Source organism: Nesoenas mayeri, assembly GCF_963082525.1.
Source record: "Nesoenas mayeri genome assembly, chromosome: 1".
In the NCBI taxonomy this organism is placed as follows: Eukaryota; Metazoa; Chordata; class Aves; order Columbiformes; family Columbidae; genus Nesoenas; species Nesoenas mayeri.
The window spans coordinates 12,008,188-12,287,427 of record NC_137541.1 but is presented as its reverse complement, the minus strand read 5'-3'; the positions used below and the strand labels follow the sequence as shown (position 1 = coordinate 12,287,427).

The following is a 279,240-nucleotide window of genomic DNA, read 5'->3' as shown; positions in this document are numbered from 1 at the left end:
TAGCTAGTAAAAGCTATAAGTAGTAGGAGCTGTAAGTTCTATGAGACTTTCTGAAAGGCTTTAACAATATATTCAGAAGCCATGGATTTGGGGTTCTGGATTCAAATTCCATTTTTTTATTTTGGAACTTATATTAAACAGATACTGTTTGGGGATTTTTGCTTGGCAAACAATGTAGGCTGTTCTGTTAATTGTCTTTCAATTGGGTTTTTATTTTCAGTTTCTTCTGAAAGTACTATGCTGTTCTCAGTCAAAGAAATAGAGATAGCTTAGGAAATTCACACCTCCTTTCTCTCTTGTCTGCTTCCCAAGTCTTACTGTTCAGACTGGAGGCTGTTCATTGTTTTTTCACATTTCAGTATAACTAATGTTTTCCCTTTTCCCTGATAAAATATGGAAGGCTGACACTGATGAAAAATGAGGAGGTTTTAGCAACATTGACAAGTCCATCTAGACTTTTTTTCCTACTGATGTGCAGATATATCTGCTGAATGACAGGTATTCCAAAGACGTAACAAAGTAGGTACAGGGACTCCTTATATGCTCACAGTCAGTACTGGTATTAACTGGGATCCATGGCAAGCTGCATTAATGTGGCATAAAGCCAGAGCTTTTGAAACCTGTTAAGAGTCAAGGTTTATTACCTCTGGCACTCGGCCATGGTCATGGGGCTGAAATATTTGTGGATCTGTGGTACTATCTCCACATAGAGCTGTATTGCGGATGGCCATAAGTGATATACCAGATAGATGTTAATCCTTCTGTGAGGTTTTCATCTCTCAGACTTGCAAAAACGTAAGATGGACCTAGAAGGAGCTGTTAGGCTTGACTTTGAGAACTGCCCATCTAGCCAAGCAGTAACAGGTGGAGAATCTTTGTGTAGTAGCTTGGCCATGGAGGGCTTCTCAAGCTATATCCTCCTTTCACTCCAATCCTCTTCCAAGATGTTGTGACTCAGTCAGGAAACTGAAACTGCTGAAACTTGAGTGTGACATGAAACCCACAAACATTTGTCCCAGTAAGTATCCCGTTCCTCTTAAGAATCATATCCATACATCTCAAGTGAAAGTGAAAATGTATCAGTCTCAATACCAACCGTACTATGACACTGAGATAGCTGATTTAGAAAAAGCAAATGTGACAATCATCAAATTGGTGTTACCAGCTAGCTTCATACTTCTGTAAATGTTTATAGAAATCACAGTAGGAGACTGAATTATTTCTGATATTCATCAGCAGACCTTCTAGGTTCACTGGCAGCACATTATCCAGGTTCTTTGGTTTACCCTGTGGTGCTGCTGCCATCTGTTCTGCCCATGCATACATGTGGCATGCTCAACCTTTTTGACTCAAGAGTAGTCAGACCTTGGACTACCTTTAAGAATTTGGCCACAAGATTTGATGGAGGGATGAATATTTAGACCTTATCATGCTGCTACCCGCTGTTCAGTTATATGTGTAAGATAAGGTGACTTAATCCGAAAAACCTCTCTGGACTGTCTGTCCTCTCAGCAGGGAAATATATTGAAATTAATGGTTGTGATTCAAGTTCACAGGTTGGTCTCTTGTGTTCTGTTTTGGATAAGCAGTAGCTCAGTTTGTGAATGTACACAATAATAAAATGGGGTTGAGATGTATGGAATGCAGATCCATTTATACTTCAGATACCTGTGCTGGAAGGGTCAAAACAGAATACATCGATATGAAAGACAGGTGATATCTGAGCTACATCATTCATCAGCAAAGATGGCTCATCTTTTCCTAATTCCCCCTTCTCCAGACACAGACATAAGTAGTGTTTTACTGAAATGATTTTATATTAAAATATAAAGGTTCGTTAAGAAAGAGACATTAAAGAGTGCATGTCAAACTCTTTGAGGCCTTAGGAACTCATAGACCAGTTTCATAACTTTAAGTTAAGGTAAAACTAGTTGAGATTTCTCTAATAAAATAATAGAACAATTTAGGTTGGAAGTGACTTCCCTTGGTTTCTAGTCCAACTCTCAGTTCAAAGCAGAGATAAGTTCGAAGTTAAAGTTTTCAGGGCTTTGCATTGCTGAATTCTAAACTATGGAAAGACAAAAATTTCACAGCCTCTCCATGTAGCCTGTTTCACCACTTAAACATTCAGTATGAAGATTTATTTTCCATTTCTGTGGTTGGAATTTCCTTTGCTGGAGGATGTGACTTTTGCCTCTTTTCTCAGCAGAATTTGGCTCTATCAGGTTCCCTTTTTCTTAATGGAGGACTGCAGTTAGATTCTCTCCATAGTCAGGCTGAGAAAACCCAGCACCATCTTTGCCATGTGCTTCAGGCTTCTAATCTCCATTGGCTCATTACAATTTTTTTTTTTTTAAATTGTTTTTTTAATTAGTGGTCCAAAACCTAGAAACATTTCTCTGGATGTGTCCTCAAGATTGCTCAGTGGAAGGGTTCCCTGTATTCTTAAGGTATGCGGCTGGCCTTGCCTAAGGGAGCATTGCTATTCACACTCAGCTTTCTGTCCACCATTCAGGTCCTTTTCTGCGAATCCACTTTCTGTCTAGTCATCTCCCAGACTGTAATGTTTCATGGAGTTATTCTACTCCAAATGCAGGAATTTGCATTTGTCCTTGTGTTTTGTGAGTTGGCTCATTCCTCTAGCTTGCCAAGGTCTGTCTGACAGGCAGCCCTGCCCTGTAGCATACCGACCACTAATGAGCACTGTCCAGAGTTAATGTTGACTCAGAGCAATGTGCAAGAACATTTGAAATACAGTGTTTGGGCAACAGCACTATTGGCCACTGGAAAAAGTTAACAAGTTCCTTGAGTCTTTTCAAGCACAGTTGAAAGTATGTCCTCATGAAAACAGATGAGCGTTGAATTCAGAGCAACTCAAGTATATGATCTAGCAATTCTTTAATATTCCTATTATGTGCTTGTTGTGAAGTCTTTTCTGTATACATTACATGATTCCATGGTGATTTAAATATTCTGTTACATGAAAGGTAAGATTCTGGTAGTCCTATGGCCTGTAATAATCTGTTTTACTGCAGATTCCATTTATTGATGAATCCTGCTATTTAACCTCTTGTGTCAATAAAAAAAAAAATAAAATAAATAGAATCAGGTCTACATACCTTTCATAATGATTTTTCAGGAATTAAACTAACTTTAGCATAGCTGTTTCAGTAGGGTCACATAACTGAACTTAGCATTTTAGATACCATGTCTGAGGTTTGTGTGACGAACTATCATCTTTATTTTCCATGCTATGGAAAAAAGCCTTATTAAAGTAAGAATAACTAATATACTGATAATTGGTGAGAATAAAATGATGTGGTTAATATCAGCTGAGACAGTTGTATGTCTAGTTTTCAATACTTCATATTTTCGTGCTTTTTTTTGTTGTTGTTGTTTATAAGATCTCCATATTTTGGTTCCCTTCTTCCCCCTCAGTTTGTCATCTTCTATCTAGGAAACTTTATCAAATAGCAGAAGAAAACAGTAAATCTTGTCCCGTATCTCTATAGCAGTATCACAGTAATAGCACTGTAATATTTGCAAAGCCATTTAGTTATACAACAAAGGAAAAGGGAATGAGGTAGTCATTCATTTTTACTGCTTACACAGGTGAAAAGAAAAGGAAGTAGAAGAAGGAAAGAAAACAACATTACAAATGCCAAGAGAAAACATTTTTAAAATAATGAAGGTGTTATATTTTCAACCCTGCCAAACAGATTTTTTCACAAAATATTGACATATCCAGTAATTCTTTTCTCTTTGTGTGACAGTGTCAGACTCACTATAAGATATATAACTGTACTAGCTGCAGTACACTTATTATCATTAGTTCTATAATTGCAACAATCACTGATGCAATGGAATTTGTGACTGTGTGACCAAAGATTTTTGAGTTTTGGGTGGGGGCTCGCTGGCTGACTATCGGTCCAGATAAGACTCACATAATCTTGGCATGTTTACAAATACTTAAGCTGAACATAGGCTGTGTTCTCAGTGCCAATTTTGTGACAGCAGATGCATGGCTGATGGCTGAGCCACTATGTTCTGATTAAGAACTGGTCATTCTGAAAGTTTGAAACTCGATGGATAGATTTGGCTCACCAGTGACAAAAAAACCCATCCAGTGCAAAGCTATAAAAGAAGACCAAACCCTTCAGTCTCTGCTGAACTGATACTCCGACTCCAGACCATACTTATGGGATGTCTGTGATACATTTAAAAGAGCTGCGAACTGCAGTGAGGACAGCAAATATCTCAGGGTCTGACCTTTCTACAAAGATTAACAAATGCTCTCTATGCTACGGTGAGTTTAAATTTTCTCTTGGCTTATTGCTGATTCACCCAAGAAAATTAAAAAGAACAGTGAGAGGTAATGCACTACAGTGAATAAATGATTTGAGGTCTTTGAACTGGTTCACATGTATTTCCCATTGGAGTGTCTGACGCTCACTCCAGCTGCATCTTGCAAGAGGTGCATCTCATATTTTTGGAGGGAAACAAAAGAAAAAGGGAATCTTAGCGAGAAAGCAAGTGATGTCTGCTATCTCTGCTAAAAGGATTTAGTTTCTAGTACAAGGTGAACAGTCAACATTGTACATTAAAAAAAAGCTTAAAACAATGGGGAAAGGTTTTGTCAACATCCCAGTCTGAACGTTTCCAGCTCCCAATAGACCCATTTATTAAGACTGGCCAAGTCCCACAGTGCCTTGTACAGCCAGAAATGAACGAATAGTAAAAGCAAACACAATTCTGATTTGACTTGTAGTATTCCTTGAATAACAAACGTTTTAACCTTTCTTTTTGGTGTCAAACTAACATGTGGGGAAAAATATGGAAAAGACAAAAAGACATTTCTCCCAGCGGATTACTATTCCCTCCCTTTTATCTTTCAGACTTGTTCTAACTAACCAGCCTATGACTGCAGTCCCTTCAGCAGAATACGAGCAGCCCTGTACTGCAACATAGCTGTGTAGTGGCTGGATAAAATTTGATTTCTGAGTACCAAAGATAACATCAGTAGGTAGTTTCAGAGCTTGGAGTGATTTCCAGGATATCAGCTGAATTGAACTGTGCTGCATGAAGAATGTGTCCACAAAATTTATTTTCCATAAGAGTTGTTGCCATATTATAATAAACCCTGTAAAAAGGTTTGTTCCACCTCTGACATAATGTACTGCATCTGAAGAGATCTGTTTTATTCTATATAGATTCTTATAGTACATACTTATGAAGACTGTCTAACATCTGTTGCATGATATTCTTTCATTCACACTCCAAGACATAATAGTAACTACATAAGATCCTTATTTTGGTAGATTTTTAGAGAACATGGTGGTATTAAATTCCTTAACAATACGTTCCACTTTGTTAGACTTGATTGATTCAAATAATAGAGCATGGCAGCAAAATGTGCTAAGGCAAAAGAGATATTTCCTAGGGAAATCCATCTATAATATTGAAATTATTCTCAGGAAACTCTGTCTCCTACTCAGTATAACTTCTGGCAGGAAAGTTATTTGTCCAGAGGGGCAAAGCTATCTCTCAGTATCTTTGTGGCTTGTAACCATCTTAGTCTCTGGTTGAGCCCTATACACTGTCTTCTTCTGTGGTCAGATCTGCTTAACTTTCAAGTGTCTTCAACCAAGATTCCTAGAGTGCTTTCCTTCTTGATGGTATCCTGAAATACTGTGAGACAGCAGCATGACGTACCTCATCCTGACATATGTAGCATGTGGTGGAAATACTGGGTCTTTTCACTCTGAGTAATGTCAGAATTAGTGATGGTTTTAGTATTCTTCCATTCTGGTTATAAAGCAGTGTTCTAATTAACAGAACTCTAGCTGACACTTCCCCTGGAAAAATGTGTATTGTCTTGGGAAGAATTCAAGGGAAAACGGAAATTATCTCATTTTTCTCAGCTCTTACTCTGCTTAAAGGGGAATGTAAAAGCTGAGCATTCCTTCCTGAGCTAGGTCAGCCTCCACCCCAAAAATGTTCTGTTCTTACAGAGGGAAGGAAAAACAAAAACAAAGTGTTTTTACTACTCTCCTGAATGGAATGAGCACAAATCCCTGGGTATTTGGGAAAGGAGATCCTAAGCACATATGTTAAGAACTCCACCCACATACAATAAGTCAATGGGAAAAAAAGTAAAGCTCTGAATCCTCAGGTCTCATAAGAAATGAGGTCAGGACTTAGGTGCAAAGGAAATAAAAGAGCCTACAAGACTAGCCAACAAGACTAGCCAGACATTTTGTGAATGCCAATAGTGTCTAAGTGTTCCATAACAGATCATGACTGGGAGTGGGTCTCTGTGTTCAGTGGTGTCCAACTTCATCTGCCTAAAAGGAAGTGTGAAACTAATTTGGTAATTATAGAGTAACACTGAGATGGGGAACGCCTTTGTACCTTCAGGTAGCACATTAGTTTATGGCTTCAAGAGTGATATTTTTGTTCCTCAAAACCACACGATAATTTCCAGAATTAAATACTATCCCTCTTGTTTTACTCTCAAGGTTGTATCTTTAAGTAGAATTACTTTCTAGTCTCCTGAAGTCTTGTTCTCTTGGCATCTACAGATGCTTTGTACAAATTTCTCTACTTAATTTCTTCTCTTTCCAGCATTTATCACGTCTCAAAGTTGGCTTTGTCTACTCCGTTTCTAACTGAAGTGCAGAAGAGAATCTCTCTGTTCTTTGGACAGTGACTGTGTTTTCCCATTTTCTCATTTGAGCATTTTTCTCATTAGGGATTCTGCAAGGTAGGGCTGGAGCTATTAAAGATACTCTGTGGGAAACGTGAGTTATCCCATGTTATAGTGTCACATACCCCAAGTGTTTTTTTGGTCACAGTAATGTATTTTGTGTTTTCATATTTATTATTAAATCTGTTGTGGTAGTACTTTCTTGGGCTGCAGGGTGAGGTTTCCTCCAGAAGTCACTGTAGTGCCCATCCCTTATTTTAAAGTGGTGCCTCCAGAAGTCACTGCAGTGCCCATCCCTTATTATAAAGTGATGTGCAGCTGACAACCTGTGTTACTGATATGTCACACAACACTGTCAGGCTCTTTATTTATCTGCATGCCATCTGCTGCTCCAGAGTCACCCTGATGGAAAGTCATCTCTGGGTTGAAGTGTTGGCTGGAGTCCATGCACTGCCCTATCTGGTTCCAGCTCTGTGGAGGGGAGTCACATATCTGTGTTCCTGCCAGCTGAGCAGTCACGCCTTGTGCTTCAGTGTGGTGCTCTGCTCGGGTGTTAGATTTCATTTGGTCCTCCTCAGCACTCTAAGTCCTTCTCAACTGCAGACACTACAGGGTCAAATTCCAAGCAGTTGTGATCAAACTCCTCATATCATATCATATCATATCATATCATCATATCATATCATATCATATCATATCATATCATATCAATCAATCTCTCCAGATTTTCCACTTCATAGTTAAACCATTCCTTACACATATAGCTTGGCAATGCAGGGTGCTTTTCCAGACAATTAGCTCTCCTAGATTATTTTTTGACATGTGACAGAAAGAAATGAGTCTCGTCACTCAGTATTTGCCCCCTACACTCAGTAATCTCTTGAATTTATAGGCAGTAGCTATATTAGTAAGTTCAAGAATGCCTGGCAAGTATCCTAGAACTGGATTGTCTGTGCTTGTAAATAGTTAGGACAATCCTGGTAAAGAATTTGGTGTGTTTATGACATTCCCTGGAGAATTCATAGACTTGGCTTGCCAAAGAAAATTGGCATAGCTAAAGGCAGATTACTTGCACCCTCTTGGTTTGAAAGCTGTGACAGTTTATTAATACAGAATTGAGGTAGACTCTGATAGTTGATCTTGGTAACTGTAGGTATAAGTCATATGTTCTGAAGCTGACATGATGATAAGGACAATGTATTCACAAGTTGTCTCATGATCAGCCTTTCTGGATCTTGACTCTCAAAGCCTTCATTACAACTTCCTGTGCTTCCTAAGCCAGTGTCAGAGTGTGAGAACAGGCTGAGGTGCTTTCTGTGTACACAATATGCACAAATCTGCAATGTCAGAGCTGAAAGTTTCACTTACTTAGATCACAGGTGTGATCCAAACTTTAGATAAAGTCTTTCTAGTATACAGGGTGTTTCAAAAAGATGGACCCAATTTCAAAGTAATTTCAATTTGATATTGGGCCCATCTTTTTTAAACACCCTGTGCTATCTAATGCTAATATAATATTATTATATTGCCCTAGATCCTTTCTGTCAGGATGCTGGCTGCCAAGAGGCTTTAGCCACTACGATTTTTTAACCTCATTATAGCCACCTCATCTCTCTCTCCATCTGATGAAATCCCTTGAATTAAGATTACCTTTAGCATAGTAATAGTCTTATAAAACAAAAGGTCAGTAGAAGCATTATTTTTCTTGTGGCTTCATTAATATCTTCACCAGTTAGGGCAAATTAGTCAATAAATGGCAGACGCTTTCAAGAACGTACTTCTCTTCAGTTGTCTGCAGCATCCTACTTAGTACAATCTGTGCTGATCCATGTGTGTGAAGAAGCCAATACCTGTGTCCCATAGGAACACAAAGACTGTTTAGCAAAGTGGTCTCTTAGTGCTGTCAGGGCATCTTGCAGCTCCCTTCCACTCCTGTCGCAGCCCTAACTGTGATAAAGTGAGAAGCAGAGCAGCCTGTTCTCTTAGTTTACCCATCAGTTTATTTCATAATCACCTTGTCTGATTTGTAGGGAATGCTCAACGTTAACACATGGAAAAATGCTGCATTCAGAAGTGACCAAGCAATGATGAGCTCCCTCCTACTCTATTGAAATTATTAGTCTGTGTTTGGTCTGTGACTGCATCAGTCTCCACAAACAGCATTTTTTGACCAAGATGCCAATCAGCCACCTGCTTATCATTGTCCCCATGTCATCCTCTTGGAACATATGATCCTATGTAATGAGGGTAAACTGTGAAAATGTCTTACTGCTTCCAAGATCCAAGAGTGAGGAGAGTTTTTGGGAAAGGACACCAAATAACAAATGAGAAAAGATGATAAATCATTGTGAATAGACACCTGCAGTGTGGGCAATACTATCCTTTTTCTTTCATTTTTTGGGGTATATCAGAGATGTCACAGTGGCCAAAGTTAAAAATGTCATGAGTTGTGTGAGAACTGTAAGAGTGAGAGGAAGAGATGTAACTTCTAAAAGACTCCTGAGAGACATACCCGAAGACACAAGAGGATATATTTCTGACATGTGTGTATTTTGGGAAATGTTCATTATATTCTCCAGGGGCATTTCTAATTATGTATCACTATGCGAAAAATAACTGAAAGATCCTCTTACTTTATCAACATTTGATAGCCCAAGATGCCATTTTGAGCATCTTGTTTATACAAGTTTGTATCTATGAAAATAATCCAAGGTTTCTAGGTTACATCATATTATTTTAAAAATGCACATCTGTGTAGAAGCAACAAATATGAATATTTATAAATAATAATAATTTATTGTTCACATTCATGTGGTGTGTTCTTTATCAATAATTCATTAGAATAATGAATGCTTAATAAAACCACATTCTATCACTGCTGTTACAAAGCTGAAACATATTTGTTGACAAGAGCTGCAGCTGTCTGAAGATGCCTTCAGTGTACAAGTCTACATCTGAACTAGTGTCCTTCTGTTATTTTCATAGGCAATGAAAAATAACAGGCATTTCCAGAGTTCATTTTCCTCTCACACTTGCAGCATATAGTATAGAGACCTTATCTTTCACTGCCGAAAATCTTCAGCAAGAATGCTACAATCTTTGCTGTCTCCATCACCAGTGTTCTCGCTGTTATTCTCAAAAAGGTTCTTCTGAGCATGGTTCTCATCAGAAGCATGTATTTCATGAGAATCTTCCAGCTTTTTTTTTTCTGCTCCAAACTCAGGCATTCTCCAGGGAGAATTTGGACAGTGTCCCTCTCCAATGCAAGTATCTGGTGAAAGATTTCTTCACCACAGAAGCTAAGGATGGACTATTTTTCTCAAAGTCTTTGGACACATGACAATTGCATCAATGTCCAGAGAGACTCCAAGAGCCAAAGTTCAATTCCTCATTTTAAGAAAACACTGTGAAAAAGATCTTGAATTTAGGAGCCTTTCCAGGCTTTAGCACATGAACATGTTTGACTCATTACTGGAGGTTTCTTGCAGTGGTTACTGGCAGCGACTCTGGAGACATCCTGATAAACATTGAGACCTCCTGGGCAAAAGGTCCACATGAAATTCATGAGTGGCTCCCAAAAAATTTGGAAAACTGACAGGAAGTTGGAAAATGGCCAAAGCTAGTGATAGTTTCCAACACACTGGAATAGGAGTGATAAGATGAAATAATTTTATGGATAGAAACACATATTTCATTAAAATAGTCCAGTGGTTGATCTATGAACACAAAATGAGGAAACAGTGATCAAGAACAATGGGAGACAGGGAGTGTCCCTGTGACAATAGTCACATGCATCTTTGTGCTGACAAGAGCTCTTTTGTGTGTGGGGTGGTGTGTTTATTTTTTTTTTTCCTATTCAGCGTGCAAGATAACACATTTAATTTCACTTTACTAGATTAGTTGTATAGTCTAACCATCCATCTAGGTCTCACTTTTGAAAGGACATTTTTATGTCAGAGGTTATATCGAATTAGTAACTAAGAATGAAATCCATCTCTGGAATAATTTTGACTGTTTTGTTAGCCTGTAGTCTGAATATTAAAACATTAGTTCAGAACTCATGGTTTTCAAAATGGAAAACCAAACCAAACCAAAACATACAGCAGCAAAACAACAGAAATGATACAGAACTGTTTTCTCTAGCAGAAAAAAAGAAACATAAATGAACTTTACAGGCAAACAAAATTGGCTACTGTATGTCTGACTACACAGACCTATAGTCCACTACGGAAAAACATCAGTTTTATTACAGGCTAAGTTCTGAATTGTTTTGGTTCTCTGTGGGTGTACATGGAAATTATATGGGGGGAAAAAAAAAAAAAAAAAAAAAGATATTTAGCTCTAGGGGCAGGAAAATATTGAAAGTCTCATTTCTCCATATATATCTTAAATTTTCAGATTTGTCGTAAAAGGCATACCTGAAAGGAATTGTGTCTGATAATATCGTAGTCAATGCAGTCCAGGAGAGTTCTTCTCAGAGGTACCATTATACTCCTGAAATACAAAAGGAGTTTCATATGAGACCATGCTTGGTTCCATCATCTCCTTAGAGCAGCCTCTTAGAGCTAATTGCAGAAGCTCATAACAGAGACGAAATTCTAGAAATAGCTCCTTTCTTCTTACACAATTTGATTGAAAATGTCAGGGGCATTCTAGACAAAAATGTTGTATACATTCACCTTACCGCTTTATAAGTAAACACCATGTGAATGCAATGGGCAACAGATCTTTCCTGTGCCCTAATCTTTACAAGGAATATACAACAATTTTTTTTCTGACATATTTATCTAATGAAATAAATGCAATCTGAGAGTATGACCATGAAATTATTGTATTAGTAGTAGTTTCGACAGCTTAAATGCATTTTTCTATTATTAATTGATGAAGACTATACAAAGGGGTTAGGATGTTTAAAAGTAAGTAACAAAGCAAAGCAAAGTTGTATTAAGCATTGAAAAAAAAAAAGAGCTTATGGAAATAATGGTCATAGTGAAAAAAAAAAAAAAAAAAAAAAAAAAGATTTATTTTAAACTTTGGAAAATAGCCTAACAAGGAAATGAAGTGTGGAAGTGGTCACGATAGCCTAAAATTAGCAAACATGCATTTTGAGGAGAATGGGGATCAGATGTTCAGGTCAGGGAAAAAAAAATAGTCATTATTCTTAACAAAGAAGGTTTCTATTAGATTTTATGAAAACCTTCTAATTGTACTGGTACTTAAGCATTGGGACAAGCTATAAATGAAGGTTATGGAAATCCCTTTGTTTTACAGAAACAAATGGGATTAATTTCTACCAGAGACTGTTACAGTACAGTAAATCCAGCCATATTTAACCCAGAGAGAGACAGAATGGGACTGCTTTTGATGTCCTGTGTACTTCTATGTTTCATTACTTGTGATATCTTCATAAGAATTAGGACAAAACTGAAGATTTAGTTTCAATATGATTTCTCTCCTCATTTCCACGAATCTTCTTGTGCCTTTACACATATTTAACTTGCTCAATGACCTTTTCTTCCTCAAATAGTCTTTCTGGCTAGTTGCATAGATCCTCATGATAGTTTCCCTTTCCTTCCTGAATGCTACACTGAAATATAGCACCTGCCTCAATGATGTGTGCCAGATTAAAACATAGCTGTTTACTTACTTTAAAGAAAATTACAAGGATTTCAGAAACTTTTTTTAGGCTGAGGATTTTTCCTACAGACTCCAATCATGTGGTCATACACTGCTCCAGGGCTCAAAGGGGAGATCAGAGTGAACAACACAGTATCAAAGAAATTGAAAGTTATGTATTAAATTCCTCCAGAAAAAGTGAGGAGTGCCTAGTTACCTCAGTATGCATTTGTTGATGTGATCCAGATTCAAAACACAGACTCTAACCACCTGAATTAGCCACCCTAGTGCACAGGAGGGCTTGCTTGGACCTGTGAGCTGAAGTTGGGCACCAGGGTTTCTGGTACAGTCACTGGTAGGAAGCTGTCACCTCCACGAGAGATGCTGAATTCTCCAAAGAGGTGCTGAGTGTGAAATTTAGCTTAGACTTTTCCACCAAGAACAGAAGATGTTAAGATGATCATAAAGTAAGATGGCTCTGTAAACTAGTGGTTGGGTACTCAATAGTGAATAGACATTTGAGAATATATGATTTTTTCTTTTTATCCAGCACTTCCCAACTGCTAAAATTAGCAGAAGAAGAGTCTGAATTGTGAGGACAGTTAGGTGGGAACCTTCATGGCTGCTCTGGTCAAGATAGTTTGAAAGACCTTATGTCATAAAACATACATGTCATCTGAACCTGGGGTTCAGGTTTACACCATGCTGGACAGTCAATATTCTCTTTACTAATCTCAAGATTCTTAAATGCTCTTCAGGTTTATCACTGGCACCAAAGCAGGTGATCTGAATCTTATCCTGTGTGTTTTTCACAATAGGAGCAAATAAATTTGGGTGAGCCTTATTACCTAGGAATGGAACTTTACTTCAGAAATTGCTAGGATGTTTTGCTTTTTGAGGATGTCTCTAAGCCTTCAAAACAGCTATTAAAGTAAGGAAACTGTTTAGCTATTTTCTCTCTGTTTTCTTCTTTTGTTGAGCATTTAATAATAAAAAAAAAAGAACATTGTGATATGAAACACAGGTGGTGGGCTGAAACTTCCTTATATTTATGGTGATGTAAGTATTTTGTAGCTCCTAATTTTCCTTCCCTCCCACCTCTAATTGTTAAATTAATTGATGACAGTTTCTAAGAGCCTGGAGGGAGAGTTTGGCAAGAATGGAGCTATTAAATCAGGTTTTCAAGGAAGTTCGATGTCTCGTATTATGCAGAGAGTCAGAAAGATAATCACAGTACAGCACTAGTTTTGTCAGTTATGGACTGGTTTGTATTGCACTTCTGCTCAGTTCTAAACAGAAAATGCTCTGATACTCACTCAGTGCATTTAAGTACTATGGTAGCACCAGGCATAAAAGCATTGTTAGTGTTGTATGACAGGATCCCTAACAGCTCATGGGAAGTAGAATCTGGTTCCTTACACTAATGGCAACTAACTGACTAGTGAGACCTTTCTAAGCATAAATAGATGTTTTTCTTCCAAAAAAACTTTCAGAAATTTTGACAATACTTATGAGCATAGTGCTGTAAATTTGTTCTATCCAGTCTCACTTGCTGGTCTCATGAATCAGAACCTTTTGCTGTCTTGTTCTTTCACAAGTGTATAGATGCAGTAGAAATGCACATGCCACTTTGTTCTGGTTTTTTTGTTTGTTTGTTTGGTTGGTTGCTTTTTTTTTGTTTTGTTTTGGTTTTTTTTAATGCATTGTTTCCTTTCCTGTATCATTTTTAAAGCTTCTGTCCCATAATTTCATGGCATTACACCTGGGAAGTGGAGGGGTGGACAGGAGGCTTCCTAGAGCCCTGTATGGATACTGGATCTGAAACAGAGACCTGGTGCTTATCATCATCGAGTTAACACTGAATGCTGGATCTGCCTTGCTGTTAGATCTATCTTAGAGCCTCTGGCATGGCCAAACAGCAGTGGAAAAAGGGAAGACAATGGAGAATGAGTAAGTTTACCCTCTTTAGGCTGTGGCTCTCTCAGCAGCCCCACTTAAGTAGATTTCTCTTATTATGAAGAAGGGGCAGCAGGAAAGATAAAAGAGTTTTAGCTTACAGTACCTCTCCATGGCTGACAGACAATGTTGACCACCTCCCATTTGTTTCAGTTGCCAAAACCACAGCAGTCCCATCTCACTTCTGTGTGGACCATGCCCATTCAAATGGCTCTAACATTGAAGTGACCAGCAAAAATATAGGATAAACAGAGAATTTTGATTTGTCTCCAAGCTCAGTCTGATCCTGTGGGTTTGGTGTTTATCTGTGTCCAGCTAGACCAAGCTCTAAAAATATAAGTCGAATGACATGCCCATACCTCAGGCCAGAATCCACCACCATACGCCCCAGCCTCGAAATGATAAAAGTGTTTTCTCTCTCTCTCACTGTAGGCTACAAAACCTTTTTCTTCCCCCATTTTTCCTGTGAGGTTTTTGCTTAGACACGAGATTAGAAACAAAAACAATAAAAGGGGTTTTTTTAAAGCTGAAATCAGAATTTTTTAAATTGAATTTTATAACACAGTTGACTGAAGCAAAAAGTTTAAAGGAAAACACAAATACATCATTGTTCTAAAATAAAAATATTGTTTAACTAAAGCCACACACCTCATAATAAGAAAGAATGAGATGGAGAAGCAATTTCTGTATGCAGAGTGAGAAGGGGCTTTTGAAATCCCCAAGCCTAGTTGTTTCACTTGTTTGGAAGAGTACTGAGACAGAGTTAGACACACAAATATACCTATATTTAATACATTTATAATGAAATTTTTCTGTTAGGGTGAATTTTAGAAGTAGTGTTCCAAGGAAGAGAAGAGCTATGTCCTCTAATGGAAACATGAAATTAAACGAAATGTCTGAAGCTACCCTTAGACAGGTCAGGCTAATGTAATCCTCTAGGGAAGGTTTCGGAGAAAAGCAGCCTAGACTGTCCCCCACCTCATGCCGTGCTGCATCTTCCCTCATATGTGTTTTATAAAGCATTTCACAGGAAGAGCTCTGACATTAATCCTTGAATCACAGGATTCATCTTTGTTTATTCTGGAGGCACAAATGTGTTTCCTTAGGTTTGTCTCACAATGACCTCCTAGAACTTAGACTCACCTGGCACAGCAGTTCCCCATCTTGAATAGATGAAACAGAGACAGGTCAAACCTTGGAGCTAACACTGAATTTTGCTACTCCAAGAAATAGACTCGAGGGGTGGGTGGAGGTTGGCTGAGGTTGAGCAACTCCCACTAAAAGGAGGGAAGAGGAAGCTAGTGGGAAAATGTGTGGAGCTGGGTTTGCTGCTTCTGCTGCCTCCCAGGAGACAGAAAAATAATGGTGTCTGGTGCCTGGAGGAGCTCCTCTTCCTCCTCTCCCCAGCACTACACACCAGTCCACTCACCATGGAAAGACAAACCATCTTTGCAAAGCTCCAGTATCATAAACAAGAATAGGGGAGAAGGACACCTGTTTTGTTTTTTTGCTGTTATGTTATGTTTTGTTTTGTTTTGTTTTGTTTTCTTTATCTGCTTTCTTAAGCAACTGTCTACATTGCCTATGACTGAATCCATCATCTATAGGAGTGAGATACTATAACCTTGCACCTTAATTACAATTGCTAATACTTTCTGTTAGAGAGTAGAACAAAGCAGTCTGGTTTCTCAGAACAGCATTGACAGAAATGACTGTGGGCAGCTACTCAAGCTATCATTGATTTATCTCAAGTACAATCTTTTTCTGGCAAGCTCAGTGTGACCTAATTTATTTATGTCAATAACATGTTTATTGGTATTAGTCCAATCTGATGAGGGTTTCCTTTTGGGAAACTCATTAGGTATTTCTATAAAAACTGCAAACCATTGTGCTGCTTCATTTAGAACATTTAGTACCGTGGAGTCCCTGTCTAGAACCTGTTCCTGCTACACCACTTTTCAGTGACTATTTTCCAAAATGCCAAGCCATCTTACCTCCTTTCTCAGCTGTGGAAATGCTCTTCTTCTGACCTCCAAGTTCAAACTTTGCATTTGAGATTTGCTTATATTATAACAAAAAGCTTTAAAGATTCACAGAGGTTTATTGGTGTTTGCTCATTAGCACAGGAAAATGCCTCTGACTGGACCAGTTGGTACCCAGGAATGGTCAGAAAACCCCTGTTGTAGTCCAGTGAAGTGGCCCTCCCTTTTATACTTGACTGTCTGAGTCATTTGGGGAGTCCTGCAGGGGTTCTGGAAGGTGATCCTCTTTTGCTTTCCCAGTAGAAATAGGCAAATTTACGTCCTGTTTTGATGGCTCATTGCTGTCACTGAAATAACACACTACTGCACATTTTTCAAAACCAGAATGGACCTTTCATGCCCTCTCTTAAAACTCAAATGGATTTTAGTAAGACTGGGCAATCCGGTCATGGCTATTGTCACAGACATGGCTGGCATCCATAAGCATTTGTCCCTGGCTGGTATCCATCCATTTTTTCAGGAATGCTTAACAATCTTTTTAAATAATACATTTCCGCATATTGAATACACTTTACATACGGTGCCTTGGTTCTTGGAGGTTGCAAACAGGGTCAAGGACTTCCTCTTCTCATAGATGATTTTCTGTTGCCTTGATTGTGATTCTCTTAGTCGGTGAATGCCGCTTCTAAAATTTTTTTGCCTATTATGCACAACTGTTGGAGATTACTTTCCAAGAAAAAACATGTTTGGGAGTTTCCTTTAACATATCTGGCCATTCCTTCTCATTAGGATTTTCTGTTTCACATAGTAGATAATTTTAGGTATTTCCTGAGATGCTTTGTGAAAGTAGTAACTTCAAATGCTACTTGTGTGAATTCTTTGTACTACTGTTTCACCTGAGCCATGGCTACATCTTCTATTAGCAATGTAATTTCCTGGTGAGAAATTTAACTTATTTTAAAAGAGACTAAATGGCTTTCATTTAGTAAAACATGGTTGCTCTATTGCTTTTGCTTTGAGTAAGTGCTGTATTTCATTATTCTAAACAATATAACAATGCCAAAAATATTCATGAAGTATGCCAAAATTACGTATGTGTACAATTTTATTAAGCTTTAATGTTCTTCTTGTATAGAAACTGGGTATAAACCAGTACAGGCTAATACTTAGTGTCAGCTGACCTCTGATTTATTTGTACAGATTTGTACCATGAAAGCCAATGAAGTTGTTTGAAGTTTCCAGAGAACTTAGACAGTTTGTGGAAGACCTTTATTCCTTAACAATCTGCTTTTAGAAGCTTTTTTGAATAAGCAATATAGATTTGTACTTGTCTTCAAAATTTTATAACTTTGAAGTTAATGTAATTATGGACAGGGAAAACTAGGTTTGTTCTAATGCATTCTTCTGAATAAATTGTTTAGGAACATTTTTATTTTGATGTTTTAGATACCAGTTCCTGAATTTAACCTTTCAGTTCTTACTGGCCTGGAGCTGTGAAACCTTCCTTACAGCAGTAACACATATTGGAGGGCATAAGGTTATGATTTTTTAGCCATTAAATTGCCAAGTTGAATTGGATGTATTTTCTTTACTGTGTCTGTGAATTTCTCTTCTATCGCATTTTATAGCATTGTAACTGCTGTGATTTGTTGAAAAATATAAATCAAAACAAAACAAAATGAAAAAAAAAGCCAACAAAAAACTCCTCAAAACACCCAACCCCAAAACATATCTCCAGTTGTTAAGGACATGGTCCCAAGTTATACTTCCCAGATTTAGTTTGCTATTTCTGGTGTGTGATGCTGATCTTTTGGTTTACAGAATGCTGCTTACTGGAGGTTCTTTTCTTTGTATACGTGGCAAGATGCACGTGATTGTGCCTCCTCACACTCCTGAGGAGCCCTCTGGCTTGCAGCCACTTTGCCTTTTGCTGCTCAGGGAAATCGCCATCTGTCCAGCACAAGCAGCACCTTCTCAGTTCCCACTGATTTTTTGGCATTTGCACAACATTCCTCCTAAAGACCCTAAACAAATAGATTAAGCAGATCTTGAAAGACTTTTCCGTCTCTTTACAAGGAGACTTGATTATTTCAGGCGAATCTAAAACTTCTGTTAGAATACAAAGCTTGGGGAAGGGGATATGTTATTGTTAGGGTTTATTAGATGCTTTCTGACTACTGAGACAGTGACTGCTATGGTTCTGATGCTTTGACTTTCATACTAGTATTTGACAGTACTCCCACACAAAGAAAACACAATTGCAGTATAAAATATACAAAACAGTGATCAACATGAAACCTTTATTTGAAAACATGTATTCCTTTGACCTCTGTAATGCAAACAAGAAATACAAGTCAGGAAAGTAAGGTCTGAAAAGTCACCGAAGGAAAAATCAGTGGTGCTTTGCTAAATTTGAAAAATGGGAGCCTGGTCCTGACTTTTGAATTGCTGCCATACTCATATTAGTCTACTGACTCCAGGGAATTTATTCCAAATCTGCTCAGTATTGGTGTAGAATATCCTTCTGTGTACTTAATTGTTAAGGAACATCAACGGGGTTGCCAGGGGTCTGCAATACCAAGGTGCAAGAGCAACAAACAGTATTTAATTAGCCTTAGCATGCTTATGAATATGTAATGAGATTACTTAGTTGTATCTGTTTTCTCCCTCATGCTTTGTAACTATAAGAGTGAACTTCAGAAATTTATTTCACTGTAGGCAGGTATAAGGGGGTGTAAGTTCTGATAGTAATTACTTTACTATGGCATAGTGAGCAGGTTGTTCTTCGTAGTAAATTCTTGTTATGACATAGTCTCACAGATAGTGTTTCAGAGGAGCAGTTATTCTGGTATCCCTGCATTTCCCACAGCTATGGCTCAGCAGAAATTGGGCGTGTTACTAGAGCACAGGTCCTTCCCCCTGATTGCTCAGTGATTAGATGCCACTTCCTGATTACTTAACTTGAAAATGTGATTATCCTTCAAGATGCAGGAAGGCTCAAATTTAGACACAGTTGGAAACAGTGTGATTTTTTCTTTTTCCCCCAGTAAAACAACAGGGACAAACTGTTTATACAAATACTGGCATGCTGCTCCCAGCAGCACTACAAGAAATGCATCTGGCCAGCTGGCAGTTCTGTGCTGTTCCCAGAAGCACAGCTAGAGACTTAGTAAAGAAAATAAAACCTGTTTCTACCAAGCACTACAGAGAAATAAAGCTGCTTTAATGGCCACAGCAGCCACCTATCAGGTTTACTTTAAAGATAATAAGAACAGTTCTGTTTTGTGGGAGGAATTTCAGTCCAGAGTTCCTTTAAAATAATTCTTATTTTAGAATAAGGGTTACTTGTGCAATTACTACATTACACATTTCAAAACTTCTGACTCAGCAGTAAGTCTATGTTATGTCCTTCAGAGATGCTCATGCAAAGAGTTGCTGCTGACCGTGACTCACCACAGCCAGTGGAACATTCATGAACAAATATCAGGGTCTATGAACAGTGTTTGCTAATTGCAGAAAATCACTGAAGAAGATTATTACGCTTGGGTGACTGAAAAACTGAGTTCTTTAGCCTCACACATTTGGTATTAAATAATTCTCTTAATTAATTTTGATTTACAGTATTTCAGTCCATGTTGCAGCACATAATCAATTCTATCCTTTTAATGGAACTGAGTTTTTCTAATAATGTTGTGCTACAGCAAACAAAATATATAAAGAACAAAGGGCTGAGTACTCTAATCTACACGTGTCACTTTGCAAAGCAAACAGTACTCTGGGTTAATAATTTAAAGGAACTGTTTATAGCAGCTGATAATTTTCTACAGTAAGAGAACACTGGGAAATACTGATGCTATAAAATGAAAGTAGGTGAATGGTTGGGCTGTCTGGGCAGGGCGCGCTCAGGCTGCTCAGATTGCTGGCGGTTCTGCTCTCAGCCCAGATTTTCCTCACAGCAGTTCACCTTCATTTCTCCCATAGCAGATTTTTCAGAAACTAATGGTATATAAATTTAAATATTAGATTTTTTAAAAATCATTTACTTCAATGATGAAAAATGTGTTACAAATTTGTAGCTCTCAACATATTATTTTGATCAAAAGTATTGCACACACACTTTTTGAAGTATCCTGTCAAACAGATATGAAAATTCTATACCATATGTGCAGATATTGACAAACAATAATAAACCAGTTATCTTTCTTTTTTGGTCTTGATGAACATAAAACATAATTCACTCCCCTTAAATGGCAGATACAAACATTTATCAAAGATATTAAAATATTCAATAATAGAATGTAAAGACCTTTTTTCCACATAAATGGTCTCACCTAACTTTTCTGGATCAAAACTAGAATGTTATTTATGTGATTAGGTAATACAGCTTATGTAAAAATGACAAGTGATATTAGAATTGCACTTTATTGCTTGCTAGTTCCCCTATTCCTGATAAGCGTAGTTAAATATTTTAAAAATTTTGTTTGAAATTCTGCTTGCTAGATTAGTTTTTTTCTGACCTTAGATTAAACAATATTCAGCTTTTTGGCTGAGGGTTGTCTGTACAATAGGGCTACTATACAGCTAAAGACTAAGGTGATACTTTATTTAAGGCATGCACCTTAAACAGGGATGAATTAATTGTGATGAAATTATGAAAACGTGTGGAAGCAAATTTAGCTAGCAACTCTATGCCACTCAGTTGAACGGAACTAAATGTGTAGCCATGCTTCACTAGCCACAAAGTGGAGAATATGTTGTAAAACAATGGTACTCTTCTTGAATCTCTAAGAGAAAAAAAGAGCATTGGAAACAGGAAATCTGATTCCACAAAGCTCTTACTGTTTTTTCACAGCTTTCCTGCATGTATTGTCATAGCATGGGCAGTAGCACAGTTGCCAGACTGGGTTTGCTGGGTGCTTGCCAGCAAGAACTTCTGTTGGGGCAACATGAAGTTGCAAGTTTTTACTCTGTCAGCATAATCTATGCCCTTTCTAACATAAACCTGACAGAAATAGATGTGCATAAAGTGAAAGACGCCATAGTCTTCAAAGTGTCAAACTTGAAATGTGGACAAACGGCATGAAAATTGGTGCAGAAGAACTTATCACAAACTCATGTCCCCATGGGAGGTTCTTGGTGGAAGTGGAAGACGGTGTGCAAACAATCCAAGAAATCTTTAGATCCTGTTGGTGAAAATTTTCTAGTATAAATGTTAGAGAAGCCAGACACGTCTATGTTAGGAAAATCTCATTCCCTCACTATTGTACCAATTAGTATTTATAGTAGGAAATTGTATGACCTTTACTATTAGTACAAAAATGTATTACCTTTTTTAAGAGATATATAATTTAGATTGAATGCTGCATAGTCATGGATAAACCAACATAACTAAAGGGCACTGGCAAATTGCAAGGTGTACAGCCCTCGTCCTGAAGGTAAGGACTTGTATTTCTCAGACTCTTAGAGCCAGCCAAGAAAACACTGACCCCTCCAACACCTCTGTGAAACCCTTTCACTGTCTAGGGATGTGTAGATCAAGAAAGAAGCAGTGGATAATGACACCATAGATTAATAGTTGCTTTTCAAAATATTAGTATACCTGTGTAAGCAGTGATTGGTCAAATCATGTTGTACCTGAACGCTTGGAAGATTTAAGAACCATGTGTAAAACCACATTTGGTGTGCCCAGTTTGAATGGGACACCTCATGTGCGTGAATAAAGAATTACTCTTGCAATTCTATACTTCATGTCCTAGCCTCTCTCCTTAGTCAGCACGGGCTAGTTACAAAATTTTCATTACATGTATTTGACTTTCTGCCCACAAAAAAATGGGGTGGTAAATGTGGTTATAGATAGCAGTTTGTACTGTAGTGACCAGAAGATAGTTGAGTTTAAGATCAAGAAGATAAGGAAGAGAAGCAGCAGAGTTGGGACTACGGACATCTGGACAATTGACTTAATCCTATTTAGGAAACTTTCAAGCAGAATTCCATCAGAGGCTGTCATGAGGGGAAAATGCACTCCAGAGATCTGGCTAACTTTTAAAGAAAACTTACTGAAAGCTCAAGAACATCCCCCCATACACCCTTTTTATAGAAAGAGGAAGATTTTTGGCAGTATTCCAGCTCAGCAAAGCAAACAATTTCTTAATGAATTTATGATGTACAAAACACAGAAAAAGTGGAAACAAGGACAGCAATACCTCTGAGTATTCTTTAGGAATTTAGTGAAAACATCCGTAGAGTCAAAGCTCAGCTGGAGCTCAAACTGTCCCTATCCGGGGACATAGCAAGAAGGGATCCTACAAGCATGGCGGTAGCAAAAGAAAGTTTAGAGAAGATGTGTTTTCAATGATGAGAGTCAATTTGGTGACAGATGACACTGAAAAGTCTGAAGAACTCATTGAATTTTTTGCCCAAATCACCATAAAGATTAGTCCCAGATCACTGCTTATAGGAGATCGGGAAGGAGGAAAACCAACAATGGGGATGCAACAAACTAAAAACTACCTAAAAAAGCTAAGTGTATTCATAACCATGGGTTAGATGGTATTCACTGAAGTTGGATTACAGGATGACTGTTGCCTACAAAAACTTTATAGAGATTGAAGGAAGTCCCAGACTGGCAAAAAAAGGTTAATACCGTGGTCATCTTTGGGAGTGGCAAAAGAGAGGCTCCAGGCCAGAAAGGCTGGTCAACTTTATCTCGATCTCAATGTCATGTACTTCTGCAATCCATTTAAAAGCACTGGAAAGACAAGGAAGTCCTTTAGGAACAATAACCACAAATTAACCAAGGACGGGCCATTCCTGACCAACTTGACTGCCTTATATGATGAAATGGTTGACTATAGTGACAAGGGGAGAGCAGTGAGTATCAGAAAGCTTACCTTTCATAAGACTTTTGACACTACTTTCCACAGCCTTCCCAACTGTAAACTGAGGAAGCATGAGTTGGATAAGTGTGCATTAGATGTGCTGAAAACTGAATCGACCACTGGGCTCAAATGTTGTCAGGAATGTACTGTAGAACAAGCTTTCTGGACCTACAAACACCTAAATGACTCTTGAAGTGAGAAGACTTTTCTTTGGTTAAACAAGAACACTGAACAGACTGAACAGCTGAGGAAAGATGAGACATTGAGATAAGTTGAAGGGGCCCTGTAGTCCTCTACAATAATTAATTGGTATTGCAAAAAAAAAAAAAAAAAAAAAAAAAGAAGGGTTTCAACAGGGGACAGGGATTATTCTTTTTTAGTCCTTGGCAAAGATAGAAGTTCAGGAAGGAAGAACTGAATGCAGAAGGGATATTTATTATTGAGTAGAAAGTAAAAGACACTACTTTCTGCAGTTATGGACCACTGTTCTGAGTAGGATGAGAAAAATCATCAAATAATAATGATTTGCCAAAAAATGAAGATAATTTACACTGAGTTTGGACTGATCCCAAAGGAAAAAAATGAGCTGAAAGCTGGAAGCTAACACAGGGCTTTGGAAGTGGCAAATAGTTAATGGAGCTACCAAAGGTGCACTCTGGTCTTCTCAGCTTTGCCGATTGCAGTGCACCTACTTTTAGGCAGCTGCTGACAGCAGTCCTTTACAGGTGTCTCTGTAGAGTGAAGATGACCTATTAGAGACTATATTCCTGAGTTTACATCTACTTACTAGGCAGACTAGGGCCCCATTCATCCTCAACATCTGAGATGTCGAGTCTCAAAGATCAAGATCATGTAGAAAGGTAGGAAGAAAACAAAGTCTGAATGCCAAAATTGTGATTTCACTGAGGTGTCAAGATATTTGTTTGGAAAAACTGCAAAACAAGAATATCTATATAGAAAGATACAGTATTTCTAAATTATTACAGACTATTTTCTCTACAGACTATGTATTTTCCAGAAGGGCACTGTATATCTATATCTTTAATGGCCATCTCCAAAGGTAGAATCTGAGATAATCTAATTAACCACAAAACTGTTTGAAAATAATAGACCATGACATAGCCCAGCAAGTTCTCAGAATGTGCTAGGAAAACGATTTTCTTTCAAGTAGCTGAGCAAGTGACTAAATGGACAGTACAATTTATCTTTGTTGAAAAATGTGCTGCCTGAGAACAGAGATAAAATGCTATCAGCATAACAACTTCTCAAAATGTTGTACTGCTTACTCAATGAGGTCATTGTCTTATTGCTACTTTATTGCCTCAGGAGCTTAAAAATGATAAGTAAGACAATTTAGATCCCTGATTTGTGGAAGAAGTTGCAATAGCAAACTGTAGATTGACAACTGTAAAACTCAGTTTTTCACCAACTCAGGAAACTGCTGGATTTAGTCTTATGGCACAGTATAATAGAAAAACTATTAATTACCAAATGGCATAATAACGAACCATTTAAAGGGGAAGAGAGATAAGAATCACAGTAAAAGCGCACTATAACTGCACTGAGGCCTATTACATAACGGGGTGGGAGGGAAGAGTGAGATACACATGACCATGATTGTGACTTCAGTTTCAAACTACTAGTTAAGGTTTTCTTGGTGATGAGAATTTAAACTCCTCCTGCAGAGATAATTAAATCTACAACCACCACATCCTGTGTGGCTACTCAGGTTGCTTATTTAGACACCCCTATATGCATTTTTATGAGAAAAAGTACTTATAATGGATTCGTGTTGAACTAATTTTAGGTGATATGTAAATGTTCATTCAAATCCAAGACTTTTTAGGATCTCAGCTCAGAGAGACACATATTCATCTTGGCCAAGGCAACTGTGCTTCTAAGCAAGTAAAGTAGTTTAGTTTCTAGCATTCCAACATATCCCAGCAGGCCAGTAGATTGCTTCACATCCTCCTATATGTCACTATATAAGTAGTTTAATTCCTCTCTCTGTAGTAATTCAGACCACATGAAGAGTCACTCTAGATGACACTGGTGTGAAAACAACATAATTCATTTTATTGTCTTTGTCCAATGGTGTCTAATTAGCTGTTGCGCACAAATGCCAGAGGAGGCTTGTTCTTCTCTGGGTCTGCAAATGTTAAATACATCTACTAGCCCCCATTGTGTACTTTCTGCCAAAGTCCATCTGGCTGAAAACCAACACTAGGCATACCTTGATCCCTAAAAGCAATTCCTGATTTCTGCTTGATTTTAAGGTGTTCTGTTGTTGGTGGTGGTTTTTTGTTTGGTGTTTTTTGTGTTTTCGTGTGTGTGTGCAATTAAGCCAGGATGTCTAAATGGTCAGCTCTGAGTGAAGGATTTCCTTGATGGTGTCTGTAAGTATTTCTGTATGTAAGTGACCGTTCACTGGTGGCTTTCCTGTCACAAGTCTTACTCATAGTGCACAAGCTCTCTTTGTGTTTTTTTCTGATACTTCCTCTTGCAATTTGTTCTTTGTTCATCTACCCTAGAGATCATTTTGTTGGAGCTGATTTCCTTATACGTGCTTCCAAAGCTTAACCTGAAACCTGGCTCCCAAAGATCGCCAGCTTGTCATGATGTAGTTGATACAGCTTCTGTCTTGTGCTTCAAGCCTTTGTGATGTAAATCAAATTTGGAAAGTCACAGACAGATTCAGTCTTTTCTAGTGACTTAGGAGGAAGTCTATGTGTCCTGAGAACAGGACCTGGACCCAGTTTAAGCCATGCTGTGTGTTTTCTGTATCTTAAATGCTGTAATTATTGCTATTTTTTAACTTTGACATTCAAGTCCTGTGTTTGTTAACAGCAGAGGTGAAGCACTCAAGTCACCAGTGCACAGGATTTAACTTGTGTTATCTGTTTCACCTAGCAGGAACTATGGGATGCTCCATAACCATTTTAAAATGGGGGAGAAAAGTAATTTACATTGGTTGTGATTTGAAGTAGCCAGGGGGATCACAAATGTGATAAGGTTTTGTTTATGGGTAATAGGAGACAACTAATTCTGAAACAGAATTACACAGTGCCTATGTCAAGTTAGTCAAGTTTTTTGACCTTTCCCAAAATACAGCATATGTTTTTAATAAATACCAGTCAATTTTATGCAAAAAATCTTTTGCCTGTCAAAGTCAAGCTAAAGTAGAATCAGTGTCATTGTTGCTGGAGGTAGAAGGTTTTCAGCCTTCATAGTTATAAATGAGCTTTGATTTTTTTAAAAGAGTTTTTTTAAAACTCTGTGATGGAATGGCAAACACACCAGTCAGTGTACAGGAACAATTATTTCATAGGTAATGTGACTGCTAAAATGCTTGTGTTTATTCAGTTACTAGCGCAAATTCTGAGGTGTGAGTTTGAGATAACTGGAAACTTTTAAGTTTATCTCAGAAATTATTAATAATGACATGTACCATTACACTCCCTGTAAAGTCTCTCAGCATGAATTGAATTTCAGGGAATATTAGGAATGAGACAGTAAAATTCCATGTGAGTTATAGCATTGTTCTGTCAAATAAATGATGACTGAAGCAGAAGGAAAGGAGGAAGGGTAAAATGAGGCTGGATATTTTACTGGGGCTCTTCATACAAAGGCTCTTCAAGCTGGGCCAGATCCTTCATCTTTATCACTCAGAACCTTCCACTCACCTCTGTTCCTTTTTCTTTGCACCTCATGCTTGTTGTTGGGGTTATGAAGTTTCCAGAAGATGTCTCAGCCTTGTTTCCCTTCCTGTGTCCATTTAAACACAAGGGAGATGCTTATGGGCATGAGGTGGAGACCAGGAGGAGGTCTGTAGTTGTCTTTCTTTGTCAGGATCCTGAGAGCACCAATAGGCTTTATTATCCCTGTTCACCCCCTCCTGGGGCCTCCCCAACCCTGCCCATGGCCCAGGTCCCCATTCCAGCCCTGCTCAGCACCATCAGCTCCTGCCACAGCCTGTGGGGAGCTCCTCACCTGCACTGCTGCAATATTTCATTATTTTCTTTGTCTCTCTTGAATATGCATACTTTAAATATCTGGAATTTTATGAAAGAGTCATTGCATACAAGAGGGTTTAGGGAACCTGGCACCTTCTAAGGTCTATTTCCAAGGCTTTCAGTGTTAAACATTACCTTAGAAGGTGCCAGGTTACTGTTTCTACCTTAGCCATACACATTGTTACATCTTATGAAACATGCAAAAAAGAAACCACCTAAAATAAAGCAAAACCAAAACCCAATAAAACAGTGGGAGTTTTCACCGCTGTCCTCAAAAAGAGCTGAATCAGTGTTGCACATTCTATACCATTTGCCAAGATGATGCTTCAATTGTGGTAAAGGCCCAGAATATGCAGCCTGGGTAGTGTGGAGTATTTGGTACACACCCTGCAATTCTGGATTAGGAAGCATTGTGTTAATTAAACCATATTTTGTGCAATGTTACACATGGGAACATTTATGGGTTTTTCTTAATGAATAATTGTAATAAGTACTTATTTTTAATTACAGGTAACACACTGTTTTTATTTTTTTTTTTAATTATTATTAGTATATTTTGTAAGAACAGTTTAATTCATGCATGCTTTAAGAAAAACCCTGCATCTTGTGTTCCAGCTCTGTGAAGGAAAAAAATCTTTTCTCAGCACTGGAGTAATGAAGTGGAAAACTCTAAAAAGGAGTAAAGTTATGAGGCCCTCATATAATCAAAAAGATCCCCATGGGTTTTCTCCTTGGTGAAGACAAGGAGTAAGACCCCTGGTCTCATTGGCAAATGTTACAATATTTCATCTGTTAGGGAACAGACTTCCACAGCTTATTGAGTTATTAGGTATACTGCTTCTTTGCTTAGCATAAGTAAGTTTGCTCAGATTACAAGATGTGAACTTTAGAACATTCTGCTTTGTTAAGCAAAAAGTCTCAGAGTGGTTCAAGACACTAGATAAGGGGAGCTACATCCCTGGAGATAAATAAAGGAACAGAACAATGTCTAACAGAAGACAAGGAACAGAAGAATGTTTTGGCTGTCGCCAAGGTCTTTTTCCAGCATCCCAGCTGCAGGTGCAAAATGGCAACTGATGGACAACACCTAGACTGATGTCCAGGCTGGACAGTGAGAGACAAACAACTACCCACAGAGATAAGAAACAGCCATGTTGATAAAAATGAAGGAATCCAGTGAAAAATGGGGTGGCCCTAGACTCTAATTTTACAGTTGTCCCAAACTCATACACAAGGGGTGGGAAGCTTAGATTGTAAGGGCATAATTGCCTAAGGCTGTCTTTATTTGAGGTCCCTCTTCTGGAGGGACTCAGCTCAAGCTGCTCTATGCTGTACCTTGCAAGTAAATTATTTATTTACAAATAATTTCTGGAATACATGCCTAAGTATCTGTTATGAGAAACCTAGGAAAGAGAAACTTCCTTAACACATCCTTAAATACATGCACAGAAATGTTCTGCTCTAGTCCCAGTCACTCTGCTTCTTATACCTACATATATATTTATTTGAGGAAAGAAATTACCCCAAGAGGATTTGGGGCTCAAATCCAGACAGTTAGTGGATTCAGTGAGGTTAGAAGGTTAGTCACTTCAGCTTCCCCCTGCAGTTTATAGAAAGAAGAAAAAGACTAAAGCCCCAAAGATCTGAATTTTTTCTCCAGTTTCCCCACTATCTCCAAAGAGCACAGAGGGAGATTACTTTAGCTAGGCTAGTTGTTCCTGGGATATCTTTACTATTTAGACTTCACAAGCATCCTAAAAAACTTAATTCACCTAAGACCTCTAGGAGTTTGTTAATGCTGTTAAATAAAAAGGGATCAGAACCAAATGAGGCCAAGTGGCACTGATTGTCCTATATCCATGGTGCTAAAGCTAGTTGGAGTGGTTCAAAATGGTCGAGGAATGGCTGCACTAAACAGTGATAAATGTAGATAGTGCTCACTCCCACTATTCAGGCTACCCTTACTTCTGTATATAGATATACAGGTCTATGGTCTTGGTACCTGAATTTCTTCTGTCAGAGTGTACATATTCAAAGATGCTGAGATGTAAGGCACAGTCTTAATGTTGGTGAATCAAGTAGGAGAAAACCATCAACACCTGATCCCTTCAGTATCCTCTGAGCAGCACTATGACAAAAGACAATCTGTTATTCAGAGGTAGGTAGGAAGGTGTGAACGGATTCAAATCTTGAAATGGTGATGCTCTTGACTACAATCCCACTTATGAGGAACAATTGCCCATGGAGGAGTCCATTTCCATAGCTGAACAACCCCTACTCTCTCAGCCTGTCCTCATCAGAGAGGTGTTATATCCCCCTGATCATTTCTGTAGCCCTCCTGTGTACCTGTTCCAACATGTCCATGTCTTTCCTGTGCTGAGGGCTTCAGAGCTGGATGCAGGAATCCAGGTGGGGTCTCAATAGAGCAGAGCAGAGGAGCAGAATCACCTCCCTCAGCCTATTGGTCACAGTCCTTTTGATGAAGCCCAAGATACAACTGGACTTCTGCAAGTGCACATTGCTGAGCCATGTCCAGCTTTTCATTTGTCAGTATCCCCACGTCCTTCTCTGCAGGGCTGCTCTCAATCCCTTCATCTCCCAGCCTGTATTGAGAATGGAATGGTAAGTGGGAGAAGATATTCTAGTGGGAAAAGTCCAGATAATATTTTGTGTAGCCAAGGTCTGAAAGAGCTTCTGGTCATCTTGTCACCACATTTCATTATTAATGTCCATGTTACATTTATAGCATCCTTCCCATCAGGGACTGATATAACAGTCAGTTATCTTGGCCAGAAATCCTGAGATCCTTTTCAGGAATTAAAACTAAGGGAAACATGACTGTGTGAACTCAGAGCAATTCACTGATGTCAGTGAAAATAAGTAGCAAAACATCATACCAGTAAGGAGGCACAGAGGACAAGGGAATTACTACTGCAATACAAAATATAATAAGAAAAATATTAGGAAATCATGCTATTGTGCAGAAAAATAATAAGAATTTATTTGGTGAAAGCCATATTTCTTTGAAGAAGAAACCTAAAAATTGGAGGAGCTTAGATAAAGACAGTATGAATGGCTGTTAGTAAGAGAGAAAACTGATAATGGGGTATAGAAAGACGACTACTAGTCATATAGAAGGAAGATCTATTTTAAAACAAATAAAAGTTCTTTTGACTTTTATAGCATTAACTATTGACAGAAAAGAGAACAACAAATTGGAAAAAAAGAAAGGTTATCAGGATTATTGGTGAATACTAATGGCTCATTTGAAGGCTACCAGAATATTTTCTGAATAGTTCACTCATTTTTGAAGTATTTTTTTTTTTTCCTTCTAAGAAAATATAAATAGGAAATAAAATTTAAAATCCATCACAAAAGTCACACTTTTAGAGCCTTGAGACTCTTGACTAATTATAATTGTGAGTCCCTCTGGAGAACAAAACCCTATATCAATGAAAAACGTTACTACTAAGCATCCTATGTGTCTCTCTTTTCTAATTCAGAATCAAATAAGACATTCAAACAAGTTGAATACTCTACTTTCATTTGACTGTGTTCTTGAAGAAATTCTTTGTGATTCCTTTAATTGAATCACTCAATTTGAATAAACATGTTACAGTATCTAGGGGAGGAGATTCCTTATCTACTACGTACGTTCAAAGATGGACACTTACACAATAAATAAACATTGGAGTGACAAACAGCTAGAAGCAATCAGAACTTCTGCATACTGGACCTATCCTGCCAAATATTTGTATCTCATAATTTTGAGTAATCCCTCAGCCTGCAGCAGGCTGTAGCTAACTGACAAAGAGCTTTTTGTACTAAATATCTTTAAACAGATTTATTGTTTTAAGAATCCTTTTCTGTTACTTTCTGAACCCATTACAATTAATTTTTTTTTTTTTTTTTAACTTTTACTCTAAGGGATACTAGGTTTAATTCCTTTATTGGAAGAAAAAACAATTCACTTTTATCATTCTGCTTACAGAACCTGTAATGTCTTGCCTCAGTAGTCTCTTTTGCAGGATAAATAATTCAGTACAGTTCTCAACATTATGCTTGCTATTCTGACTGCAATTCAGAGGACACTCTCATGGAACTGCATATTCTGTCCAAAATCTCTCATCATACAGATTCCTGACTGATAACAGCTCAATTCCAGCAATTTTAGCACTGTTTTCTTCTATCTACATCAATTCACTTATGTTTTCAGAAAAAAAAAAAATAAAATATTTAATAGTTGTTTAATATCATGAGACTTTTCTGCAATCCTTAATAATGAGTTTTCATATTTCCTACCTGAATAAGTTTGCATTGTCACTATATTTGTCAATTTATTATTCCTTCTCTTTACCTAAGGCTGTAGGAGTGGGATTCGTTACGCTGGGATATACACCATAGTGAACAGGATGAATGTAATCTCAGGTGCCAGGTTGTTGTGCTCTTGCCAAAAGTACTTTCCTTTCGTGTAGGAGTCTGGTGGTTAACAACAGAGACTGGAGATCAAAGTTCAGATTCTTTCTCAGCCTGTCCCATTTTGCTCCTTTACCGTCCAAAACACAATGCTGTACAACAACAGAGGTGAAGCAGGGACTTAATCATCACACAGTCAAAAGTCAAGTTAAAATGTTCTGAAGACCAGAATTCAATATTTTAGACTAACTGGGAAGAAGTTCACCTTGGCGGAAGGTATGGTTACTAACAGATGACTGTCTCTTTTTATCACCTTGTCGAAACTTTCCCAGTTTCACTTTGCTGTGGTTGTCCTTTCCTCTCAGGTTTTCTGTGCAGCCCTTCTCTTTCAGATCTGTGCTCCTAGCACCTGTCTTCTTTGGCTGTAAAACCACTGTGCTTACATGTAAAGGTTGAGGATTCTTGTATTTTTTTATAAAAGTTTTATTAAGGACCAGGAATTTCAATTGGTGCTGGTGCACTTTCCCAGAAAATTACTCATCTCCACTGGGAAACTGAGATCACGGCAGATGCCACTAACCAGAAACCCTCCACTCAATTATTCAAATTGCAGGTCTAAAGTTATGATTTATTTCTTCTCTATACTTTGTGTTGTTGGTAATATTAATATTATTAGTTATTAATTAATATTATTTCACATTAATATTATTAATATCATAATATGTCACTGACTTAAAACAATATTATCTTAACCCTTTGCCTATAAAATGCACCCTGAATCATAAAAAATGGATCAATCCTCTTGATTTATTTCAAAGACCAGAGCTATGAAAAATAAATATTCTAGGGTTTTTCTGCACTACATTTTTAACACCTACTCCACATAAAGCAGAATAAGCTAAAAGCTTTTTACAGTGACATGGAATACTGTAGAGTAACACCTACCTGTCCTGCCTCAGATAGGGAATTTTTCTGTCAATCATTTGTGACCATGTTTTTCCAGACTGTTTCAATTCTGAGAGACTTTGAACACTTTTTATTGTATCGTTTCTCAAATAAACTCCTGTTGCCAGAGAGGATTTTAGGACTTTGCCTTACAATTGATCTTTTAAATAAATAAAGTGAGGATTTTTTTAAGTATATTAATGTGATATTTTGACTGAATTGGAGAAATCCGAGTTGGTTACTTGCTGCTCTGTGTGTAAGTCTTAACTATTGTGGATTTAAGGTTCTCCCCTAACCAAAAATAAGATATTTTAGTACACACAGGGGACAAAAGGATGTATTGGTATATTTCTCAAAAGGTGAAAGTTGTTATTTCATGGGTTTTGGTCCATATAAACAAGGCACATGGGCTTAACTGTATTTTGGTTTATGTAATTTAGCATAGAAATCACAACTTAGACACCCCAAATAAAAATTCTGAGTTCAACAATTGCCCACAGCTCTTGCTGAAGTAAAAAAGCATCCAGTTTCTCTTTACCCATCATATCTGAATATAGAACAGCCTCTTCAATCACAGATTACACAACTGAACTTTCAGGTTTCTTCATGAACAAATAAAACACAGACAAAAACAAAATGCTACTTCTCACCTCCACCTCCAGTCTCTTTAACTCATATGTATTCAGAGGTAAACCCAGCTGCAGACAAACAAAACCTCAAACTGGGTTGGAGCATCCAATTAGCATCAACTCTTCATGCTGACTATGACAGACAAATAATCTGTTAACTCGGTTTTAATTCCTATCTACTCCAGTGGTTTCTCCATCACAGTTATCAGGAAAACAATAATTTAAAGCAGGTGTGTTGAAGTGGGAGGGAAGAAAGGACAGGATTTGCATTCATCAGTCAGAGCTGCCAGTCAGGCCAAGGCATGACTTGGGATATGAAGAGAAATGGTTTACACAACATGGAAATCCTTTAGGGTAATAACTTATTTAATGCTGTTGAGCAGTTCAGATAAGCTTATTTCAGTTAAATGTACATAATAGGAGAGTTTGAAAAAAAAAATGATGACAGTGGTGTGTCATGAGAAACAGATACTCCTGGAAAATTTCATGACATGACAAAATGAATATAACTTCAAAATCCTGTTCCCTTAGCAAAACACCAGTATTTACAATAAACACATGCACATATTTGTTTATCACACATGGATGCAAACTAATCTTTTCAAGACAGTTGCAAACAGGTGTATTATCATCAAAATCAGTATGAACTGCCTTTGTGATAATACATTTATGATGAATACACTTGCCTAATTAAAGTAAATACTTCTTGAAATCAGTTTTAAAGCTATTAGAAGGGCTTTTCCCACATACAAACAGAAACTACACTGACGATGTTTGATTTCAGGTAGTATATTAATAGGTTTGTTTTCTCATCAAGCCTTCAACTACTGTTGACTTATTATTTTTTAAACAGGACTGTGTTAAACCACCTACACAGTTTGAAGTAATTATAGATTTAGGCAGCAATTGCAAGTGAAAGAGTTTCTAATTGCTAGATGGATGACAAGATGCTAGAAATAGGTAATGCACAAAATAAACAATTGAGAAATCCTCTTTCACATTTGATCTCATCTTAATGACTGAGACAAGGTCAGGCCTGTCTGCTTAATGATTAAGTGCTGTCTTCCTTGTTTTGTTCATGTTATTCCCTGTGCAGAGAAACCCTGTGACACTGGGGAATCACCAGCAGAACGGTTTCCTCAGAAGCACTGTTTTTCAATGGGATTTAATTAATTACTTTTATTTAGAAAAATTTAAAAGAATAACTGGTTCCTCAGATGCTATTGAAAGAGCTGCAATCTCCAGAACATTTTCTTATTTTTTCACTTAGGTTATTGTTAGACAATCAGTGCAGGGCTAGAAGAATCAGAAATGTTAGTCCATCAAAACAAGGCTGTTTATAGAATATTTATGATAACAGCTTCCTGCATGTCTGAGATTAGAAATCTGTAAGAAAGGGAGTTCATTTTCAAGGACATTCAGAAGTGGTGTCCAAAAGTCTTCTGAGTAAAAAAAAAAATGTTGAAACACAGATCCTCCCACTGAAATATAACAGATCTTCAGTGAAACTAAAGGAAGGGATCTGCCTCGCCAGGCATTTTCTGGAAGCCTTTAATGATGTATTTTAGGTAAACAGATATGTCTTATTTAAAAACCATTGAGATAGCACTGACTCTTGTAATTTCCTTTTCATTTCTTTACAAGCAAACTGTAAAAGTTGTATTTCTTTCTGTGTATAGTTCTCAAATTATTACCACTCTGTTAGATTGATGGAAAAGAGGAAAACTAATTAAAAATTATTTGCTCTCAAGAATTTCATAATTATAATATATTTCAATATTTAAAACATAGTTACTAGAGTTCCCACAATTGCTGCTAACATTTTGCAAAACTGTAAATTTTCAACAAGACAACCCCACCACACACCCCCAGGAATAATAAGTTAACCTTGCTAGAATTAGGAGATTGGTTTCACTGCAAAAATAATTAATTTTTTCTTCAGTTTTTTGCTATAGCAATAATTGCCAGAAACTTTTTTTTTTTTTTCAGAAGTGAAAGCTGAGATACTCATACTAGCACTTACACTTGACTCTGTAAATCGAAGTTTAACCATATCAAACATTGTAAGATCCACAGTAAAATGATGAGGATATTGGGCAATACTAATGTCATAAAAGTCAAAGCTAACTGAAGTATTTCTGCCAGTTTACTCTTTCACAATAATTTCACTGTCTACAATGTGGGTTTTTTTCTGTATTGGATTTATATGACAAGTAAATGGGGCAGGGAGAGGCTGCAGGGGTGGCTTCTGTGAGGAGACACCAGAAGCTGTCCCCGTGTTCTGACAGAGCCAGTTGCAGCTGGCTCCTAGATGGACCCGTTTCTGGCCAAAGATGAACCAGCCAGAAATGTCAGCGGCTGTGATAACATATTTAAGAAAGGGTAAACAAAAAGGTGTGAAACATCTGTGAGAGAAAAGAAGGAGAATATGTGAGAGCAAAAACTCTGCAGACACCAAGGTCAGTGAAGAAGGAGGGGCAGGAGGTACTCCATATGCCAGAGCAGAGATTCCCTTGTGGTGCAGAAAATGGTGAGGCTGGCTGTCCCCCTGCAGCCTTTAGAGGTCCATGGTGGAGCAGATATCCACCTGCAGTCCATGGAGGACCCCAGACTGGAATAAGTGGATGCACCAGAAGGAGGCTGAGACCCCTTGGGAAGTCCAGACTGGAGCAGGCTCCTAGAAGGACCTGTGGAGAGAGGAGCCCATGCTGAAGCAGGTTTGTGGGCATGATTTGTGACCCCATGGGGGACCCAGACTGGAGCAGTATGTTCCTGAATGAACTGTACTCCATGGAGAGGACCCACACTGGAGTATTTTCTGAAGAACTGAAGCTTGTGGGAAGGACTCACATTGGAGAAGTTAATGAAGGATTATATCCCATGGAAGGGACACCACACTGCAACAGGGAAGAGTGTGAGAGGGAAGCAGTGTCAGAGATGAAGTGCTATGAACAGCCCAGAACCCACATTCCCCGTCCCCCTGTACTGCTTGAAAGGGGGAGTTACAAAAGTTGGAAGTTGAGCCTGAGAAGAAGGAGAGGCGAGGGCAAGTTTATTCCAGATTTATTCTTATTTCTCATCCTATTCTGTTTAACTGGCAATAAATTAAATTGATTTCCCTAAGATGAGTCTGTTTTGCCCATAATGATAATTGAGAAGTCATCTTCATGTCCTTATCTCAGTCCATGAGCTTTTAATTCTATTTTCTTCCTCTGCTCAGTTGAGGAAAGGGAGTGATAGATCAGTTTGGTGGGCACCTGGCAGCCAGTCAAGGTCAACCCACCACACTTGCTTAGTTTTTTATTTTCTTTGTTATTTTTAGCATCTGTTTTGAATCTTTACTTCTCTCCTAATTTCCTTTCACAACATAGTCATGCTCAAGGATTGTTAGTCTATTTGCTGTACGTTCAGATAGTACTTAATTCTGGTTCTCCCTTATTAACATCAGAGTTTCCTTTACCCTTTTACATACTCTTTGGAGTTGAAAGTTTCCTCCCAGCTTTCTTACAATTAAGTATTGTTTATGTGTGCCTGGAACAAAATGATTAAAAATGAAAAGAGAAGCCAAGTATCTTTGGGCTACTGGCCTCTGAATAGTCATTCTTGGCACTTATTTAAGTATGACTTTTGCAACGTCAAGATCTGTCTCAATCCCAATATGTTTCTTGCTCTTGACTTCTTACTTTCCGGCATCACATCATTTGCTGTGCTTCCCACAATTACTGCCAGAGCCATTAGAGACCCAAAGTGCATGTGTGGTTCCAAGTCCTTACAAAGTTCAAGGAACATTCTTGTGACATTTTGTTCAGTATCTTTGTCGTTTAACAAGGATCAGCTTCTGTTAAAGCTGCCTAGTAGGGCAGATAGTCTTTGACCACAAGATACAGATCTTCACCTTCTTCATACCAGTTTGCATTCTGACCCTGATAATAATGCAGATATCAGAGGATTTTGAATGCAAGTTGTTATTTGGGCTTTTCATTAATTAGAAAGTCTGTATATTCCATAAAGGAAAAGGTAATTTAAATATTTAAGTTTGCAAACCTTGGATAAAAGAGTGTTTATTCAAGATATAAATAGATCAAATTCTTAATGTTGGTCAGTTCACAAGGGAATGGTGCCTCAAGGAAGCAAGAACAGTCCAGGCATTTCTGTACCTTGTTAAAGGAGCCTTTATTTCAGAAATGCAATGACCAGATCAGAGAAGCTTACAGTTTGTATATAATAACTTAAAAGATAGAAGTTGTAAATAGTAAATTCACATATTAAGATATTAATGTTAATGATATCTTCTGCTGATATACCTGTGGCCTGATTTTTACAACAAAGACTTTCGAGTGGTTTTTTTTGTTTAGAGTGTGTCTTCTACTGAGTTTAGCTTCAGAGAGCTATTCAATAAAATCTCTACCAAAAAAAAAAAAAAATCTTTAATTTTCAGTAGGAAAAGAAAAAGGAGAAAGAAAAAGAAAAAAGTCAGTTCCAGTTCTTTGGGATAACAGCCTGTTGCCTGAATTGTGATACCATGCCTTTTTTCATCTAGCACTGTACGTGATTTGTGTTTGCCAAAGTAGAAAGGAACTGTTTGTCAGTCCTTTGTAAAGCCTATGGTTTTACATGCTGCACCTTCCTATGTCCTTGAAGATATATTTTTGTTAATCAAGAACTCTCAAACAAAGTTGTTCCAAGAAGGGATGTGCTGAAACACACATGGGGTATACTGAAAGTTAATGCTTGTTCGAAAGACATGAGGCATGCTCAGCCTTACGTTTTTCATCAAAAGATGTTTTACAGACATGGTGCTTGTGTTTGGAAAACACAAATGAGCAGCCAAAGAAATGGAAGCCAACTAACATCTGCTGAGTTGAAGAACAAATGTTAAGAATCTTTCCAGTAGGAGAGGAGATGAGCACTGTGAGCATCCTGCTGGGAACACTCCAGCTGACTCTGGTGGGCAGAATTCTGGGTTATATGGCTAAAAAAAATGACAGAAAGACTTTTTTATTCTGTTCTAAGAGATAGTAGAGAACTATTTAACTGAGCAACCTAGAGCTGAGATTTATATTTTTTCATGATTAAAACCAATTACTGTTTGGCAAGACTGAAATAATCTAAACCAACAACTTTGTTTTTCACTTTGTAGACACTATGTAAACAAACACACCAGTTCCATTGTTTTAAATAACCAGCATTTTTTTGATTTTAAAAGAGTTCTGGCAATCCTGATCTATGAGTTCTGGGGAACATGGTAATTTCAACTAAAAGGGATCTGATTTTCCAAAGGACAAAAAGCAGTCTTCATAAATCAGCTGTGTAAATTTGAAGGCATCCAGTATAACATAAGACTTCTGAAAATAAAATTTTTGGAATTCATGTGCATTAGGATATTGCAGTGTTTGGGTTACAGAAATAAAGCAGAGATGCTATTTTCAGCCCTACCAAGACTTAAAGAAAATACATTGAAATAAATGGGCTTTATCTCTGGAAAAAAAAAAAAAAAAAAAAAAAAAAATGAGGAATATCACAGAACTTTTGATTTTCCACTTTCTTTAATTTATGTAACTGCATTACTTCTCTGATGTAAACTCTTTTGGATTCCTGTGCCCTGTCACTTGGTCTGGCTCCTATTGCTGGGTGGCTCCAAATACGTGCAGAGTCAGTTGGAGAAGAGGACAATTGCTATTACCAATTCTGGACATGCAGGCAGCAGGTTAGGCAACCGGACTAGGAAAAATTCCTTCTCTGACATTTTGCTTTGAGACACGGGAGTTTCCAGTCTCGCCGCCTAGACGCAACACCAATGCCAACTCTCCCAGCCTCCCCGCAGGCTCCGCGGAGATTCTCTGTGAACACTCAATTACATAAGTAAATCTGGCAGGGATGGGTTGTCATTAAACAAGGAGCTATGCCACTTCGCAGTTTCAAAATTCAGACTAACTTTTAACTCTTGAACATGCACAGAAAAAAGTACTTACACTTTATAATTTTCTCTTTACATTTTTATTTCTGACTGTCAGACTTTCTATTAACAAAAATCAGGTAGAACACTACTTTCAAGGGCTCTGAATCTTTATAAACTCTATGACAGTCTATTTCTTATGCTAGACACTGAGCCACTGAACTCTTCAGGAGCTATTTTGATTTTTCATGAAAAAAAAATTTTCCTATCCTACCGTTTTAATTGAAGTGGCAATTACTCATGCAATGTGCAAGTTCAGTGCTGTTTGCTGTTGTAGTTTCAGAACAGAAATGCAACATATTGCAATATCTCATATATTTTCTTATTATTAAAGATGCCAGACAGAAAGACATAGATGTCAAATATTTGTCAGTGTAATACTTTTTCATAAATATCAATCAACATTGCATGACGTGTCTAGATTAGTGTGCTCCTTGCTAAATTTTATTATTGAACTGATTTCTATCCTAATATCTAATTAACTAGGAGCCATGATTATTTATCCATATGACGGGTCCTTTTTATGCCTCTAGAACTGCTTGAAGAAAAATGACTGTTTGGGATTCCATCAGCACTTAATGAAGCTTAGGCTTCATGCATTGTAACACAGAGAGTTTGGCAAGTATTAATTATTAATTACTTGTGTGTTTAATTAATTTTTACTAATTACGGTATGGTGGAATAAAGAATATAAGAATAAATGAGAACAAAACCCTTAATGAATGAGATATAATAGGACAATTTAATATTGCAATTATTTAATAAAGAGTTATGTGAGCAATTTCAACCGTGATGAAATTCACTATGAGCAAAACCCATGAACAGTGCCCATAGGGCTGTTTGCATTCATGTTATATGCCATTGTGTCAAGTGTCACTAACTGCAGTCACTTTTTCAGGATGAAACTCATCCCATAGCAAGTAAATCCCAGAGTCAAATAAGTCTCAATTACAAAACAGGGATGAGACCAGGGCAGATAAAGATTATATTATAATTTTATTTGTTTCTGCTCCCTTCTAATGCCTCATGAAATTGAATACACTTTATTTTTGAAATTCTGAAAATCCCTCAAGATCTTTGAAGTGCATATTGGCATGCCTTTTGTGGAATATTATGTAGAATTACACTCTTTTTTTTTGCTTAGGAAGAAAGGAGAAACTTCGTCTCATGCTGGGAAATATTCTGAGCTAAATTTTTGCAGAGAAATAGACACTCGTGCCAGTTAGTTCATGACAACTATTTTTAATTTGTCATAGAGTAAGGATGAGAGGACTAAAGTCATAGAAAGGCATATTTTTCTCTGTAGAAAATGAAGGGGTTTGGGTAAACATTCAGATGTCTACAATGTAGAGAACAAAATGTGGAAGGATGAATCCTACCCAGAATGGCTGTTCATTTCTTTCATTCCACAAGATGCATATTGATTCAGAAAGCATTAAAGATTTTTCAGAAAAAAAAAAAAAAAAGCTACAGTCTGCTGCATGATTTTTATTGGTTTGTGTATTTTTTTCCTGTTCATTTTTAATCTTGAAAAAAAAATGCTGAAGTTCACACACAAGAAACATCACACTAGCTCAGTTCTTCCACGATGCTGGAGGGCTGGACGTCACATTCACAACAGTGAACAACAGCCACACAAAGTTTTCATGCAGTAAGGATGTTACATATATAGTTAATGATAGATTTATAATGGATTTTGATCCTCAGGTTCTAAGATCCAAACAAGATATGTTTTCAGGTGATCTAGAAAGATCTGGAAGTGAAAGCAGGAGATGTGTCGAGTTGGCACATTTGCATTTGTTCTATAATTTGAAAGCTGTTCTTGTCCCATCCATAGATTGTGTACTGGGTGCATGTCCAGTGCATAATACAAATTAAAGATGAAGTATCAAAATGGTATTTCCATGAGGCATAGTTCTAAAACTGGGAACCTGTCATGGATTAATTTCTTCATAAGAAAAGGAAGGCTACATAGAAATACAGTAACCACATTAAAGAGGGCTCTAGAACTCAGAAAGCACCTCAGTTTGAGCAATGCACTAAGTGTGGCAACACGCCAATGAAATAGGTCTATGTTATTGCCCCATTCTTCAGGTGAAGAACCTGAATGGTATGAAAAGTATGGCTGGGTTAAGGCTGTGTGGGGAATCATAACACAGTCTCCAAGGTCTGTATAGGCACAAATCCTCCTAGTCACATACATTTCAGTGAGACACATGTGGAAGTTTCCAAGAAGAAGGTGGTACTTTTCAGGGTGTTTGCATGATGGAAAATGGATATAGGCAAGGTTGCAAGAGACAAAAGAGCTCTACTATGAGCTAAGTCTCAGGAGACATTCTTGGAATTTACAAGACCCATGTATGTTCATGTATACATACAAGCATGTATAAATGCTTAAATATTTGTTGGGTAAAAAATGGAATATTATTGCCCTTGAAAGAGGGCCTTTGCATTTTACTTGGGCATAGGAAAATAAACCATCCACAGGTAAATATGTTTTCATGTTTGCTATGAAAGAAAAGACCCTTTCACAAGCCTCACCAATTCATGAGGCAACATATGCCTGTCATACCAAGATGAAGATTCCTCTTATTACATGCAGATGAAGAATCAAAATACTGGGATCTGCTGTCTCCAAATGGAAAATAAGTCGTCTTTTACTAAGTTTTTTTAATAACCTTGATGGATGAGAGTTGTCTGCCAGGAAAGCTGTTGGGAGGTGATAAAAAAATCATTTCCACTACAGTTATTTCTGTTTTTCTTGAGGAGATTCATACACATTACTTGAATGTGCATAAAGACACTATTTAGGTATGTGTACATTAGAATCACAGACACCGTAAAACTATAGAGAGAGGCATGGTAGGCACACTGACAGTTATCAGCTGACAGATGCCCATGGTCTTTGATCAAGATACTGGCATGCTCCTTTGGGTACATGGACTTTGGAAAATACAATGTTCAGTAATCCCTAAAATGTGTAATTATTGTTAAAACAGTTCTCACACACAGAAGTGCACTGGAAATAATCTTCCCTCTCACATGAAAGTGCAATGTGGAGATGAGCATTTCAGTCTGCACAACCAAGACTATTAAAATACTGTTCTGAGATAGTCAAGATTTATCCTCTGAGAGGATGTGTAGCAAGGCTTAGGAAAATGGGAAAAAGTTCATGTTAGAATCTGACAGCTGAGAAAAGGAATCGTGAAAGACTGGCAAAAAGCTAACTAGAAAACCACTAACAGAGCAGAGTGCAGCATGGAAGCAATGGTTGCCAAAAGCTGGAGGGACTGAGCATTTTTATGTCTGTAATCCTGTGGCTGTTACTACCAAGAAAGTCTTGGGAGTGTCCTGCTGAACCTTCTCCAACACCATTTTGGGAATCTGATAAGTGACTATTGTTACTTTTTGACTAAAACAGAGAAGCCTGAGTATAATTAGATGGAGGGTGTGCACTCCGCCACAAACATGCCTGGGGTGTTTCATGTTGTGATGACATGTTTACAATTCTGTAATCTTCATGCTATGTAATTTTAAGGATTGTTTTTAAATGCTAAACACCAATGAGTGCTCTGACTTCTCAAAGCATACGAAAGAAGTGGAAGATACACCCTATATCCTTTCTAGCTGTTGTGGCATGGAAGGAAGGGCACAGCACTGATTTTGATAGTCCAATATGCCTGATCCACCAGTGAAACTGTCTGCCTCTGTGTTCAAAGTTTGACTTCTTCCCAGCTTCATCTCAGATCCTCTCTCAGTTCCGGTGCAGGTAAGATAAGGATGAGGTTTATTTTTCCTTACCTGGCACATCTGCTTCTTTGTGTACAGGTGAAGCTGTTAAATATTCATTTTTGTAGGAGTGGGAGGACTTCAAAAAGAGTTCTGAGTGACAGCTGGGGAGAGAAAAGATAATGGATAGGAGTACCATGGGCTTTACTGGTCAGAGGCTTTAGGAAGGAACACAAAGAAGAACACATTGTAAGACTAAGTTACCAAAGGTAAATTATTATTTATAATTAACCTTTTCAGGTAAGATTCATCTGTGTACCAAAGAACACTGTTAAATCTGGCTTTCAGTTGCAACCAGTTTTTGATGAACCAATAGTGTGAGGTTATATACCAGGCCTTCCGGCAGAGAGAGAGGAGAAGTAGGAGAAGAAAGAAATAGTATCATAAAGGATTTGGGTGTACATAAAAGTTAATGTCAGGGGAAAAGGACAGAATTGATGGAAAGCTGTAAATTCTGGAACTGGGGAAAAAGAAAAAAAACTAGAGTATAATCCATTGGGGGAGGAGACAGAGCAGAGGAGATGCTTAGTATTGGAGTGACAGCCGAAATTATAGGGTGGAAGGTGAGAGAGATATACAGAGAGCTGGAGGAGAGAGGAGGTTCTTGGGGAAGGAAGCAGGAGAAAAAGGAAGCACATGTAGAAAGGAAAGCAGAAGGGAAGTCTGGCGACAAGCTGGAGACTGCAGCTGTGAAAGCCATACAGGAAGCAATCAACAGGACTCCAAGAAGAGCAGAGGTAGAACAACAGTATTTACGTAAGAGGATAGGTCAGAAAATACCCAGATTAATGGAAATTTCAGGAATATTTTTATTTCCTTCCTTTCCCTTGTCACTTCATTTTCTGACTAACTTTAGAGAAGAAGAAACTTCATAGAAAGCCAGGCAAAGCGACTTATAGCATGGGATGCCTCTTGAGTTAGTACCTGTGGGATGTAACCTTATAGCTCCTATCATACTGACTCTCGTCAGGGTTCTGTTAACTCTCTGAGACAGCTTTTATCTTCATTATGATAGGCCTTGGCAGACAGGCTGCTCACTGCTGCTATTTGCTGTAACTATCTGGAAGGAGGTGGCACAATCTGCAGTTGAAATTAAAAAAAAAAAAAATACAGTGTTTAAAACTTTAATACTTTAACAGTTTTTAAAAAGTACTTTAAACAGTTCATAGCTGCTATGACAAAGTGATCTAAAAATGATCCAAAAGAACATGCAGAGCAAGTCATAACACTGTCACTTGACTCAGATGTTCATTTAGACAACAAAATTCTGAACTAAAGCCTATGGAAATCATTAGAAAGATTTCCATGAATTCGAACAGTTGTATTCACAGCTGTGACCCCTCATCTTGACCTGTCTCTGTGATTTGTGTAAATATGTATAACAAGTCCAGATCTGAAGAGTTATCCCTAGCATAAAACTCCTTACCTGGCTTCCAGTGTGTTGCGAGGATTAACTAGGATTAGATGATGTTTGCAAAGAGTTATTGCAAAGAGCAAAGTCAATTAAGCTTGTTCTGAACTGACAGCAGGGACCTTACACAAGAGCTGGGGCTATTGCAGAGGGTAAGGAGCTCAGAGGCAGGGGCTGGTGTTGAAAGGACTCCTCATAGCTAGTCTTTCTTGCAAAGCGAAAGCGTGAAAGGGTATTATCTCTGTTTATAATTCCTTATCACTTGAGACAGTTTAGCTACCAAGGAGTTTAAAAGGTCTCTGCAACTTTCTGTTTGTCTTTGTGGCTGATGAAAGATTGACTGGCTCATAGGGCGCTGGACAGGCAGGGTTGTTATAGGGTTGCTACAGCAACTTGATTTTTCTGTGAGGAAGGAGCTAACTTAGTAGGCTCTTCTGCAGCTCTCCAGTTCCTGGCGGCCAGAGCAGTGAGAGCAGCTCTTCCCCCACACAGGTACGTGACCCTGCTGTTGGACTAAATACAGTTTCTCAGCACGCAGATGGATATTATGTTTGTTTTGTGAGCCTGCTGTTGCATGCTATTGCTAGCAAAATGCTCTGACATGCTAGAATTACTAGAAGCAAAGGTAGATGTCATTCAGCCTCTATTTTTCTTGTCTGTTTATAAATTTAAGAACATATTTACTAAAATGTTGAAAGTCTAAATATATTGATAAGCAATTGATTTTACTTGTATATTAATATCCAGATGATATTTAATCTATTGTTAATATTTCACTGTACATTCAATTAAAAATTAATGTGTTAACTTTTTAAACTGTAACGTAAGTATAAACTGTGAATCACTATTTACATATATATAAAAGTGTATAATATAAAGGATTATATATATGTATTATAAAAAATATGAACAAAGAGAATTATCAAGTGTATGTATGATAATAAAATGCATGTTTTATATGTGTGCTATAAATGAACATCTGAAAATACTGTTGTTAATTACAGGAAAAGGCATATATATACATTTCTCTGTAGATTTAAAATTATAATTCATGTCCGCTGAAGATGCTGATATAACATATATTAAATTAATTCTGATATGTAATTACTGAGATTGACTCAATAAATATAACATTATAATGTAAATATTAATAACTTGTGCTATTTCAGTGATCTGATTCTCTTTAACAACTGATACAGTAAATATGATACTAACTCAGTGATTTTTTTTCTGCAGTTGTCTAGTTTGGGGGAAGTTTTTCTGTCCTTAAGTGGTAGTTCAGAAGCATTTATATAATCGGCACAATCAAGAAAATGACCAGAAATGTAGATTTTTTTTTTTTCAGTTAAATGATTGTATTTTGGAAATACTTTTTTTGTAACTGATAGTTATATGCACATTTCTGTAACATGGTTTCATTTGAAATAACAATGCCATACCTTAGTATCAGAAAATGACATAATCTGAGTTCAGGGTATCTATTAGCTTCCTGTTTCATTTGCTTCTAGTGCACAGAAATCACCACTAGTACTTTTTTCTACTGCTCTTTTCTGTATAGTTGTTAATGTTTCTTAATACACAAGAATACTTCACAAATACTCCTCATCTCTCAAGACTTTCAGTTACTGTCAATGTATCTCTTGTGTTCAGGTTAATTTTATTTTTTAGTTGGGTTTTTTTTGAGTATGAGATCTATGTTTCGTACTTTCAATGTAATAATTGAATATCTTCACAAAAATATGAGAAAAGGAAAATTTCTTTGTCACACACACAAGAGTAGAGCATTAGCACTTAGAATAAAGCATCCTATGGTATAAGAAAATTTGAATAATAAAGTGTATGTATAATGTTTAGATGAAACCTAGCTCACTACATCCATAGGGTAAGGCCGTAACAGGTGAAAAACTCCATGGCAGTTGGTACACATTTTCTTGAAACTGTCTTGAGTATTGCATTCTCACCCAGACTGGTTGGCAAGACTGCACCTCCACTGCCAGCTGGAGGGGAAAATCTGCTTCTCTGAGAGTGTTTCCATTTCTGAGAGTGTTGCTGCTGCTGCAGTCTCTGAGATTTCCCCTGAGAAAGCTTAATCAGGAGGGGCTTTGGCCTGTATTAATTCTCAAAATGATTTTCTATATCATCCTTTCTTTTGTTAGAAAACATGCATCTCACTGGCAGAGACCTGATCTCCTGGTACTCTCTCAATCACCAATTCTGATTCTAAAAGTGGGGCTGGGGAACCATCCCAGGACATGGAGTTGGTTAAGTAAAGCTTTCTTCTTGTTTGGCTCCTTCTTGTGTTGGAGGCTGAACTGAAGTGCTGGTGAAGATCTTCTACATGTTGCTCAGACCAAGGACATGTCTCCAGGTCTGGAATACATGAACTGAAAGAAAAAAGGGTGTCAATTATTTGACAGGTCACCAGCTCTTGAGAAGTCACCAAAAGTTTGACCTTAAATTTACCTCTTCATTAATTGGAAAAGTCCCCTGTACGTATGTTGCTCTTAATTACTACACAGACAAAATTATGGTGTGGCTTGTAGGCAAAAGCTGGCATAAGGGCTACCCAGTCATTCATCAAAGCCACTGCCATTGTTTGTTTGGGATGACTCACTATGGTGACTATTTCTCAACTAGGTATTGCACCAGTGAAAGAGTTTTGAATTACCCCATTTTCTGTGATTTCTGAGCCAAGGAGAAGAGTTTTGCAAGAAACATAATATATCCAAGTAGGGACAAGTTTTATTAAATTTCTCTTGACTTTCAAAACATGCTTTCAAAATTTCCCTCCTCTATCATTGGAGCCTCCTCTCTATGCCCTCCTTAGGTTTCCGTGAGAAACGTCTCTAGCGTTAATAGTCTTACTCAGCCCTTTTGGTAACAAATTTTTATATCTCTTTGTTGCTTCAGACTTGGCCAGAAGCCTCTGTTATTATGTTACAGTTTCGGTATTGGGTTCAATTCTACAAAGTTTCTATCTATATCCTCAGTGGCTCTCACATGAACCCACAGGACTGGAAGAACCAAACTTCTCTCTATCCCTAACTCTCTTATGCTTTCTTCACCTCATTCCACTGCTAAAATCACTTGAAAATAATTTTTAAAGGGATTTTGAGAACTGAGAAACATGGCAGTTAATGCATGCCATAGTCAGTGAAGAAGAGCTCAGAAACAATATTTCTGGGGAAAAAATGAACTGAACCAGCTGATGGATCTTCCTTTATACGTTTTTCCTTTAAAGAACCTAGTTACAATATGACAGAGAAACTTATCGCTGACAGGAGCCAAATATAACACACTGTTTCCACTCTACTGCTGCCAAGTTGGCTTGAGCCAATGGTCTGTTAGCATGTTTTCCATATAGACAGAACACATTGAGAATCACAAGAGATGTCGCCCTAGGTCCTGACACTTCACAGAGCTGGGGAAACTACGGTTGAGAGTTGTTAGTACGTTATGAAGGAGCTACACAGCAGTTTGGAATGAGTCCTCCATGTTCTTCTGGTGGACAATCAGGTATTCATGCATGTCTGGGAGTAACTTTTTTCAGGGGGCTGAAGACTGCTTTATTTGAGTGGTTGGAGGATGCCTCAGGGAGCACACTGGAAAGCCCTGAAGGCCAACACATCTACAGGAAAAGTCTGTGGTGCAAGGTGGGCAAAAAATTCTGCAACACCTCTGCAATCTTTGGCCAAACTTTCCATTAATGTCAGGTGTGAAATATTTCAAAGTTTTCTCATTGCATTTTCTTCTTGCTTCACAACTTATTTGCTCTTAGCAGAGCCTTGTACAGCTGTCCTGACATTGTCAGTATGGTGCACTGATAAAGGGAGGAGCTGAAAGACTTTCTGGGGAGTTTGAGTAGAACTGTTCTAACATTAACCTCCTAAAAGTTATATGTCTAACTTAAATGAGTCCTTAGATCCTCTAGAGTTAAAGGAGATACATCAGTACCTCGGAAGGACTTGATATATTGTTGATTACGAAAAGCATTTAAGGTATATAGGATGAATTCGGGGAAGTGCTCATACCTCTCTACTGAGAATAAGCCAATTTACCTTTCTTAGGCCAAATGCCTACTTTTCACCTGGATAAAATTATTTGTATCAAATATTTGTAGCTAATTTTAAACAAGAAGACAATTATTGCTATGAAACTATTTCTTTTCTTCCAGGTCCTTAGAGATAAGGTATTAAAAATGAAACTGAAAAAAACTGCAATATCTTGATACCTCCTTCTTTTAAAGTGAGGTGACTACTCCTGCCACATAACACTGTTCTCTCTCATGGCTTTTGGAAGATTAAGTGGTAGAAAATAGCAGTCACAGTGACAGTATCCGAAACAAAGACAGTGAACATACTATTTAGAAAAAAAAATATATTAATTTTAGATTATTATTTTATAATTTGGATGTTACGTATTAAAGTTCTCTATAGACAGTACTTGAAGACAGGCCATGTTCATTCTAGGGGAGCCTCGTGCAATAGAAGTGAAAAAATTTTGAGGCTGATCTGGATGGATAGCTCATGTGCTGCTTCTTATGTATTCTTATGTATTATATGATGAGGTGATAAGCAGAAGATTTTTCCTATCCATATGAAATCAAACTGCCTTTCATTAATACAAAATTGCACTGCCTATGAAGGAACACCTCCTAGTATCTCCAACACATGCAGAGGGACAGAAGCCTCACCCAACTGGCAACATATTGCATGTTTTCTTTTGTAGTTGATTCCTATTCCTCATTCTCTTCCTCAGTAGAACTAAGTGCACATGAGTGAACATGACTGTGACAGTAGGATTTTGGGTAGGGAGTGTAGAAGTACATAAGATGATGTTGACAGAATGAGTTGGACAAACAATGAACCTGTGCTTTTACTTGTTATAGAAAGCAGGTAAACATAATTCCTCACAGCTTTATTTCAAAATAGGAAGAGTGTTCAAAAAAAATATTAATCAGGTTTTGAATGGTGAGGACATTAACTTCATATTCTGCCTCAGGGCTTGGAATCTGCCAAACAACTGTAAGGTTTCTTGTTTGCTTGTTTTTGTTCTGAGTTTTGTGTTTGTTTTATTTTAAAGGTTTAGGTGCTCTGAAAAAAATCAGAGGGTGCAAAAGTACAGAAAGGAGTTTCCTGGAGTTTTCTAATGTACTTGGTAACATCAGCCACATCTCCACATCTGACAAGGGATTAATGTCGAGATTAGTTTCTGCAAGTCTCTTTATAGGAAGGTGAAGAAAAAACCCTGATACTGACATAACTGTGGAAACACAGGAACATAAAATCACGCTATGCTGTACAGCACATCAGAGAATGCCCATAGGAATGTGGAAACATTTATGTTGGCATCCTCAAAATTAAAGTTTTGTGTACCATAAAGGTATGTCATTCCCTGATGGAAGGGATCTTAATGAGAAAAACAAAAAAAAAAGCAAGGAGGGAGGAAAACACCGAGTGTTTAGTAATCTCAGGGCTTATGGAATATTAACTCTTCACATTTCTTCTCTCTGTGTTTGGAAAACACCCCAAAGAATGTGATTTCCAAAAGGCCCCACTATGAGATGTCTAGAAATGCCAGGAATCACACTCATCTTTAACATTTTCTTGTCAGTAGCATATTTATTCCAGGAAATGTGGGTGGACTTTATTTAGAGTTTAAAACTGTGTTGTTCTGCTTCCTGCAGTTTTCTGTGTCTTCATAAAGCATGTGAGTGTCATTTCCACCATTTCTCTTTCTCAACAGTTTCTCCTTGTGGGGTAGCTTGTCTGTTGTCTCACCTCTGCGGACTCTGATGGAATACATAATTTTCTTCTTTTTCTGTCATCGCTCTGTATTTTCTCCTCTATAACCTCTGAACTGTGATATGAAGCCAGAGAACATAGAAGAACCATTAAACACTTATGCTTGGTTTTAAGAAACAGAAATGACTGATAGCCAAAAGAATACAACTTCTCTCTTAGCTCCAAATCATTTCAGCTGATTTCTGTGGTCAAACTTGACAGTCATGATTTCACAGCCAAGTACTGCCTGCTAGAAGATATTTTGCTTATATAGGACAATAAAAGGATATCATAAGTAACAAATTAGCAAACACAACTCAGCATGTATCTGCTGAAAACTGAGTTTCATTTTATCTGCTTTAGTGCCGCTAGGATTCCAAGAAAATCACAGCAGTGGATATTTCCCTCCCTTCTAAATGATGGACATTGAATCCCATATGCAAATGAAGAAAATGAGCACACTAGGGAACATCTCCATGGGCAGGTGTGAGTAGCTGGAATTGCTTCCTCTTAGAAGAGACAAATCTACAATGAAGAAGATAGTGTAGCCTGGGGGGAAAACTGGGGGATCCCAAACAAGAGCATCCTCAGCGGGGGCAAAGCTGGCACAATTGCCCAGAGAGGTGGTAGATGTCCCATACCTGGAGATATCCAAGGTCAGGCTGGACAGGGCCTTGAGCAACCTGATCTGGGTGAAGGTGTCCCTGCTCATTACAGGGTGGCTGGACTATATGACCTTTGAATGTCCTTTCCAACCTAAACTATTCTGTGATTCTATGATCATACAAAGAGATAGAAATAATTAATGATAATTATAAAAATAGTGCATGGAAATCATAGTGTGGAGGACTACTTCTTTCAGCAGTTAAGCTCCGTTCTTTAATTAGAGAATAGAAGAAAGCAAATTTACTGCACTTTTCAAGGGTGTGGAAATGGAGTTAGTCAGGGTCACCAACTTTCCCTGACAGCATACCTTGTATAAAGACTGTCTTACAGGTTGCTTTCAGAGGACCAGGTCTGCTTTCACTCTTGTTTTCACTACTAGGAGATAAAACCTTAGATTCATCAGTCTTAATCCACGTTCGATTCAGTTACCAGAAATAGATTAGAGGAAAGGAGCTTCTTCCACAAAAGCTTAACTTTCAAATAGGGTGATATTAGAAACAGAACAGGAAACAATCAGTCAAAACACACCACAAATGTTAAACATAAACTATTCAGTGTTAAACCTTGAAAGTCTGGACCTAAGAATCTATTTTTAGGAATATCTTATCTCTTATAATAAAATAAGCCAAATATAAATCACTTCCTCTCGCTGTTGCCAGAACAGTATTTTAAATCAATCCATTCATTTAATTCACCTGGGATGAGGAGGAATTTAAAATATTTGTGCAAAATCTTGTCAAATTGATTATTGTTAATTTTTTGTAGATGCTGTGCTGGGCTGACTCTTTGGTCTACACAGATGTCAGTGTAAAAATAACTGATTTTTAGATACATCAAGAAAAAGAAGCTTCTGGGATGGGGTTCATTGAACTTGCAGTAAAAGAGGAAGAGCCTGGGCACTTTATGAGGAAATGTTGTAATCCAACTTGTGGAAAAAAAAATCCCTTTAAAAGATATTCTGACATTTCCTGATTTTTATTACTTGAAAATATATTATCACAATAAATTGCAAAGGTGTTTAGCCTGTATTTTGGCAGAGAATTACTGGAGTAGTAAGGCTTTACTTATACAGCAGAGCATGCTATAAAGCAAAGAATATTTGAAAATATTAAAGCTTCTTAAAGAAACTGTCAGGAACTGGTTAGTCATAACTTGCCAATATAAGCAGTTTTAAAACAAATGGATATTAGAGAAGTGACCAGGAACCAAGTAAGTAAGTTAGCCTTTTGTCTCCTTGACCTTTGGCTCACTTGGATCAAAATATGACAAAGATTGCAGCTGCTAAGTATATTACCACGAGATGTTGGTAGTGGCTTTTAGTCAGGCTGTAAAAATAACCCCCGCACACAAGCTCCAATACAACCTAACTTTTTATTCTGGCGAAATGATAAACAGGGAACTGACGTCTCTTGCAATATATAAACGCTCCCTCGGAGTTTAGAGGCTATGGACTTGGCGGGGAGATTTAGCTGCTTGTCTTCTGTTAACGTGATGCAAGTCATGTGCTAAGCTCTTGTATGTTCAGCTGAAAAGTCAGTTGCCCTTACTCAAGGTGAGTCATACGATAGAACACTTAAAATCAGAGAGTTTTTCTCAGAAATACTTTTAAAATCAGTTGGTGGAAAGCTCTTGAAAATATTTATTTGTAATATAAAATAAAATGACAGGATTTTGCAAAGCTATTGCAAGAAAAAGTGAAATTTTACATGTATTAGTGAAATGCCTCTTTTAGCAATGGTGTTTTATGTTCAGTGTTGCTGATATTCCCAGTTGCATTCTGTCTTAATATTTAATATTCTTCAAACTACAGTTCTGGGGTCATGTGAATTTATCAGAAATGCATACTTTTTAAGGTGATATTTGTGGCATTTACTATTGCAGAGAAAAAACTCAAACATATAATTTAGATGTATGTCAAAGATTTAAAAAAAAAAAAAAGAAAAAGAAAAAAGAAAACCCACAAGAAGAACCTGTTCCCTGAAAATGTGTCTCTTAAAAACCTAAGGGATTTTAGTCCCACCATCTGACCTTGGAGAAAATGGAATTATATTTAAAGAAACACTATGTTTTGTGATTGAAACTCTTAATAGAAATTTAAAAAACCCATTTAAATTTTCACTATCTAAGCTGCTTCTTCTCCATGTAGTTGCTCTCATTTGAGGCAATAAATCTCATTCTCTATCAGAGTTGAAGTAATGCCATGTCAAACAATGCTTAAAAATTGCTATTATAGCTGGATAAATCATTTAAGGAAACACATCTAATAGGTTTTTATTGCTTTAAACTGACATGTACAGAAGTATAAGTTAAGTAGGGAAGAAAAAGTTTAATAACATTTTGCATCTTTCTTCTTATTCAGTTGCTTATAAATTGTATTTTCAGAGATTTGAATGGACTGTTTCCATTGTCAGTATTCTATTAAATACTTTTCAAACAATATTAAAAAGTACATGCCCAGCACTCTAGAATGGGGTGAATATTCTCCTTTATCCTGTAGTCCAATCTAAGTTTAAATGATGCTATAATCTCATAGGCAACATCTAATTTTGTTATGGTATTTTCTATTCTGATTAAGGTAAACTATTTTTGCTTGAACAACTGTTTTTTTTGATTTTTTGGTTGTTTTTTGCTTGACACAACTACATTCTTATTGGAAATTTCTACTTAAATGTTCATATCTAGTGTTCAGTTGTGATTATAATAGCTTGTTGTTTTCTATGTGAAATTGAATGTTATGTTGTGAGGGCTCTTCATTGCACTTGTGTAATGGATAATTTGAATTGCATAAACTGAGATATGTCTAGACTGCTATTGCATTGTGCTTCGTGGGAGAAGGGTGAATATTCTTCAGCTTTTAAAATCTTGGAATAAACTCAACTTACTAGCTGTTTATTGCTAGTGCTCATGAGAGATACCTAGTCTGCCTAACTTGAAAAAAAAAGAAAATCTATTGCAACAGCATGTAGAAACTTAGATGGAAATGTATTTTGGTAGAAGATGTATTTCTGCTGAATTTGAAAAGCTTCAGTATGTAAGCCAAGAAAAAAAGCCTGACAATGTCTAAAAGCCTTCTTTAAACACTTATGGAAGAGATAATTTCATTTTTTAATTTCAAAAATATGTGTTTCCACTCATAAAAAATAAATCTGCTAGAATAGATAGCATTGAGGAAAATATCAACATAAATATTATTTTTCAGAATATGATTTCATTGCGAATTTCTGTTTCTCCCTAGATTTGCTACCGTGTGTGACAGCAGTCAGATTTTTAAATCCCCACATCACTTATCACTTATGAGTTGCACAGCTGTATTACAGTTCTGCTTTTGCCAGACTATTTAGTCCATTAGATCCTGGTCCGAACATACCTACAAAGATAATATGACAGTTGGTCCTACTGATTTCACTTAGAAGTTCTTCAGGTCTAACAAGTTTCTAACTTGAGTTTGCTTCAAAGTTTGCTGTTATCCACATTATGTATCTATCCACTGTATCAAAGACCCCTTAATAACTTGGTGTTTTTATAATTCAGACAAGTTGTCTAACAGTTATTCTTGTGAAAACTGCAAAAGTTTGGGAAAATGGACTTTTTTCTTAATGCTACCCCTTTGATGAGTTTTTCTTGCTGTTCTGAGCAAAGGCACAGACTAACAGAGCTGGCAGAGAGGAAAGCAACTAAGTAAACCTGGGGTTCAAATGGGGTGTACCTCCCCAGGAGAAAAGCCAGGTTTACAGATGTAAAAGAGACTCTTCTCCATCCCTAGCGAGAGTTAAAAACATGAGCAAAATCTGGTTTTTTTAGTTGCTTCCTTTTATGGGCAGGTAAAGCAAGCAAAAGGTAAAGTTTGATGTGGGAACCATGAGGAATGACCTGGTGGCAGATGGATGGACTGGCTGACTTTAATAGGAAGGACATTTTTCTGAGATTGCAAGATTTGGTCATTCTGCTTGCAAGTATCAAAGGAGAAATGATTAAAATACCAAACGAGCTCACATGTACAGAAACAGTCATTGTTAATGGCAAAAGAGCCATAAGCTGCTGCTAGTGCAAAAGCGGGCAAAAGGTGGGTGTGCAATGCAGATAAAAGGAGTGGTCTGGGCTCAGGTATGGAAATTTTATATATATATATATATACGTATATATATATGTACGTATATATATATATATATATGTGAGTTCAGTAGCACACATCATCAGCCTGCTGACTGTGGTACCTTATGTCAGTGCTGCATACTGTATGTGTCTCTTTTTGTTTTTAATAAAAGGACATCATAACTGCATTTAGAAAAATAAAATACATTCTATTCCTATGCCTGATTTACTATGTAGAAATACATGAATTTGTTTTACCCTTTTAATCCTTGAGAATTCAGATTGAGTTCTTCTTCCACTCCATATTCCTTTTTTCCTTTGCTCTTTGTGTTTGGCCTTGAATGCGCAATTAGCTCTGCAACTAATACCAGTTTTAAAATTGATTTAGAGATGAACACAACATGTTAACAAGAAGAAATTGCTAAGAATAAAAAGGCTATGGGCAGCGTCATCTAAAACAGAAAACAGTGGATTTTCTGTTACCTGGAAGTATAAAAAAAGTAACAAACTTACAGATTCTGGAGATGTGGTTAATTCCTGAGCAAGAATAAATTAAAAATTAGGCAATTCTTTATCTTAGTTATTCATAAAAAGTAACAAATGGGAAAAAATCACCATGAGCTTACGTTTTACCATATCTCTCACTACTGGTGTAATTCTGATTTTCTTTACAACATCTTTCACTAAGGGCCAGATCTTGAGATATGTTAACACATATTACCAGTAATAGTTGATTTCCAATTAGTAATTGCAGATTTTTTTTTATTTCTGAGACAGAATGGTCTTGAAAAATAAGATGCTACGTCTTTCAAAGATAGAAATCTAGACTTGCTTTAAGAATTCTGTCTTTCTGTAAGAACCTTGGTGATGGTAAGAATGGAAAATTCAGTCATGCTTGAGTTGCTAAACCAAAGTTTTATCCCGTCAGTAGCAGATTGTGGATTGAGAGGGATCGGGAAGACAGGCTCCTCGTAGGTGCCTCCCATTAGAGGCCGCCATTCCCACCAAGGTGCTGGTGAACCTTTAGGGCTTCCTTACTGGCACAATGCAGAAGCAGCGTGGGTAGCTCACTGCAGCTGTGCAAACTCCTGATTTTCCCAGAAGTGGGAGTCACTGTCATTGTAGGCTGTGATAAAAGCAGATGGCCATAGCCTCCTCCTTTGGCACACAGAGATTTTAGAGAAGGTGCTTGCCTCAGGAGGAGTGTTAGTTGCATAATAGTTATATCAATTTACCCTAATGAATCAGAGCAGAGAAAAAAAAAAAAAAAAAAAGGACTAGCTTGCCAGAAGTATATGCAACTTTTTTTTTGGCACTGACTGCCACTGTCTGGCTGGTTTTGACATGTTATCTCCCTACCTGCTTCACCCCATGCACTTTGTACTTTGAGCTTTGGAATGTGACTTTTGTTCACTCTCTCCTTATATTAACAGCTACTTTCAGGAAGATCAGTGAGCCTATTGGGAGCAAGAAGTATAAGAAACATCAAGCCTTGCAGGGAGGATATTTTCACGTTGTCTGTCTACACCCTGACAAAGGAGAGGAATGGCCTGTAACAGGAACTGTGGGCTCCTCACTGGGGCCATCATCGGTGCCGTGCTGGCTATCTTTGGAGGGGTTCTGATTCCGGTTGGAGATCACCTAATAGGCAAAGCAATAAAAAAGGTACATGATTTATAAACCTGTGTTCTGTTTCTACCCTTTTCCTTTTTTTTTTTTTTTTTTTTCTTTATTAAACTTAGTTTTTGTAATATATACAATACAAACTTTCCTGGGAATAGATAACACAGCGAAAGACTTTTAATATATTAATTATATTGCCATGTTCACTTTCTTGCTGTCTTTAGTGCTTTACATGAGAAAACAAAATATTGCTTTCAAGAAGTGTTTTCAGTAATGTAATTTAGAAGTAAGCATTTTTTATTTTAATTATGTTTCTTTGTAGTTTCTTTGGTTTTTACCCATGATGATCCACTTACTTATTTTTCTGCATTTTTTTCTTAATTTGGTACTCGCTCCATGGACTTGTATTTATGTACTGCAAATAATCTACACAAACTTTTGATGCAGAATCTAATCCCATATTTGCGTGCATTCGACACACATTCTGTGACTGTATGATCCAAGCCAATGTGCTCCACAAGACTATGGGATCTGATCATATACATCTCCTTGGCTCAAGGAGTGTGATGAGTAGTTGAAGTAGAGCATTGTAGACCTGACAGACATATTTTCCTTTTGTTTCGGTTGTTTTGGTTTGGGTTTTTATTATTTTATTTTTTTTAAAATTTAGTGCTATCTTTAAAGAAAAATGAAAAGTCAATTTGTTTAACCTTTGGTGAAAAGGATGTGTAACTAAGGGTCTAAATCATGGAGTTAGGGTTAAGTTAGACATGGGGTGTCCACCACAGAGACATACAGAGTCTCCTTGGGGTCACTGCAACCAAGGTGGGCTCTCTTACAGTTAAAATATTAGAAACCTGAAGGTCTTTGGCTGATGGTTAATCCTCCTGTTGAAGAGGGTGGTGATCTTGGACATACTTATTCAAAGGCCCTTCTGGAAGACTGTCTTTAACAGCTATATGCATATATGAAGTGTCAGGAAATGTTGAACCATCTGTTGGGGGCCTGCCACGGTTCTGTCATATTTTTCTTTTTTTTTTAATGGAAAATAAATGGCCTCTATAAAACATTTTAATTTTGTCTAAAAAATTGGTGAAACCTAACTGTAGAGGAATTTTCTAATTCTTACCATATTTTTCATAAATTTTCAAATGTATAGAGAATAAAAAAAATAATTCTCACTACATAATGTCTCACTCACCTTGCAACATTTTACAAAGAAGTCTTACTTTCTATATTTGCAAATACTTTTAATTGATTGACGTATTGAGGGGATGGCAGGTTTTTTTAGAAAGTACACTAAAAAGGTGTAGCTCCTTACTTTAAATATTTACTTTGAGATAATTTAGATTGCTGTCTTATCCCATTAAGTATTTTTGAAGCAAATTATACATATTAGCAATGTTATGTGTTCATCTGTTTACATATAATAATGAACCAGTTATACAGCATAGTTTGCAAATGTCTACATATGAAATTACACCTGCATGAGTTCCTAGTGGTAAAGTGCTTGACAGGGTAATTTTTTCCTCAACCTCTTTATGATTTTCTGCATTGTGATCATGTTTCAGATGCTTGTACCTATTTCAAGGGAGCTTGTTTGATATATACATACACACACATATATGTAAAGGAAAATTTGTACCAGTATTCATATAAAACATAAAAGAGTAAATTTGTAGAGGCTTCATTTTTTTAAGTAAATGGATACATTTTTTTTTCCAAACCACAAATCATACTAGATTATATTTTTCCTTTTCCTTTCTCATTTACCTGTGCGAATGAAAGGACTAGTAAGAAAAGCAGATATTTATTATTTGCTACAGTTATATTTAAGATAAACACAGAGCTGACTTAAAGGAAACAAGTCTGCTGAGTAGAACATATTGAACATTCACTGTTTTTTCTGAAATCTCACTTTTGGAAATGTCATTTTTTAAAGAAAATGTTTGGTAGAAAAGGTCAATTTCAATGACAATTTTATGTGGAATTTCTCAAGAACAGAGGCTCTAGAAAGGTAAAAAACTAATGAGCAAGATATTCTCCCAGATGTGGCTTGCAAGCATTTATATTTGTATTTGAACTTGTATTAGGCAAAGCCTAAACTTAGGTCCTCACCAATTGGATTAAAAAGAATGTCAAAATGACATACTTTTAATAAAAGAGAAAAACTGTTTCAGATATCACCATTAGAAGCAAAATCATGTCTGACATTCTGCATAGTCCAAAGCTTGAAAAAAGACCCAAAGTTGTCCCTCTGCCTATCCTTTCTCAGAGTAAATCTCAGTTCTTAGCACAAGTTGACAGCACAGTTAAGAACAAAACTATGTTTCTAGGGGAAATTAATTTTGCTATAGAATGTTATTGCTCAATCAGAAAAACAAATGTTGAGTAAACTTCTTTCTCCTGAATGAATAGTTTTAGGACACTTCATACTACACCAAGCCAAATTGTCAAGATTTAGTCAAATCATGTTATCATCAATTTACTCTCAAGCAAGTCCAGTTGAGCTTCTCAGCATCTCCCAATAAACTGGGACAAATTTCTTAAAAAAAAAATAAAAAAAAAATACAATCAATAGTTCTGAACAGTCTTGTTTTGCTAACAGCAAAATCCTGGGCATGCTTCCCTTAAGCACACACCTCTGCAGCTTATCAGACCCTCCCAGCCTCACTTCTTCTTTATTGCAGTAACTGAGAGATTAACCTGAATAAACACCGCGGGACGTGTTCCTGGAAGGCTGCATATTGTTGTTGCAGTGAAGAGAATACAAGTGTATGGACAATCTCAGGTGCCCTTAGAAATCTGGCAGAGACTCCCATGGTATAGGCTGTAATCTTCTAGTAGGCAGCCGCTGTCCTCCACTCATGAACACTCCAAACAAAGTCCATGTAACATGGACTGTCAAGGCCAGGCTGGCCAGGGCTCTGAGTAACCTGGTCTAGTTGAAGATGTCCCAGTTCATTGCAGTGGATTGGACTAGATGAGCTTTGCAGGTTCCTTCCAACCCAAACTGTTCTACGATTCTATGATTCTATGAGCAAGTAACACCAAGATGTCACCTCTTCATGTGGTCCAGCTTGCTAAAATACATCTGTGATTCAACACAAAGCACTTTGCTATCTTCTCTAAACCTAGACTGCTCTACCTGTGTCTCAGATTTCTGGGGGTAAGCTGTTTCTACTCCTGCCTGCAGCACGTTTGAAGAATTTCAACATTACATACACTTTCTCTATCTTTTTAGAAGCTCTTTTAAGAAACTCTCACTTGAAGAGCACACTGAAAATGACACCACCAGTAGCATCTTGGCAGGGATCCACTGACCGAGATTAGTACTAAGCTATTTCAGCTCTGATACTATTCAAGGAAAGGAGACTTACCCCTTAAAAGTTGCTCTTGATTTCAGTACCAAAGGAAAAAAATCTTAGTTTCTGCAGTCACTGAATCTACTGAGAGAGGAGAGATGCTTTTCCATGAGAGGCTTAGGGGTTTAGAAAACTGCCCTTGGTAAGTTAGGAGTGAAACAGAAAGGTTTTGGAGTTCTTTACAAAAAATATTTTGTTTGAGGCTATCAAAATATACATTTTAAAGTTACTTCACACATTTTTGTTGCACATTATCATGTCCATTTTCATATTATTAGACATTATAATGTCTAACATTAAAAAAAAAAAAAATCAAAAGAAAAGGTAAACTCAAAATAACAAAGCAGAAACCTTGCAACTAATATTGTTGAAAGGAGATATTTTGACATAGCTTGATTACTATTTTTTGCCTTGTCCTCCCTTAAAACTGTATAATTTATTTAGGCAAAATTCCCATCATTTTAGTTATAATAAGAATTTTTATTCTTTTTCAGTTGATCAGATTTTTTTCCAGCTAGGTCTAACCACTCAAACTCATTGGTAGCTTTTTGCCAGAAAAATCTTTATTACCACTCCTCTAAGAGCTTTTGCTTTCTACCTGAGTGCATGAGCTCAGGAGTTTAACAGAAGCCATGTAATGTTACTTAATATATTAATTCCTAATGAATTGATAATACAGAATGGTGTATGCTTTGCCAAAATACCTCAGTGCTCTGCTCTTTCTGTAGAGCCCTCAGGGTTAGACTCTGCTATTTTTAGAAATAAAGCTATCAATTTTAGCTATTATTATGTTTAGCCATCTGTCTCTCTACATATCTGCTACATGTGATTAGCCAGATTGTATCTCCTCAGCTACTGGAGGCACAGGAGATCCTCCTAATTTAAATTGTGCTTGTGACAGTCATGTGATACTTCTTTATCTATACTAATGAAGCTAAAACAAATGCTGTCTCTCAGCACAACATAAGTGATTTAATCACACATATTCCAGCATTTTCAATGATAAACTTTATTTACTTTCATAATCTTTTACGATCAAGGACTAAAAAAGGACTAAAAGTTTTGATCCAACAAAGCCTGAATAGAAAGGCTAGTAATAAGCTAATAATAATAACTTTAAAAGTAATAAAAATAATAAATAATAAATGGCTTTTCTGGAACTTAACTTCTACAATTTTATGGAACTGTATTGTTTGTTTCCTCCAACTTATGCATGCAGCCCAACACGTACAACACATAGAGACAAACTAGTTACAATTTTGTTACCACCTAAAGCATTCATGGAATCTCTCAGTTCCCAGAAAATGGCATATTTTGTCCATTTGGCCAGATTCTTTGTCAAAACAGCAACTTTGTCTTACATTTTGTATTTCTTCGTCAGAAATCAAGATGACTGAATTTAGCATAGAACAACAAAGTACAGCAAGCTTGTACTGCTGACTGCCCAGCATTTCTCAAATTTATGTGTTGACAGTTTACCCGCCACAAGAGGGGGAAAAATTGTGATGAAAATAAAAAGAGTTAAAATTCCCCCTGATTTCACTCAGTCTTGCACAGTTAGGTTGTGAGATGAACTTGGCTGTGTTGCAATTGTATATTTCACATCTACTTTTACTAACAGTAGTTAACTACTGCATATTAGGGCTGAAGCAGGTTGACTAGGCAGCTGAGAAGAGTTTCACACTATCAATTCCAATTTAGTACTTTCCCAAATTACCTTATCTTTCATAGTATCACAAAGCATGTCAGTGTTACTAGGGGAACATACAAGTGACTAGCCATAGAATCATAGAATAGTTTGGGTTGAAAGGGACCTTCAGAGGTCATCTAGTTCAACCCTTCCACAACAAACAGGGATATCTTCCACTAGATCAGGTCACTCAGAACCCTGTCCAACCTGACCTTTGATGTCTTCAGGGATGGAGCATCCACCACCTCTCTGGGCAACCTGGGCCAGTGTTTCACCACCCTCATTGTGAAAAATTTCTTCCTCATGTCTAGCCAGAGTCTCCCTTCCTTTGGTTTAAAACCATTACCACCTGTCCTATTGCAACAGGCCCTGCTAAAATATCTGTCCCAGTCTTTCTTATAGGCTTCTTTTAAGTACTGAAAGACAGCAGTAGGGTCTACCTGGAGCCTCCTACAGGCGGAACAACCCCAACTCTCTCAGTTTGTCCTTATAGGAGAGCTGTTCCAGCCCTCTGATCATTTTTGTGTCCCTCCACTGGACTGTCTCCAACAGGTCTCTGTCTTTCCTGTACTGAGGGCTCCAGAGCTGGATGCAGCACTGCAGGTGGGGTCTCACCAGAGCAGAGGGGCAGAATCACCTCACTCAACCTGCTGGCCATGCTCCTTGTGATGCAACCCAAGATAGAACTGGCCTTCTGGGCTGCAAGCCCACATTGCTGGCTCATGTCCAATCATTCATCTGCCAGCACCCCCAAGTCCTCCTCAGCAGGGCTGCTCTTAATCCCTTCATTTCCCAGCCTGTATTGATACTGGTGGTGGCCCTGACCAAAGTGCAGGATCTTGGACTTGACCTTCTTTAATCTCATGAGGTTCGCATGGGCCCACTTCTCAAGCTTCTTAAGAGAAGGGTAGTATTTAGGGTTGGCATCACCAGTGATCAGGTAGCCAAAACTCAATGGCTTGCTGGTGTGAGGATATTAGTTTTATTAAATGAAGACATGAATAAAGACAGAGCTTTAACCCACCATTTGCACTCTTGAAATATGTGACAGTGAATCATACATACTACCTTTGTGGGAGAAATGTTAGTAACAATAATGGCTGAATGCCACTGAAGATAATGGTCTTGCTCCCTTCCTCCCCTTCCCTCTTTTGTCCTGCTATTTCCCTTGTTTTAACTCTGGTTGTCATCTGATCCTTCCCCCTACCCACACCTCCAAGCCAAGTGGATCACTGGTAGAAAGGTAACCTAGCTTAAAAAAAAAAAAAGGGAGTAGTCTTCCTCCAGTCTGGCAAGCAGAAACCACTCCCTGAGGACTGAGAGCTGGCACAAAGGAAGATGGGAGGCATGGGGATCAGGTACCGGGGGCTGCAGGAGCTTTTCCCTTTGTCTCCCCTTTGTCCCCTTTCCCTTTGTCTTCTCACTGTCAGGTTGGATCACCTGTTGCCTTGAATCATCCCTCAAGAGCATTCATGGTGGCACTAGCACAAAGTGAATGGTGGGCTACAAATCCACATAGTAACTTGTTGCAACCTGGCTGTCCCATGTACTCAGGTTCCAGGGACCTCTTAATACCACATCAAAGTATTTTTTATCCATTGGCATTCCTAAGGTTATAGTATGGACATATTAGTTACTCTTGCATGAAAAATAAATGAGAACCAACCTATCTCTTTAGGTGGACAGCAAACTCATTCTAGATTGATAAAAAAGTACATAATACAGTGATATATAGTAAGAGGCAGTACAGAAAGTACATGCAAAGGTTTGAAACTTTTCTATTCATGTCTGTGTCTGTGTGTTGTTGACTTCTAGAGAGATTAGTTTGTTCTCCTGACCATATAGCTGCCAGGAATCCTCAACCATTTCCCAGTCCCATTTACACAGAGGAAGGAGGTCAAATCCTGGCATCTACCTCCATCCCAGGACCCTGCTGAGTATAGATCACACTCAGACTGAGCAGACTGAGTTTTACATATATTTGTATCAGACGGCATCTCACAGCTCCCTTTAGCAGTTCCCTCTGGAAAGTGAAAAGGTGATTTTCAAATCATGTGAGCATTTCCCTCTGCACCAAGGAGGCAGTCTGCCCCACACTGGATCACAGCTTTGACAGTCTTGGGCCTCCTGAGGTTTACAAAACAAGGATGAAGAGAATTTTAGCCGTCAAGTGAGTGCAAGACCTCAAGCTGATGACACATTTGCTGTGGCAAGGTTTCCTTTCCCTCTCACACAAATGCACATAAATTATAACAGATATTCAAACAGTAAGCCCAGTGCTTTACGCCACCAGCAAGGCTTTTGCAACTCCACCATAAAACAGGCAAACAGGCTTTCTACAAACAAAGCTTTGCCTGTGTTACGAGTTCTCCAAGAGGCGGTGCTCATTTCTAACTGCAATGGTTATTAATTGGTAGTATATACAGTTTTTTTTTGTTTTGTTTTCTTTTTTGATGGTGCTAAACAATTTCTAGAGACAGAAACTTAAGCTAGAAAGAAAATCTAGAAACTTGTCATTTAAAATGTCTTATCTTGCTACCTGGAGGGATTCTAGCCTTTTAATTCCTGGGACTCTATGAGCCATGTACAAATTGCCTAATTAATATTGCACCACTCTAATAAAAAAGAATTTCATATGTTGGAGCCAAGCAGCTTAGATTTTTGTTCTTATTGTAAAAACTCTTCTGAATTTCTACCATGGAGGAGAAAAAATACATTATAGCAGGGCTTTGGGAAAATCATATAGAAAGAGGCCTGATGTAGACCAGGCAAAACAGGTATTTCCCTGACAATATAGAAAACATACCTTTAAATTCTCTTTGTCACTGCACAGTCCCAAGGAATGAATAGACATTTACCATGTTATAGCGGAGTGCCATGGTCCTGCATTGTCTTTATAGGCATATTTTACCCTCATTGCCTGGACCTGGGAAACTTTCCTAACAAAATGTTATCAAAACTAGAGAGATTTCTTAGAAAGTCTCAGTTTTGGTGACAAGAGTTTTCTGACAAAAAACAGTCCTGCAAGAACACTATTTGCTTTCTTTGGGTAAACAATTACATAGTGTCTGAGTAATGCTCAGAGATAACTCTTGTTTCTTCTCCTGGGCTACTTAAAAATGTATTAAAAGCACTTTATGGATTCTGAAAACTGCTGGTTATTGTTCAGTTGTTCAAAGATTTTTTTTTTAAAAAAATGCTCAGAGAAGTTGGAAAGTATTTGGGAACTAAGTCAATGATCTACCACAGCAGTAAGAAAGTTTTGCTATTGGCTACAGTAACAATTATATCAGCCTTGTGATCACTTATTTTACAGAGACTCAATTTTGCTCTCACTAAGCAAGAATGTCAAGCTGCCTTCAAATGTTGGCCAAAAATGTGTGCTGTATGTCTCATATTTATGATAAATTAGCCTTTTTCTTTTTGTTCTGTTTGTTTAGGAATCTTCTATAGTCACCTGGAAAGTAAATGCAGCTTGTCACTAATTTTTTGTGGTTAATTTTAACTTTAATTTCTGTCCTTTTAGGAAGCTGTAATTGCAAATGGTACCATTGCTTTTCAAAATTGGCTTGTGCCAGGAAGTTCAGTTTACAGGCAATTTTGGATTTTCAATGTGGAAAATCCTTCAGAGGTATTAGAGCAAGGAGCACGTCCAAAACTTGAACAAAGAGGACCTTACACATATAGGTAAGCAAAGACCCCTGAGTATGTGATGTCATATCAGTTTTGTTAAATTCAGAGAAAGTTCTACTGAGTTAAAAGTTATTTTTGGAGATCCAGCATTATATTTTAGCCAGACTTGACAAAAATGCCTGAACTGCAGCTACACAGAGCAATCACAAACACTTTCTGTATTGGGTCTCACATTGGGAAAAGACATCTAGAAATAAGTAACTGGGTGTGAAGCTGTTTGCTCTTGTGAAAAACAATTTTTCATTAACAAGGTGTTTGCCACAACACAGAGGCACATTGCACTTCTTGCTGTTCAATTTTTTGCCAACTTTTTAGATAAAAGAAGATATGACAGATTCCCTAAACTCAAGAGATTATCTTATCACCCATGTATCTCTCATTTATTTTAATGATGTGTTTTGTTTCTTTGGTCCTTTATGACTTATTTTTAAGCCTATAGCTTTTCCTTTTTCAATTTTTCCTCTGAAAAGCATTCATTTTTCTGAATGTACTAACTAGGGCCTAGTTGCAGCAGTCCATCATCATTCAAGGAAGCTTTTAATCATTTCCTTAATTTTAATTGTGATGTTGACATAGAACTTGTGATTCTTCTGGAGTCATTAGGCCAAATATCCAGCTATCACTAGCACCCTTGTTATGAAATTTATTTCCTAAAATGATAGGATATTTCTTTCTTGAGATATTTGGGGATGCATATTATCTTTGCAAGTTGGCTTTGTATTACAGCATCTATGGCTGAGGTGCTTTGACGCCTAAAAGATTATTTATTTCTCATTAGAAGTAGAGAACTCTCGGTTCATAGAGTACCTGAAAATAGAGTACACAGGAATCAGTAAACTAACCAGCTAACAAATACTGCAGAAGGTGAATTCCTGCCAAACAGAAATGTTTTATTCTGGTGGTGGTGATGGTGCCTTTTTTCTCAAGCACAAGTCTCTTCCAGAAGCCTGGATGAGACCATATAAGAAATGATGGATATAACTCGTCTCACTGCTGTGGTCATGCTCACCTGGGATAAGAAGTCTACCTGAGCCAATGTGACTTTCAATTGCCCCTTAAATATTTTCTTATTTATTATAATGTAGAACAACTGGCCTTGAAAATGCAACTGTCCGTATGATTCTGTTGGAAATTTTGTTTTAGGTTTTTTGTTTCCAGTTAGAAGTAACATTAATGAGAAAAAAAAAAACAAAATCTCACAACTTTCAGGTAGTTGTTCTACCCAATTACATTATTAATGAAAATAATATGTACCTTAGTGATCTGGTGACAGGGTATGCTTGAGAGGCTTATGAGAATCTCAGGAGAGCTGAAAGTCTGCTTATAAACATCCACACGCATAGGAAATGCTATCGAAGTGACTCCCATTATAGATTTAACCTGTAATCTCTTTTGTTGCAACACAGACCTATCACAGAATCACAGAACGTCAGGGATTGGAAGGGACCTTGAAAGACTATCCAGTCAAATCCCCCTGCCGGAGCAGGAACACCCAGATGAGGTTACACAGGAAGGTGTCCAGGCAGGTTTGAATGTCTCCAGAGTAGGAGACTCCACAATCCCCCTGGGCAGCCTGTTCCAGTGTCTGTCACCCTCACTGAGAAGAAGTTTCTTATCAAATTTAAGTGGAACCTTTTGTGTTCCAGTTTGTACCCATTACCCCTTGTCCTATCAAATAAAAAAAGTGTTTATTAACCATTCTGAGTCATCCCCTTCTAATTACATGCAACCATGAGAAAGTTTAGAAAAATGTGACAAAACAGTTAATTTAAAACACATATAAGAAGATACAAGGTCCATTATTAAAATTTTTTAAAAAATACTTGCTTTCATTTTAGTATGAAGAAAAAAAAATATTCCCTCAGGCACTAAGGAAATATTTCCAGAAGACAAATATTTTACAGAAAATGGATTTTTTACATATTTATTACACAAATTCACATAAGAAGGGGTTATAAAAAGTTCAACATTCATCTTCAAAAACATTCATCAACTTTTAAAAAAACTTCGGTAAGGCATGGTTATGTGTTGTCTCAAAAATGAAATGTTAAAAAAATTCTGTGTTTTTATTTTCTATTTCAAGGGTGCGATATTTACCCAAAGAAAATATCACGGAAAACTCTGATGGCACAATATCCTACATGTTGCCTAACGTTGCTCGTTTTGAACCTGATATGTCTGTTGGGACAGAAAATGATACCATCACGTGCCTCAACCTTGCTGTTGTTGTAAGTAAAGAAATAAAACCATAATGTCCATGTTCAAATGCTGAGATACTGGAGAAAATAGAGGAGAAGTTAGGATTAGTAATACTGAAACTGCCACAGGATATGTTTCTTCTCTATGAACTCAAATGACATGAGTGTCAGTTACACTGAGGATAGCTGTATTACTGTCTTAAAAAACATTTTGAGGACATGTTGCATATATAGTAAGGTTTCCTTGTATTCCTGAGCTAATTTTAATGGTAAATGAAAATTAATTTGTTCCTCTCAGTAGAAACAAAGTCATGAGTTTGGATAGCATGTATCAAAAAGCATCCTCCCAGTCAGTTTTAATGTGAGAATGAATCAAGATTTTGTGGGTGGATTCCCTTTCTGTGTGAGGTACAGCATGGACAGTAAAAGGCAGATTTTGCATCATCTTTCCATAATAACTTCTGTCCTGTTTAGGCAGGGGAGCTGTGTTAAGTCCCTTGCTCAGTAGATGCATGGCCTCACTATTCCAGATGCCTGCCCCTCGTGGTAAAATCTCAGCACAACTGCAGTGACATCCCCTGAGCTCTCGTCTCCTGCTGAGACCTTAGTACTTAAGATAAAAGTAACAGGGTCCCAACCCAGAGTAGTGCTAGACCCTAGTCTAGACATTTTTGTGTTGTCACGGGCTGAGAATGTTTGCCCTTAATTGATGTTTACATTTTATGGATTTGTTTCAGTCCTGGTTGTGTTGCCTGGTTGTGTTGCACTAGATCTGTGGTGTCTGCATGTTCAGGATCTCTGTGAGAGAGTGTGTGCTAGGGGCAGAGTGAAGAGATGTTTGCTGTTAACACAGTATAGAATCATAGAGTCAATCACAGAATCATAGAAGAGCCCATGTTGGAAGAACCTCAAAACATCGTCTGATTCAATATTTTCTGAGGACTAGAGTTTAGATGAGATTTTCTGGAACCTTATCCAATTACACCTTGAAAATCATCAGTGATGGGGACTTTACAACATTCCAGTGATTGACTGTTCCCACTGTAAAAAAAAAAAAAAAATTCCTTTCTTCTATCAGGAAGAAACCTTTTCCAGTGCAACTTGTACCCATTGCCTCTTGTCTTCTCCATATCACTCCTTGTGAAGAAAGAGTCTCCATCCTCTTTCTGGCCATCCTTTAAGTACTGGAATACTGTGATGAAGGCTGCATGAGCCTTCTTTCCTCTAGAGAGCAAAGACCTAATAAATAAAGACAAATTACCTTATTCAGACCAGATATATTCTGTCTGTGTCCTATTTAGGCCAGCATCTCTCTTTCGGAAAGCTGTTCTTTTTTCCTCTTACTCAGAGTTCTACATGTCACGGTATTAACTAACACTGCTCAGCTCCCACACTTTGGATCACGTAGCACAGGCTCATGCCTGGAATCAGCCGTGTCAGAGGGGGTGTGAACAGAGGAACCAAGCTCCTTTTTGGTGTTCAGAAACAAACTGGTGTAAGGCCAAATTCTCAGAGAGGCTCCGCTGATCTCATTTGACAGCACTGACTTCAGTCTAGTTGAGCCCTCCTTTTATAGTATAAACTTGTCATCAAAATAGTCGCAGGAGAATTTGGAGAGATCTTTTCACACTTTACTAACCCTGGGGGGATTGAACCCATATCTCTTCTGTCTCATAATCTTGTAATATCCATACTTTCTGTTTACTTTGTGTTCAATTTCAGACAAGAGGGAGAGATTCCTGAGGTTGAGGAGGGCAGGAGTTGAGAGCAAAAGGGACTCTTCCATTGCCATCCTCATAGCACTAAGTATAGAGCAGTGGTCTACTAAAGGGCTGAGGACTTGCTCTAAGAGAAAGACTTATTTTCACACAGATTCACTTGCCAGAATTTTTACAATTTCCTGCTTTACTAGACAGGCTAACACAGATCATTTCTGTTTGCTTTCCACAAGCTATTCAGTGCCTTTAGGGACTTGACTTTGTGTTTATGCCTCTGGGAACCTTCATTACAATTGCTGCCAGGAAATCTACATTATTCTTCATTGAATTAGGAGAAGATATCCGTTATTTAGAATTAAAGCTTTTCAGAAAGAAATTGTTTGTTGCAAATGTGTATTCTTTCTAAATAAAGAATTAATGAAGACTGAGCACTTGGTCAGCTTTATGCCAGATACAGTTGTATTCCTGCTAGCGTAACAGCAAATCTAAACGACTTATCTAAGCCAATAAGTAACAAGGCTCATATATTTTTACTGACCTGTTTACAGTGTGAGTGAGTCTGAAGTGTGTGACATCTGGAGATGACAGAAAAGAGGTAGAAAACTGGAAGTGATACAACCTTTGTTATACAGATAGGGATTTGAGATAATTACTTGGAGATACTAAAAAAGCCATCTGGCCACAGACCTGGGTAAGTGGCTCTCAGTGTCCCTGCTTGAGCAGAAAGGTTGGACCAGATGACCTCCAGAGGTCCCTCCCAACCTCAACTGTTCTGTGATTCTGTGATTAGGATGTTCTAGTGAACTCATGTAAAGACAAATTGTCTGCCTTTGTGTAAGTTATGCACAGTAATTGTAGTAAGGACTGACAATTTTAAGTAGAAAATTAGTTTACAGTGAGCTGCAACTCTGGAAAACAGCTTTACTAGAGGTTTCTTGGAGTCATTCTCTGTGGTTTTGATCTAAAGTGCATGCAGAATTCTATGCTAAACATTAATTTTATTGCTGTTGTAGGCTGCACCTTCTGTGTATACAAACACTTTTATACAACTGCTACTGAACACTTGGATTAAGTCTTCTAAGTCACAAATGCTGCAGAACAGAACAGTGAAAGAATTACTGTGGGGTTACAGAGATCCCTTCTTAAACAAGGTCCCCTTTCCCTTGGACCCAGTTCTGGGAGTCTTCTACCCGGTAAGTGAAACCAATGAGGAGGCAAAGCCTTCGATTGTCATACTGTGAATAAAAATTAAGGCAGCTGCTGTGAGGAAGAAAAATCTGACAATGCTACAATCTAGTTCAGTACTTCTAACTGTTTTTTTCCTTCTTCTTGTGTCTGTTACAGTACAATGGGACATTGGATGGACTTTACAGAGTCTATACTGGGAAAGAAGATATTACAAAAACAGCAATAATTGAAAGTTATAAAAACAAAAGGTATCATAGCATTTGTAAAATTAAAAATTAGACATATTTTCAAGGTATGGCTTTTGAGGTTTGATTCACTAAGAGCTATAGATAAATGGAAAATCTTCAACAAATCAAAAGAAGTTGGATCAAGCTCTGGGCTTAGCAAAACCACCTCTCTGTTGTTAACGATTCTTTTAGGAGCTTGGATTTAAGGCAGTTATTGATTCTTTGATACAAGTATTTATTTCTGTTTTGCATCCTTAAGTAGCTAGATCCCTTTCGTCCTATTATGATGCATCATATAGTGTATCTGAATAAATGAATCAACATCTGTATTCTCTAACTTTGCTAATGGCTCAGGCTTATATAGGAGCAATTATATTTAGCAATAAAGGTAATGAAATAGATGATGAGGTATAATATAATAAATGCAGAATTACTCTTTTTTTTTCTTAAAGGAATCTTTCATACTGGCAAGGTCACTGCGATTTGGTTAATGGCACAGGTGAGCCTGTTAGAGCTTTTTTAAACTTCAGTATTTCTTGATATAACAAGGGAATAATGAGATACATTTTTTAAGTTAATTCCCCTGCACTTGAACAGTTCTATATTCTGTATATTAAATGTTTATATAAATATGAATGTGGATATACTGCTATTATACATGTATATTTGTGTATCTATTATTAAATATATATGTTATACATTATTGTACATTATTTTATATTTGCTGTACACACACCCTCTTCAGCTAGAGTACATATGGAAGAAATACAAGAAAGGAATCCAGCTCTCTGTTTCTACTAATTATCTTTATGCTATTATATAACTAAGATATATTTTCTTTGCTGTAGTAGTTGAAACTTAGCTTTTCAGTCTAATACTGTACATTAATTTACACTATTGAAAACCAAAACTAAATGCACCAGAATGGACAGAAAATATTTTTACTGAGCTACAAAAAGAAAACAAGGTGACAAGGGAGAAGGCTGTCAGACTGGTGACTTTCAGGTCACCAACAAGTGAAAAGGGATGGAAAAGTAGCTTAGTTTGGGATTAATAGACTACAGAAGAATATTTTTGAATTTGCTTTTGGAATGCATATGAAAACAGTTGTGTTGTTTAAGACACATTTGTTCAAGATGACATTTTTCCTCTTGATGAGTGAAAGCACGGCTGTGAGGACACCAGAATCTGTTGAGCTGAGGCTGGCAGATGTCATGGTGGATGCTTTTGCAGAGAGCTGTAGGCTTTCAGTGAATAAGTATCCAAACAAATAGTTTTTTTTGGTGTGTGGTTGTTGTTATTGAGGTTTTTGTTGTTGTGGTGGTGGTTTTTGTGGTGTTTGCTTGTTTGTTTTCCTTTTCTGTGCTGCTTTCCCTGGCACAGATAATTTTCCTTATAACCTAGAGCACATGTCAAGTTATTTTGAAGTATTTCAAGTACATCACAAGAACCTGACTATCTAAAAGTCGGTGAATCAGGATGGATTAATTCCTTTTAAAAATAATTGATTATATGAGAGGTAGTATTTTTTTAGGTTCTGGGATTTTCCCTCTTTCTTATGGAGTCTGAACCCTTTTTTCCCAGGTTCAGCATTGTGTTTTTTCTTCTTCCACAGCTGATGGAATAAGCATAATCAGCTAACTAGACTAAGTGCTCCAGTACAGTGAAAACGTGGAGCTTTACCTTGTTAGCAAAGGTTATCGCACAGTTTACAAGAGCATTCAGTGTGACTGCTCAGGAGAGACCATGTGTTTAAAGAAGCAGCAGGTTTAAAAAGTCTTGTGAGAATTCCTTCTTATCTTGTAAGCTTTCACATCAAAGTGCAGCATGTATAGTATAAATAAATATCTAGATAAAAATGTTTAGTATTATTCTACTACAGGGCTTGAAAAGAGTCCATGTTTGCAAACTCTCCAAGACTGCCAAGATTTAGAAATAGTGTGTCTAGGATGATCTTGGATGTTACTTAAGAAAAAGTGCTGCTGTCAGCAGTGAGCGAGTGGCAGTACATAATTTAGCTTTCTCGCTCTTGCCAACTAGATTGAAAGATATCGCAGATGTTCTCAATCCCTTGGTTATGGCTGCTGAGTAAGAAACTAAACATAAATTATAGTAAGAAGTAACAAATGTGCTGGTTAAAAGTTTGTTACAACACCTTACTTGGAAAAATGACAGTCCTCTTGCTCAACTCTGGATTCTGGCAACACAGAAATGTGCATCTGAGCTATCTGTGTTCTTATTATAACAAGTAGAGGAAAAGGCACCACACAGTGCTGTTCCTGTGACCTATTTTGCATGTCTACCATGAGGTGAGATGGCTTGTGCCCTAGTATTGCTTCCTTCTCGCCATAGAGAAGATCTCAGCTTGCAAAGAAGGGGTCTGCTTGAGCAATCTTTGCTGAAAAAAGGTCTAGCACTATTAAATCGCCAGTTTTGAAGTCTAAGGCTGTGTTTCTTTTAAGCGCTGAGTGCCATAACTGCAGGTGAACCAAGCATCTCTAGAAAGGTGTAGGTCATTAGACTGCATAAACTTTGAAGCAATGACAACAGGTATTAGGATTCGTACTAAGCAGGATTGGTTTTTGTATCCTCTGTTTTTAATGGGCTTGATCGTATATATTGATATCTGTGGGGAAAACAAAACAAAACAAAATACAACACAAAACACACACGCACACACACAAGCTGCCATAATTTGGCTTGCTATCTTATCTTATCTTATCTTATCTTATCTTATCTTATCTTATCTTAATCTTTAGATGGCCTGTCACGGTGCGATAATTTAGATAAATATTTTCCCTATAAATGGTTTCTTTTGTTTATCTTTTTCACGGTTTTATAGGAGAGTAACAGCTGAGAATTGAGCTAGAAATTAAATCACATCTTCTGAGTGGAATAGTTTTCAAACTCTTTATTTTATTTTATTTATTTTATTTTATTTTATTTTATTTTATTTTATTCACAGATGGAGCATCATTCCCACCGTTTGTTAAGAAGGATCAGACTCTGCGCTTTTTCTCCTCCGATATTTGCAGGTGCGCTGGTATTTTCCTGGTGTGCAGACACACCTGCATGTGTCACTCGAATGCTCTGTTATTTCAAAGAGCATCTGCTGTGTCTCTGCTTGGGTACAGTTTACTGAGGCAATTTAAAATAAATGTTTCCCCTAAACACAAGTAAATTCATGAGCTGTGCTCATGATTCAGAACCTGATTCTACTACTTTCATTCACGTCCAACAGTAAGCTAGTTACGGTGTATGTTATTTCAGTCAGTTACAGATGTATCATTTGGGAATATCCAACAATGTTGTGAGCTGTTAGAGATCTGTGAAAGACACAGATGGTCACAGGGTTGAAAGTCTTGAAAGTCTTCTTCTAAGATCAGGACTCAGTCTATAACCTGCTGTATTTGGTCTGAGAAGGCAATAGGTACAGCAAGGGTCACTTAGATCCATCTTCAGCATTTCTGCAGAAGATTCTCTGTGCAGAACAGGATTTACTGTCACCCACTAGATACTTAAAATTGTTTTCTCACAGGATATTTTTACATATTTTATTTTTATGTATTTACAAATAAAGCTGCTGAATGCATCCCATACTGATGGCTTTTCAGCCTGCTTCTTCTGCCGTGGCTATGTAGTGTTCCTGAGTTCTCCAGTGGGATCACTGGAAGCCATGTTAAAAGATTTAAAGGGCATCATAGTGTATTTACTTTGAGATGTTTGACCGCTTTATTTATTTTGCTGCCTGGAAACAGAGCTGCTTCCTTTTAACTAGGTTTAAAGTGAGCCATTTGCTTTGCAGGCTGTTTGTTTTCAATGATCAGTGTTTTTACATGAAGTTAAAGTTCTCTCTTTTCCTTTTTTTTTTTTTTGGTCTAAAGCATTTTGGAAAACATTTCGCAAGTCATGGTAAAGGGAACTCTATGCAGAGGAAAAATGACAAAATCATTTGGATTGATTGCACACAGTTTGAGAGATCCCTCTGGCCATTTAATTCTCATAATTAATGAACAATGAAAAAGGACAGTAACAATTGCCCAAAGGTTGTGCTGAAACAGGGCATGGAAAATGGTTCTGTTCATGTTACAAAACCCAGAACCCTTCTTTTGTTTGGCTGCAATACAAAGCATTGCTGCCCTGGTTACATTACTGTGTAACAACCATCTCTCTGTATCAGTTGATAATGTATGAGCAAGAAGAAACTTAAGTGATATTGTGATTCAAATGTAATGGAATAAGATTATATGCAGAATATTGCCTGCATTGTAAAGTTTAGATTAGTATTATCAAGTTAGCAAAAACTTATAGAAAAACTGTGTTATATTGATAAGTGTCTCTACTGTAGTCCAAAAATTTAATAACAGTGAGTGTAGAAGTTTGTAGGTAAAAGATCTCTTACTTAATTTGTTAGCTTTGTGTGTGTCATTTAGTATTAGTATTTTTGTCTTTTTGTCTGTTTTCATGGTCACCTTGGAGTTTGTACATCCTTTTGTGGAAGTGTGGAATATTCTCCACTGCAGAGGAACAAGGAGCCTGGATGTTGGGTCCCTGGAGTACTTGTTTCTTTAAAGACAGAAAATGTTGGGGAATCCTTAAGGAGTGTTGCCATGAATTCAGATTTTTAATACAAATGACTGAAACAGGTTTTTCTTCTTCCATCTTCAGATCAATCTATGGAGTTTACCAGGGCAAGCACGAGGTGAAGGGAATCTCACTCTATCGTTTCGCAGTTCCTCGTGAAGCTTTTGCATCGCCTGCTGAAGTCGAAGATAATTATTGCTTCTGTACAGATCAAGTCATTTCACAGAACTGCACATTAGCTGGAGTCCTAGACATCAGTGCCTGCAAAGCAGGTATAGCAGTAACATGGTGCTGCCAAACAGGCCATTTAACTGGGGAAAAAGTACATGTCCTGTAGCTGAGGTTTTACTTTAAGATCCAGGATGTTCATGTTTATCTGTGAGTTCTTCCACAGATTGCCTGTGAGACCTTTCACATTTCTGCAGCCTCATTTCCCAAAATGAGGACTATATTATCATACTTCTGTGCTATGCAAAATAGTGCTATGCAAAATTGTGATACTACAGATTGAATACTGACACTGCGGGAATGAATGTACGGAAAGGAAAGGAGGGGGCACTGACTGTATAAAAGCCAGATATAATCACAGTCCTTTGTATTTGTGTTAATTCACACACACTGTCTGTGCGTGTGTGTACACAACTATATACACATGCAGAGATGCAGAGACACTACTGGCTTAGTTTAACATGAGTATAATAAAGTAAGTTTGTACAGAGACTGTATTTGGTGCAGAGTGGACGGCATGGATTCCCTTCAGGCTTGATTTCTACTAAAAGAGGATCACGAAGGTGAGGGGAAACTGAGACAGTCAGGTCCTGCCCTCCACTGCCAGCTCCACGGTGTAAATACAGACAAGCAGGATTTGTAACTATAATTTATTTCACCATAAAAATTTTCCTAATGACAGTAGAATCACAGAAATGCTCTTTTTTTTTTTTGGAGATGGGGGAGGTGGGACTACAAACATTTTTATCAGGATTGTGTGTCTATATAAAAATCTATGTTTGCATAGAAAATGGCCTCAGAAGATGAACATTGAAACGAGGCTTAATGATTTGAATGAGTTTCTTTGTTTCCAAATAGGAAAACCAGTATTTATCTCTCTTCCACATTTTCTTCATGCAAGTGAATCTATATTGAATGATGTCGAAGGCCTGAGCCCAAATGAAGAGGAACATGAGACATTTCTAGATGTAGAGCCTGTAAGTCCAAATATTTAATAATTATAACTCAGTAAACTTGCAATATTTGAATTTAATTGTAGTAGAGCAGGCCTTTTACCAGAGGGATGACCAGAAGATACAAGATTTCCACACTTGCTTTGGCAAGATCTCCTCACAAAAGTGTTACAGTTTTATCAGGGGAAATTTAGAGCAGAACTTTGTCTCCTTCTGATCTTCAAAGCTGGGAAAATAAGTTTAGATTTTTTCCTTATTGGGAATGTGGGATTAAATAGATTCTGCAAACTTTGAAGTCTGCAATAGCTTTTCTATGACATTCAAGTACTTTGAACAAATTATTTTCTATGGAAGATCTGTTTGCTCTACACTTTTTTTTTTCAGCTTCTGTAACTAGCCATTTTTTAATTACCATCTAAATGGAAATTACATAAATACAGATGAGTTTATTTTCAAGAAAACTGGTAAGTTTCTGAACAGATTACCTAGACCAGGCCTAAAATAGTCTTTGTGACTCAGTTTGTACAACAGACCTCCTAAACTGAATGACCTCCTAAACTTAATGACCTCATCACAGCTCTGATCTTGATTATCTCTGATTTTATCTCTACTTCTGTTCCAGTGATTCATATTCTCAATTTTAAGAGTATTTACCAAAGTGTTCTGAATTGTGTGATGAATTCTAAGGTTCCAAAATTTTAATTCACTCTGCATTTAGATGAAAAAGTAAATTTCAGCATTTCTCACTGAAATATTTTTAGTCATATAATTTGACAGTTAAGCTATGTAACTTCAATGGTGAGATCTAAAGTTAAATCTTTGTTTCACCTTATTTGGAATAGAGACATGAATCAGAATTTCCTAAATCTGATATGAAATTTTCAAGAATCATACCCTGTCTTGGTTTTGTGGAGGACAAAGGGGAAAAGGAGATGAAGAAAAGATCTGACCTTTGTTTTGATATGTTTGTTTAGATATGAAATGTTTGTTTCAGCCATTTGAAAGTTAATCATCCTTCTTATTAAAGAAGAAAATATAGCTAATTTCTGGTGGGAAAAAAAAACCTGAAACGTGTATTTATATGAAACATTTTGTAAGGGATTTAGTACTTTTAACCTACTCTTTAACTTTCAGTTTTAATTGCAAATTATAAAAGTTACTGTAGTGAAGCCCCAAAATCAGAACTTCTATGAGAAATGAAAGACCCTTAGAAACATTAAAATTTAATAAAATGGAATCCTTCAAAACATAACAAATAATACCAAAGTGCTTTTTAACACACTCTATGTTCTAGGCTTAGGCATCCAAAAGTTTAAAATAATGTGAGTTGTTGGGGTTTTTTTCTGGTTTTAGATCACTGGCTTCACACTCCGATTTGCAAAAAGGCTGCAAGTAAACCTCCTTGTGAAGCCTGCACCAAAAATTGAGTAAGTACTACTTCATTATTTTGTTTCTAAAGACTTTTTTCAAGAGGGCTGATTGGTCTATGAGAGTGTCAGCAGGAATGGCTGGGAAAAGAAGAAATTAAAAGATTTTCCCAAAGCCCATTTATATTTTTTGAAAAAATTTCCATCATGACTTTTCAGAGCACATTAATTTCAGCAGAAGAGCAACCCTTCTGAAGCAAGGCACTGTCCAAGTATTTTAATACACATTTGTTTCCTCCACAGAAGCTAGTAAGGCAATATGTTCTTAAAAATAACATTCTTACAAAACCCAAATGGGAGCTAAGAGGATGAACTTGAAGACAAATACTGTTTTCTGTAACAAATCCAAAGAGAGAGAATTTGTGTATGCTCTGTCACTAGGTGGATTTTATCACTAGGGCTGGTGGGTGTCTAGCTGTTTCCTCATTACCCCAAATGTACATGTACAGATGTGCATTTGGGAATCCTGTACATCTGGCAGGTGGACATCACACAGATCTTCAGACCCTCACACCAACACCTCACTGCGCTCAACCTTTCTTCTTTCTGATTGCCCACAAGACTAGACAGAAAGAGCTGGTTGCCTGATATATAAAATGGCTGCTATTACTTGTAGGCTTCTTTTTTTTCAGGCTAAAACTATACTAAAAAGGTACATCTGGAAGGTAGAAATATAGTTAGTGGAGAAGAAAAGTTTTTAAATAGAGACTGGGCTTATGCACCAAACCAAAGGTAACATGCTGTAATTATTTTCTCATTTCAGAGCTTTATCAAAAGTTCAAAAACCTTATATTTTTCCTCTTCTTTGGCTAAATGAGGTTAGTATATTTTCTATTAATCTTTACTGTTTAAAAAAAAAGGAAAAAAAAAAAGACCTATTTTTTTTTTAAGTCTGGGTGCCCTGAAATTGGGCAATTTAAACTAATGCTGTGGTTTGCACACAACAAGAATATTTTCAGCAAGTAAGGGCTTGCATGGTTACCTTTCACTGACATTTTTCTTGCACTGTTTCAGTCTGCTGTTATTGGAGATGAGAAAGCAGAAATGTTCAGAAATAAAGTCACTGGTCGGGTCCAGATGCTGAGTGTGCTGCAGATGGCATTAATGATCGCGGGTTCTGTGCTGTTCGTCGCATTCTTGGGTTCCTATTTCATATGCAGATCAAAGAAATTAAAATAAGTAAGTAAGCACAAATGGCTCAACCCTCAGTGGTAACTTTCCCTCAGGGTTTCAAGAAGTTCAGAATCACTACCTGTTTAGCTGTTCTTATTTTTTAAGTGCTAGTAAATTCAGCAGTTTTTCTCTACGAAATCATCCAGGTAATTTAGCTAATGTTTTCAAATTCTCTTCCCGGCCTTAATCTTCCAGGATGCTCGTAACACACTCAGGAGAGGGTATTGGGAACTATATCACAAGACTAACATTTTTTTTTCCAAAACACAGCATTATTATTGTGAGTTCATGAAAATAGAAGTTTTATCCAAGATTGCTAAACTGCTCAGAAGTGCCTTCTAGTACTTCTCTGTGACAGAGGCCACACAGCTGCAGATTCCTCTGCTCTTCCAGGACATACCCATGTCTAGGATTCAGAGAACCCACTGTAAATGACATTTTTTATTGAGTGTTGGTTAGGGTTTCTCACTTCTCTCGGGCATGCATCATTGTCATGCTGTACGAGCCCACTAAGACTAAATATACTCCCATCATGAGTAGAATAACTAAGTGGTGGATTAATGCACTGACATCTAGGAAAACAAGCGCATTTTTTGAGTGATTTGGAAGAAGTGCAGAGACATGAATGTTTTGGTGAAAAATATGTTGTAGTAAAAAGACATTTACAAGACGAAGACTTACCTCGTCACATGCTGAATTCTGATTTTATTTCACTACAGGTAACAAAAGACTTCAGAGGTAGTCAGTGTTTAATAGAACTTTCACCCAAGCAGTATGTTAAAATTCAGAGACAAAAGGTATGATTCAAGGCACAGTCGGTCCACATGCTATGGAATTCAACATGCTTTTCCATTTTGAGAAGACCAACTCACTAACCCAAATAAGCTGATGTTTCCGAAGGCCCACACTTGTGACATCACTAAAGAGGCCACCATGGAAAATAAGCTTTCAAATAACTTTGATTATTTGAACTTTGTTACAAATTTTAAATGACATTCAAACAGACTGAAGTTGAAGTGCAGTTGGATTTTAGTCAACCTTCCGCCATTTATGCAACTTGCTACTTTTTTTCTACTGAGACTTGCAAGACAAATGGAAGCCGTTTGCTGATGTTCTGTCTGTGAGCACAGATTGGGAATGACAACACCTTTGAGCTCATTCTGTGCTCTAGATGCTCTCATTGCAATATTTCTTTCTGTTCCTTCAAGGAATGGAAGCTGCTGCAATAGAACTGCTCTCTGTCCTCTATTCAGGGATGTGAATTGCGTTGAATGTGAAGTTTATTATGTAAAGTTACTAACTGTAATACGTGAAGTTAATAAAAGACTTACTAAAATATGTGGTTTATACATTTTATATGGAGATGGCTCAGACAAATGCCATAGTCATTCATATGTTGATGGAGCTCATCAACACTTGGCTTCACAGCTGTTTAGTCATCTGAACCACTCCCTAACTCCTAACCTGCTCAGCTGCTAATTTTGTTGCCTCCTATGTGCTTTTCTTTCTGGCTCTTGCTTGAACACCAGCTTCTGCTCTGCCCTAACCTCCCTTAGCCCAAGGTCTCCCATAGAGAATGATCTGATACGGATACGTCACCTTTAAGGTCAAAAGAAAATATTTCAGAACGTTCCAGACACAGGAAAGACTGAGATAATTACTTGGATCAAACATCAGAGGGTTCCACTTCCTTACTATAGAAGAATGTAAATGAAAACAGGTAGTCCTAATTCTTTAATGATAAACCATCTGCCACAAGGAAATTTATGCAAGCATTTGTTTATTGAGGTGCATCAGCCTGTAGAAAGGTAGCAAACACTGCCATCTGCATAAATGCTTTACTTTTTCATTTAATCTGAATGTCATATCTTAGAAATGAGAGTCACTGGGGCAGATATTCAGTGTTGCGGGGTCTCTCCTTTTCCTGTGGATTCTCTGAATTCACAATGGGATCCCAAGTTCAGCACTTTCTATGACTTCTTCTTGGATCTTTTGTATCCTTGAATAAGAGCTGCAAAGAAAAAGAAAAATCAAACATGGCCAGCCTCTCATAGCCTGGTGTTTGGAAATAGTGCTACAACGGACTTTAAACCAGAAAGGTTTGTCTTGCTGGTAAAGGACAATATATTTGGCGGGGTATCTTTAATAAAGTGTTTTTATCCTTCAGAAATAAAGGGAAAAAACCCAACAGACTAAAGTGCTGTTGTTTTAATGCTATGTTCCTTGTGGACAAAGTTACGCAGCTATCAATAAAGCTGAAAAATCACAGAAATCCAAAGAGGTTATTTTTGAAGGCAAAGTCTATTGGGTACATTCAAAATAATGGCAGGATATGTGGAGGCATGACAGTCAAGGGAAGTTCTGCTCTCAGACACCCCATGCATTTGGTTGTTCATGGTGCTTGTTAGTCAAAGAAAAATCAGACCTTCCTCTCATCTTTACATTGTGGATGGTGTCATATGTCATGGTCTGTTCCCATATCAGTCTGGGGATAGTTTGACACAACTTAAGACATCCTTAAAGTCCTATGGACTTGTCAAAAAGGTATGAGGACATCTGAAGTCATTAAGTCACCTTCACTGAAACAAGTATAACTCTGCTATGGTTCAAGATCTGACACCAGGTTCTTATTATAAAATCAGTCTTTTGTGCCAGAATCTAACAGTGAGACCTTTTCACAAAAACAAACAAGCAAACAATCAGTAATGCCTCTGTCATTTTTGATACAATAACACTTCAGCTTCAATTTCTTTGGCTTCAAGTCCACTGTCAGCAAGTTTGTGTTTGCTCTACTAGTGTTGTTTAGTGCCATGTCATGCTCCAGCAGCAGCGATCCAGCAAGCCAGGCCATGATTTTAAATGTCTCAGGGCCCAATTTTGCATGCACAAAAATACATTTGTTCATATGTATAATCTCATTGATCTCAATGTAGGTTTGGACTTTTAAACAATGTTCAACACCTATATTGCACTTGAATTATAGTTATTTTGTCCAAAGCATCGGTTGCAGTTATTGTTAATTCATGTTATTAAGGCTAATGTTAAATATTTACATTTGTTAAAATAATGCAGGATAAACATTTCTTAGAAATGTTAATGAACTCAGTAAAAAGAAAATAAAGCTCAAACTCTTCTTTCTGAGAACCTGATGTCTAATTGTAAATAAAGTCTTCCGTGTCAAATAATGAAGCCTTTGTCTTTCTTTTCTTGGTATTTCGACTGTGTTTTCTTTTCCTAGAGATGGATTTTATAAACTGATGAATAAGCGAGCTTGAGGTTAACCTTATTATGTCATTGTTCTCTGGCACATCACAACTGCTTAGAAGTGCATATCACCTTTCACGTTGCCACATGTTATGATATAAATACCAGTGACACACAGAATTTTGCTCCAGATTGCAAATACAAGGAGACATTGTGGGCAGAGCTCAGCACCAGCACATCTAAACTGAAGTAATCCTAAAACAATTCCAGGAAAACGAGCTCAGAGAGAGAGACTTGCTTTCAGCTCCCTTGCGCTGGAGGTGCTGGCAACACAGCGTTACACATCCAGCAAGATGTTTCCTTTGCTGGTTTGGCTGGTCCAGCAGGTCTGATGAGAGGGGAGCCCGGCTACACTCACACCTCACGTTCCCCACTCACCCCATGTCCTTATGGGTGAAAATCACTGGTGAAAATCAGATCTGACCCAAGATCTACTAGCCCACGTATATACACCCCAGAGCAGGTGTGCCAGCTCTTGATCTCTAACTGTAATTACACTTTCAAAGCCTTTCTTAAAACCTGTTCTTCCCACCTAGACTACATGTGTCTGTTAAGGTAATATAAACATGCAACTACCCCCTGAAACAGAAAGTTGATGTTTTCTCTGTTCTTTAGCTGTGAGAGTAGACAAAGACATATTTTATTAATGGGTGTACAGACTCCAATGTTATTTAAAAATAATAAATTTGTTAATTAATAAATACGTTTACAGCTTTTTGTGTTTTCAGTAGCCATATAAAACCAGAAAACAAAGAGGCAAATGACTGACACCAAATGCAAATTGCATTTACAAATAGATGCTATTCATTTTCTGTTCTCTGTCCCCTCTTTGCATACCAGATGTCTCTGTGGTCGCACCCTCTCCCAGCACTACCCAAAGGAGCCAGGGGCTTAAAGCCCACACAGTCAAGGCCAGACTGGGACCTTTCTCGGCAATATTATGTAAGAAAAGAAACCAAATGCTTTGCAGTAGGCGCCACCCAAAGGGCATACCGTTTTTCACAAGTTCTTCTGCTTCATTTCAGCATAGGTCATAAAAAATAACACTGGCTGAAATTCATTGTTTCTTCCTCCTGAGTTGACATCACCAGGAATAGTTGCATCACTTCAAAAGCAATGCGAGAAAAACACATCCTAAGTGTCAGCTGAATGGCAGATTGTCAGATGCAGCACTAAGACAGAAATTTTGATGCTCATTAATATCTTGGAATGTTTTACTAAGGCCAGGGTTTCCCTTGGGTTCTGTGAACTGGTGATTTACAACATACACACTTGATGTAACCAGGGGCAACCATATTGTTCAGGACTCTATTTCAAGCCAAGCATCACTTCTGTAACACCAAGGATTTGTGGACAAATCAGGACTGACAAATAGTCATGTATGTGCTCTTCTATGTGACTCGGGTTTTAGATGAAAAAGCCCCCACACTTGCAAATTCAGCTGCATGAGTATATTTGCATGTAGTACTGGGGAAGTATAAAGGGCATTTTTCCTCCTACTTTTTCCTTGCATGTGAATGCTTCTAAAGGTAAATGTCTCCACTGACACTTCCTTTCATGATAGGACCTAAAACATGAATGGCCCTTCAAACCAGCAGTGGGAGGTAAAAGCCTGCTCGAGGTGCAGGTACTTTTAGGTACTAGCATAAATTCAGACATTTCCTGTGTTTTTGCCACAAATGTGGAAGCATATATTCTCTGTGCCGTCACTCTACAGGTGTAACTGTTTATGTTTGCACCAGTGAAATAATGGATCTACTTTGTGAAGTCATAAGTTATTGCTACAATTAGCGCACGCACACACACACTGTCTGTGATGTGGCAGCAGCTGCATTTTATTCTGCGCTCTTGACAACCTCAGCCTGGTTGCCTTCATCAGGATAAATTGAAGAACATTGTTGACATTCATGGGCTCATGCTGACAGAAAACAAGGACCAAAGGGGAACCAGGGCCCTCTAATTATTTCTATTTTTCCTATGAGCAATGGGAAAAAGCACTAAAAAATACTTTTGGCAAAGCATATACTTTAATTCAAAGACAAGTCAGTGAAGTTAAGAGGTTAATTCAGGAAATCTATTCCAGTCACCATCTAATCCTCCAGGCAGCAGAGACTTCCCTGAGGACCCAGGAGCATCACCCACTTTTCTGAATGGATGTACGGATGTGTCTCCTGCGTAAGATCATTTGGCACTTAGTACAATCCTGAAGGAGCCATATCTGATAGATGCATGTGATGTTTCTAGAAGTAAAAATAATTTAGTAATTACAGTCAGAATGTGGAATATGTCGATTCCAGAAGCTCCTATTGTTATATGAATCCACACAGATTACATCAATTCAGATGAAGAGAGTATGCTACGATTCGGGTTATTTCTTCAAATGAAGTTATAAAGGAAGATAATTGCTAATCCACAAAGATGAAGGGGATCTTTGCTTTATTTTGGATACTAGTTGAGAGGTGGAGGATGTGTTTTATGTTAGTTTTAATTCTTACTGGGTTAAAACCAGAAGTAATAAAAAAAAAAAAAAAATCAAGGAGCAGAAGCCCTTGATTTGCCTTTCTAACCACATACAGGAACTGTAACTGTAACTGTAAACGCATCTTCTCCTTGAGGAAAGAGTTAGATGTATCACTTTTTAAAGTTTAGATGGTCTATTTCTTAACACACCAGCTTTTATGAAATCAGCCGAAGACCCTGTATTTTACCCAATGTTTCACCTGAATTCCTTCCTGGGGCCAAGTACATTTTAGGCATTGCAACACTATCATAATATTTAAGTACTTCTGTTTAATGTTGCTTTACACAAAGATACAGAAAGGCAAGTCTGCAGAGATAGTATAGCGTGGCAATGCCCCTTATCCCTCTAGAAACTAGAGAGTGTTTAGCTCAAAGCCACCTGCTAATAGTGCCAATCCTGCAATCTGTGCTACATGGCAGTGGCCCTGGCTGTGGCCCTGCTGTGGTGGTGGAGGGCAGATCACACCACATCAGAACCTTCCAGATAGTGGGTAATAGTTGTTATTCAGTAATATCTAATATCTGTTTATTCACTACCAGCTGAAAATTGAATCTTATTAAAATTCTCATGTTTGACTGAGAACAGGTCAAACGGATGAGTTTAAACTGATCATGGTGGTACTATCTTACACTGATACATTTGACTTTGCATTTCAATTTCTCCGAGACACACACCAGAGACACTTTAAGCAACTACCTCTGATCAATCAGATCTGAGCTGAGACCTACTAAATGGTTTTATGAATGTTTAAATCTTTGACAAGTGGTTAAATTCATCTATTTGGTCTTCACCTGAAAGATACCAGAAGCTCTCACTATTGCACAAATGATGATGAAACTGATTTACAGGCAAATATATTGATTTGTGGCATCCATAACTCACAGTATACAGCAGCTGTAACAGTTCCTCTTCCATTTAGGCAAAACAAAAACCAAACAAATATACAAAGGAAGGAAGGACAAAAGAGGGAGGGAAAAGAAAAGGGGAGTGTACTCTCAACTAAATGTAGAAATGTAGGAATGTAGAAATGCAGAAGGAGGAAGGAAGGGCAACTCGCATGGTTATGGCAATGGCTTTTGATAAAACCCAAGCTGAAGCAGTAATTTTTGAGTCCTCCGATGAAAGGCAATGAGGATAAGAGCACTCTAGAAGGCCAGAGCAGGGAGAACAGCTGCAGAGACAGGTAGGGGTGTGCAAGTGTACAGCTATAAAATAAAAAACAGGCTGCAGTGCTCCACAAAAAGGATTATAGGGCTGAACACAGCAGGCCCTGGACATTGCAGAGGTTGGGGCACCAGGAACATCATATCACTAGTGAGTTTCTTGCCCACCAGCCCCCAAACTGTTCAACCCTGATACCCTACCACGTGTGGATGTGTGCCATACACACATGCAAGCAAACCAGGAAAAGCAGGAATGCTGTTAACAGTTTCCTAAATGTATAAATGTAATTTATCCCAGAACACCTAATTCTTTTTATTAGCAGCTAGTTTAGGAAGGCCTGGGTCTCCCACAGAATCCATATCATATTACTCATCCCTCATGGATGTCTCAAATATCCCAGAGCATCTCATGTGAGAAGTCTTGTTAGATCACTCTATAATCTTCATAGTTGCATTTTTCAAGGCTGGTCTCTTTAACACAGTTACTGGGCTGAAAATAAGGTAGAAAAACAGGTCATAACTACAGGAAGCCACAAAAGTCATGTAGAAGGCTAGTCACCAATGGTTTTTGGCTAGCTTTGGCAGCTTTTGGCAGCTAAATTGAGGAAGTGTGGTCTGGACAGTTGGGTAGTGAGGTGGACTGTGAACTGGCTGAAGGAAGGAAGCCAGAGAGTTGTGGTCAATGGGGCAGTGTCTAGTTGGAGGCCTGTATCTAGTGCAGTGCCTCAGGGGTCAGTACTGGGACCAGTACTATTCAATATATTCATCAACAACTTGGATGAGGGAATAGAGTACACTGTCAGTAAGTTTCCTGACGACACCAAACTGGGAGGAGTGGCTGCCACACCAGAAGGCTGTGCTGCCATCTAGTGAGACCTGGACAGGCTGGAGAGTTGGGCTGGGAAAAAATTAATGAAATACAACAAGGGAAAGTGTAGGGTATTGCATCTGGGCGAGAACAACCCCAGGTACCAGTATCAGCTGGGGAATGACCTGTTGGAGAGCAATGTAGGGAAAAGGGACCTGAGGGTCTTGGGGTCAGCAGGATGACCATGAGCCAGCACTGTGCTCTTGTGGCCAAGAAAGCCAATGGAAACCTGGGGTGTAGAAGGGGTGTGATTAGTAGGTTGAGAGAGGTTCTCCTTCTCCTCTACTCCGCCCTGGTGAGACTGCATCTGGAATATTGTGTCCAGTTCTGGGCCCCTCAGTTCCAGAAGGACAGGGAACTGCTGGGTAGAGTCCAGCATAGAGCAACAAAGATGATGAATGGAGTGGAGCATCTCTCGTATGAGGAAAGGTTGTGGGAGCTGGGGCTCTTTAGTTTGGAGGAGACTGAGGGGTGACCTCATCAATGTTTGTAAATATGTAAGGGGTGAGTGTCAGGGGGATGGAGCCAGGCTCTTCTCAGTGAGAACCAATGATAGGACAAGGGGCAATGGGCACAAACTGGAACACAGGAATTTCCACTTAAATATGAGAAGAAACTTCTTCATGGTAAGGGTGACAGAACACTCGAACAGGCTGTCAAGGGAGGTTGTGGAGTCTCCTTTTCTGGAGATATTCAAAACCCGCCTGGACACTTTCCTGTGTAACCTCATCTGGGTGTTCCTGCTCCAGCAGGGGGATTGGACTGGATGATCTTTTGAGGTCCCTTCCAATCCCTGACATTCTGTGACTCCCTCTGAGCAGCCAAGTTACCCTATTCATAGATACCGGACAAGGTACTTAATCTTAAATCCTTTGTTGTTCATGCTTCACACTTGAGTCGTCTTATGGAGCCTCCCCTAAAGCTCTTTATAGTCAGAAGAGAGAAATTAATTAAAAGATTACCCATCTGAATGGTTCAGGAGCAGATTTATTACCTCCTCTTGCTAATCTCATCTGAGGTTTTTTTTAAAGACACTTTTTGGATGTTCCAAAACAATCTTTGGGAAGAAATGGTCTCTTGCAGCCTAAAATACTGAATGACATATTTAGATATAAAACCACATATTTTATAGTTTGACAACACTGAAGTTTTTGGTCCACATGCACCCATGCCACAAAACTTGGGAATGTAACGCACCTGCCAGAAGTGGCAGAGATTGATGCTTTCCAACTCAGTCACTGTTTGCAGTGTAGGAGTAGTGTGTAAACCATGGGGCAATCCTGAAGGCAAACAGAGAATAATTTTGAATGAGAAATGAGAGTTATGTATTTGCATTCTATTTGCAAGCAAATACTGAACTGAAAGAGGAAACACTGTGCAAGGCTCACCTGCAGCCTCTCCTTTCTGCATTTATTGCGGGCACAGAAGGATCTTATACACAGGAAAGGAAAATGGAAGCACTGAGAGTTTCTTACTTCTCTTGCTGTTCCCTCACATCAATTCTTGCTTCTTTAGAAAAGAAGGAATGGGACTGGAGATTTCTGTCAAGAATTTCCCAGTGCCTTTACATAATAACCCTCCAACTGAACATTTCTGAAAACCCTCCTTATTTTTATACACGTTTGGTGCTGTGCATCTTAACTTCCAGGCCTCTCCGTGCAGTGTCTGCGATGTGCACTAGATGGCAGTGCAATATCTAAGCTGAAAGTCCAAGTTCTCCAGCTCTCCTACCCAGAACTGATCACCCTGTGCCGGGGTTTGGGTGGATACACTTGGATGCGATGAGATTCCAGCTGAGGCCCCTTTTTTGCATTAATTCAGAACATAAAATAAGCATTGCATCACTGCCTCACACAGTTTGGTAGTGTTGCAACAGTTACCTAATTTGTTCATATATGTTAGCGTATGGCTTTAAAAAGGAAGAGGTATTATAGGGAATGTTTGATTTTATTTTTTTTTTTTCTGTTTTGGTTGGTTGGTTGGTTGGTGAAATAGTTGAACTCTGAGACATCACATGCTCTCAGGCCTGTGAACAACGTAAAGATGCTCCACTTGCTGCTCGTCAACTACTGCTTGATGCCTGCTTGGAGGTCCAGGCTGGCCACCTCTGATGAAGGACCTGAGAAAGTACCCAAGACCTTCACGCTCAGCAGACCCAGTTGCTGACCCTTAGCATACCCCCAGAAAAACAAGTCCCACTTTCCAAGACTCTTCCTTTTTAATATCCCCATTCTCCATCCAGAAATCTCACCTTCTCTGATTCTCTTTGCTTTCTGTGGTTATAAATGCACCTGACCATGACATGCTTGAGGAAGTGAGCTCAATTTTACTCACAATGCTGACATCTAGAAATGGCTCTGTATGTACTTGTGTAATTTTGTATTTGAAAGATTTGTTTAGATATGGTTATAGCATCCTTCCCAGATTTTCTGTTGTAAAGCTCTAACCATTAACTGATATATGGTCTTTATTGCAGGACATGTTTTTGTTGCAGAGGAAGCAGGTTACGTTTCTATTTTTTGTATTTGGGAAGAACACACACATTACAATGAAAGTGGCTAGATAGAGAGTTAAATGTTGAGATAATGTATTTGCATCAATAATAAGAATATGCAATTAAAAGGGTGCCCATGATGGCAACCCTAAATGACACAAACTAAAAAAATCATGAAAACTGCAAACTTAATGTTTTAGCCTGTCTTCAAAAATATGTCTACAGGGTGTTCTGTAGGGTTTTCCAAGTGAGCAGGATATGAGACATTTCTGATCCCCATTGTCAAGCTGAGAGTACAAGCCCTGCTGAGAGCCAGTACCTCAGCAAGCTGATTAGGTCTAGCTGAAATGATTGTGAAGCCACTATTCAACTGTGTCAATTATATATATATATATACTTCCTGGAGTTATGAAGATTGGATAGTAGTATCTTTTATTTAGAAAATAAAACTTATTAAAAATGATATGTTTTTCCTAACATGGTCATGTTTTTAAAGCTAAAAATATTAAAAATATAAAAGGTTGTTGAGAAGACCATTGAAATTATTTCTCTAAATTCGAGTTCCCCCAGAAATTTAATCACATTAAAACTGAAGACATCTAAGAATAAAAAATAGGGTTTTGTTGGGTTTGATCACCCTGAATTCCAGGACTGATTATTTGTGGATGTGTGGTACAGTTTATATGTATATATACAGGTACCTTTTTATATGTAATTACTGACCAAAAGAGAAATGTTGGAGTCTGTGCCTCCCAAGTCGTGGGCTATGATATCTCATCCCAGTGAGATGACATCCTAATACCTAGGTGAAAGCACTTATAACACTCAGGAGACCCTTTACAATGATGGGTGATCAGTTTCTTTTTTCAAAATCAAACTGCCCAAATTATATGGACAGAGAGTCAGAACTAGACTATAAGTTATTCCTCAGAGAAATAAGGACCAAGATGTTACATCAGAAGTTGCCTATATTGCTAAACAAACAAGGTGCCAAATGCTGGGCTTGTTTGAGTTTTCCTCTCTGTTTCTGTTTGTAACATGCATGTGTGGATGTCCTGAAGATACGGTTTCTGTTGACTGGCCTACATCTGGTGTGAGAAGGATATTAGATGTGTGTCCAGTCATCAACATATGTTATGGAAGTTTCTGGTAACAATTTTAGGAAAAGGATTTAATCCTCAATTTTACAGTCATTTGGTATAAAAGTTCTCTTATGGACTTTTCTCATATATAATTATGAAATTTGTCTTTTCATGTATTTTACATGAGAAATCTCTACCTTTGACTACCCACTGCAATTACTTTTTGGTACACCTGTCTTCCAATGAAGAAAAATGATTTTTAAATAGCTATATATATACAAACTGAACTTGCCATAGAGATGATCCTGCAGGGAACTGATCCCATAGTGAAGGCTTTTGTGTTGTTGCATTTTAGATGTTGATTTAGAAACTCGTATCTATTATTCAAATTAGCTCTGTAAATGAGCTTTGCAACAAGTCTTGCCTGATTGAAGCTCGGTGCATGGTAGCTTGGCATCCCTGCTGAAGACTAAGCCTTCATGCTGGGTGCCTGAAGGGCAGGGAGAATGTTTCCGGAACTGAGGGGGTGGTGGAGGCGTGTTTAAATGACAGATATGCAACTTGTATAAACTTTCTCCATTACTGGCTTTGCCAAAGAAGACTTCATAGGCAGCTGCCATCACATAAATTCATCTCCAGCTGCTGACTCACCAGGGAGCACACACAGCTGCTGATATATAAAATACCGCCTTTTGCTACTTCTGTCCTTGTTGATCTGCTTTCTCCAGCCCTCGGCAGTGGCTGCTGCTAGTCCCTCCCGACAGGCTATGTCAACTAGCAAACATGAAAAAAATGTATTGTGAAGCAGACAGTTGCTGCACGCATGACATTGTTACTGCATACCCACATAAATAAGAACAAAAATAGAATTTCACCACCTGATAAGGCTGGAACTTCCATTGCATCATCTGCAAACACACCCATTATAATGTGTACTGCATCACACCCTCCTCACCTATTTCTTCTGCCTTGATAACCACCCATTGCTTTGATAATGACTGCTTTCAACTCTGTGCACAACTGTACCTGGAACCGCCAGTCTGATAACTGGCAGTGAGGCAACATTTGAGAAGATAACATGTACCATGGCCTTTCGGATGGGTGCGGCCCCACACTCTTGACCAACTTTCCCACCATAACAAAGTGAAAGTGAGCATAAGTTGGGAAAAGACATGCAACCATGTGTTGGACATGTTCTTTTTTTTTCTGTGTAACTCAGCCCTGTATATGAGACTGATAATGTCTGGAAGTACCCACCAGCCCCTTTGCTTGAAGAACTCCATGCTTCAGTGCAAAAAATGCGTGTCCAGGGCTTTTCCATGGGGTATTAGTGATTTACTCAGTGTCTGCCAATGGTTTGCTCAAAGCCTGGAGCAACATTTTGGTGCAAAGAGCTGCAAACCCCAGGGCTGGGTGGCCTCTGTGCACTGTCAGCCTGACAGGGTCCAGCTCTCTGCTGGGGAAGGGCACAGACATTTTCAGGTGCCAGCAATTTCTCAGCTTTATGGGATTAGGAAAGAATTTGTAAAGAATCACGGATTTCTTGGAAGGATTGAAGCATGTTAGTAACTGTAATATCACAGGATAAAAACCTTTTACTCATTTTCCAGGCCATGGTCCCAGCTCTTGGTGGTCATAGGAGGATCTCAGACCTGCAGTTGCTTCAGGCAGCAGTCCTGCCAGAGCTTAAACTGTCACATGCAGGGCATTTAAAACTCAAACACTCAAAGAGATCTGATCACTGAAGTACTGCTTACACCTATGGCTCTTACTAATTTCAGTGGGTCTTAAATAACAATTTGTCAGCTAGCCCAGGATCTTGAGCCCAAGGCTCAGGTTGCTCTGGTTATAAAGAACCCTGAAAATGTGACCCCAGGGTGATCGATCATGAGGCCTACAGATACCCACCTAACCAAAAAGAGTAAGTGATAAATGTAACCCCAAACCAGACTCTAATGGGTACCATTTAAATAGTACAGGTTTGGATTACAAACCAAGTTTGAGCTACAGTAATCGATCATCTGGGCTGCCTTCAAATAGGTGGCATATCCCAGCTCTCACAAATTCAATTAAAATATTTCCATTAGTGCAGTCAGGGTCAGTTTGAGACATTTTGCCTTAATTAAAGATTTCTTACAAATAAAAACTCACTTTGTTTCATTTCTGTGTTCAGAGATTAAGTTTTGCAAGCAAGAACATATGAAAGCAACAAGCATTTAGTGAAGTTTCAAATAATGCATCCCAGTAAAAGTTTTTGCTCTTTCTTGTATACATTTTTCTACTGAAAATCAGTGGTTTGTAGTCAAAAGTTAACAAATGTACCAGCTTTCAGCATCTGGAGAAATCATAGTCCAAAATAAATCATATGCTTTATGTAGTGTTTAGCTCTGGTGTGGTCACTTGATTCCTGAGGAATGAACACATTCTCTGTGTGTAGGACAAACTCTTCACTATAAGAATGCAATCTAGCAAACACCAGCTGTTTAGTGTTTTAGCCAACACAAAAGAGGAAAAAATAATAATAAAAAAAAGGTAGAAAACTGTATTTACAGCTGCATTAGCACTTAATACCATGATTTTCTTTCAGAACAAAACTGACCTTTAAGAGTAGCAAACTTGGAATATAAATGCACAACATGGCCTGATTGTGAAAATGCTGATATAGAACAGGTTTTATTCTTACAGTGCTTGTCAAGCCCTCGGCTTGGAACCACAAAGCTCTTCGGTTGTTGTACTTTTCCAGGCAAACAATAAATCTGCCTGCTTTGTGCAGTTTGATATGATAGCATGGCTTGTGCAATTCTTTCAAGCAATGAAAATATGCCTGAGACAACAAAGAGGAGTTGCCGTTTGCATTATTTTTTTCACAGGGATGGTAAGGGTATTGAAATGCTCGTGGCTCAAGCACATATGGTCACTTAGTGACTGGCTCTGTAGACCCTGTTACAGCAAATTACATTATATGCCCTCCTCCCTAATTACTTAATTAAATCCCCTTGGGCTGCAACAATTTCCATATCGAAGTGGGTGGTTCATGCATAAATATAATGACTGGAGCTGAAGCAATCCTTTTAAAAGAAGAGGCATAAGGCCAAAGGCTGTTTCCTGGAATTAAATTAGATGATTTTAAATCAAGTTGGATCAGGTGGGTTGCTGTGGTCATAGGTGTGTGCTGGGCAGTCTAAGTTACGCTGTTGGAAAGAACATTGAAGTTGTATCTCTCTTGTGCTTGTAGTGGTCTGGAAGCTGAAAAGGGTGGAGGAGACAGTTCCTGGGAGCATCTCTCCAGCAGCATAGAGAGGCTGACGCTCATCCAGGTATATCAACCAGAGTAAAGCAAATCTGTCCTAACTGCAGCCTTTCAATGGTCCTGCCCTGTGACTCCTTCTGCCTCTTATCTGCCTTGCTGACTCAGAGGGAGGCTGTCACTTCTGTATTTGAAGAAGGCCAAGAGCAAAGGGCATCTGCTCTGGCCTGGGGCCTCTAAGCACTGTTACAGTGCAAAATGGAGGAGGTTGATACTCTTCGATTAGAGTACATTCCCTTTCAACGAAATCCCAGGGAAGAGAGGAATGAACCCAAACCACTTGCTGTGCACATCCCAGTGCATGCCCCTGAGTGAACTGGTATGTATGAAAGCTTTCAGCTGATCCATGGTATTGGTGTCACTGTTCTTCCCTCCTTCTAGCACCTGCCTCTTCAGTCATCACGGGAGGCAGCCGTGCTGGGGCTTATCTCACCTGCTGTTATGTGTCCTTACCATGGGTGTTATACCAGCATGTGGCACCCTTCTTCTAGTTAATGGACCAGAAGAGGCACTTCTGAGTCATGATTCCTTTATGCTGAACCGTACCACAAATGGCAAAGTCTTATTTCTATCCCTTTGACCAAGGAATTGAAAGAAGTACCTCATATGAATACCTCCTCTCATGATATCTGGTTTGTTTAAGGCTGCCCGGCACTAGAAAGAAGGTTTTGGGTTTTATTTCAGAATTAATCTTTCAAGTTTCTTTGTGTGCCATGGGATCTCGCTTCAGGAGGACTTTCTCTTCAATATGTTTTATCTAAATCTAGATGCCTAAATCAAAACTCTCACTTGACTTAAGTGACACTTACTGGCCGCAATCAACTAAATTTCATTTGCTCACATGTGAGTACACCAGTTACCTAAGCTCTTGGGAGTTCTGAGGATTTCCACAGCAGATACTATTCTGATCACAAAGGATAAGCATGTAGTTCTCAGACTATGTGCAACCACAGCTAAATACATCCAGAGGAAGATTCCTCCCTTCCACCCTTTTCAGTCACAGGTCATCAGGCTGACTCGAATGCCAATCTCTCCCCAAACAGAAGAGATTTTAATCTGCTTCTCTCAACTAACCTGAGGTTAGATCTCTTGTTGCATCTTGGGCAGGGTTATCTAAGTCTCTTTTGCTGAGGTTGCTTGGCTTTGCATAGAAAAAAAGGAAAGCAGAAATCTCAGAAGCCTTAACAATAGAGTGCTCAGAACTGTTACCTGGAAGAGAAACCAGCACTCTGCCCTGTTTGAGCACTGAAACCTTCCTTTTGTACAGATTGCACTGAAAATCCAGACCAGAGCCTTCATCTAGTTATTATTACATGAAGAAGCCCAACGTTGTGGCCTGATACCTGCTCGACATCTCTCTTGCTCAAGAGGGAGGACAGAGAGGAGCAAATCCTACATTAATAAATCAATGAATTCTGCATTTACATAACAGGTCCTTCTGCATAGTTTGAAACTTACTCTTCCAGAAAGTGTCTTAATGTTTATTTGAAAGCCTTTGGAGTTTATAGATGTGTTGTTTATCTCAGTAGACAGGGCAATAAACAGCTGCATGAATATTTACCTTAACAGAAAAGAGTGTGTGTGTGTAGGGGGGTGTTTTCTCCAGCACATGGGCTGCAAAAAAAAATAAAAAAAAAAAGTTTATTTGTTTCTTCAGTTTTCAAATTTGAGGGAAAAGGGACCTTCCTGCTATTTTGCAAACATGCAACCAGATCCATGGTGATGGCTGAGCTGTGATCAGCTTTCTTGTTTTGCTGGAAGTCACTCTGCAGCGGTATGTGAGCTGCTCCTGCAGGCTTTACAGCAGTCAGCTAGTACATTTCAGCAAAGGTTCAACTCATCTCCCTACGTCTAGTTATAAAAAAACACCAACTGTTTGCTTACAAGAATAATATGAGGACCGTATTGGTACATATTGCTTTTATTTGCTGTAACTCATTTTCAGCAGTTTAAATCCTTTATCTTTGTGAAAAGGCCAGTATGCAATTTGGGGTCAGTGGTGATAAGACAAGCTGAAAATATTGGAGGTTAAATATCCTGTGAGACTTATTTTCATTTCAGCTGTTGCTGTGCGTGTGTTGCTGTCCACAGAACAGAGTGTGAGATCTGGGATGACACATTCATTTTGAATTACAACCAATTATATGACCAGCCAAATAAAAATATAAATTCAGCCTGTGCAGTGCTCCCATACTAATTACATCACATATTTCTTTGAGTCGGTGCACCCAAGTGAATTACAAACAAACAAACAAATGAAAACACAGAACCACCCTGCAAAGACAACTAGGGACATTAAGGATCAAGATTTGTGGCAGCAAGGAAAATTAAACTGCACAACTGCTACAAATTCCTATGTTAAGGAAGACAAAACAACCTTCAGAGACACAAAGCACCAGTGTATTTCCAAGCAGCTGTACCCTATGGTAATGGAAGAGATTTTTAAAATTTATGTTTTTAAAAAATTTACCACTAAAATCAACACAACATTAAGTTAATGAGGCACTGTGAATAGTTTCTGGTCCAGGGCTGGACTGTAGAACTGCCTTATTTTAGAATTTTTAAGTGTGGAGGCACACTGTAAAACTGAGTTTTAAGTACTCTCTGATCAACACTAAGGAGAATATGAGCCATATGCCCATTAATGTAAAGCAGAAGCGCATTTTAGCACCATCTAGCCAACTTCAAAGGCAACATCAAGTAAGCAAACAGGCCCCACCTGTCACGTATCATCAAACTGGTAATAACAATGTTGATATAGTTGGTGGTCTAAACAGCACAGGTACAGGACAGCCAGGGTTGCAAAGTCACGCACATTTCCTAGTTTGTTTCAAGGCTGCATCCGCTTCTGAAAAACTGTAGTTCTTCCTAGAAGAGAGAACCTCTCATGAAGAAACTGTTTAGCTGTCTTACTTATCATTCAGTGTGGAGCAAATAACTCAGTTTTTTGGAGGTCTGAGTGGTTTGAGGTATGCAGATGATGGAGAAGAATAAAATTGTCACAGTTATGACTGAGATTTGTCAAATAAAGTCAACAGCGGGATGCATTTTAATTTCTCTTTTATTGCATAATGGCAGAATCTGTTGGTGATAATTTAATTCTGATGTTAATTTTGATTTTTTCTTAATATTACTGAGTCAATTTTTCTCTGGTTATTTATTTTTTCTTAATATACCTTCTGAATAATTTCTCATTAGTATGTGTTTGCAATACCCTGACTTTGTATATGGTTACCATGGCCATAGTAACCTAAAATAAATAAAACAGAAAATAAGCATTCTACTCAGTGACTTGGAATGAATTTATGAAGAAAGGATTCAGAGCACCCACGGTCAGGTGGTGAGAAAAATTTCAAATGCAGAAGACCCCAGACACAGGAAAAAAGGAGGCTGAGCATGATTCTCAGAAAGCCAAATCCCACAGGCTTTATTTAGCCCTCAGTCCTCCAAGTTGAGTAGCTAACATCAGTAGGAGTTCACTAGGAACCTGGCTTAAGGAACTGAGAAAGAGAGTACATTGGACTGGGCTTCAATTTAATATGTCTTCAAGGAAATACTTGCTGGATCTTTCCTAGGATCTGAGGATGGGAATTGCTAGATGATACGTGCATTAGCCAAGAAGTTTATGATGTTGCACAAGACTCAGGGTATTTTAGCATGAACTGTCTTGACTTAGGTTCTGCTTCTTTTGTGAATTATGTATTTCCTGCTCTTTTCTAGTAGCTAAATTTCAAGTTCAAGGTATGATGTATCTCATAGGCTGTCTTCTTTAGTGAAATACAGGTGTGCAGCATGCAGAAAGCATTACAGAAACTGTTTTTCCATCTTACAGCTGAAAGAGGTCACTACCAAGGATTATCTGCAAATCACAGCTTTCCTGGTTATTGCACTAACCTTCCCAGTGCTATGTCCTTCTTTAGGATGTCTTTTTGCAACTTAGTGCTTTGTCCTAGTAAAGGAACTTAAAACAGTGGCCTAGACCTAAAGGTTGCTTTGCAAAATTCCAATGATGAAAAGCAGCTGTGAACTGACTTAATCAACCAGTTAACTGGTGTTTATGACTGTTTCAGTTTTCTGGGACAGCACAGAGTAGCTGAAGTGAACCAAAGGAGAGGCCCAGAGTTGCCAGTCTGAGGCAAGGGGCCAGGGACTGAACCATCTCCTTTTCTTCCCACACTGACAAGTCAGGCAAAATCTGGTGTAAATGGGGCCCAGGAGGATGCAGCATCTGGTATGGCATGACACTGTCTGCCACACTCAGCTCTGCCTTCACAGCCAGTAACAGCTCAGTCAACAGCAGTTACTTCAGAGGTTTCCCTCAGAGTGAGATTTATTCTTGGCATCCAAACCTGAGTGCTCTCAATGCAGGAAGACTTGTACCATTTCCAAGATTTCTGCTGGCTGACTTTACAGTTGGCTGGAGGATGCAGGGGAAGTTTCTGTTCAGCTTATATGGTTTTCGCCATCGTGTCATTAGCTCCTTTCAAAATAACAGCTTGCCTTCTTGACAGGAACGAATAATCTGGCAAGGCAATTCTTTCTTTGTTAATCTCTAACTGGTCTTCAGCAACACCAGAAAATGCACCGTCTCAAACTTCATTTAGGGCTTCTTGGCCAGTGTGTATCGCACCACAACAGGCCCCATGCTAGGAGACAACCAGCATGCTCCAGAGGGCCAGGTGGTTAACAAATGGTAGCAAATACTATTCCCTGCTTCTGGAGCCCCGGATAATCCAACAGGCATGTTATTAGCTGTTTTAACTCTTTCCTGATAGCTCCAGACATCTCTCAGTGGAGGACATAGCACAGGACAGATCCACATGTAGGACAAATCCATGTATAAGTAAATATCCTAAATATTTCTAATCCTTAGAAATATTTCAAGGAAAAGAAAACTTGTGAGCTTGTTTTGTCCCGTATATCTGAAGGAGGTATCTGGATTCATGGCTGGGATTAAAAAAGTGATCTTTCTTTTCCATGGCAAAGGCCTTTGATTTTTCTCCCTGAAGAAAACAGCCTTTGGAACAATTTTTGTGCTCACTATTTTGGAAGGCTTGGAGGAATTATTTTGATTATTGGCCTTTTTGAGTTATATATATAATATAATAAATAATTTATACTACAGGTAATCTGTGACTGGCAATCTGTCAAATAGATCTGTATGACATAATCTACTGATGTTTTTCTCTCTGTTCTTTGCTTTATCTCAAGATCCTTAAAGCAAAATCCTTGAGCTAGTGTACTTATATTTTCAGGCATGATATAAAGAATAGTATGAACATAGTGCTGAAAAAAAACAGAACACAATGTTACCCAAACATCTTTTGAGTGTGAACATATACATTCAGCTAAGTAGTCTGGTTCTGCTGTTTGTTCTTAAGTTCAAAAGGCTGCAAACATCTTGGAAGTACTTCTTTATATTTTGTTTGTTAACTGACACCATGAAGCAGACAAGCTCGATGAAGTCAATAATGTGTAGCATCTTTTGCAGATTATAATAGGTAATATATTTCAGAATATTGGAGTGAATTGGGTTTGCAATTAAAACAGCTAAATTAAAGTAGCCCCTCTGGGACTACTAGCCTGAGTTCAGATGGGAAAAGGAAAGGGAAGGGATTAAAGAAGAGTCCATGCAGAAAATGAGGAGTAGAACCCTAAAGGAATAAGTGCCTTTGAAAGAGGAAATGTCTTAATTTTCAACAAAAAATAAGGTGAGCATACAGACTCTTGAAAGGACCCCACCAAATCGTTGTTACGAGCAGCAGAAGGACATAAATCTTGGTGAGCTTTGACTTGTAGAAGAATTAGATGTTTAAGGCTGAAAGAATCATATTTTTCACCATATGAAAACATGCAGTAGCAAGTCAATGTTCGCAGTGTTCATGTGAGGACCATGGAATGTTGTATTGGGTTTTTTTGTTTGTTTGTTTGTTTGTTTTTTTCTGGAGTCCTGTTCCTCTTTGTTTGTCTTTTTGAGTAGTCTTAAAAATGTTATAAGTTTTTTTTTTTCCAAATATTGTACCCTTTGCTGAAATGACTTATGTGGATATCATGGATAATACTTCATATAATATTATTCTTACTGAGATCTTATTAGGCAAAAGCCTGAAAGGATGCCGCGGACATAATGTCATAAGATGTCAACAGTATAAACCCTGTGTCTCTTAGGGACCTTTGAAGTGGAGACAACGAGAACAGATATTGGAAACAGAACCACTGCAAAGAGCCAAGGAACAACAGATATCCAAAGGAGTTGTGAACCTTAGGTTAAGTAAATGTATTTTTGCTTACTCTTTCCTGATGCCATATGTTGCTATACAAGTTGATCGACTAGAAAACAATCTTTCTTATTGACTCATTTCCCACGGACAACAATACTGGCCTTTTTATTTTATTTCATTTTTCTAAAATTCTTCAAAAAAGTTTTAGGGCTTTTAAAAATGTTGGATATTTTGAAATCCCTTGGCCTAGACTGTCTTGAATGTGAAGCTCAGCAAACATTTGGGTTCATTTATAAGGCTGGCATTCAAAACAGAAGTAATGACGCTGATACAGTGCTAAGAATATGGGAATGCTGTTTGCTCTGTGAAGCTGTATATAGAATCCAATAATGAGTCCTGGGATACAGGGCAGTCTATCACTGTAAAGTAATTATTTGTTGACTGCTGAGCCAGCTGTGTTGAATTTATATTTTGGAGTGTTCAGAATGCCCAAGCATCTTTAAATCTCAGTCTGTAGACATGTTAAATGATGGTACATTTTTTATTTCTTACACTGTGCTAGTCTCCTGATGCTAAAAAGAAATTATTGTTGAGATCGTGCAGAATAAGTAAGTTAGAAATGGGAGTGATTAGAATAAAGGGCTTTTGTGGACAAATTACTTGTCTTTAAAATGCTCTCAGAGACGGTAATCGTTCTTTCCACAGGATACTGATGTGTTGAGATGCAGAGGTCTGATTGTGCCCATGTTGAAGCAGAAAAGGGACATAGATTAATGTTAAAGGAAGCTAAATGTATCAGCAAATACTGTATGGAAAGAAAAGCTTTTCTGTATGTATGTAGTTGTATGTATGCATGTATCTACCTGGAACCTTCTGGTGAGCATTAGTGTGTAGTTTCACTTGGGCTGGTGTTACATGAAGTCACTTCTCCCCAGATCACCTTGCAGACCATGAGGAGGGCTTAGCAAGCCAGCTGCAGTGCGAAGGATAAAGAAATATTGATTTCCTGAGACCTAGTCCATTGCTTTAGGCAAAAGCCACAATGCCTCAACCTGCTTTTATGGCCTGCTCCACAGAATTACAGCTGCCAACTTAATTCTGGAGGCAATAATTAATTCCAGAGGCAACAACTACCCTGTAGCATTGTCTGTGGTACCTTCAGCGCAGGCATCATTTTTCACTGGTCCCCTCTAGGCTTCTGTGGCTGCATAGAGGAGGCTGCACTTGACACTGCTCTGTCCCGCAGGGATCCTGCATGGGCACATGCATCACAAAAGACTTAAGTATGTGTGGTTTTACATCTTGTTTGAACTTGAAAGGAGATCTTGGAAGGTCTTGCCACCAGAAGAGAGACCTCAGAAAATACAGTAGCTCCCAAATGGAAAAAAAAAAACAACAAAACAACAAATCCAACAGACAAAAGAGAAAGCTCAGATCTTTGAAGAACTCATATTTGGTGTCTGAAGAAGTCCAGTGTCTTGTTTTGCCACTGCTTGGAGCTAAGGGATCAAAGCAGTAAGTGTTGTACCATGCTGCAACACTGAGGAAGTGGGGAAAAAGAGAAGGGAGAGAAGATCAGCAAAAAACAACTGAGCAGGATGTAAAGACAGAGAATTAGATCTGGGAAAGGTTACTCAGAGTGTAAAACTCAGTCCATTTTTTTCAGAGCCTAATCCAAACATTCCCTACAGCATGTGGGAGTGCTCGAAACCTCAGCTTCCAAACCGGTCTGAGTGTTGAGCAGGTAACTACCCAGTGTCAGCACATCTAGGAACCAGCCAGAACAGAAACCCTGGAGTGAAGTAATCCTACCCACTCACACCTCATAAAGCCTTGAACCTATCTATCTGGGAAATCAAAATTCAGGTTTAATGACCCAGAACCTTGTGGTGAAGGTCAGTATTTTAATTATTATCCCAAAGAACTGAGAATGGCCTATGTTTTGTTGTTAAAACCCATCTGGAAAAACAGATGATAACAAGAGAAATAATAACACTTCTTGGATGACAGCTGTAGGAAAAAGGAGCCTACTGTAGGTGTCAGCCACATTTCTTCATTCCAAGGACAAGCCAGGAATTGGGAGAGAGCTGTGGCTCGCTAGGGCGCAGCCTCGCCAGCCTGCAGAATGCAGAGTCCCAGCTGAAAGAATAATCTGAACAACACAACTTGGGTCATGAGCAGGATTTCACAGAATTCAATTGGTTTTTTGTTTGTTTGGAGGTTTTTTTGTTTTTTCCCTACTGAAAGAAAAGCAGAAAGCATTTATACTTCACTCTTCTTTTTTAGTCAGACATTTCTGGTTGACTTTGAACTTCTAGTGGGAAGTAAATTATGAATAAATGCTAACCTGCTTTTATACAAGGTCTTCATATGGGATAATTTCTGAAAGAATTCACCTCTGACTCTTCACACACTCCTGGAAATCCCTGCGACTGAGTGTTCAGTGCAGAGCAGGGCTCAGAACTGACCCGCTGCAATATCCAACACCACTTTCTAGGACTGGTTTAAGAAAGTCTGTGGGATCTTTTTCAGATAAAAAATATAAGCTCCTTGTTTTTAGCACACATCTGTAATGAGGAGAGCAAAACATTTTTTAAATTGTTGCAACACACTTTATTTTGTCAGGCAAATAGCATTTCAGATATTCAATTAAATAGCACTATGTTAAACTACATTTTGTTCTTTCTTACACACTATATAATGCATATTCACTGTAATGACAGTTTCATCATGCTAGGAACTTATACACATACCTACACTTTTAAAACCAAGATTTTCTTAATAAAACACGCATATCTACAGTAACAACAATTGCAAAGAACACATTGTTAGGTCAAGATTTCAGCAAACTTTACAAACTACACAAAATAAAAATAGCCCCAAAAAATCCATACACAGTGAAGTTCTTAGCAGAGAACATATCTTTACAGTTGGTGAAGTTATGCCTAGAAGTCATTTTGCTTTTGTGTTTTTTAAGGAATAAAATTATATACATTATTTAGTAATCCTTAAAATAGGAGGTATTAAATAGCACAAACAATATTACAGTCTTATGTTTTGGTGTTACCTACAGTAGAGGGGCTACTTTAAACAAATAAAAATTGCAGTTTGTTTATTCTGTACATCCAGGGCCAAACCCTCAGCTGGTATAAACCACAGTAGCTAAATGCACAGCTAGCAAGTTACGTTAGTTTATTCCAGCCGAGCATCTGGCTCCTGATTACTCTACACATGGGGAAGGCTCGGACCAGTTATGCACTGACAGAAGCTTATTATATATATGCCGAAGTTTTCATGCAGCAGGGAAAATGTTAGTTTAAGTATAATCCCTTAAACAGTCATACCATAATAATGGTATATGAAGCAGCTTTAAAAATATTATTTTATAATCATATGAAACTCTGAGCTATGCTGATTGTTTTAACGGCATCCCTTATTGCCAATATTCTATTAGAAAACAGTGTAACTATAATTTCTGAGGCCTAATGGGGGCCTATTAAAATATCACTGTACCTAACCACTTAAAGGATAAATTGTACCCTTATATACCTACTAATCACTGTATTCCATCTGGAAGTAATTACGATCCTCACAATAGACATTAATATCACACTAACTCTGCAGTGGATCTTCTGGGGAAATAGGAAGAGTGTGGCAGCATACAGAGTATATGCACTAACGTCATTCCAGGAGGTAGTTCGATTTTGTGGCACTCAATTTTTGGTTTGTCATTTACACACTTCAAAAGTCAATCATCCTCAGGAAAAAAATATTAAAAAATAAAAGAATAATAAAAAAAAGTAGTTTGCTGCACTGAAAGTCAGCTGGGGGGGGAAAAATCTTATTTTCTCTTATTCATCTCATTTTCCTTGTTTGTTTGTTTGGTTGGTTGGTTTTTTTAAACTCCAGAGTGTGCCTTTGCCACCTCTTGGGGCCAGATCCAAGCTCACTGAAGTCAATGAGAAAGTTTCCTGATGGTTTCCACAAGAAAGACCTTAGATACCAGTGGCTACCTACTGCAGAAATATGCATTTAGGCCTTGATTAAGGAAAGCACTTAACTAGATGGCAATATATGAGCAGGCTGGCACTACCATCCCCATGAAAGCAAACAGTAAGCACACAAATTAAATTCAAATTGATCCCACCAGTGTCAAAGAGACTTAGAGACAGCGTTCAAGTGGTTTGATCAATTAAGGCCCATTTCCCGGCTATTCTGCATCAGGTGGTGACAAAGTGACACATCTGACTGATATCAGGAAAATATCAGAGTTACCTCCATTGCACTAGATCTTAATTCACACTGGCACAAACCCAGAGGTGTTCTCCTACACCCTATAGAGTTACTCACAAAGAATTCTAATAGAAACAGAATCAAAATAATGCCCGAAGAGTTTCTACGGAGACCCATCAAGTTGTTTAAAACTATATTTCAAATACAATATCCATCTGTTACTGCCTGGAAGTAACAGCTTTTTAAAAATATTTTTTCTTATCTTCTCTGGTATCTGAAATTATTTCCATTCAATTTTTTCCCACAAACTCACTTTCTTTATTTGACTCTTTTTTTCTCTCTTTTTTTTTTTTTTTTTTTAGTTGAACATAGCTTAGTTTTGAGCTGAACATTAGTTTCTGCTTTTTAATTCTATCATAAAATATCATGGAATAAACCACAATTTTTCTAAGGTATTCACACATTCTTAATCTCTATTATCTGTCTCCTTTGAATGGAGTCAGTGGCTTTTGGAACACTTACATAGTAAAATGAGGAAGATTTGCGCCTATTTTTTGGCATTAGTGTTGCTAAAAAAAACCTCATAGTTTTTCCTAGGATGGCTTGATGCACATTTACCCAATTTTCAACTAAACTTACTTCACTAGACATGACAGCTACTTCTTAAACAAAAATATTTCCATTTAAACATGTCTCTCAATCTGTTAAACTTTTTGGTTTTCGACCCAAATCCATTTTTCAGTTTTATTTTTCCCTCATTCTTTTTTTTTTTTTTTTCCTTTTATTCTCCTGATCTTCTTTTCATCAGAAGACTGAAAATAAGAGGCAATTGTGAAAATAAAATTGAAAAGAAAAAGGGTACAAAGACTGGAAAATGGAAATGGTTTAATTTAAACATTCTAGTTAAAATATTTGCAACTTTGAGAAAAGAGCTGAAAAAATAGTGCTTTACAATTTTCAAAGACATACTTGTTTCCACATTGCAGACCATCTCCAATTTAGCCATGGAACAGATTAAAGATTATCTATGTTTTTCATTTCTGTGTAAACACTATACAGTATACCCACATTTTCTCCTATATAAAAAAAATTGGAGTGGAATTATTTGAAAATAGCTAAAATACCTAAGTCACAGGTGTTTTTCAAACTGTATGTATAATGAACATTCTCATCTTAGCTTTGTGCCACTTATAAAGCTATGTAGTGTTACAGGGCATCCTATTTTAATAAAAATCAATATGAGCAGAGATATTTTAAGTTACATTCCAGAACCCATGAATTTATTACAACTCATACTATGCACAATAATCAGTGTTTCCTCTGACAAGCAATATTTTTTTCTTTTTCTTCTTCTAGTTCCTTCATTTGATCTCTGAATGAATGAAACACTTCTATTATACTTTACTTGCTTCCTGTCAGAATGCATTCACTTAATTTAAACTATGAGTGAAAGCTGTAAACCCAATATTGAACAGTAAACAAGAAGAAACTCATGTTCTTAAATGTAGTGCAAGGAAATCTTAGTACCATCCTACTTTGAGTATGCATCTTAACCCAGATTCTTTCACCACCAGTCTGTTAGATACAGTTTCAGAGTTGCAAGACAATGCCTTGGTTTTGTAAAAATTTCTAATCAACAGTAATTAAATACTGAGATGTTAAATGTGAATCTGGCTTAAGACGAATACTCAGTTCTGCTTCTAGGACAGAGCACAACCTAATGTCCGTAAGTATCTAGGAAAGAAAATGCTCTGCATTATTTTCTTTAGTTAAGTTATACTGTATTTTATTAGGAACAGGATCTTTCCTAAGGCTTGTTGGATTTTCAACTAATTTTTCATCAGATTTGCTCAAATTTGTTCTCAACAGACAAATAGAAGCCCCCTACAGTAAGGACAAATATATCTATTACTACAAAATAACATTAAGATCCAGGTAATTGATTCCTTCTATTTCTACTTTTCCTGCTATTGATAAGGGCCTTTAGTTTGCTGTAGTCCCCTCTCATCTTCTGGGATTCTTCCCTCTGCTGGCCGTGCTGTCTACTGTCTTTGCAGTACTGGTTGATCATCTGCATCTCTGAGTGGCTGAAAGCTCCCACAAAGTCCTTTGGGTGGAACTGCAGCGCTCGCACCGAGCCGGCCCAGGTCCAAGGGGACCATTTGTCAGTCATGTAGGCCACCATCTCTGGATCCAAGACTTTGAAATTGATCTTTGCTAAGGTCTGCTTGAAGCTGTTCTCCGTTGCGATGCAATGGTAAAGCCCCCGGTCACTGTCTTGGACAGAGCGAATGAGGAGTCCTTGCTCAGTGGCTATGATCCTCTCATTCAGCTTGACCTAGAGGGCAAAAAGGCAAAAGAAACTTCCTAGTGAATGTTATGGAACAACACAATATTTGATCTCTTGGTAAGTCTCGCTACAGACACCTCCTTCTTTCTTAAAGGTACCATATTTTACTTCTTCACATCTCCCAGAGACCACTGTTACTTCTACTGTTAGGAGACAACTTACCTCAAGGTAGGTAAGTGTTGCTAAAGAAAATGACTTCAATATTTTATTATGTTACAATAGATTTGATCAGGATGAAGACAAAAATGCAAATCTGGAGACTAAATGACAGAAGAGTTTTCATAATGTTCAAACAGCAGAGCTGAGGAAATGAACTTTCATTTCAGGCTTACACCCCTGAGAATGTCTCTTCCAGCATCAGTGATTGCTGCTGAGACTTGATGGAAGGAAGATGCAGAGTTGGGGTTTGATCTGTTGTTGAGCACAATGTGGCTTCTGGTTGAATATTTTGACTTTGAGGAGATTTGTGAGGGTGACTTCTGAAGAACTCTACTTGCACTGCAGAGTCTATAGCCTGGTATAAAAATTTTCATTGCAGTGGCCTTGGCTGGGACTTGGCTCATTGGAAACCAATTTTTTCATCTCCTGTTTCCTTTCTGGCTTCAGACCCTGGACAGTCCCTGAAGATGGTCACATCATTCAAAGGAAACAAGTTACCACAGCTTGTTGAGTTATCATCTGATTATAAATGACGGTGCAGATGTCACTTTGCATATCATCTGTGAAGTGTTAAAATTGCTAATTTAACCCGTTATGGAAGAATACCAGTGCTGGCATTTTTATGAATGATTTTTCTATTTTGCCACTGCACTTTGCATTAGACCTGACTCTCTGGGGAATTAATTAATTTATTATGCTATTCTTTTACTGTAAACTTTTGTGGACATTCAGAAATCTGAGAGCTTGAAATGAAATTGACCCCTTGATTGCTTCAGTTTGTCTGTTGTTATTTAAAACTGCATTGAACATAGGAGCAAAAAAGGGAGATGTTCTGCTGAAGCAAAGGGTTAAAGAATGACACCTAGATTGCCAGAACATGACATGAGAAAACTAGCATGAAAGACTCAGTGAAAAGCTTGTAAGTCTTCTCTGATTTTGGAAAATAGCCTGATATGAGAATAATGTTTTTCAGTATTTATAATCTATCAATAGACATCATATTACTTAATGTTTAATTTCAAAAGATGTTTTTTTATTATTTATAGAGTAACTGCCTTGGATTTGAAATGGATTTTTTCCCCTTTTATATTACTTAAGGAAGGCACATTCCCCATAAACAATCATACTGTATATTACAGTGCTGAAACTTGAGAGCCTTGGAGAGTGCAGTAATGGAAAATGTGATTGCACCATGGTGGGGAAATGCTTTTGTCAATACGTGTTCTTAGCCTGGACTAGTTTCTTGCTAAAGAAACCTTTCACATTTCTCCCACTTTTGCCTTTTATGTCTTCAATAGCACAGAAGGGCTACTGTCTACTGACTTCTTCCTGAACCTTACACAGGTTATTGCTTTTATGCCTATTTTCCTGGATCAATAGAAAGTCCTCAGTGCTGCAAACCTTCAGTTTGCAATTAGTAATGTGTGCAGGAAAAATTCATTAACTAGTTCCCTGATGTTAAGGGCTGACAGAATTTTCTGATAGCTGTTCTGCTCTGATAGAAATCACTGGGGCTGAGAAGTCAAGTCCCAGCTATACTGAAATGTCTGCCCTTATTTATACGAATAAAGCACTGGTCACTGTGCTGCATCCACACAAATTCTCCAGCTTCACTGTAACACGACTGTCGGATGAAAACACAAACACTGCTTTGCCTTAGTCCAGGCAGTGGATGAGTTGCTGACTGAGGTCTCTACCAGAGCCACTGCTCACATCACTCACCTCTTTCCTTCTGTCATTGTCTTTCTGTAGCAGCCACTTAATAGAAGCCTGAGGAGATTTGGGTGTGCATTCGAGAAAGGTGGTGTTGTTTTTGACTCCATACTGAACTATTTCTGCTGCGTTTCTGTATGCTAGAAAGAAAAAGAAAACAGGTCAGGCTACTGTGAATGGCGATTTGATACAGAAAGCAAGTAAATGTAATACAGAAAAAACGTTTGCAATAAAGCTAAAATGAAGTATATCTGATCCCGATACTGGCCAATAATAAGTCATTTAGGGAAAAAAAAAATCAGATAAATGAAATGAAATGTGAAGAAGTACATCCAGTTACAAACACCAGTGTTTCCAATCTGATACGATCTCCTCTGAGTAAGTGGGATAATTAAACTCTGGGATATTGTTCCCTGTTCCCTGAAATGATCTCCTTCCCTACTAGTACAAGAATGCCTGTCTAGAACTATCCAGAGAATGAAGCATTTAATACATTTCTTCACACTTCACAGTTTACAGGTTGGGGGAACGTGGCTGTATGACTCCACCACAGCTGCGAGCCCTGAAGAAGGTTCTCTCCATTCCAGCTGTGTGCAGTAGCAAAGGGAGGCGAGAGAGGGCAGACGGGGCCCCTGCTTGTCTTGCACAGCAAGGAAAGGACTTGGCTCTCAATCTGAAATGCAGTGAATACATAGACAGGCCAGCAACAGAGAGCAGGACAGATTTATAGCACTCCAGCAACACCTGGGCAAGCGCTGAGCATATGTCATCGCTTAGACTTGTTGTGCCCCTTTATAGTCTTGACAGAAGAGCAATTGGCAGTTACTGGTAGGAACTTTTAGATGTTCATTGCTTGGCCCAAATCATAATATTTGTCCTGAAAACAATACACTTCCAGATTTAAAAGCTTACATCATACTTTTTTTAATCCTTTTTTTTTTTTTGACGAAGGAACAATGCAAATACCTAGAGGACTGTATATCTAAAATCTGACTCTGTTCTTGCACAGTCCTAAGACTGTTTTTCCTCAGACTCTACTTTATCTCCTATTCTTTTCAGCTTCTTTCATCAACTGATATGTGAAATTGGAATCTATTCTACTACAGGAAGGAAACTTTACTTGGTTCTAGTCCTTCAGAGTTTGCAGTACATTTATGAGGTTGTACCAAAATCAATTGTAACTTTTAGGAGAATAATGTGGAAATATTTTGCGTTCATAGACCATTAGCTAGCAAAGAGCTTATCTGTGGGCTGACCAATCTGTAGCTGTGGTACAGTGAGAATCAGAGCTGTTACACATTATTATCCTTATGTACACTGGAACCAAGTGTACCACAAAAAGGCATTTTTGTCTGTTTCATTGATCAGTATATATCTGACTTCTTACCTACTCCATACTACTAGTACTTACACAATCTAAGTAAAAGATTGAGAGAATACAAATGCATTTCTCAAATGGCCATACGGACTAACACAAGCATAACAATATTAAACAGAACATTTGAAAAACAATCATACAAGCCCCTTAGTTCTTGAATATCTATTTAAAAATTGCAATATGCCAAAAATATTGAGTTTATACATGCAACCTATCATGTTTAAAGACTTCATTCCAAAATTATGGTTCCCTATGAACCTGGAAGATTTCTTGCAATTGCCTGACTCTCTGTTGTTTTGTCCTTTAGGTTGATTTCATTTTTTTCCCCAAACATAGCAGTTTTGCTATAAATGGCTTTAAATATATTTTGAAAGAGTCTAAGTTGCTGTTTCTTTTTATCTTTTTTCCACTGGGGAAACAACTTCCATCTACCTATGCTATATCCCACTGCTGTCACCAAAACTCCCTTATAAATTTCCTAAAACACATAAACCTATAAATACATCCACATTAAAAAAAAAATATGTTTGCAAAACAAGAAACCTGTTTCACAAGACTGTCAAGGTTTAAACATTTTTTCCCCTCAGCCCAGAAAGCAGACACTTGACATTGTCACATTTTCCACATTGAAAGAAGAGACACCCACCCTTGGGGACAGACAATGGGTCAGTGGTCACAGCACATGACTGCAAGGTAGGACACGCAGCTCAAGTTACTTCATGATACTCTAATGGTGGAGTAACCTTTTGTAATTGTTGGTTCAAGCTACTCAGCTTCATATAAATGGCCTAATACTGTGTCATAGGGAATGACCTGCTGGCACTTTAGATTGGCAGCTAGAGCAGGATTAGCCAGATTTCAGTTGAGGGATCTACACCCAGCTGACTGTTGTGGTCTGTTTTGATCCAGGAGATTCTTCTGAGACCCAGCAGAGACCATTTCAGCAGAATTATTATTAACTGAACCTTTCACATGTAACTCTTAAAGCATTTCTCTTTTATTCAAAAGATCGAATTGAAAGTTTACAGTCAGGTTTATTATTTGGTTTCCAGATGAAAATGCACTTCAGAAGCAGAGGTGACAGGAGCATAATTCTCTAACATGTGCCCTTGTTTTGATGGCACACTTTGTGATGGCCTAGCTCAGGCATGCATGCAGTTGAAGAGGATTAAGCTGCCTTTATGTACGATTCTACTCTTATTATGACTCGGGCCATATTTGACTGGTGTTCATCAATCTCAGGAAAGTGTTAGCTGGGAGGACAGCACTGGCTCCCCTGTCCACTCACTCCATGCCAAGTGGACTAAAGAGCTGCACAGTTGGAAATAAGAAACTTCATAAAGAGATTTGGAATAGTTTCTTTTCCCATGTAAAAGGAGAAAGGAATAATTTTAACTGAAAAGACAGGCCTAGAACCTGCTGTTTGCTGAAAGATGTGATCCAAAACTCATCAAATATTCAGAATAACTAGAATTAGAATATTTAGAATTAATTAGAATAATTCTGAGGTCCAAGACTTAAATGCATGAAGAGGCATTAATAAAGACTGAAGAGATTTAGAAGTAGAGAAGTCCTCAAAATAACTGTACCTGTTTCTAGTCAACACTGTCAGCTTCTCATTTAATGTGTGCTGATCTATGTATTTCATGGTTTATCATTTTATCCCATATATGCAAGTTTCATGTAATTGCAAGGAAATATGCTAAAATGAAACCAAACCAAAACACAGACTTGGAAAAACATTATGCTTTACCAGTAAACCACACAGATAATGTGAGTTATGATGAGTCACAAAAAGGAAAGTCATGCATTTTTTTATATAGCATGAGGATCTCTAAATTATAGTACCTTTCAGGTTGAATCCTCGGCACTGAGTCAGAGGGTTTCCATGTCTCACGTCTTGCCTACGACTCCTCCTGAAATATTTTGTAAAAAAAAATTGTTATTCCAAGATAGCTACATTGCAAATAAACCCTTTTTCTCTCTTACACTAGATTAACTGCTAGGGACAGTTCATGACCTACTGTTAGTGTGCTTTATTATTGGCAGGCTACCTCGAGTGAAGATACTGTTCACGTGAATAATCTGTTTGTTGAACTTTATAAAATGGCTGTACTTTTCGTAGGTAAAGTAGTTTTGCAGTGGAGATGGAAGAGCTAGAGGTGACGCATAAAATAGATATATGTTGACTGTTGCAAGACCTAACATTCAAAGCCAGACTGTTCTGGAACTCTCCAGAAATGCAAGCACCTAAGAATGAGATGCAGAAGGGTCACAGTGCTCACATCTAATGCACTAACAGAAAATTATAACATAGGGCATGTTCCCTCCTTGATTTTGGCAGGTACCCTATTTTTGGTGCCTGTAGCCACCTGGGTAGCAGAGTGACTGAAGTATTCATCCAGAATGGTGGAGAACTAAGGTTCTGTTCTGTCTTCTACTTGTGTGTGACTATTTCCAAAAGATACTCTAACTCACCAAATCTCAGAATACTTCTACATGAGACTCTGTTATATTACTTGGATGACAGATTAAAAATCACAATTCTGTAGCAGACTAGCTAGACAGATTACTGGGACTGGGAATGCTGGCATTTCAGTCCTCCTCAGCTAGAAGAACATAGCTCATGGAATTCAGTGCATGTAAATCTGGCACCTGAAATTTTTATTCTTATGATATATTGTTTTGTTTACTGAATATTCTGCAAGTTAATTCAATACTTATCAAGTAGAACAAAAAGAAAATATATTGCTGATAGGCTGTTACAAATAGATGCTCCTGCTATATGTATTCTGAACTATGGACTAATGACCTGTGAGATCAGAAACCATAAAAAGCCCCTGGAGCTCCAGTATTGCTGAGTGAAGGGGGATGCCTCTGTGGTCACATTATACCAGGTACTGCACAACCACTCAGAGATAGTGCTTGTAATCATGTGTCACCTGATCCTTCACTGCATTGTTTGAAAAGGATACTTTTGAGAGGTGATGTTTCAATGGAGTAATTTCTGACATTCCAAGTATATTTTTGAAGTTTATAATCAAAAATGTTTCATCTAATGGCTTGAGATCTTAACCTTTGTGAACTATTTGTATGAGTCAAAGGAAACAATGAAGAATTTTAGTGAATTTCAGGATTCCTCTGCTACCATGCGCTGTTCCATCCTGTCACAAATGGCACACTGCTTGCATTAGGCAGTTCTGAGAACATAAACTTACAGTCTGATATTTATTAAAAAAAAAGGTTCAGAAGCTAATGTTTAGAAAATAAAGATAATACTGTCAGGTGTTTTGAGGGAAATCAATGTTGGATGAAGAACTGCAATAATCCATAGGAGAAAGAAGTGTCAAAAGAAGCAAATAAGTGAATGTGTCCAGCAGATACTACTGTCTAGACGACGGGATTTGGCTCCAGTTACCAATGTTTTCTCCTTCTTAATCTCTCGTTAGATAAAGGGACAACTCATTTCCTTCACATATGAAAAACAGATTTGTTTTCCATACAGTATTAGGTGTTTATTTTGGTTTGATATAAAAAGCAAATTGCAAACAAAATGTCAGCACGAAACCAAGCCCCAGTGGAAATAACCCTGGGTGTATAGAATTGAGATGGCAAGGAATCCACTGGAAACTGCACAGACTAGGTGCACCTGACTGCTCATTATATCTTTCCGCTACTATGTTGGTGTAGGAGTTAGGTGGCCTGAGACTTGGGGATTTTTCTTTTCTTTCCTCCCCCATCTTCTGACCTTTGTTCCATAGTAGAAAACAATCATTTTGCAGACTGGAGGCTGCACATACTGAGTGAAAGCAGTAAAAACCCCAGGTACTTTACCAATGGCTGCATGGCCAGGTTGGGCTTTACCTTTTCAACTGAAATAAGGAATGAATTGAGAAAACTTTGCAATAGCGAAAGTAATTGTCTTTCTCAGCTTGGAGGAGACTAAGAGGAGACCTCATTGTGGTTACAGCTTCCTCACAAGGGGAGAAGAAAGGGCAGGCACTGAACTCTTCTCTTTAGCGACCAAAGACAGAATCTGAGGGAATGGCAGGAAGATGTGCCAGGGTAGGTTTAGGTTGGACATAGGAAAAGGTTCTTCCCCCAGAGGGTGCTGGACACTGGAACAGGCTCCCCAGGGAGGTATCACGGCCCCAAGCCTGACAGTGTTCCAGAAGAGACTGGACAAGACCCTCAGACACATGGTGTGAACTGTGGGGTTGTCATATGCAGGGATAGGAGTTGGACTCGATGATCCTTGTGGGTCCCCTCCAACTCAGGACATTTTATGGTTCTATGATTCATCCCAGTGGATGACATTGCCATCAGCTGGCTGGGGCACTGGAGTAGAGCCAAGCTTTGCCTGTTTCTGTCTGTGACCTCCCTCTGCACAGGTAAAGGAGTGAAGCCCATTAACTATACCTGGTGTTCTGTATCTGCAGCTCAGGTGCAGGCAGTGAGCAGAGTGGTGCACAGTGGGCAAAGCTCTGTCATCCATCTGAAAGGTTTGTTTCCTCTGCAGTGATACCTCATTGTATATTCTGTAGCTCTGTTTGTATATCAAGTGAAATCTTAGTAATACAAGAGCTCACTACAGCCTCCTGCTATTAAATATTTCCCTTGAGATGAGGAAAGAGGCTCCTGTTTTGCATAAGAATTATGAGATGGACTATTAGCTCCATTGTAAATTAAAGAGAAATTGCTTTCCCTGTCTGCTTTAATAAATCTCAAGTCAAAACCTCAAAATCTGCAGGCATTACATGGAAATCACATTTACCTAAAATTTCCCTGGAAATAATTCTTTCCACTTAGGAGAAAATGAGGAACAAAAAGAACAAATTACTTTATTCCTCAGATAGTCTGAGAGATATTTTGCTGCATTTAGGGTTATCAAAATTAAATCCAGAGTAAGCAACTGAATTCAAACAAAGGGAACAAATGTTTCATGGATTTTATGTGCATGAGATGGAAGTATTAATATTTATGATTAAGAATGCGTTTTGTTTTGGTTTTTTTCAGTCCATTACTTTAAATATGAAAAGGTAAGTTCTTTATAACATGTTTGCCAGGCTTTTCTCAGTGACAAACAATGATAAGACAAGGGGCAGTGGGTACAAACTGGAATACAGGAGGTTCCACTTATATATGAGAAGAAACTTCTTCACAGTGAGGGTGACAGAACACTGGAACAGGCTGCCCAGGGAGGTTGTGGAGTCTCCTTCTCTGGAGACATTCAAAATCCGCCTGGACACATCCCTGTGTAGCCTCATCTAAGTGTTTCTGCTCCAGTGCGGGGACTGGACTAGATGAACTTTCAAGGTCCCTTCCAATCCCTAACATTCTGTGATTCTGTGATTCTTGCAGGACATGCTCCTAGGTGGTGAATGATTCCAAGCACAATAGCTACAGAGGTTATTGTCTGTACATGCTCCCGAAAGGAATAACATCCCACTTTTCCACCACCTTACAACACCCCAGGCTACAGAGCAGAACAAAAGCCTCCTCTCCTTGCAGACTTGGCTGCTGAACACGGCTCACCTCTTCCCTGTGGGGTAGAACCTGGAGCAGGAGTTGCCGTCCCAGGCACAGTAGGGATCACGGGCCAGGCAGCAGTCGGCGCAGGCGCTCCCGTAGATGTGGCAGCGATGCAGGGACACCTGGGTGACCCCTTCGTCCGAGCTCACATACAACTGTTGCTGCAAAACAGAATGGAAAGATTTATGTCAGATGTGGAGGAGCTTCACCCGAGACTTGGTTAACGCACCTAAAAACCTTTCAATTAATTTTGGAATTAGCTCAAAACCAAGAGGGGAGCCACTAATATATATAAAGCCAAGATAAACACAAATCTCCCATGTGAACGGGCCTATAATATTTCCTCCTTCCTGTTAGAAAACACTTAGAAATACTGGGGAAATGTTAATGTTTTTTGGACATTGAGTGTCATTGTTCTGCTCTGGGGCAGACAGGCTGAGTTAATATTGCTCAAATTGGAGAACTTGGTTCTTATTCAGTGAGGATTATTGGCTCAAGCCTTTGAACTATTTTCTCTGCATATAGTCACTTTAATAAATATTACGCAGAGTTCCTAGTTGGATTTTCCAGTGCACAGATTTCAAAGACATAAAACCTAGAGATCATGCTGAGGCTTAGGGCCAGATTCCGATAGCCTTATATACCTGGAAAAATAAGCTAAAAGAACTTTTTATAAGAAAGGAAAGGTTTTGCCAAAGAAGTTCAAAGTGACAGGGTCATCACCAAAATCTAGGCCAAAATGATTGTTCTACTCAGAAACAATTAATCCATTTTTTAAAAAGTATAAATTAATATTGAACAAAACCCCTGAAGCTCTCCCTGTCTTTTAGTCATAAAACTAAAAAAATTACACAGAATTCAATTAAGTGAATAATATTTACTTGTTAGTAGTTATGAAAAATATTGAGCAACTTGTTGCTTGCAAAATCATGGAATACATATTTTTAGTTTGGGTGTTTAAAATTTCAGCAGAAACCCTCTCAGCTGTTTTCATCATTCTTATTGCCATTGTTTATTACTAATAAACAAACATGTACAATTGCACCACAAACCCGACAGCCCCAAGACTGCCTTTTTGCATTGACCAGACTTCCAAGGGAAAATTTCTTTTTAGAACTTACAGGAAGAAAAGAAGAGCAAATTTCCTCTTTTAGTACCTTTTTTTCCTTAATTGTCAAACAAAACAGCAAAAAAGATGACACTGTCAGTGAATTAGACATGATTTAAATTGTTTTATCTTAGTGGCTCTGGGGCATATTAAACAGCTAGGGAAACTTCAGCCAAGTTTCTCCATATTCATCATGGAAAACCTCCTGTCTATATTTAGTATGCTGCACAAAAAAATGTATTCTAACATTTTTAAGTCAATTTATATCTCAGTTAATAAGAACTAAGTAAGCACTCCAATTTTCTTTACCTTTTTAGAAGAAATCTTCATTGTTGTTATAGGAGAGTTACTCTGAAAGACAAAATTCCAAATCACATTTACAAGGCCTCTCTTGTTAATACTGTTCTAATATTAAAATTAAAAATAAAATTAAATCTAAGTCATATCTAAGAACACTATAACTTTTCATATCTTGGAAAGGCGTCACTCACTCCTACTAATTTTTTGTTATTTTCAGCACTAAACGAACCAAGGAATGTCTCAATAAATATACTGGCTAAACACAACTGCATTATTATTGCTCATGTGTGTCAACAAGTTCTTTTACATTTCTAATTAACCTGCATCTGTGTTACCTCAGCAATACAGGAGCAGCATGTTTTGAAACCATTACTGTCACTTTGTAATAAAAACCAATGATCCTTGATGATGATGATGACAAAGAAAAATCACACAACAGCTCATGCATATTTACCAAATGACCCAGATAAGAATGTCATATTTCCCCTACACATTATCTACAGTGCATACAGTTTGGTTACCATCCAACATATACTTCCAGATTATCAATGTCTAGAATATTAAACATGGCATGTGTGTTATTGAACATTACATTCCCAGAGACCATATACTACTGTGTGTCATCACTGTAGTCTATCATTGCCTGTGTCCAAACCAAATGTTAAAGAGCTGGAAAAGGAATTACCACATTCATTGCCTTAAGAAAGTGAAGCAATTCATTATTCTCAACCAAACAAATGATAAAATTGATGGTAATAATAATGTTCAGCACTTCTTTAAGATTTAGTATTTGCTCAATCACAAAGGAAAGCCATAACGCCGGGCCAGGATTAACTGCAGTGGACTACAAGCAGAGCAGGGAGGCCAGGACTAGAAAATCTGGCTGCGAACTATGTGAACTGGCAAAAGTTTGAAGGAGTTTAGAGTTGCTGTAGTATCTAATGAGCTGTCTGGAGACTCAAGGTCAAATGCAACATTGGATCTGATGCCACATTCTCCTTTCCTTGCTTGTACTCTGGAAAAGAATCAGTGCTTTGCTTACTCTTGATATTTACTTGCATACAGCCAGTGATCTCATCTCCCCCTCTTGGAGAGATTCGTGAAATACTGCTGTGCTGCCCACACAGATTGCAATGGCAGAGGTTACTGTATTGTGATTTTTAGGGTACAGGACAAAATGTCTGTGCACAGAGGTCAAAAGACAAAGTTTAGGGTCAGGATTGCTCTCAGCCCACCTATCTGCTTGCTCTTTTAATTTACCTTTCAGTAGATGGAATTAGTAACAGTTAGATGAAGGCTACTCTTTAGGTAATATAACTCACATGTATCTTTTTTAAAGGAAGGTCTTCAACAAAGGTGTAGAAAGACTAATTATGCCTTTATGAGGTTTAACACAGAGTAAATTCTTTTTCTTAAAGAAATTTTTAAAGCTGTCTGTCTAGATAAAAAAAAAACAACTTAAAATTTCATTTTTGTATTCTCTTAATGAAACAGAAAAGCCCATAACAAAATGCTTCACTAAGTTTATAGACACATACTACCATTTGCCCTAAGACTACCTGCTTTAAAGAATAGCCCATTCAAAAATTTGAAAGGCATTTTCAGCATGAGGGTGAACATTTTCTTTAGGTTGTTAGAAGCTGCTACATGCCAGAGTGATTGACAGAGGTTATTCCCTTATTTCTGCCTGTAGTTGTTTGTATTTCTTTTCAGCTTATGTTGTGTTAAGCCTGTAGCTTTCTTGACTCCAGAGGCATGTGGCTTTGAAGAACTGGAGTTAAGTGAAAACACCAGTTTGCTTCCACTGTGCAGCTCGGAATCAGGAAGATTATCAGATAAGCAAAGTAATACAAAAATCTTAGATTCCATCTGTAAATAGCGACAGTCTCAATACATGATGCCAATGATAAAAGTTGCCTTCTGGCAACCACTATAATATGACCTTGTAAAAATCCAAATCCTTCTAGTCAGTATAACAAAATAAAAAATAAGCAACTTAAATATAGGAGAAAAAAAAAAACCCTTAAGCTAACTACATCCTTCATAATAGTGACATTTATCTTCCTCTTTGGGTGGGTATCAAGCTGACAGTATGCACATTTACTTGATCTTTTATCAAGTCACAGTTGCCCTTGCCAAAGTCTCTTAGAACAAAGTGTTTGTGTGAACACACACATTGGAAGAGTAAAAGTAGGAGCAAGCCAAACCTGAAAAACCTCCAGCTCTTCTAAAATGAGTTCTCCGCTTGCCGAGAAGTTGGTGGGTAGAACAACAACTTTTTGTACGGTTCCTTGATCTGGAAAAGATGAGAAAAAGTGAGACCATGTGGCAGAGACAAAGAAAGAAAAAAACAGATGCACCATTAGCAATTATGAAAAGAAACCACCAAAGCAAGCTCTGTGACATAGAGAAATATATTAAAAGATGTTCAGTAATTTTTAAGGTGTGGGGTAAGAAAGAACCATGAGATGATTCCTTCCCAAGTCACAGACTGTTGATAACTTGTTTGTGACTGTATATAGTATTATTCTTATGTATGAATATGAAGAAGTCATGGTAAGATTGGAGTTAATACCATTACTGTGTACCATTCTACCCAAAAACATCAATCAAAATCAGTATCTTCTGTACTAGTTGCTGTACAGGTACACAGACAGAGGCAGTATCTGCCCCAATGATCTCAAAGTAAAAACACAGCTATATCAACAGATGAAACATAGCTACTGTAGAATTTAATATATATTGATATTGATCAATAAAACATAACAATAACTGATGACATGAAAAGGTAAATCTTCCAAAGAATAACTCCATCTGTACCTGAACAAAACCAAAATGAAGTAAAATGAAAGTTGGGGTGTTGTTTGTTTGTTTGTTTGTTTTTCAGGAGAGTCAATAATCAAGTCTGTTATATTTGGTTTATAAGGAAAAAAGGAAAAGCAAGGCGAAGATACTGTAGCTACTTTATCATGGCTGCCCTCTCAAAATGCACTTCCAACCCTCCCAAATCCATGCAGGTCAAAGGAATAAGAAGTAAGAAGAAAGGGACAATGGCAGTGTTTTTGTGGGGTAGATGTGATAAGGGAGACTAAAGAGATATTTGTGATTAGTTTACCAAATGTGTTATGCAGAAAGAATATCTGTCCAGGAGGGACCTGTCTATGAAGGCTCTTAAAGGCTGAGACAGCCACTGACGTACCTCTGATGTAGCAGAAAATGCAGAATATGGGAGAATCACAAGGATAGGCACGGAGTATTTTTACTTGGAAAAAGCACAGCACATAAAGTTGTTCTTGCCTGAAAGGTCTGGAAATTAGTCTGAGTAGAATGAATTTATTTGCTCAGTATTGATTCTGAGGAATGACACCACATGGTATAGATTCTGTTTGGCCTTCAAAAGTTTTATGAGCAATATAGACTTGTGCAGATAGTAAAACATTAGTACAGTATAATATAGGTAAGTATTTCATGTATTTTTAGGAATTTGTGACCAAAGAAAGGAAATCTCAGCTTCCTGTTTGGCAATTCATGATGTAGACAATGTAAACTGAAAACAGGCAATTTTGCTTCTAAGGTCAGCGACTAAATACCATAGCTGGAACTGCAGGGCAAGTTGGTTACAGTAAATAATTTACATCTTCTTATTTCACTAGAGGAAGCCACCAAATAATAATATATTTTACTTAAAAAAAAAAAAAAAAAATCAGGTTTAAAGCCAGAATATTGATATGTAATGACCTGACCACACACAGAGAGCACATTGTATTATTTTATCATTAAAAAGAAAAAAAAGGAAAAGAAACTGAAAGCTGACAAGACTCAAAAATGTGTAGCTATCAATTCTACTTGCTCAGGGCACATTAGGCATGAATTTTACATGAGAATTTCCTAGGGAGAACATTCATTCTCATTATACAATGGCATGATAAACCAGTTCCTTCCGAAGAAACTTTACTGAAACTAAATCTTGTGATAGCACAGCTGTGGTCTAGACTGGGTGCCAGTATTAGCAAAGCTATGAGAACCGAGAGAGATTTACTAACTGCCAGGACCCACTGAAGCTTTAAACTGCTGCAGATGCATCCCTCGGTGGAGCTAAGGAGAAGCATGTGTGTGTGTGTATTTCTGCTCCTGCTAAAGTGAATAACCCATGCACAAATGTACACAGCTTAAGCCCAGTCTAACTCTGCCTCTTTGCATCCTTTTATCAATGTCCTCTCTAACGTTAAACTACACCATACAAAACACTGCATCAAGAGTGCAGGAAGGAGTTGCAGCCTTTTGTGGGTTTTGTTTTTGTTTCTCAACTGCCTGCAAAATGTCAACTACCTGTAACCCTGATATACAGGGCACTAAGCATGTTGACAGTGACCTTACCTGCAAAGGAATGTGAGCTTGCTGAGCCTCTGAAGAACCGGTTTATTTCAATAATCCATTAGCACATACCCCGCATTTAAAATTCCTAAATAGTCTTTAGTCTTCAAACATTGCCCCAAACTGAAATCAGAACCTGAGGGGAGATTTTATCCTGGGCATTGGCACAGAAAATACTGATAATGCCTGACGCCAAGTCCTTGTGTCCTAATAACCTTTCTTATTTGAAAACTAGGTTCCTATCTACCTTTTTGTCACACCTCAGTAAAATACACAGAGTTAAGGACTGTTTACCTTGTATTAATTCCCTTTGACTCAATATTTTACCATTCACTTTGATTCAGTATAGTACCATGAGGGACAGATCATTGCAGAAAGGAATGTTCCATTGTTTTAAAGGAATTAGTAAACTTAATACAACATTTAAAACAGATATTCATATTAAGAAAAGTAGGCAATAAAAAGCTATTCATTAAACAAAACCACTGAGAGCAAGGAATTCCAATAGTCTGTGTGTACATATATATATGCATATATATACATACTTCCAACAATACGTGGCTCGTAGGCTGTAGCCCTCCACCCCTTCTATAGCTTTTCTGCTCTTTCTCAGCCTGTCCCTTAAATGAAAAGCAAATATTTGTGCCCAGAGAACACTTCTTATTCCTTTCTCAGTATTGCTGAGGTCTCCACTATAAGCACAGTAGCTGACAAATCAAGTCACCTATATGTGTTCTGTCAGAAAGCTTATGCTACATCTCAGTTTTGCTTATTTCCTTTAATGGCAAAGCAGCAAACTAAATTCCCTGGGTCAGAAGGAAGGTTGGAAAGGATGCAGCACTGTGCACTGCAGGAGATATTTCCAAAGTAGCAGTGCCTGAGCTGTTTCCCAGTGTATTTCACAATAATTTTTTGTGTTGTGAGCCAGGCATAAAAGATCACCAATCAAGTATAAGTTTGTTGTTTTTGGTTTTTTTTTTCCACATTTAGGTCAACATATGAATTTATAAGCTAATTCTGTACAAACCATAGAAGTGAACAGGATGGTTTCCTTCTCTGTTTTCTTGTTAATTCCAGAAATACACTTGAAAACAGTTCTACATTGTTGTGATATCACAGAGTCATGAAAAAAAGCTATTGTGCCTCCAAAATATCAAACCATCTTCAGAATACATGAAGTGAAGAAGCAGATCTTCCCTGACTTTTCACCGGGAACTGTTTGCAGCTTCACATCAGCCCAGCAGCCTGCGAGTCAAGGGCAGATGGACAAAGGAGAAGGAATCTCCCTCAAGCTGACTGCAACAGGACAAGGGCATCTCATAGTGACTGCATAGTTTCAAACCTGCTTGGGCAACTCTAGGTCTCTCAGCTTGACATGGAAGACAATGTTACTGAGATCACGTTCCCTCTGAGAGGATGGAGAAAGAGGAAACAGCAAGGGAGGAAAATTATAACCTCCTACTGGCTAAAACATGGTGTAGAGTCCGGAGAGCGAGAAATAAATAGAGAAGATGGAAATCCAATAAATGGTCCAAGGAAGGAAGGAGAGACGAATAAATACTATTACTGCTAATAATAATAAAAATAAAAAGTAAACAAACAAACAAACAAACAGCTTTATTGGAATGCAGGGCAGGATTCTGGACCTATATTAATCAACTAAGCTTCATGGATACCAGTTGGATTATGCCTGATTATGCTAATTCCAGGTCTTACTGACCATGGGCAATGGAAAAGGCAAATCTTAATGAACAGCAATGAAAAATATACAGGTGTTTGGCTGGAATCTATATTTCAGAAGCTGAATCTACAGGTCTGTGTTTAAATCTTATTCTCTGAATTTTGACTATATTTTCTTTCCCCGGCCTTAAGTGAACACTCCAGTGATCGGCATTGTGAGCCTCAGAGAGAGTCAAGGCCCATCCACCCCTGAGCCACATCACACACACAAATTGAACAACAAATAAAAAACCCAAGTTTCCACATCATTAAAAAATGACTGCAATGGAGACTAACTGGTACCCTGGCAGGAGTTTCACATAGAAGACTCCTGCAGTAATCCCCCATCCCTGATATGTCACGCATTGCTGGAAACCCTCCGAAACTTTTATCCATGTTGTACCTGTCAGCCTAATGGTAGTTTAATTATTTTTTGGTCTCTAATCTGAGTTGAATCTGATGCAAAAAAATAACATTATGATGAAAAAAAGACAGCAAAGAGTTTGAACAAAGCTTAAAATATCTCTGTTCAAGAAAATGTGGAGGTTCAACAGGACACCTGAGATGGTGGCAGGTTAGCAGTTGAGGCTGCGAGCCAGGTCCCCATACTCTCCGATGTCCTTAGGTGTCTGCTGTAAGCCAGGGCTTTTACTACAGCCACCTAATCTCTCTGTGCTTTAGTTCATCTATCAAATGGGTGTAACTATTTTCTAGCTCATAGAATTGCTGTGAAACTTTGTCAAGTCACTTCAAGCTACAACAAAGAACAGAAAAATGGATACAAATGTCTAATGAGCTCATACTTGAGGGCAGAACTTTCACATAGGCCCAGCTTAGTCAGTCTTCTGGGACACACTGTGATCTTGTTTGAACAAAAACTGAACAGGGAAAATGAAACAGGTGGAGGAACACCTTCTCAGCTTACATATCTTCTTAAAAGGCTGTGAAAAAGCTTTGGATGAGTTGGTCAACAAAGGCTTTGAATGACGCAGGCAGTGTGACCAAGAGGAAGAAGGAAACCCTGTCTGTTGCCTATTGTGCCACTGTTGTGCAACATCATCTTCCCAAGCTCACAGACACGAAGCTGCAGCCAGTGAGTCTGTGGGAGGCAAGTTTGCTCTTCTGACCAGATTATCTCTCTCCGTTAGAATCTGTAGCTCATTACATGATTTCGGCTGTCGTGTTACTGGAGGCTACTGTTGTCAGCAAGGTTTAGTTTTCCAAAAAGGCAGATATCATGCAACACCATGAAAATGAGTATTACAGCCTCAGTTCTGAAGGCACTTACTGCATCCAGACTTCAAAAACAAGCGTTGCATCAGAGAAGAACAGAAAATAAAAAACATCGATGAACCTCATGCCACATCAGATGCATGTGGCCCACATTAATCATCTGAATAAGCAACACTGAAGTCTGAAGTGTCTTTTCATGACAGGAACTTAGATCTCTTTACACAAAAATATATCCTATCTTGATAGCAAGGAGCTGAAAAAAAATCCTATTGGTGCCTGTGGCTGTTTAACATACCCAAGTTTGACCCAGACATTTAAATATTTTCATAACACCAAGAGTAATAAAAAATCCCATGCATAATCTTTCAGTTGTGCAATCTGCATGTACTTTGACCAAAGGCTTTCGTACTGCAAGCAGTAGGTGGCATGCTTAAAAAATAAATATTAATCTCAGGAAAATGTTCTCATGCTGTTTTACTGCTGTTCTTAAAACTCAGATGGAAAACAACCTACCAAAGGATAAATGGAAAATGTCGAAAGATTGGGTTCTTTAGATATAGCTGAAATGAGTAATTACAGTAAAACTCCAGGGTGAATCAAAAACTTCAGGACTGAGTCCCAGCCTACCACAGAAATGGGATAAGCGAAGCAGAACTCTAACCCCAAATTCCCTAACTGCTTATGTTATTACTCATTGCACAGGGAAAAGGTATTATCAGCACCGCCCTTGTCAAATATGCAGATGAGTGATTACATTATATGCAAGTAAGTTGTCCCTTGGGATTCTGTTTGGGAAGATGAGGTGTACAGCACCCTTCTCTTGTAGCACTGTTCTTTATTAATAAAGACTTGCTCCTTACTCTAAATCAACTCATTTCAGAGTGTGGCAGAGAGATCCCTTTGGGTAGACTTAACAAAACCAGCAAGCTTTGTTAAGTGCTTTGGGAGTATTCAGGTTGAAAAGCATAGAGAAAATAGAAGATGGTTATAATTTGAAAAGCAGGTGAAATGCTGCAAGAACAATGTCCCTGGAACTTACTTTGTTAGCAATGTAGGCAAGCAAGGAAGAAAAGCAACATATTAACTCTGGACATAGATCAGCTCCTGTGAGCAGCTCAGCACTTTTGTTTCAGGGTGTGAAGGAAACACTAAACTTAGTTCACACTAATGTGAAAAAATGACACAGCTGCCTACACCCTCCCATGCCATGGTGACACGATGAAAACCACTGGGGTTCTTGGAGCTTTCTACTTCTGTTATTCTTCACTTGCATTCAGGAACTGATTTATTACTGGGGCTATAGAGGAGGAAGAGAGGCAAAGCTAAACATTTTCTGTGTTCTGCATCTGGCAAGACATAAAACACTCCAATTTCAAGCATGAGACAGGTCACTGACAGTGACAGACATGGCTGGCAACATCTCAGTTCAGCAGCAGTAACTCATCATCCAAGCTGAGTGTAATTGTCACCAGGTGTCAAGTCCCATTGTCTCCGGCTGTGGGGCTCCAGGCTCCCAAGGAAATTATCACATGAAATTCTCCTATACAATGTGGTTTTTGCATTTGCTGGGATGAACTGACACCAAAGCAAATCCCCTCAGCATTCTTTTTGACAGCTAATATCTCTATCGAATCCTCTGGAGTCTCACAGAAGCAGAGAATAAAGAAAACAAGTTTCTCCTCTCAGTGGCTGAAACTTGATCAATTTTATTTAAAATGGGCTGAGAAATGCAGCAAGTTACATTGCACCAGTTTCTTCTGAGGAAGATCTTGGAAGCTGTTAATGTCCTCTGCCCTTCTCAGGGAGAACAATGCCTCCCCTCCAGCTAACTAGAAAGCAGACAATTATCCTCGTCTCCAGTGTAACATAGAAGATAAAGCAATGAATCAAGAGCTGCAGTTTACGTATTTATACCATAATGGACGCCGTGCTGACACACAGCAGAGGATTAACAAAACATAAGAACAAGCTGAAGTATGTTAATGTTTCTAACTAGTAACAGGTGTATGAGTGAGACGACACTGATCACCTAAAAAGCAGGGAGCTAATCAAATCATAAAATGAAAAGAACTGTATCTCTTGCAGAATTATGGAAATGCTAAATATCAGTGCTGTGCATTTTCATGCACATTTCAAATTTTCAGTGCATTTCCAGTATTAACTATCACTGCTACATTAAGAATCCTATATTGGTTGGAAACTTTTCCACTAATCACAGTATCACAGTATGTTCTGGATTGGAAGGGACCTCAAAAGATCATCTAGTCCAATCCCCCTGCTGGAGCAGGAACGCCTAAGTGAGGTTGCACAGGAACTTGTCCAGGTGGGTCTTGAATGTCTCCAGAGAAGGAGACTCCACAACCTCCCTGGGCAGCCTGTTCCAGTGTCTGTCACCCTTACTGAGAAGAAGTTTTTTCTCAAATTTAAGTGGAACCTCTTGTGTTCCAGCTTGATCCCATTGCCCCTTGTCCTATCATTGTTTGCCAACGAGAAGAGCCTGGCTCCATCCTCATGGCACTCACCCTTTATATATTTATAAACATTAATAAGGTCACCCCTCAGTCTCCTCTTCTCCAAACTAAAGAGACCAAGCTCCCCCAGCCTTTCCTCATAAGGGAGGTGCTCCACTCCCTTAATCATCTTGGTTGCCCTACGCTGGACCCTCTCCAGCAGTTCCTTGTCCTTCTTGAACTGAGGGGCCCAGAACTGGACACAATATTCCAGATGGGGTCTCACCAGGGCAGAGTAGAGGGGAAGGAGGACCTCTCTTGATCTACTAACCACCCCCCTTCTAATACATCCCAGGATGCCATTGGCCTTCCTGGCCACAAGGGCACAGTGCTGGCTCATGGTCATCCTGTTGTCCATCAGGATCCCCAGGTCCCTTTCCCCTACACTGCTCTCTAATATGTAATTTCCCAACCGATACTGGAACCTGGGGTTGTTCCTGCCCAGATGCAGGACTCTACACTTTTCCTTGTTAAATTTCATTAGGTTATTCCCCGCCCAACTCTCCAGCCTGTCTAGGTCTCGCTGGATGGCAGCACAGCCTTCTGGCGTGTCAGCCACTCCTCCCAGCTTAGTGTCATCAGCAAACTTGCTGATAGTACACTCTATTCCCTCGTCTCAGTCGTTAATGAATATATTGAATAATACTGGCCCCAGTACTGACCCCTGAGGTACTCCACTAGATACTGGTCTCCAACTAGACTCCGCACCATTGACTACCACTCTCTGGCTTCTCTCCTTAAGCCAGTTTGTAACCCACCTCACTACTCTATTGTCTAGACCACACCTCCGCAACTTAGCAACTAGGATGCTGTGGGAGACAGTGTCAAAGGCTTTACTGAAGTCAAGGTAGACCACATCCACGGCTCTGCCATCATCCATCCACCTTGTAACATTCTCATAAAAGGCTATGAGGTTGGTCAAGCATGACTTACCCTTGGTAAAGCCATGCTGACTGCCCCTAATAACTTTCTTATCCTTGATATGCCTTGAGATAGCACCAAGGATAAGTTGTTCCATTACTTTCCCAGGGACAGAGGTGAGGCTGACCGGTCTATAGTTACCCGGGTCCTCCTTCTTGCCCTTTTTGAAGATTGGAGTGACATTTGCTTTCCTCCAATCCTCGGGCACCTCTCCCGTTTCCCAAGACTTGGCAAAGACGATGGAGAGCGGTCCAGCAATGACCTCAGCCAGCTCCCTCAGCACTCGCGGATGCATCCCATCTGGACCCATGGATTTATGGATGTCCAGTCTATTTAATTGCTCCTTAACCCAGTCCTTATCAACTAAAGCAAGCTCCTCCATTGACCTGGCTTCATCTGGGGTCTCAGGGGTACAGGACTCTCCAGGACAGCCTCCGGCAGAGTAGACAGAGACAAAGAAGGCATTCAGTAATTCTGCCTTCTCTGTATCTTCCGCCACCAGGGCACCCACCCCATTCCTCAGTGGGCCTACATTGCCCCTGGTATTAGTTTTATCCGCTATGTATTTGAAAAAGTTCTTTTTGCTGTCCTTGACCCCTCTCGCCAGCTGTAATTCTAAGGAGGCCTTGGCTATCCTAGCTGCCTTCCTACATCCTCTAACAGTAGCCTTATATTCTTCCCAAGTGGCCAGCCCCTGCTTCCATGACCTGTAAACTCTCCTCTTCTGCTTGAGCATACCCAATAGATTCCTATTCAACCACGCAGGCCTCCTGGCTCCCTTCCTTGACTTCCTACGTGTGGGGATGCTCTGATCCTGAGCGTGGAAGAAGCAATCTCTGAATGCAATCCAGCTCTCTTGGGCCCCTTTTCTAATCTTTACTAATCTTCTAATCTTTACTAATCTTTAGTAGAATTTTCCTCCAATTAACATCAGATATTTAGAGATATTTAAAACAATGGCTCTGCTATAAAATATTCATTTGAGGGGAATAAAGCTAATAGAAAAGCAAACCTTCTCTTTTACTAGGAGTTCTCATGGAATCATATAACAGTAGTAGGGACAATACCTATTAATACTTCTTATATTTCTTTAATAGTGGAGAAAGACTCTTCACTTTTGTAGGAAAGGAGGAAAATTACCCTGAAGGGTCTCAAAGTCAAAAACTGTAGCTGCATTAAATAAAGTAAAAAGAAAATGTGGTTACATGTTAGAGAAGGGGGAAAAAGAACCCTCACTTCAAGAAGAAAGGCCTATCTTAATTAACTTGATTTGGTAGTTTCCAATGACTCTGCAAATAGAATTATAAAGATGGTCAAGAACAACTTAAAAATCATTTAGCAACTGCCAACCAAGAAAAAAAAAAACAAACAGATCAAAAATTGATGAAATTCCTAATGTAATTCATTAGCATGAGATTCTCCTACTTTGACTATGCCTCACAGTACACTAAGCATTCACAGTACAGTAGATGGTGACCTAGTAACTGACACAAGAATATGAACAAAGCATTTCTCTTTTTCCCATTTCCTTTCATTGAACTGCAGGACCCTGTAGGCTGGAAGGTGGTCTGAGAACTGATCTGGTCCAGTCTCCCGCTCAAAGCAGGTCCAACCAAAGCAGGTCGCCTGGGGCTGTGTTGGGCTGTGTTTTGAATCCTTTGAGTCTCTGAGGAAGAAGACTATTCTATGATTGTGTAAAGGAGAATCCACAACTTCTCTGGGCCCTTGCAATGTCCTACACCAAGCACCTTGAGAAGAGTCCAGATCTGTTTATTCCCATTAGCGAGCTGTACTGTCCCATTAGATAGGTGTCAGCAGCACTAAGCTTAGCTTTCTCTGAATAAACCCAATTCTCCCAGCATCTTCTCATACATCACACGCTACAGTCTCTCAGCTCATCTGGTTCCATTAGGTCAATGTTTTCGTTGTACTGGGGAGCCCACAACTGGACATGGTACTCCTGACAGGACCTTAATACAGGGGAAGCATCCCCTCCAGCAGCCTGCTGGCTGGATATAGTTCTACTAAGACAGCACAGCATGCAGCTTGTCTTCTTAGGCACAAGGGCACCCTGCTGATTTTGATAGCTGGGGAGGTTTTTCTGAAATAAGTGAAGATAGTTCCTTTTAATCCTGCCCTTATAGAAGCCTGAGATTCTTGAGAGAATTTTCAGCACCAGCTTCCTAAATCTATTATAACAGGATGGTTATTCCGAGCCCCATGTGAGTTCGCTGGCAGACACGGTTATCATACAAGCAGAAAACAACCAGGACCCCAATAATATGTGAAGCATATAAGCAATGCAAGCCATTTCTATAATTATTTTCTGATGTTCAGAGATATATTTGCTCTCTTGGAGTTATTTTCCTTTGTTCTACTTGAAACCATCTGTAGTAAGAAAAGATTAGCCTTTGTGCCTATCAACCTATAATGCCCTGTTAACCCAGCGGGAGTTTCAGATATGAATGCATTCTGGGGTCTAGCCAGAGCATGACTCTGCTCGTCTGCTTCCATCAGAGGAGTGTGATTCATGTCTGAATATTTAAAAAAATCAGAACTGATCAGTGTGAGAATCACTTGACCTGTTCCCTGCAGACAGCATAACACCAGATTCAAATTTGATGTAAGTAGAAACAAAATGTAGGTTTTATTAGACAGAAATTATTTTAGAATACTTGGATCAAAATCTCTGATTTTCTGTGTCCACTACTGCTAGGACTCCAAGTTGTTGTTGTTGTTGTTGTTGTTGTTTGTTTGTTTGTTTGTTTGTGTGGAGTTGTGGAATTGTTTTTTCTGCCATTGTAACATCCTGATCAGGTTGTACTTTTCTTCAGAAGTAGCTTACACAGCATATATTAAATAAAGATGATGACAGCATACAAAGCAATACAAAGCCAGGTTTTGGTATTTTTACTAATGTTAGGGAGCATCAAATTCTAATGTGGAATCATGTTGCAGAAAAACCATATTCCAGAGAAAAATAATTTAGATCAAATACAATATACATTAGTGTTGAGTTCTGTCTCAAATAATATTCATATCAATACATTGCACTTCTTGCACATAATTGATGTCTATAAGAAACATAAAAATGCACAGAAAAGAACATAATTTTTTAATTTCTATAGACATTTTTTAGACAGCAAATATGTTTAACCAAACATTTCTGAAAGCTGTAAGATGGACCGATCTGAGCTGATTGGAAATTTTAATGCGATGGAGGAAAATGACAATTGATAAGTTTGTCTTACCTGTTCCAAGAAATAAGACGTGGTATCTTCCGTCAGCAGCATTCACTCGATCCACAGCAATCTTTGTATACTTGTAGTCGGCTCCTATCCGGATGATTAATGGCCTCTTGTGTATTGGGTAAATGGGATTAAACATCAATGGGTGATTCCTGATGAAGGTCACAACATCGTCTGGAAACTCTTTGGTTGTCCGCATATTAGGTGTAAAGGCTCCTCCTGGACACTGTTGAAAACATGCACAGCAAGGCTTAACAATACTGACCATCCTTCAGAGAGTTTTCATCTCCTAGTCATTTACAAATATTGACAGAGAGTTGACAAAGCAAGTTCCCGAAAGAGCACTTCAGATTCTGACTGAAAGTAATTATGTTCCAGCAATGGGAATGAAGTGTTTGAATAGCTGTGCTTTGAACTCACATCAGTTCAGATAAAACAAACATAAACATATTTTTGCACTTTCAAAACCCATCTTGATGGCTAAGATCCATACTTCTGGACCTATTTCCACATTCTTTATGTTCCCAACTGCCCGTTGAAAAAAAAAAATCCAAATAATTGGTATGGAAAGCTACCAAACTTTTGCAGATAGTTAGTTATAGATTTAGTACAAAGGCAAAAGGTGAAATCTGATATTAACTGTAATATGTTCAATATCCTTCTAGTTACTGTGTTGATTACGAAATTGTAAAAGAGCCTGTGGCTCATCTTCATTTGAAAAAAACAAAGGGAGTTTATAAGGGAGTCTCATGACAACTCATTTACGTCTGAGAAGGCTGACCATTCACAGGATCTTGTTCACACTTTACCCTCTACAGAGGTTACTCAATACTCTGGATGCTTCCTTAAATATAATGAAGAACCAGCCAAACAATCAGCCCTGAGGCATTCTGGACCTCATGAGGAAATAACAGCAATCTTAGAATGCTCAAGTGCTTACTGAGAGTGAAACTAAAAGATGACTGTGGGAAGAAATTCTGGAGCTATGTCAGTAACTGGTACAATGTTCTGGATGTACCTGTGCTACTTTACATTACTTTTTATTCAGGCATCATTACTACACTTCTTATTGTAGCTTCTAAACTTTCTTTTTACCCTTTAGCAGATTACTGAGCTGTGAAACTCTACTCACAGTATTGGAGCTATTCAGAAATATTTCAACACAATATTTTTCCAGTTGGAAAATGTTGATTTGTTCAATATGAAGCATTTCATGGAAACTTATTTATTTTGATGAGGACCATTCTTACATCTAGGATGGAATTTCTGGTCAAACCAGACATAAAAATAGCTTAGTAGCTTAGGGAGAGATTTACCTCACCTGACTTCTACTGTCTCCAAGTCAGGCATTTATTCTTAGCCATATAGATTTCCCCTGTAGTCAGTAATTCAGACTGGATACCCTGCTTTTAGATGGCTAAAATTACATAAAATGAATCACACTCTGAGAGACTAGGAAACTCGCTGTGGGTATATGAGTCATGTGTTCAGCTACCTGATGTGAGCAAATGTTAGAATCTGGGTCTTCACCTCCCAGAGGATCCCTTTAACCACCAGGCAGGATTGCACGTTCTACCCTTGATGCTAAAAACTGTTCCATCTTCTGCACGTAAAAAACTATTCATTGGGCAATACCAGGAACAAAGTAGAGATGGGACTGCACCCTAATCCCAGGCTTTAGAATCACCTTCTGTCTCAATGAAGATCTAATTATTTATACAAAGTAGAATAGGTCTGGTAGGAATTCTTTAAAAGAAACTGCTCTGGAACAGTTACCTTCAGGAAGAAGAACCAGAACTCAGCTCAGGTATAGGTCTCTTTTTCCATCTGGCATCCTTGACAAATAATTCTTCTGCACTCTTATTTATCCTGAGGGTTTTGTTTTCATTCTTGTTAGAAATGACACTACATGATAGCCCTCTAGGTCCTCACAAAATTGAATTCTGACCATCTTGCTTGCTCTACTCTTTCCCTATATGGCATTTCCATCCAGGAAATGTGTGGAACTATCTGCTAAGATTAGCGACAAATTCTGATAAAAGAACTGTCTTCATAAATCTGTAGGCTATTTGGCAAGAATATTCTACTTGGTAGTGGTCTGTCAGACTCCAGTTCCTCTCCAGAGAGATTCTGTTTCATGAGCAGTTCAAACTACACTTTCCCGCCCAGCTCAGTGAAAAGACTTTCTCTGATACTTTCCGTATCTTCCATTCTTGACTTGGAGATCATAAGACGTTCGCCTGTGACTTCCTGAAAAAATGTCTGTGCTATGGCTCACCCCAGTATGACCCTAAAAACTTCCATTATATTGTTGTTATGAGCAAAGCCTTGACAAACATCTTTAATCAATTAATTCTTCTGCTATGTCCCGTGTAAACCAATGATGAGCAAAAGATGTTACTGAAGAATCCTGTAAGCTCGCCCTTTCCTGGAGGGATTGAATGTGTATCCTTCACACCTCATTCAAGGGCTTGGCTACATCATGATTATGTTCACAGTTGATCACCACACAGTTAGGTTGCAGAGAAAAAATGAATTCTTTAATTTACAGCATATTCCCCAACATGCGTAGTTACAAAAAATATTTCTGTAAGGCCTGTAAAATGGAAGCTATCCTCAAACATCACTGAATTTAGTAGCAAGATGCCAATTATGTAATTTTTTCCCCTTTCTTTTTCCATAAGTAAGTTTTGCTTGTGGAGAAATAATAATAAAAAAAGGTACTTAGTAAAGGGCAGCCAAACACCGTGGAGCTGATTATGGCCAAATGAACATATTGCTTTATTTAATCCTACTGAAACTATATCTAAGCCTTTTCACTGCTTATTCAATGCACTCCAACATTTCTGTCCAGAGGTTTAGTATGAATATCTCTTTAGGCAACTGTAAAGTAGGAATTTCCAAGTCATATAAAAAGGCAACCCTGTATAGTCCAGCATCTCAGCAGTTGCAAAAAACCTGCATTCCAGGGGAAAGAGCCTAATGTTCCACAGTCTGTAAGCATGGCTATTCAAAGTCAACCTCTGAACACAAATTTTGAGTAGCAAAAAAATCCCCACGTCCTGATTTTTACAGATGCCTTGACACAAGTGAAAAATAGTTTGTGTCATGCATTTAAAGGTGGTATTTTTTGGCAGTGAAATAAAAGCAAAGCCAAACAGGTCCCAGCTAAGCAAATATACCTTTAAGATATTGTGTTGTGACTGAATTGTCTGGAAGCACATAAAAGCCAATGATCAGAAAACCAGCAACGATCATCTTAAAAGAATCTCTTTTGGCTTTATTTTTTGTGTGAGGTACGATCTAAGAATTTATCTTCAAATTCAGAGTTCACTGGCATATCTGAAAAATCGAGATAATTTCTGTCATCATGTTAAATCCAAATCTCAATTTTCTTTTTCCCTTTTCCTTGTGCTGTCCAAGTTCCTTAGGCCCATCTGGAATGCCTCATAAGGCTCCATGAGGTGAACCAAGAATAACATGGCAGTGGTTGAGGAAACACATGCAAATACAATATTCTAAAGCAGCAAGAAACTGTGAAATGTGACTAATCACAAGAGCCTGAAAAACTTCCTGTTTAAATGGACCATTTATTTTCTTTTTTTTTTTTTTTTTTTGCAAAGTTTAAGCTTAAAGCCTCAGTGAGTTCATGAGATTAGAGCTGTATGAATTAATTGCAAAGCATTAAACCTTAGTGGAATATCAGGTATTGATTAGCTAATTCTAGAGATCTGGGAACATGAACTCCTAAATCTTTTAGTCAGTAATAACTGCACTAAAATGTCATGGAGAATTGTGTGAACAAGGAGAGCTATTCCATGTATCTGTGCATTAGTATATGACAGAGAACGATCTACAGCACAAAGATGAATATGATTGAAACATTAACATGGTTAAGGGTTCTTGCAGTGACTTTCAAAATTAAAATAAAATTCAATTTCTTGTGATAATAGAAAAAGCAACAAAGTATTAATCTAAAAAATAAATCATAGCTACATTGTTGAGAGATGATCTATGATTCTGTGTATACTTATTTAATTCTGATACTTAAGAAATAGTAAGAAGACTTCATAGGAGTCAATAAAATGCCATGCTATCATACTTCATTTAGCAAATATGGATTTAGAGAAGATTCTAGAGATAGTTTATATATTCTTCATTAAAACTAGAAAGATTAGACTTCATACTTCTGCTATATCTAAATTAAGAATAGTGGAAATAAGTAAATAAATAAATAAAGACAAAAGTGCATCAACAGCAATTTATATACACCATAAAGGTGATTAAAAATTTTGTTTAAAATCTTTCACGGGACATTTCTGTAAAACCTGAAAACAGAGCTAGCTCTAAAGATGTACCGAATTTATTGGAAGATTATTACTACCCATGATAAAGTGAAAGAAAGTCCTGAAAACTTTTCAAGGCATACAAAAGGCATTCTTAACAAGGAGGATTTCTATGAGCTGGTGGGCATGAAAACTGATCTATTTCAAGCTCTCTCGTCTAAAAGATTCAGTGCCTGACAGGGTATTAGACCTAGTCAAATGGCAAGTCCCAGAAGCCTTGTTCTCCTGCTGCATCTTCCAAGTAACCCAGTAGAGCTGCAAAACTTTACAGAACTATGGAAAATTACTACAGACTGAAGACAGACAGAGACGTTTGGTTCCAGACTGCAGAACACACAACAGTGTCCTTGTATGCTTACTTATTTAACTATCTTTCATTCAAACATACACACAAAATGTAAATGCACATGCAAACATATGACTGCCATCTAATGAAATAATTCTTGCAACCTTTTCAGCAGAAACATCAAGAGTGATTAACATTTTGTTTCTTTCTAGAAGATTTCCAGGTACTACGTGATTTGTATGGCAAGCTGCGAAGTAAATAAAACTGTTCTGAACAGTAACTAAGCGTCATAGTCACGTATAGTCCATTCTCCTAGGATAAATAATATTTATTTATGTATTAAACAAAGACAAGTAATTGGCAAGCCTGCATAAACATCTTCGTACTTACAGTGCCAGGTCGCGGGTACGGAATTCTGCCCTGATATGGAATCAGCTGGTGGTTTGGGCCCTCCTTGTGTGCAAATGGCCCATTGAACACGGTCTGGATGTCTGATAGATGATACACACACACAGCTGAGCCTTTAAATATGGAGCTGGAAGACAGTAGGAAAAAGTATTGCAATGCACCAACTTTTGTATAGCTTTTCCATCATTTTGCACGGCCCAATGATGAAAGATACCTCTGAAATAATATATTTAATAGAATTTAATGCTTCTGTAGCATGGATTTAATACATGTAAAATCAACTAATCTAGCTTTCCAACATACACTATTACTCCTTAAGACTCCTAGAACCTTTTTGAACAGTGAACTAAAAAAAAAAGAGGGAGGAAGGTACCACCCTACAGGCGGAATAAGAAAATTTCCTAATGTTAAATATAAAAGAAACATAATCTGGGCTCAGTTAAATCAATGGCAAAAATATTGCTGACTTCAGTGAGACAAGAGTTTTATAAACTTTGTACTGCCAAGCTCAGTACAGGTTTCCAGTAGTCCCTACCCGTATATTAACCACAAGACCTTCACGAGCCTCCTAAAATACATAGCTAAAATATTAATCAAAACATCCAGCACAATTACAATTAGCTAGATTATTATAATCCGTTGGCAGCTTTTCTAAGCAAAATGAGGACAGGTTGTGGCTTTAAAGGAATTACTCCTATATAGTCCTCAAATCCACCCACAAAACTGATCTTAGAAAGACCCTTTCAAGTGGGTTGAAGTTTGATTCTTCCTGAGGAGAACCTGGGGGGTCACCTATGAGAAGAGCCTATTTTTCCACCACTCTGGGTTGAGCAGTGGTCTCAGATGTCTCTTGAGCCAGCACAAGCCTGAGTGGCCTCCATCACCTCATGATGATTAGCGCACTAGGAGTGATGCTAAAGCTGACTGAAGTCAATTAACTCCTTTTATTTTTTTCTTTCTCTCACTTCACATGAGGTTTGGGATATTTATCTTAACAAAGTGGAAATTCTGTACAGTCTGAAATCTGTCTGATGTTAACTGTAGGATGAAGATAAGCCAAGTGACCCTCTGTTTTCAATTGAAAGAGAAAAAAACACTCCAGAAACAAACTGAAAACATTAGACATAGTGTCTAAACAAGGAAAGTGTGATCCATATTGCCTTCAGCTATATATGGATTAGCAGAAGGAACCTTTTAGATAGATTATGGTATTTTAGTGGAAATTTTAGTAGGTATTAATAGGTTTTAAGAAATGTATTTAATCTTTCCAGATGTTTTATTCTAGATTTACAGCAGATTATGCTTCCAAAACAATTTGCTTCAATATTACTTGGTTTCCTTCTGTATGGTTTAGATAAAAGTACTAATAGTTACTATTTGCTTGGACGTTTCTCTCTTGCTGCTGTTATAAGTTGGAGGTCTACAGAACTGAAGATAAATGAATTGCTAAGGAGTAAAAATAATTAAGATCGCTGTATGTAACTAGGTAACACATACAATCTACAGTCAAGCAAAGAGAAAGCAAGCATAGACCATGTGGTTAATGATATCAGAAATGCATGAGTGTAAAAACTCCAATAGAGAGAGAAAACAGCTTGATAGCCAGGAAAATGTGAAGTTTTCTCTTTGTTGTCACCTTATATGGTTCTGTGATTCAAACCTCATTTCCACTGCAGGAATACCAGGAGAATTAGGTAAAAGTGTTTCCAGCTCAGGCATGTTGCATCCACAACCTAATCATAAGTGTGGTTTTACTGCTAAACATAACCTCAGCATTTTCTCTTTTTGTGCAGTAGGAATAATAAAATGTAGACAGCACCAGATGTTTACTAGCTATGAGATTCTCTTTTCACCAATTAAATATCATAAAATCATATTTTCCTGGCTGGTTGACACATTTTAGAAAGCAGATCCTTGGATCCACGTGAAAGAAGACAGAAAATTTTATCGGGAAAAAATATTTTTTTGTGCAAGGATTCCTTTACTGGAAACTTCCATTAAAGGAATTACTAGTAAGAAGTTAAATAAATTGCTAATTTGATCATATAAATGAAATTAAATCTTAAAACAAGCAAAAAGACCTCTTTGAAGGTACGTAATAACAGCTAAATAATACAGGATAGCATATCAGAAATCACTAAGCAGTAACTCTGCTGTAGTGAGGGGAAGAGAAAAGTTAAATAAATAAAAGTAAAGCTGGCAGAATCTGCTGGTCCACCTGTTGGTTTATCTTTGTGGAGAGTTTCAGCACAGTCAGTCATATCTGGTACTTCCACTGCCCTTGGGAGCACACTGAATGCTTTCTAAACTGGAAAGTAAGTGAATACTACAGACTGATAATGGGGAGCTTAAGCCTGCGAGGAGGTGATCAAATGCCATATCAGCTTGTCTTTTTGTAGCCAACTGAAGTTGACATGGGTTATTTGCCATCTGTGTGATCATCTGCCAGCTGAGAGACTGGAAATGATTTGTATGAATTCATGTAAGAATTCCCGGTTTGATCCTTGGGGGTGCTGGATGTCCTTCAGGAGGTGTTAAGTGCTCTCAGATGCCACATGAGTTCACTGTGTTGAAGTCATTTAGCTTTCCGCTGCTGACGGAAACATGTGGCCCTTAACGGAAACATTTTCCCAGTGCCAGCTGACAGTGTGTCAGGGAGCAGTTTGCTCCAAGCAGCAGAGCTCTAACATGGGTATGTCTCAGTAACGATGCTTAGACCATTACTCCCGCAAAAAATGGCAATCGCTGACATACAAAATTGTACAGAACAACCTTTACCACAAACCATCATTTTCGGTTTTCATGTAGAAAACTGCGCAGTTCAGAAAGGTAATTTTTTTAAAATCTCCTCATTTACCTTGATGTTGTAAAAATTCCATACACAAGTGTTGTTCTGGGGTTATCTGTCTCTAAAAGAAACACATCCTCTGTAAGAAAAAAAAAGGAAAAAGAGAAAACATTTTGAATGTTAATAAAAAATTATTTCCCAGTCTAAAGTATGATTTTATTCCTGCTGAAGCCAACAGTAGTTTTATCTCAGACTTGAACGCGAAAAAGCAGACTTATCGTATGAATGGACCTATGCATAAATCTAGCACTTGAAAATTAAGAAACAGTTTTGGAAATGAACTCCATGCCATCTAGTTTTATGAAGACAAAAGGCAAAGATTTTCAAACATGTTCAGGATGCACGTCTCACATTTCTCTCAGCTGGATCTCATTTCAGCAGGTTGCTCAACAGTAGGCAAACGTTTAAGTTGCAGTAGGTCAAAGACAGAGAGTTCCGACAGACAGATGTAATCCAAAGCAGGACAGTTAGGTGTTTTATCATCTAGTACACACTCTAGATGCCATCACTAGCTCATTTGCAACACAATATGAATGAGACACAGCTTTGCAGTGAAGACACAGAAAGATGTAAATCTCCCAGCTTCTGTTCTGTAGGGATTCATTGACTGCACAATGCAAAACTGTACCTGCTCACTGAACTGAATTTGCACACCATTACATCTTTATTACCCTTCAGTGAAAAAGACTTTAATTTCTGACAGATTTTCCTTACAAATGCTTTTGCTAACACTAATCAAACTACCTCTTAAATTTATTTTAAAACACGTAAGAATACTGAACTGTTTGAGCTTTTTGTCATAAAATATGGTCTTTAGCTTTCCATAAATTTATGTGGCTCCTTCATTAACTCTCTGAAATTTTTAAACTTTCTGTCAAATATATCAGAAGTAAAAGACTTCATCATGCAGGACTGGCAGTGCTACATACTTCTGTATTATACATGAATTTCTAGCTGTAGTTGTATTCTTACTCTTTGCTACAGGATTGTGCTGAGAGCCCAGCATGAGGACATTGTCTCCTATTCTGGATGGCCCTCCATTCATATAGAAAACTAAAAGCAGTTGTCCTGCAGTTTTGTTGAAGAGGAGTGGGCTGGTAAATCACAACTCTGAAAGAACCAGTTGCTGTGGCAGTGCCAGAAGGCACTAGGAACTTCCGAAATTCAGTCCTCCCAGCATCTTGCATATTTACATAGTTACTCCATTAGGATCTGCTCCTAGGCCCATTATGTTGTATCAAAACTTTGAATCAAAGCAAGTACACCAAATGTAAAGACATAAAGCAAAAAATAGTCAAAACCCCATTTGCTACAATGAGAATCAGGAACAACGACAGAGAAAAAGGAGAGAAAGTCAGAATCAGATGCAGCCACAGTGTGGGGCCCAATAGCTATTTAAATTATTTATATTTACACACATCCCAGATCTTCCAATACCTGAATTTAGAACTATGACTTTGTATGTCACAGCTGTGGACAACATAGAATTTGAAACTTTCTAATAATATTGTCTGGCACTTAGGTATCAAGATATGCATCTATTAATTCCTTATACAGCTTGTGACTGTTGTATGGAATATTCACGGAATATTTATTCAATGTATTATTGCTAGTGCCAGTAACAGGATTTATTAATATTATCTTGAACTATCAAATTGAGGCCTCTACCCATCGATCAAAAAAAGAAAAACTGTATTGCAGAAAAGCTGTATGTTACACAGTGGTATAAGAAAATTTTTCAAAGGGATGTATGTTAAAAGACCCTCTATCATAATCCTAACTAGGAACAAAATAACAATAGTCTTCACTTCCATGTTCTCTTCCAAGTATTACCTCTTTACGTATATGATTTCTTTACATAGTCAAGATTACTTTTATTTCAAAGATAATGCTAATTACCCAGAGAGATTTATGAATAATATTTTCATTTCCTGTCATAAAACTGCAATGGGAATTTTGTTGTGAATTTCTACAAGGCCAAGATTTTACTGTGACAACTTGACTAAAGAGTTGCATGAACATCAATAATTAACTATTCACAGGGTGCAGGATTTAGATAGAACTTTTAAGATATTTTCTTGCCATACCTAATTCATCAAAATATGTTTCTGTTCCATCTTCATCCATTACTGAGCATACAAGTCTTGCTTTCAAGAACGTTGTCCACTTGTTCACAAGGCTACGCTGACCACCCGTGTCATTCTGGAAAGCAATAATATTTTTAGAAAAAAAAAAAAATACAACACAGTCAACATTTTACTGGGCTTTCCCACATTTTCTTCAGGTTAATTTGACTCATCATCTCAAGAATTATGCTGTCTTATTTGTTATTAAAAAGCAGATATGCCTAAACAAAATCCCCTAATCTAAACGCTCCAGAAAAAGGAAAAACAAGAACTAGTTTTCTGAGCAGACTTTCTGTGCTGGGCTAGCAGGCTTGAGAGGGTTGGGCAGTAGATTTTGTGAAGCAGCACTGTGTGTAGGTATGACTGGGAAGGACTGTGGACACCTTTATCGTTTCATGACATCTAGAATGAAGAAGTCCGTGATACCTCTTAAAGGTCTAACAGTCCTATGGGAGGATCTATCTTGTAATCCTAGCAGCAGTATAGCTGCATCTGACCTAGTAAGCCATGTGGGCCCATGAGTTGGATGCTCTGAACCAAATTCAGAAATAATGGCTAGCATGGGTCAAGCTGGGTTTGCACTGTTGCAGGTCCTGCTAGCTTGGTCCAGAGCTGGCCTGGCCACAGCTCGCTCAAGGATCTCTCCATCTCTCTCCAGTCCAAGGTGGAAACAGCAACTGCTAAACCAGATGGTGCAGCTCCTGCCTCATTCTGCTGGTGAACACCTTAGATAAGCGCGGTATCTTCCCAATTGTATTGCACAATGTCACCCAAGGAAAGGAAAAAAGGAAATGTAGAAGCTAGGCAAACCTGATTTCGATGTAATGCTGTGCATGCTTCACTGGTGTTCCTGGAGCTGGTAATCAGACTTTTTGGGTGACCCATAAGGTGTCTTTTAGGGGGGTTTCTTTTGGTACCATTGGATAAACATATTTGGCTAGTCACAAAAGTGTTGATATATGAACATCTGAATACAAGTTTACAAATATGGCTGGCTCAGATTTTTTTTTCATTGGCTTTGGGATTCTGCTACTGGCTTCAGCGTAAGCCTAAACAGGCTGAGGCCTTTCAGAAATCATCTGGACTTCATTATTACAATAACAGAGATATAATTGTGTGAAATGTCATCTTGCAAAATACTCAAAAAGGCATTTGGACACCCTCACAAAAATATAGAAAACAGAAATAATAAAAGAGATCACATGCCTCATCACATTGCTAGGGAAGGAGTTTAACACAATCCCAAACACGCCCTTACACCTATGCACAACAACACAAAGCATCAAATTCTAAAGAAGACTCAGATTAAAGACAAGGAATACACAAACGCTCACAACTACCTTCCTGAACCTTTCAAAAAGAATGAATAAAAAAGCTAGCAGTAATTATGCACTTACAATTTTGCTCTGATAAAAGAAAAAATCCATTTCAACAGAAATATTAATAGCTTCTTCAGTAATTTTTCAGCTACAGTTGATATGTTGATATGAAAAAGGAAATAAAGACAATGAGGAGCACTGTGATAATAAATTAAATACTGCACAGGAGTAGCCATATTTCTTGAATTTAATTTTCCTGTGCACATTTGTTAAGTTAGGCTCACACATACATCATTGCAAGAACTCAGAACGGACAGATATTGTAAAAATGAAAACAATATTTGAAAGTTAAATCAACTGATTTAAAAGCTTTGCTCTGATATTTCAGTGTTTTGAAGATTTTGAGTGTTTGTGTGTTTATATGTGCATGCGCACAAAAGACTTCACTGTGTTATTATTCCTTTTTTTCTAAGCGAAGAATATACTTCATTCATGCAAGGATGGCAACTTTGGAAATTGAACACTGGTAACTCCACCAAGTCAGTCAAAGAGATAAACAAATTTCTAAATACCTTAATTTCTGTATCATTATAGGTATAGCCAGATGTACATATCATGTTCAGACCCTATCTGTGTGTTCAGTAACAGCTCTTTTTAATTATGAATGTGGAAGGTAAACCAGGAAATTTGTTTCAAATTTAAATCAAAGGCTTTTCAGTAATTTCATCTTTTAGCTTATCATATCACACTAGCAGCTTGTCCCAACAACCTGGCAAACGTAATAGTTCTTACTGGGCATATTCTTGCAATCATTGAATGAATTTGCTTTGTGCTGCCACTGTTGTCTGTGAGTCTCTCTTTGAAGAAGAAGTAGATTTTGGCATCGTTGGGGTCAGTGCCATCTGGGATAACATGAGCATCCACAAAAATAGGCTCTGAAATGAAACAGCATACCAAAAAAATGAAACCAAAAGATGTATCAGTATAAGCAAATAATTATTTGACAGTTACAGACTGCTTCAAGGAAATGGTACATAATGCATATAGGGGTACTGCTGTGGCAGGTTAGGCTACATGCTCTACCCTCATGTGTGGATATACCAGATTTCACCAGGTAAATGTCTTCTTGATGTCAGCCTTAAGTTTCTGCATCCTCATATTTTATCCCACAGCAGATTTTCAGAAAAGTAATTCAAGTACAGAAACAATAGTACTAGATTACCGCAGAGATTTAAAGATTTGGAGGAATAAGAAGGAAGAACCACTGTGTTACCGGAGGCACTTAAGGAAAGTCTCATGGAGGCTAAATATGAAAGTAAGGTGCTGAGAGACTCTTTAGGAAAATAATAAATAAGGTACTTTAAAAATGCACGAGAGGACAATAGCTGTTGGAACACTGAAAAAAGCAAAATATGCAAATGCTTGAACAGCATTTGAGTTAATATCAGAGGCTGATAAACAAAATACTGTAAAGAAACACTAGTTTAATATAAAATGCAATGTAATTTATAATAAAATGTACATTATGACATGAAGTTGAGTATGCACTAGTTTCTTGCCATCCCTTATTAGGCAGCCAACCTTTTTTGGTGTCAATACCTGCAGGATGTATGTTTTTGGCAATTTCCTATGCTAAAATAAAATGGATAGCAGTGAGAGTGCTCAGAGGACCTTCTCCTTTGTCTGAAGGAAGAAGTTTCCTGCATGAAGGCTGTATCTTTTCAATGATCATACAAGATTGCTTGATCAGTTGAAATCCAGTACAAATCTTCAAACAATCTGATACAAAGGTTGGATCTCCAACTTTAGACTGCAGCATTTTTCTATTCATGTAAGCCCATTCTCAATATAACAAGTGTCATGACTCTGACTCTAAAAGAACATGGAAATAAATTGTGCTTGTCAAGTACCTGTTCTGAGTATATGTAACAGGCAGATTTTTCAGAAATTAAGCTTTTTAATGGTTCTGTTTTCCTAACTCAGTTTAGGGTGCATACTTTGGGGTGTGCAGATAAGTGTAAGAATATATAGCAAACAGAAGAAAAAACAGAAAACAGACATAGTTTCCCATTCATAGTGAACTGTATTTATTCTGACTGCAGTCCTGTGAGTTCCCTGTATTCACAGCCATGCAGGAATAACAAGAGTCACCCTAAAAATAGTCAAGACAAAACCACAATAATATAAGCTTTATACCTGAAGGCTTTTTTAAACTGGAACTACTATGTTAGTTGCTCTGTAACCTTTGACATCTACCTTTGCTCAGAGGGCTGAACACCATTTTAATTCAAAATAATATATTTGGAAGATGTCTTTTTACCAGTAAAGTCAGGGAGAATTTTCACATTGATTTCAGTGAAGCCAAGAGAAATTAGTTTTCCTACTGTGTTTTGCTAATTTATTTCGTACCACTGAAATAAATGGTAATAATTATCACTGACTTCTCTGATAATGGGACTGTCTTCTGCACATATTTTGAAGGCAACTGGTGGTGAGTCTTCTGTATAGAGTTGGACCAGCCTAAATTAAATGAAGTTGGTAATTCATTAGAAAAAAAGACTTAAAATCAAGCAGTCTAATTTAAGGCAATGTCTGATGCATTGGAGGTGAAGAAGGCTCTTCCACAGAAGTCAGATTGTCTGACCACTTGCCATTGGGAAAGTTTTATATACTTTCCCTTTAATAGCTTAGTTCAGCCTTAATGCAAAAAAAGGCCATCAGGTGGGGTAGTCTAAGAGGTTGGCTCATGCAGTGAATCCTTTCTGGATTTTCTACAATATGTATTTACACACATTTCTTCATGGTTCAACTCCATAAATTAAATTCAGAGAAAAACTCTTTGAAAGAGGAGCTCTTCATTTTAAACAAAAGAAAGCAGAATCTTTGTGAAAACCATTAAGAGCATGGGTAAAACAGAGTCATCTCACCACTCAGCCACTTGGAGTTGTGCTGGTCGGTTCGCACTGCATTCCTCCTGGTCAGACTCCGAAAAATGGCTGCATCCGTCCCCATGAAATCAATATACATCCCTGAAAAAAGCTCTTCATCTGCAAAGATTGAAATGAAAGGGAAAAATCAAATGCATTGTTATGGTTTTTGGGAAATCCATATTCACTTATATATTTTTATTTTAAACTCAATAGCTCTTCATTTACACAGGAGTCTATACAGATAAATATTGGGTCATGGAAATTAGGATTTTCTCTGATTTACGAAGACAATATAGAATGAACAAGAATAATCAGATTTTGCTTAAAACTATATAATTAACAGCAACAGCAGAACTGTACATCAGACTAGTATTATCAAAAAGAATCACATTCAATTTTTTAAATAAGTACTTCAAAAAGCTTCTTTTGATATGGGAGTAGGCAAAATGACTGGGCTGAATTTATTGCTGGTGTAAACTGGCACAACATCTATTGCAGTCAACAGATCAGTGCCAATTTTTAGCAACAGTATTTTCAAGGCTGCCTCAGGCAGTCTCAAGTGACTTCATTATTGCAGAGGCCAGACAATCATATTATTGAACTTTATACAGAGAAATAAGGAGCAACGATTATCCCCTTTTATGTACTTGATTCTAAGTATAGGGTCATTATGCTTGAACAGAATCAGACACGCAACTCTTAGATTAACAGAACTATGAACTTTAGCTCCCTGAGCAGGGCTGAAAACTCAGGCCAGCAGTCAGGATGTATATCTGTGTTTGTGCGAGTCTGCGTGTATGCAAAAATACACGTATATATAATTATAATTCTAATTACATATACTACTATCATTTTCTACTCCGTGAATAACCAAGCAATTTCCACTGACTAATGACAATGAAACCCCAGAGCAGAAAACAGTAGCTAAAATAAACTCTCAGAGTGGGAGTGGTGGCTGAATATATTCCAGTACAGCTGGGTCCTTTGACTGATGTTTTTGTCTGGATTCCTGGACTACCCATAGAGTGTGGTCAAGCTGGCAAGAGTCACAGGTTCAGAAGCGCTTGAGGCTATTTTTATGCTCTGTGTGTGTGTGTGTGTGTGTGTGTGCATCAATATGGAAGACTGTTGGCTCATGAGAAGATTAAAACTCTGGAGATTTTGATTTTTTACTGCTGGCTAGAGCCTGAGCTGAACCCCTGCAGAGCAGCCAGCAGCCACTCTTCTGCTCTCATCTCTCCCAGTGATGACAAGATTCATACACAGGGGATTTGAACAATGCTTTTGCTGCATGTTTGTGAAGCATTTCCGTCCTGAGCATGTACTGACAGAACGATGTTAGATCTATACTGATTTATGACTGATTTTGTATACTGGTCTTATTGTCTCAAGTCATCAGAGCTTTATCCTTATGAAATAAATTGGCTGAAAGAGATCATGATTATGGTTCACCCTAAAAGTTATGTACAGCTCCATGTATATACACATGCGCATACACTTTAACAATCGTACTCCACTATGTAATTTTAATCCTATTACATATCAATGTTATTAGTTATGTCTTAAGCATTCCCAGCGTCTACTTGCTAATCATGTATTAGATGACATCTGTCAACTCCACATCCTTTGGGTTAAATTCTTAAATTCCACACAGCGCTTGGTCTGCTGAGCACAGCCAGTTCACATTACTTCTCTTTGTTATTGGGGGAATTACCGAATTGATGAGGTATGCCTGCTTTTATAAATATCTCAGAATCTTGGTATGGAGAGAGACATGTATCCTGCATGTTAGTTATGTCAAGCTTCTTCAAAGCACATTTTTCATTGCTTTGATGAAAAAGTATCTTTGTACAAAGGCAAATTGTACCAAGTTCAAATCTGGTTTTATAGCATCACTTTCCCTTGAAGGATGAATCAGTTTCCTGCTGTATTCTAGGTCAGTGATGCCCAAAATTGTCAAGAAATTGCAGTTATATCTAAAAATGGTTCTTATGTTGTTGAAGAGTTACCCAGTCTGGTAGTATTTCCCATCTTCTGAAGTGAGGAGAAGGAATTCCTCCTGCAGAAGAATGCTCAGAAGAGAGTCCATCGGTTCAGGCCTTGCATTTTGACTCAAGCTGAGATTTACAAAATCTTCCCTTTTCTGACATGGATATTGAGGCTAAATTCTGTTAAGTTTAACGTTTTTGAAGTGATTGGACTTTGTAGTATCAGGGAGAAAGTACAAAACTCAATCTATGGGACTCTTTTGAAAAAGAATACAACCTTTGCAGAATAATTTAAGCTTTGTAGATTAATTACGTCATGAAAGATAAGTAAAACACTAGGGATGGCCTCTTCATTCACATAACTGAGACATCAAGGAAGTTAACGTGAAGTCTACTAAGAAGAACAAAGCTGTCACAGATGTATTGAAAAATAGCTTACTGTATATACAGTAATTCAGAAACAATGTACTTTAATGGTGTTTCATAGAATCCAGAAGGAACAAGGATAAGAAACCTTATTTTTTAATGACAGATGATTCACTTAATAATACTAGAACAACAATGAGTAGTAGTGGATTAATCCAGCACTGACTTTGAGCAAACATTTTCTTTACACAGTGAGTATCTGTAAACATTGATCATAGATCACTGATAAGATAAAGATATAAGTGAAGCCAAGGTTCAGAGACATGTCTAGGTAGAATTTGCCTGTCTTCTAAAGGTGCTTCAGTGCACATATTTGTGAATGAAATTACTTGTCCTTTGTAGTAAACATATTTGCAATGGGGAATTAAAAAAAAGAAAAAAAGTTAAATTATATTTTAACAGACCATGTAGCATAGACTATATGACACTTTTTTAAGCTCCGCAAGACTCCAACTTTAAAGGAAATATCTGGCACAATATCTAATTGCCATTTATTTCAATGGAAGCTGAATGGCAGAAACACACACACTGTGCCCTTGTAGACCTTGGATGAAATATCCAATACTTGTGTGCACTAAGTTTTATTTGCTAAGAAAGCCTGAAAAATCTGTGCAACTGCTGTTTCCTTCATAGCAAAAAATATAGCAAGGAGTAGGCACATGCTGAAAAATCAAGCCTTTGGTACAAGAAGTCTGTAAGCATGCAGCAAACATAAAAGGTTGGGTTACGCTATATATATGTAACACGGTAACTCTTGGTTGAAAAAAAAAAAACCTCTTACTGATGACTTAGGTTGCATAAAGTGTATGTCCCCTTTGAGTCTTCAGTTAGGAGTGCAGTAGACACTGCAGTTATTCTTTGTATGGCATATATCTTACAGTCACTGAGTCCAATCACCACCAATCCATAAGAATATTTGAGGTGTGTCAGTTGTACTACTTTCTGGGCTTTCAAATGGAAGAAAATTGCAAAATTGGTTGGGTATAAAGCCAACTGAAGAGTGAAGAGCCTAGCAATAGCTGGTGGGCTCTACAGCAGAGATGACAACAAAAATGAAATTCAAAGTAACTAAAGTCTTCAGGCTTTCTTTCCCTGGCTACTCTGAGATTTTACAAATAATTAAATGAGACACAAGTGCTGTCAGGATGAACAAGGTCAGAAACTGTTCAAACATGAAATGCTAGACAGGGTAATGAAAAGTTGAAACTGACCCTGGGAAAAAATGTGTAAGCTGGAAAAGGGACAATCTTATGTTTTCTGTTTCTCCCCTTCAACAGCTCATTTCTGCATCTCATTTGTACACCCACCTTTAGCTTCATAAGAACCTTGAAACAAGGATGGACTCAACCCTTTTGCCCATCAGCCAGACAAAAGGCTCCTTGGAGGCTAAATTCTGTGTCCAGCTCATTTCAGCCATCCAGTCAATCCACACCATGCATGATCACACACATTTAGACCTCAGCAACTTGGAGTATCTTTACTTACTGATCATAACAGACACCGTGTTCACATTAGGGTTGAAAGAACAGCGTCCCTTCCCTGATTCACACTTGGAGTCAATCTTGAAGATTTGTTCCTGCAATGTAGATTTGTGTTACACTTCTCGTTTAAGAAACCATCAGATGTAAAGTGATTTTTATGCTCGGCTGTTTCTAGTATCAACAGTTCTCAACTCTACCAGGCACATTTGCTGTACTATTAGCAGTTTAGCTTTCCTATTCAGAATTTCATAACCTTTTTAGACAATGTTTTCATTGGTACCCAGTTATTTTCATGACTCTTGTTATAAATTCAATACATTGAAACAGAGAGCTTTTCCCTCTAGCGCAGTTATGCTTTGGAGAGGTTGACTGACCTCTGCAGTAACATCTGTGGAGATTACTTCTGCTTTTTTGAAGTTATTTATCATTTGCTGAATACATGGTGATACTATCTAGGATATCATAATAAACCTACTAGAACAATAATACATACTAAAGAAAAACCTTTTATGACAACCATAATTTGGTGACAGTATAGATCATTCGCTTTTTCCTGAGCTATCAGACCTCCAAAAATCCCCTAAATCATGCTTATTTTTTTTCAGTATCATCTCTTGGATTATGTGTAGAGCTCCACTTCAGTAGTGACAGGTGATTTATCAATATCTCTTGCTGTAGCCTGAAATCTCTTGGAAAATTTTGCTGTTTAGGAATCTTGGTGTAAGGCTTTGTTTATATTTTATGTGGTGTATAAGTAGGAAATCTATTTGGCAAAGTAGAAGCAACCAGGATTACATCTTGAAATGCAAATAGTCTAAGTATCTTTAGAAAATTCACCCATCTTGGAGCACCTCTTCACTTCTGGGTTCCCAGCAATACTGAAGAGCACAATATGCTGAGTGGAAAGAGACTCAGATTCCTAAGTCCACTCCCTAAAACTATAGCCAGTAAGGGCAGAGACATTGATTTGTCAGATCTACTCACATACCATAGTATACCAAACAAACAACTTGTTCCTAGCCTCCTCTAAAAAATTCCTAATCTTTAATAAAAGGCCAAAAGACACAACTGCAGAGAAAAACAAAATCAAAACCAAAAACCAACAACACCCAAACTTAAAACATCCCCATTTCAACAGAAAAAAGTAGCTGATGAAAACTCAAAAAAAAAGTCTTCTGTGATGTAGATGCCAATGTATTAATTATTCAGCTAAGGGCAGTAACTCATATATTCCCTACAACAATTAATGTAAATCACAGGGGAACGGGGATGCCACACAGATCACTGAGCAGCCATTTGGCAACAGGGAATTGGAGGCTCCACCACCCTGAAACACTCACCTACAGCAGGAAGTTTTCATACCTATTATGCCCAGTCCCTTTTCCCCCTCTTCTGTTTTGCCTAATTTAATCACAGAGATCTTATCTACTTCTTCAGTAATAAGCAAGCTAAACAATGTTAAAACATAAATATGAAGTTTCTAATATGATCTTGGGGTTTTTTGGTGTTGTTTTACTTCTAGATTAATATGCAGCTTGATGTTAATCCATATTTACTATATTATACTACTACTTACCAATTCAAAATGCTCACAACTGCACGATTAAATTAACTCCAGGATTACACTTAATTTTCATATATATTAAATTACTTTTTAGGCTATAATTAATTCACATAGTGATTACGTTTCCTTCTATTTATATTTATTTTGACATTAGAATATATTTGGGTGAATAAGAGGGTCATTACTAAAGACCAAAGCATCAAGTGTGCCAAGTAAGAAAATTAATTATTTTTTTTAACCTCTATTTCAAGGAAAAGAACAACACTTTGCCTCATCAAGGAAGCTGCCTTTTTTTGAGATTATGTAGAATCATGGAGACAAAAGAGCAAAACAAGTTTTCTAATGATTGTTGGATACGATTCTTACTGTCAGGCTTTGTAGCTTCCAGAGAAAAACAGATGTGCTTTCTAAAATATCCATTTTGTATGTGCAAAAACACCCTTATATGCATGGAAAACTGTGCAAAATTAAAGGTGAAATGATAAAAGCAGAGGAAAAAAATGAGTTCTCAGTAGTTCCATCAGTACTACATAGTTCTTCATTCTGGTCTATTAATTAGTTGTGAACTGATATATGCAAGGAGTTCAAAAGGAAATGCTCTGTTTTAAACTGTTATGCTATTGTTGGCCTGTACAGTAATGGCTTTGAGCATGCAATGCCTACAGTCAAGTGTCTGAAAGACTCCAGACGTCTGAAACAGCAGTTTATTTAATCAATCGATCATAGGCATGTAGCTATACAGACGGGCTAAGTGAAGCCAATTCTGCTCTTCCAAGACTTGTTCCTTTATTTTTAACTTAAGAAACTGAATATCTTGCGTCATCATGAGATGTCATTTCCCACCCTTCCCCTCCCTCCCACTCTCTTTTACACAAACCCTAAAATAATAAGATTCAAAGTTGTCTGGGCTACAGTACTAGTACTTCAGCTAATAAAGGAATATTGCATTAATTAGGGACAAATTAGATTGCTTTCCATGTTTTAAATAATTTGTCAAGAAATAGGACAATGCTGAAGAAAGCTGACCTCAGTTTCAAAACACATCAAAATAAGTTAATGCAGACTCCATTAACCAAAAGGATGGATTTACTTGTTCACTTCTGCTTGCCTGTGTTTTAAATCCAGGCCTATGAACCTCTACTTTTAGATCATTCATTAGGACTGAAGTTGCAGTGATTCAGACTACATACTCTGTTAAGGAGGCTGGAGCCAGGTAGGGAACTACCAAAAGTCACTGAGATCATCCCATGCAAACCTACCTGGGGAAACAATGATTTATCACCTCTCTGGCAGCCTCTGCAGCAGTCTTGGGTCTTGGCCAGAATTCCCATCCCATTCCCAGTGAAATCAATGATGAATTTCCCAGTGTCTTCCCTAGAAGCCAGCCCAGCTTTTTAAGCTGCCCTCACATGGCAAAGCTCCAGGTAGCACTCTTTGATCTTCCTTCCCAACACATCTGCTTCCACATTCTAAGGAAAATACACTGCACAACCCTGGGCCTGCAGACATGAATCTGACCCAAAAGCTACTGAGATGCTGGATCTCAGTTAGGTGGTTTTCTTTCTCCTTCTGGTTGCTTAATTTATTACCTATTACATTTGTACATAAACAAACATTTCATTTTCAAATCAGGAAACTTGGACAATATACTTATGAAACATCTGGTACTTTGTATATGGAAAATATACAGTGAAACTGAATATAGAAAAACTGAAGATCTATCTAGACAAAATGAGATTTACACCCTAGAAGATCTCACAGTGATGAGAAAACTTACTGACTTCATCACAGCAGAATACACTGGAGCAAAAACTGCGCAGCAGATGAAAGTTGCCTGAACTGGGATTGCATCTACTGGGTATTAAGTTGAAGTGCAGCAAACCTCCACATCCCTGACTAGTTGGCCAAATGAAGGGCTTCTCCCAATAATAAGTAACACATGGATGTTATAAAAAGTGGACTGCATAGTTTACTTTTTATCTAATTGGCTATTTCCTTTCAAGTATTTCTTGGCAATTTTTCCAACAAACAGTAGGAATGAATTCACCAGACAACCTCAAATAAAAAGTAGTATCAAATGCAGCCCAGCACATGGTATGACTGTGAAATTGTGGACAGCCGTCATATTTGAGGCATGGCTTTTGATCATGGCTTTGCTTCTTGCTGGTAGCAGGTCAGTAAACTATCTTTGTTATTCTTCTATTTAACATAAGTGAAGGAATTTATTTGGATCATTAATTTTGGCATTTTCAAAATTTTGAGGTTTCCATAACATGAGCAAGGCCCACCACAAAGTAAGCGGATAAAATGAAAATAGACTTACCTCAGACCTGCGTCCTCTGTTGACATAAACACACACGGGGCTGAAGGCACCACTGCCGCAGACATACAGGTGTGTGCGGTTGTACGACTGTATCACACGCACAAAATTTCCACAGCCATGCTGCAGGGAATACAGGAATAAATAATCTCACACTGGGAAATGTTATTAGATGTTATGAACTTTAGGGAATAGATACAGTTTATAATTTAAGTAGTATCATGAAAAACGCTAGTGACTTTGATAGTCTCTGGATTTGAACAGTTGTAGACTTCTATTTTCTTTTCATGCCATTTTGCCAGCTCTGGGAACTGGGCATTGATAGAGCACTAGTTATAGAGGAGTGCATGTAACTTCCCATCTCCACACAGAAATGCAATTTTCATCCACAGACTTCTCTATACCTTTCATGGGAAGACGCACGATCTCTGCAGGAAGTACCTTTATAAAGCAGGAAGTAACTTTATAAATTTTCCTTAAGGACACCTACAAAACAGTCTCTTCCTTTTTTTTATTCCCCTATTTTTTTATGATGACTGGGGATAATTAAAAAAACAAAGCAAGCTCAAATCTCAGATCCCATTATTTCTGTGAAAAACTTATTTTCAGAGAATTAAAACTCTGAACAACACAAAGCAAATTTTCAGTGAATTGTTGCTTCATATTGAAGATTATTTGTAACACCTTCAAATCCGCATGAAAATTAAACCAGAATGCTAAGTGCCGTACAGTTTCACACCACCCAATTTACAGTTTTCTCCTTCCAGCATACCCCTTTCTTCTCTTCCCTTTTCCTTTTTTGACTATGATCAATTAAAATATTTTTCTTACTGAATATTTTTCTTTCTGAGATCTCAGAACAGCCTTCATATTAAATCATGCAAACCTTCACAAAAAAACAGTGAGAACTGTATATATTTTGGGAGCACAGGATTGGAAACTGTGCCATCAGTCATCTTTGTGAAAATCAGTGGAGTTAATTCTTGTCCAGCATACCGCACAGTTTATTTATATTTAAAGGCATTCATATTTTTGGTTCAGCAGGAGCAGGTACTGCACTACAACATCTGAAAACTAGTGCATAACTGTAGGTGCTTCAGAGTTCATGGAAAGAGTTTCTCTACAGGGAACACTGCATATCTTCAGTGAAGTGTTAGCTCTAGTTATATGAAAAAAATCCTTTAACCCAGTCAAAATATATTGTTTCTCTAAAGCTGAGGCCTGTTCCTAAATGTTTCCATTTTCTCATATCCAGCTATCTTAGTTTGGCTCAGAAATGGCTTTAGTAATGTCTTGATATCAAAATGGTGTGTTTCTCAGCAGTATTACCAATCCACATTACATCTATGGAAAGGGAAGGAGGACAGGTGAGGATATATCACTAACTTATATTAAAGTATATGCCAGAAAGTAAACTAATGCTTTCTTTTCTTGATGTTTGCAGAAAACTTTTCTAGAATACTCCCAGATAAAGGATTACATGCAGAGAAGTCTCAGAATGAAAGTATTCAGGGATCAGGACTAGGAGACAATGTCTACATGAACAGTACTGGTACTTTGAATTTACTAATCTGCTTCAGCTCCATGCCATGTGCTGTCCAAAATGTCTATGACAAGAACATAGGCATGGTTAGATGAATTCCTCTCTTCTGTGAGGACAGTTTGCTGGGGTAACTGTCTGACATATACTATGTCTTCATGCCTCTTCACTTTATGATCTCTGAGACTTTGCCCGTCTCTCTAGTGTTGAACCACTGAACACCATTTGCAATTTGCTATGTGATTAATCCGGGTACTGCACTGTGAGTCCACAACCAGCAAAGCGAAAAATCATCATTTTATAATATATTATGTAGGACTGCTGTGCAAAAGCACCTATGCTTCAGTTTATTTCACATTTCTTGATATTAAAGTACTTTGTGCTTTTAAATCAGTTGAGTCTGAGGTAACATTAAATAGTTGTCATTAGGATGGATGTTTGTCAAAGGCAGTGGCTAAGCTTTAGACACCCATATATTACTGGTACTTCTCTTGGATCAGATACTAATACTCACTCAGTAACTATGTCTGGGGAGCTGCCTCACTCTAGACATCTGAAAGTCAGACATCTGTGCCATAGGATCTCACCACAGTCAAGGTAGAGAAATAGATGTCATGCTAATGTGAGCATTCAAGTTAGCCTGGTATTTAGTAATGAAAAAGGCAGCCAAATATGGCAAATTCAGACACCAACGTTTTTTAATGGGAGGGATTTGAAACCCCTTAAATCTTGAAAAAAAATTCCCTGATTATACAAAGTCCTTTACTGGCTGCTCCAAGACAAGCTATTCCTCTTTTACCTTGTGATAATTACTGTTTTCCAATAAGTCAAACGTTATCATGCATTCATAATTCATGCCCTCCCCTTTTTTTTCTTTTTTTTTAAATTCATTTTGAACTCTTAATTCTTCTGAATTCGTTCTCTGGTTCTCACACTATTACCAGGAATTAAACTCAAAAGAATGCTATTTAAATTGAATTATAAATTTCAAGTTGTAAACAGCGATTTAGCATTGGTTTCTCTTTTTCTCATTATTTCAGTGAGCCTTCAATAAGACACATCATTGATTTTAGTGGGAGCAGCAACTGTTCCTCAGTATCTTTTTTTTTTTTTTTCTCCTTTAGACTATTGAGGACACATACTAAGAAACTTAATGTAAACTTCTATATTTGGACCTTAATTTTTCTTCTGCAATGCATAGCTGAAATTAAAAAAATCAGCTAAAGTTGATGCACATGGGCACTCTTAATTGACTACATTGCAGGATATTAGCTGTACCCACAATTATACTGTAGTAAAAACAGAGGTTTTATCCAGAAATCTGTCGACTAATGCAACAACATTTGGGCACTTCCATATGATTAAAAGCTAGGAAAGTTTCATCACTAAATATCCAACATCAAAAGTTTTCTGGAGAGTCCAGTATGTAGTAGTTTCTTAGATTTACTTCCCTGTGGATCACATACTTTGCATACTGTTTTCTGCTTAGAGTATCATCTGGATTTTTCCTATTTTTGCCCTAGAAGAAAAACACGAGTACCTAACAAACTTTTGGATTTCAAAGAAAAGTATTGCCTTGTGGAAGTAACCTGCTTATAGAGACTGTTCCTGGGGTGAGCAGATAGCCAGAGCGCTTCCCCACACCAAACAACAGCTCAGCAGGCTGTTCAGCATCACCTCCAGGGATGTGAGAAGTGGTGGATTCCCCAGCATTGGACACTTCTAAGATTCAGCTGGACAGGGTGCTGGGCCATCTTGTCTAGATTGTGATTTTGTCAAGAAAGTTTGGACCAAATTATCCTTGTTGTCTCTTCTAGCCTGGTATTCAATGATTCGATGATTCTATAACCACCAGGACCTATCTGGAAAGTACTATTACCTAATTTGACTAGTAAAAAGAAAGAAAGTCGAGGAAATGGACAATGCATATATATTTCCATCTGTTAAAGTCTGAAGGTGCATTCTATCTATATAGCTTGTTTTTTCATATATTCACTTTATCACTTGTCCTGCAGAGGATTTAAAAAGCAAAACAAACACTTCCTTCATTTTGTTTTTGGCTGCACTCAAGGTGCTCTTACTTTATTGCCAAGTACGTAATTTGTGTATGTATGTGTATGTGGATTATAACTTACTGTAGGATCTTTGCCAGCCATTTTGCACTCTTCAACCTTGTTTGCTGACGCTGGCCAGAAAATCTGCAAGGAAAGAAATATCTTTTAAATAACACATGTATTACATAATTTAAATGAAATATTTCACTGTTTAACTTACACTAATAAGTAAATATTTGGGAATCTTTTACACTTTGATTATATGGCAAAAAAAGAATTTTCACTGATAAATGAAAATAACTTTCTGCCTTAGTATGCAGTAAACAAAATAAAGACCCAGGTTTTTGGTTGATATAAATTAATTTTATTAAATATTTTTAGATAAGTTGATTTAATTAAACTTCTTTTAAATAAGAGATATTTTCAGCCTCATTTCCCAAATTACTGTCCACTTTTACTTTTCTACTTCTACTGAATTTCTGAAATTGTTCACACCAGAAACCAGAAGACTAAAATATTGAAAGAAGAGCGCTTGTAAAATGTTTGGTTTTAAGTGTAAAGGTTTGGACTATCTCATTATAAAGCCTGCTGAAAATCTTAAGTTTTCAGCTTGATTTTGTGATTTCTTTCCAAGATACCTTTCACTACAGATCTACTACCAAGATATCTACTGTCTATCTACTTAGAAAATATCTTGCACTACAAATTTTCCAAGAAACACCTCAGTGTCTGAATGTTTATCTGATCTATACTCAAACTCTAAAGTTATTGAGCTTCTTCCATTATTTATTTTGATTTTGAAATAGGAAAGGCATCAATTAGAAATCTCTCCCTAGAAATTTAGTAGGTGGCAGAGTCTGATAACATTTAGCCTCAAGATAACATAAAGAATAATATTACAAGATCTCTATGTATGTGTATATATATATACATATATATGCAGAGAGTTGTAAATATTTATGCATATGTATATAAGGTTTCTATAATGGCATAAGACTAGCAAAGTGAATCTGTTATAAAAATAAATAAACAAATTAAAGAACCTGTGGAATTGCAAAGATTAATTCTGAGCCTAAGAGCAGGTGATCCCATTCTCTGCTAGTAAATTGCAGGTGTTTCTGCTTTCTGTTGACTTTTTTTTTTTATATTCTTATTTTTGCAGGCCTAAATAGTCTGCTGAAATGCCTCGCAGCTTTATAGTGCAGAATATGCTTCACCCAGCAGAAGCCTTCCTATCTAACCAAACTCTGTGCAGAAGTAAAAGCGACCTGCTAAGGGAGGGTTGAAGCCCAGTCACTGGTTGAAAGGGGAATTAGCAAAAAGGTTACACAAGCTATTTCAGATCAGGGAAAGTGGCCCCATTTCAGAGGAGGATTTCTGTACCATCAGGAGGAGGAAGGGTGTGTGTTCATGCCATCACAGAGGCATTTAATTTAAATGTGTAAGTCAGAGTTAGCCTCCCTGCTCTCCCTGCACAATCAATTCAGGTAGACAGGCATGTCCAGAGGGTGATTCAGAGCAAAGCCTAATTTAACTGCTCTTAATCACCCTCCAGCAGGGCCTCTTTCTCTCTCCTGACACATTAAAAGCCTTGCCTCTTAGGGAAAGCATTTAACTTCTCTGCTGCAAGCTGGATATCTCTGCCCCTTGATACCCCTGAGGTACAGTAATTAAACCCGTAGATTAAAGGATTGGATGCATTTGGTAGAACAAGGCCTTTACAGTACAGTTTAAGGTAGTGTTGTAGCTGTGATAATCTAAAGATAGGCATGGCAAAGTCTGTAGAGAAGTAATATCTTTACAGTCAGGCTTCTTGGCATGCAAGTACATCAGCAGGCCACCTATTCTAAAAGCAAAGAAGCTGGATTTGAAATGGCTCTTGAAACAGAAGAATCTGCAAAAGTGTTTTAAACACTTGATAATTTGATTCTTTTTAGATACAGGCTGCCTACGACACTTTGGGGAGGTGGGACACAGAGGGTCCTTAGAAAATGGCATCTCAATAAGTGAGAGAAGCTGGAGCATAGATGGCGCCAAGAAGGAGATGAAGGTCAGAGTGTCCAGAAAGCCCCAAACAGGAGATGTTCCAGCAAAGGTCACGGTGTCCAAAAAACCCCAAATAGGAGCTGTTCCAGCCCCACATGTGAAGGGCAAGGGCTGACAACAGACATAACAAAGACTGGAAAAGAGTTTGGCAATTAGGGTTCAGAGCACAAAATAAAAATATAGTTGAAGGTTAAAGGCGACTGTCTCTGTAGTTTTTTATCTCGTGGCCTCAAAATTATTGCATGTACCTTATTCTTCCTTACAGGCGTCTTTTAAAAATGTATCTCTGAATTATCTTAAATCTTGGAACGGACTGGAAATTATCAACCCATACAAATTTTTTTTGTGGGGCCAAGACACACTGAATGTGGCTTCAAAATGAGTAAACAGGTCAATTTTTAAACAGTGTTTGAGGAGCAGTCAGGCTAATAGCTTGTTCATCTTGCACTACACATAACAAAAGAACTAACAGTTCAATAAAGTGCAGGCCTGGGCTTCTGCTGGCTGAAAATAATGAAACACACTTTTTTTTGTCTTAAAAAGAAAGGCATATAGTAAGGTAACCTAGGATTCTCAAAATAAGTCTTGAACTTACACTGAGAGGGTCCTGGCTTATATTATTAATATTCAAAGACAGAATATGATCTTTGCTGCCCACGTAGATTCGATCCTGATCTTCATCCATGAATAATATCCTGTAATCCAGGGGACTGTGGGATATTCTGTGATATTCGGAGGTCTTTGTTTCTTGTAGCTCTGAAACAGTAAAGACAACAAGTTAATAAAGTGGTTCAATTGGCCTTCTTGCTTCACAACTGAACTTCTTTCTAAATAAATAAATTTTTATACACAAGTGGAGTCAATAAGAGGTGAAATACCTTCATCAGACATTTGGTAATAATGTAATGCTCAAGTTAAAGTATTTTTTTCCAGCTTTAATGCAATTTTTTAATACATTAAGTATCTAGACATACCTCATAAAAATCAGGCATTGCTGTTATTCATTCATCTAATTAATTCTCATTTTAATGGATATGATTATTTACAGCTTCAGCTTTTAAAGAAGATCATATATTAAGTTAATCAATGGGTTCAATATATTTTGAAGTTTATGACAGCAGAAAATCCACAAGATCAATGAAAACTACATAAGAACAGTTTACTTTCTATTCTTAATGGGGGGTTCACTAAAAATAGGTTTTTATGTTTTTCAAGGTCATTTTTTTTTTTTTAATTTCATCACCATGTATGGCTTATGTTAAAGAAAACAATATGTATTCAGTCAAGCCTAAATGTGCTCATTTATTCAGTTGTTTGTTTATGGGATTCAGACCAAACTATCAGAACTGTAAACTAGTTATTTTTTTTCTACATAAAACTTCCTCCAATGAAGTGAAGTGAAGTGAAGTGAAGTGAAGTGAAGTGAAGTGAAAAGCATCCTTTGATTTCCATAGTGCAGGATCAGGTCTGTTACAGGAACAGTATAAGCATCTGCAATATAATTATTACTTGTTGCCCTTGAGAAAGTTCAGCATTTCTGTCTTTGCTTGGCCAATATGTTTTGTCCTCCATTCAGATTATTTTTCTTTTCAGTAATAACAGATGGGATATGTTTCAAGAAACTTTAATAATCTATTTGTCCTTATTAAAATATTTAACATATAATTATGCTTTCTTACCCCATGAGCATTAATACTGAGTTGTGTTCCCTGTGACTCTAAAAAGGTGGCAAATACACAGTACATATGAAAGTGAAGCCCCCTATAATATTTGTTCATAAATCTAAGAACTGAGTCCACATCCCTTTCACAAACTGCTTATATGGGAAAATATGGCTTGTCACTGTTGCTAAAGCTCATTATTTCCCTATAGAAAACAGTAGCTATATTTTCCAAAATTAATCATCTTTGCCTTTTAGATAACTAGATTAACATGGGCTAATGACATTTTGGAGAACAAAACTCTCAAAACAAAACCATTTTAAATATTTGCTCTGTTAAAAAAAAAAAAAAAAAAGAAAAAAATAAGAAAAAAAAAAGTGCCTAAAGTGTGTACTTTCTGTAAAACAGATATTTAGTGGGAAGCATAAATTTTCTTTGAAAATTACTTGGACAACAATTTTGACAAGCTGTAGACAATATACAGCCAAATCTTGGGACTTATACCTGTCTGCTAAAGATCTAATGACTGAAAGAACACTTATCAGAATATGATGTGCATTGATAAATATGACATATAACTCCACCTAATATTTATCATGATTGTTAGATAGTTTCATAGGAAGATGAAAAATGTACTCAATTACTGAAAGTTATGATGTTTTGATTCACTCAGATGCATGACAGCTATCAGGAGATAAGGGCTGTCTACATGCATTTATTTATGGTAATATTAAAAAAAATAATAATAGTATTTCTATTTCATATGTCCCTCAACAAAAGATAAACATACACTCAAGATTTACAGTCTGGGCCTAAAAGCTTAAACTGAAACAGTACTCATGAAATATATATGAAAATTGTCCATATCATTTTGAGAAGGCTTTCTTCAACCCTTGAAAAATCAATGTTTTTACTTTATTTATTATAAAAAAAATCCTCCCTGTAAGCTTTTATCTTGGATTTTCAAAGGCACCAGGGAGACTCACCAGCATACTGACATTAGAATGCAATCCCTTTGCTCTCCCTGAAATTCTCAGACTGACCTTTCATAACAAGCCCAGCACTCATCTCTTTTCCTGGTGGCCTTATTAACTTTACTGTAATATCTGGCAGCTGTAAGGGGAAACTTAACCTTCTCATAACGTATATTTGATATCGTAGGAAAGCACAGATAAACTGGGAGAGGCAGCAGTTTCTCGTGCAACACTGGGTAAATGTGAGCACAGCGACTGCACAACATAATGCCTCTCCTTACTGCTCTGGTGACTGACAATGACTGACAGTGAATAAATCATGATTGACATAAAATATGATCAAGATCATGATGATTAAGAGTGAGACAAAAACAGCAACAGATATTTGATTTCCACAATTTTCATCTATTAAAATCCATTCTTTTCTGGGATTTTTAACCTCTTTGCAATGATATTCTTTCTAAAGCACCTGAAGGGTAACCTGTCTCCACCAAATTGCTGCTGAGGAGAATACCTTATGACATGTCACTAGACTACAGAAACTCTACACCTTTCATAGGAGGGAAGGAAAACCCTGAAACAAATACTCTCATACAGATTTATTAGTTTTATTTCTTTCAGTGCTGAAGCTTACAGCTCTTAGGACTACTCAAGCAAGTGGAGATGGAATTTATAATTCCTCAAATTTTACTTTATTTTAACAAAATTTACCACAGAATTACCCCAGAAAATGTATTTTTTAAAAATATCTACTATCAGGGTGTTGTTCCTTGGAAAGGGCAGTGGCCAGAAGGATGCTGTAAGGTCTTTAACATTCCTTTTCATGTCCAAAAGTTTTTGTAAAATAATGATGTAAACATTTACTGATTTTCAGAGCAAATTATATTCCATGCTTTGAGAAGTTAACCAAACATTCAATGCAGTAAACCATGTATGGAGAATGATGTTGTTGACAGCTCTTTGTGAATAGTAACAATTTTGTTTGGTAATTAAAAAAATAATAATAATATATTCCATATGCAAATAACTGTGATCCTTAATGATACAAGAATAATCTTTGTTCATCCTTTTTTTTTAACAGTCAGTGAACTTAGTTGTGTCTTTCCACAATGATAAAGCCAATACCAACTTGATTCCTACTGTTAGAAATTTGATCTTAAGAGACAGGTTATGTAGCTCTCGTTCCTTTTAATGAAAAAAAAAAAAAGCTGTAGTGAGCTCTCTCCTCAGAAATATTATTATTACTGAACTGCACATTTTAGACATCCCAATGATTGGGAGATTTCTCCATACACAGTGTACGGCTTACTGACAATTAGACAGTTTAACAACTACTCTTTAATTATTCTTTTAATCCACCACAAAAATTGCAAGTATTATTTTTTAAAAAGACATGTTCTCACAGGAGAAACAACAAAATGTTTGTGTAATATCTATTATTAACATCACGAAAGGCTTTGTAATGCTCAAAATTAATTGTGTTGGCCAGAACAAAAAATCACAGCTATCAGATACCAGTAATCCAGGAAGGTGGAGATATGTTTCCTGCTGATAAACACAGTCCGTTATACCCAAATTGTCCAACCTAAACATGGGTATAGAACTGTTCATCAGGTTGCCCTCCGAATACCTCATTTATTCACTCAATATGAACCTTTCATCACTCCTTAATTTGGATTCACAGGTGTCACAATTCTGTAAACACAACCTGACTTTCCTAACATAAGGGATGTGGTAATCCCTAATATGTAAAATAAGACACCAATATCAGCAACTTCCCTGACAGACAGCCTAATATGGATGTTTTATACACGTTACTGAAACTAATATAATTTTTAGTACGAACATCCCAAAATATTATTATTTCCTGTTTGCAGATCCACATAAACACTTGTTACTGAAAAGTTCAGTATAATCAAGAAATATCTTTACCTTGCAGAATTTGGCAAAACTGCAGCCATGGAATGGAAGCATCCCCAGCCCAAGTTCAAAGCACTGAGTTTATCCACTGATAAACTGTGGATAAAGTACGATACATGACAGAGCGCACGTGGTTCTCTCTGCACTAAACCACTCCAGGGTTTCCAGCCTGGCAGGGCTTCTTTGAGCAGATCTAGTCTGCTCTGTCAAGCTTTTAATTTAGGATCCCCTGTGGTAAAGTACAAGAAATAATATGTTTTTCCTCTTCTTTCCTGCTGGCATAAGGATTCCATCTCAGAAGGCTGTTTATGGGGAAGCTCAGAGCAGAGGCAGAGATTTGGTGTATGCGCCTCAAAACAAGCAGGGAGTAAGGCACAGCAATCCAGGCTCACACACAGCACCACAGGGAAGGGGACAAACACAACTTTCCAGAAAGATGGGCTAGATCTCCCTAGGGAACCTCTGCTGCCTAAATTGGCATGGATTTTAGGTAGCCTTAGTGATTTGGAAGTCAGCAATACAATGGTGTTTTATTTTATTCCCTCATGGGGTGCACAAGTGACAGGCCTTGTGTACATCCAGCAGTAGGTTTGATGTGAGCTTCTAGTTGAGGAGGGTGAAAGACTCTCTTAAGCCTCATTAAGCCTTGAGTCTGTGCCAACGAATATGCCAGCCCATGTCAAATGTGAAATGCAATGTAAAATCTCACCTTCTAGGAACTGGAATGAAACCACTTTTTTTTTTTTTTTTTTTTTTCCCCCCCTCCATATAAATAAATATTTAAGTAGAATGATGTTTTTGCTTATAACATCAAATGGAAATGGCACTCTTTTACTCACAGGTCACTTCTGAACATACGAAAAAGTAATTCACACGTATAACTTTAGAGAGACACTGTACACGATGTTGCTAACATTGAAAGGAATGGTTCTGTACTTTAAAAATGTGAGTGAAGCCAGACATATCTGCAAAGTTACAAAAAATATTTCAAAAAATCCTTCAGCCAGAAGAAAAGTTCTATTTTTTTCTACTCTGTATTAACTTCTCTGTTTTGTAACTTATTAATAGAAATGACTCAAAAAGACCTAGTTAAAAGGTATTGTAGTTCATCAGAATCTAATAATTTAACTATTGTTTTCTTAGCCTTATTTTTGATTTTTTAGTGTAAAGAAATGGAAGAAATAAATGTATTGTTTTTATAGTTTACACTGTACCTCTGAAAAAGTCTGCTATTTATAATATTGTTTTTCAACTGTGTGAGGATACAATGTGAATGTTTTGTTGAATTTTATGTACAGAAAGAGAACAAGGTAAGTCTGACTATTTCCTTTCAAAACTCCAGAATGAGTCACCTTTGCACTGTCAATATTCTTTTTCTTTGAAGAAATCTGTATTGATTCCTTCTACTTAAGGGAGGTGAGATAAGAGAGCTGCTGAAGCATTTTGCCACGGCTCATACAGTGTTCAAACTAAAATCCAACCCTCAGTCAGCTCTCAAGTGAAGCTGATTATAAATGGGTAACGCAGTCATTTGGCCAAAGAGCCACAAGCAGCCAGATGTGCTACTAGTCAGTCCCTTGTGTGCCTTAACCACACGGGGCCCAAAAAGCTCAGGTGGACCTTCGACCTTTTCTTTATCTCGTTATCTCTTCTCCATGCATGAGAAGTCTTTGTAATGTTTTTTAATGCCGTTAGAATGAAATTTGGCTTTTTATATAAGGAGGTAATAGGTTTATAAGGAATGGAAATCACAGATGTGCACACTTGCTAGCTTCTGAATCTGTCTGAAAGGGTTTTAATTAAATTTTTATTAAAAAAAAAAAAAAAGAGTGAGGGAGAGGTGAGAAAATAGATTTACAAGTGCTCATAAAATCACACGCTAACTAATTAACAAGATCACTTGGAGGATAGGGAGGAAGGGAGTTCAGACAGTACAGGCTGAAACAGAAACCCTCTTTGCCCAGAGGTAAAATGTGTAATTTGCTAGAAGAAAACTTAATTGGTGTATTTGGAATGAGAGTAAATAACAGAGAAATGTCAACGATACCTAAATATGATCTGGTATAAATATACACCTTGAGGACTCACTAATATATTTGCTAAATGAGTTGAAAATGGAATTTAAGCGTTACTGGATTGAGATACTGCAGTCTTTTATAAATAGAAATAATAACACTGAGGTTAAGTCTTTGGAGAACCAGGCTCAGAGGTAGCTCTAGCATGTCTGAAGTACAATCTGTCACCTTGAGCAGCTCAACATACACATTAGGAGCTGTAAAACACTCAATAGCTCTTTGTGAAGGGGACCATGTGTTGATAGGAAAAGACATACCAGTTAATAGTTGACCTTAAGCAGAGCATTCACATATGCCAGTAGATGAATTCTTTTTTTACAATTCATAAGAAGATACACAGAAGTCCTAAGATCCTGATAACTCGTAGTCTTTAAAAATATCACAATAGAGTATTAACTGGCTTTATATCTTGGGGCTTTTAAAAAGTTGTACTGAAAGAGGAATCACTCATGAGAGTGCTCTTCTGTTGAAACTATCAAAAACTGCCAGAGAATTTTTCATCTTCGATTTGCTACTTTGAAGAACAAAGAAGGGGCAGATCCACTGAGGTGTGGGCAGCTGCCAGTTTTGTGCAGAAGGAATGTGCTTTCTAAGCAAAGGCAAACACTCAACAAGAGAAAGTCACTTACTTGTATGTGGCAAAATGTACTAGCGTGGCTTTGTGGCACAATCATCAACCCAATGTACCCCATAAGTGCATTTTAATTGAAGATTTACATTATGAAGAACAGACACTATTAAAATACTGATTATTTTTTTTTTACTTACACAGATACTATCATGATGAAATCACACCACATTCCACATTAGAAGCCCCACTCCAAAACAAAGAGGAAAAATATGTCAACTTTTTTCCACACTGCAGTTGCACAGCTATTCCAAGTCTTGCCAAATATTCCAGTATTGAGATTCCTCCACTGAGAATCATGCAAGACCACCCACACCCTCCAGCCAGCCAGTCTCACTAGGCTGTAGACACTTCTTGGCATCATTTTCAGATTATTTCGCTTACCTAACTGTAAGCCTGGAATAACTCCTCTGAAGTCTGTACAGGTATTTCAATAAAAACACTGAAGAGTGGACTTCTTATTTTTTAATAAGCAGTGTGCCCTTATAATTTTATCAGTCATCAACGTTATCCCTTTATATAATTGCAATTTCTGGGTTTTATTTCAGAAGATGTCACAAATACTGCTGCTCAACAGAACTTTCCAAAAGAAGATTATTTAAATATTACCTTCCTCATTTCTGCCCATTATTAATATATCCAGGCTTTATTCTCATTTTTAGTCCCACAAGCAAGGAGACAACTTTGGCAAGCAGGGAGAGCCATGAAGACAGGCCAACCAGGTTTAAGATTACTGCAGTTGAGTTAGGCACATCAGGTGGGAGCCAGTCTTCTCCACGTCTTGTGTATAACAAGATTGTGTATAACAGCTCAGCAGCATGCAAAATACATTCCAAGAGCTGTAAGCTGCATACTGCAGAGTCTGCACAGCAGTAGTGAGTTTACTCTTTTATGTCTTTCCAAAAGACAGGGAGAGGGTCCTTGCCACGTTGCCTACAGCTGCACACAAGCTCAGCCCATCTCACCCACTAGCCTGGGTGCACACAGTGGCTTTGCCATGGTGTTTGAGATGTTTTTGCTTTCCAGATGCAGGAGTGAGAAGTTTTTGATTGCCAAGTATGACATTATTTTTGAGATGGAGCAAGAAAAAAAGCCACACCCATGGAGAAGTCAGACAAATTCCACATTATTTTTCTTCTTCTGGGAGCAGTGTATGTTTTCGTTGTAATCTCTTGTGTTTTCTCTCTTGCTCTTTTTTTCTAGTGGACCGGCAATCACATCATTGGAGGAATGGCTGTGCGTCCTCCTGTGATCTCAGTCAGACAGAGAAATGTTCCAAGTTGCTATCAGACTGACTGGCCATCTGAAGTCCTGACTGTATGCAGACACCAAAACTCTTTGATCCAAACTTAAAGAAAGATATGAGAAATTGAATAAAATGAATTATTGTAATTGTGTATCTGAAAAATGAATTAAAATAGAAGCTAGTGCTATCCTCCAGCTCAGAACTGGTCAACAACATGAGACTTGTGAGCTGTTCTCCTAATTCATTCATCTTCATCCCATTTGCCACTCATGGGTTGACCCCTGGAGGAGAACGAGGTCTGACTGTACTTCTTATTAGTTTTGCATCTCATTCAGGCTGTTATTTTTGTGATAAAAGCAAACCTTTTAAGGCTTAGGTTTGAGTATCTGACTATTTACTCCTCACGAATTGTTGTGGCAGATGATGTGACCTGGGATGTTTCCAAATACTGGGGACGGAAAGAGAGCAACAGGGGGACAGTAAGTAAGGTCGAGTGAAAGGTAGGTTGTTTTACTGCTTGAATTGTCTTTCTTTGCAAGTTTGCCTTTCTCTTTCAATGTAGGAGTGTGTTTTGCAGGTCCACTAAGGTAGTCTGTAGACAGCAAAGTCATAATTTGCCCTTTACAAAACTGACAGAGGCAGCTATTCCCCAAATGTGCAGTTTTGAGGTGTTAAGGCATTTTCATTGATGCGCTGATAACCATGCCTCTGAAGGGTAGTGAGGAACTATAAAATGTTGCAAAATAATCAACATCTTAAATAATGGAAGTACGGTAGTAGTCTCTTAGCTTTTCTGAGTGAAAAAGCTCTTCACATCAACTCACATGCACAGTCTTTCTCTCTGGGTATATTGTCGCTAAGCCGCAGAATTGTGTTTGTTGCCAGAGCTAATAAAAACTTATTGAGAAAACACAACTCAACCACTGAAATATTTCATTATGGTTTCTGTAATAAAGTAAGAACCCATTTCACTGTGGTAAGGGAGAGGAACCCTTTTCATTATATTCCTTTCTCTCCTTCAAAGAGTCACTTTTCAACCCTACTCTGTATAAAAAAGGGCAAGTAAGTATATAAAGGCTTGGTTACAGTTTCATTATTATTATTATCATTTTAATCAAATTAGGATTAGCTATCAGGCAAACATCAGGCATAAAGAGATCAAGCTAAATCCCAAGAGCTTAGCTTTTATTCATTTTTCAGTAAAATAATATAAAATTTACTCAGCCATGAGCTGAAGAGGCTTGGAGGGCAGTATTTCACATTCAAAGGAATTTCATTAATAAATTCATATCAATGGATCGGTGAATCAAAGGTTTTAGACACAGACAATTCTGAATACAGAGGAATCTTCATAAAAGAAGACAAGTCATCTATAGTAAAAATAAGGAAACAGGTATATGGGACGGTAGGTATTACATACAAGTAGGTAAAGTGCTGCTTCCTTTTTTAGTGTGTTTTCTTGTTTCCTGTCAGTCAATGGTATGCATATACCTGCTATCTAATCACTCTTGTCTATATATCAGATAAACATCTCTTTATACGAAGTCTAGAAAGTTAGAAAGCTCTGCTTTACATCTGGGAAGGATAAAAGGAACACTTATTCTCACTCCACTACGTGAGAAAACAAAGCAGCTGGAGGTCAACAAATGGCATCGCCCCTTCAGTGAACCTTCAATGAACCCCTAGTCCAACATGATGCCAGAAGGGTCATTATATTGGAGATAATGAACTTTGCTAAAAGCAACAGCTACACTCAATTCCACAGTTCTTTCACAACTGTATCTTGATATTTCTGCTTCTAGAATAGGAATATCAGAATAGTAGAATAGTTCTCCACAATACTCTTAATTAGTTTTTCTATATTTCTTTGTTGTTCTATATGGTTAAATTATCCCTTGTAGCCTAATTTGGGCTCTTTGGCTCTTTGATTGAATTTGATTTTGCATCCAAGAGGCCACCCAGCCTTTTGACAGGAAACAAGCTGCTTTCAGGACGTGGGTGTTTGAGATGCCTCTTGAAGCCAAGAAAAGTTTGGTTTGTTAGAAGAACAAAGGTCAAGCCTATCCTTTAATATTTTCCTGTTTTTGTTGTTGTTGTTGTTGTTGTTTTTGGTTTTGTTGGGTTTTTATTGTTGTTGTTGTTGGTTTTTGTGGTTTTTTTGCTCCCCCTTGAAATACATTATTCTGGTGTATTAAAGGCATTCACTGCCATCAGAGGGAAAGCCATGTGTTTTCATCAGATTGCACACTAAGATTTTTTTTTTTTCCCCAAATGACTGTAATGCCACAACATGCTTCACTGGACACGGTGTTTGGCCATGTACCCCAGAAGAATTCAGAGGTTGGATGCAACTGGAAATTATTAATTTCACCAGCAATGTTCACTGTTTCTGTTGCTGAATGCCTAGGGTTGTTATGAGTACTTTCAATATTGACTCAATAAAGACCTAGCAGTTTTTTTAATGTCAATTTCAAAACCAAAATACTTAGAAGCATGTGTGCATTGAATATTGTTTTATTTAAACTTACTTCATTTCTGTGTGGATTCAGAAGCTGGCAGTGGGTCCATCACTGTTTGGTGTCATTTTTGAGATGTGGCTGTGTGGGTGTAGGAGTGCTGAGCTCAAGCCCTGCGGGGAGATGTGTTCAGTGGGTAGCATGCTTGCTGTTTAAACACACAGAACGTAACCGTATTTCACTCTTTTTCGCACTATGAAAACTGACACAAAGAGTGAATTTAGGAGCACATTCCAGAGCTGCATGCTACCATCAATCTTCAAGTGATCACCAGCTGGTATTTGGGTGTACAATAAAAGTCGTGTTTAGTGGGCTGAGCACAGCCTGGTGGATTAGAGTCCACTCAACTCTAAATCCTGTCCTGCTGGTATTTTGCTTTTTGACTTAAGACATGTCAAATAAACTCTCTGAGTTACATATGTAAAGTGGAGGTAACAGTTTGGTATTTATTTGACAGGGTTGTTTTTGCACTTGGTAATGTACAGTAAAAAGCCTTTGCAATTAAAATGAAATAGCTGGAGGAAGTTATTTCAAGTGTGTTTCATATGCAAAAAGAGAGATTTGTTTGTTTGTTTGTTTTAAGTCCAGACTCTTCAGACTCAATAAGCTCAGCCAAAACTCTGGTTTGGATTTAAGAGATAACTTTTATGCTTTTCTGTTTAGATTTCATCTGAATGGGAAGTCATTTAAATAAATAAACCTTCTTCAGTCACTCACTCCATGTATAAACTAGACTTGCCGTATTTATTCGGCAGGATGACCACCCAGTATTTGGCCAAAAGAAGGAAAAAAAAGTATAAGAATTCTCTCTTTTGCATGTCATAGATATAAAAAAAAAACAGATAAAACCTACTTGTTTATATTCAACTCCCAATTAGGAAGTATCTCATGGTTACAGCACCACCACTTTAAGATAAGGGCAGGCTCTAACAGGAGTGAGATATTAGTTCAAATGAATGTGCTGGATATCAATAAAGAGAAAAAGGATATATTTGCTTCCAGGTAAAAGAAGAGAAAAGAAGAATAACGTACTTTGCTAAAATACTACATGGACCTCTTAGAGGTTCTGCATAGAAATAGAAGGTTCAAGGAAGGAAGGACTCAGGCAGCAATCCAAAACTGAAGGGTATTTATATTCCTGACAGATTAAAATTAGTACACTGCAGGTATAGGACAGTAGTGGACAGTATGGGATAGAAGTCAATCACAGTCAACCTCTTATCTCTGTAGCAAACTATTAATTGTGGCAGAGGATGATGCAAGTGCCCTTAGTATATGACACTGTGTGCCTGATCCTGAAAGAAAATTAAAAATACACTAACTTTAAAGGCAAAATTAATAGATTGTGTCCTTTTTGTGTGCCCTCTACTCATATTTTGGAAGCATAAACAAAATAATGTGCCTACACATTTAAAGCATAACACGTATCTAGAACAAAGGAGATTTGTTTCATGATCAGAACAGGGAACCCTAAGTCAAAACTCCTGGGCACTTGCTCTCTGACCTTGAACAAATCTCTCACCCTCCATTTATGTCAGCTTAACCATCTGCTATGTGTTTATAACAACACTTACCTGTCTTTCAGAATTACTATTAAGTTCAGCTAATGTATGTTTGCCAAAAAAAGAAAAAAAAGCATTTTTATGTTCAAGATATTATTCATGTTCCTGCTAACCATTTAGGCTTATTGCATAATACATTTAAATCACTCCATTTTACATGTACAGATGCTTTAGTGTTTCTGTGTCGTATAAAGTAATGACACTTAATGCACAACCAATTTCCGCTCTGTTAAATAGATAATATGAATTCTATTGTAGTAGAAAGGAAAACTCTACCATGTGACTGTGACAGAGTGAATAGAGACAGTTCTGAATAGGTTTTAAGCAGAATTTGTTTACCAAAGGCATGTTAACTTTACTACATTTGCCCATGAGGAAGAATGTCAAATAGTGACCTTTTGAACTCTTAACTTGAATGCAAGATATTTTCAACAGGTTTAAGTGTTTTAGTTGGTGTTTATTTAATACGGCCTTCACTATTATATGACATACTTTGACTAGTTCTCTTAAATAGCTTCACCTTCATAGCATTTCACAGTATACTTCAATTGCTTATTAGTTACAAAAAACTAAAAGCAACTCCAATAACTTTAAACTTTGTTAAACTGATCTCTCACAGCTGCCCCTCTTCCTTGGCTCTGTTTACTATTCAATACTGGGTTATTGGGTGGTTTACTGGCACTGAAAGCTTCTAGAAGCAGAGGTCTCTTGCATCAGATACATATTGAGTGTATAAAAAGTAATTTCAACTTATTTTTATGTGTTTATGGTGGCAATCTATTGTAAAGCCTAAATATTATCCAGTGAAGCCACTGAAATCTAGAGATACCTATCTTTCTCATTTGTGCTACGAAAGTAATTAAATCCACTGTTTCCATGAGAGTATCATTAGCCCGAGAATCACAACACTTTACACAACCTGGGTTTTATCGTCACTGACCACTAGTCTGCTGACCTGATTTTTCACTGTATTTCTCCAAATGTTATACTCTCAACACCAATGAAATTAGCAGAGAAACACTGGTATAAAATATGGTTAAAGCATTAAGAATCAATTCTTAGCTCTCCAGCCAGCAGTGAGAAATAAAGTCTCCAAATTTATCAACCTTACCAGTAGGCTGCAAGTAAAAATTCAAGAATTGTTACAATATGAGCTCAGGGTGAGAAATGACCTAGAGATTCAGACACTTAGGCTCTATTGCTGGTATTAATGTGAAGCTAGAGTGCAGAAAGTAATTATTAGAAATGTGATTCTCAGCTTTGTAATACTTGTCAGTCTCTCCTTCTGGTACAGCAACTCTAAGGCAGAACTGAGGAGAGGATAAATATCCAGCTACTTGCAGGAATGTTCCAGGTTCCAGGAATTAGCCTTTTGCCTTTTTTTTTTTTTTTTATTATTATGGCTGCCACAGACCATTTGGTGTAGTTTGGTAAAGCCTGTCTGTGCATATCAGGCTCACCATTTTTGTTCTGCATGCCAATAAACCTGAGGCAGCGAACTACCTTACCAACTCAATGCAAAGAGAAACACTGCACTGGGCATGCCCAGTAGTACAGCTTTCATCTATGAAATTTTCTGATTATGAGTGTATCTGGAATAACTGAATTAATATTCTGAATTCAGGCTCTTAATTCTCACCCAGATGCCAGTTGAGGTGCATTGAACGTGTTCCTGATTATACTTCCTCTCTGTACTGCACTTCCCTTACTCTAACTTGGGGCATGCCACAAATATTGTCATCTCTTCTGTGGGTAAACTCAGTACAGCAATGCCATTTTATATTCCAAAATATGACCACAACAAAAAATCACCAATACCTGTTGATTTCATAACACAGACAAACTCCTGGAGTCTGGCATTTCATGTTCCTTTTGCATTTCATTCTGTTTTACATGCACCACAGTGAATTGATTGTGCAGATATGTCATTGCTGCACTCAAAAGTCTAATTCCTGAGCTGAACCCCAGAGAGTGAAGTGGGCTGCCCTAGACTTGTCACTGCTTGTCACACTACCTGTCCCTTTATTGTGTCAAATCAATGCACAGTAGTCTAGAAATAGAACAACGCAGAACAAATGATTAATGATTTACAACTTGTAAGATAAAGTAGACAGAAAGAAATTAATCCATCAGTGTTCCTCATACTGAATGAAATGGCCACAAATCCTGTACTGTCAGAATATCCATTACCTTCCTCAGGCTTAAAACATAAGACAATGAGGGCAGTATATTTTAGGCTTGGATACGAGAAAAGGGGAAGCCTTAACACTCAATGACTCTCCTAAGAAGAAACATTCTGCTGAAGAAGGGAGGAATAAAGCAATTGTTTTCAGGTCTTTTCTGAAATGGACAGTGACACAAGAACCTAACTTGTCCACACCAACATGATATTCTCTTTTGTTATTGATTTCAACCTTCTTCTACATGTTCCTGCTTTTTGTTCTGTTTTTCTCTAATGATTAGAAAAGAAGCCTGGATGATTAACTAAGACTAGTTACGAACATTTACATGATACCACTAGAAGTAGGTGAATTTCATCAATATGATAAAAATACAACTTTCTTTGGCTTACCTGGTACCTCTAGGGACAAGTGTGACAGTAAAAAAAAAATATAAATCTGAAAACAGTTAACTAAGGATTTTGTTTGTCTGTTTCAACATCTGACCTTGTGGCACTGAAACTTAAAAGATCTAATTCTCTACAAATATATCAAACTCAAATGTAATTGCATCTAAAACCTCCGAGCAGGACAAAAATCACAAAACCAGGAGTGCAATTGCCATGAGAAGTTCAATTGTTGAATTTTTAATCTTAGAAAACAAGTGACATATGAGGAAAGTAAGGAAAGGAAGACAATAAAATATTTGCAATTTGAATACATTTACATTAATTTCCTGATAACATTAAATGCCATGTAATAACCCACTGCCCTCACAACGAATGCAATGCATTTGAACCAATGCAAACAAAAGGTCCTGAAAATACTATTTATAGAAGCAATCAAAATGTGACTTTTAATGGATGCAAAAATAATTAATCACATGAAGAAATGTTTGCAAGTTCAGTCAGGCTGCATGTTACTGATATTTAGAGGCTGTCTGTAAAGACCACTCTGCAGATCACATAATTAATACAATTTTTCTCCTGTTCTATTTTCCTTTCTCCAGCTCTCTAATAAGGGAAAGGACTGTGCTTTTAGCTGGTATGAGCTTGTGCATATCAGTTGAGATGACAGATAGTCTATGTCCAAGGGTGAACTATAGTACACTTACAAACATTGATTAATATTTCTTTTTTAAATGGTAAAATACAGTTGCAAAAATTGACTATTTTGTGTTGTGCCTTGGCCCGTAATTTATTAATATCCTGCAAAAATTCTGCTTCAGGTAGCTGACACCAAAAATCCATTCAGTTGTTCAAATATGATATTTTAAATATGTGATAAGGTTATTGATAACTATTTTATTAATTAGAATGAGACCTTTCAATTATATTAATTAATAGTGGTACTGTGTGAATATGTGTCTAACACATGAAAATAGAGTGCAATTTGTTTGAACTTTTTTTTTCTGCTGTGACGATACTGTTACTCAGGAGAATTTGGTACTTGGCCACATTTAATTGAACAAAGAAAACTATGTCAATAGTCTTGGTAAAAACAATCTAATCAGCAAGAAGCAAGTATTTAAACAAGCTTGCCTCTTTACTGAAAAAAAAATAGGAAAGGCATAAAATAACTGCTGATAGTTAAGATATGAGGACATAAATATGCATTACCATTCTGGAACAGACAAAGCACTAAAATATTACTAGAATCCCATCTCTTTTGCTATATGTCAAGTTAAAAAGCAGTTAATTATTGTGGGTGTGTCTGTCAGAATACCACACTGTGATAAGGGACGTGTTATTTCTGGTTCCATTGCATGACAAAGCAGACATCTTTTACCTCTTTTGTCTCATTTTGTGAATTCATTAAGTTGACACATTTTTGCCTATTATAGTGAGTAGCTGCTGGAAGCCAATTGACTTGGCTTATAGCTGGCATTATCCAGGCTTTTCTCACAGAAAAAAAAATACATATTTCTGGTGACAAGGACCTTTTACATTAACTTGAGCTCTGTTACTGGCCAGCTGCACAACTGTGGGTACATAATTTCATTTGTCCACTTCTCCTTCTAACTTTGGTCTGTCCTTTATATTATAAACTCAAGATGGGGCCACAGGTTCTGAACCTCTGTGCGGAAGGGCTGGGGCAGCATATTACATTATTTCAGTTTATTGCAATATCAATGGAAAAAAAAAGTTATATAGTGGCTTAAATAATTTGGAATTGGGTTAATAAAAAGTGTCTGTTCCTTTTTAATTAGTTTTTAAACAGTTCCTAATTTGCATTTTGAACAGCGTTGGAGCAATATTCTTCTTGGAAACTTTCCTTCAGGTTGCCTCGTCTGTTTCACTCTGTTGGTAGATCTAGTATAAATACATTATCATTGCTATTGAGTCACTCAACCACATTAAGGATTCAAACCAAAGCCAAATCTTCTGTGGCCATTAGGATTGCAAAACAATATAAGCATCATCTTCTGGGGCAAATAAACAGGCAAGAAACACACAGGAAAGTGATATCTATCAATTGCCTTTAAATATTAAACAAGGCGGGTCAGTTGAAGGTCAAAAATATTTTGTATGGCAGCACAAACCACAGACCCAAAGTCAGGATTGACATTAAGTTACAACAGACCCGCAAACATTTTAGGAGGAGGAAAAGCAAGGGCATTCTTCCAAAACCCCATAGCTCTATCACCATTTCTGACTCACTGAATACATAAGCAACTAAGAGGGTGCTCAGCAGGTCCATTTTAAGAAGTACAGGTTATCTAAGGGTAGGGGCATGACTTGTACTAGTCTTTCTTTTCCACTAATCAAGTCAAGCCCTAAGAAGATGTGAGTTTGCCCATACACTGATCATGCAGGCTGTAGAAAGTCACACAGTTCGCTGCAGGCATCTAGTCTGAAGTACTGAATTTAGGAGCTCAGTTTACAGAAGCTCCATGTATTCCCACTGAGAGAAAAATCAGAGGGTCAAACAGAGCAGGGGAGTAGCTTAGATTCCCTGAAGCTCCCTCTGAAGGAACCTGCCTTGACTTATTGAGTTGAAACAGGGCCTAAGGAGATGAAGCTCTGACTCCAATCTACAAATAATTCTCAGTTTGTTTGACCTGCATAAGGGCACACCCAATGGTCTCAGTTCCCCATGAGATCTCAGAACAGGTGGAAAGTATACCTCTCAAATAAAAGAGCATGGACATTTTTCAAAACACCAGGCCCATAGGTCAGTGGTTATATATTTTTTTTCTTGCAAGTGATTTAAAATGCTGCAATGTCATGCATGTCTTTTACAGGAATGAATAGCAATATGAGAGTAACAAATTGGAACTTGAATTGAGAAATTAAATTCTGTCTTCCTTTTATACTCTTCCAAAGAGATAGAACATTTTCAGAGGTGATCCAGTCACTGTAGATCTTTAATTGCACTGATGGTTTTTGCAATTAATGGGATTCACAGATTCCACTGAAAGATCAGTGACTGTACTTTCAGTAAGGCAAGGCTAAAAGGTTGAAATAAACCAGAAACTTTTAAAGAATTCAGATAGGATACAAGAAGAAAATAGGCGTAGATTGTCATTTGCTACAGCTGTAATATAGTCTACTCCAGTAAAACATTAAGCACTTGGAGTTTAACTGAAAACATACAAGAAGTTCCACTAGGACTTCTCAGGAATGCAAGCTAGGTATCTTTAAATGCTCTGTTGGACCAGTTTTTAATTTCAGGTAAAAAAGAAAGCAAAGACAGACAATTACATATGAGGGAAAGGAAAGAAAACAAGCAAAGAAATTAAAATATTGGGTTAGTTATTACAAATGGGAATACTGATGTCAGTGTTTTAAAATACACAGCAGTGTCTTACTGAAAGATAGGAAGCTAAATTTTAGCTGGAAGTTGTAAATAAACACTGGGTTGCCACAATTATGTATTGCTGTCCCAGCAGAGGAAATAATCAACAAGAAATAGGAGGGTTATGGTGGGGGAAAAAAAAAAAAAAAGAAAGAAAGAAAGAAAGAAAAAAGGAAAAGAAAATAAAGAGCAAAAAGAGGAAAATACCATTCTAGAAAAAAGGTCGCCAATACAGCAGAAAATTGTTTTGCATGCTGTTTTCTTCCTGCTGCCTCAATGTAATCTTGCTTGGATGTGCTTCAGAACACCCATTTTTAAGAGTCCTTCTAGGTTAAAGGAACAAAGAGGGAAAGTGGAAAGATACTTCTCATACACCCAAGACGCTAATATATCTATCTGATAACTTATTTGCCAGATAGTATTAATTTACTTCAGTTTCAAAGCTAAATTGCAACTCTTTGTGCAACACAAAGATAAAGCAATCTCTGTCAGAAACAGTTGCACCTTTTTAAACAAGTCAAAGAAGAGAAACCAGAAACATGAAGAGTGAAATTGATCTGCCAAAAGTCATCCAAGACCACAGCTTGGAAAAGTACTTACTGCCAAGGCCCCAATTTAAGATCCTTAAGATCAAGTGTGGCATCTCAGCCTGTGCTTAAGTGAAGAGAGAAACCATTTGAGAACAGTCGTCCCCAAGGATGGTGTATGTAGCAGAGCCAGGATCACTTCTCAGACCCCAGTGCGAGCTGGCTCCTGTGAAGCCTTTCCAATGTCCTTGGAGGGACGAAGTACTCTGTCTGTGTACTTGCACGGGTAACAAATAAACAGCACATGCTTGAGGAGAAAAATGCAGAACCCCCTACTTTAAAGAGCCATTAATGGTTTGTGGCTTAACTAAAAATAACAATGGCTGGAAACAAAATCTGAATTTGTTTTTTTCGTTATGGGTTCAAATTATGCTATTCAGTGACCAAGACATTTCATGAGATTCAGTCCAAAGATGTTCAAATGTTACTGTCCTGGAAGGATGGGTTGCTTGTATATCCCTGGGAAACCTGTCAGAAGGAAGTTGCTTTTATAAAGCCCACGCTAATGCACTTCACTCCCAGCCTCCCACATTACAGAAAATTGAGCTAAGACATCACTCAGCCCATCTGCGTCTCCTACCTCCTAAACATGCTTCCCTTGTGTTCTAACAGTATATATTTCACTTGGTTAACTATAATGCTTGACGAACAAGGGAAAGTTTGATGTGGGCAAAAAGAATTATCTTTTCTCTTGTAAACTTAAAGAAAAAACACCTGCCCAAACATAGATACTCTAGAGAAAAATAAGCATGCAATCTAGCAACCCAGTTTTTAGCACACAATAGCCTCCAAGCACCGCTTCTGAAATGGCAAAAGCTTGTTGCTGACATGGAATTCCGCTGACAACTCTTAGGTCTTCTGACTTGTCTTATTAGACACTTGTTACTCTTGTTATACTTAATGTGCTTGCACTGGATGTATACAAAGCTATTTGTTATTTCTGTTTCCTATTAGCAGAGGATTTATGTCACTGCATTAGAATGCTATTACAAGGAATAAACTCATCACTACCCTGAAAACAAAAACAACAAGGAGAATAGGAAGAAAAGAAAAAGAAAACCCAGATGCACATCCGGAGAGAAAAAAGTTCTACAGTTTCCTAAAAAAATATCTATTTTGATCATGTATGTATATCTTGGCGAGTCTGTGTCCCAAATGCAAAATGTGAGGGCTTTGGCTCAAAAAGTAGAAGATTTTTTGAAACAGACACTGACTTGTCTAATAGCAGAGATGTGTTTCAAAGCAAATTGAGAGAGTAAAGAAGAATGCATGTTTGCCCCTGTGTGCTCAGAAGGTAGCAGCAGGATATGCTGTTCTTCAGTTAACCCTGCCATCCTCTTTCATGTCATCAAAGAAAGGTGCAAATTTTCATTGCTCTTATAAATATCACTGCCTTGAGGAATATTACACAAGTCAAAAGTTCAGAGAATCATTTTTTTTTTTAACAAACAAACAAATATTTACACTTGGTAGAGAAAGACACATGTTCAGAGCAACCTGAATAAGGAGACTGATACAATCATATTTGCCAAACATTGGCCTGCACTGATAGGAATGAGCAGAGGCATGACTAAATTTAATTCAAGACCATTTCTGCTAAAGAAGATCAGGAGTTGAAGATTTAAGAAAACAAAGTTACTAGTACTGCAAAGATCATAAAGTAATCATGGAAACAAGAAAATTATTTCTGTTTTACAGTGAGAATAGAAGAGAAGAAGATGACTCAGTCTCTGTGAAATAAAACAATAAAACTTCCTCTATTCTTCCGTAATGAGGTCAGTTATTAAGATTCAAAGAAATTTAGTAATTTCTTCCTTGAAATTCTACTATGAATGTTGATTCCCACTATTCTTCTATGGTTCAGCTAGAAGAGCTGAACTCCCATGGGAAATGTGGTAGCACCTCCAGTTTTTTCAGAAGTGGTTTGATACTTCCTGAAGTTCTGTAATTATCAGAGTTACTCTTTTAGTCTTTTCTCTGACATGAACTGAAGCATGATTTCACACAAAGAGACAGTCAATTAGCAATGCTCATCTTACACAGGGCTTGGTCCAAGCCCGTTAGAGACCTCCCAAGTTTTTGTTTCTGAACATACCAGGCTCCACACATGGGGTCGTGTGAACGGTTACATCCCCCACGTCGGGGCACTTGCAGAGGGCGGGCAGGGCATTCTGGCCAGGGGCTGAAGCCAAGGACTTTCGTAAGGAAGCATGTATTTTAGAAAGTGTTCCTGAGCTCTTCCTGGGGTTGCAATACCTTGGTCTCCCTGATCTGCAAGATCATTTTCCTGGTGCAGCAGGACAGTCAGCAGGTCCTGGCACACACACCACTCCAGAGGCATAAAAAAGCCAAGACATGGATGGAACTGATGTGAGGGTGACCATATGAGCGAATGTTCTGTACAAAGCATGACCTGTCAGGTTTAGTATTAGTGGCAACAGACGAACTTGACAGATAAAATAGAAATGTAATTTTCAATAGGTCAGGGAGACAGTGGATTGATGCACACTTTGTCAAACAAGGTGACTCTAGAGCCAGGCAGAAGAAGTAAGCCTGAGAAAGGACGGAGCACAGACAGAATGAAAGTTGGCCTTCAGACTTCTTGTGTTTATCACCAGCAAACTAAATCTGGACTTTATTGAGGCCTTCCCCATTGGTGTAACTGACTGAGCTGTAAAAACAGGCCACATAATAATGAGGTTTTAGATAATGTTTCCCAGCACAAATGTTTCACAGAAGCTTCATTTGTTGCCTAACACTGCATAGGGAAATCATAAATACTAGCTAAAAATATATAGGTCTTTATGGACTCATAATACTTTTTTTTCTGTTACAACTAGCATTAAGCTGTATACAGCTATACCTGCAGGCTAAATAATAGCTGGCTTAATTAATTTGTTAAAGCCTTATAAAGTATTCAGCTTTCTAAGTACAAGAATACTATTCATCTAGGTTGACTTAATACCAACAATTGCCTAACAGCAAATCTAGCTATGAGACAATGAAAGCATTCAAATAGCAGAAATTACATGTAGCAATTAGTCAATATTGTAAAACTAACAAAGCAAGTGTTCATAGGGCAAAAAAAAAGATAGAAAGTAGTATATAAAAATAATAAAATGCATGTATTATTCCACTTGATAAACATTTTGTCTCTTGAGCTTTTTTCCTTCTCCCTCCAGGGAAGCACACAATCTCACAGACAGTGTCCAGGAAGACTTCTAATCCTGCTTGCTACCTACATCCAGGGAAAAAAATGGATGGAATCAGTTTGCTTTATTTTTGGAGATTTTCATCTGGAATGGCGTACTTGACCAAACTGGAGTACCTTTCTGTGACCAGATCAGCTGCTTCAGCATGAAACTTAATATGCTTTCTTCTGAAATTCATTAGGAGAGTAGGATGTGAACTATTCTTACAGAAACCATTCATTTATTTTTAGCAGGTTCCATAAGGCAATCTGGTAGAAGGCAAAAAATTTGACCAATGCCTCCAAAGAGTAAGGTTAGTGCTCTGAAGCTTCTTATATGCCATTTTGAGCATTAGATTTACAAATCTAGGTCATATATGCAAAGCAATTTGAAAAATAGTAACCAACATTTATGTTGCAGCAGCTAATAAAAAAATAACATGTAGTAACACTGCCCCAAGGATCTCAAACCACTTTAATGAAGTCTTAAAACAGAGCCCTGGGAGAAAGGAACACAGTATAGAGGACACATCTCTCAACATCCAGCTCTATGTTAAAGGGAACAGCTGTTTCACACCACATAGCAAACAACACTCAAGCTTGGGGATAAGAATTACAGTGAATACTGAAGCCAAACAAAGATGCAGATGGTAGGTCAAACACAACAGCCAGAGGATTAGATTTTACAGTGTTATATATGGGCTCACACTCTACATCTGAATCTTCAAACTCCAGTAACCTGACTTCTGTTTAACATTCCAGTTAAAGGATAGCACGCCCAACAGCACAAAGCCATCAAACTTTACTCTGGGTGCACTGATTTAGGAGATGGTCCACCCCTGGTTCACCACCCAACCGCAGCAGCAGCAGCAGCAGCAGCAGCAGCTGGGTGTGCCTGGGTGCAGATCCAGCTCCAGTTAACTCCAGAGCCTCAAGAGCTGGCAGAATCCTCGTGCGAACCAGAGCAGCTGCAAAACCTAGGTGGAGTGATGTCTCAAGCTGTCTGTAATGCACATTCATTTGCTAAGTGTGGAAAAAAATACTGTGCAATATTTATAGTTAAAAATCTAAAAAAGCTATGTTTTGACATTGAAGACAGAGTTCTGTGGCTTTTGAGTATCTACTTGGAAACTGGTCAGTAATACTGGTTTATAGTTCATGTCATCCTCTACCTATCCAGATCTAGATACATAAAAATACCCAGATATAGAGATTTGGAAAACCTTGGCTAATATTTTCAGCAGTACTTGCCAAAGTTGAAAACAAGCATTACAGAGATCAGTCTTCATGATGAACACTAATTAGCTGGCAAAAAACTTAGGAAGACATGTATGCCACAAATAAGCAAAAGGAGCTTTTATTTTTTCCCAGGAAAAAAAAAAAAAAAACAACAAAACAACAAATCAAAACTAAAAGGAAAATGCTTTCCATGTCAATGGATCAATTTTAATATGCTCTGCTGGTTTTGACTGGAGTAGAATGAATTTTCTTCGTAGTAGCTACTCTGGGGTTATATTTCGGATTTGTGCTGAAAATAATGTTGATAACACAGGGATGTTTTAGTTACTGCTGAGCAGTGCTCACATAGGGTCAAGGCTTTTTCTGCTCCTCACACCACCCACCAGTGAGTGGGCTGGGGGTGCCCAAGAAGCTGGGAGGGGACACAGCCAGGACAGCTGACCCCAACTGACCAGAGGGACCAACGTCCCTTCCCTATGATGTCATGCTCAGCATATAAACCTGTGAGAAGAAGGAATATGGGAATGTCCAGAGTGGTGGAGTTTGTCTTTCCAAGTCACAGTGAATGGCTGTGTGGTGCTACGTTGCCAGATGGGGTTAAGCCACGACACATGCTAATGCTCTGGACATTCATATTTTTCCTCACCTGTTCTTTTTTACTGCTTGGATTTGTAAGAGGTTCATTAGCTGCATAGCATTCAGGCCAAAATATATATTTATATGCTGACAGTACAGCAGATTATCAACAAGCACAATTTTCAGCAGAAGAGTTTTAAATGGTGTAACCTGGGCATGTGGACACAGATTTCTATTTCATCAGCATGATCTCTAACCATTAACAAGTATCTGCTGCTTCTCATGCTCAAACTCTCAGAAAGTCAAAGGCCTGGATATTTGGAAAAGGTTTTTGCTTGTCTTTTAATCTTGTAGTTCAATAAAACAAAGCCCACTCATCACCCTTGAAAGCTGTTATGTCCTTGAAAACCTTTTTAAACCATCCCTTGGAAACAATGATGACAAAGAAGTAGCATATTTGTTATTATTCACTGCTCCTTTGTAAGGCAGAATTCAACCCAAAATAGCATGTTAAGCCTCCATAGCTACTAAGCACAGAGAACCCACAATAATCTTGGGAATATTTTTGTTATTTCTCAGTGTCAGCAAAAAAAAGACAGGCAAACAAACAAAGAGAAAACTTCCCAAAGATTCTAAGAAGTCTATAGTATTGCATTGCAAATAAGTTCTCTGTTTTTGTGTTGAGCTTATTTAAAACTTAATCAACACTGAGCAACATTGAAAGATTTAATGGCCGTGTTTTTTCTGTCATGTGCATGTAACTGTCCAAAGCTGTATTGCCTGGTGATAAAACCAAGTATAATATGCCCCATAGAAACAGAGAATCTAATCGTCACCTGCCAATCCTCACTGATAGTCACAATACTTGCTAATTAACTACACAGAAAAGGTCAAGAAAGGAGGCATCGGAAATGAGATTCCTGTGGTGAGGTCCTACGTACAACTCGGTTTGACCAAAACAACTTACATCTGGACAAAATTAGCACTCATACTGCAGATTCTTTGAACTCTGAGCTAGTGGCTAAAGTGGCTTGGATGCAAATATATGTATGTGTGTATATATAAACACAAACGCACACGACTCAAAAAGGCTCCCATCCAAGTTTTCCATAGGGCCAATCACCGAGACCTATGAGAATCTGTGTCACATCTGTTGTTACACTCAGTACTTCAACCATAGGCAGAGAAAAAGCACATAATGGGATTAAGTGGACGATGCATACGTGGAAAAAAAAAAAAAAGGACATCTTTGAGGGCACATTAAACAGTGAAGAGAACTGAGCTTTCAGATGTAAAACACATGGCTAAGGCTTGTAATTTACAATACAAGAGTCTAAAAATGTAAAGAATCTCAATATACCAGCCAGGTTAAACATTTAAATTCCAACATGGAAACTTATTCTGTTGCTACTTTTCTTCAGAGCTTTGACTTTTGTTAACTCCTGTACTCCCATCTTGAGTCAGAATTCCCAGGACAACATACATCAAGTGAAAGAAAAGATTTAAGTATGTTCTCAAAGCACTTTTCCACCATTTACACTAATATTCTCTCAGTGATTTTAAAATTTGCTAGTTGATAAGGCCTAGAGTTTTAATTAAATGCTAAATATAAAGGACTATATCTTCGACATTGGTGGAAAGAATCCATAACAATGTAACATTACTGCAAAACTGGCACAGTTTCATAGTAACTCTATATAGCTTTCTAAATCCAAAATTTAGGTTTGCAACCAGCAAAAGACTTACTGTTAAAATTCTTGGACACATTTGTTGCTTCCCATAAGCGTGCAAAGGAAGGACATATGTGACACGTGCTCAGATTTCTGGTTTCCATACCCTTTCTTCAAAATATTCTTGCAAAATATGCCATCAACACCATGATGCCAAGTGCCTTACAGGTCACACTGGGCTTGCTTCACAGGACTACAATGATTATATCATGGTGGCGTTGACATGCAGCCATGTCCAAACAGCTGCTAAAGAGATGACAGGATACCATCTGTCAGGAGGAACCATGCCCAGCTGCTGTCTAATCTGAAGATTACTTTGCTGACATGATGCATATGGCACGAAAAGCTTCATTACCAGGTTAGTTAACCAAGTCAAAAAAATACAGTGTTACAATAGCAAAAGCCTTTCTACAGCTATAACAATGAGGCCTGAAGAGAATGGTGTTCACAGCACGACACAGAGGAAGGCACTCCAACCCACCAGACAGGAGTTGAAAGCTAACAAGATACTAAAAGATCTGGCAGCCTCCACTCTAAGGCTTCTGACACTCTCTGCCAGGATAATTTGTTCTTATAAACAAATCACGTCTGTCCTCTAAGTATATCCTCCTTTAAGGCCCCCACATGACACGGAGGTGTATCATGGACCTGTGAGCAAGGAATCCAGTGGGTCCTTCTGTCCAGTTAGCTGCCAGCAGGCACCTCTGGCTTTGGCCCATGGAGCACAGTTAATTCTGGGAGAAAACAGATCTCACTCAAAATCCAAGAGAGAATATTCCCATAGCTCAACAGCTGAGCAAGAAAAAGGTTTTGTTTTCTGGAACATCAACTTTCTTCTTGAATTGGATTTCATTTTGTTTATCACTTTGCCTATTAAGTAAATTGGTAGCACCTCCAAGGACTTCAAAGAGCACTGTTAGCTGACATTAACAAGGCCACTGTTTTTCTTTCTGCTGCTTGCAAGAAAAAAATGTTTGCTGTAAGCAACAAGATGCTAAAGTGCCCCTTTCAATATGTTTATAGCTTTACATTTCTATGATCTTGTTTTCTTGGGGATTCATACTGCATGTCTGCTGATTGGAATAAATTACACAAATTTAATTTCTGTAACATGAAAAGTATGAGAGGAATTTTCCATCTAAAAGGTTTAGCAATAGAACTCACTTTCAGTAATATTTGTCCTGTCAGGCCATAATTTCTTCTGAGAGCCCCACCCTCTAGTACTTTCAGTAAAAAAGATAATGTCATTTCATAACACAGGCATACAGTACACTGTATTTCGCAAATATGTATGGTCCTCTAGTCTCTGCCAAAATTAATAAAATAAGATAGGAAACAAGGCCAAATACAGAAAAAGAACTTTGTTTTATCATATACTTAGTTTACAATTAGCAAACACAGTAATTCCATTTAAGGTTACAAACTGAGGACGCAGAAATCATAAAGAGTGCAGCTAGTAAAGAAGCTGGATGAGTAATGTCTTTTTATGCTTTTCCTTTTCATTAAAGAAAAGGTTTTAGTTAACAAGAAATGCAGAGACAGTATCAAAACAGTGCTCTGCAATTCATAATTTTTAGAATGCTTTCTCCACATGTTATTTTTGCAGGATTATATGAAATACTAATTAAACAAACTATAAATTTTCCCTCTTTTCCAATACACTCTGTGCAGCTCTTAACAACCTCTGCATGAGTATACAAGAACTCACATGATTAGTGATAAGCAAACCGAAGGTTTAGGAGGTGGAATTCCCTTTAGATGTTTATGTAAAGCAGAACCAGATACACCTTGAGATGAAAGTAAATAATGGAAATTAAGTCTTGATTATGAACTCTCTGTGGACTGCACTGACCCAGACTGCATTACCACATCCCTGTTGAGGTGAATCAGACTGAGTCCCAGGCACACACAATAATAAATGTTGTTCTTGTTCTCTTTACATGCTTATAGCTACCATAATACCTGTCAAATTTTTAAGTGTCTTTATTCTCATACTGCAATTCTGATCCACTGATGGGAAATTACAGACAGAGGACTAAGGTATGTGCTCAAGGCACCACAGCAAAGCTGTCAGCAGAAGGGAAGTGAACCTCCATCTCCAGGAGGCACCACAGCTGCTTGGTCAGCCTTCTGCCAAAACATATACTGGCAAAGCTCACAGAAATGTAATTTTCCTTCCTTAAACACTGAAACCTTGATAAGGGTGTGTAACGCATTCAGAGGAGCAGAGGGGATGCTACATCATGCTTGTTCCTGTGTCTAGAGTAATGTAGGCTCTCTTGAATTTGGACAATTGAGATGTCTTCTTTTTGCTTCAGTTTACCTACTGGATAATGTCCCCTGCAACGCTTTCAATGTTTCTTTCTCTAAAAACATTATTAAAATGCCAAATATTGTTATTGTTTCTACCATTCGAGTTTTTGAGTCAGCAGAACAGGTCTGAGTTGCTCACAAACAACCACTGTGCTGAAATTCTTTACATACTTTTGTAGTGTAGGCAGGATAAATCTCTGTAAATATAATGGTTTTGTTGACCCTTCTCTACAGAAACTGGAAATTTTCACTTACTTGGGGGAAAATACATTTTATATTTTCCAAAGAGTGTTTGGAAAATTTTTGGAAAATTTTCCTTTTGAGGGTAAATATGAAATCATAAGACACATAATAAACTTTCCACTATGTTTTTCATAAAAGCTAGAACTATTGCTTCATTCACATATTAAATGCATGCTGCTAGTGCTGCTAGCCTCAGTGAAAGCTCTCCTTTACTTTTCTAACACTGCTGTACTAACAGCAAAATCTACGAAGAGTGAGAAACCGCACTGCCCACCCAGCATTTGCTGCAGCGAAGTCCAGGCAGAATTGGTTGTTGTCTCTACAATATCCTAAACGCGGGAGTGAAAAGCTGCCAGTAGCCATTCCTTTTTTTTTTTCTTTTTTTTTTTTCTTTTTTTTTATTCTCCGCATTTTACAAAGAAGCAGCAGCTCCAAGAACAACTCTCTGGCAGGGTGCTGTACATGCTGACTTGGAAACTCATCTCTGATTCTAATCCAAACCAGCAGGCTGTGAAGAAAGCCATAGTCTCTCAAGTGTAGCAAACACTTCTCCCCTCGCTCCAGTCTACTGAGACACAGTGTCATCAAAGATTTTATTGTCTCAGCAGGTGGGGGTTACCTACCTCACAGATACCAACATTATCAATTGCAAATCAAACACCATGCATTGTTTTTTAAAGTGACAATTTTTTTTTTGCTTAAATGGTATGGCAAGCATTCTGTACGGCTACAGACCTATATCAAGTCTTTTAGACAGCAGAGGGATCAATGTGGCAGGAGTGGATCTGCAGTCACAACTGTATCTTAGGAAGATTTCCTCTTATAGCTATAGAATAGAACAGTTACATGCACAAATGTTGAAGACATATTTGATTCAAACCCACTATAATTAAAACACCCTAAGGCCATCGCTGCCATCCACTAAATTAACTTCAAATAATTGCACAACCAGAAGATCAGCTCTGTGTCAGTACATGCCCGTTGTAACATCTCTTTCCACATCCTGCATTACTGCTAAGTAATTTTCTCTTCCAAAATATTATGTTGATATTTTACATAATATGTTGATAGACTTTTTGCACATATCTCTGCACTTAAAACTCAACAAGATAGAAGACATCTCCTGTCTTATTCCTAAGAATATAGTGTGCGGTAGGTCATTATGTTTTAATGCTTATGCTGTTTGTAAAAGTATTAACCAACCTGAAAGTGCAAGGCAGTACCCTTTTGCACTTCTGGTGCAACAATCATTTAACTATTGATGGGAAAACCTGGTGTTTTTCTGGAGCACAGGAGATATCTGAGATATCAAAAATGATGCTGCTTGAATAGCTGAGCATTCTCAACATAGAAGCCTCTGGATTATACTCTCTCCCTTTTCCTCCATATGGATGATTTCAGTCTAGCACCTACATTCAGAATTCCAAACCTAGTTCAGAGCTTCCCTGTATTTCAGTGCTTTTTAAAGGTGCAGTCAATTTTCAGTTCCAGGGACACATCCTGCAACCAAACTGTATGTAAGACTCATAATGTTATTAGAACTAAGGCTTTTAGAGTAGCTATAGCATATAAATATGTTCCCCCTAGGTCCCTAATATTTAATCATGGAAATATTAAGTGATTTTACAGCTGGAATCCTACCAGAAGGTAGATACTGTATACATTCAGCACATTAAGTATTCATCATTCCTTGTGGGAGTAGCTGATAAGAAATGCAAACAGGCAAGTGGATTTGGCACACGTGTGAGGGAAAGGCTGACCTTCACAAAGATTTGATTGATGGAAAAAATAATAGAGCTTACATTGGGGATGCCTCCCCTTTCTGCAGATCCAGCAGTGTTTTTAACTCACTGATGTTTTAACCAGACACAGCAGTTACCTTACACTTCTACTATCCAAACCCACTTTATTATTATTAGTTCCCTGTAGCCTTTATTACTCTTTATCAGCATAATGAATCACGTCAATCCAACCTGACAAATGCATCTAGCTTCCAGTTCTGCTGTGCTTACCTCAGGTGTGGCACCATAGAGGAGTCAATCCAAGTAAAACATTCATGCTGAACCTCAAATAAGAAATAAAACCCAACAACAAACCATCAAAAGACCAAGTCCTGATCTCAGCCAGAAGCTCTCACATCCCTCCTGTCTCTCCTTGAAAAAAACTATTGCTGCACAGTGAGGGATGGGTGCTCAACATGTCTTGTTCTTTCAAAATCAACATCATCAGTTATTTATTCACTCCTCTGTATCTCTGCAGGGATATCACTAATTAGACCAGTCTAGACCCAAAAAGTCATGTATAGGTGCAGTAACATTTCTTTCACAGAAATTTTTTGTGCATGTGAGTTAGATTGGATAAACATTTCTTCTACTATTTACCTTTGAATTTAAGCATATCTAGGTTGGCTCAGTTCTTGGCATAGAGGTCACTTAGACACTATTTGCAGACATGATGAAGTCATATTCAGCAGTTGGTAAGTACCAGACAAATTTATATGCCCTTTCAAGATAAATTAACTGAATCAAGTAACTAGTTTTTATATTTTATGTCCATAACTTTGATGTAAATGTGTAGTTTGATTTCAAAATGGTAAATATTAGAGATATAGCCTATTACAGAAAATTGTTGCATAGTAACATTGCTTACAGTTATTACTGACTTTTTGTAGTGGTTAAACCCTTTGAGATACTACCATAATGTCACTACAGCTGTTATAATAAAAAATATTTATTTTCCTCGAATTTGTTCTTCAGAATTTGTTTTCTTATTTGTCTGTTTGAGGACCTACTACAAGGAAGCAAAAACTTACTTTCACATGTAGAAACTATATCAGCAGTAGAAGAGTCTTCTGGTGTAGTTCTAGCTAACTAGCTGTTGCAATAACCAATTTTAAGGTTGAAAGGGATAACTAACACAAAATCAAGCTATTTCTGTTTGCACTTCCCAGAAAAAAAATGTGTTCAATCTATTTCATTTATTGTACGCTTTGCAGAGGAGCTTCATTATGAAGCAAAGTGAGGCTACATGTTTCTCATTTGCAAAATACTGAAAGTACACTGGGTAGGATCCAAAATCTGACAACTTTACTCAGTTTAGGAAGGATGGTAGAATATATAGGATTTCATGAACTTCAGCTTAAGCCAGGATGCAAAATTTCTATTTCTTCCTTTAGTACATATTGCTTTTTAACATTTTAGCAGCTGGTCTTTAAATATGCTGCCCTCTTTTCCTCTCCTCCCCTGTGTCACTGCATCTTTATTCACCCTTAACGCACTGCTGCTGCATCCTCACCGTGGCCTCTGCGTTCTTCCTTTTCCCTTGGGGTGCTGGTGCCTGCTGGCCCTGCACTCGAAGCCTTTGCCTAACGTGCACAGAGAGCTCACAAGTCTGGACTCTGCTCCACACTATGCCTCACTTCCAATGTCGAAGGTGAACTGGTGCATTTTTACAAATGCATGTACAGGAGTTCAATATTCATGTTCATTTAATATTGATGACCAAAGCCACTCAAGAAGCAGCAATTAAAGGTGAGCAAACACTTGACATCACAATAGTGCTCTAATGCACAAAATCAAGTTACAAAACCATGAAACCAATAGAATCGCCATGGCAAAACTTACTGGCATCCACAAATATTACATTTTTCCTTTCTGCTATATATGGTTCATTCCAATACCTCAAGTTTTATTTTCTTTGGGCATATTGTACTGGTCTGTTTAAATTTCTGGCTCAGTTAAAGTCAGGGTAAGAACATGGGACATCTCTAGAGGGATTCCAGAAATGTTAATAGACATCTTCAGTACAGGAAACTCAACCCAGTAGGATATGGAAGAAAAGAAGGGAAAACATTATGAAAACTGATTGAAAAATGTGGGAAATGCCAGGCTTATAATACTATGCACGACAGCACAAACCACGACATCACTCATAGATGGCAGTCATCCCAGACCTATATAAGGAAATTAGCAGTTTTGCAAAAGCAACTGAAAAGTGAATTTTGGAGCAATTGCTAGCTCGGTAAAAATCTCTGTCTTATTTCCATTGGAGCTGGTGGCAAAACATTGTGTGATTTTATGGATTTGAGGTAGCAGGTTTAGATTTGCTCATTGTCACTGTGGAAAGGGATCCATATTTGAGCCAAAAATCATGACTATTAGTACATTTTTTTGAGGAAAGGTTTAATTTGTAGGTTTATGTAGATGCTCACTTCTAGACATTTCAGTTTTTACTAACTGGTCCATACAGGCCTAGCAGAGACTGTGATGGAGAGATCATGAAAATGAGATAACTTTTATAACACATATATAATGGATGTATATGGAATACACAGAAATATATAGAATATATCTGTATTATTTCCAATATATGAAAAATATATAATTGATCAGCATCAAATATCAACATTCTGTCCTCCTACAAAACTACTGGAGAAATAACAGTTTTCATTATGTTATGGACTGCTGCCAATTACTTGACTAATTTATATACCAGCAAAGGCAAGAAGTGCATGTTTTATTTATTATTCCACTCACATGGAAGCTAATGTAATGGACCAAATCAAAATGGAGAAGCAGAGTTTGTAAGGATCACAATGTTATACCACCCTGCTAAATTGAAGAAGGATCAATACATGTAGATAGGCTTACAACGTTTTTTTCCGATAAATGTGTAATTCTCTGGGGACCATCACTTCTATTCTTCCAGCATGACCTGTTTCAGTCTGCACAGTTAAAGTTTCTCCTATGAATCCCTACTACAAATTGAGTCAGTGACTCCCTGCCTTGTCCCCCGTGGATGTGGGGAACAACTGATAACCCCAATGGCTAAAACAGTGCTGAAGACTCTTATCAAGTTCCTTTCTCCCACACTATGAGTCTTCTCCTTTCCAGACTAAACAAATCCAGTTATTTCAAGCTTTCCTTGCAGGTCATATCGTTTATACCCCTTATCAGTCGTGTTGCTGTCCTCCAGGCTCCCTTTGCTTTGCCTACATCTCTCCTAAGTGCAGTGACCAAAAGAGCACTCATCACTGTGCAGTCGAATAATTGCACCCTGTGCCTGAAATGGACGTTTCCATGAATTTATCTGACACATTATGTTATTACTTTGTCTGCAAGGTAGTAAACCTAACTCCAGTTATGTGGTGTTGCTGTCTAATTTTCTTCCATTTTTCATTTGACCATTTAATTTCTTCTCCCTAATTGCACACACAGACTTTGCAGTTCTCCTTATTGAATTTCAATTTATTGATTTCAGGCCATTTTTCAACCCAGTGACATTATTTTGAGCTCTGACCTTATCTACCAAAAATCATGAAGCTCCTCTCAGCTTGGTGTCATGTTCAAATGTGGAAATCCTATTCCATCATCCAAGTTGCTGCTGAAAATGTGTAATAGAAATAGATTCCAGACAGATACTTTTGCAGTCACTCTGGAGAAGTCTTTCCAGTTTGACAGCAAAACAGTATTCTTAAATTATTTTCCACCCACTAAGCATATATTACATTAATATAGACCTTAATTCCGTAGTTTGCTTTTATGAATTTTAAATGGGGCAATGTTAAGTCAAACTGTAACAGATTAACTTCCTCACACCCATAAAAGCAGACACTCTGTCGAAGAAGGAATTTGGATCAGACTAAAATCTACTCTAGTCCTTATAAATCTCCTTTCTTTGATTCTATTCACCTCCTTATCCTTTCAATGCACTTAAACTGACGGTTATAGCATCTTGCTTAATTTTGGAGAATTTGTTTCCGTTATTATTGACAGGTCTGTACCTTTTTAAACCCTCTGTTTGAGCCTTTGCAAAGAATATCACCATCTTTGCTGATGCACCATGCTCTGATCCACTTGGACATTACCATCCTCCAAGGACTGTTGAAAAGACTCACTAATGCTGCACTTAGCAAGTGAGAAAGAGCCTCCTATTATGTGATTAGAAAAGAAGACCCAAGTCTACAGTGTTAAAATGTGATAATAGGATTCTGGCATTGTTTTGGGCTGGTGCCAGGTAGCACTTTTGCAACCAAATATTGAGGTTGGGTACAGTACATAAATAGGCACATATGATTCCCAGCAAATGCTTTGGATGTAGATGATCTATTTTGGAGGCAAAGGCAATTTTTATTGGTGATCTGGGCTGTTTCATGCCTCATCAGTACTCAGGAAAGTTCCTAGAAAGTCACATTTACTATTACAAATATAGCCTTGGAACTACAGTACCCAGGAAAATTCCTAGAAAGTCATATTTACTATTACAAGCATAGCCTTGGAATTGAAGGATTCCAGATGCTTTCCTTAACTTTTTCTAGGATAAACTTAATTAGTCTCTCACACTTGAAAATATCTAGCTGGTCCAAATATCCTTTAACTTTGTTTGTTTGTTTGTTTTGTATTACGATCAGTGTTTTTCTCTGCCTCCCCACTGAAATAAACTGTTAAACTTGTAAACACAAAATGTTTACTTGCTCACTTTTCAGTCAGCTACAGATTTGTACTTTGCTTTCGTATTTCTTACTCATATCAAGTCCTGCAGGGTAAAAAATCTTTGCAGTACTTGCGTAATTCAGAATCAGGTTTAAAGCAAATCGTCAATCTGCCCTAAAGTAATACTTTTGAACAAGACCAGTTCCTCCATTCTTCACTGACTCATCAATTAACAAACTGTTTCTTAACCAAAGTTTTAGTGGAGAGTTAGGTTTTAGTGGAGTTATTGTTAAAACACAATTCAAAATAGTTCTGTATCATTACAAAACTTCTAATTCAGTTTGTTTAAAAGCACTGCAACACAAGAAGACTGCAATGATCTCTGATACTAGCAATTATTTTCAGTCTTGGTCAATTTATTTGTAGGGTTTTCCTAAATTACATGGCTAATTAGCTGTGTAGCCAAAAATTAACATTCAGTCAGTCTTACATGATCTGTAGATTTTATAAAAGTTTCTCAACCCTTTCATTTTCAGTTTCTCAACTAAAATCCTTTGGGCTAATTTTTTCCATTTTGCCCGTTTGTCTTGCACTGAAACCCTGGAAATTTTCAGCTCCACATTTCTGCTCTTCTGAGAAAGGCTATGGATAACATATCATCTTGACAACGTTAATGTCAAGAACTTGACATATAAAATGTTTGAGTATCCTTTCAATTACTGTTCTGAAATTTCACAAGGAGGTATTCTCTTCTCTCTTGTCAAAAAAGCACTCATGTGTGCCCAAAATGTGCACCTTTGAGAAATGACACTTTGCCTGTGCCCAGCAGAGACACACAGTGGACACATTCCAGCCTGAATCTACTGCTTCATGTCAGGCCAAGACACCAGACCAAAAAGAAAGGAACTTGGCTCACATCAACCCTTCCACAACCTCAGTCTTATGCTCTTTCTGCCCTTCCAACAGGAGGTCAGGCAGGCAATGGAAGTAACCCCTTCAAACAAATACAAAGGGTAACACCAGAAGTGAGGCTGGCCTGTGGTCACAAGTGACTTCTCTAGGTTTGGTCAACAAGGGTTATCCTACTGCTTTTTCCAATTAAGCAGCAGAGGATTGAATGACGTCAGAAATCAAATCTGGCTTATGATTTTTATGAGCATTAGGATGATGGTAGAATTTTAGCAGAAGAGGGCAGAGGCACTCTGCTTTACAAAGCACTTTTGTGAAGTTTTTTATGTGTTTGTTCAGCTTTACTTTGAAAGAAAACTAACACTGCAAACTCAAGCACTCAGAAGATGGAAACTGCCTGAATAAAATATGATTTGACCTCTATGTTATTGTGGATTATATTATTATTTATAACACGTTTCTTAATTACATCAGCACATTTTTTCTTGGCACTCCAATTAACTCATTCAGTGCATGGAATATTGAATAACCTTGAAGTAATTAAATATTTTTTAATTTTCAGTCTTTGGTGATAAGAACTATTCCGCCTCTTTTGAAGACAATATTTTTAATTCCTCTGAGTTTTTCAAGGCTACTCTATGTAGTATCTGAGTGCCTTTAGAAATGTTAACTAAATTACTATTATAACATGTCTATTAACTTATAGATGGACAATTTAATTTAAGAAAAATTGGGGGATGCAACTGAATACACCAAGATATATTTCTTTTTAGACTTCAATATTGCATAGCACTCTGTATTTCCAGTTGTATGTTGCTTATTATCAAGCCACAATTTAAATATTTGCCATTTCTGCAATCAAACAGGAATTTCATCCCTGCTGAAAGCACTTTGTGACTAGCTGAAAACACTACTTAATGGACTAGTCTGGCAATGCCAATGAAAACTGCAGAACAGACAAGAAGACAATCAAATTCCCTCAGAAACGTTGACTCGAAATTTTTCTCTTCCACTTTGTACCTGCTGCAAATAAATGACAGTAGAGATCCACAAACGGGAATCAAATCTCAGGTCCTGATTAATCCAAAAGATGGAGATAGCCTATAAAAACTGGCACGATAATTTCACAATACATGATCACAAAGCAGCTGAGTTAAATTTAGGCTGTCTATTTTCTAGCCTGTTAGCGACTGACCTGATCCTTCAGTATTGCTCACTTCACATGGCTGGGTTTTGGAAGAGTTTTGTAGCAAGTCTAATTCTCACCCGTGCTCACTCATCAGTTCTATTTCCAGGCTGATGCGAAGGGGGAGCTCTGTGAATAGCTGACCTAATATACCAAAAGGCCTCACATTTCACAAGCTCTTACGTTTTCTGATCTTTGATAACATAGTTTGTCAGTTTTTCACTTTTTATCCAACCTGAAAACCTATCAGAAAATGCCGACGGGCTCCCTCTGAGACAAGAGCCTTTGCGGTTACATTTAGGTCATGGGAATCTTTCAGCTGACTTCAGCAGACAGTGGATCAGATTTTTAAAAGATGCCAAAAGCGGGTGTTTCTCTGCATTTCACAGGGTTATGAATGCTTCAGATCACTGTTAGGACAACAGATAACATACAAGCTAGTACATTGAATTGTGACAACATGGGGCTTAGTCGTCCAGGTTGATGTGTGTGTGTAGGAGTTCTTGACCTACTCATACCTTGCAAGAGATTCCATGGCTCAGAGCTAAGGTAACCACAACCTTTGAAGTAGGCTATAAACATACGTAGTGCACAAATAACCTGGTGGTTTTGTTTCTTGCTAGAGGAAATTTTCAGTGTATTTATAATGTCCTTTGATGCTCCCTGTAAATTTGCAAACAAGAGGCCACATGTCCTTTCAATGAAACTTCAGTTATAAATATAAGTAAAACAAGCTGCTGGAAGAGTCTGAAATAAACAAACAGAAAGAGTTACGCATACATCACCAAAACACAGCTTAGTTACATATTAAAAGCTCAACAAGGCAAGCTTTGGCTCCCACAAGTTATAAAGGGTTGTTTAAATAGCTCTTTTTAACTAGTTATTTAAACTAAGAACACCATGTCTGAACAGGAGATTAAGATATACATTGGCTATGTGTTTCAGCACTTTTTAAACAAACCCCCACAAGCGTTGCACATAAGAATTAAACAGACACAATGAGAAATGACTGCTCTTTCTCCTGCATGCAATATCACTCATTTCTAGAGCTGAACTCAAACAAAACCTCATCTGTGGATCTAAAATATTCAGGCATTATTTTGTCCTAAATAATGGAAAAGGGCTGGAAAGGACTGTCTCAAGACCTCTTGTCACAATAACAAATCTAAAGAGGCAACTTATTTTGACAGGGTATTGACAGAAATGAGAAGTAGGTTCTGTAACCCGGGATATGTACTACATGCTAAGTAAGAATCTACACAGACACCAGCTTAACCTGGAACTCTGGGTATCTTGTTGGTCACCAGTCATGATTAGAGGACAGAAATCTTGCTTGACTTGATGAATGTGTATTTTCTAGCCAAAAGCCTGCTCTTGTCCTTGCTAACAAGAACACATACTTTAGATGAAAAAATATATTATGGTTGTCCCAAGCAACAGAAAGATATGAGACTGTGAGCAAGCAGGATGCCACCAGCAGTGCTGTGAATGCCTTTCCAATGGCATACAGCATAAAAAACCAGTTTGTTTCAACAGATTTTGATCCATATGATATGTCATAAAAAAATATCAAGGTAGGATTCTTTTAAAAATCCCCTTTATTTTATGCCATTCACTTAGGCTTTCTCTTTTCAAAGCATTCAGAAATCCAGGTCTTGATAATTTTTGGGCATTTTTGTAAAAATCTATCCAAATTTCACACATATGTTTACAACTTTGTTTTTCTGCAGATTTCTTCCAGCTTATACAAGTCCAGAGGGGTTGATGCATGTGCAAGAAAACGCCCCAGTTCAAGCTATGCTGGTTTATATCAGTTCATAGGGTAGTGCCAGTCTACTCCACAAATATGAAAACATCTTGCAGAGAAAAAAAAAGCTCAGACTAGTGTACTGAATGTATTCCTTGGTAGGGAAGTAGCTGCTATAGACAGCCTGCTCTTCACTGAACTGATTACCATTTTGATGAACTTTTACAAACATTCATCTTTGGCTGCCCCAACATTTGAATGAGACTAGGCAACTCTTTCATCTAGATGAGCTGCTGTTGCACGGTGTACCATTAGGTTACAGAAACCTGCTGCTGTAAGCATCCATTACCACAGCCTGGCAGTGACATATTGATTTTCAAGTTGGAACTACTTCCCTTGAGACTAGATAGCATATGGCTGTTTGTTAGACCTGCTGGGTAAAACATGTTGATGGCTAAAAGGGAAAATATAGAAAAAGTAGGTGTGAGTCTTTGCATTTTAAAAATATTATTACATTTTTAAAAATAATCATTCTGTCTTAGTAACTGCATTTTTTTAGACCAAATGAACTTCAGCCAGGGTCTTCTGCTGTGTTTATTACACAGATAGAAATTCATGAGCACTGGAGTTACAATCAATAGTGTTATCAAGTTGAAACTATTAAGATTTTGAACTGAAACAAAGTATTGAAAGGCAGCACCAGGGACTATTCGTTTATATGTGACTGAGATCACAATTAAGCACCTGTTGTACAGAGCCTGGCCAGACAGCCGGACAGCCATGCAATCTGTAGGATTCTTTCCGTGAAATGCTTAATGGGCCTTATGTTAGAAAATAAAGCAAACTGATTTAGCCCACACCGAAGTCTACACAGTGTCTAGCCCAAAACAGCTATAGGGGTGGAATATAATGGAAATCAATTTTCAAATGACATTCCATCTTTTCCCCATAAAACACCTCCGTGTATGTATAGATCAGTATTTGGTATATCTAAATTTCTACGTTTAGCAGTATAGCAAGTCAGATTTACTGAAACTTTTTAGGCTGGACATGTAAAATGAATTCTATTGAATGGCAAAGTTAAACACTTCAAAGTGATTTCAACTGAGGCACTCAGAAGAGCTGTGTCAAACTCTTTTAACCTCCTAATTTTGCTATATTAAGGAGACATAACTCCGCCCCTGAATACACTCAAACTTTGCTTTATGCTGAAAAGTAAGTAGTGACCTGTTCATGGCAGATACTCAAAATATATGAAGAAAACAAAAACCTAAAAAGAATTAGGTGAATGCTCAGGAAATAATATTTATAAAGGTATTCTAAAGGCAAAGTTTTCATCATTCAAGCTGTCAAGTCATGCACTGGCTCCATGGATACAAGCTCTAGTTCTCTCAGATATGAGTGTATTGGAGTTTTACTACCTAGTGAAAACAGTGCTCACTACAGGGTTCAAAGTAGTTTGGACAACTTGAAACCAAGTACAAACTGAGAAAGCAAAAAGACAATGATCAGGCGGAAGATGTGAAGAACCTTTTCCTATATGGTACAAATCCATGGTCTAGGCTGTAGCCTGTAGTGTCCCAGCTAAAAAGATCACATGATCAGGAGAACATTTAGATTTTATTAAGTAATTCTATTTAAGTGATGATTAAAGGCAGATAAATGGGTAAAGTTACCGCTGATAGGAACAGCAGCTGGCATGAGACCACTGTAGGGATTTTTTCCATCCATCAATTTAGATTTGGAGCACAGGAAATTGTCACAGCAAACTGCTTTGCTTCCATACTCAAATTTTGTTCAGGAATTAGCCTAGTAGGAGCTTGGTTGAGTTGCAATCCAATCTGGCTCCACTAATACTTTTAATATTTAGGCTGAAAACTATTTTTACCCAAAGACTACCTCAAATCTTTTTACTTGCCTGGTCTAGACAAAGCCCTGCTTGTATTGGAAAACAGAATAAATTAACAAAATAAAAACTGTAGTAATTTATATTTTAGAGAGCCAGATATTAGCTATATAATTAAAACACATATCTTGGATGTGTTCATATACAGATGACAAATCACTGCTCCAAGATGCTATAGAAGTTCTGCTCCAGGATATGCTCTTTAGAAGAATTCAACAGTAGCAGAAGCAACACATTGCATTACACTGTTTTGGTGATTTTAGTGATTTAATGATTTCTGAGCTTCCTCTTCATGGGCACAGAGAAGTGAAGTCGGTGAAAGCAGCACCCTATCCTAGAGAGAGGGCAAGGGTGGGAGGCAGAGCAGCTATGGGTACAGTGGAAGAGCATCACACATTGAGCCATTTGCAGCTGCCAAAGTGCATGGGAGGAAAGGCAAAAACATGTTCTGAGAAGGCAGCAGGCATTGTGTCAATCCTCACAACTCTCTCCCTTCCTAAATCTCTTCAAAATACTTCTGTAATACCAAGTCATAAGACAATTCCATTTCTGGACTGTTACATGAATGCTAATCCCTTGAGAAGCAAATGAGTCCCTCGTGGGAAATACTTTGGAGCATTACAGAAAGAAAAGGTGGAATACTTGAAGCTACAGGAAATTTTTATTCATTTCAGCATGATTTAATGGACGCACAGTTCTTCCTTCCTTGAAGTCGATAAGTGGCCCACTGAGGTTAACTAAATTAGACTCCATGACAGACTAACCAAAGCTTTTGATTACTCCTTTTCTGAAAAAAAAAAAAAAAAAAAAAAAGTCTTTCCAACTTTAAATTCACCTCAGCACTTTCCTGGCTGGTCTTCTCATTCTGAAACTGAGCCCACTTCTGCCTTCCTCCTGCTGCCACCACTCCCCACTGTTCCTCTCCAGCCCCCTCTCATTGCTCTGCTGCCGAGCAGAGCCTGCATGCTCATCGGTGCTGCTAAATGCTCACTCAGCCCACATTATCCCAGGACCTATCACAGGTCTCTAATCACTGGAAAAATTATATTCTTAAAAGCTCTCTTTTATGAGAAACTTGGAAATGTATTTTAATCACTTTTAACAAATGATGAGAGCTCCTAATGTGCAGAAGTAATTTCTGGGCAAGGACATGAGGCAACTGAATCAAACTAACCTAAAGCTGTAAGCTTGATCCACTTAAACTCAGTAAAAAACTGTCAAACTAGTTTTCACTAATACTGTCAGACCAGTGGGTTAAAAAGCAAGCACTCAAGTTCCCCTGAACTTTTCCTAACTACTTCTGGCATATCTTTAACTGTAAAGTTCAGAGACTTCCAAAAATAAACTGGTTGAGACGCAGCTGCCTGCTGGCAGTGGCATCTCCAGCCGAGCAGGCTGCACTGCGCCACGGGCATGGGGGACCGCTGTGACCTGGGACAGGCTCACAGGGAGCTCTGCCATCTGGGCAAAATGTCAGGAGAGCTCAGGTCTGTCATCAACAGTGACACTGCAGAGCAGTGCCAGGAGTCCTGTCCCAGCGCCGTGCCAGCGGGAAACCATGGGGATATGGAGAGTGGGCAGGGATGCTGAGGTTTACCCACATTTGCTGCCCCAGTAAAATCAAATTCCCTGTTCAGACATGGGTATGTGTAAAGTGTTGAGAAGCAGAGGATCAAACCAGCCTTGGGAAGAATGATCATTACAGCTGCTGCAGCATTATTACACAAAACTGTGTATTTAATTTTGGAAAGTAATAATGAAGAAAGACAGGCTAGAAAATGACATAAAATGCAACTGAAGATTAGAAAGATTGATTTTTTTCTGTCTTATTTTCAGTTCTGATGTCTAGTTCACATTGCAAAGTGATAGTAGAGTCTTGTTTTCCTACAAGTCTTACAGATCTTTATGCCATTTTTGTAGCTTACTCAGTGTCTCTACCATGTAGAGCTTTCTGACATGCTTAATAATGTACAATGTTCTCCTCCAGGTTATCTAGCTTTTATGCAAAAACTCTTCACAACGGGTAATGAAAAACTACTTTAAAATCCAAGGAAAAATTCTAATGACTCAAATGAAAATATAAGCATTTTGGATTTTAATACTCGTTCTAATGCTTCTTCCACTTTTTCATGCCTTCAAGGAAGTGATAAAGCTAATGGGCTCAAAAGGTACAGCCTACATTTATTTACTCTACTAAAAGAACAGCAGCATCAAATTAATTAAACACCATAAATTAAACAGCATTCCCTGTTGCATACCTAAACACTTCTGCACTTTAAAACTGCCTGCTGCATGGCACACAGAAGTTTAACCACAAAGAAAGCAAACGAACAAACCAGAAATTCTTCTTATTTTGCATATACCATATAACTGATTTTATAATCCTTTGAAACTTATACAAGCTAAAACTGCCTTCAGGCATCTTATGCACCTACAATTAAAAAAAAAGGGGAAAAAAAAAAGTAAGTCTACTTTATTTTGCTATTTTGATTTACTTGGGTCCAATTTTGCAAAACCACATTAGCTCGAAAAAAAATAACTTAAGCATTGGAGAAAATACAAGATTTTCCTGAGCATCATGGTGAGTCTTTCTTGGTTTCTATTGTGCTTTAACACAAGCCCATTCACTTCCCCCAAGCCCTTGTTTCTCTCTACACCTTTTAACTCTAGCTCAAAGAACTGATGGATCAGCTAAACTTTTTCTCTTAAGACTGCAAATTCTTCAGCAGTGCAACTTCTTTTTTGTTACATAGTAAACAAAAAGCATAAGGAGATGATTTTACATGCACATTGCACAACAGCAGTAAAGACTCCGAGACTTTGCCGACTCTATCCTAGGCTGCATCACAAGAAGTGTGGCCAGTAGGTTGAGTGAGGTGATTCTGCACCTCTGCTCTGCTCTCATGAGACCACACCTGCAGTGCTGCATCCAGCTCTGGAGTCCTCAGCACAGGACAGACATGGACCTGTTGGTGAAGGGCCAGAGGAGCCACAGAAATGATCAGAGAGATGGAACAGCTCTCCTATGAGGACAGGCTGAGAGAGCTGGGGTTGTTCAGCCTGGAGAAGAGAAAGGTCTGGGGACACCTTATAGCAACCTTCCAGTACCTAATGGGGAGCTACAAGAAATCTGAAGAGGGAGTTTTTACAAGAGCATGTAGTGATAGGACTAGGTGGAATGGCTTTAAACTGAAAAAGGGTAGATTTAGACTAAATATATGGAAGAAATTATTCACCCTGAGGGTGGTGATGCACTGGAACAGGCTGCCCAGAGAAACTGTGGATGGCCTGTCTCTGGCAATGTTCAAGGTCAGGTTGGATGGGCTTTGAGCAATGTGGTCTAGTGGAAGATGTCCCTGTCCATGGATGGGAGGTTGGAAGTAGATGAACTTTAATGTCCTTTCTATCCCAAACCATTCTATGATTCTATGACTCCACTGATGAACTACATTTTAATCTCCTTTCCATGACTATCTTCTTTCAGGGCATGCAGAGAAGACAAGTACATGTGAAGGCTACTTTATGCAGAATATGCCTTGATGCCACAAGAGGGGCCAAGGAGGCAGCAGATTTCTATGTGTAATAAAGTGCTGGCACCAGTGACATTTGTCTGAGTAAACAATATTATACCAAACCAGAGGCTCACACCAAACTTGAGGCCTGAATATCTTTGTTGGTTAAGTATGAGGCTGTTCAGAGCAAAAGTCTGTAGTGCCAAGTAAAAACCCTGCTTTTGAAGGAAGCCCTCAGCAGAACAGACCTACCCATACACATAAGGAATATATAGAGAAAAGAGCTGGGAGCAAGTCTCTGTTATGAAGAAATCTGATGAAATCTGCTTTCACTGAAATATTCCAACACTAGTAACAATACTGCCAAGATCAGTCACGGAGTGAGACAGAGATAGCTGGTTCCTAGATCATGAGGCCCCTATTCCAGTATTACAGCACCATATCTAGACCTCTCTGCTTCTTGTCTGCACACACCAAGCACAGCAGACCGCCTTGGCACTGAAAAGTGGAGTCACAAAGCACTGCGGGGAGATGCAGGGAGGCAAATCTCTGAGATGAAAGCAGTCTAATGCTGCATCACCTAATGCCTGCTCTTACCAGCAACCCAACTTATTATAGGTCTCCTCCATCACATCTGCCAAGGTAATCTTGTCTCAGGCATCAGTAAGGAAATCACTTGATCGACCTTCAGATGCATGACTTCAGGTGTCATTTTCTTTTGTAGGTAAAGCCCAAGGTTTCCATCTCCAGTCAAACTGAATGGCAAAATGTACGATTAATTAGCCTGAAAACCCCTGGGACAACACACCCTTTAATTCACACATCTGTCCTACTGCATATGTGGTCTTCAGAGGGCAAGAATAGACATGTGCCTGAATATATTATAATAAAAAGCTGAGAGTACAGGCCTACGCATTTGTACAGCTGGTGAGTCCATGGCAAAATGACAAGCTTCAGCAAACAGAGTGTACATAAGCATGTAAATAGAGTTGTTCAAAGTTTTGGCTCTATTACTTCACTAGTATTGTGTCATTGGTGACATGTTAGTGTGCCTACGGACTTGGCTCACTGAATTTTTACTATTTCAAATCTAATACCTTAATAAGCAATTAGGAAAACGATACATATTCACTAAGTTCAAGGGAGTTAGTCTGGATTTGCACACATCAAATTACCATTGCAACAATGGAAGTGTATGCACCTGCAAGAAATAAATTAAAAATGTGCTGAATTGTATTTAGCATTACTTTGAAGTCTACCTGGAGGACTCCCATCATAGAAGAGCCCTTTACCACCCTAAGATTATCCATGGAATAATGAACTCCCTTGCTAAGATCTTCAGTATTAGTAATGTGAAGGAAAACTGGCACGAGCTTGGAACGCTATAAGTATTCAAGGAACTGAAGAGATTGAATTATCAAGGAAGATCAAGAAAACATGAACAAACAAACCAAATCATGCCCAGCGAGGCCAAAAAGTGATTGTAAAGCAACATAACAACAGTTCTGTGTGAGTGTACTGTATTCAGATGGGATAGGATTAGGATGGAGCACAAAAGTATAATTCACTGTTACAAAGAGTTATCAAACAGGAAACAAAGGCTCATAGTTAGAAAATAACACTAATTCCTGAAGTTACAGCTCAGGAAAAAAGTTTCTGTGATTAGAACATTCATTACTGAACAAGAGAAAGAACTTCAAAAATGTGCTGGAGCAATCACTTTTTTCACTAAAACGAGGTGGATTAGAGGAGTTAAAGATTTCTATTATTTCTGATTTTCAAAATTCCTTCATTTATAAGACATGTCTTTTCGTTAATACTGGATTTCAATATTGGTTGAGTCTATTTCTTAAGACAGAGGTCTCACAGTGACATTCTGCGCCTGTGTGTATATGAATGCACACACAAAGGGATAGAGAAGTGTGTGTACATATTAGGAAAAGAGAGATATTTAGATATCTTTCTTTCCTGAAGCAAAAATTATAAAGTGGTCTGAATTCACAAGTATCTTGAATAGATATCTATCCTGTTGCTTGAGGGAATGAGACATAAAAGCTCCGAGAAACAAGCAAAGTTAATGAAACTGAGCCAAATTCTCTGCTGGCATAATTTCATTAGAGGTAAATGCAGCTGCCCCCACATACATAGCTGAGAAGGCTACTTGAATGACGAAGAGAGAAGAGGGAGTCAGTCTAAATGTGTGGTTTCAAATTGTGTTTTTCACTGTCAGCACAAACTGTAATTGCAACACAGGGCAATTTTTATTAATTACGCACTTCAGAATTAGCTTATAAGTATGTATTACCCTGCATTTCACAGTTTTTAAACGAGTATCTTCAGGATTGTTCTGATACAAGTATCAGCTACAAACTATGCCTCAAATAAATGTACTATTTTCACCCTGACTCTTGTTATATCTCTGTTTTCCTTCATTTCCATAAAAATAATTTATAAAACAAAATTCACAGTCTTCATTCATTTTATAGCTGCTTTCAGTGCAGTAGTTTCCTTCAAGTCATAAAGCAAATTGTTCTTACAAAGCACCAAACAACAATTTAATTAACCTTATCAAGTTTTAAAGGAGATATTCATTAGGGCCTAAATCCACTCCAGAACACAGACATCTCTGTATGTCTGTATGCAGCATTTGGGGATCACTAGCATATAAAAATGACAGATTTGTTCACTCATAATAGCAAGAACTTAAAACCTCCAAGCACAGGAGTGTCCTCTGGGAACATACACAAATTTAAATCACTTTTGGCATCTGTAAGCCAGCCTAAAGCCAGGCCAAAGTGTTAGTAGCTTTCCAAAATTAGATGTTTCCCAACATCCAGCCTTGGAGATGAAACACAACAGATAATCTATGCGGCCTAATCTGTGCAGAAGACAGTCAAAGTGAAGATTTTGCAGCCACGTGGTGAATGTCCCCCTTCAGTAGGCTACAGGAATCATTTGGTGGATGTGAAGAATGGAACAGGGGCTGGCTGCAGCTCTGCTTCTCTACTGTCCCACAGGCTGCTCCTAATGGACAGTTTCTGTTTTACAGAGCTATCAGCTACTATAAAATAAAGTTGCAATTATGAAAACAAGAAACTGCAGCTAGGACTCAGATCTAATCTACTGCCCATTACGCTTCTCAGTCTAGTTCGGTTAATTCTTCTTTTTTTTTTTTTTTTTTTTCTTTTTTGTGTATAGTGGCAGAGCTTAAAGAGTGGAGTAAAAAGTACACTTCTTTGATTACCTTACCTTATGTCTCCTACTTACAATAATTATTTAAGAAACATTGGTTGAAATTGGAACTTCTGAGTCTTTGCTTCCAGATTAAGATGGAAACTAAAACACTTTTTTTCTCTCTTTATTATATACAACACAGAAAAGAAAGTAATCTCTGCTCGGTTCTTTGAATGTAAACTATGCAAACATTTCTCTTCAGGCAATGACCCTTCATGTGAATTCCAGGCTGACGGAGGAACCTCCCTGCAGACCTGAATAGTACAGTTAAATACCAAGATTTGTGTTCTATTCCTGTCCTCAAAGATTCTTCCCTATCTGCTTCCAGGTAATGTTTAAAGAAAACATGACGATTTTGGGCAGCATTTGTTTATTTGATGGGGGTGCTCCAGCTCCCAGCCTAAGATGCCTAACTCTCCCCATGGGCTCAAAAGCAAGCACAGACACCTTTGAATTCCATTCTAGGACCCATCACATAATACTTTTGCCAGACATTTCAGCACATTAATCTTTTGTTGTATTAGCCCTCACTTTGTAATATTGTTTACATGCAATTACTATAGAGCATGTTGTGCATTACAGCATATAAAATATAACAAGTAGCATCATTCATTGCTAAATTGTCTGTTGAAGCTCATCCAATATATATTAATTAAAAGTTTTCAGGTATTAATATTAGAGACCTTTGTACGTGATTGTGACACTGCACATTATTTATTATACAGTTTGCTAGTGGAAAGAAAATAACTTAAGTTCTCAAATCAAAGCTCATCTGCTACCTCAGGTATCTGTCACTCAATTGCAATGATCCATCCTTTATTCTAGAGCTAGCAAGGCCTGGGAAAGTGTGTAACTATGAGGATGCTTGGGTGACAATTTAATGTTGGGGCAGAAAGTTAATCCAACGTATCCAGACATAAAATGCATTAATTCTTGTTGCTTTTAAGCTGAGCTAGTGCATCTACCTAAGAATACTTTGAATATATATTCTTATTCCAGTTATTTCTTGCTTTAAGGTAAATACTTTATTGGCATATTTTTGTTTGTTTAATGAGAGATATGTGTGCTTCCACTGGGTGCTTAAGTGCATTAAAAAAGCCATGGTATGTGGCTACCAGGCTTACATGATACATAAACCAGACTGTGAAAAGTGACTGTATTCCTACCCAGTGGTTAAATGCACAAAAGAACCATGGGAACCTTGCTCTCGCCTTTATTTTTGGCTTTAGTAAAACAAATCCTAACTATTTATTTGTCAAATTACTATCTGTTACAGTTTGAACTTTCCTTAAGCTTTACTCTCCTAATGAAGTTTAATCTGCCTTTGGCTTGAAGCAAAAGAGCATTGTGTGTTCATGTGTGGGCAGGGTGAATGTGGTTTTGCAGAAAAGGAAGTCTTCTGTATGTTGGGGGCTACAATCAATGGAAAATGGAAGCCAGCCTATTGGCCTTGTTTTTCCAGCTGTCAAATTTTACTCTAATAAAGTAGATAGTATTTCTTTACAACCTCATTAGTTTTTCCTAAGCAAACTGACAATACCATTCACTGTTCTGTGAAAGCAATCTCCATAATTTATGCTATTCATCTGTGAGAAATACTCTGAACACTTGTGTGTGTAGAAAAAGGAACCTTTCAGCAATGTGTTCAGAGGCCCAAACATTTCTCCTACCTTATTTTACTTTTTAACTTGGACAGGGGACTAGATACAGAAGGGAGCAAATGTGAATCAAATTGGGCGAGACAGTAAGTGTGAAGAATTGTCAGGGCAATGCACATTTAGCCTTGGCAAAATAGTACACAGTCTCTTAAGGAGCTTAGAAATAACTAACAACTGCGTTGTACTGTTTAGGATTCAGTGAGTCTAGTTTTTAACAGGAGTAAATATCAGAATAGGAAGAAAAAAAATTGCAGCTATAGAAATTCAAATTTGTATTTGTAGAGGATAAAATTACCCCCTCAGTCCTCATAACTCAAGTATGTGCAAGTCTCATATTTACTAATAAATTTTATTTTTCCAACACCCCTGTGAATAAGGAGGTAGCACTAGCACAAATGGCCACGTATGTAACAGCAGTCTTAAAAGGTTTATAAACGCTTCAAGGTATCTCATGTTTCTTATGAAACCTTGAAGTACTGAGATTGCTTTCATTAAAGACACTCTATAACTGAGAGTTTTGTTGTTCTTTTCATTTTGAAAAATCTTTATTTGATTTTTGTCTCTGCATAATAAAACTCAAAGCAGTAATGCTGGTATTTGGGTTTTACTTTTTATCTGCCTCCGAATATTTGAGACGCTGGGAGAAATAGTCCTACTCTCAGTCTGTTTCAGAACAATATTATTATTACTATTATCATTATTATCAAAATTGAAAAAAAAGGTAGCTTTAATCAGTTAGGTATGAGACATATTTAATTGACTGCAGGAGAGACATTAATGAATGATTGCTCCCATCCACCCCCATATTATTCCCACCAGCTAACACAAGCTTTAGCACTGCTGTGGTGGAAAAGAGAGCATTTTGCTTTTGATTTCGCCTTCTTTTCTGAACTGTAGTGTAACATTCCCTCAATTAGGAAAATTAAATATTCTCAAATGTAAAAATATTAACTAACTGTATGAGACAGCACAATTACAGAGAAGGTCTTTTTCTCTAACCTTTGTCTGAACTTGTAAATTACTGATTTCTTTTTGTGGTAGTTGCTTGACATGCCTCATTTCACTTGCTACCAGTTGTCATAGGATGGCAAAGTACATGAAAATCTTTCATTCTGCTTCCACCAGACAAACCTCAACAAAGAGTCTGGGTGCAGTCGTGTGGGGTAGTGGCTGAAGAGAAAAGAAGGGAAAAACAAACCTGCAAACCAACCCTGTCTCTATAAATAATACAAAGTGGCAATTACTGGCATGGGCACTGAAGAAGGGACGGCAGCAAACATGAACCCTTTCTGTCATTGCCAAGGGAGCAGCCAGGCCGGCCCTGAGATGTCTAAGTGCCACCCTGCTAATGCATCCCAGTTCCATGGGCTTTGAAACCTCTGAGCTAGAGAAACACTACATGCTGAAGTTGGGACATAAGGAAAAATTGTAAAAAATAGAAACTGATTCTAATATTTTTTTTGTTTTGTTTTCATTCTAACTTTCATTAGAAAATTGACTACTGTCTTACAGTGAAAAAAAAACAACAAACATTGAACACTATCATGTATCACTGCATTCACAACTGCACATCTAACTTTTAGGGTGGAGAGTGATTAATTGTAGATTTCTAATTGGAATACTCAACCCATTGAAAAATATGACCCAAAGTTCAGTAAGATGATTTGACTTCGAAAGGATGTATGCTTTTTTCTTTTTTTTATTATTCACCAAATGAAATTTCTTTTTAGTTGCTGTTTCCTTTTGTTTTGTCAAAAACAATGGAATCATGTAAGGCAGAGAAAGACTGCTGCAATGCAAGCTATATGCTGTGGATAAACTTCTGCAGACCATTTTGAAATTAAAATGCATCTGTTCAAAGTGTATGGAGACACACACATGAATACAGATATTTTTTAAAGTTTTGTACCGTGAGGTTTTGTAACACAAAGTTCTGTAACACAATCTTACTTTAATTTGTGTGTAACATCCATAAAATTGAACACAGAACAAAAGCTGGAAGAAATAGCCTTTCTATGTCCTTTTCTCCTTAAGAATTTCCTTTCCTTTTGACATTTTGCCTTGTTTCTTTCTGAGGGCGCATTCTGTCTAGAATATCCTGTTTATGCTGGAGGAGCAGTTTGCAGTTGTTGCAAGCCTGACTTAACAGTTAAAAAAACCCAAAAAAACAAATCTGCAAGACTTATTTCTACCTTCTGGATCACTGCTGCATGTGCCTTTCTATCAAAAAACACATCAAGAGAGTAATGTTGTTCCCTGTGCTGAATACCAGGGTAGAATTCCTGTTGAGTGGGACATGTACATGGAAGCAAAAAGTCTTAATCCTGTAACACCATTTACATTAATTATGGTCTACAAGCTGAGCAGCACTAAAGCTGTTATTCCCTTTACCTTGCTTTCAGCCTCTTTTTTCATGTGCAGGAGGAGACAAGGCAGAGAAGGTGTGGCAGCTGGGCAAACAGAGGTGGCATATTTTGCTATGAACTGTGACCCCCAAATCCTAAGTAATGTTTGTGGAAAAGAACAATTGCTTTATCCAAGAACAATCTTGTTGGTATTTTCTATCAATAAAGAAATCATCAAAGGATTTTTTTTCCTAACTTAATTTAGAAAGAAAATAGTTTTATTTGTTCTTCAAAAAATATCTTCATCTCGTCTAGTCTTTTTTATCATTGGCATTTATTGTTGTAGATAACAGCTGTTGAGAGCCTTCAATCACAGAGCTTTTGAAGGCTGATGGAAGCATCAAGCTAATATTTTCAGTGGCTCTGGGATCTGAACCCATATCCTCAGGATTAAGGTGGATCAAATGAAAATGAATACCTCTTTACAGACAAAATCCACCTATCCTTTACCACACAGAGAATGAATTTGTCTGCACAGAGTCTAGAGCAGTGAATTGAGATTTTTTATTAGTATTATTAATATACAAAGTATTTTGCTCCTATTTTGGTATTACCAAAATGAAACAATGCTTTGGCTTCCTCAGTGACAAGAATTAGTGCCCAAAATGTACATTAATCTAGTAATGAATATAGGCTTTTGCTTTTAAACAGCTTGTATAAATTGAGTTATGGGCAGGAATCAAAAGTTATCCTCAGAAAGTTATAGAGAAACATCTCTAAAAATGGCTGGCAGATGAGTTCCTCATGATATCATGACATCCATCCTCAAGAAACACTCAAAAACTGCCATGGGACAGAACACTCACATTCGTTCACACCCTCTGGAAAACAGACTCAGCAGTTGCCTCTAACCCCACTGGAGCCAACAAAATTCTCTTTTTTCTGCCCCAGCTGGACAGTGGAACAACTTAATAGCCCTTAAGTACATACACAGACAGATACATGGTCCTGATGCTGATCTTTAAAGTGGCTGAATGATGAACTATTGTAATATGAATGGAATCAGACTCTGTTCATATTATATAAGGAGTTGAGCCTGGAGAGAGATGAAGAGACAGTGAACAGTTACTGAACTGAGCAGCTAACCATTAGAATGGAAGAATCTCTTTCTAAGACTAAAAATAAGCCAAAGAACAAATAAAGTCTCTGGAGCACATGGCACAGATGGAGAGATGAGAGAACTGGGTTGGTCTGGTTTTAAGAAGCAAGGAAAAGGGGAAATCTTATTGCTGTGTACAATGACCTACTGGAAGCTACTGAATCATTGACATTAAAGGGTGAGATTTCAACCCTTGGAGTTATTCATGACTGAAATGGGCACATCTCAGAGCAACCTGATCTAATCAGACCTGCTTTGAGCAGGATGTTGGCTGGAGCTCCCTTCCAACTCATATGATTCTGTGGTTCTGTGGAAGATAGGAAAAATGTAGTTTTGTTAAATAATGTCAGTAAGAGACTATACAACCTCTCAGAGAGGTTAAAGAAAGTTTCCCTAAATCTGTACAGCCTAACAATCAATAAACTTTTAATGACTTTTTCAAATATTCAAAATAATACAGTATCAATCACAGGACCCAAAATAATAACCTCAGAAGAACATACCATATTACTAGTTTTTTCAATGATGGTAGTGTATGTATGCATGCATGTGTGTGTGTGCATTTAACATTAAAGAACAGAGCTCCAGCTTGCAAACTCGGGCCCTGAAAAGAAAGAAAATCACATAGCTTGGGCAAATTTAGGATGATATGCATATGGAATAGGATGTGGCCAGGTAGTTTAGAATTTTTTACTCTGGACTTTGCCATCTTAATATCATTTTTGCAAACTTTTTTTTTGCTATACATCTGCCATATATCAGAAAACATAAAACATGCCCAGAAGGAGACTCGTATACCTCCACAAACATTGTATGTACTGCAGAAGTCTGCTTTATCTGTTCAATGTAACATTATACACATGTACAAACTTTGAAAGTAAACTCAAAACAGATGTTACTGTAAGTAAAGATCTAATATCTATTGTGAGACCAAGTGTATACTGTGAAATTTGGTTATAAATGTCACTTATTTAATTTAATCTTCATTTTAAATTGGTATTAAAGGAGTTCAACTGAATTTTAAAAATGAATAAATAAATTCTACACCTGTAAATGTAGTTGCATTCTGCACAGTCCACCATAACGTGTTGATTTACTCATCATATTACAAATGAGGTCAGTTTAACAGGAAGTCAATCTGTTTTTCTTAAACAAGGGAACAAAGGAGATTATGTACAGAAAATACAGGTAGAATCATATGACATTCCTTTCATATCATTTCTTGTAATGTTGCATATCTAGAATTTCTGCCATTCCTTAGAAGAGGAATTTTTATATTTTACTGTGCAGCTACAGACAGATCCATGTTTTTCCCTTCCACACTGGGGAAATCTATTGTATTAACCTGTAAGAAAACAATTTACACAACATGCAATGTTTCAGACTTGGAACCTCACACTTTAGGCACAATAATTTGCAGTAGGCATCTAAATAAAAATTCCTGATGTTGAGTGTTTATAGCTTCCATTGTGGACACAGGCTGCCAGGTCATTTGGGTCAGATTTCTGACCTTTTTGAGAAAACCTAACTTTGTTGTTCAGAACTGCTTTAGTAGATAAGCTGTGCTGGAAACACTGCCAAAATAGATGCCAGCGTCTTCATACTCACACCTATCGATTGCTGATAAATTCAGAGAACCACAAAGCACTCAGGTTGGAAAGGACATCTGAAGCTTATGTCAGCCAAACTCCTGCTCAAAACAGGACTAGCTACTGAAGTGAGATAGGTTTGCATGGAACCGCATCTAGCTGAGTTTCAAATACCTGGAGTGATGAGAGTCCAGACTCCCTGTATAACCTGTTTCAGTGTCTCACTATGCCTATGGTGAGGAACTAAAAAAAAAAAAAAAAAAGGAAAAATGTCCTACCATCTAAACAGAATTTATTTTGCTAATACTTTAGACTTCTGCCTTTTGTGCTGTCACAGTGCACTTATTAGAAGAGTTCAGCTCTGTCCTCTCTCTACTCTCCCTGTCAGACAGTTGAAAGTATCCATGAGATGCCCTTCAGCCTTCTTGAGGCTGAAGAAAGTCAGATGTCTCAGCATCTCCTTGTGCACTATGTGCTCCAGCACCCATAACAGCTTAGCAGTCCCTGACTGGCTGCTTTTATTTCTTTAGCACCTCTTATGCTGTGAGGGCCCAAAACAACACAGCAATCTCCCCGATTTCTCCTCTCCAGAAATCAAAACAAATAAATGGACACGACTGCAGAAAACTTTAACATATAAATGACACTGTAGGCCAGAATCGTGCTCAGTTCCTGTGTAGAAAATTAATATTTTGCCTCCTAACTGAGCCTAAAGAGAATACATGTATGTACTTTCTTCAACATGAGCAGATCTGATATCAGATCTGAAGTCAGCTTCAAAGGAGCTGGAGATTAGACCAGATGTTATGGCTGAATGTTCTCATACATGAGCTGGAGTGGAGTACCTTCATCCCAACTCCTTCTGCCTGTGAATAATCTCCATAAGACCCTTTCACCTCTTGGTAACTCCACATTATCCTCTCACTCTCCACAGAGAAATAGTTGCTTTTTTGAAAGGGCCTTTTGGAGACAAAATGTCCCACAACCTGCTATTTCTCTCTCACTCAGTTCCACATAGAACTCACAGCTATCAGCCAAGAATTAGAGCCTCGTGGAACAAAACTCATTTTCGGCTGCTCAGCAAACAGTTTGGGGCCATCAGAGACACAGAGCAGGAAAAATAAGCAAAGGGAACAGTAAACAGTGAGTGGCCACCTTGTTTATTCAGAGTGCCTGTGGTTTATTGATGTTACACACAATCTCAGGTTTAGCTGATCTTAGATGTTTTCTCTCATGTCCAACCTGATCTGAAAGGGACTTTACTCCAGCTGGCTAGGGAAGCTTTCAACAGCCAGAAGCAAGCCATAAACCTCTCCCAATGCCATTGTCCCCTCATGTGTAGAAAGAAAATAACGTTAAAGCAAAGGTCCTTTGCAGTCACCACACAGAGTGAAAAGAAACAACTCAGCTGCTTGCCTGTTGGACAAGTCCAGGCAGACTTCTTTCACCTCTCTAAGGACAAGATAAGAGAGGAACTGGCTATACAAGGAGGACAGGCTGCCTCCTAACCAGCATTCAATGCCTGACTCCAATACCAATACTAATACCAATACCAGTACCAAAATACCACTATGAATAAAAACACGCTCAATAGAAGAAAAGATAAAATAATAATAACAATAATAATAGAGGGGGATCTCATAACTATACTACAGTTATGGATGTATCTGGAGTGCTCTTGAGAGGGAAAGTTCTTCGGCAATGACACCCTGAGAATCTGGAAAGAAATGGATCTTTTTTCGAAACAGCAAATAGAAATTAGGTCATTATTTGTGATTGTGACAGATTCCTGTACTGCAAACAAATTCACCTCGAGAAAGATTGTTTTTTTGGTTCTGTTGTTTTGTCCTTTTTTTTTTTTTTAAATAGATATTTAATTCTATTAGATCACACCCCCCTAATACATCTATGTGAATTACCACAGTAGGTATGAAACCTGTCTAAGTATTGATTCAGCTGGCACAACCTTCCTTTATAAAACTCTTTTCAGAGCTCCTGCATCAGGGTGGTCTGCTCTCCCCAGCTGCCAGGGAGATGCTGAACTCCTGTGCTTGCCCCTGTCCCCCAGCGCCTGCCTTTATTGAAGTGGACACAGCAGCAGCTTTAACTAGCCCAGCCACCTATATACACACAAATGCAGCAAGGCTCTTTCTGTTCTATAAGCACCATGCTAGTGCTTCATGAATTCACTGATCATCTTCAGGCTGGTGGGCCAGGAGGGAGAATTCATCAGCCAAGGAAACACATACCGTGCAAGTAAAGATTCTCCTGCATCGCAAAGATGGGACCAGATAAAAGCCTGTTGTTTGTCAGACCTTGTTGGTGGGTCAAACCATGCTGGCCAAGTTTGTAAGTCTTCTCCTTGCTTCACTTTCAGAATACTGTTAGTGTAGACAGTGGCATACCTGAGCACTTTTGAAATTTTCAAATTATTTTTGCAATTTTATGCAGTTTTGCCACTTTAGGAATAGACCTTTTCAGCTGCCTGTGTCAGCTTAAGAACATGTTTATGTGAGATCAGGAAATAGTAGAGAGGAAGTCTGAAGAAACATCCAATGAAATAAAAATCACTGACATTTTATTCTTCTCCTATTCTACTTTTGAAAAGTATGTTTGAAAAAGTCTTAACATTTGCAACCATCCATATCTCCTGGATAAATGAATGGCTGACACCCTTCTCATTTTAAAGGGACTTATCAAAGCTATAAAGATGATAAGTTATTAAACCACAGGTAATGCCTTTGCAGGCATATTCATTTTCATATTTTATAGCCATGTGTGCAGTTTTATTTCCTTAATGCAAACCACAATAAAACACCTCATGAGGGCTTTAAACTCTTTTGTCTTTGCTGTAGGTTTGTCTGCTTCAAGAAAAAAAAAAAAAAAGTAAAAAGATGGTGCTTTATTTTCAACAGTGGCAGGAAGTGGGTTTTTAGACGAATCAGCTTAAAAAATTCCAGCTGTGTTCACGTTGAAGCCATTGAAATGCCTAAGCCCAGGATCAGCTCTCCACGCCAACTAAATCCTTTTCAGGCCTCAAAAAGTAAATTTTTGAGAAAATGCCAAGCCTCTCCTTGAAAATAACATCTTAATTGGCTGATATTAAAAAAACAAAGTGCCATTCTGAAGATGTAAGTGCTCACTTTTCTGTATACTTATTTGATATTGTACCTTGTAAAAGCACTCAACATACTAACACAGAGACTGTCTCGGAAAACTGCAATGACAGGTATGCAGGCTAGTTATTTCAGACAAGGTGGAATTTCTAAGAACCATAGAAACTAAATGTGCTACAAATGTCTCCTGTACCATGGAAATGCATCAGAAAGGCCAAAGAAGTGTGTAACAGTGTTTGCCCAAGGAAAACATCATGTTTCATTCCTTGTCTGGCTGAGGCTTAGTAAAGGATAAGGAAACTTCACTCTTATTGTATTCTAAGATCAGTAATTGCTTTCAAGGAGTTTCTATATCACTTTTAGGTTCACATCCAGTAAAATATTTGAGATCAAAGAGCAGAAAATGCAGGAGAACATACTGATGTATGTATGAAACAGTGTTTTGAATGTACATGCCTTCTTGCATTAAAAACAAATTACTGCAGGATTATTAACACATCTATCCTTCTATTGTTTCCTCTTTGTTTCCTGTTACACTACTAATTTTTGTGTGCATATATACCATGATATTTATCTTCCCCTTTTGCTGTTCAAAACTTTGCATTCCTGGCCTGTTACATGAGAAGAAAAGGAACCTCTTCAATCCCAGCCACTGAACTGAATGAGCAATCAGACACTTGCCTCACATATTTCCCTTATCCCTATAAATCTGCCTCTGCAGCTCCTTTAAGACAGGAGACTGAGGGATATAGCCTGATTTATACAGATGTTAAAAGAAGCTAAATATTTTCCCAATTTAATTCATTCTGAGCTGACAGAAATTGATTTATTCTGCATAACAAAGGAAATGGTACTAAGCAGCAGAAACAACCACAAATGACCAGAATAACAGGTGACAGAGAAAGCCTATTACTCTCAGGGAAAGATTTACAAGACCTTGTTTGGTTCAGTTTTTTTTTTTTTAGTTGCATTTGCAAAGCAGCACAGTAACTATGAAATTGCAAAGGAAATACTAAAAGGAGACAATAGATAGTTGAAACTGAGTTAACTACACATTTACTGTGTAATTCTAAACCAAAGTCCTTTTCTTTATTTCAGAATGCCACTCTGACCCTCTTAATGGCAGAAAGTGATGCCTTTAATTGAAGAATTTGGCTTCAGTTAGGTTTTTTTTGTTGTTTTGTTTGGTTTTTGTTGTTGTTTGGCTTTTTTGGTTGTTGTTGCTGTTGTTTATTTCTGGTTTTTTGTCTGATTGGTTGGTTTGGCTTGGTTTTGGTCATGTGGTGGTTGTTTTTTATCTTTTTCTTTTTTTTTTTTTTTACTAAAATTAACTACCAAGACATTTTTTTCCATTAAGCAACTTGGCAGTCCAGGGCGATTGTGATGTCTCCTCATCCACATTCTAGAAGATAATTTCAGTAAGGCAATGATTTCTCTCATAGCAGTGACTAATATTAAGCAGAACAGTTCAAAAGTCTGTGTATTCATTCCAAACTATTTCTAAATGTTACATTTCACAAAATCATATTCACATTTGAAATTTGTACTTGAAGAATTATCTTCTCATAAAAATAGGGTGTTTTCTACATAAAGTATGTACTTACAGCTTTCAAAAATAATCATTAAAAAAACCCAAACCAAATCATTCTTGCTTCCCCAGGATTACGGTTGTCATTAAAAATGACATATCATACTCCTGAGATGATGTTGAAATTAAGAACTGGCCAAATTAACAATTAAGAACTCAGCCCTGAAAGGTGCTCATAGACCAAACTCTAAGCTCATAATGATTTGAGAGCATTCACATCCCAGATCTGAAATTCACCTCTCTCTCCTGATCAACACACAGAGTACCTAATAGACCCTGCATTGAACTCAGTGGGGCTATATAGTTGTGAAACGCTGTTCAGAGATTTTTCTATCAAGATGGTCTGATAGAGGGTTCCATAAAAATAGTTTTTTTCAGATAATGGTGAAATATCATTTGCTACTGTTTCTTGTAGATAACATGGTACCACTACATTTCTTCAAAATGTTGTCTCCTGTTTTTATCACTTAAAAATATTGATACTGTGTTTCTGAAAATAATCTGATCGTAACCTGAGTAATTAATTGTGGTAATCAAGGAGCCTTTGTAGCACTCTACTTTTGCATACTGGTTTGCTGGGTGAGGGTAGCAGTTGTGAGTATCCCAAATACTAGCTGCTGTACAGAGGTTATGTTTCCTGTCCCTCTATCAACCTTATTCACACAAGAAGCAAGAGACTCTTCCTCAAGGAGAGAGAGATAGCCCTATGTTCATAACAATAAGAAGAAAAACTAAATTCTCTAAAGGGCACAATGTTCCCAGCTACGGAGAGAGGGCAGTTTCGTGGGAGAGGCATAGCTATCACTCCTTATCTTCCTTCAGCTGTGATACCAGAGTCTTAGCTTCCAGTAAGCAGGATTTCTGCTTCCAGGAAGAAGCCGTATCAGTGGTGGATGAAGTAATGATGCAAATGCAATTGTACCAACTTTCCATTGAATAAGAATGGAGGTATGAAAGGAAGGGAGGAAGGACAGAACCCCCATTAATCACCATCATTCACTTCATTACTGGAAACACACACTTGTCTTAATTTACACACTTCACAGTATGACAGAAGACCCAACTTCACACCAATTCACTCAGGTATTTTTCACTCCTGAGTTGCATCCCCAAGACCCCAAGTCTGTATTTGGTTGAACAGGAGAGAACACACAGCCCTCATTTAACCTGGAGTCTCCTGTGGCCATGGCAATCTGGATGTAAAATGAGATGAGATGCAAAGCCATGCTGTGAATCAGCAAACTGTGTCCCTATGACAAAGGCCTTTCCCTGAGAAAGAGTCCTAAGTCTTTTTATGAAGGACTGTTATTGAGAACACTGAAAAGTCAGCACCAAGAAGAACAAAATACACATGTTGAGGAAATGGCCAGTTCAAATGACAGGATAAGGTCTTGGGCTATGTATTTATTCATGGCAGGATCTCAGTCAACGCACTTCAATAAAATGAGTAATTATTGTCAGTCACGTCACTAATTACATTTGGTACACAAAAAGGCTTGTGCGGCACCATATATCAAAGTGCACTGTGAACTCATCCCATATGGAAATGGCTCACAGAGGAGCTCTTGTTACTGGTCCTCAAACAGTCCTGAAAAAGATGGGGTATTAGAAATGTCTACATCATTTTTCTCTCATCGCATTTTTTTAAACATAAAAGAGGATGTGTTGTACAATAATGCCAATATAACTGCCTATGTAAGGACTTCAGCACTTGCCTTGGACAGGCAACACAAGGGAGAATTGTAATGAGAGCGCAGTGGAGTTGGCCAAGATAAGCTGCTTTCTTCTATGACAAGTAGAGAGAGCAAGGATGTGTCGAATCCATCAAAATGTACTAAGAGAAAGTTTGACTTTTTCTATACCAAAATAAATAATAATAAGAAAAAGAGATGGTTCAGATACAGGTCAAATTGACTGAGTTGGGGAACAGAAGAGATTAAAGGAAGTAAGACATCTCTTAGATAACACATCTATTTTTTAGCATGCGAGAAACACTAAAGTCTTCTCAAACTTCATAAAATAATTCAACGACTTCTTCATCCAAGAGTAGGATTAAATTTATAAGCTTTTCTCCTAAATTTGGGGGCTGATCCTTAACTACCTTGAAGACAATGTACTTATTTGTGCTTTCTGACAAGGGTGGCTCTTATAGCAACTTCAGAGAACAAACAATGAACTGGACCAGTCATCATCTGTGACTTAAGTGTTATTGCATGATAGTTTCCATAACTGAAGTCAGAGCACATGGCACGTGCAATCTAACCTTAAAAACAGAACCAGTGTATTAAATTCTCCTCTCATGTACACTCATGTTAACAATAATGACTGTGAAGCCAAGGTAGTGGTGCTGCCACTGAACAAGAGTTAGTGAGAAAATAAGCTGATTCAATGTCATTTGTCAAGTGGGACCTCTACCCATGGAGCTTGAGAAAGAATACTGAGCATTTTACAGAATGAAGATGACCCCCTAAATATGACCCCTGAAGACTTCAATTTGTAAATTAGGTATTTGTCTTTAAGAACAACCAAAGACTTTGTTGTCAATTCAACCACATGTAAAAATACTAACTTCATTACTAAAGATAAGAAAAAAATAATAATAATTTTAGTTGACAGTATTCAAAACTGAGTTTTTTGATCTCCAGTGTGAGACAATTGGAGGGGAAGGATTTTCACATGGTTGGTGCTCAACGCTTTATAAATTAGTATTATTTAAGATTCACGAGGCTGTGAAAGCCACCCATCAGTTACTTTTGAGAAAATCTGACCCACATTTTCCTGAAAATTATGCAACTATAAATACCTAAAAGATTTCTGTATGAGTCTTGCATAGAAACAAAAATAAAACCACAGTTCTCCTTTCTCTCTTTTTCTTTTATCTTTTTTTCTCTCTCTTTTTTTTTTTTTTAATAAAGAAATGCTTTACCTCTACTTCATTTTGCTTTCATTCCATGGACACCACCAAAGAGTCAATCAACTGTTTGAGCATAAACCATTACCTACTAGGCTGTCATCAGCACAACGTCCCCCAAATAATAAATGAACTTTTTATTAACTCTGGTAACATTAGCATTACAATGAGGGATTGTTTAAAAACACGTTGTACTGCTGTTGCTCAAGAGCTCAAAGAAAATGGTTCTCAGTTCCTTTATTTTTCCTTGAGGGTAACCACAGGGGTTGCATTAAATCTTTTAAAATATGTTGACAGTTAAATAAGTGCTGCTGTTGCTCTGGTGACATTTTATGCTTTTTAATTGTCATTAATGAAGCTGACTGATACTTTCTTAAAAGCGCTTTACGTGTTCTAGTAATTTCATGACAAAAAGAGGAACAAAACCGTCTGCAAATTAGCCTTGATCCACTTCTCGTATGGAATTTTCACTGGAGACAATGGGAGAATCTGCATGGGAAAAATCTGCTTGACCAGACATTTTAGGTAGGAATGCATGAAATGCTTCCACTAAATTGAGAAATTATCACTTGGTTGTGTGTCTCCATACAAATTCAAAGCTTAAAGATGATTTGCTTGAGTGGGTTTTCCAAAATAAGTAGTGAAGCTGCTTTGACTGATTCAGAATCTGATGTTAAAATGGTATGGCCCAAGATTTTAGGGTTGTACCAAAACCCAAAATGTAAATGTGAGCTGGAATGAAATGAAAGTCTGACACTAGCCTGGAGTCTAATGATTCCTTTCTTATTTTGATAATATTCCCACTGATTTGAGAAAGCTTTTGCCCTTCTAAAGACTGAAGGATACAGGTCCCAATTATCTGCTCAGGAACATGCAGTAACAAGGAGGAATGCATGTAGCCTGAGAAACAGCAGACACTATGCAGCATAAACAGATAAGGTAAGTCTTTTGCTATGGGTAGAAAATAAACTATGGTGCTTTAAATTATGATGAGTGATTTAAGTAGATTAAGGAAGATCTATTCCAGAGCCAAGGAGCCTGAGGAGGTAAGAGGAGGGGGGACGGTACACTTGTAGTTTAGGGAGTGTCAAGTCCTTGGCTTCTCCCACTCCAGGTTCCCTCTCTCTCTCATGCTCCATGGTAACACAACAGATGATTCCCCAACATTACAGCATCTGCTGCACAACAAAACTCACATCTTTGCAATTTTAGAATCAGAAAAATCTGCATCCACCTTTCTTTCTTCAACTGTAAGGGCTTTTCAAGTGCAGATATACAAATATTTATGGTTCAAGCCATCACAGTTGAACAGGATGATCAGTCATCCATCTAATTTGTCATCAATGGAATCATTATGACAAATCATTCCAAGAAAACTGAGAATGCCTTTGCCTGATTCTCCATAAGCCTAGTGCCACATATAACCACGTATACCTGTGCAAAGCATGCAGTTCAGCTTCATCCTAGTAAATGCCTCTACCAGGTGCAAAGCAATAGAAATCAGGCCTCAGGGTTCTGTACGGCACTGCAATTTTCAAGCCACTCAGGGTGCAGACAGCAATAAGTTCCACACTCACGTCAGACACACATTTAACAATCTCAGCTAAGTCATGAGCTACATTTTAATTAGACAAGGGGCCAGGCTTTTGATTTCAAAAATAGAAATTAGGGTTGCAGTCCTTCATCTATTGAAGTTAATTGCAAAATCCCTATTATCAGGCTCTTGAGGTATTACCCAGGCTTACTTTTTAATTACATTTGATTCTTAATGAAGTAGATGGCAAAAAGAAAAGCAGCCCATGATTCAAATGATTCGCATTTTTATCTTTCCTGATGAACAACAGAATAGGTCAAGGTACTTGCTGGATTTTCCCATGAGAAATGCTGCAATGTGAATAAGCTCAATTGACTTGATCTTGAAGGAGCAGGTTAACTTTGAAAAGCGTCACTCATTTTCTCCTCCTGTATACATTCTACCCTCAAAACTTATGCAATGTAATTATAGACACCAAGCCAAATCCAATTCAGAACCTGAAAGATATCATGTAAGTATCCTAAGCTTGAATGACTTGTCTTTATTGTCTAATGTCTTCTAAAACATAAGGAGTCCTAATTATAGTTTTATTTTCACATTATGCACTTTACGAGAGTGACAGTTCTCCATAAAAAGTGACAACATTTCAGGGCATGGAGACAGACAATAACTTGATATTTCTACATGATTTAAAAACAATAAGCTATGAAAGAACTTAAGCAGAAAGAATGTCATCACACTTGGCAAGAGAACAATATGAAGTTTCACCTTTTTCTCTGATATCAGTACCCATGTAAATAAATGAAGATTTATAGAACAGACATTCATACCACAGGTGGGGCCAGTACCTTGTTACACATAACAACTTGCAAAGTCTTTTCACATAATGAAAGCTCTTTCTTACCATCTGGAAATCAGGCTTAAAAATAAATTTACTGGGTTTATATTGTATGAAAATCTCAGCCCTTTATTTCAGATATTATTCATCATATTTTAAAATGCATGATTACGTTCTTATTTTTATGACTTTGAAAGATCCGTTAAAAACTAAGGACTTTAAAATATTTTTTTTAAAAAAGGTTGAAAGTTAAAATAAGAATTAGAGAAAGTAAAATGTCCATTTTAAGAGAACCAGATAGTATAGCAAGGCTCTGGTGACATTTGCTTTCCCCTGACTTTCACTGAAGCCAGAGACTCTCAGTTTTACCCATTCAAAGCATCACTTTAAAAATCAAGGAGAGGACACCAGACTTGCAACAACTGTCCATGACAGTTCAGAAATGAACTGTAATTGAGGCAGCCCAGCAAGGTTACAGTCAGGAACCCAAGCTGAGACTGTCTCCAGGGCTGTCCTGGAGTGCCAGAGCTCTTGGGGCCCAAGAATCTCACCAGAGAAAGGAGTTGCTGTGACAGAAAGCGGTCATAACCCCTTTTAAAGGAAGAAGGGACAACCTCCTTTCAAAGAGGGATAGAGAAACTAAGGCTTCCATTCACTTTGTCTTTTCCCTTAAATTCCTAGGATTGTTTGGGGTTTTTTTGTTGTTGTTTTGTTTTTTTCCCCTTTTCCCTATGTTCTATGTTTCAGACTTGCATGATACCTGTGAATAATGAAGGAACAAAACACAAATCTCTGGAGTGCAAGTTAAAACCATTTGCCCCTCATGATGATTCTTTCCTATTCACAAGGCTAAATATCACAAAACCTCAGTAGGTCACTTTCCACTTCATGCTCATAGCAGAGACCTGGGGAAGCCCAGATTGCTTTCCAGGCCACCATGGACACAATGTGGAAATCTGAATCATTCTGTTTTGTGTAACTGTGACAAATCTGCAGGTGTAACACACAACCATGGCCAAACTTGTTAGTGCGTTGAGTTGTGTAGAATCAGTACCATCTACGTTAAGTCAGCATTACTTAAGGAAGGACAAGAAATTCTTGCCTACTTCTTAATTTGGCAGTTCCTCCTGGAATGTAATTTCTACTATTGCTTTTACTGGAACCATGACACTTTACACCTATTAAGTATCACGTTCATAAGTTTAGGGTCCTATGCTCCACAATATACAATGTCTTGTAACTGTTCAGTCTGCTGTTTGATATTTGTAGGTCTAAATTAGCACATCTCCTTCTGGATCTCTCTCAGGCTCAAGAGTACACAGTTATGATCGTGGCAGCAAATAGCAGTTTAAGATACTCTACTAGCTATGATTATCTTTAAAGTGATTTTTAAAGACTATTCATAGCACACAGAATTATTTCCATATCAGGACATGACAGTTGCAGGGCACTCCTGGACTTGCGAACCACATAAAGCATCCTAAACCGGAAACTATTGGTGCAGGGAGTAGCAAGCCCTCAAGCCTCAAAGTCAATCACAGAAAAGCCAGAGGGCTGAAGAATGCTGAAGCCCCTATATGTAGAGATGGAGAATTTCTGCTCAAATTTAACAGAACCGATAAGCCCAAATAACATATAGTTTGAAGTGGTGGCTAAAATCAGCATTTAAGACAAGGATTAATACCAGAACAATAAACTACCATGCTATTAAAGTAATACTGAGGTAATTGCAGTAAGAAGGTACTGCTCATCACTTCAGAAGTAAATGCACCTTCCTTTTGAATATAATTATTATGATTGTTTGTTTACCATGTGCTGGCATCAGTGATTGCTACATCTGATATACTGTATAAATTGCTCAAGGAATGATATTTTGCCAAAGGACTCTGCCTTACCAACTGTCTTGGTAAACCTTCAGGCAGCCCAATTTTCTGAGTATAAAGTGTTTCAGTTGGGCACTGAATGAAAGCAACTCCAGTCCCTAATAAACTTCCACTACATTTCATGTGCTATCAACTTTTCCAAACAAAATTAAGGATAATAAACTCTTTAGTTGTTAGTAAGCCATAATAATGTTCACAATAAAGAGAAGGTATTATTAATTATTTACCTATAGCTACAGTAGCAATGAACTTAATGTAAAAAAAAAGAAAAAAAAATCTAATATAGGCTGACAGGTACTTAGCAACACAAACCAAAAATAATAATTGTAGATGCAGATCAAAAAGCCAATTTCTACTCAGTTACTGAATTTAAGAGGAAGAGGAAAATGTTCAATCATAACATTTGCTTAAGAATGTTTATATTCTTTCTTACCATTGAATGTTAGAAATACCCTTGCTTGAGGCTGGGAAGATCCTTTTACATCGCTAAAGTAAATAAATATCCCAATCAACATGTGCAGTGCAAGAAATGCCATCTTCTCAGATTTGCAACTTAATATCCAAGAAACGAAACCTGAAAGACAGAGATATCACATTACTGTTGTTGTACAGTTTTGTGGAACAAAAACAACACTACAGGAAGATCTGTGTTAGAAAGCTCTTCCAGCTGAAGCCATAATATATGATAACATGAAGGAGGTACAGCACTTCTGGTTTTGCTTTGTACATCTGAAAATGGTTTTATCCAGTGGTCTTCTGTGCTGGCACAAAAGGAGCTCTCTGCCTGTCTCAGAACCTGAGTTTTGGTTAAGGCAGACTACAGCATGAGATTCACTTTATTTAAATAAGGACAATTCCACCTGCTGGAAAAATGATTATAGTAAATGTCAAGGCAGAGCAAAGCAAGGACAGGAGATAGAGTTTCACAAATAAAAAGCTGGCTGATATTTTTAGATGTCTCTCCTTATTTTACATCATATTTGAGCACCTTTTTTTTTTTGGTGGGGGTGGGATGAGGGTTGTGTTGTTTGTTTGTTTGTTTTCTTTTAAGACATTTGAAGTCAAAGGTGCTTGGAAATGAGCTTTTAGTTTTAGTAAGCTGAGTGCTCTAATAGCCCTCTACATCTTTTTTTAAGTTGAAAACCTGTCTGCATGTCACTAATTTCAAAACCATTGACACCAAAAGTATTTCAACATGCTTGAAACTATTAGCCAACATTTGATTTTTGGGATAGCTGTTCTTCCCCTCATGGATTTCTACAGAGCACTAACAATACCTGGCATTGGACAGGGCATAACACTTGATACTTCTGCTACTTCTGCACATCTGTTGAATCTACTTTCACTTTGCAGAGTTTAGCTGCTAAGAAGACTGAGCTCCTCAGAGAATCAGAGAACATCCCAAAACAATCCCATCTTAGCTCAGGGAGGGCTTGAGCTCAGTGGAGTTAGTGAAGCTTTCCTATCAATTCCAGTGGTCTTTGGACCAGACTCATAGAACCCAGCAGACATTAGAAGCTGAATATTGCATAGATATAATTCTCCTAAACAGCATCTCTCAAAAAATTATGAAGTCCAAATTTAATCCACCTATGATAAGAACTTTGTTCTTCAGCTCAGCTACAAAAGTGAGAATAAAACACACCATCATTTTAGGCCCATTCTTTTACCCTGCTTACATATACATATATGTGTATATATATATATATATATATTTATTTCTTTTTGGCATCAATAGCCCTTCTACTAGACACTTGTTGGTTAATCAGGTGATATATTTGATTCTATGGTAACTGCAAGCACTTCAAAGGATACAAACCCTACAACTAGAAGAAAGGCTATACCTTTATTTCCTGAAGAGTTTTGTTGCCTGCACAATCCTCTTATACTTCTTTACCTCAGCTCTGGTCTAGCACTACAGTCCCTCCAGTGGAAGTCAGTATTTCTACATGCTTGTTCATTCAGTCCCTCCGAGATTCACACCTGTCCTAAAAGAACCAGACTGTATCCACCACAACATGGCAGGAACCAGCTGTCAGGCAGGGATGACTTTAGGTCAACACCAATTTGGGCTGGATCCACATCACTGACTTAACAGTAAAAGCCCCATATCTCGTTACTACCTCTGTCATTCCTACCCACTCACTGTAAATCGTTTTGAAAGGCTTCTCTCGGCATGAAAACTTCATACTGAGTTGGGGGTGGGATGGAGGGCGTGCGAGCCAGTGCACAGAGCTGTAGCCATACTCTAAACTCTCCTTCACAATTTGCTCTGGAGTACTGAGAAATGCAGGAAGATCAAGTAATGCTACAACTCTGCTAATTGACAAAAGCACCAGTGTCAGAAATGTGCCAGCTACAGATCTAGTCTACAGGAGAAACATATCCATCCTGGCCCAGCTCCAAATTATCTCTAAGGGTCTGTTAACTAATAAAATGATAGTTGCAAGGTTTTCGCCAAGAATAATTTTTTAACAGGCTACACGAACTCTAGTATTAATGCTGCTTTGTGGGCTTTAAATTTAAAACCTTGTGACTAGCCCATGGGATATCCTTTAACTAACCCCTCTTCTAAGAGAGAAATGCCATTAAATCCTGATAAAATTTCTTTGCCAAGCCAAAAGAAATAGCCAATCATACTCAACATGTGATTTAACAGATGCAATGGGATTAGTATTTTACAGTAGTAGCACTATGCTTTCTCTGCTATAGAGATAAAAAGTCAAAGAGGAACAAGTGTGTGGCTTTCTCTCTTCCCTTAAACGATACTGTAGGAAATAATAATAATAAGAAACCTTTCAGCACTCCTTCCCTCCCACTCTCGTGCCTCCTGCCAATTCTAGTGCAATCAGTTACAGGAGTGAAACATTGCTACATTTCATTGCTCAAATTGCAAATCTTCACCATTAACACAGAAGTGACAAGCAACTATAAGATTCAAATTCTGAGCTGCATGGTTCCTACCCAGCTGTTAGACACATAAAGAATATACGCATACGGTGCCAAAAAGGTACCTCAGGGGGTCTGACATGTGAGTTACCTATAGAAGTAGGTTTAATTTCAGAGATTTACATACCTGGTTGCTGAACACAAACTCATTGCAGGTTTGATTCTCGGTTTGGGCTTATATCCCAGTTCAGAATTTATCTCAGTAAGTCATGATACTATATTCAGCATGTCCTGTGCACATGATCTCTGCTGACAACCCATAGACCTAAAGCCTTGCAAGTACTTCTAAAGAATCTTCTAGGACAGACAAAAAGCAATATTGAATTACATTTCTGCTTTTATAACCTGTTATAACTGTAAACAAAGCAGCAAACTGCTACCTAAGTAAAGCGGAGAAGTTTTCCAGCCGTGAATGTTGCTTTCAGCATGCTGCATTGCTTTTGGAAAGTATTATCTAGCTTTGCTATGAAGTGCTGTGCAGGTGTCATCTGCTAAAGGCTGAGTCCTACCCTTAAATGCTGTAAGGAAAATCATTCAGCAGAATAAAGGAAAGAAAGGGGGGAAAAGAAAAAAAAGCCAAACAGACTACACTGATCTGGAAAACATTGCTTTAACTATCTGTGAACAGTAGGAAAATTCAACCATCAAACACATTTCACATCTATTACAGCAAAGAAAAAGAACTTTTAGTTATGCTTACCCAGATATTGGAGGAACCAGTAATACAGATTTTGATCTGGTTTCTATCAGTTTATGGACTCCACTCCTGCTACCAGATTATTTTATTTCCAAACTTGGCTCATTGTAGGGGGTAGAAATAAAATTAAAAAAAAAAAGAAAAAAAAAGAAAAAAAAAAAAAAAAGGAAAAGTCTCTCTTCCCGGTGGTTGCAAAGGTACTCCCGGCTCCTTTGTAAAATAATCCGTATAGCTGGACTCCTAACGCACCCAGCGCGCTTCTCCCCAGCCCTCAATTAAGCACCTAGGAGTGAATGGAAAGTGGCCGGGCGGGGACGGTGAAGGTTTTGGTTTCCAGTTACAGGCGCTGCCCTCGCCGCCGCCGCCGCGTTAGCGAAGCACCGAGGCCTCGGGTGCATCATTAGTGAGCAAATAGGGGCTGGAGCTCATAAATAACGGCGAGGCCACACCCCGCCCGGCGCGGCGGCCGCCCGGCCCGCCCCAGGCAGCGCGGGGCCGCCGGTTCCGCTCGGCAGCGCGGAGCGCCCGCGGGCACATAGGGCGCAGCCTGCCCGGGCGGCGCTTAGTTGCGCGGGGTAGGGGAGCACGATACAATCAAAGGTTTTTAGGGGAACAGGGCCCCCTGGCTTGCCCCTGAGAATGGTTCCGTGGCAGGTATCCTCCGACTCCCATCTGCGCAGTTTGCGCGCCCGCGGGGCTCGTTGGAGGAGAGAGGGAAACTCGCCGGGAAAGTTTCTGCCCTCCCCCCTCGCAATGCGGGCTGTCCCGTGGCTCCGAGCGCGTCCCGACGGCAGCGCCGTGGCCGCTGCCCAAGCCCGAGGGAGGCGGCGGTGCCGAGCGGGTACCGGAGTCCCCGGAGAGAGCCGAGCCGCCGGGAGAGAACCGAGCCCCCGGGGAGCGGCCGCGGGAGAGAACCGAGCCGCCGGGGAGCGGGCGCGGGCGGAGGGGTTCGGGGGCAGCGGGGAGCTTTCGGGGGAGGCCGGTAGATGTCACTGTGAAGAGAGGGACAGAGGCAGGGTTGTGGTGAGGGGAAAGCAGGTCACATCCAGCCCCGGTCTCAGAGTGCGTTCTTTTTCCTTTTCCTTTTTTTCTTCCCCCCCCCCCCCTCCAATAATTTTCTCGATTTGAAGCTTTAAAAGAAAATGAGTGAAGAAAAGTAAGAAAGAAGCATTAGAGCAGTAGTTAGATCTCTTGTTCAGTCTCCTGACTGCTTCAGGAGTTTTACAACAGGCTTTCAGAAGCTCTTCTGCAGTTTAGGAGACTGGGGGCTGCATTTGCTCAAACTCGTTTTTTTTCCCCAAGATACTGAGCTATTAGTTGTTGCAGACTTTCTGGTTTTGGTGAGGTTTGTGCCCTCATGGCAATCAAATAGCTTTGAAAATTTTACCCAAGGTGTCTTGAAGATGTGTACTGCAGCATAGCTCCATTAAAGACACCAGAATTTTCCACACAACAGTGTCTGGGTTCTGAGTTAGGTTTTTCTTGAGTTGTCTTGCAAGCATATTCTGTCCTACTCTGGCCTGCTGGGTGCAAACTTCCTTTGAGTTAAGATTTCTGGTTTTGCAGGGAGAGATGGTCTCTGAGGCAGTGCAGGTTTTATGGCTGGATACCGCCACAGCAATGCTTCAAAGGAGCACATCTCATTACATTCTTGCAGACAGAAGTATGTTAACAAGTAAACAAATACCCACAATGAATCAGTGCACACACTCAAGTTACAATTTTGTTTCCAACTATTACACAGTCTTGCCATATTAACCAAAGCAGTAAATAATACTAATGTATTATAGCCAGAGAGTAGCGAGTAGCCTGAATACAGTGCCCTTACTAAACAAATTTTGTCTGTACATGTGGATGTCCTTATGGCCTGTGTCTGTAGGCTACTTTTACTGTGTTGAATGTCATCTGCGTGAGTTAGGGTCACACATATTTCAAAGGCTTCAGTGCCAACATAGCAAAGTTAGTGCTTTTTTTTTTCAACAAGAAATTCCACTATTAGAAGGCACTTATAATCTCAGAGAACATAAAAGTATGGGATGCTCCATCCCGTGAAATGAAACATCAGATTTGCAACAGATGCCAGAAAAGAAATCGGTCCAGAATTCTGAAAAAACTTGACCAATTTCAGATCATACCTTGAGGATGAATTAGCTGATGCCTTCAGATGAACTAAACTCTCCATATCATGAGTCCTTAAAAATATAGATGCTCTTTCAGTTCTCCTCCTTCACACAAATAAACTATGCAGAAATGTGCGAACATTTGCTGTCCTAGAGAGCAGTGAAATTGAGCCATCAAAGAGCTTGTTCTCACTGAGCAGGTAGTGTTGCTTTGAACATGTTGCTCATCCTTGAAATGTGGTGATGTTCAAATGCCTCAGTCTGACAGCAGCAACCTGGCAAAAGGAGAAGTCACTTGCCTGCTTTGGAAAATCCCCACAACGAAGTGCAATTAGATATCACCACACCAAGCAACAGAAGTGAATCAGCTAATTCAGTATTCTCCTTCTTGCTGTGGTCTGTGCAGGGTGATTCAGAGGAGAGTGCACAGAAAACCACAAAGAAAATACGAAATAATCTCTCTTTTAGGAAATGATTGGGAGATGCGTAATGGGTGGCAATACCAGTCAAAGAAACAGTAGAATGTTACTGTGAGATACTAATACTAAAAATTATAATTATTCTAACTGTCCTCTCCTAATATTTTTGCCATAATAAAAATGAAACAAACAAAACTATGATGATTCTACTTTTTATTCTTAAAATTCAGAATAATAGTCATCTAGGTAAGATCACAAACCCATACTCCTGATAAATATAGCATTAGAAAAAGACAAAAAGAATGTGCCTAAGCATGAATCAACCTCAGCATTACTAAAAGTCACTTGCGTTTGTCAGTGTTTCTGTATGTATGGACACGGGGGAGCCATCTGGCTATCTGCATTTCTTTTACACATGTGCTTGCTATATCATACATAAAAAGGTAAAATGGAACATTGAGGAAAATTATGGGGCTTTCCAACACTCCCTCAAGGACTTTGGGTTTATAAAATAGCAAATGAACTACAAAGAGACAAACGCAAAACTTTAATCTGTGAGATACCATCACACTCATATATCTGTTAGGCAAAGCAAGAGTATGCTAATTTTAAAAACAAAAAGCAAATTGAAACAAGAATAAGCATGCCATATTGATTTATTTGTATTTAAGATGTGCATATGTGCAGGTCAGAGCATGCTAATTAACTTTAAAAAGCAGTTTGAACTTCACAGCTGGGCTGAGTGAAATGGTTAAAGTTTTACTTTAGATGTTTTGTAATAGCATATATTAGCTTCAAGCAAAACTCATGGAATGGAAATTACTTCTCCAAACTATGAGGTGGGGTTTCAGTATTTACTGGCATGAATCAGCCATGTGAGTGAAACGAAAAGTATGCAAGACACTTGCTTTCCAGGCTGAGCATTTTACAGGCTAACACAGGGATGAGGATAAATAAGTTAGACTCTGCAGCCGATTTTTCATCACTCCTGTATTACACAAAGCATATAAGGTACTGTACATTTTGCTTCTAGTTCTGTCGTGGTGCATGTGAGATTCAAAATTAAGTGCAGTTACTCCTGGTTGCATCACATGTCAGTAGGGCCAGGCCCTGGCTCTCAGCTTCGGAGTCGCAACAGTTCTGATTCTTGCAATGTGATCTGAGCAGGAAAACCCTCATGGCCAAAACAAACAGATGCTGATTTTGTTGTATCTGTGCATGGTGTTTGCTTCTTACCCAAACAAATCATCCTAATGGACCCAGGCCTAGCTTTGGACCTAAACACTAAGTGAAGCCAGGAACAGGAAAGACAAGAGTGGATTTGGGTGTTTACTTAACATTTTGGTTTGGGGTTTGGCTTTTTTGTTCTTGTTTTGTTTTGTTTCTCCCCACTTAGATTTTAAGCTCCTGAAAAGTGAAGAGATTATAGGAGGCAATAAGGCCAGAAGGAACACAGGTTTGAAAGAGGGAAGACAGAGAAAAAAGAAACTAAGATGGATGAAGATGGCAGAGAAGGAAGACAAGAACCTCCTGAGATAAAGCTGGATGGTTAAAGACAACATAGTGAAATAGAATAAAATAATTTCACTGGACTGACAACAACTGGTCATTAATAAGATCAGCAGGCTCGGTAACCAGTTTCTGCTTTGAACACAAGCACAGACTTACAATTCAGACAAGATCAAATGCAAGCTATTATAAAGGAAAATGTAGTAAAGGCATGATAAAGTGACCATGAAACATAATCCATTCCTTCCTTAAAAATCAATAGAATTGTGTGTACAGTAAGTGTCCAGATTCCAAGTGTCAGAGAAAATGCTATTAACTTCCACTTCCTCTGTCCTCATTTAGGAATGCCAAATCACTTTACAGAAGTGCAAGGTCATTAGGTAATCCAATTACTTCACCGTTGTTTATTTTCTTTCTTACAGTTAGAAGAACTGGGGAAAGTGTGAAATGTATCAGCAATTTATTGTGGGAAAGCTCTTAGGTGTTTGTTTTAAAGGTGTGCTAATATGAATAGCAGTTTATATTCTTTTTTTTCACAAAAAATAATCCAAAGATTCAACAGATAGTAAAGGTAAAGCTACCGGTGATACCACTGTGTGATCACAGATGGCTTAAGGTCCTTGGACATAGTGTGCCGTGACTTCTCCTTGGCTTACACAGGTGGGTCAAATAAGGGCTTCTCATGAAGAGTGAGGCTTCCTTACCAAGGTTAAAGCCTTATAAAACTGCTGACATGTAACTATGTAACTGACAATGTGTTGTCAAACTGAATTCATCAGTTTGCTTTTTACTACTTAACGTTCTGTGAAAGTCCATTTGCAGGGCACAATTTGTCTTTCCACAGCTTAGGAAAAATTTGATGCTTAGGAACAGGATCAGTGTAACCACATTGATGAAGCATTATTACCTGTATGAGAACAGAGGAAAACATGCTCTTAGTTTGATAAAACTCCAGTTGTCTCCAGTCAAACAGAAACAGCTCTGAATGGTTTCCCTGAAAGTCAGTGAGCCAGCACTTCATAGTGACCTCTGCCATTGAACAGACTGTGCTTTCTGTAAGGTCATCATCAAATAAGTACTTCTGTGTCTGTACAAAGGATGTAAGCCAGTTCCTGGTATGCTACCAGGCCTTCATGCCTCCCATTTTCACTGAGACAACTACACTATTTCTGTTTCTAGAAGAAGTACAGTGTTTTGGTCAGATTTTCCACCTTTTAGCCACAATGACTGAATGAGGTCAGTGGTATAACCAGTCACTGTGCTTGCACAAAGCTGGGTTTGAGTTTTTAACAAATCAAACAAGTCATCATTATTTTGCAAGCTGATTAGTAAGAATATGTATTAGGAAGACTTGTATGAAAAGAGATGGGTCATTGACGCACCAGGGATGGCTTCAGGCCAAACAAGTTATAAATACAAGAAAGCGCAAGTGCACAGAGTATGCAAAAATGTGTAATCTCTGTATTGGAAGTACTTGGAATGAAGGTACTATGGGGTAAGGAACTCTACAGACACACAGGGAAGTAAAACAGGAGTAGTTACAGAGCTTTTTATCCAGACAAACAGACATCAGTGGGGAGGTGAGAAGATTGCTGCAAAACATAGGGGAACAGTGACATAACCCTGGGCATCATGGCTGTTTCCAGCACGACATGTCACTCTCCAGCCAGGGGCTTGATCTATTGCTACATGCCACAGGGCTCATAGTACTCAAGGAAGTCCTCTCACTCTGTTGGAAGAATGTTTTGGAAAGGTAACTTGCAATGATTCAGCTACTTCAGTGTTTGCAGAACATTATATGAATCATTGGTTTGAATAAAAAAAAAAAAAAGAGGCAGCTTATGACTTTTCCCATTTATCTTGGGTTTGAAACACACTCCTAGAAGCCTGATTGAAAAATAGTATCCACCCCCAGTCTGGTCCTGGATAATACACCAGCACAGTCCTATTTCCCACCCTCCTTCATCTTCAAATGAAGAGTAATGGCTGTATACCTCACAGTCTTCAATTTGTTTTGTTCTTTGTAAATACAGACTAAGCTTCACTGGCAGTATTTGTCAGCTAATTGCTCACTGCATTTTGTTTTCATGCTGCAAGCTGTTACTTTAGAAGAGGAGCAGAAGGGCCATTCTGCATATGCCTTGTCCTTCCTTAAACATGTCCTGTTGGCCACTGCCCTTATTACTTTCCCTAAGGAAGTTCTTATGCAGAAGAAATAACAGTTAAAGAACTTGTGTCTCCAGATGAAAGAAGGAAAACAAAAACTAATGAAAAAGGTAATAATGTAAACTATGTGTGCCAAGAGGAGTGTTGACTGAAGCAATCTGAAAAATGCCCACTTTGCCCTGGAGGTGTCAAGGATCTGTCCCTATGGACCAGAGGACACTGGGGAATGGAATAGGCCCCAGAGATGTCTCCTCTCCTACTGGTTGTGGCTATCATAGGAACTGGGATTTTAAACTAGATGTTTAAAGTGAACCACTATGACCATTCTTATCTTTTCTTTGGGAAAATGAAGTAGCAGTGGTTATTTCAACATAAATCAAAAATAACCTATAATTCCCCAAGGTGGAAAACATCAAGATGTTATAAGCTTTAAGTCCTAATTCTTCAACACAGTATAATCTCAGTATCAAGGAAGACAATCTTGCGCCCAGCAAAGTGTTCTTTTCCATTTCTTAAAGAGGCTGTCTTGTTGTCTGCTATGAACCAAGGCTTGTCTCTGGAATCAGCATGATACAGATGGTGTTGTACTGATGTTATAGCTGCAGTATTGATCATTTTAGTGCTGTGTTATATAGATACTACTGCATTCTTTCAAGGTCCTAAAGAAGATAAAGACGAAGCTCTGGTCTTTATTGTGTTCTGTGCTGTATTCTTGATTGTGTGAACTCTCTTTGTCCTTTGTCACAGGTATCCATAGTGGGCCTCCAAATGCTTGTGATTCATGGGGACAAGAGGCTCGGCTTTCTTTTTTTTCACTATCAGTGCAACAGACATTTTGAAAGGCTCTTAAAAATGCTTTTCTGCAGTATATTAAGTTATCATATTTCAATAATCCAAACCCTTCTTGAAAGCTTCCCCATTGTATTCATTAGAATGTGTTGCGTAAAAAAAACATGAGCAAACTCTTGGCCCCCATAGTGAAAGCCTATTAAGTCAATGTATGTTCAGTGAGGTTTAAGAGAGTCTGCTGACTTTGTACTTTTTTGGGGGGGCCTCAGGACAATCAGGATCTGTGTTAATTTAAAATAACATTAAGTCATCAACTTAAAATCCAATTCTAATAGTTAAAACAGAAGGACTGACAAGCACTCATATAATCTGACCTAGTTATTTATTAAAAATACGCTTTGTGCCTATTATTTAATTTAGTTATTTAATTGCCCTCTCAAAGTTAGCACAGCATCCATGGGAGCACCTGATGCATGAAAAATACAGCACCAAATAATCTAATACTGTGAATTAAATCTCAGAATCTTCCATCATACTGAAAAGTTTCTGTTGCTTTAACTTCATTCTAGGTTTCTTATTGGAAGAACCACAATTTAAAAATCTGTCCACATGTACTTTTTTCTTAAACAACATAAACATTCAACTAAATATTTATCTTTTTATTTTAATCTTACTCTTCTCAGAACATGTTAATTGAATCTTTATTTGAAACAATTAACAGTAGTTTGTTATAAGACAAGAAGGCAAAAAAAAATCTATCATTTGGATGGCAGCCACAATGCAGTATCTTCTCCACAATTACATCTTTACAACTTAAAATGAATTTATTAATTGTCAATTATTCAAAGTCAATTTAGAGGAAGAAAAGGCAAAAGATAAACACAGAGTAGAATCAAAATGTTTCTTGAGAACTTTGTTATTTATTATTTTGTTATTGCTAACTTTTAAAACACTTAATTTGTACTACTTCATGCAAGCTTATCTTAATGTACTTCAAAAGTATTGTGAAATTTGAGATAAACATTTTCAGTAATATTTCACCACAATCTTGTCTGTTTATTTCTTACAATTTACTTATATTACAAACACTTCCAGAAATCACTTAAATCCTTTGTTGTCAATATCAGTAAATATGTATACATAATATATGCTTGGTCTTTGCTTTATATACGCTAATTTTATTTAACAATTGGCAAAGAACATTCATCAAAATGTTCTAAAACTGAGTTCCTTATTCTAATTGTTGAAAAAATACTTCTAAGACTGGATTGTCCTCTCAAATATCCCAGAAGTGGAGGAAGTATAAAGGAAAAAAAAAAAAGTTAGCATAACTCATTATGACCATAATATCATGGACAGCCTATTTTTCTTTTTCCTTATTTTTTCCTTCCAGGATAAGTGTGGGTTTGTTTGTTTTTCTGAACATAAATTCATAATGTAAATTATATTAGACCAGATTAATTTTGGGGAATCCCTAAATTTTGCCATAAGAGGGCATTATTCATGCATTGAGAATAGAAAATGCATCTTAAGATAAGCAGATATGTTTTAAGAAATGGCAATTCTATATACTCATGCACCAAAAGAGTAAAAAAGATGAATCGTTCCATAATTAGGAACACATTAATTGGGTAACTGGGACAGGCATAGTTCACTCTTTTTTTTTTTTTTTTTTTTTTTTTAACTGGGTAGTCTGAAAATATAAGGGAAGACCAAAGAAGAGGCAAAGTACTACTTTGGGAGTTTAGAAATTACCACAGAAGAAGACAAAGCCAGAAGTTGGTGGTTTGACCTATGGATGCAATTCAGAAAGTATGCCTGGGCAGACTTAACGTTAGGCACTTGTTTATCCTCTCCATGCAAATGGAAGTTAAAGTTACATGAAAGTGCTTCCCTTGAAACAAGCAGCAAGACAGCAAAATGACACCCTTAAAACTTTATTATGAAGAAAGGACTGAAGAAAAATTAGAGGATGTATGATACAAAGGACATGAATTCTTAAGTTCCTGCTGTGAAACGAAAAAAACCCCAAAAAACTTATACCTGAGCTTCTAACATTTTTGAGTTAGTTGTAATAATGAGAGGAATACATAGATGTGCCATGTCAAAATATGGACCTGAGAAATCTTTGGGATGGGAAAGAGTTGTCTCTTCTCCCCTCCCCACAAAAAATTTTGGAGTAGAAGTTAGATCCCAAAACATACTGTAATGACGTCTGCTAATGTTGGTGAATGTTGGATTGTTTCCCAGAAAGACAGAAAATTCTTCATTCTGGAACAAGAAAAGTTGTTAACAAAAAAATATGTGCTATGTGGGATTTTCAGAGCCCTGAAAGACTGTTACCATGTAATCTGCAGCTCTGCTTTTCATGAACAGAGACAGACTAAGGACCACACGTGCTGGGTGTCTTGGGCAGTGATTGTCCCTGTATGCCTATTCTATCAGGTATTGCGAATGACTCTAGAAAAGTATTTGGTTGCATCATACTTCACTACAAGTAATTGATTATTTTAATTCTGAGTCTCTTGGAACATAATTTTCTGACAATATTATTTAGCAAGTAACAAGGATGTATTTCATTGTCCTGTTTCCCAGGAGTACATAATTTATCTCATGATGTCTACCTCTAAATCACTTTCACTAACAACTATAGGGAAAAACAATTTGACAAGTAGAATATAAATTGCTTTCAGATATGCTTTGGATTTTCTCCAGCGTGTCAGATCATTTTTTCCATTGGCATATACCAGAAAAGCACAGAGATCCAGCAGTAATGTTATTTGCAGAGACTGGAAGTTGAAATGAAGAGCTGAATTTGGTCACTTTGTCGTCTGTGTAGTTTTATGAAGAATTAGTAATTAATATTAAATGAATTCTGCAGAGGAAAGATTTATCGTCTTTGAATTTCAACCCACTTCATTGTTGCATGGATGTTACATTAAGAGTTGGAAGGTCAATTCTGCACTTGGCAAAAAATATATATATATTATTCTGGTGAAGCCAGTAAGTCCACTGACAAATAATTTGCATTAACACCTGTGTATCTTTATAAGAATTAGATACATTCCCCAAGGCAATGATACCTCAGTATCTGTACTGGAATCCCCGTCATTAAAAATGGAAATCATATCAATAAAATTATGCATCTGCAACCTCAATTTTTTCACCTTCTTTCTGCTGTAGGCAGAATGCCAGGATTTTTGTTAAATTCATCAGGAAACGAATACTTGAAATGAAGGACTACAACCCATCTGAAATCTGGCATACAAATTTGCAAACTTACTTGAAACAGGTTAAAATCAGATAGTTCCATGATGGGCAGCTTTCAGGAGTGCTGCATTTGCTCCACTTGTGGAACCAGTTGCATAGATTCAAGTACATGACTGAAAAAAGTCATACATTTTTGTGAAACATACTCGCTACTGGTCCTTCAATATTCTTCCCATTTCTCTGTTGTTTGTTTGTTTTCCTTTGTTGTTATTGCTGTGATTATAATTATTACCTAGACACCTGGAGATCTGAAGCAACAGAAGTTTGCAGTTACACGTAAATAATTAGAAAATTGTAGTCACTAACGGGAAATTATACTGGTAAGTATTAGGCCTGTTAGGTGCAGCGAGTCTAATGGCTGCTGGAAAGGCAGGCGCTTCCATCTGGAGCATCCAACGTATCCTTCATACCCAGCTGGAGATGGTCCTGCAATAGTGTCTGTATCTATTTGGGAGCAAGGAGCTTCTGCCAGGCAATATTCTCCTTTGTATTACAAGCAGGCTTAGGTTATCTTTTAATAATGACAGTCACAATAAAGAGACTGTACCTCCTGTCTTGTTTTAGTTCTCTCTGTAGCACAAACATTATGCAACCTGGGAACACACATTAGGTACAGGTTTCAAGGTTTTTCAGTATTTTCCACGTACCTGCAAACACACAACTGCTTCGTGAAATGTTTTGGGCAGTACATTCGAACTGTTTTGAAAATAGGAAGGGTAGTCTGGTATGAAAGAGCTCTTACTTTTCCTCTCTTAGAAGAAAATACCTGATATCACTTCAAGATTCATTGGCTTCCATAGGCAGCAGATATCTTTTCCTTTTATCTTTTTTGCGGCATCACTCTGAAGGAAAGCTATGGCCTTCTACACACTTCAAACTTGTACTCAGGTGTCACATTCTCCTATTTCTGCCTGGTTTGGGGACAATATTTATACAGGGTGGGCCTGGTCAAAAACCAAATGAGATGATAAAGAAGTATTTTCTCTTCACTGCTGTAGGTTTTGGATTAAAACCAACCAGCCAACCAACCAACCAACCAACCTACCAACCAATCAACCAACCTACCGACCAACCAACCTACCTTTTTAAAAATTGTTTTCCCCAGCTAAAATCTGAAATAAGTGCAGTTCTGATCTTCATGGTTAATTCCTGTGTGTCATGACTTCAATCCCATTCCTATGTGCCTTAATTTCAGCTCCCCAATAAGGTTTCCTTGCCACATTCTTTGTCTAGCTTCTCTATTTGAATATGAAACTTTTCAGAAAGGATCTGTTTCTCAACACATTCTTCACCTAATTCTGTATTGCCTTTAGATAGATTCTTGAAACTAATCCATTATGACTCAAAGCAAACACCGAAGAGCTTGTAAGAAGTAATGCCAGAACATACCTACGTTTCTTGATGTTGCACAAAACTATTTTGTCTGAGAAATGTCACACATTTGCTGTATTTGTACAAGATCCTTTCAAATCATTAAGAAGTGTAAAGTTAGGAACTTTGTTAAATCTGAAAGGAGTCACTGCAGAAAAAAAACATTTACCAAGATTATTTTTCTGTCATCTTTCAAACTCTGTCTGTGAGCACTCAAAGAACTATTCTGATATGCAAAAAAAAAAAATCTTCTAAAGTGCAAATGAATATTTGTGAGCTACTTCAAACAGCCTCAGGACTCACTACTGCTTATCTTAATCCTTGGGTAATGACTGGTTAAAAAAAATTCTGAATAATGAGAGCATTATAAAAAATCAAGTCTATTCACAAAAAAATTCATGAAAAGAAAATGGGGCTCAGGTTATTGAATACATCTTTCATTCTGAGTAGTTTGTCAGACTCTATTTACATCTTAGAGAGGATGATGATTTCCTAGTTGGTTTTATAATATACATTCACTTTGTAAATATTTAAAGATGCTAATTTTCTTTTCTTATCATAGAAACTTATTTTTGACAATAATCTTTTCAAAGCATCTTTGTTAGTGAAGAGGTATTTTGGCCCTTGCTGCTAACTACTTCACACCTTGTTTGGTGGTTTACACAGGTGCAAGGTGATGTAAATTGCAATCAAAAGGGAATGATTTAATTTTAATTTTATTTTTATGTTCCCTTTGCACAATTGCAATAAGTAAAAGGCATGATTTCTATATATAGCATTAGTAATTTCTTATGACACAGGAAAACAGAATTTGTGCACAGATCAGTTACTTTCAGTGAGCACATGCCCCACTGCACACAATCTAAATAAAAGTAATTTTTATATAGAATGTACTAATATGAGGGAAACAAACAAAAAATAATTTTTGATTGTATCACTAAGATTCCATTTGAGGGTTAGAGCATCGTAGCTTTTATTAGTAAAAATAAACTGCAAATAATAGCACTGAAGGGAGTTCAGAGTGAAAATTTCACTTTCTGCAAAAAATCAGAAACATAACATCAAGTTATCATCATAAGCTCTAGAGAAGTGAGTTGTAAAGTATGCCTTACTGGCATTTGCAGATTTAAAAACATATCAAGATAAAATGACCAATAAAACCTTTATTTTTCAATATTTAGTATCAAAACAAATTGAAATCCTCTGGTATTGAACATATACAGAAAAACCCAGACAATAAAATATTCCATTCTTATAATAATGTTTCATGTGTCTGCTCTTAAAAGTCTAGATTTTCTTCAGAAATTTCTGTCTGAGGATGAAACACAATCTTCCAATCTATCAAGGCTGATGCACTAGGTCAGGAAACCTGTATTCTATAGCAAATAGCTGAAAGTGTTTTCTCATTCTTCATGCTTGTGTAAATTGCAGATTTTATCAGAACATCTCAGAAAAATTAGGCTATCATCTGTTGGGCAGGGGGCACTTAAATGAAAAAAAATTATACTATATATTATATCATCATATTACATTATAATGTATAATATATAATGTATAATGTAATCACAGTCATTAAGGATTGCCTGGGTTTCGTTGTGAATTATATTAATGTTAATGCAGTGTTACTCACCTGCAGTCACCAGAACTCTCTTGTTGATACTTCTGTCACCTGAAAAATGAATTGAATGAAACCACAGAATCACTGCATGATAAAGGTTTGCAGGGATTTAATTTCATTCAGTCGCCTCTCAAAGGAGGACTAACTCTGGAGTTAAATCCAACTTTGATGTGAGATCACATTATTCCTTATCCTGATTGGTCTTGAAAATCTCCAAGGACTGATGTTCTACAACCTCCCTGAGCAGCGTGCCCCTGTGTATAGCCACACTCATAGCGAAGAATTTTTTTGCCTAAGTGGAGTCTCCTTTGATCGTTTTTGGCCCACCCTTTCCTTCAACACCTCCTGTCCTTTCACTCCTGCTAGGAGAATCTGCCTCTCTTTGCAACTCCCTTTTGTATAGTAAAGGCTGCTATTTGATTCCTCTTTGTCCTATTTTCTAGTTCTGTTTGCTCTGCCTTGCCTCAAGCCAGTCAAACTTCAGTTGATTCTGGGAATGGGCCATGAGGTAAAGCTAAGGACAGGCTGTGGGGTGGGAGGAAAACAAGGTTTTCTCTTCCATATACACACAGAAAGAGAGGATTTCTGTATCCATGACTAGGCGGACATGGAGCAGCAGAGAAAGAGCCAACACAGTTGCCCAATCTGTGCACAAAAGGACAGCTGCAGCAGAGAGCTACACTTTCTGAGATTCATCTTTAAGTGGAAAATTTAAGAATCAATGTTGGTTTCAGAAACAGTTTGTACCAGATGAAACTGCCTCAGCATATCCTTGATCTGAGCAATGATATATATTTGAGTTTATAATTGAGGGCTGTAATTTATAGCAGAAGAGTATGTATGAGTAGTCTATGAATGAATACCTCACTGGCAATCTGACCAACTTTGTGTAAGGGGAGTGAACTGATGAATATATACCATATGTTTAGATTGTGTAAGTGGAAGCAATCCTCAGTGACTTCAGAGAAGCTGTCCTTGTTTACACCAGCTAGGAGCTAGCCTTGTGCATATAATTTGCAGATGAATAAATGCAGATGTTAGCATTCTACAAAGCTTGCAGAGTTTCAGGTTACTTTTGTTAAACAAGGCATCTAGCCCACAAGTTGAGATTTGGCAACATTGCACTGCACTGCTGTCTGAGGAGAGACATAGGTTTGGAAGTGAGTGTGGCATTTTTGAGCCTTTGAAAAAAACCAAATGTTCATATATCTTAACTGTACAAGAAGTTTTCCAAGGCAGAGAAAACAAGGAAGTGAAAAGGAGGATATATGGAACCTGAAACAGTGAAATGTGACAGCTTAATATGTGTGCCTGAAACCTTATACCCTGCAGACCTGCCTTTTGCCAAAATACGCAAGTAACTGCACTGCCTACAGCACTGGTATCTTAAGGATGCACTAGTTTACTGAAAGAAAGTTGAGTTTTCTTCAAGTTTGTATTCAGTGTATTTATACCCATCATAGAAAAACTGGACTTGTTGAGGATAGTGACACTATCTAATGACAATTGTTCATGATAAAACCCTGATTCATGACGAATGACTCCAGCAATGTCTCTGAAGTCAAAGGGAGGGCTCACATAATCTAAGTGCTGTGTAGCAAGGAAGGAATTGTAAGGACCAAACTTTTAGATTTTGAACAGCACTGGCAAGATTTTAAAGCCCATGAGGGTATGCTCATTAGGCATAAGAGAAATAGTTGTGATGATGTAGGAAAATATACATTGTACTAAACTTGGCTGGCTTTTTCAGCAGTGTTTGCAAACAAATCTTCTGGGATAAACAAAAAATGAATGATACAGCTGACAATAATCTAACCATGCAAATGTCTTTTGGTACAAAGTAACACGTACAAAATTTGCTGTTGCTACATCTATACTGTAGCACCCATGAATGGTTTCCTATTTCCATGCAAAGGAATGTTGAATACTTGGCATAAAAGGCAGACAGTGTGTGTCTGATTTTGTGCCAGCTTGAATGACTGATGGATCAGGATCCCAAGGCTCATTGTAATTTCAGTAGAAAGTAGGTGAAGGTACAGCCTTTATCTTTACTATCACGTATATGCTGAGGAGGACAGTATCATTGTTTGAAGACTGGATGACTCATTCTCTGCTATTTGTTTCCAGTTTCTCATGTTTATTTATCAGGAATATCTGTATATGCAATCAGCTCAATCATAAAGCTCATAAAGAATTGAAATCCAGTTTTGTTTCAATATATTGTGAGATTAAAATTGTAAGCCTGGATTTGTCAGTCTGCATACAGTGATTAAATAAAAGTCAGATTAGAAAAATCCTAAGGCCCATATCCTGCACAAGGTTAGAGTAGCTTGGCAAGTTGAATCCTCTGGGACTTTTGTTCCTTGAACATACTGATGAGAAGTTTATTGTGGAGAAAATAATTGTTCCACAATGCGAGAGAACTTGCCACTGACATGTTAACATGGCTGGAGAAAAAATAAAGTCTCTTAATCAGTCAAGCCATCAACAGACTTTTTTTTTCCCCCAATATCATGTGCTTCTTTTCCCACTTTCCCCTCCATTTTCTGTAAGGTTTGCACAACCATTTATGCACTGGAATAAATTCACTAGGTTGGCAAAACTCACTAATGAAGATAAAGACAACCAGATCTGCAAAGCATTTTATATTTCCTCTCTACTTTTCCTGCTAATACAAGTTCACTTCCAGCTTGAGTTACAGGGTTACAGACAGACGTGAATGCCAAGCAGGGACATGCGGTATTCATTTGTGTTTTTTAATAATTGTGCTGTGTCTTTGACTTGGTTGCTGTGACTGTAGCTTCCTGTGCTGGCAGCCAGCAGAACATGCAATTGGTATAAGTCCTTCTCTTTGATCTTCTGCTCAAGCTACACCTTTTTCTGGCTTTCCATCTAAAGCTAGTTATCCAACCTGGCATCCTTACTCTTTCTTACAGTTCTTTGAAAGCAGTCACCCTCAATTGAAGTGCTGGCTTTAACAAGGAACATGTCAATTGCTCTTTGCTGCTATTTTATTTTTACAGTTCTCTGAACCTTTTCTTCCTTCATCTGTGTTTTGCCTCTTTATGTTTCATGTTCTCAGGACTATATTCTCTGTCCCTGAATAAAAAGTCTTTACATTATGTATTATAAAAGTTACACTTTTACCTGTAAAAGTAGAAAGTATATCACTGATTTCCCTTTAAGCAATCAGCTATCCATCCTGGGTTCCTTCAAAACCAAAGTGAATTAGCAAGACCTAACGAGGAGTGCTAATACTGCATACAGTACGCATGGGAACAGAAATCCCTGCTAAAAGCTCTTGACGCTTTGGAACTAAAAGGAACCAAAAGCAGGGTAGTGAAATATTCAGGCAGTTCAGATCTTATATCCATTCTCTCTTACATCAAGAGCAAGCATTTACCCTTTCTTCTCAATTCTAATACATTGGAGAAAGAAGAAGACCAACATCTCTGGGGAGCAGTATAAACTTATGCCTCCATTATGTAAAAAAAAAAAAAGAGTGAGCACAAAATGAGAGATACTGGCACTGCATCTATTGTTTAGTGCAATGTGGTGTTGAATTCAGGTACAGTGTTTCAGTGTTGGGTTGGAAAGTTTCTGGAATAAGTATATATTTTAACTAACAAAAAATTAACATCTCTAGAACATAGGAAACCAGTGACTACCAACGTGGTTCTGTAAGACCCAGAAAATCAGCCACGTCAAAACATCTTGTGCCTTGTTAATGTGGCAGTGTGGCTGTTACACTGCAGGGATTTTTTTTAGCACAAAAACAGGCACTTGAAACTTTTTAGTTGAATTCCTGAGAGCTCTCTCACAAGTTTTGACTGAGTTTTTGTTTCAAGAGACAAACCTACAAGAATTTCCAAAAGTGCTGTTGTTTTCCTCAGATATCTCAAGACAAAGGGATAGAAGTTAGCTCTAGGGTCTTTTTATAGAAAATACAGCTACTGCTGTTATAAGTGTGGATGCCACATAACTGTACAAATGTGTTACAGAAACCTACTATTTACCAGACACTGTTTATAGAGAAGTCTAATGCTGCCTTATCCTCTTCATAATACCACACCTGAATATAGCCAGGCACCATTACTGCAGTATCAGAGCTGCTGTAGATGGTAACTTGTCAGCTGAATGTCTCTCTGTCATCATTGAAACATGACAGCCAAATTCAACAATGAAAGCTCTACTATATAGCCATAGAGTTATTGTCAGAGCTACTTAGCACATCACTACTTTAAGCCTTGCAGGTTTAAATGCACTGAACTAGTTCTATAATTCTTTTAACCTTACTAATACCATAGTTCTACATAAAGATGAGCTCAGAGTATTGCAGTGGTCAAAAAAAGCAAACAAAATATAAGGAATTGTTAGGAAAGGAATAGAAAGAGTAAGAACAACAACAAAAATACCTAGTGTATGATTCCTTGTTTCATAATCTGTGTTTTTTGCTATCTCAAAAGAAAGGAACATGGGCAATAAGGTTGAATGAAGGTATAGAACAGCATTCATACAAGCAACAACCGAGTAGTTTGGACCTCTTCAACCTATGACAGAGAAAGCTAAAGATAAAGATCTGCAAAATTAGGAGTGCCATAGAGAGGGTAGATAGGGATCTATTAGGTTTTTTGTTTTGTTTTGGTGTGGTTTGGTTTCCAATACAAGATCCATCAGACAATCCAACTCCACTATCATCTAGTAGTAGAGAATTTCAAAACAAACATAAAAACGTGATTCTTTACGCAACAGGTTTTATGACAGTGGAGTTCTTTGCCAAAAAATGCTTTGTTTGCAAAACATCTATGCAGGTTAACAGACAGATTGGACAAGCACTTAGAAAATAAATCTCAAAGTAGCTAGATGCAAACACAATATTATGAGTGAAATATTATACATACTTGCTCTGATCCTCTCATCTGGAGACATTACTAGGCTAGATGGACTCTCAAAGCAGTGTGACTGGTTGTATATGTGATGAAAACTATCAAAACCAAATATATTAGAAGTACTTACCTGCCCTGATGCTGCCATCAAAGAATGTGAGTTTCCCAGTTGTCTGAAATTTAGAGAAAAAGAGGAGGTGCAAATCTAGGATAATATTTTGTGACTAAACATGGGTGACCAGAAAGTTTCCCACATGGAAAATCTGTAAGGGGATAACTTGACTTACATTTCATTTTGTTGTCTTAGGAGGACCGATTTAATGCCCAAGTCTATCATAATATGCATGGGGATATTGACTCATAGAGCAGACAGACACTTAGGAGCTCTGCAAATGAGGAATAATAAGTAAGTCTTCTTCAAACTTTGTAATTAAATTGATCTTACTCTCCTTTGATAGTCTGATGACGATCCTTAAAGCTGGTTGAGACATAAAGCTGATCATTTGCCATTATTACGTACCCCGTAATTTATTTAAGTTCAGATCTTGAGAAGTTAAAACACTCCTGTAACATCTGAGGACTTGCAAAATTGCAGGGCTTAGCACTTATCCAAGTTGATGATTAGCAAGTACTGAGATGTTAGCCCTATGGTCCCTGGCAAATTACAACTAAGTGAAAGTTCCATTTATAGTGGTGCCTACATTTTCCCTCTGGTTTTATAAGGCTACAACATTTTTCAAGCCTCCTCCCAGGAAAGTAATGTGCTGACTAAGTCAGAATGATTCATGTTTTGTACCCTGTGTGGATGTATTCCAATGAAACAGAAATCCTGAGAATGACTGAATCAAATACCACAGAACTGAGCTCTGCTATGTTACTATTAAGTGTAATGCACTGGCTTTATAGAAGGGATTCAAACACAAAGCAAATATTTGTCATATATCTAATATATAGGCAAATAAACAGATTCCACTGAATGGCTTAAAATCACAGACTGTGACAACAGATACTGTGTATTTTGAGTATGGAAAAATAAGAATATTTTACAGGACATAAAAAATACTTCATGATTTTTTTTTTTTTTTTTGGTGAGTGAATGTCAGAACAAAGAGCACTTAAAAAGGAGGAGGAATCCTCACAGCATAATGGAGACCACTTCTTGAACCTTCCTATAATTCAAGGAAAAAAAATAATTAAATCACTTTATTTTCCCTATGTACTGGCAGAATTTTCTATAAGCTTATAAAAGGATGTATAAAATTTGCAGATGATGTGATATATCTTCCATTTTGGCAGCTCTTAGCATCTTGACTGTAGACACTGCAGTCAGCAAATTCAATAGGATGATGTCAGTTCACTCCTGATGAAGGCTGGGTATGATTTTTGGAGCCTTCGTAATCTGTCTGGACAGTTGACACAGACATATATTTCACATGGCATCTAGGTAACTTAAAAAGCTCTTCTGGATGAAACACTGCCGTGATATAGTAAAATATTAGAAGGTGGATGCAGTTATTAAAAAAATGTGCCTTTTTAGAAGCCATATCTGGAATCTTTTGACTACCAAAATACATTCTAAGATCTTTCAGGTCAACATCTCTCAGCAAGCCCAGATACGTGCCTAATCATTGCATAGAAGACGGAGGGGTGAATGTGGATTTCTGCTGGTGCAAGGGAAGAAGAGTAAGAAGAGTTGCCCATGCAGGCTGCAGGGCAGCCCAGCAGCTCTCCCCTGTCTGACTCAGCACGTGTTTCCATGGCAGTCTAGGCTCCAATGCTGGGAATGCTGGGGTGGAACAAAAGGGAGCAGTTTTACATTCCCCCCTTACTCCACTCCTGGGACTAACTCCTACATTCCTCACTTCTGTCTGTTGGCAGCAAGTATTGATATAGATTTGAACTTTCAAGCTTGGGTTGTTTTTATTAATAGAGATTTCTCCGTACCAGGCAGCTCTTAGGATGGGGAAAAAAAAAAAAAAGAGTAAAAAATAAAGAGAAATAATTCTACATAGTAAATTCTCACCTGTCTGGCAGAGAGGCAAAAAAAATCATTATTTTTTAAAATAAATTTTGTGCTTGACCATGTGAATCCTCCAACATGTTTGGCAGCAAGCTATAGATTTCCTAAACCCTGTTTCTGCTTGGTGGTTGTGTTTGGTTCACTGTGACAAGTCACAACAATATCTTGAAGCATAAACACTATTGATAGTTTCGGTGTTTAATTTTTGCTAAGGATTTAATTCTTACTGAATCCCCTTCTATTCCAGAAATCAATTAGTAATTCTAGTGAAGCCCCACCTAGGTAACCTGTGTTTATCTCTGATTGAGAGAGAACAAAAGGTTATCTCTTACACTGTGCTTCTGCAGCATTTTATGTTTGTAGGCATAGTTTGATTGTGTTGGGTTGATGTGAATGAACTATGTAATAGTTGATGTTCTTTTGTTTGCATAAGTTTTTATGTTCTTATGTCTTCAAAATGGTAATTTAAGTATTGTCAAAGTGACTTACATTTCTGAGTTTTTATAAATAAAATGGTGGTTTTTACACATAAATTGGCATAGTGTAGGCATTATTCTCAGTAACATTGCACAGGTGCACCTGAGGATTTACAGTGAAGGCAATGGAGTTGTATGGTTGTAAGCAAACAAAAAATATAAGGGTAATAGAGGAATATTTATGAGAGAATATTTATGAATATTAATAATGCACAATTGACAAAAAACACAGATTAATTATGCACAGCATAAGCTGAGTCTAGGGTCAAGAGTGAGAAATAGGTGAAAAATTTGATTTGGCAATAGTGGTGAAATAAAATTAAATTTTAAAATGAAATAAAATTATTTTAAAAATAAAAATAAAAATAAAAAATCAAATTGTATATCTGAAACATAGTATGTGCCCAGGTTGAAAAGAGTACTGATTGACTGCAATGTGTTCTAAATAGTTTGCTCCCTGTACTTTTGACAGCATATTTATTTGTAGTCAATAACACAGTTTCCAACATAAAGGCATACAATTTCTGAACTCACTTAGCTAGCAGATCTATTATTGTATAAAGGTTGCTGGGGTTGTCTCCCCTCCTTTCCTAGTACAGTAAATGCATTTGTTTAAAAGCTACATAGAATTTCAAAACCTCACACGCCAGACAAAATGTAAATGGTTCTGTGACCCTGTTAACCCACTTGAGCTGACGTCTATTATTACCAGTTCTACTTATGTGTAAGGGAAATTGTTGCTTTTTTTTCCTCCGCAAACAGTTGTTGCATCTTGGGTCAAGCCAGTTGTTCAAGGTCCAAATAAAGAGGAAGCCTCATTTCATGGTATGAGTCACTGAGCTTATGATGCAAGGGATGACTTTTTGTTTGGGCTGGGAATATTGAAGGGTAAATGAGTGAGCACAGTATCAAACTGCGTATCCAGTAAACACATAGGGATACTGGCCATGACACACATAGGAAAGACCAGTGACATCCGTGCTGAAACTTTCCACTGATAATACAAACTGGAAAAAGTTTGTGTTGTTTTTTTTAATAGTATATAGAATCACAGTAAGTTTCTGTTACTATGTTAAATTTTGTCATATCAACTAGGTTGAATGAATATTAATCATACTTGTAAAAAATTGAAAGTGCTTTGATGGTTTGGTATTCCCATTTTGGATTTTATCTGCTTTTTTTGGGAAATAGTGCATGAATTTGTATCCAAAATGCAGATGTGAAATTCTTAGTGTCATTACAAGCTCTTAAAAATGTAATTTTTATTTTTCACATTCCTGCTTTTTCCTGTGTGAAACAGAAGCTCTGATGAGAACTGTAATGCTTTGTCAATTGCTACCTTCCACTTTGTATTGATTATTTAGCTGACAGTTAGATTTTTCAAAAGGTATGTAGACACACAGGTCTACCACTAAGGCACTTAACGGGATTTTCAGAAGTTTCTGACCTAGCCTGATTTCACTGGGAGATAGGACCATCCCACTAGGCCTCTGTTGGCCCCCGGCCTTTGATTTGTTTCTGCATAACCCTGCCAAAAATGTGTTATAAACCTGGCCTTTGATCCTTACTACTGTAAGTATTTAATCTTATTATATTTATACACTGTTGCACATGGAGTCTGGAACAAATCTCTCTCTTGGGAACCTATTATTTAATTTATTCTTCATATTTCTGCATTTTTTCTCCATGTGCTTTTTTGGGGTTCTTTAGTAACTACTCAGCCTGCTAACAAGTCTAGATCACATCCCATAAAAGTATTTTTTTTCTCTCTCTAATTGTCCTTTTGCCTTACCTTTTCCAGATAAGTGATAAAGGAGAGTGATAAGAGTGATCCCTCTGGCCCTTCCTAGCAGAGGAAGACCAAAAGCTAACATGTTAAGTGACCTTGACCTCATCAAGGAGTAGGCAGAAGAGCTCATACGGGCATTTTTTGGTGGACGAAGTAAAGAAATGCTCTGACATTTGAGAAGTTGTACCTACATCTGTTGATCATGTACTGTGTAGGTGACAAAGGTGAGGTCTTCCTCCTTCTCCCCCCAAACACCCCCTCCACCTACTTCACACTAGTATATGCACCTCTGAGCAGAATGCAAAAGAGAAAGTCTTCTTTAAAAGAAAGGTGTGGACTTCTACCTCCTCCCCTCCCACAGTTCTGCTAGTCAGGGATGTGCTCAGAAACTCTTTGAATTCTTCTGACCTCTAAAATCCTGTCCAAGGGCTTCTTCTTCCATGGAGATATGCTCTGCTTCCCAGTGTCTGCAGCTTTAGTGGGGAAGTGCTACCATAGACATGTAATGCCATTCTTGTGGTAGAGGAATTTTCATTTATTTGCCCTTGGAGTTGTGCTCCTGCAAGCCATCCTGATTGCTCCAATCAAAGCTAATCCATAATCTTCACAATTTCTAATTCATCGTATGCAAATGCATGCTAAAGTCTACAAAGTTTGCTTGAATTACTGTGCTGCCTCCTTCATAGAAGATAATGGTAGGGTGATCAAGGGTGAGGAAAGGGTCCTGATGAGGAATTTTCTCTCTTATTGTAAAGCAACTGACAAGACAGCAGAGGTTCTTCTGGCTGAAATACCCAGCTGTGAGCAGCCAGTTCAGATTCACTCAGCAGTGATCTGGGCATATTTTCTTTCTCATGGCCATATCCCAGAAATCGTAAGAACTGGAATGCAGTGTTTCTGTCACACACACAATGTGTACTAACAGTTGCTAGGGTGCTTTGAGCTACTTAGTGGCACCAATGTACCGTAGAAAAGAAAAAAAAAAAAAGCTCTCATCTACAATTCACATTTTGTTACAAGAGGTAATTTCAAAATATAACTTTGAGACAAAATCCTGAAGATTCTCCATTCATTTACTGACATGCCCGGGACCCTGTTTTTTCATGGGCATTCAATATCTTTAGTCCTCCCTGAGTTCATTGTTGATAAATACTAGAAAAGTCATCTGCTTCCCAACATCTTCAGTAGTGAGCTCAGTATCTCATAGGATTAAACCATAAGTCAAACTGTCTTTCTTCATGTATTATTATTCAAGTGGAAGCTACAAAAAGAAAAAACAAATAGCACTGAGATGTATGCAATTTCTAATGCACACTGGCAGAAATGAAAAACCCTTATGATTGACAATAAAAACAAAAGTTCTAGTATTTCCTTTTGACCTGGTAGTTCTTTTCTTAATTTAATTCCTGACTGGTTCTTACCTTTTATCAGCAGTGTAAATACTCCTCAGCATCACTGATGTGATTTATCAATTATATGCTAGTTTTCTTTAGCCTTAGGACAAAGTGCAAGTTGGCCTAATTTCCAAGAAGAGTAATAATCAAAGCCTCTGAACATTAATATGTAGAATTGTTGTTAGAATCTGTAACAGAGGACAGCTAGTGTAAAAATAAAGAAGTGTCCAAGCAAGGATTCCCAATTATGAAGAATTCATAAACAAATAAAAGAAAAGAAAATAAAAGCAGTTACTCTCCATCTAGATTATAAAGACAACTCATAGCAGTTCAGTAGAGTAGCTGGATCTAAATCATTCCAGATTTACTGTGTCTTGCAATGGTGTTGTCTTTTATTTGTGTTGTTTAGAAAAACATTGCCAAGACAGAGGCCTGGATCTTATTATGATTGTGTGTATGATATATACAATAAAAAATAGCTGATTGAAATTTTAACTAAAAACAAGAAGCAAAAACTGTCTTGATGATCACAGACATAGCAAGAAATAACAGGCAACTCTTTGTGTAAATGGTGTCTTTGAAAATGACTATTTAGATTTATCATTACCCTTTCACACAAGGTTGTGAGTCGCTAGGTTGTTGGGTTTTTTTTTTTAAGAAATTGCTTTTAGAAACAGTCACTGTTCTGACAAAGGAGTCTTTCAGATATACTCTGTGCCTTTGATGGATATTTAAGCTTTTTCCTCTAGGAGTGACAAAAGAGAAATAGTGTAGATTCCACTTTTTTATAAATGTTTCTTTATACAATATGTGGTATATATAGTTCTAATGATGCGTACTTGCAAATCTGGCAAGACAACTAGGACAATACATTTATAAAATATGGCCCAAAATCTCAGGTTTATTTACAAAAAAAAGTTAAAAATAAATTTTCACAGACACTGTGAGAGAGGACAATTTAAGAAAGTATGGGTAAAGAAACTTGCTAAAACATTTTAAATCCCACCAGTTGGTTTTGGGTTTGCCCTACCCTTGGCAATTTCGGAGGTTTAAAAAGTACATTTTTTATTTTCAAGATTTTCCTCAATATTTGCATATCTCTATTGATAACAAATTATGCCCAGCAGTAGATGGAATTCCATTTTGCTTGCAACTATTAGTAATACATATTGATAGAATTTCTATAAAATTTTGAAAGGTTATTGGTAAGGCATTATAATTTCAAAGCCCTTCAACTTATCAGAAAATAGAACCCTTATTATCTGGCAAAAAAGATCATTTAGTCTAACCTGCCTGCCACGGGCACGGACACCTTTCACTAGACCAAGTTGTTCAAAGCCCCATCCAACCTGACCTTAAACACTTCCAGGAATGGAAGATCAACAGCTTCTCTTGGGAGCCTGTTCCAGTGCCTCACCACCCTCAGAGTTAAAAATTCTTTCTTATGTCCAGTCTAAATCTACTCTCAGTTTAAAACCATTGTGCCTTGTCCTATCACTGCAGGTCCTGGTAAAAAGTATGTCTCCATCTCTCTTGTAAGCCCACTTTATAAATGAAAAGGCTGCATTAACATCTACCCAGAATCTTATCTTCTCGAGGCTGAACAATCCCAACTCTCTCAGCCTTTCTTCATAGGGGAGGTGTTCCAGTCCTGTGATCATTTTTGTAGCTCTCATCTGACCTGCTCCAACAGGTCCATATCTTTCTTGCACTGGGGACCCCAGAGCTGCCTGCAGGACTCCAGGTGGCGTCTCACAAGAACAGACCAGAGGGGGAGAAACACTTCTCTGGACCTGCTGGCCATGGTCTTTTTTTATGCAGTCCAAGATACAGTTGGTTTTCCAGGCTGCAGGTGCACACGGTTTTCTCATGTCCATTTTTTCATGCACCAGTATCCCCAAGTCCTTCTCCGCACAGCTATTCTCAATCCCTTCATTCCCCATTCTGTACTGATATTGGGGATTAATTACCCTGACCCTGGTGCAGGGCCTTGTATTTGTCCTTGTTGAATTTCGTGAAGTTCACATGGGCCCAATCCTCAAGCCTGTCAAGGTCCCTTTGGATGGCATGCCTTACCTGAAGCATATTAATTGCATCACTCAGCTCAGCGTCATCTGCAAATTTGCCAAGGGTGCACTTGGTCCTACTCTCTATGTCATTGGTGAAGATGTTAAATAGTGCTGGTCCCATTATGGACTCTTGAAGGACACCACTTGTTAGCAATTTCCATTTGGACATAACGCTATTGATTGCAACTCTTTGAATGTGGCCATCCAGCCAATTCTTAATCCGTCGAACAGTCCATTTATCAAACACCTATCTCTCCAATTTGGTAGTAAGAATGTTGTGGGAGACCATATCAAAATCCTTACAGAAACCCAGGTAGACATTAGTTCCTTGTCCAGTGATTCAGTCAGTCCATTGTAGAAGGCCACTAGATTAGTCAGGGATTATTTGCAATTTATGAAGCCATGTTGGCTGCCTCTAATCACCCCTCTGTGTTCCATATGCTTCAATGTAGCTTCCAGAAGGATCTGCTCCATGATCTCACCAGGCACTGAGGTAAGGCTGACAGGTCAGTAGTTCTCAACTGTGCAAGTTTTCTCAGTTACAGAAATTTTTGGTGGTGGTTTGGCTTTTTTTTTCAGTCTTTGTGAAACAATGACACATCAGATTCAGTATAATTTTGGTTTTTTTTCAGTAAAGTATTTTACTCTAAAACAGACTAAAGGGGTTTGACTATGGTCACAATTTTATGTTAAAAGAAAACTCTGAGGAAAAGGAATTCCCATTTTTTAAAATTTGACCAACTTTAATCTAACAGACAAATGCAAATCTAATTTGTATTACTGAAAAAAATACAAATTTGCATGGAAGATAAATTAGTCCTTAGTTCTACTGCTAAGTACAACTTTTGTTGTCCAAAATGATAATCTTAGTGTTGTAATAATAACACAATAAGGAAGGCAAGGGGCAACTAATAACCTCATGTGCATTTTAATACATTTGCCTAGAGGATAAACAGTTTGCTTTAATATTTCCAGGAAGATACATCTTGTTTCTGTTCTCCAATAGGTGTACCATATATCTCAGCTGACTTCAAGAGAGTTACAATACCATTTGAAAAGCATGCGGCTCCTAGCATGGGTTTGGCAGTTGGCTCAGGCAAGTTTCGGGGGGGATTACTGTTCATGTGTATCAATGTTGAGAGAACATAAAGTAAGAAATGCTAACCATGAAATCAGAAGAAGATTAGACATAGAGATTTGCTCCATATCATCTGTCTAATAGTTCTGTCTTCCTGTGTGATTATTTTTTAACTGCAAATATGTATGACAAACTTTTAGATTTTAAGCACGAGGCTCTCTACTGTAGTTTTTTCTGTCTTCAGAAGATGATATTAATAAAATTTCTATGAATTCACAGTTACTAAAGCTAGCACAGCTTTTACAGGAGCCAAGCAAGAATAAATCAGTGTGTATTTCATCCAAATATATTATTTTGTCTTTGTCTTGGTAATATTGATAACATTTTTTTTTTCTTCTGTGAATATAGAGTAAATTGGCTGGAAAAATTAAAGATGTAACCAAAAAGTTGACCTGGAATTTGGTAAAAATATATATATAATCTGTTTATTATAAATTGTGCCATTGCAGGGAATGAAAATGAAACCACAAATTTGAGACACACAAAGTGAAATTGTTAATAGATTTTCCTTCCTACCTGAAAGAAATAAAATTGTAGTGTCCATGTGGGAGAAATATGGAGCCAGTACACATGCACATTGCTTTGCTTTTCTTTCTCCTCTCGCCAAGTATTTTCTCCTTTGCACAGCTGGCTGACCTAATGGAGGCTCGAAGGCTGCTGTAGGAATCGTACCCTGAAGGATTAGCTGTGCCATTTAGCTCTGGCTCTCTGCATGGGGAAGTGCAGCTCCATACCTCTCCAAAAGGCAAACTTCTTGCACAACTCTCTGTGTATTGTGTCATCAAACAAGCCAAGCCAGGGCTCTTTTTTTTTTTTCTCCAGAATATTCAGCTTCCTTTCCTTTTTTAGGCGGTGAATGTGTAAGAAGCAGGGTGAGCTTCTAGCCTGAGCCACTCCCTTCCTCTTTTGGGCCGTTCAGCTGTGCATTTGCTTTTATGAACACGTGCAGATAGACTTGAACTTGTTTTGTCTGTACTCCAGGGTAGGTGGATGTGAGCCAGCTCTGATCTGTCAGTGAGCTGGCTACGTTAGCATAGCGCTGTACAGAACTTGCTGAGCTCTGCTGAGACTCTGCAGTTATCACTGGGGTGCAATGACACACTCATGCATCTTCTTAGTTTAAGAGATTGGCCAGGAGTTGGGTCTGGCCAAATAAATATCTCCATAGAGTGCGTATGGATGTACTTCCAGTCTGTGTCTACATCTTTATCCCGCTGTTGCGCAAGGAGAAAAAAAAAGTGAAAATTAAGTGAAGCCTCCTATGAATACTTTCATTCTCTTGCTATTTAATCTTCAAGAAGTAGGGGGTCAGGCTAACCCTAAAATAGCTATAAGAGGAATTAAGGACCATTTGTGCTTATTTAATCAATGGAAAATTGTCTGTATTTGATTTCCTTTGACATTGGTTTTGTCTTTAACTGATAACAACTTAGACAAATTTAATCAAGCTCCTTTAGATATTCAGGATGTGTCTCATGGATATATATATGGCAGTTTAGATATTTAGTACAGATGTGAACATCTATGCTTTAGGTGAGTGCGTACACTGTGGTATCTGATGCTGTAATTAAGCCCCCGTCCTTCTAAGATTAATAAATCTGTAAAGAATAGATGTCAGACAAAAGCATACTGTTAGAAAGGGGAACTAATCAGACTCTAATTATTTCAGTAGCACCTAGGAGCGCCAGATAACAGTCAGATGACATCTTGTTCAAAGACATATGTGGGGTAATATGAGGAAGAATGTGAATTTGTGTAAGATTCATGAAGTCATATTGTTGTTTTATGTTACAAAAAGTCCCATTGAAAATGTGCATCATCTAATAAAAATATTTCTAAATAAAGTTAAATTAAAAGAATGAATTATCCTGATCCACAGTACCAGGCAAAATCAAAATTATGATTTGGGACAGGTGTGTCCCTTAATTTTCCTCCTTTGTGCTGAAGAGGACATGCTTCAGGGCTGCTCCGATAAACAACACAGATGAAACTGCACCAGATTTGTCTCCATGCTGTGTAGCCTTTTCATACTTCTGCAGCAAACCTCTATCCCCACATGCTTCCAGCAACACAGCTCTAATGTCATTTCACACACCCTTTACTGAAAAAACCCACACATATAGTAACTACGTATTGAAAGAACAGAAGGAACATATGGAACCAGAGATCTGAGTGTCTCTCCAGTGCTATGTAGTGTGGTTTCACCGCTGTGCTTTAAGGAAAGTATCAGCATGTTCACAAGCCACTGTGCATCATTTGGCTTGAGGAAGCAGGGACCGCTGCTTGGCAAAAGCATTTAGCACAGTAAGTGCAGCAGTAGTATATTTAAGATGGGGTTGTAAAAAACACCTTTAATTCAAGTTACTCCATTCTGATTACCTGTATTTAGAAAGGGAGCTCCAAACTTCAGAAGAACTGAATCTCTGAAATCTAATTTGGCCCAGCCAAAACCTGATGTACTATGAAATATGGGTCTCAAGGGAAGCTTTGGATGTCAAGCATCTGCCTAAGAAGTAGCACATTTCAGCAACCAAATGTCAAACAAAAGCTGGAAACAGTATGTAGAAGTGTGAACACACATCTGTGGATCTGTAAATACTTTATTCCTTGAAAAATGTAATGCCATTAATCCTGAAGCTATTCAGACTCTAGTTTACTAACTGTTTTCTTCTGGAAAAAGTCAGGGCCAAATTTGGAAGCAGGGTGATGGAGGTAGAGCTTTGAATGCCTTCTCTTTTATAGTCTGGACAAGCTGTTAATCCACCACTTCCAGGTACTTCCACTCTCCTAGAGCAACTTGAACAGGGATTTTCAGTCTTCCAGGAAAAATCCCTTATTCTTTGTACCGCTGACTTTCTTGAGCTGCTCTTCTTTTGCCCCTCACATTTCAACTGTTTCCTTTTGAACAGAATGCAAAACAAAGGAGAATTGTTTGTTGGCTTAAACATTACTACTTTCATAATTTGTACAAGATAAAGCACGTCAGAAGATGACATTTATAACACTGAATGACATAATCCCTGTGATCTAGCAGTTGTGGCACTTTTCTGAAAGGTAGGAAACGTAGCTCAATATTCTAAAGGAAAATGTAGTCCGAGTCACCCTCGTAAATGTAATTGAGATCCAAGTGAAATATTTACTTCATCCCAATCTTTCCCTCCTGTTCCCCTTTTAAACAAACAAAAGTAATCCTGTTACAGACTTCATTTTAAAGGAGGGAGAGACTGGCTTGTCAGTTGACAAAAAAAAAAAACAATGGCACAAATCACCTTAAGGGAAAGACCTAATTGAGAGAGAGTGGAAATATAAACATAACCCACCTAAAAATTCAGATGATTGATTTTGATACTTGCTCACAGTCTCCTGCTTACTGATTTTTTTATTTTTTTTTTTCTTAATGACATTTGCAAGTTATTGTTCAATTGGAATATATTAAAAAATCACTCAGGAGAGCTATAGGTGGCATCCTCACTTGACTAAGGTCAGTGAAAATATGTAATTGGAATCAAGTTTCAGCCAATAACGACAGAATACTCAAACTGAAGCTCATTTAAACTATACAGCTTGGTTAGAAATTGTTTATACATAATATACATTGCAAAGCAATGTGGAAATTTCAAAGCTAGCATTAATTTAGTAGGCTTAGGCTTGCTACAGCAATACAGAAGCCAACACATATGTTGGTGTCTGAGCAAGTAATGCAGATGGTCTGAATGGGATTTATCTTAGCAGCTGCACCTTCCTACCTGACACCTGAGATAGTTAACTGAGGTCTGTTTGTAATCTTTGAAGAAAAAAAAAAAACAAAACTTGAGGAACAATTAGTCTCCTTGTAAAGTAAAAAACTAATGTAAGTCAGATGACTTGCACCCTTCCTCCTTATTTCTATGGATTGTGTAGTAAGGGTGACTAGATCAGATGTAGAAAACTAATGTATACCTGCAAAGATAGGTTGGAATAATATCACTGCCCCTGACCTTGTCTTTATCTCACATGGATCTGTGAGATTTTTAGCTCTTTGTTGCTTACAGCTGAACTAAAAAATATCTCGAGTATGTCTTCTTCAGGCTGTTCTGCCAGTTGTTTTTTTCTGTATCTTTGAGAGGTGGAAATAGGCAAAAATATATCTATTTTGAAATAAATTAAGGGCATTCCAAGGTTTTATGAAGTTTCACAGGTTTGGTTTGGAAATAGAGAAGGTGGTTGGTAAACAGATCCATAATTAATTGTTTTTTTGCAGATGCTTCACCATTCTGAATGGAGGGCCGAAAAGGAGTGTCAGACAGCACAGTGACATACCTCTCTGTAAGTGTTATTAGGAATCACAGGTTTGCAAACTTTCATTAATTTTAATAAATGGGAAACTGAGAGAAAAGTCCATGCAAAACCAAAAGGGAAAGGATTTAATTTCTGATTGCATCTTCCTTCTTTAAAAGAAATAACATGAATAATGTTTTCTTGTAGTTGGTGCATTTCTTTCTTGTATGACTGATGAGAAACAAAACTTTTAAGATTTTAATTTTTCAGGAAAAAAATAATGAAGTCAGGATGGGTTTTAACAGTTTAAGAACTCTGTGGACCTTTTGCATCTTCAAAAACCTCTTAGAAAGGACTGTTTCATGTAGTTTCCAAGACTTAACAATGATTACTATACTGCAACTTCTGGCTCGCAATGAAAAATATATTAATTAAAAAAAAAAAAAAAAGGGTTTCCCAAAATTATGTTTTGTTTTAGATTAGCCAAGTAATAAGCTAAATGTAATTTATATTATTAAATTTCCATTACTCTCTTTGTTATGCTGATGGATTTCTGGTTACTATTTTTTACTTCCACTTCTTTGAAGGTATTTATTTCATTTGGGATTTTAAAAGTAATAACAGTTAAGCTCTCTTGCATCAATGGTTTCCATCCAGTTCATGTTTAGATCCAAATTTCAATCCAGACTTGAGGAAAGCCTGCATCAGAGGAGCCTGAAATTCATTTACTTGGTACAAAAAATGGAGAATATAACAGTGAGGTTGTCTTCTGAAAATGCTGACATGTGATAACCAGTGTCCCAGAACTACTTAGTATACTAAATCCAACCTACGTTGTGTCTCATAGTTCAACTTGAAAAGTCTAATGTAAAATACTTTACTCTTGGGGCTTCCTAAATCTCTGAAGCAGTTAAAGATTAAGAAATAGTGCATTTTAGAAGAAGATTAGGAAATCAAGCAAATGCCTGACAAATTTGATGGCCTTCTACAGCATTGGTGGATAAGGAAAGAGCAACTGAGCAACTGATATCAACTACCTGGACTTCTGCAAAGCATTTGACACTGTCCCACATGACATCCTTGTCTCTAAATTGGAGAGGCAAGGATTTGACAGGTGGACCACTTGATAGATAAATAACTGCCTGGATAGTCACACTCAAAGAGTGATGGCCAACGACTCCTGTCCAAGTAGAAAACAATGATGAGTAGTGTTCCTCAGGGGTCAGTATTGGGACTGGCACTGTTTAACACCTTTGTCAGCAACATGGACAGTGGGACTGAGTGCACGCTCAGCAAGTTTGCCGGTGACACCAAAGTGTCTGGTGTGGTCAACATGCTGAAGGGAAGGGATGCCATCCAGGGGGACCTGGACAGGCTTAAGAGGTGGGCCCATGCAAACCTCATGAAGTTCAACAAGGCCAAGTACAAGGTCCTGCACATGGGTCAGGGCATTCCCAATCACAAATGTGAGCTGGGTGGAGAACAGACTGAGAGCAGCCCTGAGGAGAAGGAGTTGGGGATGTTGGCTGATGAGAAGCTCAAGATGACCCTGCAATGTGCACTTGCAGCCCAGAAGGTCAGCTGTATCCTGGTCTGCATCAAAAAAAATTGATCAGCAGGTCGATGGAGGTGATTCTCCCCCTCTACTCTGCTCTTGTGAGACCCCATCTGCAGTACTGCGTCCAGATCTGAGGCCTCCAACATAAGAAGGCCATGGACCTGTTGAAGCGAATCCAGACGAAGGCCACAAAGATGATCAGATGGCCAGAACACCTCTCCTATGAAGACAGGTTGAGAGAGTTGGAGTTGTTCAGCCTGCAGAAGGTTCCAGGGAGGCCTCACAGCAGTCTACTAGTACCTAAAGAAGGCCTACAAGAAAGCTAGAGAGAGACTTGTTACCAGGGTCTGTAGTGATAGGATAGGGATGATGGCTTTAAACTGAAAGAGGGTAGATTTAGATTAGATATAAGGAAGAAATTATTCCCTATGTGGATGGTGAGGCACTGGAACAGACTGCCCAGAGAAGCTGTGGATGCCCCTTCCCTGACAGTGTTCAAGGCCAGATTGGATGGTGCTTTGAGCAACCTGGTCTAGTGGGAGATGTCCCTACCCATGTCAGGGGTTTTGAACTAGATGATCTTTAAGGTCATTTCCAAACCAAATCATTCTATGATTCTATGAATACAGTTTGTGGCCTAAGTCTCCACAACCTCCTGGACTACAAGTTTTCTGTTAAATGTTTTAAGGGTGGAAAAGAGAATAAAACCTTGAAATGTGAGTTCCAGATTTTAAGCTTCTTTTGTCTGTGCATAATTACAGAACATCCACTTTACTCAAGGAGTTCAAGAAACAAAACTTATTTTTCCTTGTTGCACTCAAATATACAAAATCATTTGAATTGATACACTAATTTTATTATTATAACTAAAAGCTGTGGTAAATGATTGTCATTCTCAATTTAAATTCAAATACTGGGAGATCAGAAAACCATGTGAACTTTGGATATAAATCCAAACCAAGCCCAAACTCTATTTTTTAACTAAATATCAATTCCAAATTCTTAGATTTTTGTATTCCAATAAAATTAATGAAAGACACATGAAAATATGTTAAAGAGAAGAGTATTCATGCTGAGCTGAATATGAAAGCAGTTGGAAAACCTATAGGCTCAATGCCAGCTGAAAGATCCTCCAAATTCTGTCTGAGCAGCTAGAGTTTGAGACAGATATGCGATTTCCAGCCCTTGGAATGTGTGCACCAAGGGATGATAGAGTTAAGAAGGTGAAAAGGAGTAAAAAAATCAGTTGTTACAGGAAGAAAATGTTCATTTTACATTACACATTCTTGGTTCAATTGTCTATACAATACCGCAGAAGCTGCCTATAGACTTGGCAGTGAATGAGGAGACCAATACAAGTTGTGTGTTATGCTCAGAGTAGAGGAAACAATAGAGACATTAAAAAAAAAAATAAAAAAAAATCCTCAAATAACTAAGTGCCAGCATGTGAAGTAATAAATATTTGGTACAGCTCAAGATGAGTAAAAAGGTTTTCATCCATGCCAATATGATATGGAAAGCCTATTTGAAACTCTGCTCAGTCGTGACTTCAGGCTGGAAGACCTCATCACTGGAACAGATTTCAAGGGTTCAATGTTTTTATGATTATATGGAACGCTACAGTGAAACGGCAGCTCTTTCCAGCCTCCCATGTATGGACACTGCAGTTTTGTAGAGAGAATACTTTCTCGCATAATATTGCAATTCACATACACAATGGATTATTGTAAACCATACAGACACCTTTTGTGAAGAGAGCATTGTCCATTAGAGAAATCTGGGATACCAATACAAATGATACATTTCATGTTTTGTTTTGTTTTGTTTTGTTTGCTTTCCCTGTGTAGAAGAGTGTGAAAATAACTTCACTGTGAGAAGAGAGGAAGGGGAAAGGCATTCCGCAATAGTAGAGCTGTAAAAGTGCAAGGAGTAGAAAGTTGGTTAGTTTGCACAGCTAAAATATGGACAAAGTTGTCTATAGACTTCACTTAATGATGTTAGGTAATGGACATGCATACTATGTCTTTAACAACATAAAGAAGAAATAAAGTGTTGCAAATATTCTTGAAGTGGTTTTGTACCATGGGGAATTTGAACATGAAATTTCAAGGGACTTGCTGGAGCTTCTGTGTCTCATTTACACTGAACAACTAAAAAGTACAGAGTTAGAGTACAGATAAGTCTCACTAAGCATTGCAAAGGTAAATTTAAATACATTTTAAAATGAAATTACTTGGTTTTGTAGAAATGTGCTTAGAAAATAATATTCCATCTCCAGCCTGTGGTTTGACTAGTTTGTCAAACTTTCAGTGGCATTCTGATTTCAAGCCACAAATTTGTAAACAGATTCACTTCTATGTAATATGTGCTAATGGAAGAAAGGCAATGTGCCCAGTCCTTTGTTTTCTTCTTTGCAGAAAACATGTTTTCCTGATGAATGACAGAGTACGTATGTCTTACGGCTGGTTTTATACAACAGTAGTGTCACCTTTCTGCATGTGCATGCATATATATTTAAAAATATGTATCTGTATATATACACATATATATGTGCACATATATATGAATATGAATATGAACATGAACATGAATATGTACATATATTTCTGTGCATGTCTATATGCATGTGCATGCACACACATATATACAAATATATTTTTATATATGGAAACATGCATACATACACACACATTTGAACTATTTTTTGCTATTCTGCATTTCCATAATGAGAAAACTCTTTCAAAGTGTATGAAGCTACTATATTTGGAGAAAACAGTTAGCTGAAACTAAGCTAATTAATTAGGGTCATTCTATCTATCTATCTATCTATCTATCTATCTATCTATCTACCTACCTACCTACCTACCTACCTACCTATTTATCTATCTATCTATTTGAAGATCCAGTCCTGTTTCTGTTGATTCCCTGTTGCCACTGACTTTATGTGTGACAAGAATTGACACTAAGGTGTCATTGAAGGTCCAGTGAAACTGAAGAAAATCAATTGCAACTTATTTTGTGTTGCATTAGATGGATATGAATGGACATGCCATTACCACGCAAATTGGATTACTATAAGTAAATAAAAGTGATACTAATAGAAGGACAATCTTGATGCAAAAATGAATGGCTATAAGCTGCAAATGAATTCAAATAGCCTGGAAAGAAAAAGTTTTCTATCCACAACACAGATATTTTGGAACATCCAATACATAGAAAAATTAGGTTTATAAGTGAGTTTATGATGGTTCTGGTCAAAATTACTAAGGATATGGTCACAAGTGGCAACAGTAGACAGAATTTTGTGGCCTTAGTCTGTTTCTCAAAGTTTATCTGTAACTGTTGCTTATGTTGTAATTCTTGAAGAGACACAAGTCTTGAACATTTTCAGCTAGCTTTACTTTTAGAACTTCAAAAAGGGTGGACTGGTTGAGATTTCTTAAACTTCTGCCTTCAGACAGAGGTAGAAGACAAGAACAGCTGTTTCGAACAATTATTCTATTTAGAATGAAATAATCAGGATTAATCAACAAGATGGGATCCAGTAAATGATTGTTTTAGTGGCAGATATTTTTCAGATTTGTTCTTCTATATATCAGAACAAACCGACATTTTGAAATAAGCTAAGAAATAAGATACAATTTGTTCAATGTTTGTGGCTTCACTTATTTTTAAAATAGATTCCTCCACATTATTAAAAACTGGTCATATTTCAGCAGCGTAATTGACTTAGAAAATACATATAGATAGTATATCCCACTGAAGCGAAATATTTGGTGCTTGAACTTAACAGTGTTAAACTGGTGTTGCTAAATTCTTATGTGTTAACGTTTTCCAGAATGTATTAGAACTAAATCACATTGCTATTATCTTCATATTTTGGCTTCAGCAAACTGACATTGTTTTAGTTCCGGTATTATAACTGTACTGATTCGAGCCAACCCCAATGCTTTATTTCTTCAGCACCATTAAGCATTCGATAATGAACTTTCTGGGTTCAGTACATTTATGTCTTAGCTCTAATTCTCAACCTGAAAAGTCAAAATACCAAAGGTTTTGGTGGCTTGTGTTCGTGTTTATTTGAATCACTTTCATCTAAAAGCTGAACTGCAAATCTTAAGAAAGCAGGCTTTTTTGAGCTTTCCAAGACCCTTCCTCGATCCAGTTTGGAAATTATTCAAAAATAGCTTCATTTTCATTATTTCACAACTTTCAGTTCTCTTCCTGTGTCAGAACTTGAGAATGCAGACCAAAGGTGGAAACAATGAAAGGTCAGAGAGTTTTATGGAAATTAAATTCCCATTTTAGGCAGCTGAGGTTTATTGTCTGAGTTTGAGGCAGTAGTTTTCTTGTTATTACTGTTGTTGTTATTGCTACTGTTATTGTTATTAACATTATAATTCCTGCTTTAATTAAACAGGACAATATTTGTAAGAACTGTCAAATAAACAGAATTACTGCCAAAGCTTGATCCTAGTGTTTATTCAGTTCTATCACATCCCTTCCTATCAGTGGCAATGTATTGAAGCATGTCTTTTCCCAAATAGATTTTTGATAAATTTTGTTCCTTTTTATATCACTAATTAATGTGTGTGGTACATTGTTTACATCAATTACTAGTTAAACTGAAATTTGTATAAGAACCATAACTGTTTACACAAGGCTTCATTCTCTTACTGTTCATTTTCTTATGGTGTAATTGTAAAATCTAATGAGTGTTTTCTTAAGGGAATGTGTTCTCTCCCAAAGAGTTTGGCAAAAACTTCAGTTTATTTCTGAACAAGGCTCTACTGTTTGACTACTGGCTTTGTATCTGATATAATGGCTTATAACTATGGTACCTGACATACATCATGTTAACTAGTATATGTAGCTTTTTAAAAAAGATATATGCAACTTGACAAATCTAGAGGCTGTCCCACATATGGAAGCTTCAAAACAGCAAATATTGTCTATTTTCTGTCTGGGAAAAACTCTCAGTTCACAAAGGTTTCAATGCCACCATTTACTACCAGTCACTGAGATATAAACAAATTATTAAAATGAGGCGTATGTGTCATTTAAGAGAACAAGAGACAGGGCAATCTGTCTTCATCCTGCTGCAAGAAGAAAAGGCTGTTTTATTTTGAAAAGAATGCAAAGCATTAGAAATCACTATTTACTAGAGCTGTAGCTATAAAATATCACCAAATGTTGAAAGCTAGACTTTTTAAATAATTTCAGTGGCAACCTCTGAGGTCAAGGTCCAGAATAATTGCCCAAGTAACACAAGTAATAGCTACAATTCTTAAAACCAGGCACCCAGGTTGCAAACCAGCAAGGAAATTAAGAATAACCATTATGGCTAATGCTAAAGCATCTCTGAAGGCTACTTACTGAGTAAGACATCATTCTTAGCTACCCAATGTGGTGTACTAGCATAAATTATTCTGAACTTCCCATTCCTCATTCAGCTTAGACATCTTTATCCAGGTTACGTCTTACATGAGAAGTCTAATTCACTTTAAAGAGCTATAGGTTTAAAAAAAAAATAAAAATAAAAAAGAAATTTTAAAAAATGGTTTGGAGATCAGGTAGTGGTCCACAGATGTCTTTTCCTGCAAGAAATTGCCAGGAAGGTGTCACTCTTCCAGATCCCTAAATCTTGCATCCCTGGTTGTGTAGTGGCCCATCTTCAACAAATTAGAAATGGGTTCTTCCCAAAATTTCCATATACTTTCATCCTCTATTATCACCAAAGCTCAAAGATTCTCAATGGCTCATCTGTTAGAACACTTTTTGAAAAATATCAGGATGGGTTTGAATTCCCACAGGTCAGAGAGGGAATTTAACTCAGATTTGTCACTTTTTAAAATTAATTTATTTACTACATTGCTGTTATGCAAAAAGTGGGAGTAAGGTCACTATTACAGTAAAATAAAGTAATGGTTAGCGCTGAAACCTGTATTTGGAGTCACTCATAATGAACCATATTTCTTCATGGACATGCAGATTTGGATATTTCTTTGCCTTGAACTGCTGTTGGACTTTAGCAAGAGTTTCATAGTCCAAGATGCTTCCATTCTTGCAAGGGTGGGTAGGAAACGTGGAGGATGAATTGGAAGGTATTTGATGAGCATAGAGTGCAGAGGTAGAGGATGGATTTTATGAGTGAAGTAACTGAGCATTCCTTTCACTTAAACTCTGTCTTAGATGTTGAATTAGGTGTTTTAGGTCCTTTCCTACAAAACTGTCAGGTTATGCCATTAAGTACAGTTTAACTCTATAAACTATAGAATTTAACTCTATATCTGGTGATGAATTATTTTGCTTACAGGTAAAATCAGGCTATTTTAGTAGCTTTCAGTCATTGTATTAAAAGTTTGATGAAATAAGGCAATAAATCTTCTATATTAGCATATGTAAATAAGCATGGTGCTATATAGTCAAGCGGTTAGAATATATGGAGATTTGCTTTGGACATACTCATTAAAGTATGACAAGAAGGGTGAAACACTACAAAAGCAACCTTGGTGTTTTACTGATTTTCAGATAATTGCTTTCACAGTAGCTGTAACACAGCATTGGTGTAAAATATTTTTTATTATGCCAGATTTTCTTGGAGAGCAGAAAAGAAACTGAGAGAAAATACTGAAACTGAGATAAATACTTGTATCTGTAAACACCTACAACATCTTTAAACACCTATCTGACTTACAAACTTAAATGCTAATATTTGTGTGAAATGAATTGCCTTTGAATGCATAGAAAGATGCTACTAAGCAGGGCAAAGTTTGCAGTCAGAGATAATTTTTCACTAGAGATGGTCTCATCACTGGTAGAGTGAGTGTGGGAGGTTAAGAACAGTCGCTCTGAGTTTTATTTCATTATTTTATTCAATGGGCTAGGAAGGCAGTTGGTACCTGTGGAGCAGAAGAGAAAGATAATAAAGACATTATACGTGTCTTGTCATACAGAAAGAGAGAGGAGAAAGGGCCAGGGAGCAGAAAGTGTTTTTAAAAATTCAATGTGATTTTATTTTGCATTCAATCCTTTGAAATTTGTTCGTGGTCATTAACCACCACTCCTAGCAGTGTGTGCTACGCCCTGTGGGAATGAGCTGAAATCACAGCCACTGATTTCAGTGGGCTTTGTTGGCAAAATCGTATCTTTTCTTTTTGTCTACATCATGGTAACTTCTTTCAGGAAGAAAGAAAAAAGAAAAATCTTGCAGAAAAGGTGCTCTGCTTCACTTTGTTCTGGGAGTTCATAATTACACAGGATGAGCGGCATTTCTCATTGTGGTTCAGTTGTGAGTGACATGAAATGAAGTAAACCACACCAGACTGATGTGCCTGTTTCTGCATCTAATTCTTTCCTTTTTTGGGGGGGGAGACGGGGGGTTAATTCTGGTATCTTTTTCTAGCTGCATCACAAGGGAACCTAAAGAAAAATGTCAGAGATGAACTTTTATTTGGGGAAAAAATATTTATTTTCCCCATATCCTAGTAAACCCAGCCATGCAAAAGAAACTGCAGGTGCTGCTCACCCTGTTCTCTTCAAAGATTGGATTCAACCCAGGTCAAAATTTTGAGTCCATGAAGTCAGTGAGAAAACTCCCACTGACTCTGCCGAGGTCAGGAAGGGTAACATTAGATAATTGTCACTATGGTGTCTTCCCTGTTGTCTCAATAAAATAGGTTAAAAGTGGTTCTAACTCAGATTTACAGATGTATACTTTTCAAGCCCAAAAAGTTGTTGAACGAAAGCCGAGACACATGTTCTTTAAATGACTGCAGCATGTTTGGGATATAGTTAACTTACAGGATGTGTACAGCAGGGAAAAACAGTGTAAATTAAGAATTGTTTACACTGCAAATCCTAGACAACAGCCTCCATTTGCAGAGTTATGTGTGAGTGATACAGAATTTCTCAGAATGAACAGGATGAAAATGAAACAATAGGAAGACAACATGTAAACATATATTATAAACATGTACTCATGAGTTGTAAGGATTTTTCTTCTCATTTATTAGGATGGATAAATTATCATTTACATTATCATTTGCACTAAAGTAGATGTAGATTCTAACTGTGTTGGCTGCTGAACCAACTAGCAAGTAACCAAGCAAAGAAGGAGGAAATAGAGACAAAGAAATGTGGCTAAAACTCACAGGGTGTCTAAGTCAGCATCATACAGATACTCAGGGACACAACAGAACCAGTGCTGAGGATTAATAGTTTTGTGTACAGGTGTTAACATACAAAGAAATCGAAGTCTTACACTGCAGTACATTGACCTATACATCACCTTTGAAGTGGTGCTGTTTTTCTGAAGGACAGCTATTAGACTTTTTAATTAAAACAAAATAGATTGGCTGAAATTAAAATAAATGAAATTTTAAATGTACCAGCAGGTATTTAGCAGGCAGTTTTCTAACTGGGCAAATTTGAAATTATCACAAAAGATACCTGATTTGACATTAATTTTAGGTTTCCTGTTCCTGCTCATGTTGATAAATGATGGTTTTTCAGTTACCCAGAGGTTTGGTCTCATAAGAGGACAGAATTTTTATGAAAAAAAAAATCCAACAACCAGAAACCTTGAGCTGAGCTATTGAAATGATAGGATTATTTTAAATAGCCCTTAAGGGAAACAAAAGCAAACGAATGATCTTTTTCAGTAGAAGTTTGGAGTAAGAATATTCCCTTAGAAAAATGCAGTTTACATATTAAAAAAGGTATAGCTAATTTTTCAAATAACAAGCAAGACAGAAAATGCAGAAATCAAATGTCTTAAACAAATTATAAGAAATCCATGTACTATCTGGGCACTAAACCAGAGCGATTCGTGTGTGGTCATCTGAATACAAAACCAATATGCAGCTCTAATTGAAGAAAGGGGAATTTGGCCCACAAAGTCATTGTTTACTAGCCAAAACAGAGATTTAAGAAAATATAGATTTATCTTTATTCTAATTTGTAATTTTGGAGTAAATCAAGGAGTGCTCTGTTTAGATTAGTTTTTGCTGAATGCCCCTGTTTACTTGAACTAAGTGCTGCTCAAGAAACAGAAGAAGACATAGACCAGACATTCTATAATTTAAACAGTCTGATAACAGAAAACATACCGTATGCTAAGGGGAAGTGTTTGTTGATTTTGCTTTACTTTTCATTCATTTACTAATTTAAATAGATTTTTAAGCCACCTGCATAAATTTGAGCATATTTGACTAAAAGTTGGCCAAAGACCAGAATAGCAACAGAAGCAGCTCAAGAGAGTGAAAGCCCTGTTGCAGAATTAGAAATAAGATGAACTTTAGCAGTACGAATGAACCCATGAAGACCTCCAAACTAAGAAAAACAAAGTTAACAACACAGGAACTATTTAATCAGGAATTACATTTAAGTGCTGTGCTGAATTGAAGTATACAGCATATGGTGCAGTTGCAGGTACCTATGAGTAAGGTAGCACGGTACCCTGAAGAGTGTCAGCCTGGACCACAAATGAGACAAAATCCTGAATGTAACTCACTGCATGGAGAGAATTAGAAATATCAGGAAGCTGACCCAAGCTTACACTTTATCAGAAATGTATTTAGCACAGAGATGTATCTGTACTCTTGTTTCATCTCTGGAAGCTCCAGATCCAGCTTCTCTATCTGCCCCTGTCAGAGGCCCAAATCCTCTGACAGTTTATATGGTAAAAGTTTAGAACAGACTTCATCCTACCTGCTGAAAGTGAAAGATCAAAATGTAGTCAAAGCCAGACAGCCTACAAGAAAGTGTGACTCTGTACTTAGTGTTTAAGGTGGCGAATGTGGTAGTTTAATTCAATACAAAACTTTCATAGTTATGGCACTGAGCTGATCTGGGCTACAATCCCAGATGTTGGGACTGCAGCCTGGAAGGAGACATGCATTCCACCCGCACCCTGCGATAGCACAAACATTAGCAGAGGGACTGTGTTTCTCCAAGGTTAATGCCTTACCACAGGGATACAATCTGTTTCCCATCTGTCTCTTCGACCTTTTTTCCTTCCACCAGTGAATCCTGGAGCAATTTCAGCAGTAGGCATGTGGAGTGTGCTTCCTTCCCTGAACCACAGAGTAATTAGGGCACTCTGCTGAGAGATATGGGTTTGAATCCTTATAAGCAGGTTAAAATATTATTTACAGTCCTTTTCTTCCAAGTCCTGGTGTTGAAAGCCAAATGCAACATCAAAGCAGTATAATTTCCTTCCTATGCTTAGCAAAACTTTTAGTAACATGAAGGGCACACAGTGCTCATACAGCCCTCAGCCTGAGCGTGTTGCCAGTATGGAAGATGTATGCTAATGGTAGAGAATTCAGTTGTCTGTCACTCAAAATGACTTATTTTGACTATGATCGAAGAAAAATTGTCCTTTGAGAATTCTTTGCCTTCCTTCTTTTCTGAATGGATTGTACAGGAAAATAATTTTACTCAGTGTTGTCCCAGATTAGGAGACACAATCCTTTCTTCTTTTCTGGATGCAGAACACCCTCCGGGCACTTTCCAACCCGCTGTCTTGACCTCCTTCGGTTTTAAAATGTTTTTCTGCTTGTACTGGACTCCCTGTGTTAATACTCTCCCTGATGCAGCACACTGGTGGAACGTACAGTCCTGTCCCAGATACAAATGTTTGGCACAGTATTCTCAGCTTGGAATCAACTGTTTATGACTTTCCTCAGCAGCACAACAGCGCTCAGTGATTAAATACATTCAGATTTCTCTCTGTCCTACATTAGTTTATGTTGAACAAAAATATGACATTTAAATTTACCTACTTGGAACCTCACCCAAAATGCATCATCACTGTTTTGTTTGAAGTCTTGGCTCTGGGAACACGCCAATAAACTCCTAAGAAAACAAAGGTACAATGAGATATAAATAATAAGCAAGAATATTTCTACATGCAGAATCAAGGTAGAATCTAAGAGAAGTACAGTGCTGGGCTGATATTGTGGCAGTGTGCTGGGACAGAATTTTCTTTTGCTAGCAACAAACTTAAATGCAAAAATGTTATTAAAAATGTTATTGTTAAGAATTGTGCGAATTTGATCACCCTGAATGTAATTTACTGCAAAATATGATTCAAAACAGATCAGCTTTATTCACAGACTAACATTTCCAAGTAGTTTTTTATAGTAAAAGATGGAGAGAAGGAGAAAAGGGAAAGGAAAGGACTAAAGGACTAGGAAAGGAAGAAAATCCCCTTTATTCTGTAAGTCAGACTTCAAAATAATCACAGTATTCCTAAATTTGTCTGAAATTTTTCCATGGATAGGTAGCTTCTTTTTTCTCAGGAAGTTCTCTATTCACCATGTTATAGTGTATACAGCAATGGAGTTGACAGAGTTTTTCTTTTTCTTTTTCTTTTTCTTTTTTTTTTTTGCAATAAGTATTTAAATACTTAGTAGAACACAGAAATATGTAACATAATGATTTTGTTACTTGGTGGTTTGGACATTGACACAGTGCATAGGAATCTGGTTTCCTTTACTTTAGGGAAATTTTGTATTTTGTATTTCTTTGTACAAAGTATAACTGTGTTTGTACAAAGTATAACTGAAGTAAAAGAAAACATTTTCAATCCATGAAAATTATCCTGAAAACAAACAAAATGTTTCAGTAGAGGTTGCTGTAGGAGAAGCATGAAGTGACCATTCAACTATGTAACGCACAGTATCACCCACAGAACAGGCTGACCTGTAAATAAGCACCAGCTACGATCTTTTTGCATCAATGATGAACTTTGTAAGGACAAAGTGTGACATCATCAGGTCTCAAAATCTTGTTATGTCAATTTTGTACTGGTTTCAGGTCAAGTTCTTGTTTATTTGGATGCAACTCATTTGACTGGGCTCATAAATGAATCTTTCACAACTCTTTTCTAAAGCATTTGAGATTCAGCATTGAGAGGCAAAAGTAATAGCATAAGCATGATCTGGCAGTGGAAGGCTGAAAACCAGGGCATCCAGGCTCAGATTTTGAAGATTTGTCATTTTCTGACATAGCTAGCTGTCACAGTCCCTAAAGACCTATCCCTGGTTTCTGGTTCCATGCCTCATCTGACTGCTGTTAAAGTTTAATTCAAAAACCTGCTTGTTTGCTACTTCTTCAATGTAAATTATTGAAGTGGCCAGTAAACCCTTAAAGAATTGCTATTTGCAAAATATGTATTTTACTATGGCAGTTTCTGCAGACGTAAAATACAAAACTCAATAATTTATCTGCTATTAAAATTGATATTAAAATTAGGCTGATGTAAAAGCATAGGTTTACTCTGAAACAGGAACACCTGCAAGAAGATCCCAGAATAAAGAACTGCTGTACACAGGAAACCTGTTTGAAAGTCTGCACAAGTCTGACAGTGTCTCAGGACAGACAGACGAAGCCTGTTTCACACCAACACTTTTTAAGATCTAGTCTCAGGTTTCAGTTCCTGCCTGTCCTGTTCCACAGTGGTCTGGTCTGAATGGCAGAGTGATCCCAGTGAAAGGAAATGGTACTGAGGGCTGGATCTCCTGAGCTCAGCAACCCCATCTCCAGCTGTACAGCCACGCTGCCTTTTCTCCTCTTCATCTTGAGCTGTTTCCCACACAGTAGCAGCTGCCAGCACTTTGGAGGGTGGGTGACTGCACGTGGCCCCCTCCTGGCAAGTTATTCCTCCTGGAAAAGCTAAGAGACATTCCTGTAAGTTAGTAAAAGAAAAAAGAAAACACATCACCTATCTTATTGACTTCTTGGGCAAATGTTATAACCAATAGATTATTACAAGGGCAAATAAATTATTTTCTCTTGACATGTTCCTGAGCCAGTACTTCAGGGTAAATTTAAGAAAAAAAAAAGAGAGAGAGAGAAACCTGCAGGTAGGGAGAGTGCAGGGACAGAGACACCTCACTGTGGCTCTGGGATTTAAAAAATATTCATCCACCTCCACCTTCTGTGTTTTATAGTGTTAAGTTGGAAATCTCACAGTGCTCACTGTTTTGCTCTGCTGTCCAACAGCAGAGTCTCTACACCCAGCACAAATGGATTCTGGCCATCGAATATTAGGTTTGTTACTCCATTTCTGGGAGCTGGAGCCCTGTCTGGGCTTGACCTTTGAATCGTTTGTTTGGTTTTTTTTTCATAATAGAGTTTATAAAGACAGAAGTTTTGACCTGTCAAGAAGTAGATTCTGCAGAGCAAGAGAAAATGATACAGCTATCAGCTTCATGACAAATGACAGTGATTATATCTTAGCAGGACATCTGTGGCTAATTTATGGCATCACAGGTGCACAGAAGGCAGGGGCAAGTAAGGTAGTTAGTTCAGTAGGGAAAGGACCTGTAGCAGTCTCTGCACAGGGACTTGCAAGGTTAATTGATTAGGGAAAAGAAAAATTACACGTGATAGGCTATAGTGATAATTGGTTTTTATCAAAATTTTAAAATGCATAGTAAAATACAGAAGGAAAGGGAGGGAGGGAGAGAGGGATGAAGGAAGGAAGGAAGGAAGGAAGGAAGGAAGGAAGGAAAATGAAACTAGAAATGAAAAACATTTTATATCTTTAAACCACCACAGTTTCCTTGCTTAAAATGTTTGTAAAAGGCAAAGAGGTATTTTCAATAAAAATATTTTCTTCCATTATAATAACCAGTGGGAAAACATTGAACAGCTGTAACAGCTATAATGTAATACACCCTGTAGTAAGCAAAATATGTACTTGAAATGAACATTGGACAGGGAGTGCAGCCTGACCCAGTTCAGCAGGGGTCACCTGTATGAACTAGGGTCAAAAATGCTCTTCCCTGATTTTACAACAGGTTAGCACTATCTGCAAAAGGAAGTATCTCTGCCTGCTTATGACTCAGAATAAGCAGATTAAATTTGCTCCATAAATGGAAGGATGTGATACAGCTATGCAATGGTACCAATCTGATCTTTGGTCTGATCCAAGCCCAAGGAGCCCCTCAAGCCCAACTCCACCAGTGGAGCTGTTCTTGGGGTGGAGAGAGCACCATGTCTGGCTGCCTCTGACTTCTTGAGCAGGGATCCACTGATATTTAGGGGTAATGTTGGGGCAGTCTTTGGAATTACTTAAATTTTTGTTTCTCTGGGACCTTAATGATTCTGCTGTAATGCTTCTAGGCCCACCAATGCATGTTCTTTTCAGAGGCAAAAAGAAACATGATAAAATCACAGTGAACTAATAAAACATTCACTGAAGACAGTTTGCTCTGGATGAGGGAAAAGTTAAGATGCTAAATGCCTTCTTCATCTCAGTCTTTAGTAGTCAGAACAGTTGTGCTCTAGGTACTCAGCCCACTGAGCCAGAAGACAGGGATGGGGAGCAATATGAAGCCCCAATAATCCAAGGGGAAATGGTTAGTGACCTGTTACATCACATGGACACCCACAAGTCTATGAGGCCAGATAGGATACACTCAGGGGTGCTGAGGAAGCTGGTGGAGGTGATCACTGAGACACTTTCCATTATCTACTAGCAATCTTGGCTAACTGGGGAGGTCCCAGTTGACTGGAAGCTGTCTAATGTGACACCCACCTACAGGAAGGGCTGGAAGGACAATCTGGGGAGCTACAGACCCGTCAGTCTAACCTCAGTGCTGGGCAAGGTCATGGAGCAGATGATCTTGAGTAACATCACATGGCACTTACAAAAGAACCATGGTCAACATGGGTTTGTGAAAGGCAGGTCCTGTTTGACCAACCTGATCTCCTTTTATAACAAGGATACTCAACTAGTAGATGAGGGAAAGGCTGTGGATGTTGTGTACTTAGACTTCAGTAAAGCCTTTGACACTGTATCCCACAGCATTCTCCTGGAGAAACTGGCAGCTCATGGCCTGGATGGGTTTACTCTGCAATGGATAAAGAACTGTCTGGATGGTCAGGCCCAAAGGGTTGTAGTGAATTGAGCCAAATCCAGTTGGTGACCGGTCACAAGTCACGAGTGGTGTTCCCCACGGCTCAGTATTGCAGCAAGTTCTGTTTAATCTCTTTATCAATGATCTGGATGAAGGGATCGAGTGCACCCTTAGTAAGTTTGCAGATGACACCAAATTGGGTGGGAATGTTGATCCGATGGAGGGTAGGAAGGCCATAAAGAGGGATCTGGACCAGCCGGACTCTTGGGCTGAGGCCAGTTGTATGAGGTTCAACAAAGCCAAGTGCCAGCTCCTTCACTTGGGTCAATACAAGCCCAGGCAGCGCTACAGGCTCAGGGAAGAGTGGCTGGATAGCTGCCTGGCAGAGAGGGATCTAGGGGTGTTGGTCAACAGCGACTGAAAATGAGCCACCAGTGTGCCCAGCTAGCCAAAAAGGTCAACAGCATCCTGGCTTGTATCAGGAATAGTGTGGCCAGCAAGACCAGAGAAGTGATTGTGCCCCTGTATTCGGCACTGGTGAGACCCCACCTTGAATCCTGTGTTCAGTTTTGGGCCCCTCATCGTAAGAAGGACATTGAAATACTAGAGAGAGTGCAGAGGAGGTGACAAAGCTGGTGAGGGGCCTGGAGCACAAGTGTGATGAGGAGCGGCTGAGGGAACTGGGGCTGTTTAGCCTGGAGAAAAGGAGGCTGAGGGGAGACTTATTGCTGTCTGCAACTACCTGAAGAAGGTTGTAACATAGATGGGTTTGGCTTCTTCTCCCAAGTAGCAAGTGATAGGATAAGAGGAAAAGGCCTCAAGTTGTGCCAGGGGAGGTTTTGATTGGATACTAGGAAAAAATTCTTCACATAAAAGGTTGTCAGGCATTGGAACAGGCTGCCCAGGGAAGTGGTGGAGTCACCATCCCTGGAGGTGTTTAAAAGGCATTTAGACAAGGTTCCCAGGAACATGGTTTAGTGCTAAAATTAGGCTGGGTTATGGTTGGACTCGATGATCCTGAGGGTCTCTTCCAACTGAAATGATTCTATGATTCTTGTTGCATATAGAAAGCTCCTTTTCTTGGAGCTTCTTTTTGGTGATTTTCTATTGCCTGATTTGAGGGGTCTGTGGTTGAGGTGATTATTGATTCTTGCCCCTTTACTGGCTGAACTTCTCTGATTTAGTCAGAAAGCAGGTAAAGGTCATTATTTTTACTCTTGCTAGTAGATGATCTGCTTGCAGTATTTTTTTTTTTCAGAGAAGGATGAATGTCACAGAAAATTTCCTTTTTACAGAGAGGATTCAAGGAACTCTAGAGATGGTATTTCGGCAGATGATCTCTGTTTGAGTAACATTTCCCCTGAGGTGTGGGTTAGTCCAGTAAAGAATTTGCTTTCCTGATAATAAGCCTCTGGACATTTTCCCAGGTAGTGGAACTAATTCATATGATAAATTTGTATGCCGTTAAAATCAAATTTTGATATATTAAACCACTTTTCAAAAAAAGTTGTGTTTTAATGTTCCACTCCTAAGCTTGCAGTTAAAATTAATTTCATTATCCTATCTGCTGTGGCATGTAGAATCTCTTATCTCCAGGGTGATTTTTTCATTGCAAAAGTATTTGAAAATATCATTTGTCACAAGCTAACAAATAGAAAATAAACAGTGTGATTTCAAATTTAATCTTCAGGTACTTTTGAAAGAAACTAAAAACAAATGCATCTCTAATATAATATTTTCCTTATTTACATTGGAAACAGCTTTATGTGGATGAGGTTTGCCAGTGATGTACATATGAGAAAGTGATATTTCCCTGCGTATGGATCATGTTATACTAAACAATAAATACGACTGTGAAGAATTGAAGCTTTATAAATATATGGAAGAGGTAATAGACTCACCAGCAATGATCTGCTTGTGATTATTCAATTTTCCTGCTGCATGGGAAAAACAAAGGAGAAAATAGTCTTATACCTGCACAGAATTGATAAATACAGTGTTTATTGCATAAGCACATACTCAGTTACCTCTTGACCTGGGTAGACTGCTAGTCATCATAAACTAAGTATTTAATTCCTTTCTTCATCTTCTTCCTGAATTATAGGTTAACAAATCACAATTTTGGCCAGTGTGTTGCATGCTATCTGCTTTCACTGTTGTCTCATTCTTCTTCCTCTGTGCTGCTTTGGCGGTCTGTGTTTCAAAACCATACTCTCCTCTGCTCCATTATTTTCCTCCAGGATGTCTCAAAAAATGGGTCTAATGCAAATTGTCTTGTAAAAACATATTTACATACACAATTTTCAGTTTTGATACCAGCAATACAGAGGGAAAATTGTTCTGACATTTTGTAAAAAATGAATAAAGAGTGATTGTGAAATGTCAATGCAAATTCCCAGGGTCACAACGTGAGTTCCAGACCAGCATGGCAAAAGTAAAGAAAAGGATACATTTAAATCACTTTATGTGGTTCCTTCATCTTAAAATCTTAGTGCAGTAGCGGTGAGAAGGAGAGGAGAATAGAGGCATTCAGGAGTTACACACAAATAATTTAAAAATAAAATTAATACCTGATAAAAATGAAAGATAGAAAATAAAGTCTGAAATTAGCATTGGGTCACTCCTCCGTTTCTGTCAAGCTTACCCTAGTGGTCTTTTTTCGTTTTTCCTGCCGAACCTGACTTTGTATTTGGACATTAAAATAAGTGCTGTAAGCTCAGCTCTGAATGTATATAGGCCACAAATTTTAAATTAGTATTCAGCCCATCCTGATGTTTGTGTTTCTTGACATTTGAAAGAATGAACCTTGAAAATTCACTGCTCAAACTGGACCTTTCTTAACTTGGCTGTCAAAACAAAAAAGAGCATTACTAAAACTCTAAACTACATTTGCCTAAATTAGTGCTGTTGAGAAGTATGATTGTACTTAGCACAATCAGGGAGAAGGGACTACAGAGCAGTTTTCTTCTCTAAGGTCAGTGACAGTTGAATCAGCTCATGTACAACACAAAGAAATACTCAGCTGCTGGGACTGATATATATTTTATTTTTTTTTCCCAGATCATATTATTTAATTAATCAGCTGCAAACCCTTGCCTATTCCTCTTCCCTTTTATTGACCATCCTTTGCTTCTAGCATGCACTTGATCAATACAGTTGAAAGTGCTGGCATATTATAAACCAGATCAGGGCCAGCTGAGGCAACGAACATTCCCTACATTGTGAATTTCAGTTGCATGGAGCAACCACTTTAGGAGTAGAGAGGTTATTCCTCACTGTCCAAATGATGGATGGAAGATATCAAACACTTGAAGTGTCTTTGTAGAATGGCTCAAGTGGAGCATGAAAAATAAATGAGTATTTTGTATTTATTATCCTCTTCATTAAAAAGCAAAAATAAAAGGAAAAAGAAAATAGAAAAGAAAAAAGAAAAACAGAAAAGAGAAAAAAGAAAGAAGAAAGAAGAAAAAGGTATCTCTGATATTTAGGGAGGTGGAAGTCAATGCTTACAGCAGCTTCATTTCTTTGGGTAGTGAGTTTCTAGGGTATCTTAATGGCTTAATTAATGTTGTATGTCATTGTGTGTTGCAGTTGTTTGTAAGCAGCCAGATTAATTTGGATAGA

The 279,240-nt window shown here is 37.9% G+C and overlaps 2 protein-coding genes across 2 annotated transcripts; one reads left to right on the top strand and one right to left on the bottom strand.

Annotated features, from left to right (window-relative positions):
• Positions 1-55,933: 55,933 nt before the first annotated feature.
• CD36 (CD36 molecule (CD36 blood group)) lies at positions 55,934-78,911 on the top strand (the record flags this gene model as incomplete). The annotated part of the gene is made up of 12 exons (XM_080363881.1): positions 55,934-56,503; positions 65,043-65,203; positions 67,293-67,437; positions 70,139-70,318; positions 70,470-70,561; positions 70,993-71,039; positions 73,506-73,575; positions 75,209-75,396; positions 76,211-76,329; positions 77,659-77,732; positions 78,496-78,550; positions 78,747-78,911. Exons 1-12 carry the CDS (start codon positions 56,384-56,386, stop codon positions 78,909-78,911), a joined length of 1,416 nt encoding a protein of 471 aa, XP_080220007.1. The 5' UTR covers positions 55,934-56,383.
• A 27,071-nt stretch (positions 78,912-105,982) lies between these two features.
• Positions 105,983-224,784, bottom strand: SEMA3C (semaphorin 3C; the record flags this gene model as incomplete). The annotated part of the gene is made up of 17 exons (XM_080344037.1): positions 105,983-106,396; positions 108,290-108,420; positions 111,507-111,574; positions 115,194-115,351; positions 116,608-116,649; positions 118,806-118,894; positions 130,607-130,829; positions 135,626-135,770; positions 138,501-138,570; positions 140,579-140,693; positions 142,729-142,871; positions 144,864-144,983; positions 148,766-148,856; positions 152,649-152,768; positions 156,321-156,383; positions 158,881-159,041; positions 224,682-224,784. 17 exons carry the CDS (start codon positions 224,782-224,784, stop codon positions 105,983-105,985), a joined length of 2,256 nt encoding a protein of 751 aa, XP_080200163.1.
• Positions 224,785-279,240: the final 54,456 nt, after the last annotated feature.